This window comes from Podarcis raffonei, chromosome 16 (assembly GCF_027172205.1).
Source record: "Podarcis raffonei isolate rPodRaf1 chromosome 16, rPodRaf1.pri, whole genome shotgun sequence".
Lineage (NCBI taxonomy): Eukaryota > Metazoa > Chordata > Lepidosauria > Squamata > Lacertidae > Podarcis > Podarcis raffonei.
In genome coordinates, this window is record NC_070617.1 from 22564999 (window position 1) to 22851081 (window position 286083).

Here is a 286083-nt window from a genome sequence, read left to right on the forward strand (position 1 = left end):
CTGGCTGCAATCCTAAAGGCGCTGGTTGGAGAGTAAGTCCGATTGAATTTGGCAGGATTTACTTCTCAGTAAACTGAGCTTCGGTTTGTGGTGTTAAATAGCTTCCCTCCCACGCCTTCTTCAAAGCCACTAAAACGAATTAGCAGATCCTCCCTGAATTCAAGGAAGGGTCCCCTGGCGACTTAAAGACTTCAGTGTGGTAGCAAACTAAGTTCTATTCAGAGTAGACTGACTGAAATTAATTGGATCCAAGTTGCTGTTTTTACTACTACTACTACTAATAGTTATACTACTAATAATTATACTAATAATTATTGGGACACGGGTGGCGCTGTGGGTTAAACCACAGAGCCTAGGACTTGCCGATCAGAAGGTCGGCTGTTCGAATCCCTGCAATGGGGTGAGCTCCCATTGCTTGGTCCCTGCTAATGCCAACCTAGCAGTTTGAAAGCATGTCAAAGTGCCAGTAGATAAATAGGTACCGCTCTGGCGGGAAGGTAAATGGCGTTTCTGCGCGCTGCTCTGGTTTGCCAGAAGCGGCTTAGTCATGCTGGCCACATGACCCGGAAGCTGTACGCTGGCTCCCTCAGCCAATAAAGCGAGATGATTACTGCAACCCCAGAGTTGGTCACGACTGGACCTAATGGTCAGGGGTCCCTTTACCTTTTACTCATAATTATTATTTTATTATTTATACTCCATCCATCTGGCTGGGTTGCCCCAGAGACAAATTTGATCTGTTAGTTACTCAAAGGTCTCCAAGCAACTTACAGTACTGTTAAAACACAATCAGATTTCAAAAACAACATGAAGAAAAACCACAACAGTCACAGGAAACTTTAGTAGCACACTAATAACAATGCCAGAAATTAATAAACATAACTCCCTCTGAGGGAGGCTCAGAGAGTGGCCGTGACCCTGAAGCAGAGCGGTGAGGGGGGGCATTTTTCAGTTGTGGCTTTCCATTTGCAGACTGTATTCCCCAGTGAGGAGGTGCCTTCTTTGAAATCTTTTCTGGCACAAGTTCCTCTTGCACACCCTTTCCTCCAGCAGGCTCCCAAGGGGCATAAAGATCAATTAGCAGCACTTATTGTATGCCCTTGGGCACCTCCATTTTGTCCTCTACAGCAGTCTCCCAGGAAGTGGTGAAATCAATCTGAAGCAGCTCTGCCTGCCAGCCCTTCTTCTCTTGTGCAGTGGTACCTCAGGTTAAGAACTTAATTTGTTCCGGAGGTCCGTTCTTAACCTGCAACTGTTCTTAACCTGAGGTACCACTTTAGCTAATGGGGCCTCCCACTGCTGCCGTGCCGTGCCACACAATTTCTGTTCTCATTCTGAAGCAAAGTTCTTAGCTTGAAGCACTATTTCTGGGTTAGTGGAGTCTGTAACCTGAAGTGTCTGTAACCTGAAGCGCCTGTAACCTGAGGTACCACTGTACACCCTTTCCAACAGCAGGTTCCCTGGAAGCAGAAAGATTCATCAGTAGCCCCTCAGCTCTAGGTCTCTTTGGCTACCTTCTTCACCTGGATGCCTGGAAGCTGGGCTTCTAGGTCATTTCGAACCCACTGCAAGGTGATCACCTCACATGGAGTCTCACTTTGCTATCCAGTGAGGCTTCTCACTCTGCTCATCCACTCTGGTTGTGGTTATTCTGTTATGTTGAACAGCTGTCTCTACCATTTATGTGACTGCAGAAGCTGCTCCAGCCTTTGGTTACTTCGCTGCCTATACTGCTTCATTTGCCGATTGTGGTGCTCCTTCATCCACTTGAACTGCTCAAGGGGTGCTGCTGCTTCTCCCTCCATTTTGACTTCAGGCACCCTTTGCTTCTAGGCCCTTTCCACCAGGGAACACAGATCCCACTACTGACACCAGTGTTACGAAGGTTGAATGCCACTTCCAATCTCTTCCAATCTTGCAGAAGCGAGATTTCAGGAGGTTCCAGATGCTTACCCAGGGTTGTTTTTCCATTGGGAGTCAACACATGGCCAAGACTATGGTGTCTTAAAGAAATATGGTTTACTTTACACATATTTACACCTCGGTGTAGATGGAGCGAGTGCAGGGTTTACAGCATTCAAATCTCAAGAGGGGCTTGTTCCCCACAAGCTGTGCAGCATCAGATTCCAAGACATCTCCATGCCTCTGTCCCGGTTTCTCTTCAGCCAGTCCACAATAAGGTTCTGACTCTCAGTCCCTGCATGGAGTTCTACTGATTTCCTCCTCCTTGTTCCCAGAACATCTTGCTCCAATCTTCTGTGTAGAGGGGCACTTTTTTCTCTGTGTGCACAGCCTGCTCCTGCCTGTTTTCAGTCCTAACCCTTTTTCTGCCCATGCTAACAATGGCAACTCTGTTTTGCACAGACCCAAGGTTTGTGTAGATTACTGGTCATTGTCTCATAATGGTTCACATTCAACCAGCTGGAAGAGACTAGATTGCATAGGCTAAACCCAGGAATTTCCATCTTTCAGGAGAACTGCTGCACCCTGTATTTTCCCTTCAATATCCCAAATATTATCTAAATTCTAAGGTAAAGGTAAAGGGACCCCTGACCGTTAGGTTCAGTCGTGACCGACTCTGGGGTTGCGGCGCTCATCTCGTTTTATTGGCTGAGGGAGCCGGCGTACAGTGGCCATGTGGCCAGCATGACTAAGCCGCTTCTGGTGAACCAGAGCAGCGCACGGAAACGCTGTTTACCTTCCCGCCGGAGCAGTACCTATTTATCTACTTGCACTTTGAGGTGCTTTCGAACTGCTAGGTTGGCAGGAGCTGGGACCGAGCAATGGGAGCTCACCCCATTGCAGGGATTCGAACCGCCGACCTTCTGATCGGCAAGTCCTAGGCTCTGTGGTTTAACCCACAGCGCCACCCGTGTCCCAATAATTATTAGTATAATTATTAGTAGTATAACTATTAGTAGTAGTAGTAGTAAAAACAGCAACTTGGATCCAATTAATTTCAGTCGGTCTACTCTGAATAGAACTTAGTTTGCTACCACACTGAAGTCTTTAAGTCGCCACCCGTGTCCCAATAATTATTAGTATAATTATTAGTAGTATAACTATTAGTAGTAGTAGTAGTAAAAACAGCAACTTGGATCCAATTAATTTCAGTCGGTCCCTAAATTCTATCATTTTACTAATCTAAATTCTACCATTTTACTAATTTCTAGCATTCACTAATCTAGATCTGCAACATAATAACTTGAGTCATCCTCCAACTCGCCCTGTCAGAAGTCTGGCCACAGCATCATAGACCAGTTGCAGTTTCTGAATTCTGTTCCAGAGCAACCCCATGTAAAGCCCCAATAATTCAGCCTACACTAATTCAAACACTCCAGCCACTGCTCTCGAAGTGAAAGATTTCCCCACATTGATTTTCTATGTCTGTAGACTCTGAAGCAGCCACAGACAGTTTGTTCTGCTCGAACTCAATTTGTCTTTCACAGAGCCTATGAGATTGTTTCCAGCCTCTCTCCTTTCTCTTCACCAAGAGGAAATGAGCATCCACAATATTACGCCTTCTGCTGGTAGAGCCCGTTATAATCCTCCTGGCCTGATTAGCAAAAGCCACTGTGCTGTTAGCATTAATCTCTAATGCCTCTTTCCAGAGCATGGCACACAAAGGGATTATATGGAGCAGGATTTAATCCACTCCAAACAAAGCCATGCCCCAAAACTGCTGGAGCTCAGAGGACTGGGTGGGAGAAAGGGCATACTCATCTCCCAACATATGTCAGTGTTGCTTTCGCACCTTCCTTGCACATAAGTGACACACACAGAGAGACACGACACATGGCTTCTGTCTAGTTCCACTCAAGTGCATTGGCTTGCAAACCCGGAACAATGTGCTCACCCCTGCCCCAGACATGCCAGCACATCCCCCGCCCCATGTCCCACTTCACATGCTCCCTCTGTCGGATATTAATGCTTTGTTTACTTCAAGGTCATCCATTAATCTCCAGTTCAGAAACAACTCTGTCATCGTCCTCTGAATTAAATTATTGAATGCCATTTCCAGAAGCAGGCTGGGAGCTTGCTTTGAACTCCTTCATGTCATCATCCAGCCATTGACTGTGGTATGCACAGAAGCAGATCAAAGTAGTGCACCGATCCAAATCTATGAATGAAAGTCATTTAATTGAGAGCAAATATGAATGCATTGGAAGCTGTCCATGAAACTGTCTCTTGCTACATCAGTCATCCTAAATTATTTTGAGCTGTATACCCTGCAACCCACTGGCCGGCCAGGACATTAGAAGAAGTGAGGCAGGTGGAAAATGCTGGGAAATGGCAGCAAGATGTTGGAGCACACAATAGTGTGAGCCACACAGTCTGTCTGGCATCCCGCAAGTGATGTTGCTGCCACAAAACTAACAGCTACTGCACCTTTCCAGGAAGAAGTATGTTAGTGTAATTCCCTTCTCCCTCCTGTAGAGGGTTAAGACATGAGCACTCAGGTGACACAGCTCCCCTCTCCATCAACAACACCTGCTAAGCATCCAAAGCAAAGGACTGCAAGCTTCAGCTGCTGCCAAGTGTTCTCAGTAGTGGCTGGTGCTCATTGAGACTGGTAGGGTGAAATGCAAGGAGCCCAAATAGTGGGAAGAACCAGAGACAACAGACAGGGGACAAATCTAGAATTACAGGCCGGATTCAGCTAAATATTACACTTGTGGAAGTCTGTGCAAGGATATCCACTAGCACAACTTAGCTTTATCACAGATAATAATAGTAATAGTAATAATAATAATAATAATAATTAATAATAATTTATTATTTATACCCCACCCATCTGGCTGGGTTTCCCCAGCCACTCTGGGCAGCTTCCAACAAAATATTAAAATACAATAATTCATCAAATATTAAAAGCTTCCCTAAACAGGGCTGCCTTCAGATGTTTTCTAAAAATCAAATAGTTGTTTATTTCTTTGACATCTGATGGGAAGGCATTTCACAGGGCGGGCGCCACCACTGAGAAGACCCTCTGCCTGGTTCCCCGTAACTTCACTACTCGCGGTGAGGGAAGCACCAGAAGGCTCTCAGCACTGGACCTCAGTGTCTGGGCAGAATGATGGGGGTGGAGATGCTCCTTCAGGTATACTGAGCCGATGCCGTTTAGGGCATTCCATGCATGCCCCATGTCCAAGATGTTCCCAGTTGTTCCTCCATTGGGTTGTTAATCTACATGATCCACTACCAGCCTGAGAGCCACAAGCAACTGGTAGGTGGGGCCAGAGTCAAAAGTGGGTGGAGCAACAAATGTAAATGTCACCTTTGTACAGTAGGCTAGTTTCTACTCAAACAGCCCTCTCTAATCTTCATCAAGCAAGGAAGGGACATTATCAGAGTTCAAGGACACATTCCAGTCAAGTAAAAATAATTGGGGGGGAGGGGGGAGAGAGAGAGTTCTGAGGGCAAACTAGACCATGGGTAGGCAAATTAAGGCCCGGGGGCCGGATCCCACCCAATTGCCTTCTAAATGCAGCCCGCAGACGGTCTGGGAATCAGCGGTTTTTACATGAGTAGAATGTGTCCTTTTATTTAAAATGCATCTCTGGGTTATTTGTGGAGCATAGGAATTCGTTCATCCCCCCCCCAAAAAAATATAGTCCGGTCTGAGGGACAGTGGACCGGCCCCCTGCTGAAAAAGTTTGCTGACCCCTGAACTAGACCAAGTTGATAAAGGGTCTGGAAAACAAACCTTATGAGGAACAGTTGAGGGAACTTGGTACGTTAGCTTGGCAAAGAGGAGATATGCAATGTTCTTATATCTAAAAGGCTGTCACACGGAAGATGGAGCAAGCTTGTTTTCTCCTGCTCTGGAGGCTAGGACCTGAACCAAGGGACTCACGAAACAAGAAAGGAGATTCTGACTAAACATCAGGAATACCTTTCTGACAGTAAGAGCTGTTTGACAGGGCAACAGACTCCCTAAGGAGGTGATGGACTCTCCTTCCTTGGAGGTTTTAAAGAGAGGTTGGATGGCAATCTGTCATGTATGATCTAGTTAGTATTCATGCATTAATGGGGGTTACAATAGATGCCCCTTGGGGTCCCTTCCAACTCTACAATATTATGATTCTATGATCCTGGTATACTGTAACATCAGATTGCTTTGCTCAGGATAGGAAAGGTTATTGAGATACTCTCATACTACTGGGCTTATTGAAATGCAGCCATAGATTTTAGGGGCTGCTATATGAACTAATTCAAAGTAAAAAGGTAAAGGTAAAGGGACCCCTGACCATTAGGTCCAGTCGTGACCGACTCTGAGGTTGCGGCGCTCATCTCGCTTTACTGGCCAAGGGAGCGGCTGATGCCGTTTACCTTCCCACTGGAGCAGTACCTATTTATCTACTTGCACTTTGACGTGCTTTTGAACTGCTAGGTTGGCAGGAGCAGGGACCGAGCAACGGGAGCTCACCCCGTCGTGGGGATTCGAACCGCTGACCTTCTGATCGGCAAGTCCCTTTTAATTCAAAGCAGTGTTCCCTTTATTATATAGCAGGACCTGGGGGAAGGGGAGTCTTGACTTTGTGAATTGCTCCTGCATGACTGGTTTTATAAGATGCTTCTCTATGGAAAACAGCAGATCTTCATCATATCCTCTCAAATTGGACCACATCAACACAAAACATTTGACTATATAGCATGAGCTTTAGTTACTTATCAGTGTCATCAATTGTTCCTTGACAATTTCAACCTTACTGGCTATATATGCCTCATTTAAACAATGGTGTTGCTATGGTGACTAGGGTTCCAATACAAGGCTTAAAAAAATGGGCCAAGTGCTGCTCCTCCCTCAGGAACCCAAAGCTGGTACCTCCAAAACATCCAGGCAACATGCAGTCAACACACCCAGTGATAAGCATTTTATTGGCATTAGCAATATGACAGCATTAATGTACAAGGTGTTGAACAGAATAACAAAGCAAAAATAGAAAAATAAAGGACCCTTTCTAACAATCAGGGTAACTAATACGGTGTCCTCCAGATGTTCAGACTCCACTTCTCATTGTCCATGACTATTGGATACTACATTGTCTAACCCTGATCTAAATTTAAACAGGGACAGAAGTACTGTAGTGTTCTATCCCAGGCAAGGGATCCCAGAGCTTCAAGCCCAAAGATGGAGTTTCCATTGGATTTTAGGTCCATAAAAGGTAAAGGTAAAGGGACCCCTGACCATTAGGTCCAGTCGTGGCCGACTATGGGGTTATGGCGCTCATCTCGCTTTATTGGCCGAGGGAGCCGGCATACAGCTTCCGGGTCATGTGGCCAGCATGACTAAGCCGCTTCTGGCGAACCAGAGCAGTGCACAGAAACGCCGTTTACCTTCCCGCCAGAGCGGTACCTATTTATCTACTTGCACTTTGACGTGCTTTCAAACTGCTAGGTTGGCAGGAGCAGGGACCGAGCAACAGGAGCTCACCCCGTCGCGGGGATTTGAACCGCTGACCTTCTGATCAGCAAGCCCTAGGCTCTGTGGTTTAACCCACAGCGCCACCTATGTCCCTGCATGAGGTCAAATATGACCCTGGACAGCTCCAACAAAAGTGCACACTGAAGACTCACACACAAGCTTCACAGCCTTACATGCTGTTTAAGTAAGTAAGTAAGTAAGTAAGTAAGTAAGTAAGTAAGTAAATTTTTATTTATACCCCGCCCTCCCCAGCCAAGACCGGGCTCAGAGTGCCTAACATCAAATATCAAATACATTAAGACACAATCAAAAAATTGATTAAAATACAGCTTAGAAATTAGAATCAGGATAAAATCAAATGACTGCCCACGAATTACCACCATAGGGGTCGGGAACCTCAAGTATTCATCAGGACCAGCTATCCATGTTGGTCCCACATGAGCCGATAAAAGGGCCAAAGAGGTAACTTACAGGGTCCCATAGAGGGGGGATGAAACTGGGCCCGGACTGAAGGCCAGGAGGAGCAGCTCCGTCTTGCAGGCCCCGCAGAAGGATGTCAAGTCCCGCAGACACGTCAAATGTGGACTTTAGCAGAAGTCTAGAGTTTCCTTCAACTTTAACAGACTTGCAGCTTGGGCTGGGTAGTTCCATTCGGACTAGGGAAAGCCTTCTGTAATTATAGGGGCCTTGCTCCATTGAGCAAACTTTGGACCTAATAAGAGTGGGTGTATCTGTGGCTGTATTGAACATTCTGGGTTGAAGTCCTCAAACGAAAGGCAGCCCCACCCCCCAATATCTCTGCCTCACCCTCCGGACTCTCTCTAAGCCACACCCCTCACTGGCCCTTTGCCACATCCTCCTTGGGTGTTTTTGTTTGGCTGGAATGTGTTCTTGAACTCTGATAAAGCCATTTCCCAGGGAGATGATGTTGTAGGCTGGGAAGAAGCCCTCACCTCATGTGCAGGGTAGGGTCGGACAGTCTGGGGGCATGGAGCAGGCTATTTAAACTGCCCGCGGCTGAGGACTCACCTCTGTTTTTCTCCCTGCTCAGCCAGTTCTCCCTCCCTCCCTTAGGTTAGGCTCTTTTATTTCTTGACCTTGCTATGGACTCGGTTGGTCACCTACGTTGTCCAAGGGGTCTGGTCAGGATTTTTCCACTTGGCAAATTGCCACCAGCCATTTGGTTTTTTCGCCTGCCTCGTAGCAAATCATCACAACTTTGTAAGGTTAGGTGGTTAGGCATTGAAATATTAGGTTGAAGGTGAGGGGAGGTAGTGGTAGTAATTCAAGGGTATTCTGTTAAAGGAATCCAAGAAGAAGAAGAAGAAGAGTTTGGATTTGATATCGCGCCTTTCACTCCCCTTCAGGAGTCTCAAAGCGGCTAACATTCTCCTTTCCCTTCCTCCCCCACAACAAACACTCTGTGAGGTGAGTGGGGCTGAGAGACTTCAAAGAAGTGTGACTGGCCCAAGGTCACCCAGCAGCTGCATGTGGAGGAGCGGAGACGCGAACCCGGTTACCCAGATTACGTGACTACTGCTCTTAACCACTACACCACACTGGCTCTGGGGCGTGGTTTCTGTCTGAAGCCCCAGATGTGGGGCAGGGCAGGCTAGGGCCATGGTACGACCCTTAGAGGTGACCCTGGGGGAGTCCTAGTTGATGTGCATCAGCAGGGCTCCCCCTACTGGTGGTTAACCCTTCCAAGATTCCTGCAGATGGGCAGAAGTCAGAGGCAGTAGTACCTCGGGTTACATACGCTTCAGGTTACAGACTCCACTAACGCAGAAATAGTACCTCAGGTTAAGAACTTTCCTTCAGGATGAGAACAGAAATCGTGCTCTGGCAGTGCAGCGGCAGCGGGAGGTCCCATTAGCTAAAGTGGTACCTCAGGTACCTCAGTTTCAGGTTAAGAACGGACCTCCAGAACAAATTAGTTATATTGTAATCATGTGGTTTCCAATGCCTAAGCCAATACCATTCACATTCTGTAACCAATAAAGTTGTGGCCTTTTTCGCCCATTAACCTAAGATACTGTTTCATGTGTCTTTATTCCACTTCCCAGGAGGGTATGGGACCTTGCCATGCAATAACTCTTGCTTGCCCAGATGGAAGATAGAGGCAAGTGTGTGAATGTGCATAGAAATCTGTTAACTGAACACAGGTAAAATGCACACTAATTGTGTGGCCCACTTTTGTATCTGACCACACCCACAACTGGCATGTGGCTCTCACAATGTTGCCCAGAAGGAAATGAAAATCGTGGGCTGTGAAAGGTTCCCCACTCTTGCTCACCTGTACCTGGGAGCCCTTTACTAAAGCAAGTGATATACCGTATGTAGAAAGGAAGAGGAAGCTAGTGTACAGAACTGAAGAGGGGTGTCAAGGCTATCCAAGCTCAAGAGGTGAATTTTTGGCAACTGGAGGTTTGGACAGCAGTGAGAAAAGAAGACAGAACAAGTTTAAATCAATTGGCCTACCTCTGAAGTTGGCCTACCTCTGAAGATAAAACCTATCTTAAGGAAATCAGCCCTGAGCACTCACTGGAAGGACAGATCCTGAAGCTGAGACTCCAATACTTTGGCCACCTCATGAGAAGAGAAGACTCCCTGGGAAAGACCCTGATGTCGGGAAAGATTGAGGGCACAAGGAGAAGGGGATGATGGAGGACGAGATGGTTGGATAGTGTTCTTGAAGCTACCAGCATGAGTTTGACCAAACTGCGGGAGGCAGTGGAAGACGTGCTCTGGTCCATGGGGTCACGAAGAGTCGGACATGACTAAACGACTAAACAACAACACCTCTGAAGTTTAGCATCTAAGTAGTTGAGTGGCAAGTGACCAGAAAGCTGTTGTGTTGGTCTTCTGAAGTGACCCAGTGCAGCTTTCACTGTTATATATGGAGCTAGTACAACCACCTGTTCATTTGCCTATAAAAAATTGAAAGGAAGCTGGTGATTAAAGTTTCCCCAACATGGCTGGAAAAGTAGCCCACACAGGAACATCTCTAAGAGGATTTTCAAGGGGCAATTCATCACTAATCCCCTGCAAGTGCTAATCAGAAAGCAATAAAATAGGTAAAACATACCTGGGGGGAACTTTTTAATTAACATCCCTAAGAAGCTTTGCTTGCCTGTGAGTAAACCCAGAAGAATTTTGATCAGAGCAGTGGGCATTGCTGGATAGTACAGTGCAAAACTTGTGTCAAAACTTCAGTTTAATTCCTCTTCAGTAGCTAAAGGGCTCGGGTGCAGAAGCAACTCTTATCAATAAACACTAGGCTAGCTTTCTTTTTCGTGCTAGAACCATATATTTTTCATTGGAAAGCATTCAAATATGCATGTACAGACTCCTGCAGCCTAAACGGATACTATTTAGGAAAACCTTTATCACTTGCTGTAATGTGTTTTGTTAGCCATGTTGCAGCAAAAATCCTCAAAAACACACCAAAAGAATTTGAGGTATTTTGTCAGGAGTGGGAGTCAGGAGCAAGTCGGCAATAAATCACACCGTGTCAGTGAAGTTGCAGGCATCTCCCATTTACATGCGGTCACGTGTGAGTCAAACGCACATGTGTGCTGCGCCAGGAAATAATTAAATAAATTTATTTAAACTGCAAAAAGGCACGAAAAGGGCAAAAACAGCCCCCAAAGAGCAGGAAAACTGCAAAATGGTGCAAAAATAGCAGAGCAATTGGCTAGCAATTCCAGAAGTCTTTGCAACTGCAATCCCACGAGCCTTTGCACCAATCTTTCAGGCCTGTGGAGAGCTGGAGTTTGAGAAAGGAGCTTTGGAGGGAGTGGTGGTGGTGGAGTCAGGCGGATTTTGGGCTGAGTTTCTGGAGGATTTTTTTGAGACGACACCTAAACACACCTTCCTTGGGTGCTGAGAAACGCAAGAAGCAGCGAGTGGTGCCCACACTGGAGGATACCACTTTGGGGTACCGATCTAGCTCTGAATCATAGTCAGGTACTTCAGGGTACCAGTTTACCCAACTTGTCATTTCCACATTGTCCTCCAGCAATGAGGAAGACTGAGAGCCACCATTCCAACCATTCATGCCAGCCTGATAAGTGCTGCTGGTTTTTTAAAAGCATTTTTCAAGGGTTTCCAGACGTTTACGGGCTTTTTAGATGGGGTTCCCCACTATACCCAATTTCACATGTGTGGTACCCAGGAACATAACCCCTGCATAAGTGGGGAGATACCTGTAACTCTTTATTCAGGGAAACAAGGTTGACCCAGGAGGCCATGCCTAGAGATCACAGCAATTCTTCCTGGTAGACCTCTCCCCCATGAGGCAATTGTGGGGAATGAAGGTCTCTGCGTTCCTATAGTTGCCTAAGTCTCCTCCTCCACTGGGTCCGAAGCAACCTGAGACTTTGTCAGGTGTGCGTGCAGGAGCCAGGCCCTGTGACCAATAGGACTCTGCAGGACTGGGGCCATCCCAAGTTTGTTCTGAAGAGGCAAGGCGCGGCCATACAGGTGAGGCCGATTAGTAACTCACAGCACCTGCTGGCAAGAGCCGGGAAGGGATATAAGGTCAGCATTTTCCCTTTGACTCTTTGCCACAGCAACACATTCCCTGCCTTGCTGTGTTTGGTTCCTTGACTCCTTGCTTCTTGATCCTCGGACCCTTGACCTTGTAACTCCTTGCTTCCTGACCCTCGGAGCCTTGATTTCTTGACTCCCAGCTCTCTGACCCTTGGACTCTTGGCTCCTGGCTTCTGGACTCCTGTTCCTGCTCCCACCCCACCATCTTGCCCCCAGTCCTGACGTCCCCAGCCAGGACTTTGATTGCCCGTGAACCGGACTGTGACAGACTTCATCACTGTGCCTGTCTATGCTCCACGCTCGTCATACCTCTTTTGGTTCTTTGAGAATAGGAAAGAGTGAATCTGGTCAGTCACAGCAGGAGGGGGAAACTCCCTGGCTTCTCTAGCAGCCTGCCTCATCTCTGCCTTTTGGTCCTCCTCCTCTCCAGCCTCCGCTTCTGCCTCTGATTCTGGACGGCTCTCTGCCACACCATCTTCCTTCTCATTATACCCTGTTACCTCTACAGCTTTTGACACCTTCTCCACCCAGTTTGCTTCCTCTTTTTCCTCTGACCACTCATTGCTGTCCCACCACTAATCCCCTGGCTCTGAGCCTTCTTCCCTTGGGGGTTCCCCACCTGGTGCCTCCCCCCACTCTTGTGAATCCATCCAGTCCATGACAAATGTATATTACTCTTTTATAATTAAGATCAATTAATGGTGTTATTAAGCAGGCACAGGTAGAATGGTTGGCTGTTAACTGGAAAGAAGCTGCATTCACACCATACATTTAAATCATACAATAATTTATAATAATAATTTATTTGTATTTATATGGTTTCCCCAGCCACTCTGGGTGGCTTCCAACAAAGACCAAAAATACACTAAGATGCCACACATTAAAAACTTCCCTGAACAGGGCTGCCTTCAGATGTCTTCTGAATGTCAGGTAGTTGTTTATCTCTTTGACATCTGATGGGAGGGCGTTCCACAGGGCGGGCGCCACTACTGAGAAGGCCCTCTGCCTGGTTCCCTGTAGCTTTGCTTCTCGCAATGAGGGAACCGCCAGAAGGCCCTCGGTGCTGGACCTAAGCGTCCAGGAAGAATGATGGGGGTGGAGACGCTCCTTCAGGTATACTAAACCGAGGCCATTTATCTCACACACCCCACCACTGCCAAAAAAGAATGTTGGGAAATGTAGTTTAGTCCTTACCTTGCAGAGCTATAATTTCCAGCATCATTAACAAACCACAGTTACCATTATTCTTTTTTTTGGGGGGGGGGAATCTTTTTTAAATGTATGATACGTATGCTACCAGAGGTCAGTCCTGCTGCCCTCCATCCCCTGGAAGATGGTAGAATTCAGTGACACACCTGTCGTCTCTTTGGCAGCTTGATCTATTCCACCAACTGGGGGAGAAAATCCTGGCAGTCTACAGGGTGTTTTATATATATATACAGTTTGTTGCCAAGATTTCACCATCACATGTGTTGTGAGGACTGGCAACAAGCTTCTGAAACAGATTGACATTTTGGGCTCATTAATCTTGGGAAATGAACAGGTTTGGTGGAGGAGTTGTAGGTAAAGTTCAGCCCCTCTTCTTCTAGATGAAGAAAAAAAAGTTTTAAAAGGTAAGAAGTTCTCTATACAAGTCGCTTTCCTCACCCACTACATTAGACTGTATATTTCCAGATATTTTAGGAAGTGCACAGGCCCTGGTTTGTCACTGATATGTTCTATATCAATTATCTATTTCGACACCCATTTTGTGTGGGTGAATTTTAGATTCAAAGACTTTGTTAGCAAGAGAGATTCTGCACTGACACCCCTGCTAAGTTCACTTCTGTAACAGCTGAATAACAAGATGACTGTTTCTCCTATTGAAAAAGAAAAAAAGAAACTAAATGCCCTAAAAAAAGACTTCTCCCCTTGATCTTGAACTCGGTAGCTAATATCGCTAAAAAGTACATTTAAATTTTATCTAGAGCAGTGTTTTTCTAATTTCCTGCTTTCAACTCCTCCGTGGAAAAACCCTTCAAATGACTGCAACAGAACCCATGCACACTGCAACAGATCCTGTTAACACAGATTTCCTTAACCTAGGTGCCCTCAGGGTGTTTGGGACTACAACTCCCATCAGCCTTAGCCTGTATGTCTGGCTAGCCAGGAAACAGGACCTCAGTTAGCATAGGAGAATTTTGCAGTACAGTGGTACCTCGGCTTAAGAACTTAATTCGTTCTGGAGGTCTGTTCTTAACCTGAGGTACCACTTTAGCTAATGGGGCCTCCCGCTGCTGCCGCACCGCCAGAGCACGATTTCTGTTCTCATCTTGAAGCAAAGTTCTTAACCCGAGGTACTATTTCTGGGTTAGCGGAGTCTGTAACCTGAAGCGTCTGTAACCTGAAGCGTCTGTAACCCGAGGTACCACTGTAGTTTTGACAGCATACATGCCGCATGGTTCTGGAAACCACAAGAGACATGGGTATTCAAGAGTCACAATCACAGTTGCAGTATAGAGCGAAAATCACAGCCTCCAGGCCACCAACAGAGGCAGCTCCATATCTGAGGGGTCCCTGGGCAGCATGTTCTGTTAGGCTTAACCCAACTGGGGTGGCATTACACCATAGCTGAATAAAGCCACCATTTAAAATATTCTTCAATGCCCCAGAATGTTAGGTCAGGGGCATTGTGGGAAATGAAAGTGGAGGTTGGTGCCCATTGGGACTGGTAGAATGGAAGGCAGGGAGGCCACCAGTAGGTGAGGCTAGAGTCTCCTCCATGCATGGAGATGGCTAGTGGTGGGTGCTGCGCATTGGAACTGATAGGTTGGAAGGCATGTCACGGCTAAAATGGCCGCTGTTTCTTTAATGCGAATAAAGCTGGGTCAGCATGACTCAGCGGCCTGCAGCAGGTTGTATATATAAAGTGAGAAATGTTAGTTTGTGCTGAGGCTGGTGTTTGGGTTGGTTGGTTGATTAGTGCTGGTGTGTATTCAGTCGTGTTTTGCACAAAGACTTTTGAGAATAAAACTCTGCAAGGATATTCTCGTGGACTCTTTTGTGCTGACAAGGGTCTGAGGACCAGGCTGAGGAGACAAAGGGAGGTCAGAACCCTTTCCTCCTTTTTTTTGCTTTTTACAAACACTGACAAGGCAGAGATGTCAACAGTAGGTTTGAGCCAATGATAGGCAGGACCAGAGACAATGACAGGTGGAGCCAACTATTTCTAGTTTTGTCCCATTCTCGTCTAGGCAATGCTGATAGATCTAGTTGCTTGGAGTACCAGGCCAGAGAAAATATAAAGAGGGGTGAAATATACTCAGAGTCAAGAGTGGATTTCATGCTCTTTATTCAGCTCATAGTGGTGAGGAGGAATGGAAGTTCCCCCAGAATGTCTGCTTTATATACATTATTTACACCATGGGTCGGACGTGATTGGCTAATTCTGGGATTCTCCTGTAGGCCAATCAGGTTGTGGATTCACTTCCACCTGGAGCTGGATTGGGTGGCTCCTGTGGACCAATCAGACTGCTGCATTCTGGATCCTATTGTTCTAGGGCCAATCAGACTGTGGCATTCTGAATCCTATTGTTCTAGGACCAATCAGACTGCTGCATTCTGAATCCTATTGTTCTAGGACCAATCAGACTGCGGCATTTTGGATCCTATTCAACACAGTACATAGCAAAGAGCCTGGGGCAGGAATCAGTAGGAGACCCTGCCAGAGCCCTGTCAGTTTCTTAAGGATGCTGATATCAACTGTGGCTACCATGATGGTGAGGAAGCAGACTAGTGGACTGTGGAATGGCAACATTAAAGTCTGGGACTACAAAAGCACTCACATTTAAAATGGCAGCTATGCCAGAGTTGCAAGTGATTACTATCAATAGCTGACACTTCAATAAATAGAAATGACTTTAAGATTGGAATAAACAGCCAACAAAATATTGGCTAGGCTAGGCTAATGGCTGGGGAGGAATGGGTTGGCAGGGAAAGGCCATATCACAAAAGTGACACGATTGCCGGGATAAATTTCTCCTCTGTAAGTCTGACATAAGTCTGAGAGCCAGTATGGTGTAGTGGTTAAGAGCAGTAGTCTCGTAATCTGGTGAACCGGGTTCGCGTCCCTGCTCTTCCCATGCAGCTGCTGGGTGACCTTGGGCTAGTCACACTTCTCTGAAGTCTCTCAGCCTCACTCACCTCACAGAGTGTTTGTTGTGGGGGGAGGGGAGGGAAAGGAGAATGTTAACCGCTTTGAGACTCCTTCGGGTAGTGATAAAGTGGGATATCAAATCCAAACTCTTCTCTTCCAAAACATAAATGGGCAGGACTTTCTATAAAGTGCAAGAAATAAGGTGTGTGTATGAGGGTCATGAATCAGGGCAAGCCTTCCAAACTGACCTCTGTGCTTCAGCACCGCTGCGTTGTAGTACCAGCTGGCCTCAGCATTCTGTCAGCTGATTCCTAAAAGCTAATCCCTTCCCATTGGGCCTTATAAAAGCCTAGCCTCTCCTCAGTCTGAGCAACTTGTCTTGGATGTGAGGATGGTGGATTAGTTAGGGGGGAGCAGAACCTCAGTTTGTATTGATTGCCCCCCCCGGCTACGCCCATGTATATTTGTGTGTGTTTATACTGTAAATTACAGGGACGTGGGTGGCGCTGTGGGTTAAACCACAGAGCCTAGGACTTGCCGATCAGAAGGTCGGCTGTTTGAATCCCTGCGACGGGGTGAGCTCCCATTGCTCGGTCCCTGCTCCTGCCAACCTAGCAGTTCAAAAGCACGTCAAAGTGCAAGTAGATAAATAGGTACTGCTCCGGCAGGAAGGTAAACGGTGTTTCCGTGCGCTGCTCTGGTTCGCCAGAAGCGGCTTAGTCATGCTGGCCACATGACCCGGATGCTGTACACCGGCTCCCTCGGCCAATAAAGCGAGATGAGCACCACAACCCCAGAGTCGGCCACGACTGGACCTAATGGTCAGGGGTCCCTTTACCTTTACCTATACTGTAAATTGCCCTGTTATCCTTGGATGAACAGCAGTATATAAATCAATGAAACAATATAATCCTATGGTGACCTGTCATTGATAAAAAACTAATGCTAGGATTTTGACCTCTTTTTATGAGGTGTTTTTATTTTTGTTTTTGCTGCCTTTTATGCTATTGCTATGTTTAGATTATGGGTTTTTTTAAAGTATGTTTATAGAACAGCACAAACATCAGTGGGGAGAACTGGTTACAAGAGACTTAACTAGCTATTTATTACTGAAGAAACAACAACAATAATATAAAGGATTTCAGAGCCAAGTCTGACAAAGGCAGCAGCACATAATTATTAATTTAGGGGAGAAATAAAATAACATGTAGGAGGCTCTGCCAAGCTTTACTGAAACAGAAATACGTTCAGCCACTTAGGAAGGGGACATCTTAACTGCGTGCAGAACCCAAATGCTATGATTCAGAATAACAACTATGGGCAATCAAATCTGTAGTCTTTCTGCGATTTTGTCTGGAAAAGAATTCACTGCATCATATACCTGTCACAGTTGATCTTGCCTACACTAAAAACAAGCACCTGCATTAGTCATTTGTGTTCTTTTCATGCTTCTCATCATACAGGCATTCTTGTTTTTGCACAGCCAGCTCTGAACAATGCAGTGTGTGGACTCAGCCCACTGCAATCATTCCCAATTTTGCTTCACGTGCTGTGTTTTTGCTTAGAAGTTGTCAGCCATGCTCTACAGGAAAATTAATGATTTGGGTGTCTTTCTCGATTTATATAGCTTAAAAACTAAGTAGACTTTATGTGCGTGTTCTTTGAAATTAGCTTCATAACATATTATTAAGGCTGCAAACGGTAGGTTAATACAGTAAACCAAAAGATATAGCTGATTAAATGGTGGGACAGATCTGGATAGGAGCAGCTGCAAGGTTAGGGATCTATGCTTTGTGTGTGTTTTTAATCAAATTTTTTTTTCCAAGTTACTTTTCAGGCTAAAATGCAACTTTAATGCCATAAGAAAATGTAAACATGTAATAAGGGGATAAATAACATTATTAAAATAAAATAATATATAATATTGTTCAAAATTTTCTAATGTACAGCTTCACTGGATTACTCTGAGTTCTAGTATAATGAGAGAAGAAAAACCTTCAGCCTCTCAGCTTTCTCCACACCACGCATCCTTTTCTTTGTCTCCCCTTCCTTGCATGAGTTACTACACTAAACTGTGAATCAGGGTTCAAATCTGCACTGTGATGGGAAAGGCAGAACCAGTAACATGGACCATAGATTCATGGTTGCAAATTAAATGGGTGAATGGTTTGTTGACATAGAACACTCAAGATTAGAGGGGGAAATATTGTAGGTCCAAAATATCATGCAAGAACATAAGGCGAGATCTTGTTCTAGTTCCAGTATTTGAGATTTTGAGGAATAAAGATTTTAAGAATTTAAAGACCAGTTAACAAGTTGAGACTATCTTAAACCTATAGGTGTGGGAGAATCTAAATCTGCATAGGATTGGGCTATAAAGTTCTCTGTCCTGTCCTTCAACAGCGAGCGCATATGTGTGTATAAAAAAGAAAAGAAAAATCCAATCCATTTTTTAGTCCTTTCCTTTCAATTAGTAACCTTTTTTTATAAAAGAAAAGATTGGCAAACTTGGCTGAATTCCTGAAACTGACAGGATATAATCAAAGGAATTTCAGTTGCAATTCAATGCCGTCCTTTTGCTTTTGCCCTGTACTCTGGCTGGGACCCAAAGGAGTACTTTAGCTGTGTCTGAGGGGTTCAGACATGACCACTGGGTTGTTGTTTAAAAAACAGCAACACTATTTCCTTTCTTTGAAGAGTATAGATCCTTATGCCATTTCAGGATGAAGACTCCTCATCTTTGCTTTCAAAGTCTTTAATGTTCTTGTCTTCCTTTGTTCTCATTCTGGTGTAATATTCTGATGCAGCAGGGGTAGAAGGTCAAGGGCCCTCCAGGTCTCTCTGTCTGACCCTTGGGACTCTCACCAGATCACACCCCTCCCCAGCCAGTGTGGTGTAGTGGTTAAGAGCGGTAGACTCATAATCTGGTGAACTGGGTTCGCTTCCCCGCTCCTCCACATGCAGCTGCTGGTGACTTTGGGCTAGTCACACTTCTCTGAAGTCTCTCAGCCTCACTCACCTCACAGAGTGTTTGTTGTGGGGGAGGAAGGGAAAGGAGAATGTTAGCCGCTTTGAGACTCCTTCGGGTAGTGATAAAGCAGGATATCAAATCCAAACTCTTCCTCCTCTTCTTCCTTCTCACCAGGCCACACTTCTCAGTGGCCCTCCTTTGCAGCATCCTTGAGATCTTTTGCCCAGCTGGAATGTGTCTTCGGACCCTTGCTCGTCTAGATGGAAGATAGAAAGGTATGCAGAAACCAGCCTACTGATGTTGTTCGTTGTATATTACTGAAACATTTTTTTTTACTGGACCTAAAGTAATATGAAAATTAAATAAAAACATTTTTTTTAAATCATTGAATTGTAGAGTTGGAAGGGACCTCAAGAGTTATCTAGTTCAGCCCCCTAACTACTGCACAAAGGTAGTGTACATTCATTGCTCTGCCCATTTTTGCCTCTGGACACATCCACTTCTATATGGTTCCTGGAAGGTAGTTCAGAAGGTTATGCAGTCCTCAGACTGAAAAAGCATCATCACCCCTATGATATAACCATCCTAATGTATTTCCCCAACACTCAGTTTTCCTAAGGCTTCGTGCTTCCTTAAATAACTTACACTTTCTCCCTTATGCCTGGAACTACCACACAGACAGTTTTTGTGAGGCCGCCTTATTGCTTCTTCCAAATCATTGTAATTTTAACCATGTATTCTTAGGGATGCGGGTGGCACTGTGGGTTAAACCACAGAGCCTAGGGCTTGCCGATCAGAAGGTTGGCGGTTCGAATCCCCGCGATGGGGTGAGCTCCCGTTGCTCGGTCCCTGCTCCTGCCAACCTAGCAGTTCGAAAGCATGTCAAAGTGCAAGGAGATAAACAGGTCCCGCTCCGGTGGGAAGGTAAACGGTGTTTCCGTGCGCTGCTCTGGTTCGCCAGAAGCGGCTTAGTCATGCTGGCCACATGACCCGGAAGCTGTACGCCGGCTCCCTTGGCCAGTAAAGCGAGATGAGTGCCGCAACCCCAGAGATGTCCGCGACTGGACCTAATGGTCAGGGGTCCCTTTACCTTTACCTTTAGCAGTCCTACTGAATTAAGTAGGACTTGCTCCCAGGTGTGGGGTTAGCATGGCAGCCTTGGTCACCACACCCACCTGTAGTTAAGCCTTAATCTCCATACATGATGTGTAATTGAACTGTATGTATTTTCTTCATTGTTCACCCATCATCATGTTTTGTAGAATGTCTATTTCGTTCTACAGGTTTAATCACTGGGTTAATACCGATCAATCCCAATGCTGGAACTTCTTACAGATTAATGAGAACTCTACCTCTAACTACAGGGAGAAATTTGATTAGAAACATGTACACCGTGGTTCTATAAATGTTTATTCAGAAATAAGTACCACTGAGATTGGTGGGAATTACTGTTGAGTTAGGAAAGGCCATAGCTCAGTGGCAGAGCCCATCCTTTGCATGCAAAGGTCCCAGGTTTAATCCTTGCCATGTCTAGGTAAGCTGGATAATACCCCTGTCTGAAACCCTGGATACACACAGTCAGTGTAGACAATACTGAGTTAGATAGACTAATGACAAGTTCATATGTTCCTACTCTCAGGTAAGCAGTGGTGCCTGGTGCTCAGTGGGACCTGGAACAGAAGAATACAGGGATCCTGACAGTAGGAGGAGCTGCAACCAATGACAGGCAGAGCCAACTAATTTTACTTTTGTCCCATCCTCCTCCCTGCTGGGAGGGCAATACTGAGACTAAGGAGAAGGAAGCTAATGGGCAATGCTGTCACCCGCTGGACTGGTTGTAAGTTAGAAGGCAGACAGATGGGAACTGGCTGAGGGCAGACTGATATTGGTTCAGCAGTGCCTGCATTTCCCTTAATAAACCAGCCTCAACTGCAGGCAAATGTACAGTGGTACCTTGGGTTAAGAACTTAATTCGTTCCGGAGGTCCGTTCTTAACCTGAAACTGTTCTTAACCTGAAGCACCACTTTAGGTAATGGGGCCTCCCGCTGCCACCGTGCTGCCGCCGCAAAATTTCTATTCTCATTCTGAAGCAAAGTTCTTAACCTGAGGTACTATTTCGGGGTTAGCGGAGTCTGTAATCTGAAGTGTCTGTAACCTGAAGCGTCTGTAACCCGAGGTACCACTGTATGTATGATTGCAGCATTAATTTGGGTTTTCTTGACACTACCTTGCTTGACATAATCTTGCTGATTATGTTTGTCAAGCTCTGCTGAAGTGAGAAATTAAATAGCCTCTCTCCTCTTCTATTCACTTTTAAAAAAATTTATTGATGATCTTCCTTGATCTCTTTGCAGGCTGTTTAGAAGACACAGCTTATTGTCAGAATGGAAATGATCATCTAGGGCTCTTCTTTAGGCACCAGAACAGTTGAAAGTTGAAGTACTGCTGTCCTGAGATACTGTTTCTGCTGCTGAATCAGAAGGGTTGGGTTTCTGAGGGAAATTCGCAGGGGTTAGCGCATGCTGGAATCCGGCGGCATATTTCTGAAGGTCACAACTCAGCCAATTCACCACATTGCCTTTCTCACAGCGGCCTTGCTTGAAAAAGCAGACAGCTCCTTCAGTGTTGGCTGAATTTTTGTTTTCATCTTTTATTATAACTATCTCCTTCTCCTCCAGATCAAATCCACCAATAGGTTCCATGTCACTGGACTCGCTAGTAGACGGCTTGGAATTCTGACCTCTCTCTTTTGCGTTCAGGCTGGAGACATCCACAAAGCAGACCAGTTTCCGCTCCTTGTCACTTTTCAGTTTTTCACTGCTGAAGAGGTTAACTTTACACAGGCTTGCCCGACAGTGCAACCAGTCAATGTCTGGAGCCATCATGGTTGGAATAAGGGACTCAAACTCAGAATGTTCTTTCTGCTGAACCCGTGCCATGTTCCTGTGAGACTCAAGATGTGTGTCTCCTCTTTCACTTTTCCATACCCTTCTACTGACAGACGGCACCTTCACAGATGTGGACACACAGTTGCTCTGGCAGCAGTGACATCACAAAGCATCAGCCACAAACCAGTGATGTGTCAGCAGTGTTTTTAAAAAGAGACTGTATTATGGTTGTGTAATACTTCCAATGTCAGAGGCAGTATGCCTCTCAATGCCAGTTGCTGAGAATCACAAATGGGGAGAGTGCTGTTATGCTCAGGCCTTGATTGCAGGATTCTCAAAGGCATTTGCTTGGCTTTAGTGAGAATAAGATGTTGGACTAGAATGGACCTTTGCTCTGATCCAGCCAGGCTCTTCTTATGTTCTTATAACAGAAGGTCTCTTGTTTGGCTTTTACTGAATAAAGTGGGAATGCATTTTCAGGCTTCTTCTTCTTCTTTTAAGTTGTAAGCAAGAACCCAATCAAGTAAACTATACTTATCAGAGCCGATTTTTTAAAAAAATGCTTGTAGTTTTTACGAACTTAATCCGTTCCAGAAGTACGTTCTTAAACCAAAGCGTTCTTAAACTAAGGCATGCTTTCCCATAGAAAGTAATGGAAAATGGATTCATCTGTTCCAGATGATGAAAAACAACCCCTAAAACAGCAGTTTAACATGAATTTTACTATCTAACGAGACCATTGATCCATAAAATGAAGGAAATAATCAATGTACTGTACTATAAAATAAATAAGACAGTATTGTAGATGATTAAAATTAATTTTTTTCTTACGTGCACTGATGATAGTCATTGTTTGGATGGGGGGCTTTTATCCATTTCTGCAGTCACACTATCAACCAGGAGCTGAACTGGGTTCCACAAAACAAGTCACAAAAACGAAGTCACAAGTCAGTCACAAGTCAGTCCCATAAAACAAAGAACAAGTCACAGTGAAAAAAATGAAAATGCCACACAAACAAAACCGCAAAAAATAGCAAAAACAAAAGCTCCAAATATCACTTCTGTGTTGTGTGGGTGCTTGGGACTCAACAGCCGGCAGACTCAACAGGAAGCCTCTGATTAGCAGCGGGGGACTCAATTTACAAATGAAACACACTCAACAGGAAGTGGAACATGTTCTGCTTCCAAGGCAAAGTTCACAAACCAAAACACATACTTCTGGGTTTGCAGCATTCTTATTCCAAGTTGTTCATAAACTAAGCTGTTCTTAGAGCAAGTACAGTGGTACCTTGGTTTATCAAGAATACTCAGAAATGTGAGGAGTTAGGAGTCCAACATTGTTTATTGCAAAGCAATAGGTTACAGTCTGATTGTTCTGCAAAACTGCAGCCCTGCCCAGTGGTCCAGGCAGTGGTATTTATAAAATTTCAAACAAAGCATTTCAATTCCCACCAATCATATACATCATTACCTTATTTCATGTTTAATCCACATGCGCAATAAGCACTGGCAATTTCTGCTGATTAAGTTCTGATTCCGTGTTCCGTTACATTGTGTTAGTTGTGCATGTTGGGAACCTGTGTTACGTGTAGCCATTTGCACCATGTAGCAACTTATGTTCTAGCTTTGAGCTGTATCTTTCACATATTAGCTGTATTTCTGCCCCAGTGGGGAGGGGGGCAGCAACTTGCAAAATCATCAGTTTCATAAAGTAACAGGCTGCCGTAACTTCTGTATTAGCAGTGGCGTAGCGTGGGTTGTCAGCACCCGGGGCAAGGCAAGTAATTTGCGCCCCCTAACCCGTGGATTTGCCCTAACCCCCAGATGTTGCGCCCGGTGCGCCCGGCCCCCCCTGCACCCCCCACGCTACGCCACTGTGTATTAGAAGTACACTCAAGGATTTACAGGGGTACACATTATTACATTTATTGTGGCCCTTTGGGCCACTGCCACACCATCATCCCTGAACTCAGTGGAGGCTGGTCCATGAGGGCAATGCCCCACCATCCTCAGTCTGTCTCTCAACCCTGCTTCCATATTTACAACTTAGTTGTGGGGACTTTGTCCATCGTTCGCTCTGGCGCCACTGACTGCTGGGCCTCCCTGCCTTCTACTCTGCTAGTCCCAATGGACACCAGCCACCACGGCTGGCACATTCACGACTGAGGTCCATGTTCCTTCGATGGCAACATTCCAGGGGCCATATGCCGGGGTGTGTGTGACCAGAGGCAAAAGTCGACGGGGCAACAGTTGTGACTCTTAATTTTGCTACACCATGCAAACAGTATGAGGGGGCTTCCTAGTTGTTATCTGTGTGGTGGAGCATTTGCGACATGTTATGTACTGAGTTGAATAGGATCCAAAATGCAGCAGTCTGATTGGTCCTAGAACAATAGGATCCAGAATGCAGCAGTCTGATTGGTCCGCAGGAGCCACCCAATCCAACTCCAGGTGGAAGTGAATCCGCAACCTGATTGGCCTACAGGAGAATCCCAGAAATAGCCAATCACGTGGGGCCCATTGTGTAAATAATGTATATAAAGCAGACATTTCAGGGGAACTCCCATTCCTCACTTCTATGAGCTGAATAACGAGCATGAAATCCACACTCGACTCCCGAGTATATTTCACCACATAAAGACAAATCCAGGACAGGCGGGGGGAATTGTGCTTGTGACCCTCCCTGAAATAGTTGTGTCTTATTACAGTATTCAAGCACTGCAGCCTTTTGTATTGCAGTATATGCAGGGTGTGGGAATACCGAATACGAGCTCTGACAGGATGAGAGGAAAAAGCCGTTAGGACACTTTTTGAGCTGGCCACGCCCCATCTCGCTCCGTGGCCACGCCTCTCCCTGCTGTTTCGAAAGGGGAGCGTTGGAGACAGAAGGGCGCGCACCCGTCTCCGCGTGACGTCACCCGGCGAGCGGATTGGCGGAGGGTGTTCGGATCACGTGGCTTAGGGAAGCAGGTGACGCCCCTTCTCCGCTTCGTCCATTCAAACGCGGATGGCGGGAAAGGCGGAGGAGGCGCTGTTCTGAGGCGACGGCAGCTGCGGCTCGTTGCGTTTGGGGGAAAAGGGCGCCGAAGCTTCAGGGGGCTCCCTTGCTGACATGCCGTTGGGTAATGATGATTTATTAAATGTCTGTCCTGCCCTTCTATCCAAAGTGGGGGTGGATGCAAGTGCTTTATACATTATAGTAATGTGATCTATATATGTGTTTGTGTGTGAGAGAAAGAGAGCGCGAGCCGGGGGAGGGGCGGGAGGATTTCAAATCGTGGCTCAAGACTCCGCTCCTCCACATGCAGCTGCTGGGTGACCTTGGGCCAGTCACAATTCTCTGAAGTCTCTCAGCCTCACTCAGCTCACAGAGTGTTTGTTGTGGGGGAGGAAGGGAATGGAGAATGTTAGCCGCTTTGAGACTCCTTCGGGTAGTGATAAAGCGGGATATCAAATCCAAACTCTTCTTCTTCTTGGAAGTCGCGTACACATCAAGGTTGCGGGTCACCGGCATATGGCACACTGAACATGCTCAGGGACGCGCGTAACCCGGAGAGTTTGGAAATTGAGCCGGGGTCCTTCTGTGTGCCACGCAGATGCTCCAACTTTTGAGCTCCAACTAAAGGCATGGGGAACTGATCCATCCAGCTTAGTATTGTTTACAGTGACAATGAGCCCTACCTCAAATTGCCAAGGATTGAACTGAACTATAGGTAAAGGACCCCTGACAGTTAAATCCAGTCGCGAACAACTCGGGTTGCGGCGCTCATCTCGCTTTACTGGCCGAGGGAGCTGGTGTTTGTCCACAGACAGTTTTTCCTGGTCATGTGGCTAGCATGACTATGCCGCTTCTGGCGAACCAGAGCAGTGCACGGAAACACTGTTTACCTTCCCGCCAAAGTGGTACCTATTTATCTACTTGCACTTTGACATGCTTTCGAACTGCTAGGTTGGCAGGAGCAGGGACCAAACAACGGGAGCTCACCCTGTCATGGGGATTCGAACCGCCGACCTTCTGATCGGCAAGCCCTAGGCTCAGTGGTTTAGACCACAGTGCCACCCACGTCCCAAACTGAACTATAGTCCTCTTTAAAAAGGAAAAAGGAAAAAGCCGGGGGGGGGGAGTTTCAGGCACTAGTAGGAGAAACTGGGCATTGAACATGAGACCTCTGCATGCAAAGCAGATGAACTGCAACCAGGAACATAGTGCGCTGCTTTATACTGAGTTGGATGCACCTTCGCTCCGTGTGCTGACTGGTTGCAGTTCTCTCAGGGTTTCAGACGAGTTTCTCCCAGCCTTAGCTGCAGATGCCAAGGATTGAACCTGGATTGAACCTCTGCATTCAAAGCAGATGTTCTACCACCGAACGGCGACCTTTCGCCTCACAGATGTTGCTTCACATCTTATTCAGGGCTCAACCCTGCACATGAGTGGCCAAATAAATATTTATTATTACATTTCAATCCCACTTTTCTTCCAATGAGCTAAGTGTGCTGTATGTGGTTCTCTCTCTCTCCATTTTGCTCTCATAGCAACCCTGTGAGGCTAGGCTAGGCGGCAGTGACTAACCCAAATTACCCAGTGAGACCCATGGCTGAGTGGGGATTTGAACCCTGGACTCCCAGGGTAGGGAATTCAGGGGTCGATAAACCGTAGTCTTCTAAATCCTCCTGTCAACCCTGAAACATTGGCCATGCTAGCTGGGGCCAATCAAAGTTGAGTCCATTAACATCTGAAGGGCCACAGCTTCCCCGTCCTGTTCTATGACATTCAATTATACCTTTAGAATTGTGTGATTTGAAGGAAGCCCAAACTTCTTATAACTTCTTGAAATTAATAATTCTAATACAGATTGAAAACAAACTACAGCATCCATCCTGGGAGGTGTCTGTCGGTGGTGAATTTTGAAGATGTTGAAGTTTAAGTATGGTGTGCGTAATCCTGCGGAGATAGGCATGATGGAGCCCATTGCCAGCCGTGTCTCTAGACTTAACCTGCTTTTACAGGTAAATGTTTATTTTGTCTCAGATTGTGTAAACTATACTGGTTTCACATCAGCATCTGCAATTCATAAATACTCAACTTTCTGTTGTGTTAAAGGAGTAACATTTATTGTGGCCAAATATTTGTGGCTGTCTTCAAAGTTCTGTACGTCCCATGCAGTAAGGAGGGGCCAACAACTGCCTCACCCTCTGGGACCCCACTGACTGGTATCATCAGCCACCAGCTGATCACAAAAGTTGGGTGTAGTTGGGCAATATCTGATGCATTGGAGCTTGGTCAGTTTGGTCAAGGGGGGCACAGGTAAACATCTTAGAGGTTCTATTTATAGTTAGACAGTTTACAAATGTTGTTAAATAAAGAAAAATAAATGGTACTTCCTGGAATTCTGTACATTCTACAGTTTGTTTACATTGTTCATATTAGAACTTCTCCTCTTTATCTTTATTTTTTTAGTATCTCTTAAAAGTCCTCTGTTAAAGGGAGTACAGGAGGCAGAGACAGCAGTGGTGACACTTTTCCCCTTCTTCATTTTACAGGGTGGTCTTATTAATGATTGCCTTTCAATACTTTTTTTGCCATCTCTAATTAGTGTGACAGTAGACTGTTGTCATTAAAGCAGTGCTGTGTAGTGGTTAGAGTGTTGGAATAGGAGCCGGGAGACTAAGGTTCAAATAGTCACTGGGTGACATTGGGCCAGTCCCTGCCTCTCAGCCTGACCTACCTCCACAGGTTTGTGAGGATAAACTTGAGAGTGCAGGAACCATATGTGTTACCCAGAGCTCTTTAGGGAAAAGGTGGGAAATATAACTGTAACTAGCATACACACACACACACACACTTCAACTATTCACCCTAAAAGTAGAAAAAGAAATTGAGCAGTTCTATATATACACATAGTGACCTGCTGTAACATATGCTTCTAATTTTGCTAGCAACTATGAATTGTCTACCAATGTTCTTCCATTCTTGTCTCTCACTGGTATTTGTCTTCGTTACCAGGGGAAGCTGCCCTCTGTGGCACAGCAGCAGATGTCTCCATTTTCCAGGGAAGGCATTTTGGACTCCCTAACGGTGCTTTTCGAAGAATGCAGCAACCCTGTTTTAATGAAAATCAAGCATGTGGGCAATTTCATTAAAAAGTGTATGTCTTGTTGGCTTTCTTACAGCTTTTTTATGCAAGAGTGAATTTATTCTGTGAAGGACCTGTTCAGCATATACATTAGGAACATAGGAAGCTGCCTTATTCTGAGCCAGACCATCAATACATCTTACTTAATATTTCCCACACTGATGGGCAGCAGTTCTCCAGGTTTTCACATAGGAGTTTTTGCCGGTCTTACTTAGAGATGCTAGTGAATGAATCTGGGGCTTTCTGCCTGCAAAGCAGATACTTTATCACTGTGCTGCAGCCCCACTGCAACAGAGGAAATCCATGTAGTAACAGCAGGATATTGTATTGGGCTTGTATGTGCATCCTTCCTTATTACCAGTGTAGAAAATAATATTCCCAAATGGAAGAGTCTGGTGAATTGAAGAGTTGGGCAGATGCTACCTGGCAGCTGTTGTGCATAGTTTTGGCATGATATATGTGTATATCACAATCAAGTGATATATGAACAGCGTTAGGAACTGAGATATGAAAACTAGGAATGAAATGGAACCTTAAGGCTAGGTTATGAGTGCAACAATGGAATGTCTATGCACAGTTTTTTTAATAACAAGAATGCAAAGCTGAAAATACAGCTAAAATACTAGGTTCATTTTTCACATGATCTAGTCCTTCCCCTGCCCACCCCTCTAATATTCTTAAGGTCTCTTTTCCAGTCTTCAGAGAGTGGCTGGAAGTGGGGAGGCAGAAAAAGGTCCTCCTTTCCTTCCACTCTGCAGTTCTAATCTGAAATCTTAGGCACGGTACTGTGCCCAGAGCTCAGAAACGTGCTTGTAATAATGAAATTTCCTGTGCAAAATGCGCCTAGAACAATGGGAGTTTTGAACACTGTATATGAATGTTATGAAATAAAATCAATAAAAAGAGACATGAACAGTTTTTGTCCCCAAGATCTGGACTGAGGAGAGGACATGGGAACAATTTTATTGATGGGATGGCCATGGCTGTTTAAGTTAAATTCTGCATTGTACCTCACTGTTTGCTTCTCCCCAACGTAAAGTGTCTGTCTAATATTGCGCAGATTCGGACTCTGTAGCAGCATTCCGAGAACTTCAGCCCAGTCTGAAGGACTTTGAAGTCAGAAGTCTGGTGGGATGTGGTCATTTTGCAGAAGTGCAGGTAGTGAGAGAGAAGGCAACTGGCGATGTGTATGCCATGAAGGTGATGAGCAAGGAGAGGCTGCTGGCACAGGATCATGTGAGTTCCTGTTTTGATTTTATAATCTTCAAATTGCTCATAACCTTTTCATAGCGAGAAAGCTTGTTAACAGGGTATGGAATCAGGAGTTCCAGTTGTGATCCAGATATAAATATACAGTTGCCCCAGAGCAAGATCAAATAACCTATGCCCACAGAAGTGGTAGAGAACGGGCTTCTCTGGCATCTGTGTGAAGTGCAAAACTCTAAAGTGCTTGGCTGCTGTGGGGCTTGCAACACCCCAACTTACATTTGCCACCACCTCCTGCTTCATCCTAACTTCTGAGTAAGAGGAACTCAGAAGAGTAGCAGGTTAAATTTCTCCTGGGAGGGGACAACTTCCCACTCATAATTGAGTGAGTTACCTCCCCCTTGGTCAAAGCATATAGCGTGAAAATATGGTCTGACAAGCAGCAGAAGATCTGAGTTGTCAAAAATTGTATGGTCAAATCCCAGGTTCCAAATTTAGAAGTGTCATTGAGATTAGAATGGAGGGGAAACAGGTAGCATAAGCCCCGCCCCTTTTCCTCTAAGTAACATAAGCCAAGTAGTCTTAAAAAGGAAGCTCAAACTTTCAGGAACTATACACGACCCTCCTGAAAACAGGATGCTACATGACACAGAAGCCGACAGCATTTCTATGGGGAATAATAACCCCCCTCTTTTTAACGGTAGAATTGCAGGAGAGGGTTTTCAGGGAGGGAGATGGATCCTCTGATCAGGTTTGGCTATGTGGCCTTGGGCACACCTGTAGATACAGAGTTTTGATCCATGGGACACCTGACGCCCAACATTTAGACAGCGAAAGATAGGCCACCAGGAACAACCCAGGAAGATAAAAGGTGAGAGCTGAGAGAGCTTTCTCATCTACTAATACGCCGAGCAATCAGTGCATTCTAGAATAGGCCGTATGGAGGCTGCTGGAAACACAACAGGTAGGTTGTTATGTAATGGAGAAGCTTGGTCATTCAGCCAGGTTCATCAGATTTTTAAAAAAGAGATAGGCAGTTGAATTCTTTAAGCTCTGTGTTAAGGAAATAATTCCCAGAAAAGTCATTCTGTATTCAAATGTTGCAGATTAGTACGATCTGTGCAAATGATGTGTTGTGAATCATATAGTATTTTATCAAAGAGCACAAAAGATGCTCTTTAGGAGGGAGAGACATTGTGCGAAAAAGTGAGTAACAGGGTGTGTGGGGAGGGAAAATGTAATTGGAGATCATGAATGCTGGAACTTTAAACATGCAACTTTTCAAAATATATAGCTTTCTCCATGATGGCTAGGAACTTGGTTTTTAAAATCCAAAGGCTGACAGTTTTGGAAAAGGAAAGCTAGATCCATACTAGATGAAAGACTTTAGATGTGAGTGACTGTTGCTGCTGAATCTTCAAAATGCAAATTTGCACTCACTTTATTGTTCCTCCAAGGAGTTGATGATTTATTAATATTTACTCCTCACAGGTATTATTCTTTGAGGAAGAAAGGAATATATTATCCCAGAGTACCAGCCCTTGGATTCCACAGTTGCATTATGCATTTCAAGACAAAAAGAATCTTTATTTGGTGAGTTTTGTATTTGCAGCATCACTTCAAGTGGGCTGACAGCTTTTACTTTCACACGCCAGGCAAGTTGCTCGCTGCTGGAGACCACTGGGTAGAGTTTGATTTTACCACATTCACTTCAAAGCAATTACAGGAGGAAACTAGTCATTAAATCTTCCTGTTAGGAAAGGTGGGAGCCTTTCTGCAGAACAGTGAATACTTCAATCTGAGAATGAAGAATCCTTGACAGTTAATTAACTTTTTTTTTTTTCAATTATCAAACTATTTAAATGTTAACATTTTAAGAAGAAGGGAAAAAGCATGATTGATAAAGAATTTGATACCTTCGGGCCTGCATGGGTAATACTTCTCCGCTTCCACTGTACACAGTGAGGTGGAGAGTGAATTTTATTCTCTTCTGTGCCTACAGAAGCCACTATTGAACTATGCTGAAATACTTGTGGGGTGCTCTGGTTCAAGCCACACTCTATAGTAAACCATGCTATGACTCAAGCATGTGCTTTTAGCATTGTGGCTGGACTTCTCTTCCCATTGAAATGAAGCAAGCTCAACATTGCTATGTTTTGGGACACCTGACTGCAAACTTTTCTTTTTTCCTAAGGGTTCTCAAATGAATCTATTTCATTTCTGCACTTTTTAATTCTTCTTGGTTTTTAAGTTTTAATACTGTTTTTATTATCTATATCTTACAGTTTGTTTTATACTTCACTTTTTAATGCTGGTATATTGCTTAATCCAGGGATGGCCAAACTTGGCTCTCCAGCTGTTTTGGGACTACAACTCCCATCATCCCTGACCACTGGTCCTGTTAGCTAGGGATAATGGGAGTTGTAGTCCCAAAACAGCTGGAGGGCCACTTTTGGCCATGCCCAGAATCGTACTCCAGTTTTTTTTTTTTTGTTTCTATATTTTGATTGGCTGGTGAAGTTTGTTTTTGCGGGAGATGTAAGCCAGTGGAGGAAGTGGGGGGTGCACATTTTAAAATAAAAAAACATTGCCTGCTATGCACGAAGAAGGCAAAGGGAGCAGGGCAGTGTGTCATCTTGAGCCTTGTTGCATGTGTTTGTATTTGTATTTCTTGCATTGATACCCTGCCTTTTTCTTCAGGGAGCTCAAGGTTCTTCAAGGAGCTCAAGGTTCCTTGGTTCTTCCCCATTTCCTTTAATCCCCACAACAACCCTGTGAGGTAGGTTAGGCTGAGATGCAGTGACTGGCCCAAGGCCACCCAGTGAGTTTCATGACCCAGTAAGGTTTGAACCCTGGTCTCCTAGTTCCTAGTCCACCATTATGCCACACTGGTGAATGTGGTGAGAAGAGACTGAGCAAGCCATCAGTGTGTGTGATACTTCACAAAGGTTTGACAGGACCTTCCCTAAGAAGCTTAAAATTTAAAATAGACACAGGGAAAGAACAAAGGAGATCATGCACCTTTGGCTGACAATTCCTATCAGCCATAGCCAGCATGGTATTGCCCCCAAGCCCATCTTTGGAACCGCATCCTGAAAAACGTATGCGTACCTCAGACATAATGAATGGGCTAAGACTGCAATCCTATGCAGGCCTGCATGGAGTTAGAACCAGCCTTCTCCAACCTGGTGCCCTCCAGCTCTTTTGGACTACAAAGCCCATCAGCTATATCATCATAAACTTTCATCATCATTATAAACTTTATTGCACTAGCCCAAAGGCCATGGCATCATTCACAAAGGGAACAAAAAGAAAAGCAAAAATAACCATAAAAACCATAAAAACATCAGCCACTGCAGATACAATAAACCATGATCATGTCTCCTAAGAATTATTTGTTGCATACGATAGAATAGCAGGGGGTTCTCAGGTAGAATGTGCCAGCTTAAATGTCCAAATCACCTTTGCAATTGACCACTATTTTATCTAGTTCTTTTCTCCTTCTTAGCTGCCCACGCATATAAGTTACGAAGTCATCAGTACCCATCAGCTATAGTTAACACAGCCATTTCCCAAGGAACAGCCATTTTTGTAGTCAAGCCACGTTAAAAAGAAATACTTCTTGATGCATCTAGGGTCCCGTCCTCCAGCTTTAATTACTGGAAGATTAGTGCTTCTGAATTTCTTTTGTTGTAGCAAAGCTGAATATATTGAGAACACAGAAAATGTTCTTTAAATGATTGTTTGTTTGCTGATGCTGTGTGCTTTTCATAGTAGAAGAGCTTCACAAAGCTTTGCTTTCTTTTTGTCTGTTTACTTTGAAATTGCATGAAGGTTATGGAATATGAGCCTGGAGGAGATCTTCTGTCCTTCCTAAACAGATATGAGGATCAACTTGATGAAAGCACTATTCAGTTTTATCTAGCGGAGTTAGTTCTGGCCATCCATAGTGTCCATCAAATGGGCTATGCTCACCGGTAAGTGTTGCTGTGCCTCACACCAGTAGGCTTAATTCAACACTGGGAATAATGGATCGTTTTGGAAATCAGTGAAGGGAACAGTTTTGGAAACTATCGATACTTCTAACTGTATTTGGAGACATTACCCTTAAGATACTACTAAGATTGCTGGAGTCAAACATCTGTTTTAGGCAGTGGGTTTCTAGAATTTGAACAGCACACCCTGTTGCAATATTGTCATCAGCTTTTGAAACTCTCTTGAGTTCACTGAAGAATTCTCAGTAGCTTTATTGCCTAAGAAGAGGAGGAGTTTGGATTTGATACCCCGCTTTATCACTACTCTAAGGAGTCTCAAAGCGGCTAACAATCTCCTTTCCCTTCCTCCCCCACAACAAACACTCTGTGAGGTAAGTGAGGCTGAGAGACTTCAGAGAAGTGTGAGTAGCCCAAGGTCACCCAGCAGCTGCATGTGGAGGAGCAGGGAAGTGAACCCGGTTCACCAGATTACGAGTCTACCGCTCTTAACCACTATACCACGCTGGCTCTCTAAGATGTGGTGGGGGACAGGACAGGACACCAAAGCTAAAGAAAGGACTGTGAGCAGTACAGGTGCTTCCATGAGGAACTCCAGTTTGGACCTTCCAACTTCAGTTGGAGTTGGAATATAGTTCCAGGTTGAGTATTTCCAGGTTGACCTGCTTGAGTATTTGCTTTCTAAATACTCTCTCTCTCTCTGAGATGCATGTGGTATTGTAAAGTGTTAGTCTGACTAGTTTGAGAACTAGTGTTTGACTGCATCCCTTTTGGATTTTTTTTTACCACTTTAATGGTTTTTGTAATACAGTATGTTTTAGGGAAGCATTTATGGTCTTGTGAAAAGCTTTTATTGATTGCTTTGGGTTTTTTATTTACAGAGATATTAAACCAGAGAATATTCTTATTGACCGAACAGGACACATCAAGCTGGTGGACTTTGGGTCTGCCGCCAAACTGACGGTGGATAAAAAGGTAATAAAGATCTAGAGTGGATGGAGAAAGTAAACATCTTAGCTTTTTTATTTTTGGCTGTGGGTGCCTATTGTAGTTGTCACTAATTTAATACAGATTATTAGTAATGAGCCAAGAGTGTACTGTTTCTTTAAAAGAAATGTAAGCAATGCTAGCACAGGTGAAAGTATTTAATTCGCTGAATTGCTTATGTCTAGCCTTACTGTTCTTTGAGTGTGTGCATAGTTCCTCTGGATCTTTCGGCATCGCAGAATCACAGCAGGGAGCTGTGTGATTGGTTGGTAAGGAAAACACTAGCAACCTTTTTAAGAATGACAGCTTTTGGGAGTGGCACAAAAAAACCTTGGGCAGCTCACAGGGCATGGGTCAGCCATCCCTTCTATATGGATAACTGTGTGGCAGACACCAAAAGTAATTATTAATAATGCCCCAGTGCAGATTGTCTCTGAAGGCGTATTCAGGAAACTGCAAGCTCTTGAACTTCCTTCCCTATGAGTTTTGAGTGTTTTACATATTCATTATTAGTATGGATTTCTGCTTAAGTTGATGTGTTTTTCTCAAATTGCTGTACTTCCAAAGCGAGAGCTGTGCCTTTCAGTTAAAAAAACTGAAGTAGTGGATAGCACTGAAAGACAGCTAGAGTGTACCCTGGTTCTTGAGTTTAATGATGTTCCTGCTAATTTGGGAAGAAACTGAAATGGGTAATTAAGTAGCTGAGGTCTGGTGGATGGTGAGTAATGGTCTTTTTGATTACAGTTAGAGCTGTTTGTCTCTTGTGATGCTAACAAGTGCTTCTTGATTAAACTAATGCAACGGATGTGATTCGATATAGAAATGAATATTGGCTAATTACTCATTTTGTTACATTTGCCAGTCCTGGCCTTGGATATATAATATTATTACATTCTTTTGTTAATTTTTCATTTAAAAGCCAGTTGGAAATGTGTGCTGCTTAAACTAACAGCATTTATTAATGCATATTTAATCTAAAAGAACAGTGGTCTTCAGACTGTATTCCCAGGAATGTCAAATAAGCTTCTTTTAAAGGAAATAATATTTCCCTTCCATCTAGGAGAGTGTTTGGTGTGTTCATACATGCAGCTCAAGTAGGCCTAGTGAGGCCAGTGTTCTTGAGTCTATTGGTCATTGTGCTTGTTGGTTTAACCAAAAATAATTACATGTCCCAGAATCCTTTGCAACACACAGGCCCAATGTGCATGGGATCCTTGTTAAAGGAGTTGATGTGGAAAGAGTTACGATAGTGGAAAATCTGTAAACAATTAGTACCCAACATAGTACTAAATAAATGGTTCCATTAGCTCAAGGCTTTATGCTTGTGCAACCTTGTCTTTCCTCTCCTTCCCTATGTGCTTCTTAAATATGTCTGGGGAAGGCTACCCCCAATCCTTCAGAGCAGACTTGGGGGGCAGAAGGGCAGAAATTCTGTTGCCCAAGCATGAATCCTTGCACTAACAGAACAAGTGCAATCACAATACAGTGGTACCTCGCAAGACGAATGCCTCACAAGACGGAAAACTCGCCAGAAGAAAGAGTTTTCCGTTTTTCGAGGTGCTTCGCCAGACGAATTTCCCTATGGGCTTGCTTCGCAAGAAGAAAGCCCATAGGGAAATCTCCGGGGACCTCTTTTAAAATGCTGGTGGTCGGGAGCAAAGACTTTCGCCCACCGCCGGCCTTCAGAAGAGGTCCTGGACCTCTTCTGAAGGCCGGCGGGGGGCAAAAGTCTTTGCTCCCGACCGCCTTCCTTCCCGGGATAGCGGAGAAGCGCAGCGCGTTTCTCTGCTATCCCAGATGGCTTTTGAAGGCAGGCGGGGGGGAGCAAAGACTTTCGCCCACCTCCGTTATGCTGGTTGCCTATCTGCTTCAGGGTCCAATATAAGGTGCTGTATTGGCTATGAATTATGGTGCAGAAGGAGACTCTTGAGCAGGGGTTGGCAAGGTTTGCCTCGCCTGGGTCAGTTCACTCTAGCAGAGATCCCTCTGTGGGCTGGATCGTGTGTGAGTGTGCACGCCCGCAATTTCTGGTGTCTGCATCTGCGCAGACGCGATTTCTTGCGCTGCGGAAGCGAGTCCCCGTGCTGCGCTGCGCTGATTTAGTGCAGTACGTGGGGACTTGCCGAGTGGGCGGTTCAGTTTGGGGGCGGCTCATGGGCCAGTTAAACGAGCCCCGCTTGTGGGCTGCTTGTGGCCCTTGGGCCTTAGGTTGCTGCCCCCTGCTCTTGAGAGTCCCATGGACTGCAAGAAGATCAAACCTCTCCATTCTTAAGGAAATCAGCCCTGAGTGCTCACTGGAAGGACAGATCCTGAAGCTGAGGCTCCATCTTTTCTGATGTTGGGAAAGATGGAGGGCACAAGGAGAAGGAACGACAGAGGACGAGATGGTTGGACAGTGTTCTTGAAGCTACTAACATGAGTTTGACCAAGCTGCGGGAGGCAGTGGAAGACAGGAGTGCCTGGCGTGCTCTGGTCCATGGGGTCACGAAGAGTCAGATACGACTAAACGAATAAACAGCAACAACATTGGCCTTTAAAGCCCTAAACAGTTTGGGCCAAAGGCATCTAAAGAACTGTTGTCCTTTAGAAAAACCCTAAAGTGTGTGCTTTTGTTACAGTTTTTAATTGTTTTGTCAGTCTTGCCTTTTTCTTCTTGCATATTATTTATTTGTTGTAGTCTTCCTTGGGAAAGGTAAGCTAGAGAGCCATTCAATAATAAATAAAGAATAGTGGATGTGCTCCTATTCTTAGCTTCAGGCATATTGGAGTGGGAGCCTTGAAGTGCTGTTCAGATTCTTAGGATTGGGAAAGGCATTAAAAAATATCTCACTCTCCCCAACCTCCATCTGCTACGCCATATAGTGCTAGAGGGTTGCCACCTCCAAACCAGGGCTGCTTTTGGAGGAAGGGTGTGATATGCAATATTTTTTTTTTTAAAAATGTATTTTGCAGCTATACAGCAAGTAGTAGGGGACACAGATCAGGAGATAGAAGAAGCACCCTCCCCCATCCTTGCTTCTAGAAGCTTGTTCATATCAATTGGTAGACTCGAGTGCTTCAGTTTCTGTCGGCTCCCAGGCAGTTTATGTGAGTGCTAAAACGTATTTTTCACTTAATTCATAAGCCTGTGTGCCTACTTGGAGGATGCCTTGAATCCTCTATTACATAGAAGCCACTGCTTATTTCGGGTGGGATAGGCTTCTAGCATCCTAAGCTTATTGAAGGGAATGGTAGCATGGCAATTTTCACACGTTGGAAAGGAGAGATGCAGCTAAATTTCAATGAATGAATGAGATGAGCTGCCATATCTTCTGCTGTTAGCTAAAGGCATTTAGTTGGTTAAAGGCATTTTTGAGTGAACAAAGTTCTTGTTTCTTATTACAAACCGCTTCTGATACATTGGGCGCTATGTGAAGTGACAAAGAGGAAATTATAGTTAGCCTTAACCATGACTAAAGTTGGTGCTGACAAAAGCATTAACTGCGGATAATTCATGCGAGGCATTTTTGCTGTTGAGGCAAATGCCTGGGAGGAAGGAATGTGTGATATCACAATCTTTTCAAAATCTGTTATCCATGGTAAAAAGATTTGGCTTTGTTATGACTCAAAAGACTTGAAATACAGACTCCTCCCATGTAACACACATTTCCATTTTCCTCCTTGGTTCATCATGTTAATGTTGTATTAAGCATGCAATCCATTATTTTCTTGTTCAGGGATGTACACAGAAAATGTTATCTTAAATTCCTTTCATAAGTAACATGATGAATGCTTGGTTTCCGGAGTGTATTAACGATAGAATAAGCTGTAACTGCACCCATTGTGTTCTACTTTCCAGGTGGATGCCAAACTGCCAGTTGGCACCCCAGATTATATGGCTCCAGAGATGCTAACAGTTCTGAATAGCAATGGCAAGGGTTCATATGGATCAGAATGTGACTGGTGGTCTCTAGGGGTGGTTGCTTATGAAATGATGTATGGAAAATCACCATTTATGGAAGGAACCTCAAGCAAAACCTTCAATAACATAATGAACTTTCAGGTATGAACAATGTTCTCAGTACACATGAAGGTGGAATTTGCCAGAACAAAAGAGCTCCAAGCGTTTGTTTGTATGGTCCTGCGTCCTGCATAGCTTTTGCTAGTTATTTCCTGCTGTACTAGCGCTTTGGGCATTATTGACAGATGTATTATTAGCTACAGGAACTTTGTGAAATTAGTGCTGATTAGCCAATACTAAAACTTTGTTCAATCATACATTTAATTCTACCTAGAACTGTGTGCATTTTGCATGATTAAAAGAAAGATACTCTGTGCCATTGACCCAAATTCTGTGGCAAATAAGTGAGTTTCTATGATGGGTATTTATGCATTTCTCATCATTTATCTTGCCTTATTTAGTCTGCTTCTGTTAGTCTTGGGAAGGGGTAGTAAAGCCCCATCCAGAGTCACTGGCAAAGTCTCCATCATCAGGAATTGTCAACATGCTTTCAAACATTGCTTTGCATGGCGCAGGAACAGGGAACCTGCAGCCCTCCAGATATGGGACTACATTTCCCATCACCCCTGACCACTGACTATTAAATCTATGACTGATGGAAGTTGGGACTTCAGCAACTTCTGGAGACCCACAGATTCCCCATCCTTGGCATAAGGGCTAGAAACTTTCATTACTAAAAAGTGAAATCTGATGTTCTGTATGCTGCACCTAATAAGAATAGCTAATATAGCAGCAACAACAACATCATCACCATCAGCTAATAATAATATTTTTTGCTTTCCTGTGCTTTTGTGAAGTTGCTGCATGTGCATATCCCTTTCATTAACTACTTTTTTTGGGATGTTTTGAAGGGTACTGAAACCCTTTGGCTGGGGTCCAAAGAACTGTGCTGCTCATCCCATGTACCTGAAAGGACTCTGGGCTGTCGTCTCTCCAAACAGCTGCCTCCTTACTTTGTTTTCAGGTGTGGAGGAAGTTTCAAAAGCAGTTTGCAATATAGCTTAATGAGATGTGTTAAAATAAATACAAATCCACATGGCCCACTTCAGGGTATGCAAGCTTTTTGGCTTGGTGAAAGTAGTTCTTTGGATCCCAGCTCTCAGCTTTTGGTTTCTTTACTACTGAGTAAGATTTATTTTTGCTTCAACTTCAGAGGTTCCTGAAGTTCCCTGAGGATGTGAAAGTCAGCAAAGAATTCCTTGATCTAGTGCAGAGCTTACTGTGTGGGCAGAAAGAGAGACTAGATTATGAAAGCCTCTGCTGTCATCCATTCTTTTCTACAGTTGACTGGAGTTGCATCTGTAACTGTGAGTAACATGTTCCTGATGAAATTTAGGGCCTTGGTTGGTGGCTAATTCCCAGGGCGCACTCCAAAGGAACATTATGCAGCAACTTTCTGGGGTGTTCCCTTCGTTCACTTCCATCATGCATGCCACCATGAGTACTATCATGGCAGAGAGAGCGTATGAATGGAATAAAGAGAGACAATAATTTACAAAGGGAATTTTGTTGATGTTTGCACTGAACTGCCACAAATGTCGTTGTACAAAATGAGATGCAGGGGAAATGATTTGCTTTGCTATGTGCTTGAAATGTGCTATACTTATTTGAGATACTCGGTAAGGATGCAAGTAGTGGGTGAAATTTTGTCAAGTGGTGCATTGAGAAGGCTGCTTGGACCTCCCTAAATGCTATTAAGACAAAGACACACAAGACTTCCTTTACGTATTTAAACTTGGCTAGCAAATTAAGTCAAGTCGTTGGCTTACAAATACCTCCATGAATGCATCTGCCAACACATGTACCTTATCGCTGTTAATTAAGATCAAGATCTGAAGTCCTGATCTGGATTCTGTTGCTGACCTGGGGTTCACCTGATGAGTAAAAGGTGCAGGACCTTTTTTTCTGTGACATCATGAAATGCCTTCCCCCAAGGAAACATGCCTGACTATCTCCCCCTACCCCCCTTTTTTTGCTGCTTTCTCAAAATATGGCTCTTCATAGGGACTTATGCAGATGACTACTGGAATCATCTTCTGTTTCTTTTAATAGGTTTTCTTTCCCTCTTTTAAATCCTGCTGACTTTCTGTTTTTTCCTGTTAGGTGTTTGGTTGAGGGTGTTTAATGCTGTTTTGTGTATGATTTTATAGTTTAAGCTGCTTTAAGTCATTTCCATAAGAAAAGTGGGAGAAGTCATTTGTTGCTTAAAATGACCTCCCCCCAGCTTTCATGAATCTTATTTTCTTGTTCACCTGGAGAAGATTATTATTAATCACGGGTGACCAATGAATAGTTCTTTACAAGCCAGAATGAAGATACTTTATTTTTGAGTGTATAGAGGGTAGGGATGCCCAACTGCTGCCCTGCGGACAACGAGCACCCAAGCTGATTTTGTGCCCACAACTTAACAGATTTCTTCCAGTCAACAGTAGTCATTGCAATGGAACAGAGTTTGTGAGCGTGTGTTTAAAGCACTGTTGGGGGACCTGTGGCCCTCGGGCTGTTGTTGGACTCTGTGGCGATCACACAGCGTCCCCAGACGTTTAACGGTCTGTTGATCCCTGTGCCACCACTGTGCTCGCTTCACCGCTGCCACCAACCCGTTACTCTTGGGTAAAACACTGAGTCCAGACAGTTGTTAAAAGTGAACCAAATAAACAAGTTTATTTTATAAACATTAACACGTTTATGGTTTCTCAGATAATATTCCTGTCATTATCTTAACTTTAGTTTCTTTACCGGCCTATACCTTCCTAATACCTTCTGATTGATTATCTCAACTGTTTGACTGACTCCTCTTAACAAATTCTCTCACTCTCTCTCATCAGACTAGCCCAACCCAGAGACTTATCCTCTCTGTCTCTTCTAACTCCAGACTGACTTCTCAACCACTCTAACTCTCCCTTCTAACTCCTCCCCTTGGGTTCCCATTGGTTAGTCATTTTACAATTAGTCAACCCTATCCCTATGAACCCAGTATGATGTCACACACCTAGGAGGGCAAACGCCACATACTCCAATTCCCATCAACCCCAGTCAGCATGGCCACTGATCAGGGATGATGTGAGTTGTACAGTGGCAACATTTGGAGGGCCACAGTTTCCCTAACACTCGTGTAAAGGGAAAGTGCTTTGGGACCATGAATGGAAGCCATATACTCTTAATTTCCCTCTATACATCGCCAGCTTCCTTGTATAACATGGACAACTCATCCCTTGCAGTTCATGAAGGGACTAGCCTCAAGTTGCTGGGTCCACAAATGCTTGTGGGTCCCTTCTGTTTGAAATGGCTGTCAATTGGGCTAGAGTTGGTATCTTGAATACCAATGCCATATTTTGAGTCTTGTGGATAAAAATTCAGAAAACATTTCAATGCTAAACAATCACTGCATTATTTTTGGATGATGTCACAGTTTGACTTGTTTGTGACTTATTTTGCAGCCCCCCCCCTGCTTTTTGTTGCACTTTTATTCTGAGACTTCCTTGGTGTTCTTTTTAATTCTGCCAGTGTTGTTGCATTTGAAGTTTTAGCCATATCAATTTTTTGAGGAAGGTCAGGGTAAATGTCTTCAACAGATAAATAAGCAAGAGAATCAAAGACCTTGAAAGGGATGTCTTGTATTCTCGTTTTCAAATAATTAATTCTTTTATAAACCACTTAATGTTTTAAGGCCCTTTGAAAGTGTCTCAGATGAATCCATCTACTGAAGAGAAATGGGAAGGAGCATTCATTTCTCAAGGAGAGAATCTAATTAACCTAAGTGCAAATGACCTCTCCCTTGAGCAAACAGTTGTTTGCTGTTTTTCTGTTATGTTTATCTCCTGCTTTCTCAGAGGAGATTCCTTCTTAGCTGTGATGCACGATAACATCTAAAATGTTGTCCCATGCCGCCTCCACAGTGCCTTCAAGAGCAAGCTCCAGGGGTCAGAGTTCTGATTCTAGCACCCATCCATCATTACATCTTGCCCTTGCCTGTTTCTCTTAGCCTGTTCGCATCCCTGGTTAAGCAGAAGGTTTTCTTGCTTCCAAAAGTAGATGAAATTGCCATGAAGTGACTTAAGTCTTGCCAGGAAAGGAGGATCTGCATCCCAGGCCTCAGGTGGAATACTGGGTTTTTGATTCAATTTATTATATTTCTATGCTGCTTTTCATTCACATGAATTGCAAATTGGCTTACAAATGATGAATAACAATAACACAATAGAACATCACAAGTACAACATGTCATGGAATTCTACACAATATTGGTCCAGAGCAGATTCCAACGTATAGTTAGCAGAGTAAAAACTTAAACACGTTGCAGGATTCCCCAAAAATAGTCCAGAGGCAATTAATATTTCATCCAGCAGAGCTTTACTGCTACTAAATGCAAATGAGCATAATGGTCACAAATCCAATACATTCAGGATTGGCACTGTCCATAAGATATCCAGTTGCAGCAGACTTAACTTAAACTTACAATAACTTATAATAAGCCTAAACCTTAACGCTAAGCATACTATGTACAGAACACCACACCAGAAGGAAAAGAGATAGAAAGAGAAAGAGAAACCCAGGCTCTTCTTGTTATAGTCAGCATGACCTTGACACAGAAGAGATAACAGAACCAGTTTAAGTCAGCTGTACTCAGCTTCTCTGAAGGAATAACCCAAACATAATGAACGTACTGCTTTGTTTCTTTCATACACAGAAGCTTCCAGAACCCTTTTGAATTAAGTAGAATAGGAAAGATCTCTACACATCAGATCAATACTTTCTGCACTAAGAAATGCAAACTGACACAACATAAATCATAGAATATTTAACAAATCACCAGTAAGTGACTGTGCTATTAGCTATTCTTATTAGGTGTGACTGTTTGTCAGTGACTGTGGAGACCAAATCTGGATCCACATTTCTTTCCACAGTGGGGACATAGGTTTCCTCACCTCACACATACACATACAATGGTTCCTTGGGTTACAGGCGCTTCAGGTTACAGACTCTGCTAACTCAGAAATAGTACATCGGGTTAAGAACTTTGCTTCAAGATGAAAACAGAAATTGCGTGGTGGCGGCGTAGCAGCAGGCCCCATTAGCTAAACTGGTACCTCAGGTTAAGAACGGCCTCCAGAACGAATTAAGTTCTTAACCCGAGGTACCACTGTAATGCCTTTGGCAGAAACTCCATTCTAAAGGCTCCTACGGCTGGAAGGTGGGGCAAGGCAGGTGGGAAAAGCCATTGCCTGGTGGCCAGCACAAACTCTCTCCCACCTCACAGTTCTTCCTTTGGAAACAACTCCCTGATTTGCTTTGCAACTTCAAGGGACTTGCGTTGGGCTGGATTCAGAAACCAGGGAAAGGGGAACAGCTGTGCAAGTTTAGGACAGTAGCCAAATATTTCAAGCAGTTATGCCTTGATAACAGGGCTGGGGAATTGTGGCCCTCCAGAAGTGGGACCCGACTCCCATCAACCCAGTGTGGTGTAGTGGTTAAGAGTGGTAGACTCGTAATCTGGAGAACCGGGTTCGCTTCCCTGCTCCTCCACATGCAACTGCTGGGTGACCTTGGGCCAGTCACACTTCTTTGAAGTCTCTCAGCCCCACTCAGCTCACGGAGTGTTTGTTGTGGGGGAGGAAGGGAAAGGAGAATGTTAGCTGCTTTGAGACTCCTTCGGGTAGTGATAAAGCGGGATATCAAATCCAAACTCTTCTTCTTCTTCTTCAACCCTAGCCAGCATGCTCAATGCCCAGGGTTGATAGAGTCCAGCAACATCTGGAGGGCTACAGGTTCCCCATCCTTGCTTTATAAAATCAGTCTCTAGGTTGTTCTGGGAGGTCAGGTGCTTGTGTCTTTGGAAGATAAGTCAGCAGTGTGTCAGGTGCTTAGCCCTGAGGATGGGCAAGTGCCTTTGAGACAAACGGGTTGGCAGGAGGCCAATCACCAGGCAACATGGTGTGAGAACTCAGTGGTTCCTACAATGACAGATTGTTCAGACTGAAAGAAGTCAGTAGGTCTGAGAGTATGCCAGGTAGTGACACCAGATTGGCTCCCTAGTGTCCTTTGACTTCCCAGACTAGGTGCACTGTGGCTGTGATGTGCACCTTCAGGCTGGAATTGCCTGCAGTTCTGTCGTTTGACCAAAACCCAGAGCTGGAACAGAGAGACAGTGCTTGATCCACAGGGGTCCACGCTCAAGTTCTCTGGCAGCTGAATAATGAAGACTAGCAAGGGGATAAGGAAGCTGGTTGCCTTCGGGCAGCAGAAGGAATTCAAGGCTCAGTCTACTGGCAAGCACTTAAGGGGGCTGCTGGACTCAACATGTTTTCAAAGATACAAGTAGAATAAATTTTACAGGACAGGGAAAATCTCTGTAGAAAGGAAATTATTTAACCAACTTTCAGAAATTGATTGTGTCCAGGCACCAGAAAAAAGACATTCTGATGTACAGTCATACCTCGGGTTGAATGTGCTTCGGGATGAGCGCGTTTGAGTTGCGCTCCACGGCAACCCGGAAGTAACGGAGCGCGTTACTTCCGGGTTTTGCCGCTTGCGCAGACGCTAAAAATGACGTCATGCACAGAAGCGACGCCTGCGCGTGCAGACGTGCCGTCGCTGGTTATGTCTGCTTCTAGATGCAAACGGGGCTCCGGAACGGATCCCGTTCGCATCTAGAGGTACCACTGTATTTTCCTAATACATAGTTGCTAAAAACTGCACCTACTATTTCCCTAGGCCATAGACTATTTCAACTCTGAGTGCAGATTAATATTGCTTTTTGGTTAGCAGCACCAAGATTGTTTCCCAATTTTTAACCATGGAAATTATAGAACATTCCACGGGCTTATTCCCTACTTTCTTCCATTGTTAGCATTAAACCACAGGGTATTGTTCCGTTGGCTACCAACTTTAAATCTGGGTAAGACGGTAGTCGTGGGTTGGACATTTCCTTGTTCCAGGCATTTTTACACCATGGTTAAGGCTGAAAACTAAGGGAGCACATAAGCCCATAGGTTAAGAGGTCAGGAAGCAAGTAGTCTGCAATGGGCCTTTTGCGTTTCAAAAGAATCCAAAGATACGTTCATCATTTTATCCTTGTTTCATCAACTAACAGTGGAGGAAAATTTATGCAAGATTGACTTTCCTCCCTGGAAAAGCTGAACAACTTTGACCTCAACCCCCCCCCCCAAAAAAAGAGTAGATCACTGCCAGTTTTTTATTCTGTGAGTAGATCACAGTCTCTTGGGCGTTGGACGTCCCTGCCATACACCTATTGAAGAGGGAAAATAAAATTTAATTTAACCAACTTTTAAAAACAATGCTTCAAAAAAAATCATTCTTTACATCCCTGTATGTAAAATCGTTAGGCTGTATCTTATAATATAAATCTCCTCATTGCGTTATCCACCCTGGCGTTTACTCTTAGTTACTTTTAACCTCTGAGAAAATCAGCTTGCTCATCTATTTTGTGAAAGCAGTGTCAGCATTTTCTCTATGAGAGGCTGCCAATATGTGTTCTGGGTGATTTGAATTAGGAAGACACTTTTTTTTTTTTGGCTTATTAATTCTGGCCATTCACTTGTGATGGTTTAAAAGTATGTATAAAAAAGCAAAGAGTTAAAAAACTGGGCTGCAAAAGGCTCTGGCAGCCTAGAGGGAGCTAGTAAGCTCCAGTAGTGACTCATGTTTTGCCTGTGTCAGTCAGATAAGTATCAGCATCTGTCAGGAATAGAGGGAGTCAGGCAGGCTTTAAACTCTGGAGCATGCACAAAGTGAGGAGCAGGGAGTCTGCACTGCAGGGACTGTAATGCTGGCTCCCAGCATTCATTTCCCATCAGCCCTTCAGCTGCCGGAGATCTATACGGAATCCATGGTAACGGCATTAGCACACTATACATTCATCAGCTTGTGATGAGGAGCGAGCTGGCTGAAGGGATTCTGCTTCACAGAGCAAAAAGAGAACCTGGCTGATTTGCATTTTGTGATGATTTGCATTGATTGATTAAATGCATATTTGAAACGAACGAAGGTGCATAATTCTAATGAGCAGGGCTTCGTTCTGTATACATGCAGACCAGCAAGCAACTCTGCTGCTGAACGTGGTTTTTAGGGAAAGCTTATCTCTTCAAGATTTTGTAGCTCTGCTGCTTTATTTAAACCTTAAAGGAAGGCTAAAATGAAGCAGTTTGAGTGCAGAAGCTTTAAGGGTGCAAGCTAAAGGGGGAGAAATTATTCTTAGTGTTGCCTATTTGATAGAGTTGATAGCGCTGAAGCTAGACTGCGGTGGAGTCCCATCAGTAGTGTTTTAGCAAAGCTGGGAACATGAATTCTCAAAAGGGCTGAGGTTTATCAGCTGCAGTGTTCCCACAGACAAGATTAATTTAGTAAAGGGAGGCGAGGGTCTGCTATCCAGGCTGCGGGTGCTACTGGTTCTGTTTGGCACGACCCCATCTGTAGGCAGAGCAGCCGGTTTGCTTCATTGATTCAGGTTGCTTAGATGGATCTCCCTTGTCCAAAGAGATCAGGAGGAAGCATCCTGCAGACAGACAAGATTGAAACTTGACATATTGCCGTTGTTGGCTTGATCTTGAAGGTGCAAGGCTGGTTCAAAAGCAGCAAGAGATTCTCTGCCTGCAGAATGGTAGCCATGTTGGCAGACGAAGGGTTAATCTCTTGTTGCTGTAATAGGTTGGAGAGCAGTGGCTCAGCCTGCTGGTGTTAGCAAGATTAAAAGCAGGAGCTGCAGTGCCATTGACAATGCTGAACGAGAGGGACTTTGACAGCAAACTGCAGCTAAAAATTTTCTGTCCCTTCTTCTTTATGTTTTTTTACGAAATAACCAGCTCCTCCCCCCTTTGTGCCTACCATCAAGTCTGATGATGACACCTCAAATTTCGATGAACCAGACAAGAATTCACGAATTGTATCCTCTCTGTGCAAGCTGAACCCTGCAGGTTTCTCAGGAGAAGATTTGCCGTTTGTAGGATTCTCCTTCATCAAGGCGTTGGGGATTCTCCGAACAGAGTAAGTAGGAATTGCTGTTTTGTAGAGAATGAATAGGGGAAAATCAGTGTTTGATGTACTTGGCGGTGGAACGGGGAGTCGGGGGGGGGGTTAGGTTGGGGAAATGTGAATACCCAGCTTTTGACTGGTCTTCCCTCTGCTATAGGAAGATGATTCAGGCTTTGCTTTAGCTGTGATTCATGTCATTGGCTCTCACCCCCCTTCCCAATATTGTTGCATGAAAGGAATGCTTCATTCTGAGTCTAACGTTCCTCGTCTTAGAATCTGTCTGCTACATCCTAGAGGGAAGTGAACGGTTTTGACTGAATTCTCTCTGTGTGGCTTTGCAGGAATTTAGGAGAAATTTAGAAGAGTTTCAGATCTTGAGGGATGGGGGTGTGTTTGATTGGTGTGAAATGGCTAGGGCATTGCTAAGCACTCTAGGTCTACAAGGTTGGTCCGGTGAGGCACAAAGGTGTGGAGTTCATTTTCCTAGGAGCAAACTAGCAGCTCAGGTTACCCATTGAAACTGGGAGCAAGGTATCGACAAAACTCATGGTCAAAAGAGGCATTGGAGCTGCAGGATGGATGATGCAGAGGTCCATAGCGATTGGATGTCTTAGGGGAAGATAGAAGGTCCTATACGACAGTGGTACAGGGAAGAGTATCAGTTGTATAATGATGCCCCTTCTGGTCTGGTGGGCCCTTGATTTTTTTTGCTGCTACTGCCCAGAAGTAAAGCATGAGTATATAGCACGTCCAATTGAAGAACGGCTATAGGGTTGCCAGTCAGATAAATGCAGAGACTTAACTTGGGATTCCATGTACAGTGTGCTGTTAGTTGCCCCCAATGTCTCAGTATAAAGCAAGTTGTATTATGGGGTGGAAAGTCTAACCAAATCAGGTCTCTATATTTTTTAAATGTGAACTCTTGGGGCATGTGTGGAAGATGATCTGTTTAAAAAGAGAAGCCTGGAAACCAAATCTGATTTCTCTCCTGGCACCAACGATGTTCCCAATGTTATGAGTCAGAGAGGAACCTTAAATAGGCCAGCAATTAGAAGGGAGCTTCTTGACTGCCTGTGGTGTCCTCCTACTCGCAGGTGTCTCTTTTCTGGAGGGGGAGGAAGACAAGGGAGTACCAAGCAGGAATTGGAAGGTGGTGCTGTTGCCTCTGCGCCAGTGAGACAATCCTCTCTTGATGTCTTTTGTGCTCAATTTTGGCATTGTCGCTCCTGAAAAGCTTTTTAAAATGTTCCAATAAGAACTAGGAAGATGGTTGCTAGATTGGAGATCTTCCTTTTCACAGTAGGTATCTTGAGCTGCTGCTACCTATGTGATGGAACGGTGGGGTTTATATTGGCTAATTCGTGGAGGTTATCCATGGCTATTGGCTGAAACCTCCATGCTCAGAGGCAGTATACCTCTGTGAATTCCTAATGCTGGGGTTATAAAATAAAATAGAGGCTGTCGCCTTCACATCCGACTTGTAAGCTGCCCAGAGTCTTCTAGTCATTTTAGTCTGATCCAGCAGGGCAATTCCCCTGGGCTTTTACAAATGAACCTTTATTCAAGGAGGTAATTTATATTTTTTTAAAAAATGTAAATTTTGGAAGCTGAAGATTAGACTAGGAATAGTGATCAAATTAACAATAAGATCTTGAAATAAAAGATCAGAGACTTTTTCTGAGACTTTAAATTGTGCTCCAGAACATCTGCTCTGATTGCAATAGAAATAAAGCTAAGGCATTGCCTTAGGCTAAGGCATTGGTTTGAATCTTGCCTCTTCCATAAAATCATGCACTGGCTTTAGGCAAGCACCTCCCTCTCAGCCTGTGGCCCCCATCTGCCTTGTGCAGCTAATTGCATCAGCTTACCTTGCAGGATCGTTGTAAGGTTTGCAACAAGATAATGCATAGGGAGTGCTTTGAAAATCTGAAAGCGTTTTACAAATGCTGCTATTAATATTTAGCACTGAGTTGGAGACCAATAGATGAAACTCTTTGGTATGATCTTGTCCAGAAAATTAGTCCATAACTGAGATTATAGATCTTGGTACGGAGATATATAGACCATTGTTGCCAGGATACTTGAGCCATCTTAGTTGAACTGGAAGTCCAGATTGCATACTGTGTTCATTGACTTTAAGGATCATGTTTTATGGCATTAGTTTATTGATGACCCATGGGATAGCTTGGCTGTCAGATGGATTTTTTTCACCTCCGACATGGGCATGCAACTTGGTGAAGACTATCTTGGATGTGTGAGAAGGCAGTGCCTGTACAGTAAAGGGTTGTGGTTGATTTGCTTTGGCTTGGATGCTGGACAGTTTCTGTGGTCACCTTATAATTTTTAGGATACATTGAAAATTATTTCATTCAGATTTAGTAAGATTTTCTTGCAATAGCAGATATTTCTTAAAGAGAAACATTAACAAACATATTGCACTAATTCCATGTACATCTGGTAGATACTGTTTATTTATTGTCGTTTATTGTCAGAACCAGAGGATTAATTGTCTGTTTCTGGCTAGGTGCAGCATCCTCAAATGACATAATTAAAAAGTAGCAAGGTCAGTTATGATAGTTTTAGGAAACCTCTCAAGATTCCAAGTCGTGTTGCTGAATATGCCTAGACATTCTGATTCTCTGGATTTATTTTATACTGCAGACCAGGGCTTTTTTCAGCCGGAACTCAATTCCGGCACCTCTCAGGTGGGTGCCATTGCCATTCTAAGAGAATGAGGGAGGTGTTCATGCTGAGTTCCGGCACCTCTTTTTCCAGAAAAATAGTGCTGCTGCAGACCGTTATAGAGTTTTATGTTGGTTTAAGTGAAATGGCTTCCCTCAAAGAATCATGGGAATTGTAGTGTTGTGCAGTTGCTGCAAATTCTCTGGTGGAAAGCTTTACTCCCTCCTCACAGAACTAGTTCCCAGAATTCCCTAGGGAGAGGAAATGACAATAGTGTGTGCCACACTACTTATGTGGTGTTGATATGCTCTGTGTATTTTTAAAATTTGGGGAACCATTCTTCTTAACTGTGGAGTATGGCAGGTACTTCTCAGTCAACAGGGTCTTCCAGCTATTGAGATGAAACAAGAGCCTAGACATTGTGCATAGAAATGGTTGATAAGCTTGCCCTTTAAAATAATGAGAGAGGTGCTTATGAGATGGCCATATATCTGGAAGCAATGATTTTAATTGCCCTTCTCATTTTTCGGTCTTGAATACCATTATCATTTTTGATGTCTTATAAGAATGGCTATATATTTCATGTAGAAAAGATAAAGTGAATTTCAGAAGATTAGGATACTTCTATGAGAGCTTGGGTCACCTGGAATAATAAGGAACGGTGTCCTGCTTGTTAACTGACATTTCTCAACAGCAGGCTTGTCAACTGGGGCATTTTAGATAAGTATATTGTGTGGGAGAACAAGGCTTCTACCCAATCTTGGTCCTACTCAGTTTGACTAATTGAAATTAATTTATCAAAGTTAATAATAATAATAATTTTATTATTTATACCCTGCCCAACTGGCTGGGTTGCTCCAGCCACTCTGGGTGGCCTCCAACACATTTAAAAACATAGTACGTTAGTCAGGTCTACCAATTTCAACAGACCTATTGTGAGCTAGACAGACATTGGATACAAGGACTGAACTCCCCACTGAGATCCATCGTGAGTTGCTTCGAGTCTCAGATGCCTGTCAGTGACCAGGAATCCTGGTTTCATGCAGATTTGAAACCAGAATTTCGTAATTCCACATTCAGAAAAGCTGTGTGGCATTCCAGTTGATAAGAAAAATTCTGGGTTGTAACACAGTCCATTGCTTATAGACTTCATCTTGCAAATCACAAGGCCATGTGCATGCCTTGATTTATTTTGATCAATAACTGCTTGTTTAGTAGACACTAGACATGGATTGAATTAGCGAGCATGGATGTGACACAGTGCCACCCATACTGGAGTGTGAAATCTCCCTTGTCTTAATAACACATTAGTGCACTGCTTAGGAAAGTGATGGCATTTGCAGGGTTGCTGTTGCCATAAAGTATAGGAGGGGGATGAGAGAGGGCAGCAAGCTCTGAAGCTGAATCCTGACCTTGTGCAATCTTGGGCCTTGCTTTCACTGAGGTGGTGGTAACCTGTGTCTGGCGTGTACCACTCTGGAGTGCTGGTACAAGGAGTCTTACAATGCAAGGGCGCTCCCTACAAATGAAGTAACTAAAATTCCCTCCACATAGAAAACTAGCATATCAGGGAAAAGACTTGTCGACATTCTCGTTTTCTACATGCAGGGAATTTATTTTGGTATCACTTGATAGGGGCATTCTGTCATGTGATTCCCCCACCTACAGTCTGAAGTGGTACATGGGTTGCTATCTTCCTGTGAGCTGTGTGTGGAGTTCGGCTCTGCTTCAACCCGTGAGATGTCTTGGGCAAGGACTACTGAGAACTAATTACCAAACTAAGTACTTTAACGAGCTGAGAACTGGTGGGAGAATGTCTATATGGGCTGAATTTTTTTTGTCATGTAAGAACCACCCACGGTCTTGATACAAGCCTTGAAAAATGTCATCAGCTGGTCTATTAAGTTCCTTAAACATCTGAGGCTTCCTGTTCAGTGACCCTCAAAAAGCTGCTGTTTATGTGTTGTTGTAACTGAGGTACATTGATGAGGGATAGAAAATGGAATTTCTTTTTAAGCAGGAACTGGGGTTCTCAAGAATTTGGTAAATAAAACACTTTCTGCATTGGAAACTGGTTTCTGGCTTTGGAGAAAACCAGCATTTACTCAGCCTATTAATGTGTGTGTAAAGCAGGGATGGGACGCGGGTGGCGCTGTGGGTAAAACCTCAGCGCCTAGGACTTGCCGATAGCATGGTCGGCAGTTCGAATCCCCGCGGCGGGGTGAGCTCCCGTCGTTCGGTCCCAGCTCCTGCCCACCTAGCAGTTCGAAAGCACCCTTAAGTGCAAGTAGATAAATAGGTACCGCTTTATAGCGGGAAGGTAAACGGCGTTTCCGTGTGCTGCTCTGGTGCCGGTTCGCCGGAGCAGCTTCATCACGCTGGCCACGTGACCCGGAAGTGTCTGCGGACAGTGCTGGCTCCCGGCCTCTAGAGTGAGATGAGCGCACAACCCTAGAGTCTGTCAAGACTGGCCCGTACGGGCAGGGGTACCTTTACCTTTTAAAGCAGGGATGAGGAACCTGTGGTCCTCTCTGAAGGTGTTGGACAACAACTCCCAGCATCTCTGACCATTGGTCATGCTGATGAACATCTGGAGGGCCACAGGTTACCGACATCAATGGTGTAAACTAAGGTATTACGTTGGGATCATCTCTCTTCCTCCATCCCGCGCCATATTGCCCCATTGGCTCTAATGCATGATCATTGCATCTTGGCATTAGGAGTTGTGACAATGTCCAAAGTCACATGCATTCTTAAGCCTATGCATCTGGAATTCTGCACTGTGTACTGTAGAGATTGCATCAGATGCACACGAAGCTGAAGTTGTAGACAGGGCTGGTGGGTGCTGTTGTGCTCGCCTGCCACAAGCTCAAGCTTACTTATTTATTTTATTTATTTCTGTCCGACTCTTCCTCCCAAAGTAGCCCAAGGTGGCAAACATCCATGGTTCAAGCAATGCAATGGTTTGCATGCTTTTGCAAATATATGATAATATTGGTTAGTTACTGTTTTGACAGAGACTGTAGAAGATGCTCTTGCATGAAAGCCCTCTTGAGGATTTAGAGCAAGCCTTTGCAGGAGATGGCTAATTTTTATTTTTCTTTCCTAACTGCCTTTCTGCCCCCAAATAGACCAACCAGGTTGTTTACAAGCAATGTAAACAGTGACATCTACAACACCATTTAGTAACAGTTGGGACCCATTAAAAACTTTCAAGGCAGCAAAAGGATTTTTTTTTAAAAAGGATTGCCTATAGCTCATCAAACCTTTCATCAAAAAACCACAGGAATGGGACCCACCTTGTGGACTTCAAGGGGAACAGTGGTGGCAGGTGATATTCCATTACTTAAAAAGGCCCCCTTTGAGTGGTAAACCATAGCAGGGTCTCATCCAAAGACCTTATCACCTTGCAGGGTGTGGGGAGCTTGCATGGGAGAGAGTTTTTTCTGAAACACCCTTAATCAAGACTCTCTAGTCTAGGGTTTTCATGGTCCTGAAACAACTTCACAGCTAATGAAATTCTAAGATGGGCAGAATATGGTTCCAGAAGGTACTCCTCTTTAGCTTGGACATTGACAGCTAAGTTTTTGGTGATTTATTTATTTATTTGTGTGTGAGAGAGACCATCTCTATTGTCTGGTATATATTCTTTAGTCTGTTTCAAGTAGTTCTATTAGGTTTTAATACTATATGATTCTTACCTGCCCTGGGACCTTCTGGTGAAGGGTGGATAAGAATTCACTTACCATATTTTTTGCACCATAACAGACACTTTTTTCCTCCTAAAAAGTAAGGGGAAATGTCTGTGCGTGTTATGGAGGGAATGCCTACGGGTGGCATGCCTACGGATTTTCCTCCTCTAAAAACTATGTGTGTGTTATGGTCGGGTGCGTGTTATAGAGCGAAAAATACGGTAAATAAAATAAAATAAATTTCAATCATGCACAAAAATAACACAAGAGGAAGAAACTCAAATAAATGGCCATCAGTTTCTTTCTTAAGTACAAGGTGAGAAAACATGAGCAAACACCTGTAAATAAGCTTTTAAGATTGCCATACTTACATTGCTGGCGACAAAGAGTCCTGAGTATTGTAGCATTAGAAATGAAATCCGACTATACCACATAAACATGTTCTGTGGTTTCTAAACCTTTGGAGACTTTTATATTGTTGCACGCCACCCTCAAACTCTGCCTAGCAGCGACAAGATTCCAGCTGGGCTTGGAAAATTGGGTACGGCAGAGACTAATATCTTTAAGTTACAGGGTTTTATTTGCACTTATATACACCTGAATCTACTGTGGAGAGTTCAAAGCATTCACATCTCTTGTGGCCTTGCTTCCTGCAGGAGTGCAGTATTGGATTCCAGGGCAGCCAAAACACCATCTCCCCGTGTCTCTTAGTTCCAGCCTGTCATTCCCAGCTCACATGGAGCTTTGCCCCTCTTCCTCCTTCTCACTGCTATCTGACTCCAAGGAGCTCCCAAAGCCTACGGCAGGCATGTCCAACTCCCAAGAGACTGTATAAAAAAACCTGGTAGATCGCAATCTACTGGTTGGACATCCCTGGCCTACAGCATTCCTATTAGAAATCCTAAACCTGGCCTTTTCCTCTGTCTACTAGCACTCAGCAAAGAAGGAGCCCCCTGTAACCTTGGAAACCACCACCCTCTGTTGACTGGCTGGGAGTCTTCTGCCCTGATGATGGTTTCCATTAATGGGCCATTTACTCTGCTTTATTCCTTAAAGCAGGCATGGCCAAACTTGGCCCTCCAGCTGTTTTGGGACTACAATTCCCATCATCCTTAGCTAACAGGACCAGTGGCCAGGGAAGATGGGAGCTGTAGTCCCAAAACAACTGGAGGGCCAAGTTTGGCCATGCCTGCCTTAAAGGTTTGCACCAGCTGGCCCTGCCCTGCTAGCCTGGTTTGTTTGCATACACTAAATGTAGGAATTTCCGTGTTTGGCCCGGTGTAATCAAACCTTGTTTAATTCTGACTTTTACTAAAGCCAAGAATTATGGGGAGGATCTGGCACAAACCCACAACACATTTAGGGGGATCTAGCCTTCCCCCCTGCAAAGTTCATAACAATATTATGCATTATCTTTTCCGTGATGGCCAGGTTCCGTATGTTTTTATGCCATAAAGTTATTAGCAGGGCCTGTGGCGTCCTCCACACTTGTGCTATAAGCATCCTAGCTGCTGCCAGTAGCCAGCCAGTTATTTATTTAAAATAATTTAAAAATAATAAAAAATAGAATAAAAAAATGAAAACACCAGTTAGGGAACGTACTGGGTGACTGGAAGTTTCTGGATTGTCTCCGCAAGCAGCTCCACACGGAGCAAACCACAATAGTCTTAAACCTACAGGATGCCAGGTGTGTATCCTTCCTCAAATATACTGCAGTAGAAAAAAATCTAATTAGTTCTGAAATGTAGGGGGAAAAACAAATTTGCTATACTTTTATTAAATGGAAGACATTTTAAAAACTCTAGGCAGCCTGTGGAAAAAAATACTTCCTCAGCAGGCTTAGGCACTTAAATTATATTGTACAGAAGAGTTATTAAATGTGAAAAGGGTTCTAGGGAAAACTGAGATGGGCTGTTACTTAAGCTAGTACTACCAAAATTGGTGGTCTCAGAGGGTTAAATTAGTTAATTCTCCCCTTCTAATTAGTTAACAGATAAATGACCTCCTTCCCTACTGGCCTTCTTGGGCTTTATGATCTGCAGAGGGGGCTTTTTGGTAGTTCCATCAACAGAGTATGTAGAGTTCTGTAGGAAGGGAAAGAATGAGAAACCAGGGATCAGTTCCCAATTTAAGCAGTTCATATCAATAGCCTATAGGGTGGTAAAGTTCACAAACGTTTCCCCACTAGCAACCGGAAGTGGTATTGCATGACCGAGAGGGACTGTAACTTGGTGGGTAGAGCTGTGCATACATAAGAACATAAGGAGAGCCTGCTGAATCAGGCCAATGGTCCACCTAGTCTAACATCCTGATCTCACAGCGCCTGTGGCAACACTTGCCTCTGGGATTTGAGCACAAGAGTACTCTCCCCTCCTTTGGTTTCCAGCAACTGATATTAAGAAGCATTGCTGCCTCTCTTTATGGAGGCAGATCATAGCCATTGTGGCTAGTGGCCATCAGTAGCCCTCTCCTCCATGAATTTGTCTAATCTTCTTTTAAAGCCAAGAGGATTTAGAAGTTCAGAAGTTTCCAGACTCAATACCCGGTCTCTCCAGGTAGGGTTGGGAAAAGACTCCTGCAGTCACCTGCTGGAAGTCTGATAGGATATAGTCGAGAAACAGTCTTACCGCTGCATCTGTTTGTATGAACTAGGCCAATACTTCAATAGCTCTATAAATGAAGATGTCGGAAGAGAAGCAGCAACAGTCTTGCAGTTTCCTGATCCTATGCGACTTGGATAGCTTTTATTTTTCATGCCACACCTCAGTGGTTCTACTGCCCATTAATTTGAGTTCTAGTTTTCAGTGAACAGAGCTGTCTAAACCGTTTAGTGATGATGTACATTAGAGTCAGTGGTGGGGTACTGGTTAGAGTGTGAGACTATAACCTGGTTTCAAGTCCCCGCTCAGCCATGAAGCTCACTCGGTGTGACATTGGGCCAATTGCTGTCTCTCAGCCTAACCTACCTCACAGGGTTTTTGTGAGAGCAAAATGGAGAGGGGAGAACCATATATACCACCTTGAGCTCCTGGGGTGCTGGGTAGTTATATAAATGTAAGAAATAAGAAATGGGTAGGTGTTTGGGGGAAGGGCATAGCTCAGTGGTAGTGTGTCTACTTTGCATAAAGGTCCTAGGTTCAACCCCCAGCATCTTCAGATAGGTTTGGGAATGTCCCCTACCTGAAATCCGGGAGAGTTGCTGCCAGCCAGTGTAGATTGCATTGAGCAAAATGGACCAATGGTCTGACTCAGTGTATGGCAGCTTCCCATGTGTTGCATGAAGCTGGATTCAGCATATTGAAGTAAGTGCTTGTTTGGGAACAAACTTATGGCCCAAGTTCATTTCATGCTTTAATATGACCTGTTGTATACCTTTTCTTGGGACGCGGGTGGCGCTGTGGGTTAAACCACAGAGCCTAGGACTTGCTGATCAGAAGGTCGGCGGTTCGAATCCCCACAATGGGGTGAGCTCCCATTGCTCAGTCCCTGCTCCTGCCAACCTAGCAGTTCGAAAGCACGTCAAAGTGCAAGTAGATAAATAGGTACCGCTCTGGCGGGAAGGTAAACAGCGCTTCCGTGAGTTGCTCTGGTTTGCCAGAAGCGGCTTAGTCATGCTGGCCACATGACCAGGAAGCTATATGCCGGCTCCCTCGGCCCATAGAGCGAGATGAGCGCCGCAACCCCAGAGTCGGCCACGACTGGACCTAATGGTCAGGGGTCCCTTTACCTTTATGCCTTTTCTTAGTTTGGGTTATGTTAGAAGAATTTTGTCTCTTGATTGTTTTTTTAATTCTTTATCTGGAGCAGGCTCTCCTAATTATGTAGTGCAGGGTAAACACTGGAATACATATTACTAAACGCTCTCGTAGTTGGGCATATTGTAGTTCCTTAGTAACTGGCTTCAGATTAGAAAGTCTGTTGATGATGGGTATGTACTTCTAAAAATGGGATGAAACACTTTTTCATTCATTCATTAATTCAGTCAGTCAGTTGTACCTTCCAAAATAAAATGTTTCCAAGGTGTCCTACAACACAGGCAATACAAAGAATTTAAGGGGCCAGCCTAAAGAGACACTAAGGCTTAATCATAGAAAGGGTTTCTGAGCAGAGTGTTTTTTGCAGCACAGCTAAAGTCAGCAAGAGAAGGTGTGTAGCAGATGTCCATAGGGCTGTAGCACCAGCTTTGAAAAGGCCCTTTCCTTGGTACCCACCAGTCTGATTTAAGAAATGGTGGGCCAGGGAGAAGAGTTAGTGAATCTAAGCTCAGTTAGTTAGAGCATGGTACTGATAACACCAAGGTTGCAGGTTTGATTCCTGCATGGGACAGCTGCATTGCATTGCAGGGGGTTGAACTAGATGATCCTCAGGGTCCCTTTCAACTCTATAATTCTATGAAATCTATAATCTTGAAGTCAGTTTCCTAGGGCTGCTATGGGTGCAAGTGCATTTGTGGTGGTGAAACTCTACATTGACTGCCTGAGATGATTCAAAGCACAGTAGAGTACGATAGGGAGAAGGAATGCTGGCTGCTTAGATCCTTGACAGGAAGAACATTTTGAAGGCCTAGACAAGGAAGGTGGAAGCATGAACTTAGGAAAGCAGGAGCTGGAAGTACATATACTGGTGGGAATCACAAGAGGGAAGAGTAATATTTGGGGGTTTGTGTCCTGCTTATGGACTTCCCATGGGCATCTGATTGGCCACTGTAAGAACAAGATGCTGGACTAGGTGGGTCTTTGGCCCAATCCAGTAGGGCCACTCTTACATACTTGTGCATAAGCAGGATAACAGTAACACAATGATATCACCAAAGCAGTAACTAAGATGAAACAAACATAAAATTCTCAAGTTGCCTACTGCCCAAAAGTTAACCTGGGGTATGGTTTGGCAGACCTTCATGGAAAAAACATTCTATTTCACCAAATTACAGTGGTACCTCTGGTTGCGAAAGGGATCCGTTCCGGAGCACCCTTCGCAACATGAGCAGAACGCAACCCGCATCTGCGCGGGTTTTGATTTGCCGCTTCTGTGCATGCGCGTGACATCATTTTGAGCGTCTGCGCATGTGCGAGCAGCGAAACCCGGAAGTAACCTTTCCGGTACTTCCGGGTTGCTGCGGGACGCAACCAGAAAAGATTTAACCTGAACCAAACGTAACAAGAGGTATAACTGTACTGATAGCAATTGGTTCTGTTAACCAACCAAAGTGCTTTCACCGTTGGTTCTGTCCATTCCTCCGAGAGAGCAAAGCAAGCTCTCGTTTGTAATGACATAGGTAAACTTTGAAGGCTCGGTGTGGCAGATGTCCCCCCCCCCCCATTCATAGTTGTGTGGAGAGGAGACTGGGACGTGTGTCCCTGTTACGTTGGGCCATGGGGAGGCTCAGAAAATGTCAGTATGACTTGCTGTCGCTCAAGCCCAACTGGAGTCTGGAGAAAGGCAGGGACTCTCCCTAATGTTGCAGCAAGCCTCATAGAAACTCCAAAGTCAGGGAAACCTTGAAGTTGGGGGAGCTGCCACACTTTGTTAGGATATTTCCGTTCCACCTTAAAAGGGAGCAGGATGTTTGTATAACAGCCTGCGTAAGTTCCTGTCTCACAGGATGTTTTATGTTGTAAGTTCGTTTCGTTTTTGTCTGTTTTGCCTGAGCAGTCAGAGCAGACGGTCATGATTTCTTTGTTCTGACCAACGCCTAATAAACTGTAAATATGCATGTTCTGCTCTCACGCTGTGCAACTTCTGTTGTGTGAATTCTGCTGTCAGAGTGTGCACTAAGCCTGAGGCTTAGTGTCCCTGAATTGCTGATATTGCCTGACTACGGGAGGTCGATGGATCGTCCAGCACCGAGCTTGGGGGCTCAGATGGATTCTATCTCCCTGGCAGTATCCCAACAACAAGGTTATGGGCCCAGATTCACGGCACTTGCAGGAGAGTAAGACTGCGACAGACTGCTGAGGTATGTGTGGGAAAAGCGAAAGCAGAGGCTTTTCTGTTGCCGCGGCAGCCTCTTTGATGTCCGGCTGGCCTAATTGGCCTGGGAGCCGAGCCAAGCAGGCTTCGTGATTTATGGGTGCCAAGATAAGGAGTCTCTGAAGTGAAGAAGACTCACGGCTGACGTTAAGAGGTGGAATGGAGTTTTTCCAAGCCTCTGAAGCTGCTGAGTGTCCAAAGTTAAATCGGGACAATTATCAGAGCTGGGCAAAATGGTGTGAGAGTTTGCTGCGTCAGTTTGGAGTCTGGCATACTATATCAGAAGCCACTCCAGTTCCTCGGACAGAGAAATGGCAGGCCCAGGATTCGAAGGCCGTGGATATTATTGTCTTATCCGTCTCTCTGGAGGAAATAAAGACGCTTGCTGGAAATCTCACGGCACGTGACATGTGGGATGCTTTGAAAAAGGCCCACCAGCCAATAATCCCAGCCCAGTGTTTGAATGCATCGGAGGTCCTGGCTGTTTCCCAGAATGCTAGTGAAAGCAGAGATGCCGAGGGCACCGGTTGCAAGCTGCAGGGGGAGCTGACTGTGATGTCATCCCAGGCAGCATTCCAGCCTCCAGGGGGAGCCAAGGAGTCGGCAGCTGAGAGCTCTGTTTCCCATGGGAACCAAGGTCAGAGCCTTTGCAGAGGCCGGAAGGCCAGAAGTAGACAGAGACGAAAGCCTGCAGATGGCCCGAAGCAGAAGGGGGGTGAAGAGCCCTCGCCAGTGGAAAACAAGGCTTTGTTTGCTGGCACAGCTCCACCAAAGGCTAAAGGCACGTCTGATGGCCAGGAGCAGGGGGGCAAGTTGCAAAAGCCCACGCCAGTGGAAAACAAGGCTATGTTTGCTGGCACAGCTTCACCAAAAGCTAAAGGCAAGCTGCAAAAGCCCACGCTGGTGGAAAACAAGGTTTTGTTTGCCAGCAAATCTGCTTCGAAGAGGAAGGCCAGGTTTATTGTTGACTCTGCGGCCACGCGCCATCTCACCAAAGACCGCCATCTGTTTGTCTCCTTCACACCTCAAGATGGAGAGGTCCAGCTGGCTGATGGAAGGACTTTGCAAGCTACAGGAGTTGGAACTGTGAAACTTGCAAGTCTGAATACGACCATTAGCAATGTACTTTTTGTTCCAGGAGCTGCGGACAATTTGATTAGTGTACCACAGCTGACTGGGCGTGGATTTGAGGTTTCCTTCAAGAGGGCTGTCTGTGTCATCAGAAAAGGCAAAGAGGACATGTGGCATGCAAAGTTGGTGGATGGTTTGTTCAGTCTAACTTATGATGATGTTGCTGTGTCTAATGCTGATTCTTGTTGTGTTGCACAAACTAACAAGGTTCTTCATGCAGGATGCATTCATGATGCACATCGAAGATTTTGTCACCTCTCTTGGCAAGCGCTAGCCAAGATGCCTGAGTTGGTTGAAGGTTTGGACATCAAACCTTGCAAATATCACATGAAATGTGTATCTTGTGCAGAGAACAAGGTGAAGGTTGCTCCAAAAGGCAAGGAGTCTAGCAGGCAGGCTTCCAAACCCTACCAGCTAGTTCACGCAGACCTGGTAGGTCCTCTAGCGCCCTCTTTGGGAAGAGCAAGGTACTTCATGGTTCTAATTGATTCTTTTTCCAGGTACATTCATGTGTTTATGCTCGAGCAGAAATCGCAAGCATTTCCTAAGTTCAAGGCATTCTGTGCTTGGTTGGAGAATGCTCATGGTAAACGTATTGGCTGTCTGTTTACTGATCGGGGCGGGGAGTTCACTTCTCAGCAGTTTGAAGCTTTCCTGACTGAGAAGGGAATCCAGCATGACTTGTCAACGCCTAGATCGCCATGGATGAATGGGCTTGCGGAGAGAGCAAATCAAACGTTGCTGCAGGGGATAAAAACCTTGTTGCATGATGCCAATCTCCCTGAGAAGTTTTGGGGGGAGGCTTTGGCGAATTTTGTTTATTCTTTTAACAGGAGACTGTCATCACCTATTGGCTGCACTCCCTATGAGAAAATGTTTGGTAAGAAACCTAACACCAAGCACTTGAGAATCTTTGGTTCTGACATGTGGGTACACACCCCACAAAGCAACAAGCTTGGGAAGCGTGGGGCACATGGTTTGTTCATGGGGTACGAAAAAGGTGCATACAGGGTATGGATGACTAACTCTAAATCCATAAAGTTCACAAGGAGTGTTGAGTACAATCCTAAGTGGGGGGAAAATGTGGGAATTTTCCAGAGTTACCCAGAGGAGGATGAAGGTGATGTGAAGAAACCAGATCATGCTGAAAAAGCTGAGGAAACTGAGGATGATGATGATGATGATGATGATGATGATGATCAGAGTTCGAATTCCAGTTCAGTGGGCGGCGCTGCTGCTGCTGTCAGTGACAGTGATGACACAGCAGACTACAAGAGCGCAAAGGCCTCAGTCAGACCATCTGATGAGTCTGACAATGAACTGGAAGAACCACTGTTCACCATTGGTCACTTTTCTCCTAAGAAAGAGGAGATGAGTCCAGAAGACTTGCGTCTGGTTCGCAGGTCTGAAAGGGCGACCAAAGGCAAACCTCCAAAGAGATTTGCTGATGAGTTTGCTAAGATGGCAACTGCTGCTCTTAGTAGCTCAGAGAAGGTGTGGGAACCTTCAAGCTTCAAAGAGGTCCAGGAGTTAACCTCTAAAGATGCTGAGCCTTGGCTTAATGCCATGAAGGCTGAAGTTGATTCCTTAAACAGGAACCAGACTTGGGAGCTGGTACCGGTAGTCCCAGGAATGAGACTGGTTGGCAGCAAATGGGTCTTCAAGGCCAAGACAGACCAGAATGGCAAGGTTGTCAGACACAAAGCCAGATTGGTTGCCAGAGGTTTTTCACAGGTACCAGGGCAGGATTACCACGAGACCTACTCACCCACGGTCAAATATGAGAGCATTCGGCTGATGCTCAAGATCGCTGCGGAGGAGAAACTGCATGTTTCCCATCATGACATTAATACAGCTTTTTTGTACGGGATTTTGAACGAGCAGCTGTACATGCTTCCACCTGATGGGATGCAGATACAGAAGGGAATGGTCTGTAAACTGCGGAAATCCTTATATGGTCTCAAGCAGAGTGCCAGGTGTTGGAACACAAAACTCACTGAAACGTTGCTTTCTCTAGGTTTTCACCAAGGCAAAGCAGATCCATGTGTGTTTGTCAAGGAGGAGGGGCAAAACAAACTGTATTGTTTATGTTTTGTTGATGATCTTCTGATGTTTTGGAAGAATCAGGCTTTCTACCAAAGCACCCTAGCTCAGCTGAAGGAGCACTTTGACATGAAGGATCTTGGTGAGGTATCCAACTATCTTTCTCTGCAGGTGGAGAGGGACCAAGCAGGTAATTTTCTGGTACACCAAACACAGAAAATTACTGATGTATTAACCAGGTTGAATTTGGTTGATGCAAACCCAGCAGACACACCGATGGTGACAGGTTACCAGGTAGACAGTACTGCTGAAGCATTTTCTGACACGACGCTATACAGATGCATTCTAGGCAAGTTGAATTTCATTGCTAGATGTTCAAGACCTGACATTGCTGTAAGCACTAACCTGCTTAGCAGACATGCTAACAATCCTACTGTTCAGGATTGGAAAGCTCTGAAGCGCATAGCCCGGTATTTGAAAGGGACTATGCACTACAGGCTGAGGTTCACCAGTCAGAAGACTGGAGGTCTTGAAATCTTTGCAGATGCAAGTTTTGGAAGTGACACCACGGATGGTACAAGCACTTCTGGAGTATGCTACATGTACAACCACTGCCTGTTTGACTGGTTGTGCAAAAAGCAGACAACAGTTAGCCTAAGTTCCTGTGAAGCAGAACTCAATGCTCTGTCATTTTCACTCATGGATTGTGAATGGTTGATGCAACTGTTTAAGGACATTGGGGTTTCTGTGAAATGTCCTATACGTGTGTATCAAGACAATAGATCTTGTTTGGCTTTGCTGAACTCAGAGAGTTGCAAGCAAAGAACCAAGTACTTGCAGATTAAGCTACATCGTGCAAGAGAGTGTATTCAGAAAGGACTCATTCAGGTGTCCTACATGCCAGGAAATGAAATTCCTGCTGATCTGTTGTCTAAGGTTGTTAACAGAGAACAACTGAAGGTTTACGCACAAAGGTTGCAATTGGGTTGAACCACAGGTACTACAGGTTACACGGAAAGGGGGAGGATGTTAGGATATTTCCGTTCCACCTTAAAAGGGAGCAGGATGTTTGTATAACAGCCTGCGTAAGTTCCTGTCTCACAGGATGTTTTATGTTGTAAGTTCGTTTCGTTTTTGTCTGTTTTGCCTGAGCAGTCAGAGCAGACGGTCATGATTTCTTTGTTCTGACCAACGCCTAATAAACTGTAAATATGCATGTTCTGCTCTCATGCTGTGCAACTTCTGTTGTGTGAATTCTGCTGTCAGAGTGTGCACTAAGCCTGAGGCTTAGTGTCCCTGAATTGCTGATATTGCCTGACTACGGGAGGTCGATGGATCGTCCAGCACCGAGCTTGGGGGCTCAGATGGATTCTATCTCCCTGGCAGTATCCCAACACACTTTTGGGGTGCTCTTATCTGACAAAAAGAAGGTAGTGACCAATGGCACCTTGGCAAGTGTATGTGTATGGACAGGTGACCTGCTTTTTCTTTGCGTTTGTGCTTCTGCAAATTCCTCTAGTATTAAGCATTTGCTATTCAAACTACCCCAAGGTATTTATTTCCATGGCTGGCTTCCCTCTTCGCTCCAGTTTATTAATTGCCTAGTTAAATAAACTGTGCTGCTGTGAATAGCTTTTGTGTGTGCATGTTGTGGTTTCCTTTTCCTTTTATTATGGTAAGCATTCAAGGATGGGCGGGGGAGTATAAACATGTTTTATCAATCTAGTTCTTAATATACAAAGTGTCTAACAACAAATAGCTCCAGTTCCAGAAAGAATATTTCAGTGTTTGCCCTCTGCAGTGCTGGCATGTAGAGTAGGTTTTGATTGTTTTTTTTTTAGACAACAACATTGTATAGGGGTTGGGATAGCTAGTATTTTTTTGAGTCAGAGGATCACATTCCCACATGGGCAACCTTCTGGGAGCTGCATGCTAGGTTGTAAGGGGCAGTTGTGGAGAAATGAACTACAACTCGCATCAGCCCCAACAAGCATGGCCAATGGCCAGGGATAATGGGAACTGTAGTTCAGTAGCATCTAGAGGGCCAGAGGTTCCCCACGCCTGGTCTATCACACTGAGATGGTGATGTCTGAACCAGGCCAGTCTTTCTCAAGCCATCAAGCACATCTCTGGATGTTTCTTTTTCCCCATGAAGAGTTTTAACACTTTGCTCTTCTAATGCTAACAAACACTGTGCAAGCTACTAGTAATGCCTCTAGGTTAGACCTCAATAATGTACTCTAAGTGGAGGTTGTGCTTAATGGTTGAAAACCCCATGGGGTCTTTCTATCTTAGCAACACCTTTTTCATGTCTTTCCCATTATTTCCTTTGACTGGCTTCTAAATTGCAGCCATAAAGATTGCCATGTATTGTGATGGCCATTGTGAAAATAATAATATACCCACCTTTCCCAGAAAAAAAAGTCTTTATGTGATGCTTAATAGCAACATAATGTGGCTCAGCTCTTGTAACTAGGGCATTCTCATATTCATCTTGCAACCTATCGCAACAATGTTCTGCTGGGTCTTTGCATCCTTTGGGGTGGGGTGAGGAAGGACCTGTGGGTCCTCCAGGGGTTTTGGACTCCCATCAGGCCCAGCCAGCATGGCCAATGGCCAAGGATTATGGGAGTTGGGAATGTCTGGGAGGAAACAGCTCCCAGCTCTCAACTCATATCCATAAGTAATCTTCCATAAATAATGTCTCTTATAGACCGTCCCCAACAAAAAGTACCGTATTTTTCGCTCTATAAGACGCACCAGACCACAAGACGCACCTACTTTTTGGAGGAGGAAAACAAGAAAAAAAATATTCTGAATCTCAGAAGCCAGAACAGCAAGAGGGATCGCTGCGCAGTGAAAGCAGCAATCCCTCTTGCTGTTCTGGCTTCTGGGATAGCTGCGCAGCCTGCATTCGCTCCATAAGACGCACACACATTTCCCCTTACTTTTTAGGAGGGAAAAAGTGATTCTTATAGAGCAAAAAATACGGTATGTGGTGGCCAGGTTACTAAGTAATTTACCTGACTGTAAAGGTAATCAAAATGTGCTGCTAGGTTTTTGCTTTTGTTGTATTATCTGATATTCAGAGTTGCATTCAATGATAATCATATATAGAGTAGAGCCACTGAAAATAGTCTGACTAACTCGGATCCATTAATTTCAATGGGCCTGCTCTGAGTTGAAGTTAGATAACACCAGTTTTTTGGGGTTTGTGTGTGTGTTTGTTTGTAATGATCTTTTTAAAAACCATTTAGACTGCTCTGGTGTGGTGGTACATATATATGTGCAAATTATTATTATTATTATTTGGGGTTCTTTTTTTTTCTTCTTTAAAGGTCTGCTTTGGGTTTGGATTCTCCAGCCAAGATTAACTCCATGGAAAAGAAAATCCTTCTTAAGAGTAAAGAGCTGCAAGACACCCGGGATAAGTGCCACAAGGTATTTATTTACATGGCCAGCCTCCCACCTTGCTCCAGGGATCTTCAACCTGTGTATGCCAAAGGACCTACCAGATGCTGCTGATGGGTCCACAGCTTCGGTGGAGCAGTTTCCTCCTCACCAGTTAGATGAGGGAGATGAGTTTAGGTCATGTCTGTTTCTAGACCCGTTAATTTTATAACAAAAGGAGGCTCTGGATTTTCTCTAGACCTTTGCTTGGCCTGGCGGTGACGGCAGTGGTTTCCAGCAGGTGGCATTTCTTCTTCCATCAAATGCTCAGCAGCTTCGGTTCTGTTCTGAATGCTACGAAGTCTCTCTTCTTCTTCTGCTTCTTCTTTTCCTCTTTTCGTCCTTCGGTTTCTGCTTATGTAACTGTTGCCGCTTCATTGATTTGACAGTGAGAACTGTTGCTGAAAGAAAACTCACTGGGATATACATTTTAAACCCCTCTCTTTGTTTTGAGAGACTTTAAAGAGTGTGCAGTTACTTCTCTTTCTGTTCCGTGCTGGACTTGACATTTGATCCCTCAGAAGGACATGGGGGAGAGCCCTCCTCTGGTCCAACATGGATTTGGGATAAAGCTAAAGTGACCCATCTCTGGAGAAAAAAAAATAATCAGGTGAAAAAATGATTGTGGCTTCTTTGCTAACTGGGGTTCGAAGAGTGACTGAATGTGAACAAGCGGCTTGAATGAATGGGGTGACTTAGACTTACTGCCTTTCCTTGAGAAGGAACTGTGAATCCCCAGGAGCAGAACCATGGTATTTGAATTTAAACAGAATTCTAGCCTAGTCTCTCTTCCAGAGACAGATTTTCCTCCCGAGTTGTGCATCGACCCTTTGTCTGCTCGTAGACCCTTGGAAAATGCTTTTAAACCTTTTAATGTTTGTTGCAGATGGAGCAGGAAATGACGCGCTTGCACCGCAGAGTATCGGAGGTGGAGGCTGTACTTAGCCAAAAGGAGGTGGAACTGAAAGCCTCCGAGACCCAGCGATCCCTCCTTGAGCAGGACCTGGCTACCTACATCACAGAATGCAGTGTGAGCCTCTACCTGTTCCCCCTGAAGTCACTGACTTCCGTTGGTCTAAAACCTTTCTGTTATGGATGTCTCAGTAAGGCATATGGCAGAGGGAGCTTAAGAAGGATAGCTGTCTTAATTAAATAGGGGTGGTTAATTGCCAAAGCACTGTAAGCCTGTTACATGGTTTTAATTCATTAATGACCTGATAGGTTGACAGCGTGGCAGAGAAGGCAAAGGAAATTTAGCTTGAGTCTTCCATGCAGAAGATAGCAGCGGATATGGTGCTTGTTGGAGTTTACATACTTTGGACTATTTCCTTAACCAAATCTGAAGCAAGGTAGTCATGATTCAGAAGCATTTATTTGACACTGGTAGGGAAGTCTGGGCAAAGAATCTTCTTACATTGATCCTTTTCTTTCTGTAGTATTAGCATATCTGAAACTGCCAATACTTTGACTTTCCAAGGAATTCTTGGTCTAACTGGAGGTGTCAAGAGAGTGGACCTTGTGTTCATAAATAGGCCACAGCTCAATAGCAGATCCCTTTTCCATTCTGTACTTTAACAGGGATAGTTGCCGGTGTCCTCCTCGCTTATGTAGCTCTTTAAATTGCACTCCAAAACGGTGTTTTTTAAACAACATACCATATTTCATTCAAGTGGACGTGTTCTTTTGTTGCTGTCGAGGCAGGAGACTGGAGCTGAACAGAAGCTAAGATGCAAGCTTTGGGTTTTGCTGTCCTGTTGGTGTGTCTTTTTCTCCATAACTGATAACATTTTCCTTGGTGCAGCTGCATGCAAAGTGGCTGTGTATTAAACGTTGCGCTTTTGCAGAGCTTAAAGCGAAGTCTGGAGCAGGCTCGGATGGAAGTGTCTCAGGAGGATGACAAGGCACTGCAGCTCCTTCACGATATCAGGGAACAGAGCCGGAAGCTTCAGGAAATCAAAGAACAGGTGTGTGTAGCTACTTCTCAGAGGAATGTAGTGGCTGATGATAGCTTTGGCTTTGGCTTGTGCTAGCCAGTCCTCACACTAGGAATAGATCCAGGGTGTTGGTGGAGTTTAAAAACTTTTCTCTCTCTCATGTGTGGGTTTCCATATATACACATTTTTTTTTAATGAAAGGGGACATAACCTTTGTGTACGGCAAAAATGTGTTTCACTCTGTGTGGTTGTGTGTGCTTCCTCCCTCTGTGTTTTTCCTTACACAACTGCCTGGTTGCCATTTTTCCCTTTGTCCTTTCTGAAGTGTGTGACACCCCACTTCCTCCCACAGGAGTATCAGGCTCAGGTAGAAGAGATGAGGCTAATGATGAATCAGTTAGAAGAAGACCTCATTTCAGCTCGCAGACGGAGTGATCTTTATGAGTCGGAATTGAGAGAGTCCCGATTGGCTGCTGAAGAGTTCAAACGCAAAGCCACAGAATGTCACAACAGGCTCCAGAAGGTAGCTAAGGTCAGGGAACTATAATTCTGTTTTTGGGGTTAATTTTGGCAGTCTTGCTCCTCACACCAATGTATTGAGAATAGATTTGACTTCATTCGGTTTCGTTTGCATGCCATGATTGCTCTGGTCTGCTTCCAAAGGTGGAGGCAGCAATGCTTCCAAATACAGTGGTACCTCGAGTTACAAACGCTTCAGGTTACAAACTCCGCTAACCTGGAAGAGTTACCTCGAGTTGAGAACTTTGCCCCAGGATGAGAACGGAAATCATGTGCCAGCGGCGCAGAGGCAGCAAGAGGCCCTATTAGCGAAAGCACGCCTCTAGTTGAGAACAGTTTCAGGTTAAGAACGGACCTCCGGAACAAATTAAGTTCGTAACTAGAGGTACCACTGTACCAGCTGCTGGAAACTGCAGGAGGGCAGAATGGTCTTGTGCTCGAATCCTGCTTGTGGGCTTCCCACAGGCATCTGGTTGGCCACTGTGAGAACAGGATGCTGGACTAGAGGGGCTATTGGCCTGATCCAGCAGCCTCTTCATATGGTTGCAAATAAAAAAACATGGCTTTGGTAGAAATTCGGACTTTTAATTTTGTTAATGAGTAGAAATATAGCATGATATGGAGCAGCAATGGTTTAAAAAAAATACCCAAGAAATCTGATAGTCATTAGTAATCTACTTTTTTCTCTGTTACCAGTCAGTTTTTCTTGCCTGCCTATCAAGGGTTCATGGGGGGAAAGTTTTGTGCAAATTAATTGGAATAGATACATCTATTCCAGAATTCCTGTTCTCCAAAAGGAAGGAGTCCATTCTCACCACTCTTTATCAATTTAGCCCCTTCCTCTTAGCATAACTTAATAATGGATCTAAAGACATGATTCACTGGCAGTTTGGAACCGCAGCACTTTTATTTTGACCCCATTTATTCATTTTAAATACCAGTAATATTTTTTTAAAAAAACATGACCCATTTAGAGCTGCACTTTCTAATGTTCGTTTGAAGAAAGAACAGATTGAGACAGCTTTGAAACTGAGGAACTGCTGCTCATACTGCGGTGTCTGATCTGAGTCCTGTGGCTGGGTGGTTCATCTTTCTTTCATCTTTGCTTTTAAAGGTTAAAGATCAAGGGAAAACGGAAGTAGGAGAGCTGTATTCCAAACTGGAGAAGGTATGTTCCTCTGGGTGTTTTGTACTGATAGAACCCCAGTATGAATTCAATGGGCTTTTCATTTAGTGATTTTGTGGTTTGATTTTGAAGTAGGCCTGATCAATAAGTGGTGTCCCTCCCGGCCCCGGCACTTGGGAAATGTATATATGTAAGAAAATGCATACAGTGGTACCTTGGGTTACATGCACTTCAGGTTACAGACACTTCAGGTTACAGACTCCACTAACCCAGAAATAGTACCTAGGGTTAAAAACTTTGCTTCAGGATGAGAACAGAAATCGTGCTCCAGCGGCGCGGAAGCAGCGGGAGGCCCTATTAGCTAAAGTGGTGCTTCAGGTTAAGAACAGTTTCAGGTTAAGAACGGACCTCCGGAACGAATTAAGTACTTAACCCGAGGTACCACTGTATTCTAATTCATGGGGATTTTGTGGTAAGCAGTGTGGGTGATGAAACATCTTAACCCTCCGCGCTGTGTTGATGCCCTGTAGTGATGTCTTTGTGAAAACTCTAGCTGCTTAAGAGCACTTGCCCGTCTTGTACTCTTTGTGGCATTTCAACGTATGTGAGTTGAAATGAACTTGCAGCAGCTGGCTTAGGGCCAGGCACAAGCTGTGTGGGCAAGTCAGGGCAGAAGACTGGAAAGTTCAAGAGAAAGAAATCTCCAAGTTAGGGATACTTAGTGGGTAGGAGAACCCAGAGGCAGAGTGGGTGGATGAGAGAAGCAAATTATACTTGACAATTTACTGAGAAATGGAGAGCTATCCATCTAAACAGCTCTTCTAATACAATGAGTTTTAGGTGACTTCCATGCCCTTTCTTCCCTTTGCCTACCCCATAAATCTGCTCTGGGGGGGTTGGGAGAGCTCCTGGAACAAGTTTAGGGGCACACAAGGAGAAAAGGGGGCGGGGTCGTTCCATTGCACAGCTGAAACTCATGGTGCTAGTGGAGCTGTTTAGTTGGGTACCACCCAGGAATGTTAAGGAAGGGTAGGCATATGCAACAGAGATCTGGAGTTGAGAAAATGAGGTGCTATAGGGAGAAACCCGTGTATGCCAGTGTGTTAGCAGGAAGGGATGGAGGCAAGAGTGCTGCTTCTGAATTGATAGGGAAGCTAGCTGAAAGCTGGGGTGGTAAAGGGTAGAAAACGGGCAGGGAGATGAAGAAAGGAGCGTCCAAGGAGAAAGCTGAACTGTGAATTGAATGCCAGAAATAAGGGGCTGGTAGTACTGGAGTCCTAGGGACGCGGGAGGCACTGTGGTCTAAACCACAGAGCCTAGGGCTTGCCGATCAGAAGGTGGCGGTTTGAATCCCCGTGACGGGTTGAGCTCCCGTTGCTTGGTCCCTGCTCCTGCCAGCCTAGCAATTCGAAAGCACGTCAGAGTGCAAGTGGATAAATAGGTACCGCTCCAGTGGGAAGGTAAATGGCGTTTCCATATGCTGCTCTGGTTCGCCAGAAGCAGCTTAGTCATGCTGGCCACATGACCCAGAAACTGTCTGCGGACAAATGCCGGCTCCCTTGGCCTATAGAGTGAGATGAGTGCCACAACCCCAGAGTCATCTGCGACTGGACCTAATGGTCAGGGGTACCTTTACCTTTAGTACTGGAGTACTGTGGTCTGCAGTGCCAAGGAGACATAGGTTTGTGCCAAAGGCGCTCCCCAGCCAAAGGAGTGGACACGGCAAATAGTTAACTCCTTATTTTCAAAGCTTACACATAGTCATTTCTATGGATCTGAATGCCCACGCATAGGACTGGTGTCTAGGCAGCTATTCCCAGGTCATCACTCAATGGAACAGTTGCAGCGACAGGGGGCCACTCTCCCTCTACCACTTTATATACCTCCCCCCCGATGGACTGCGCACATGTAGCCAAAGTCTGTGCCTATGTGGAAGCTTCCTCTGCTCACCCCTCTTCAATCCCCTCCTGGTTCTAGGAAACAATGGGTGGAGAAGCTCCTGGCTCTTCACTTGCCTGACTTGCCTCTTCCTCCTTTTCTTCTGACCCATCCTGTGTTCCACCCTCCAACTCGGAAGCCTTCCCAGCCTCCAACTCTTGCTTCCTGGCAAAAGCAGTTCCCCACAACTCACTGCCCCCTCTCCCGAGTCAGACTTCAACCCCTCTTCCCCTGGTGCACACTCATCAGCGTCTTGCCAATCCCTGACATCTTGCTAGGCACAGAGCTGGCATCTGGGTAGGCATCGTTGAGCCTCTGGCTCTACTGCTATTCCTTTTCACATTTGCCTCCTATTCTCTTCCTCTGGTCAAGAAGGGAGAGCAAAGTAGATCAAGCAATGGGAGTGAGAAAGAGCAGCAGCCATTTCTGCCAGCTCACTTGGCTGTCATTTCCTTTCCTTGGTTGAAGCGAGGATTGGGCCCAGGGGCAGCAGGAGAACAAGTGGACGGTGTTGTTGGTAGATAAGCAACCAGCCAAACCCTATTTTCCTTAGACCTCTGGTCCTTCTAGGTGTTTCTTTCCAAACATGACTTATTGCCAGAAAAGTAATAAATGCTCCATTTTCTCAAATGGCTTTTCACCAACCCTCAGTCCTTTCCACCTTGCAAAGAGAAACTTTGCACCATTCCCAGAAATATTTTGCTAGCCAACCAGAATCAAACTGGGTCCCTTTTCGTTCTCCATATTTCATTGGACAACTGGGGTAGCTGACAAGGTACTCTCCAGATATTGCTGAACTTCAGCCCCCATCATCCCTGACCATTGGCTATGTCAGCTGGGATTGATTGGAGCTGTAATTCAGCAGCACCCAGGAGGAGGATGCCTTAGTCAAGAGGACCTGCTTTAAGAAAGCGTCATGTGAGAGTGCGGGGGGACTGCAGTCATTGGATTGAAGTGATTCAATGTAGCATTACACTACCTAATATTTCCACGCCTCTTCCTTGTAGGTGAATGCGGAACAGCAGGTCAAAATCCAGGAGCTACAGGAGAAGCTGACAAAGGTAAGGTTTGGATAGGTGCGTGTTAAGAGAATTGATTGCTTTTGCGTGTGAGTTAAAAGTTGTGAGTCGCTTCTTGTGCAGTTTATACATCTCCTCCTTCGACTTACCAGCAAGCCGTAATGCAGAGGAGGGGAGGAGTGGTGTCTTGTGTTCAAAAACAGAATTAGTCATTGTGCTTTGGGTAGGAAAGGGAAAAGAAGGGTGGGGGATTGGGATTCAAAATCGTGATGATCTCAGTGCTTTCTCCTCTTCACAACATGTCATCCTATGTTTATTTTTAAAACCGGAGCTGAGCCAGAATTGGAATGTTTGGTAGAGATTTAACTTTGGAAAGCCGGATCAGGCGCTCTGCACCAGGTGTGAGCTTTTTCAGTACTGGGGGCCACATTATAAAAATAGAATGAACCCTGAAGCAGCAACAGATTGCGACTGCTTAATTTGGATCTACTTTTCATGAATGGGGTGGGTGCCAAATCATAATTTGTGGACGATGTTGCATCTGTTCTGGAACTTTGCATACAAAGTGTGAAGCCTTATAGAGCAGCCCCTGAGCAATCTGAGACACGCTCAGCACTAATGAGATACTAAAACTGAACTTAATTTCTCTTGTAAAGTGTGTGTTTCATGTAGGGGGGTGGACCTTTTTCAGGATGAGGTCTACATTGGGCTGGTGGAAAGCTATCGGGGGCACACAGAGAGAGCCACTTCCCATGGAATCAAAGGCACGCAAACCACTCACAATTCACCTTGTTATTTTCTTCATATACCTTTTTAAAGGTTGTTTTTTTAAAAAAGGAAAAAAGTTCCCCATCTCCTTTTAGAACTCCTGTAATCCCATGCAAATAACACACCAGTTTACAGCTGAACAGCAAACCTTGCCTCAAACTTCATAATGCAATTGTACACATGTGGTTGAAAGATGCATGGACACTTTTGCCACCAACATAAGCCTACCTCTCTGCTGAGTGTTTCCCATTGCATTAGACTGCCATTACACAGTGGGTATGTGTAGAGACTTAGGCTAAGGAGTCCTGGCTGTTTTTGCCTGAGACAAGCCGCTCATTTCCTAACCTGCTTCATGAGTTAGAGATGTTGCTGTTTATCACCTGTAGAGCATCCAGAATATTTCAAAGTGCTGTGTACATGTTGAAAGATAAGGCATGGCATAGCGTGGTAGTGGGTGTGGCTGGATCAGAGTCGCAGCTCATTCTCACTTGTGCATTTGGGGGGGGCATGGCAAGGACACACAGGGGAGGTTGAATTGGGCTTTGACTCCCCCATTTCAACTCTGCTCTCACTTTGGTCACACCTTCCTCCTCAAAATCTGAACAGAGAACACCAAGCTGTAATGCTGTCTGACCATACAGCATACCAGGAGCGCTCTGGGCCTGGAAACAGGAAATGTAGCTTTCTAGATTAGTTAGACCATAAGAGGGCAGGCAGGGCAGGTGCACTGAAATCAGTAGCTGTGGCGTTGGAGCTACATTGGGCACCCACAAGAGTTAAATATGGGCCACGGATTGGCCACATGTGCTTCCGGTTGTCAAACGGACAGTAAAATTTCAGCCTAACTTTCATTGCCCAGAGTAATTTCAGGCATTTGGGGGATATTTTCCCAGCTATGCAAAGATGAAAAGATACAATATCAGAATGTCAAAACATACACGTGGGGAATGTCAAAACATACACGTGTCTGCTATTTTACAGCTATATTTTTCCAGTTCTGCAAAAGGGATGCTCTTAGTTGTAGTACTTCAGATTTAATTACTTTCTGGTTAGTCGTTCATTTACTGTGGGCAAGCTGACCAGCATATTCACAAAGGTTTGTGTTGGATTACATGAGCTTCATTATCAGGCAGGAGGAGCAACACCACCTGTCACACTAATGAGTAATTTAGTAGATGTACAGTATTGCACTTTTGCAGGGGTGTGTTGCTGGCTGCTTCAGGTTGAGCAGAAACGCTACAATCTTATTTGAAGGTGGGTATCGCCCCATGGAAGGATTGGCTGTGAGTTGTTCTGGTATTAGGTGTAGAAGCACTTTGCACTGCAGTCATTCAGTGGAGGTTTAAGAAACCTTGTCATACTTTGCTTAATATGTGTTTTGTTTAGCTAGGGCCTTCCCAAAACTAGCCGCTCCACCAACCTACGTCAGAGCCTAGCAGTTAGTTGCCTTCTCTTCTCCATGCCACTTTCCCATTGGTGCCTCCCTCTCCCAGACAAATTAAAGCAAAGGCAATTGCCATAAATTGCAGCAAGCATAACAGGTGAACACTGAGTAAATTGGAAAGTCTGCTCATCTGCCATGCAATTATATTAATGCTCCCATTAAGGTTTTCTTAAGGTTCTAACCTAAATGTGTGTACTACTACTTGGGTCAAGAAGTCTAGTTCAATTTCTGGAAACTTGTGTGGATATATATATATCATAAAATGTAGACAATTCTAGACTGTAAAAACTTTAAAGTGGTTTACAAAAGATGTAACAGTAAGATCAATAAAAAATTACTTTAAAACATGTGAAAGTTAAAATACTAAAACAGATTAGAATTACCTCAACTTTCTAAGCATCTGTCAGTAATATTCTACTACAGTGTTCAGAGTTTGAGAGTAATGCAGAGAGCAATGCTTTGACTGCTTATTACACACACACACACACACACACACACACACAAACATAGTATCAAATTCTGTCACTGATTAGCTGCTTCATTAAGTTGTTACCGGAATGCTGAATATTGGCGCTTGCAATCTTATGCATGTTAAAAACTTTAGCATTATTCTCCCTATTCTTCAAGGCAATGAAAGCCAGCTCAGAGGCCACTGAACTCCTTCAGAACATACGCCAAGCGAAAGAAAGAGCCGAGAAAGAACTGGAGAAGTTGCAAAACCGGGAAGACTCTAACGAAGGCATGAAAAAGAAATTGCTCGAAGCAGAGGTTGGCAAAAGCTTTTAACTTTTAAGATGTTTGAGTAACCGGAAAGTCCACTTCAGGCATACCAAATCCCATCCTTGGTTTGATATCCTGGCTTATTTAACTCCCTGTGGGTTGTACAGGTCAGGCTTCTTGAGTCTGGTTGAAATGGGAAGCTGCTGTTTAGACTAAACCAGGAATGGAAGGTTTATTAAACCCCTCTTCTGTGTGAGTCTTATATTGGCTTGTGCTTGTAACCATAGATGAAGGGCGAGGAACCACTGAACTACTATCTACAATGGTTATGCTTTCCCTGCCCAGTTGGAGGCAATAATGCTTCTGAATGCCAGTTGCTGGAAATGAAGGATGGGGAGTTCTGTTGTCCTGCTTGTGGGTGTCTCATAGGCATCCGGTTGGCTATTGTGAGAACAGATGGACCATTGGCCTGATCCATCGGGCTCTTATTTTGTTTTAGCAAGCATGGTCAATGACCAGGGATTATGGGAGTTGTAGTTCAGCAACATGTCCCCCACACCTGCCATAAACCACCCTTTATTTTTATATCTGAACTGGACTATGTTGTGTCAAATGAAAGAACTGGTTTTTTGTTTTTAAAGCAAACAATATTTATTCTTGTTTCTGTGTTCAAGTACTGTTTTTTTTTGTTTTTTGCTGGATTTGCTTTTTAAATTAAACTTTAAGGGGGGTGGGTATGTAATTTAGGGAGTGGTACTGAAATGGTTCTACTGTGACTGCTACTTGCTGTGTGAACACCCAGGGCTCCTTTAGCCTCAATTCTGCTTTCCTGAATGTCGGACAGGAAAGGCGTCATTCTCTGGAGAACCAAGTGAAGCGATTGGAAACGGTTGAACGCAGAGAGAACCGACTGAAGGAAGATATCCAGACGAAATCTCAGCAGATCCAGCAGATGGCGGATAAAATTTTGGTGGGTAGTGATTACAAAATGGGAGACTGGGAGACTGGAGCGGAATAGTGGGCACAGTTTCTGGCTCCATAAGATGCAGTGGGAAGTGTTAACATTTTGAAAAGTTTTTTTCTAGATGTTAAAATGCGTAGCTGGAGCCAGGTGAAACCAAATGAAGGGATTTCATGCAGATTCTTGGGCGCTTGGTTCAGGGCTGAACATTTAGTGTAGGAGGCCTTTTGTGCAGATGTAACACGACTGTGCTGCTGTGGCAGAAAGAAGAGTCCATCTGCCTTCTCAGTGGCTGACAACAAACTGAAGACACATGGAAGCTGGTAGAAGGCCTTGGATATTTTTTTCTCAATTAACCTATAGCTGCTTTTTGTAACAAGGCAGGGCCCAGAGGCTGTCTTCATGTTCTCGGTCTCTTCTGGGCTGACACATAGTCAGACTGACATTATTTATTATTAGGATTATACGGGGCCCAGATTCTCTTAGCCTTGATTCACTACTGCCTAATTCTCAATGAGATCTATCTATGTATGGGATGTATAACTTCACACCATGGTTCACATGATGGAATGTTCTTTAGTAGAAAAATAAAGGAATTGCTCCACACAGGAAACTAGCATGTTAGGGACACGGTTGTGCCAGTGTCCTCCTTCCCTGCAAATCTGGTTTTAGATGCTTTTAATCCCACTTTAAACCCAAGTACATGTCTCAAGATGTGCCTCTGAATGTCAGCTGCTGAGTAGCAGCACAGAGAGGCCTGTTACGTTCGTGTTCTTATGAAAGGAACCTTATTGTATGGAGGAACTTGCAACCATGTGAGCCCTGACCTGGAGACTGTGTCTGGGCTGTCCCCAAGACATAGACCGAAATCATCTGCATCCTGTCACAGGTAATCTGCAGTACACTATAGTGCCCATGCTGCAGTGCAACCAGGCAAATTGCACCCATGCGAGATAGCTGTGGCACAGCTAAGTGAAGTGCACATAAGTTTTATCTTATTCGTGCTCTACTGGCCTTTGATGTGGCAACACTGAGGGCACTAGGCAGAGCTGGTCAGAAGTAATATAGGTCGCAGGAGACTCTTGAGAGTCCCATGGACTGCAAGAAGATCAAACCTATCCATTCTGAAGGAAATCAGCCCTGAGTGCTCACTGGAAGGACAGATCATGAAGCTGAGGCTCCAATACTTTGGCCACCTCATGAAAAGAGAAGACTCTCTGGAAAAGACCCTGATATTGGGAAAGATGGAGGGCACAAGGAGAAGGGGACGACAGAGGCTGAGATGGTTGGACAGTGTTCTTGAAGCTACGAACATGAGTTTGACCAACTGTGGAAGGCAGTGGAAGATAGGAGTGCCTGGCGTGCTCTGGTCCATGGGGTCACGAAAAGTCGGACACGACTAAATGACTAAACAACAACAACAGTGAAATCCCTGCCCGCTCACCTGGTAGCCCTCTAACATTCCATTATAAGTGGAATTTGATGGGAACCCTTTCTGCAACATTATTTCAAAACGCCTGCTTGCCACGTCAGAGAGACTGACAATTTCCAGTTGCTTCGACAGAAGCTCTAGAACTCAAATAAAACATGTTTCGGAAACTCTGTACCCATCCTGTGTTTTGAGTTGTGTGACAATAAAATCTGCAGAGCCCAGCTTGGAAAGTCTTGGCAACCCCTCCTGTGTTGCAATGTCTGCTGCATCTTCCCTGTTGAAGAACCGAATGAGTCATCGTAACTCTTTCCTCTCCAAATATAAATGGTTGGATGCTTTTCAGTGCATGGGAGAGAAAGGATTTCCTCCTTTGCTGTACATGAGTTTCACTTTTTGTTTATGATGCTCAGCATTGTTATTTATGAATTTTGTTCACTGGGGAGCCAGGCAGAGGGACTTGCAGCTGTTGCTGCAGGATCAACTTAGGGACATTTCAGCAGTTTCAGATTCATTCGTTTTGCATCAGTCTTCCTGTCCAAAAACTGTGTGTGTGTAGGTGCGTATTCTGCACTCTCATCTGTTCGTATCCTTAGACATGCATCTGTGTGTGCACATAATCCTCCATTTGCTTATGTGTGCATCCATATATAAAAGATATTTATTAAAATTTTCAAAATTAATACAGTAAGAATATAAAAAGTCAAAAAGAAAAAGGGAAAAAAATACGAAAAAACAGAAAAAAGATACATAAAAATTAAAAACACATTAAGTTCACCAAAATTTACTTTCATTGACATATTTTCCCGACCGCCTCATACCTCCCCTTTTTGTATTCCAATTCAAATTATTGATTCCGCAAATCCTTAACCATAATTCTTAACCTAATAAATTAACATGTTATTATTTTACTTTTACTCTTTCATCCATTTCCTCAATTTATTTTTGCTAACCTTATTTTCCTTTAATTTAGTTCATTTTTAAAAAAAACCAATTTTACCTTATCCAAACTTAAACATCAATACTTATACATCAATACATATTCTTAAAACATTCTTTCTAAAGTCGACCCAAATTCCCTTCCACGAATTCCCCAAATTTCATAAACATTACAAAAACAAAAATAAAAGCAAAACACATTATACTTATGTACCCTTTGGATTCCCAAACCCCACCCCCCCTTTCCCGGTTCCAGTCCCCAACAAATGTCCATCAGTCTTAATCTAATATTTAGCCTGGAGATCTCACATCCGAGGCTTTTAATTCTCTCTCAATTCCTCTCTGCTGGTTTTTTTGATAGTCCTTAAAATTAAACACCAACTCTCGGAGAAGCTCTGGCCCTTCAGGATCCATGTTTCTTTCAACCAGTCCTCCATACTTAAAGGTGGAACCCAAATCTTGTTTCTTACTCCTTTCAAGTCCAAATGTCCCCAAGGCTCCAACCTCCACCTTGAGCAAATTTATAATCCTTAGGTCTTCGGATCTCCACATAAGGAGATTTTTCCTTTCTTCAATCTCCAATTCAGGCCAGATTTTCCACATCAAATTCTTATTTTCCTTCATTACCATCATGTCAGGCCTCAAGTCCTCCTTCATCATCTGCAGCTCTTCCGGGACAACATATGTCTCCTTCTCCAAATTCTCAAAGTTGTCAAGTTCCTCTTTCTGTTCAGTTGAATAAACTTCCAGATTCAACTCCTTATCAGTTTCAATGATATTGTTTACAGTTGAGTCCAGAGTTGTAACATTTATAGCCAAAACATCAATTTGGCCTTGCAACTTTCCCAAGAGAACAAAGACTCTGTCCAATTCAGCCTGAATTCTCCCTTCTCCACCCATTCTAGTAATGTCCCAAATCCCCCTCTAGAGGGATTTTGGTTTCTTAGTGTTCATTCCAATCCAAGTCCAAAAATCCAGCTAGTTTGTATCAGTTCTTCCTTGTTTTCAACAAATTGTAAAAAAATTGTAACATATATAACCAGCAGAAGCAACAGAAACAAAGTTCTCTTTTTCCGTTTTGACAGCTACTTTGACAGCTGTCAAACTCTTTAGTACCTCATCGACAGGCTCTCTCGCGGAACACTCCCGGGTCTGGGAGGGTGGCACTTCGGTTCCCAAAATTAGCTCTTTATCCTCCAGCAAAATTTCTTATACTGCCAAATCGTGAAATTAAAGTCTTTTACCAAAGAAGGAAAGAAGAAAAGGTTCTCTCGACCTTAGTTAGCAGGTCTTTGCTTTAACTTGTTTACAAGACGGGGAGGCAGACTTCCTTTTTACACCTTCCCCGATCGTGCCTAATTCTTAAAAGCAAAATTTTCTTTCCAGTACCAATTTCCGTAGTACTCATGGGTTGTTACTTTTAGAGTCCAGTTGTTCAAAAGAAGAAGTCAGTGCTCTCCGACCATGGCAATGCGGCTTCACTCTGCAGGAGAAGCAGTCAACTCTCCGCACCATGCCGCTCACCCTGTCCCCCGTTCCGAAGCCTTTAAAAAGGCTCCTTCGCAGGTCGGGGGGGCGCAAATGGTGCCTGCCGAGTCACCAGGTTCACAGGCTTCACCGCCTGTGATTTTTATGGGTCGCCGCAGCGGCAAGACCTGATCCTGCAGAGCCGATTCCCTCCGGAGCTCAGAGGGAATCCGCCATTAGTCAATGGCTCTAACCCGGAAGTCGCGTGCATCCATATATACGGATTGTGGTTGTATGCCTGTCTGCACTCAGGCACATGCATATATGCCTGCTCATATTTGTTTGTTTATAGAAACAGTTATACTGTCTTTCCCCCCCTGTGAAGGGCCCCCAAGGTATATGAACGCCTACACACGCTCTTAGCTTCCGTAGCAGGGCTTTACTAATCCCAATCACACAAGCACCCAAAAACAATTTACAACCAAGCAAAAAATACAATGATAAAAACCACATAAACAGATTTAAAAACAGATTGAATGAGAGAGTGTATCATTTGTGAGGCCCAAATGCCCAGGAAAACAAAAACATATTTGCTTGGCACTGAAACGATGGCAAGATTAGTGCCAGGCGGGCCTCCCTGGGGAGAGGGGTGGGAAGGGAACAGAACATTATTTATTTTTTAAAAAACCCTGCTTAATTGTAGAGAAGCTATTTCAGCAGATCACTGCCATCATCCTTCAAAGGCTGCTGCAAAAACAAAACTAGATGATGATGATGATGTTAATGTTAATGTTAATTTGAGAAAATTCAGGGTGAGGGAGGGCTAAGCTTGAGGAATTTGTGCACCCTTTACTTTTCTCTTCAGACCTCAGATTATTATAGCTCTCAATAGTATGAAACCTGCTTAGGCTTATAAATAAAGCCTTTTGCAATAAGACAGTTTGAAAAGTCTAAAATAAATCCAGAACATCTTTATTTATAAAAGAGGTAGCTGCTTCTAAGTAGTCGGTCAAATGAAAAAGCAACAACAACAACAATGTTATCTATACCTTCTTGTAATTAAAGGTTCAGCAGTAGGTGTCTGAACTGCTTAAACCTTTCCAGAGGGGAGGGTACTGCAGTTTCATGTCTTTGTATCATTAGTGTGGGGTTGCAGGCTGCTTCTCGACCCATGTGATTCAGTGATATTCCAGGCTGGACAGCTCAGAACAGAATTCAGTTAAGTCCCAACGCACCAGATTGAGACAAAAGCTGCACCTTTTAACCTCTCATTGCATTAGCTAGAACTAAAAAAGGTGTATGTGTGGGTGGGGGGCAAGTCTCCCTGGGGAAATCAGCCAATCAGTTTCCTGGATTTTGTTTACCTATTCTGGACTGAAATGTGAAGCCTCTTTATGTATTAGATCATAATACATGGAGCATTCACGGATGTTGCATGCTGCAAAATAGGCATGGTAATATCCATGCAAAGCTTCTATGCTTCTGCCTACAAAGAGGTGCTTTCCAAAGAGGAAATGGGTCACATCTGAAGTGGCCCTTGAAGGATGAGGCATTGGCGACATTAGGAAGGGCACAAGAGATGAATGGTGGCGTTAGAAAAGGACACATCAGAGAAATGAAAGGCCCCTCTTGCTTAATGAACCACTGGATCAGCCAGATGGATCAGCCTCAGCGCTGCCTTGTAGCATAGGAAATTATCCTCACTCTAGTTGATGCTGACAACATCCTTGCAAGCTGGTGCATATAGTAGATGGGCCATAGCGGTTGTTGATGACAGCAGTCGAGAAAACGGAAGTTCAATTTTAAAGCCGCCACGCTTATAGTGCAAGCTGTGGTTTTGGGGATCTATCCAAACTGGCAAAGAAATGTGTCTTGTTTGCAAGCAGCTTTAGACACACTTTTTTTTTTAAAGGTGGGATTCCCTTTCAATATATTCTCACATGCCTCTAGATGAGCTGTCCCATATCAGGGTATCTTCCTATCTCCTCTTGAGCAAACTCAAGACCTGGGAACAAGACCCTTTGGAGGAAACGGTGAGGAAGTAAATTCCTAAATTATTGGAAAAATGGGCACCATACCGTTTCTCTTGACTAAGAAAAGATCCCGCTCAAACTGGGATCTGCTCTGAAAAAGACTAAAGCTAGACAAGCGAGAGAATTGCAAGTATACATTTTGTCTGAGGTTTTTTGGAAGTGTAGGTGGATGCTGTCAGTGGCTATGGTAACGGGTGAAGAACAATCCTTTAAAATTATTTATCTTTGCCTCTGAGCTTATATTGACTTTTAAGTGGCTACTCCTCGACTCGGGAAGGATCCAGACACACCCAGAAGCACACAGATACACACTATAATACTGATTGTAAGTTAAATATGAAGCTGCACTCTGTGGCCTAGAAGGAGATGCTCTGGATTTATTTATTGAAATAAGGGCATTACATTCCAGGCCTTAGATTCAAATATCTCACTTAGATTGTTGAGTTATTTATAAAAGTATTTAAATACCACCCTCGCATAAAATTTCAGGTTGACATACAGCAATAGAAAACCATAAAAGCCATTAGAAATACTGCAAAACAATCATTAAAGTGGCTGGCTTCTCAAGAACATGTTTAAACAGCTGCATACTATTTATATACTTTCATGAATATGCATTTCAGACATTTGCCTCTCATGAATGCAAGTGGATTCAGTAATGTTTCGAACCATTCAGTGACTTCTTGATGGCATCACTTGCCAAAGGCCTTGAAAGCTGTTTCAACCCTTCTTTTGTGTGTGCAGGCTGTTGAATCAAGAGAGTGAGTGAAATCAGTTTTGACCTGTGCCCGAGCAAAATAATTGTAGCCTAAGTCTCTTTGAAAATGTGTACTTGTGTGACAGTGTGTGTTGTTGCTGCAACATCTGGAAAGAGCCATCCAAATGGGGCGTTTATCTGATGAGGCCTGACCTGTAATTGTCTCCCCCCGAGCAAGAAATGCGTAGTTTGTGGTGTGCATTTCATGAGTGTGCTTGTGGTGCCATTCCCCCTCTTCCTTAATCTTTGATACGTTTAAACCTTTGTTTCCAGGAATTAGAAGAGAAGCACCGGGAGGCACAGCTCTCCGCACAGCACCTGGAGTTGCATCTGAAACAGAAAGAGCAGATGTATGAAGAAAGGATCAAAGTAAAGATACCTTTTTTATCTTCAGGCGTGCTTAAAAGATGCATGGCCCTCTGCACAAAACCCCAAGTAGTTGTGCTTTTAAAGTTTCCAGCTTCCTTCTCCCTCGCTCCTGCACTTCTAAGGCATTGTCTCTGTCTCTCTCAGTGTTTGGAGCGGGTAAACATGCTTAGTTGACTTGTTCTGTCATGCTGGTGGTGCCTTGTGGTCGGAGATGGTTGCTTTGCAGGTGTCAGAAGTAGTTTTGCAATGCTATTTAATAAGGTATTTTTTTTGTGTGAAATCTTAAAAGGCCGAAAATCAGAAAGGGGGAGTGAGGAAAGTGTTGCTGTGTTTGGGTCACATAACTACAATGGTACCTTGGTTCTCAAACTTAATCCGTTCCGGAAGTCTGTTCCAAAAACAAAGTGTGCTTTCTCATAGAAAGTAATGCAAAATGGATTAATCTGTTCCCGACTTTTAAAAACAACCCCTTAAACAGCAATTTAACATGAATTTTACTCTCTAACGAGACCATTGATTCATAAAATGAAGGCAATAGACAATGTACTACAGTCACACAATCACTCACTCAATCAGTAGCTGAACTGGGTTCCACAGAGTCACAAAAATGAAACAAAAAAGAGCTGCAAAAACAAAAATGCAAAATAAATAGCAAAAACAGAGCAACCTCAGCGTAACACTCAAAACGGAAGCATGGCACTCAAAATGGAGCACATTCGGCTTCCGAAAAAAGTTCGCAAGCCGGAACACTAACTTCCGGGTTTGCAGTGTTTGGGTTCCAAGTTGTTTGAGTACCAAGGCATTGGAGAACCCAAGGTACCACTGTAGTCAAGTTTTTTTCAGAGCAGTGTTGTCTGCCAGTGACTCAAGGGATGCATTTGCTCACTTTTGGGGGGGGGGGACACACACGAGTGAAATTATGCTGCATCATCTCAATTAAATGATAGGTGTCACTTATTGGGGAAACTCAAATTGCACAATTTTTGTCCTTTGGTTTCCCCACCCCAGCTCCCCCTTTATGATGTGAGCAGCGCTATTGTCCATTTGCACAGTAGTCTGATATGTGAAGGAAACTCCTTAGAATTGCTGAAAACACCTTTGCTTAAAGCATGATTCAAGATTTTTAAAGATGTTTCTTAAATACCACGGAAAGGGGGGAAAGTTATATGGATGTCAGGATGTTATTATTTATTACTAAAATCTCTTATATGCTGCCTTTAAATTGAAGCAGGTACTTGAAAACAAGACATAGAATGGGCACTGAAGTATTTGACTACAGTAACAATAGAAGACTCTGAACAGTAGACTCCAGCCTGCATGATCTTAGGTTCCCCTTCAAACTTTAAAAAATACAAACATTTTTATATTGTGAAACACACAAACTATGTGACTGGGGGGGGGGGAAGGTAGATTAATTCCAAATTGCCAAATGCTCGTATTTTAGCAGTGGTTAAAAACAATTTTGCAGATACTAATGCACGCATACCACTACTAGAAGTTAGTTTGCTATGTAATTTCTGGTGATTGTCAGGAATGGAATTCAAACTCACGCTTCTAGGGTGTAATTTCTGGTGATGTAACAAAAAGGCAATCTTTGTATTTTATACTGGGAACCCAGTTGATACTCCTGTTAACAGCCAATATGGCATATTGTGCCGCTTTGCTCTACGTAAACAAAACACCTTTGGATATATTTGTGAAGGAAAAATGAATTGCATCGAAACACTTTATCTAGCAGACCTGAGCATACCTGGTAAACGAAGGGAGTGTGACCTCTTTAACAGAGGTGGCCCCAAGCTGCTTTGTGCAGTGAGTTTTGTGAATTCTTACTGGCAGAGTGAGAGACAGTTCTGGTCCATGGAGCACAAATTGCTGGTGGGAATTTTGAGCAGCTTCGGTTCTCCCAAGTCAGCTCCAGCAGGTCAAATCTGTCTCCTTCTTCACATTTATTAGTTCCCAGTAGTGTCCCAGGTTCATTAAGGGCCCAACTACTCGAAAATATAGACTCTTTGTCACCCAACCCTCTGCTTGTCTTGGGAGGCGACTTCAGTGCCCGGATCGGCATTGTTTCCCCACAAAATACAATATTATCTGGACTAAACTTGGAGGATGAACCTGAAATCTGTCAGAGGGCAGCAATGGACACCACCTCTAACCACACTGGGAAATATCTTTGTGAACATAACCTTTTGTTATGCAATGGGCACAGTCAAGGGGATCAAGAGGGTTATTTTACTTTTATCTCCCCCAGAGGATTTACTAGCACCATAGATTATATCTTAACATCTAATAATGTGCCAATTAACCGAGATACCTTCAGGATAATTCCCAGAGCTGAAAGTGACCACTTTCCACTTGAGTTATCTCTGACATCATTAGTTTCTCCTGCCTTTCCCAAATTATTGGATGTTCATTAAGGGAAGAATGTTTCATTTAACATAAAATATGTGAGCAGAAGAAGCTGCTTTATGCTGCATTAGGCCACTGGCCCGCCTGGTCAAGTAACTGTCTACTTTGGCTAACAACGAGTATCCAGGGGTTGAGGCAGTTGTCATTACTGGTCCTGCTACTTCAGTTCCTTTAACTGAACTTGGGACCTTTTCGTACACAAGGTTTGTGCTCTGCCTCCATGTTACGGCCATTTTCTTTGAAGCGAGAAAGGAGGAAGGGCGTAGTGCTTTGCATAAGACTCCTGCCCCAAATCCTAGAGAACTACTGCCAGTCGGTGTAATATAGACAGCCCTGTGCTAGATGGACCAGTGGTTAGACTTGGCGTAGGTCAGCTCCCTTATATTCCTAAAGTTTGCCATAGGAAAAGATTCAGGCACCAAAATGTCTTGTGCCAGCCTTAATTCTGGAATGGTCCCCTTGATGACGACTGGCAATAGGCACGAAGGAAGAAAGTAAGCATGTATTTCTTTTTCTTTTAGGTACTTGACCATCAGATGAAAAAAGATCTTGCAGACAAGGATGCGCTTGAGAACTTATTGAGAAAACATGAGGAAGAAGCCCATGAAAAATGCAAAATTCTTGCAGAACAGAAGGCAGTATGTGAAGCTCCGATTTACTTACAAACACAAACAAGCCGGGATATGCAGTTGTGGTTTAAAGTTGGCTTTCAAATCCTGGCTTGTTTAGAAGCTGTGAACCACAGTTCTAGGTTTGCATGTAATGGGAAGCTATGGTTAACTTGCAGCTTCCTGGCTTGTCTCCCCATTCACTTGATGGGGCTGTGTGTGGGTGAATGGAGCTTGTGTGTACCTTGGACTGTTAAGCCAGAATTTGTTTTCCACGAACTGGGCCTCTGTCAGTCAGTGTCACTAGGGTGGCAGTGTGAGAGAAAAACATATCCCTCTCAACTCTCTCCATGACTTTCATAATTATATAAACCTTGTCATATTACTGCCTTGCTCGTCTCTACCTTAACCTGTGCTGCACAAGAGCTTGTGTTGAAAGACGCCCTTATATTGCAGTGTGGTGTCCTAGATCAGCTTTGCTTGAGATGCAGTCAATGCACTCATCCTAAATGCTTATTTCTAGAGCAGCAACTCCTAGAATTGGGCCATCAAAGAGCTTCCGAAGAGCAGTTTGAGAGAGCTGCATTATAAACAGCTTCTGTGTGGTCCTTAGCCAAAGGGCTTGTTTGTGCTAAATTGGGATCCCTTGAAATATGTCCACAAATATCCAAATAAATATGAGCAGATTATTGATGGTGTCTCTGTATGGGAATCCCCACTTGGCTTTGCTAAACCGGACATGCTCCATATAACAGTTAACTGTGACTGCATTCCCCAGCTTGAATAATTTGATCGGTTTCAGCAAGAGACCATGCTATATATTCATATCTGGAGAGAATTGCTTTGTTCTGAAAGAAGCACACACAGCATTTTTCAAATCCCCATGACATCAGCTTGTCTGCAGGAGCCCTGTGCACATGTGCCGTGGAATGCCTGTATATAGCAGAAGTTTCTGGGGAGTGCTGTAGGGTGCGCACACAACTAACATGAAGTGATGAGTAGCTTCTGAGCCCTTCTCCAAATTAAGAATGTGTCCCAGTTTTGCATGGCAAAGGAAGTTCAGTAATGGTAAGTGAGCTTGTCAGCCACCACTAAACTTATTATGTAAGGAATCCTTGCTTAAGTCTCCAAGGAACCTCTGGGCTCTTCAGAACATAGTTTGAAAGCCACCCTTAAGTCATATTAACTGTAGGTATCTTTCTTTCAGATGCTCAATGCCATGGATTCAAAGATTAGGTCTCTGGAACAGAGAATAGTGGAACTGTCTGAAGCTAATAAGCTTGCAGCAAATAGCAGCCTATTTACGCAGAGGAACATGTAAGCATGAAGCTGTCCTTTGGCTCACAGCCCCCTGGGGAAGTTTGGAGTGCCTGTAACTGCTAGTGAAACAAGCCCTTTTCTGTGCTTTTCATAAAGAACCGATGACTCGAGAGCATTTTTCTAGCTGAAGAGAAACTCCCTGAAATCTCCACTGCCTCCTGTTCGGCTACTGTGTCTATTAGCTCTTGCTAGTTAGAAATGTCCCTTTGGTGTGAGGTGCCTTAGTAACCTTTCCCTCTTTTTTATTTTTTGGCATGCCACTTGATTAATTTTTGCTTTAAATTTTCGTTTTCAGTTCCTGAACCTCTGAGACATTTTCTGAGTGAGGAAAATTGAGATTACGCAAATTTCTTGTGCGTGCAATGATAGCTTTAGGTAGGAGAATCAACAGCTGTGACTTGTATCCGACTAAAGTTCTCTTCAGGGGAGACCCACTGAAATTAAAGGACATAGTCAAGCTCATTCGTTTCATTGGGTCTACTCTTGAGTAGGATAGGAATTGGATACAACAGGACAAACTCCTGAGGCTTATAGTTATATAGCAGGGGGAAAGCAGATACTGTATACTACTGTTTCCAGGTGTGTTGTCAGTATTGTAGTTGTGAGCAACATTAAGTCACAAGGGGGAGCAGCTCTTAACGGTTGCTCTTAACTTTGAACATAAGAACCATTGGCCCATCTAGTCCGGCATCCTGTTCTCACAGTGGCTGACCAGATGTCTATGGGAAACCCTTAAGCCAGGAACTCGGCACAAGAGTACTCTCCTCCCACTTCCTCTGTAGTTTGCAGCAACTGGCATTCAGTTAGCTTGTTGTCCTAAAGCCCAGTTGTAAAGGTAAAGGGACCCCTGACCATTAGGTCCAGTCGCGGACGACTCTGGGGTTGCGGTGCTCATCTTGTTTTATTGGCCGAGGGAGCCGGCGTACAGCTTCCGGGTCATGTGGCCAGCATAACTAAGCCGCTTCTGGCAAACCAGAGCAGCACATGGAAACGCCATTTACCTTCCCGCCAGAGCGGTACCTATTTATCTACTTGCACTTTGACGTGCTTTCGAACTGCTAGGTTGGCAGGAACAGGGACCAAGCAACGGGAGCTCACCCTGTTGTGGGGATTCGACCCGCCAACCTTCTGATCAGCAAGCCCTAGGCTCTGTGGTTTAACCCACAGCATCACCCGCGTCCCTAAAGCCCAGTTGTAGGATTAGCCAATTTTCATTGGGGAAATGGCCAGATATTTTTGTGATTAAGGAGAAGACTCAAGTTACATTCGTTCTCTATAGTAGCAGTTTTGGTGATAAATGTGACCTTTTCAAAATAAAAGTGTTCATATGATTGGATGGGGTTGACTCTGCTGATGCATCAGCACTCCTGGCCTAGGGAGCCATTTCTTCTGCACCCCAATGTAAGAAAAGGCTTTTGGCCAGGACTAGAGTACATCTCCCCCCCCCCCCACTTTTCAGGAAAGCCCAAGAAGAAATGATTTCTGAGCTCAGACAGCAGAAATTTTATCTGGAAACTCAAGCTGGAAAATTGGAGGCCCAGAACAGTAAGCTGGAGGAACAGTTGGAGAAAATCAGTCATCAGGACCACAATGACAAGGCTCGCTTGTTGGAGCTGGAGACTAGATTGCGAGAGGTAAAAGTTTGCTTGCCAATGTCGGTATTGCTGCTGCTTCTATAAATGAAACTGAATTGTCTAGCTGGCACTGGCAAAATGGCAGTGTGGCAGGTTTTCTCTGTCCCTGTGGTAGCTCCAGGTGAATGAAGGTGAAGCTTCTCAACCCCCTTGAACAGGATAATAACTGTGGAGTGTCTGTTCATAACTTCAAGATGAGACTGCCTCTTGCCATGGGAGAAAGTGGGGTGACTGCTCAACATGATTATTTTAGGTCTCCTTGGAATGGCTTTCACAGGGCTGTTTGGGCATAGTTTTCAGTGGTACGCAGAGTAGATCAATCTGTAATTTGGGTCTGAAGACTAGCTAGACAAGTGACTCTTTTTTCCTCATTGTATATTTTAATGTCGGCCTCCTTCAGAACAGTACGTGAAGCTTTTTCTAGGGTGACATCCTTAAAACTCCATGTTAACCTACTTGGTTGCCATAAACATCTGACAGGTTTAATTATTCAGAAGTGGCAATGCTTACCGCAGATGGAAGATCAGTTTTGGATTTTGAAAATGTGTTGCTGATGCTTTTTGAACTGCAGCTGAAACAAGAAATGACAGAGAGAGAAACTCAACAGCCTGCTTAGCTGGACGTTTAGACAACCACAGGCGGCGCCCCTCTTATGTGTGATCAGTTCACTTCTGACTTATATACTCATGGTGCTGGAAAATAAATAAGTCAGTTCAAACCCAGAAATGGCGGGAGAGAGTCGGTGAGTCCTTGTGGCCTCCCCAGAGCCCAAAGAGAATGTCAGTGTGGGCAGAGGAAACCCCAAAGAGACCAGAGGCACAGTGGGACATTGTTTACGCAGCTCAGCCTCCCCGCCTAACAGCTGACGTGCAGGGTATTGCAGCAGCAGCAGCCGCTTTCCTGTGCATCCTCCAGCCTCCTGCCAGCCTCAGAGTTTCAATTCTAGTTGTGGATATTTTTGGATACAGTATTTTTGGTATGGATTGAAGAGAAAGTGGCATAGGGGGCGTTTTAAGGGTATTTAGATGGTGCTCCTCACTTTACACGGTCTATGCACAGTGTGTGTGTGGGAGAACGTAACCTCTGTGTAAGTGGGGGGCCGCCTGTATTAGATTATATCACTTATTTTTATATCCTCACTGTCAAAAATGTAAATTTATTAAGAAATTGGCATCCCATAGTATTAGGAAGGAAGAAGTGAAAATTAATGTTGATCTGTGTATGGAGAGAGGCAAATATTCCGAGGGTGGTTTTCCTTGGAGGAATGAGCTGCAATGAATGCAGGTGTTGTTGAAAAGGGATACGAGAGTGAGTTAAGGGGTGCGTGTGGGGGGGGAGCTTTCCAAATGAAACCCTGTCCTTGCATGCAGTTGAGCAATTCATGTACATCTGGCCACATGGGTGGTGGGTTGTGATTGTCACGGCATAAGCTTCTGTGGACCAGAGGCCACTTCAATAGAGGTGTAGTATGATCCTTGGTATACTTTTTTCAAAAAATAGAGCTGTCATGGTAACATGTGAGAAAAGCAATTTGTGACAGTTCAGTTAGAGTTTTAATGTTTGCAAAATAAGCCCATTGAACATGCATGGCAGTGGTAGTTATGATAATTCACTGCAGTGCTAGGATGATTGTGTTCAGGCCTGTAGCAGGACAAGAAACCACTGTCTCATTTCAGACCCAGATAAAGTCAGCTATTTCACCCTTTGAAATTCCTCCAGAGAATGACAACCGCCAGGTCAGAAACAGAGTATCCAGGGAGATTAAAATGTTCTCCTGCTTTGTGAATATTATCCTATCTGATATCAGATTTATGTCCAGGTCTTCCTTTGCATGGAGATGACTTTTTTGTCCTACATAAACAGCAGAAGGACATTGCTGAAAGATCTTAAGCAAACTTCCATTTTGAAGTTCATACGTATCAATACTGTATTTAAACTCTTCAGGTTAGCCTTGAACACGAAGAACAAAAATTGGAGTTGAAGCGGCAGCTTACAGAATTGCAGCTCACCCTCCAGGAGAGGGAATCTCAGATTTCGGGGTTGCAGGCTGCCCGCGCAGCCCTGGAAAGTCAACTCCGGGAGGCTAAAACTGAGCTAGAGGAGACCACGGCTGAGGCAGAAGAGGAGATCCAAGCTCTGACGGTAAGCTCCAGAATTCTGGACTGGTGTAAGGAGCTGTGCCCTTGAAGCATACGATCCAGTGATTCTCTTGAGTGGCTTGAAATTGTAATATTGAAATATACCCTTGGTTGAGAATGATCATCTGCAGATGGCTTAGCTTGATCTGTTTTGCTTTGCTTCATCTTATGTCTCTGATGTTTGTTGAAAATGTGCTCCTAACAGATCTACACTTACTTTTTTTCATATGGATCAGCCTCCATAGATGTGATGTTTTTCTTTGTCTGGGTTTGTCTCTTCAGAGTAAAGGAAATATGCCTGATCAGGCATGGTGACTTCCTTTTAAGGACTAGAACGTTGCCATTGTTCTACTTTCTACTTGTCATCTGGAACGTTCAAGATTTAGACAGTCATTTTGGGTTCACTGAAAGTACCCATATATGGTGTCTTCAAATTCCTCCTTTGGGGCACCAGTCTCACTTCTTCTACCTGTTTCTTTGAAACAGGAGCACAGCTAAGTGACACTGAGAAGAAGTGTAACTCCATTTCTGTTGCCATTTTGAAACCCAGTCCAGACACAAAGGCCTTTTTAGAGGAGGGGAAGATGATCCGTTGGTGAATGATCTTTCAGAAGAGTTTACCCAGCATAACATGAGGATTGTAACCAGCTAAGCTTTGTACTCCAAGTAGACCCATTGAAATTAATGGACTTAAATTAGCCACGTCTATTATTTTCAGTGGGTTTACAAGCAGTGGACTAACATTGGAGTGCTCTGTTTTAAAGAGTGCACTGAGAGCACCTAAAGTCCTTACATGAGTTGAGATGCTGTCATGAAGCTGTAGAAGGAAAAGTTGGGAGAGTGAATGATCAAGGCTTCTGAAAGGGGGAAGAAATGCCTGCAGTAGACTTCTTCTCTGTGTTCTGAATCATGCCTTGATATCAGAATATAAACTAACACTGAACTCAAGCTGGGGCCTGCTCTTATCCAGTATTCCTTGGATTTTGAAACACTATGTGCTCTGCCTTTCATAACTACTTTAGGATTGTACAGCATTGGCACTGAAATATCCTGGTTTAGAGGCAAGAAGTGCAACAAAAGGATCCCTCTGTAACCCTATTCAACCCCCGAAAGGGCAGTAGCTCTAAGAATTGGTGGCAGCTTCATGTGGATTTCCCTTGAGATAACTCAGTATAGGGCATAGATTCCTCAGCCTCCAAATACAGCATATTATTGAAGTACAATGTCTTTATTTTCATGAAAGTTTGGTGACATTCTGCCCATATATATATATAAATTAATGGTCAGATTTAACTTTGAAAAAGGCTGGTTACAGGTAAGTAACTGATGTTTCAGAACCATCATTCCTGTGGATTTGTGTCCCTTTTTTCACAGAAGTACTGAGATTTTGTTTGGGTGGGTGAGGATTCTCTTTAATATTGTAGTTTCATGCTGCCCCATTTTTAAAGGAAGCTGGTGAAATAAATGTTGCCTTATACTTGTTCCCTAACAAAGGTGTCAGTTGTATATCTTACTATGCAGAAATAGTGAATCCTTCATTAAGGTACTCTTTCATTTTTTTATCCCCTCCCCTGAACTGAACCTAAATGTATACTATATGCTACTGATTTTTTTAAAAAAGATCTTGCCCTTGCAAAACAAAAACAGAAACCCAAATAAACAACGATGTGCTTTATGAAGCTGGATCTTCACTTTAAGGTTTGCCAAATTGTTGGGTGGTAGAGATTATTAACTCCTGCTTTGGCTGCCAGCTGTGGCTTCGTGCATCCAGCAGTGCTGGAAGTGGGCTTGTGTCTCAGTGGATGCTAATGAAAGGAACAGTGTCTTTCATTAGGGACCCCTTTAACCGCTTTTGCAGCTGTACCTTGGGGCTTGAGGGATTAAGCAGTAGACCTGTGCATGTATTGCTTGTGGTATTGGTATCCTGGGGAAGGAAAGCCCGACCTCTTCTGCATTCAGAGATGCACATCAGCTGAGTGCTAACTATTAGGAAATGCAACTGTACTAGCGCAGGAAACTTGTGAGTAATGAATGCCGTGCTCTATCCCATGAGTGGTCAACCTGAGGCATGGGTGCCATAAGTGGCACAGGAACTAGGAGTTTGTGACACTCCTAGACTGAAGCCCAAGGGTCCGTGGGTCATGTTAGAGAGCATAGGGTGACTTTTCACGTGGGTGGTTGTACTGTAATGCTTTCTGTAATGTGATTTTCCAAAGTTACCTAGAATCTATAATTGCATTGCCTGCTCCCAAACTAATGGAACTTGGGGCTCCAGAGAGACACTGGTGCTCAGAGTAGACAATGCTGGGCCAGTTGGACAAATACATAAGGAAGCTTTCCATGGGAAAGGGTCACAGTGCGGCTTGGAAACGCCCATAGTGCCAACCTCTGCCATGCTGTGCTGCTGCCTGCTCTTTGGCTCAGTGGATGCAAGGCAAAACCTAGCCCAATGGTTTCTTCGTTTATTGGAGGGTGGTGGGAGAGATCTACACATGCGCTGTAGTGCCTGTTAGAATGGCAATGTCTTGTACGTTGGACTTCTGACACACTTGCAAAAGGTTGGCCACTGCTCTGCTTCTCTATCCGATCTTTTCCAGTGCAGATACGGAAATGTGGAATACTTGGCTTCTAGGCCAATAGAAACAGGGGCATGCTGTATGAGATGATTTTACTTAGCACTAAAATGACAACCTGCATTTCCTCAAAAGAGCTCCTGTTTCAGTCTAATGATTCAAACACCCCATTAAGAATTGGGTATTAAATCTAGTGGAATGCTGGGAAGGGGCGAGGGGGGGTCTCGTTTGAGCCTCTTTCAGCTGATTGGTGGAAGAAAAAGTTCATTTTCTAGTCATTCACTTCAGACTTGGGTTGAGCAGCTTTTCCGCCTCGGGTGTCTTGGGAATGAATGGGTTGGCTTGAATAAAGAAGAAACGTCCAATGAGCAACCAGTGACCTGAGAGTCCCTTTGCTGCGGCTTGAGACTGCCTCAATCGGACTGATGGGAGAGGGTCCAGTGGCTGGAAGATGAGCTTTGTCTTTGTGTCACACTTTGCTTGCAAAAACACTTAAAACGGTGCATGCCTTTTCGCAGTTGTCTTGAATCGAAATGCTTCATGTCTTTGAATGTTAGACTTCCATGATCCAAGCAATAATAAGCATAAAATTATTAGTTGGTTTCGTCACTCCTTTGGGAAGGCATCAGGCTGCTTGTTAGGCTTGTGGTTGTGTGGCTGAATTGCTTGGTAAGTTTGCCTAATCTCCATGATAGGCTTTTCTAACACTTTGTGCTTGTGTGTGGACTCTTAAATACATGTGTAGGGTTTATTTATTTATTTATTTTTAAATCCCACGAAGTTGTAGCTCAGATGTGGAAATAAAAAACGCAAGGCAAACCATTTCAAAACTCTTATTAAATGGCAACTACCTTCTGAAGGCCGCTGAAAAGGAATATTTTGGCATTTGCCACGAAGCAGTGCATTCAGTTGTACATTTAGCTCCAGTAGCTGAGAACACGGAAGCATGAGGATGCCTTAAGTCGACACAACGTTGGGTTCTTTTGTCCTGGTAGCATTCATAGCCTGCAGCATCTGCCTTTTTAACTTTGCTTGCTGGTAGATTGTTCTGCAGTTCATTTAGAAAGAAAGAAAACAGCTGTTGGATTCTAAAAGTAATGTATGAAAAAATTGATGATCAACTTCTTACCTCCTTTAGGCTCATAGAGATGAAATCCAGCGTAAATTTGAAGCCCTTCGTAATAGCTGCACAGTGAGTATTAAATACGGATCATTGAATTATTTTGAAATTAAGGAGAAGGAAGGAAAACAATCTAATTTTGCTCCTTGAAGACAAGGGTTCATGACATGGCCTTTTGCTTTCAAGGAGTTAGCAGGACCAAGACTGATTGGATTGCTTCTTTAGATCTCAGGTGAATCTCAGCTTGGAGATTTTATCCTGATTTAAAATTGACAGTGTTTCTCAAGTTTTTGAAGAAGCCAGTATGAAATCTCATTGTAGTGCAGCTAATAAGAATGGTGTAGCAGCTGCAACAAGTGATGTATATATAGAGATAACATTTCCCCCCTTACAGGTGAAGGGAACTATCATAGTACAGTAGGATGGAAGGCAAAGGAGGGCATTTAGCTAGGCTCAAATGTTCCTAATATGTAGCCTGACTACCAAATAATTTGTAGGCTGCAGCAGTGGCAGTATTTCATCTATATGTAAGAAACAGTACATACGCTTGTCACATTTGAAGTGCGACATGGGTGTGCCAATAAACAGATCAAGCAATTGTTGCATGTAGTCTTATTTTCCATTGCTGAGGTGTGTAACGTGAAGTAGCCCTAAAGTTTCCCACAGAACCATGCATGTAGATTATTGTTTTCAGTTTCCTTTTCCTGCCATCAGCATTTTGGTGAGCCTCTTAAGGCTCCTTGACTGCTTTTCAAGACCTCTACATTTTGTGCAATTGAACAACACACACACACACACAGAGAGAGAGAGAGAGAGAGAGAGAGAGAGAGAGAGAGAGAGAGAGAGAGAGAGTTTTCCTGGTAGTTTGTCCTCAAGATACAGATCCAAAGTAGTCTTCCTTGAAATAAATATTTTTTAGGAGTTGAAATGTCTCTAGTGTTTTAGATTTTAAATCAGAAAGCAAGTAAGTAAAAGGAGGAAAGGCTTATGGCTAAGCACTCTCTGTAAAAGAGGTAAGTGTACCCCAAAAGTAGTAACTAAGCAGCTTTTAGAAATGGAAGGTTCCCTCCTTTATCATCATGTACTGGATTTCTTCATAAAATACATGCCACCAAAGGATCTTCTTTCACACATCATTCAGTATGATAGAAAGAGCTATACTACAGCCATGTGGCTCCAAATATCTCTTACCAGTTTGTGTGTAACCTTTAGCTGTTCTTTAAGTTAGCAAAAAAAGTGCTGGTTTATGCATGCATATTCATCATTTGATGACCGCAACATCAGGTGGCGATTTCAACCTGTGGAAGGGTCTGTTGCAGGTACTACACCACAAACTGAACTGTCACATCACTGTATCACCTCAAATCCAATGCTTTCCAGTTCACACATTCAGCTGCTTTGTTGTCTAGTGTACATTTCAGGTATTGGAGGTTATCCTCGCTAAAGATGCTGAAGAATTTGAAGGAGTGCTGTTGTGAGCAAAAGCATGAGTGGAAACGTTTTTTGTTCTGGTTGTAGGGAACTAGATAGTTGCATAGGTTTTGCGTGTCCTTATGCAGAAGTCATAATGTAACAATAATGAGAGAAGCTACTGGAGTTAGGCAAATAATAGGGAAGGTGAAATAAATGACTCAGTGTCATTGGTACCAAGGCTGCCTTGGTTTGTAAGGAAAGACATAACCTTACACCGTAGAGGAGCCCAAGGCTAGAGGTTGAAGGCTTTGTTTTTGCAGCAAAGCCATATTGCTTTTTCGAAAGAAAGAAAGAGAAAGAAAGAAAGAAAAATCAAGGAAAAGGGAATGGGATTAAATGTCCATTCCCTGCTGCTAATCACCAAAGAACCCTGGACCTTGACCAAAGAACTCTGGAGGAGCAAAAAAGGACATGGAAATGAAAGCCTGTTGGAAGAAATTGGGCATTTTCTTCAATGCAAGTTGATTTTCTGTTGTATTGTGGAATACTCACCAAATAAGTTGCCGTTTCTGGGATTTCTCTGGGAGCCTCCTTCATGTTCCCCTGAGCTTTCCAAGAAGGTTGAGAAGACTTCTGGAGGTTTTAAGGGTTACGTTGTTCATGTGATAGGAAAAAGGAGGTGTCAAATAACAGATCTCATCAAGAGTACCTGAACCACTATAGTAATTCATTTGTCATTTCACACACTTGATGAGAATTGCTTCTTTAAACCTGCCCCTGAACAAGGACTATATCCCAAAACCTATTGGGACTGTATTAAACATTTCCCCAAGCAACTGGCATTTTCTCCTCTCCCTGTGAGCTTCAGCTTGGGTGTACATTCTTGTTTTGGGTAAATGGGAAACCAAAGCTGCAGCTGAAATTGGTGTGGTTTCCTGTGTGCTGGAGGGACAACTTTTTTTTCCTGTCAATCCATTGAGTGCAATTTTTTATTCAAATTCAAAACAGTCTGCAACCCCACTAAGTGTCTCTTCGTTTTATTCATGGCAGTTTGCCAAGTTCAGAAATAGGATAGAGGTGCACATGTAAAAATTGAGAATGCAAATATGGAAAGGAGTTTGCCATGACTTCTCATAAACCCAAACGTCTCTTTCATAGCTTTTGGTCTGTGTTCATTTCAGCTATATAAGCAATTGCTTCTTTGCATCAGCTCGGCTAATAGACAACTGTGTGTGCGTTGCTTCCTTAGGAAGTTGGAGCATAGTCTTCCATTTAGGCCCTCGCTGTTTTATCTCTTGTGCCTAAGCTTTTGGGGCCTTGATACTGGAGGTTTTGCTTCCAGATCCCATCTGTGATGATTCTTGATGGAGAACTGGAAGCTGCAGATTGCAGTTGCTTTCCTAGATGAAGGAATTAGATGAACAAGCCAAGGGCGGTTTGGAGTTTGGAAAAGATGAATGGCTTGTGCTACCATATTTTGCTGTTTATGTATATAGAGACCATACTGCATCAAGACTGTTTTTTATACTTCATCCTCAAGCAAAGGGTGCAATATGTCTGCTGTCATGCTTATTCCCAGGAGACAGGAGGAAATGGGGGCATACCCGAAATAATTGCTTCACACCTTTTATATAGTTGACCACCTCCTGCGATACCTGCCCTTTGGAATTCCCACCCCTTGGCAGGCGCCGTCTCTGTTGTCTTTTCAGTGCCTACTGAAACCCTTCTTCCAACACGCATTTTAAGTAGGGATCTTTTCCAGCCTGCATCTGTATTGGAATGTATGTAAGTATTGTATCTGTGCTCCCTCTCTCCTGCCTTTACTCAGGCCAGGCTGCGGAGCAGGTGTGGAAGGAGCTGCCCCAACAGTTCCATCAGACCATTGGTGGTTCTTTGAGGATCTGATGGTATGTGTGCTCCCTGGCCTGGGTTCACTTGGTTTAGTGTTGCTTCTGAGCAGAGTCATAGTGTTTTGCCTTGCACTGTAAGGATCGCTATGCACTTGTAGTTATGATGCACATGAGAAATGCATTTATTAACTATCTGTCAAGGGAAGGGTTTGGGGGATGAGTCAGTGGACAAGAATTTTTACCCAGAGTCTTGCCTTGGTGGATCAGACTAATGGCCCACTTAATCTAGCAATTGTCTACAGTAGAGATCAGCCCAAACAGCACAGAGAAACTCAAAAAGAAGATATCAGGATGGAAGTGATACATTGCTGCTTTTGTCCTCTGCACACCTGCTAATTGGGGTCATGTCACCTCAATATAATCCGTTCCATTTTATTTATCATACCTGATTGAGCCACTGATAGATATATGCACAGGGGCTAGTTGCCATGACAACTTCCTGTGGCAATGAGTTTCATAATTGATTATACATTGAAATAGGAAGTGCTTCCTTTTGTATGCCTTCTTTGATGTCTACTTTGCTAGTTAAATGAGTTCCAGTGTATTCAGAGTGATTTTCAACATATTGTTTTAGGTTATTTAAATTCCTTCTAAGCTAGTAGCAACATGATGAGAGATCTGCCAACACATATTCATGTTTTCTTTTAGTCCACGCTATTTAGAAACTGAATAAAATCTGGGTCCGCGTATAAAGGAACATTCGTAAAGGAAGCAAGTGCTCTGTGCCACTATTGGTCATGATAAAATAATATTCTTGGCCTGATGTTTCAGAGTTATGTGTGTAATATGTTAACAGAAATCCCCAACACCCTTTTTAATCAACTGTTCACCTAACCTTTGATAAGTCACAAGCAGTTGGACTGGGACAGGATTAGGTAACATCGTGCCTGCCAGATTTAATGGGCTAAAACTGCACCAACCCCAGCCAGCATTGGCTAATGATCAGGGATGATGGGAGTTGTAGTTCAGCAGCATCTAGAGGGCACCATGTTGACTATTCCTGGATCAAAATATCTAGAAGAAAAAGCCTTGTACTCCGCAGTGGTTTTGTTTTAACGCATACACCTTCTTCTTAAAAAGAGAAGAGGGGAAGAAGTCCTCCTGGATGGTACTAGAAATCAGTAATTTATTTTGTGAGATTAGATTAAATGTTCCCTTTGGGAGCAAAGGGTATTCTTGTGGGATCCTATTTCAAACAGCTCAAGCAAGTGCACCAGGATAAAACGTACAGACCCTTTTACCCCATGATGACGACCTTCAGTCCAAACCAGTATTCATTTACAACACTGAAGAAGCACTTTCCCCTAATTTCTCCTCCCCACCTGCTGCTGCCCCTCATCCTCTCCCAGCAACTTTTCCAATCCACCAGTTGGAAGATATTATCAGCGTTATATGTTTTCTAAAGAACAAAATTTCCACCCATGCCTATTCTACTATACCTTTCTTGTTGTGCAAAATTACAGTAGTGTGCTTTAAGTTACACATAAGAAAAGGGATTGTCTGCTTTTTAAAATGGAGGAGGTCCACATTTAAGTGGTAATATGGGGCATACTTTCCTGTTAAATATTCCCACCCTCACTTCTTTCTTTCCTCTTCATTTTCTTCCCTCCCTCTTTCCCTTAAACTTCACTTCCAAAAAAGAATTTTAAAAAATTGCTGCGGTTGCGCTTTAGAAGACTAGTAGGTGGCCAGTGTCTTTTAGAACAGCTTTTTTTAATTTGTTCCCGTGGTTATAGCGAGTGTTGCCTCTGTCTGTAGTGGAATAGTGTGAGCAGGTGTTAAAAGAAAGCCATGCTTTTCTTATTCCAGAGTTACTGTGACTTTCTGTGTTTTTTTGTTTGGTTTCTGTCTCTCACTCCCCAACCCCAACCTCTGTCCCAATATAGCTGTGTACTAACATGGGATAGTTGAATTCAGCATTTTGCTGGGGGTGGGGAGATGTTTCCAGATTGCTACAGTACTGCTTAACATATTGGACATCACTTGCTTGCACAAAAGCATTGTTGCCTGGTTCTTATCTCTTATTTTAACGCTGATATTGACTTTCCTCTTATAATCTGTTGTGCTGCCAAACATTTTCCCTCACGTTTCATCTTGCTGTCCTTAACTCTGCTGACATTAGAAATCCAGTCTTTGTTAAATCAGTGTGTGTGGCTTTTTCTAGCGGTTTGCGAGTTCTGCTTGGTTTTCGTTTTCTTTTTTAAACACGCTTTAAGAGAGTGGCATTCCAGATAATGCACCTCTCTTCAAAGAGCTCTCTGTTGGGTATTATGAAAATCTCTCTTTTGAAAGCTAGCATCACCTTTCCTCAGATAGCATAGTGTAAGGTTTGGAGAGAGAAACCAATCTGCTTATGCCCTTTTATCACCATGCAGCAAGTTTGGGGAGAAGACCATTAACTGTGGACTCCCAGTTCCTGGATTTTGCCACAACGATGCGCTCTCAAAGTCATGCCATAGGACACAAAAATTTTACAATGCAATGTATTTTGTACTTTAAGGCTGAGTTAAGCTTAGCTCTTCTGAAGACAAAGGTCCGTATCCAACGTTCTCTGTCTGCTAGGGTGAGATCCCTTGTGCTAGCAGATGACAAAGTTTAAAAGTTGCCCAAGGGAAGAATGGATATTCCTAAAGCCAAGAAGTATGAACCTGAACAGTGTGGTGATGCTCAATAGTGAAGCAAGTTGAGTTACATCAGCTTAAAACTGGGTAGGTGCAGACTTAGTATGAGCAATTTTTACTTGGTGAAAAATCCTTGATGTTTTTAGACGAAGCCATTTAGGGCGGTATCCGACATTCTCTTGTTTGCTGGTGCAAGAGCTCTTGTGCTAGCAGACAGCAGAGTTTAAAGGTTGCGCAACAAAGGAATCGAATGCAACAGTTGTGCTAGCAGAAGCTTGTGCAACAGCTGGCTCTTGTACAATCAGTTGCACGACAATCTTTTGGCAATGTACTCATGGCTTTATCAGAGCATCAGAGGTTAATCCCCTGTTCACTCATCTCCAGAGTGAATTCAATAGCCAAGATTTGTCTTAATTATCTCACATCGGCAACTTGCCGGCAGAAGATGTTCGGTCTGCTGTGTTCCTCTCCCTGAAGTCCCCAGATTTTCAAAGTGTGTATCTGTTAGGTATGTATCAGCCTACAAGACAGTATACTGAGCTTTACAGAAACCCATTCTTTAGGGTTTGAAGTTTGACTTTCAAAAAAGACTTGGCTAGTCCCCATTTATCTTAAGAATCTTGGCCTTATTAACCTTTTTTCCTTAGTCCCCATTTATCTTAGGTTCTCTGGCTTATTATTTTTATTTAGGTGATTACAGACTTGGAAGAGCAGCTGAATCAGTTGAGTGAGGACAACGCTGAGCTGAACAACCAGAATTTCTTCCTGTCCAAACAACTAGATGAGGCTTCGGGGGCAAATGATGAGGTAGTGCAGCTGCGAAGCGAGGTAGACCACCTCCGTCGCGAGATCACGGAGCGAGAGATGCAGCTGACCAGCCAGAAGCAAGTAGGTGTTCAGAATTTGCATTGTAAAGTCCAACTTTCTCAAGGCTTTTGTCTAAGTGTGAGACTAAATATTCAGTCACTGGAGGTCTTTGTAGGGCTTTGGTGGTTTGCCTCCTCCTCAGAGTCAAGACTCTCCTATCGCCAGCTCTCATCTCACAATTAAAAGCACACAATCCTGAATCAGATTGTGCGAGAACTGGACGACAGAAGCAGAATAACCTAAAGAATTGCCTGTTGGACTGGAGTGTAGACCAAATATGTGACCAAAATATAGGGTCGGGGGAGAGGAAAACAGAGGAGGAGGATCCCAAAAGTATAAGTAACCAAAGGACGAAGTCACAGGAATTGAAGTGACAATGAAATGATATAAAAAGCATTGTTGTTAAAGCAAAAGTACATGCAAACACGCATGAGTGTGTGCATGCAAAACACAAAAATACAAATTATCTAAGCTATAACTACTATATAAGAATACGAATTATCTGTATAATTTGCAGAACTTCATTTTCCCCCCTTCTAAAGTCAGACAGTGGAACAGATGGAATCTGCTAAGACAAAACTCACGTTTTATTGATAGTCTTTCACAGTGTGGGATACAGCAGTCAAGTACTACACAGAACTTGGCAGGTTTGGGGCTGGTCAACATGAAGGCAGAGACTAGAAGCTTTCCAGAGGGGTTGCTTGATGGCAGGCACCATCATTGCCATCTAATCTTGTCCGACTTCCTCTTTTTGCAGTTGATTTTTTTACCTTTTAAAGTTGTAATGGGTTTGCATACAAAGTAGCAGTTCCCATCACTATACCATTATTTTTAGCATGTGCAAAGTTTCTAATTAACAAGAAGTAAATGTTTTGCTTAAATCACAGGTCATGGTGTCCTGACTTTGGCTTGCTTTAATCTTTCACCTAATTAACCGAGACAGTTTTATATACGGTATAGTGCTTTTCTTAGTGAAAAAATGAGGTGCTGGTACACATACATTGATAAAAGTGCCATTGGTGCCAGCACAAAACGACTGCCATAGGCAGCAAAGAGAGAGATGCCAGTACTCTGTACCAGTAAGTACTGTCATGGGGGGGAAAGCCAGAGAGTGAACACCTTATCTACTAATCTTGATGGTGGCAAGATTTTACTGAGCCTCTTTGCTTGGTGAATTTCACACATCTGTTCTATTGAAGGGTATTTGAAAATCTGATTTTTTAATTTATTTATTTTTAAAATATTAACTTCTAAAGTGGTTGTCGTGAAGCTTTTATTTATCCATAGTCTGAACCTTACCCAGAAAGATACAGGAGGAGCATCCGAAATGTTGGCAGCTGCTATTAAGGCATGTGGCAAACTGATAGCAGAACATCACTTAGAGTCAACAGCAAGTTGTCTAGTCAACTGTCTGATTGGCAGTAGACTTTGTACGCAGTAAAATTGAATGGAAAAGAAATATGTATGAGACATTGCTAATGAACACAAGAGATTCCATCCGTAAGCACAAGAGCCTGCCACAAGGAGACATGTATCCATTGACATAGCTCACCATCTCATGTTCCTGTTTCCTCAGCCTTAGGGTCAGAGGAAGGCACTGAAGGGGAGCCATTTAGCTTATTCAAGCATTTGTCTTCACACCATCACATCACACCGTTCTACACACTTAATTATCTCCCCAAGGGGGCTTGCCTTGTTGTGCTTTTCATTTTTTCATACCAGGCTTTGAAATTGCTGGTGGGATTTTGGTGTTGGGTTGTTTGCTTTAATGTGTTTCTTGTTTTATCACTTGCTATATTTTTGCCAATTTGTTTATAAACCAACCTGATCCTGGTTTTAACTGAAGGGCGGAAAACAGATACAATTTCACGGAGGTTTTTTGACTTAAAATAACGACCATATCACCATATAACGACCATATTTTATGTCAGAGCAGTAAAGATTATACGGCATTTTTGTACTTGCTTCTGGGGGATTCTGCAGTTTCTCTGAAGCTTATCAGAAATACCTGAAAAATCATCTCATTCCTTAAAACCCAACTGATCACTGTGATCTGCAAGTGAGGGCCTTATCAAGAGGACAGGCCTTTAGTGTGGTGGCCCCTCCCTTTTGGAATTCCCTCCCATTAAATATCAGGCACTGTCTTTTGAAGACCTTCCTCTTCTAACAAGCTTTTCAAGCACAGGTCTTTCTTTGTCTGCATCTATATTGAAATTCCTTCAAATGTGTTTTAAATGTTTTATCACTTCTGTGTCGGCTGCCTAGGGCTCCTTTGGAAGGAAGGGCAGAAAATAAATTTAAAAAATTAACTAAAGGGGATTTCCATAAGGGACGCGGGTGGTGCTGTGGGTTAAACGACAGAGCCTAGGACTTGCCGATCAGAAGGTCGGCGGTTCGAATCCCCATGACGGGGTGAGCTCCCGTTGCTCGGTCCCTGCTTCTGCCAACCTAGCAGTTCGAAAGCACGTCAAAATGCAAGTAGATAAATAGGTACCGCTCCGGCGGGAAGGTAAACGGCGTTTCCGTGCACTGCCCTGATTCGCCAGAAGCGGCTTAGTCATGCTGGCCACATGACCCGGAAGCTATACACTGACTGCCTCGGCTAAATAAAGCGAGATGAGCGCCGCAACCCCAGAGTTGGCCATGACTGGACCTAATGGTCAGGGGTCCCTTTACCTTTACCTTAAAGGGGATTTCCAACAAGAAGCCGGTTGGGGTAGCCATTTCCTTGAAAGGCACATTTGCCACACCACTACCATAGTTCATCGCCACATAGAGCTGCAGGAAGAGCATGCTGGGTGTGTTTTAGGTCATGCTTTTTCAGGCAAAAAAGGAACAGCCATTTGCCGTCGAGCCCTCCCTTTTCTTTTGCAGAAGTCTCAAAATTAAAGTTACTCTTCTGAGTTAATCAATGGGACGTCACAGTGAACACCATTACTGTAAAAGTACTGTGATTCTGCTTTTTGTTGTTTTTCTGTTCAGAAGACTATTCAGTAGAAATATTTACCAACAAATAGTCTCAGTTCAGTTAGGTCAGATTCCCACCCCACCCCTGGAAGTCAGGGGTACAGCTGCATCAGTTGCTCCATTCTGGACCACTTCCTATTGCAGTCATACCTTGGATCTCAAACGTCTTGGCTCCTGAACAAATCGGCTCCCAAACGTTCGAAACCCAGAAGTGAGTGCTCTGGATTTTGAACGATTTTCAGAAGCCGAACGTCCGGTGCGGCTTCCTATTGGCTGCAGGACACTCCTGCAGTCAATCAGAAGCCGTGCCTTGGTTTTCAAATGGTTCTGGAAGTCGAACGGACTCCTGGAACACATTCTGTTCGAGAACCAAGGTACAACTGGAGTCTGTTTTACTTGTTCTCATGGCACCCCTTCTTTGTTTGACCTTGAAGAACACCACCAGCCCCCTTCCTTTTCCTTTGTTTTAGCTGCCTCTGGGCCGAGGACAAGAGTGAGTACGACCAGCCGAACTGTCTGTCTGTGTTCATGTATTATACTTGGAGAAGCTTGGACTGTGTATATAAAAACATATTTCTTGATCTAGGAAGGTTTCGCTCTAGAACGCCATCATGAAGGAGGCTTATTTTTGCGTGGTTCAGAGGCAGAGATTAGAAAAGTGATGAAAGGCTTTGTTTTTAGACGATGGAGGCCTTAAAGACAACCTGCACGATGCTTGAAGAGCAAGTGATGGATCTGGAGGCTCTGAATGACGAGCTGCTTGAGAAGGAGCGCCAATGGGAGGCTTGGCGGAGTGTTCTGGGGGACGAGAAGACCCAGTTCGAATGTCGGGTTCGAGAGCTGCAGAGAATGTTGGATACAGAGAAACAAAGCAGGTATGGACTTTTGTTTCTGCACGCTTTGTTGGAGAGCTCTGCATTATATAAAGCAATAAGTAAATACAGTGGTACCTCGGAAGTCAAATGGAATCTGTTGCAGACGTCTGTTCAACTTCCAAAACATTCGGAAACCAAGCTGCAGCTTCTGATGGGCTGCAGGAAGCTGGTTACAGACTGCAATAATGGATGTTTTTAGCCTGGTCCAGTGTTCCTCGATGTTATCAGGGAATTCTGAAAGCAGATGGTCCTTAAGAGTCGTTTGGAAGCAGTCCCGCTTAATGGGATCTTGAAGGGCTTGAGTGTTCATTTTGTGCCTTGGTTTCCTTCCTTGAAGCCTGTGTTGAGGTATAAACTTGATAGCCATCGTGGAGCGTATTAGGACTTTTGGGGTTTGGGTTGGGTTTTTGGAAGACGCCTTTGTGTGAATTTGTTTTATGTGTGTAGATGCATGCTGACCAATGCACAGTCTTCGCAGTAGGGCTCTGTTCTGATGGCATGAAGTAGTCACGGCAAACCGGTAGATTCCTATCTGCTGCAGCCTTCATCCGTCTTCACAGCCATTGTAACATACCGCTTGTTATCATCTGCATGTTCTGTCATTGAGGACTTCTTGGATCATTCTTTGTCTAGCTCCTTCCCTTTGACCTTACCACCTTGGGTGACCCTGCTGGGAGTACGAGATTCCCGATGGCTTCGCTCACAAGGGTCATAGGAACATGCAAGCCCACTCACCACGACAAGGTGATGATCCAGCTAGTGAGACAACTGGTCCATAATGGTGGCCTGACTACTGGTTGAGGACTTGTTATGCTTAAGCACATTGAGCTTAAATATTCACATTAGTTTCCAATTTCCTTTGGGTGAAATCCAAATTGATCTACAGAGCTGCAAGCTAGGAATCTTTTAACTAGGGCTTTGAAATGCCAAAAGACCTGCCTGAGTTCAAAAGGAGGGTTCTGATGAAAGTGTGGGGAAACTTTCACCTTTTGGGGGAGGAAGGCAGTACTACAGTCTTCTTCCTTTTGCTGGCCAACATGTTTATTTTCCCCAAATGTCTCTCAGAGAGATATTGCAACACATTGTTCTGAGGCAATAAAAATGGCAACCAGCAGCAGGCATTCAGGAAGCCATCTCCACTCACATCTCTACTTTCACAGCTCACAAGCGGGCCGTGAAAGCTGGGGAGAAAGATTAAAGTCCAGGCCTGCTCTAGTTTTAATATGGATTATACTGAGTTACAGATCCCTTTTTATGCTTATACAAGGGATGTGGAGTTGGAAAACGGCCACTCTGGTGATTTGCCAACTGTCTTCTTCTGTACTGCCATATGGCGCTAGGCTTTGATTCCAGATTCTCACTGTGGCAACTTGGATCTCTCTCAGCACAGCAGGTGTGGATAAGTTATGTGGAATGGGGAGCGCCATATAATGATGGCTTTCTTTAAAGCAGACGTTTGGAACAGTTCCTACCCATTGATCCCATCTGATACCATGGGATCCTTGGAAGAAATCTGTTCCCAGGAAAGGAGTCTTTAAGAAAACGTATTTCTTGTTTTTCATGCAGGGTGCGAGCAGATCAGCGCATCACTGAATCCCGTCAGGTGGTAGAGCTTGCTGTGAAAGAACATAAAGCAGAAATCTTGGCTCTCCAGCAAGCGTTAAAGGAGCAAAAACTCAAGGCTGAGAGCCTTTCTGACAAGGTTAGTTAGTTGGTTTTTTAAGCACCTTTCCATCATACAGCGTTGACAAAATCAGTTGTTCCAGAGGCTACATCACAGCCAAAAAATATTTTAGCATGTTATAATTACGGCTCTGAAATGCCAAAAGTCTGGCCAGAGTTCACCTTAATTTGGCTTAGATGCAATGAATGCAAATCGCTCTTTTCATGTGTGACAGTTACTGTTTCTTTGATACGTTGCATTGAATATATAATATGTTTTGTAGAGTAGAGACATGTCCTTGCCCGCATGGAGCTTATAGTCTAAAATTTAAAGAGGCGGGGAGTGGGCAGCAGAAGGAAGGGGACATAGGAGCCGCTTGAGAGTGGAACTGAATGTCTAGGGAGGTGATCTTGGCTGGAGATGCCATCTGCCAGGAATCTCAGGAAGTGATATTCAGAAGCATTGCTGCCTCCAGCCGTGGAGGCAGAGCATAGCCATCACGGCTAGTAGCCATTGATAGCCGTAACCTCCATGAATTTGTCTGATCCTCTTCTAAAGCTACCCAGTGGAAGTGAGAAATGAAGCTACTTAGGTGTTCCCAGAGGGAGTTAAACAGGTCAGCAAGGGAGAAAGGGTGGAGTCCTCTAAGAAATTAGGAGACTTTAAGGCAGCTCAGTGTGGTAGAGCTGGAGGAGCAAAGGGGAGGACCATAGCTCAGTGGTTGGAGCATTCATCTTGCAGGCCAAAGGTCCCAGGTATACTTCCCACCATCTTCAGGTATGGCTGTGAAAAAGACTCCCTACCTGAAACCCTGGAGAACTGTTGCCAGCTAGGATAGATAATGCCCTGCTAGATGGACTTGATGGTCTGACTCTGTACAGTGGTACCTTGGTTGTCGTACTAAATCCGTTCCAGGAGTCCGTTTGACTCCCGGAACCGTTCGAAAACCAAAGGGTGGCTTCCGATTGGCTGCAGGAGCTTCCTGCACTCAACCGGAAGTCGCGTTGGGCGTTCTGCTTCCAAAAAACGTTCGCAAACCGGAACACTCACTTCTGGGTTTGTAGCGTTCGGGAGCCGATTTGTTCGGGAGCCAAGCCATTCGACAACCAAGGTACCACTGTATAAGGCAGCTTTGTAGGCCTGTTGGAAGATAAGAAAGATGATGGAGATCCTTTAAAAATAAGGATCAGTTTGCTCCCAGTGGGGAAGGAAGTGTTAATGTCAGCGTATCTGTTCTATCTAGCTTAATGATTTGGAGAAGAAGCATGCTATGCTGGAGATGAACGCGCGTAGCCTGCAACAGAAGCTTGAGACGGAGCGTGAACTCAAGCAGAGGCTTCTGGAAGAGGTAATAATACTCAACTCATAATGAGATGCCATTCATCCGTATTGGGAGAGATTATGAAATCGCCCAGCTTCACACAGCGGGTATTTTACACCACAGACTTTACTGGTTTAATAATAACTCTATCTTCCCTGGGAATTACAATTTTTATGCATGCACATATTTGCTTGCTGTTATATCCTGCTTTGCTTTCATCATCGTGGTCCCCAGGCAGTCAGCCATCCAGGCACTGATCAATCCCAGGCTCACTTATCTTCATTTAAGGTGGTGTTTGTCATTTGCCTTCAGTCCGTACTCTGAAATTCTCTGATGGCGGGTGGGAGATGCAGGATTGGGTTACTTAGCAGGGAATTCTCAACATCTCACCAAACTTCAGCTCCTAATATTTTTTGAGAGAAGCCATCCCAGATAGTGATGCATAACTGTTTTAGGCTGTATACACCTCCCGGGAAGTAGATCCTATGGAACTCAATGGGGTTTGCTTATGAGTAGACATGTAGATGATTGTGCTGTTAGGTTTTGAGGTTAAGATCTTGGAGGAGGCTTGGAAGCTGATTTTAACCCCCAAGTGTTGCCTCCCCTCTCTTCCTTAATAAAGAAGTCTGCCGCTGGAAAGGCAAATAAAATGACACTGTTGTGTATTTATGCCAGTTAATAATACTCTATTGCCGAGTCACAACCACCTTGACCTTTTCTATATATCAGTCTTTAGATTTTTTTGCTTTTTTGTGCATTTGGAAAAGCAGAGGATTCTATTTAAAATGCAGACTGCATGGGCATAGTTTTAAGGCCAAAAGGGATTTAGAACACTGGAATATTACCAGATCCTCTAATAGGAATATATTCTCTCCACTAACTAAATGCTGCATAAATACACTCTACTTGATCTGCACAATTTGTTTCCGATGACTTCTTCATAGATTTTTGAATTTTTGACTCTCTTTCATCATTGTGGACAAGGAAAGGGTAGATGAATGTCTTCGAATACTCCTGCACCACAAAAGCCCATGTTCCACATCCAATAATACTTCATGCATATTTTTTCTTAATCCTTACTTCGTTTATTCTGAAAGGTTTTTTTAGTATTTTGCAAACGTTTCTGGTCTCAGGGAAGGGAGATCAAGCCACTACAAAAGCCACTGAACTCATCTCCCCCCATTTATATACCCACCCGACCACTTTAATCTGCAGAAGTGACACTAATACTACTTCTGCACTTGTAAGAAATTGATCTGTTAGTGTGGCACCACCCACACACTTTGGAACTCCCTGCCTGTTGACACCAGGCAGGTACCGTCACTGTACTTTAGGCACCTGCTCAAAGCATTTTTGCTTAGACAAGCTTACCCAGATAAGTAGGATGTTGGAAAGTGTTTTGACCTGTTTTCAGCTTATTGCTGATTTTAATTATTGAATATTTTAATGGAGCTGCTGTAACTGTTCTTATTGATAATTTTACTGCTTTATTCCTTTTGTAAACCTCCTTGAGGGTTCTTTCCTTTTCCCTTGAGGGTCGTATTCCCTTCTGAGCAACCTCTTCCAAAGGCCCAATATCAGTGGTGGGTGGGGCCAGAAGCAAAAGTGGGTGGGCCAATGAATGTAAATTTAACCTTCATGCAGTAGGTGTGTGACCTGGCTAGGTGGCCTGGAAAGACTTCTGAGGGCCATATAGAGAGGCCTAGAGGGCCACATTCGACACCTGCCCTCCCCAGTCTGAAGTTCACCACTCCTGACTTAAAGAATCTGGATTTCTCCTTCTTACCAACAGCAAGCAAAGCTGCAGCAACAAATGGATCTACAGAAAAATCACATATTCCGCCTGACTCAAGGCCTGCAAGAGGCTTTGGATAGGGCAGATCTTCTGAAGACTGAGAGAAGTGACCTGGAGTACCAGCTAGAAAATATCCAGGTGAGAAGAGACAATGCCTTATGCTCTGGATTTCACACATCCTCCACTGGGATTGTTTTGCTGTCTACATGGACATGTGTCACAATATATGGTTTTTTTCCAATCTTTCCTTTTCATCCTTTTTTTTTTGTACTTCAAAGGTTCTCTATTCCCATGAAAAGGTGAAAATGGAGGGCACCATTTCACAACAAACCAAGCTCATTGACTTTCTGCAAGCAAAGATGGACCAGCCAGCCAAAAAGAAAAAGGTGAGGAATCAGGCGGTTTGTTACACATGGTGTTTAAAAAATAAATAAACTTAAGGCTGGAGTCCAAAGAACACTTGCAGCTAGTTCCGTGTGCCCCAGAATCCTGCTGGGTGTGCGCAAGCCCCCTGCGTGTGCCTGAAGTCTGTCTTTGGAACCTGGCCTAAATGATTAGCTGCGGTGTCTTGATATTAAGCCATAACCTGAAGGAAAAACATGCCCAAGCTATAAGAGGATGCTGTAAAGACAGTTTCAGCTCATGACGGTGAAGTATTTTGCTCTTTCTTCTCTGAGCGAAACGTGAGCACAAACCATGGAAATAAATGTTTGCAAATAAGGGCAGGAGTGGCTGTTTAGGTTCATCACGGCCGGGTGTCGCCTTTGTTACTAGCAAGCTCTTAGACAGAGATGAGGCGGCAGTGGAGATGGGAAGGCTGTATGCAGCATTCTCCATCCACTGACGCAATTCCGCACAACAGATTGCTCAATCTATTGTGAAATAAAATTACCATCAGCCTCCTCATGCATTCCCTTGCACAGTGATGTTCCCCTGGTGCAAAACATTTCACCGGCGGAACAAACATGCCACTAAGCGACTTCAGCTTTTAGCGCCAGTTGGATGCCCCCCACAGAATTCTCCGTCGAGGTAGATGGAAAATGTTAGTAATTGCCCGGATCAGCTTCTCCAAAACAGTTTGAGTGGGGGAGAGCTTCAGGTTCTCCCCGCTGCCACCCCTTAACCTCTTTCTTTATCGAGATGAGGAATACCATCAGACCCTCTGGTCTGCAGTTAGTGAGGTTTCCCTTCCCCTAGTTTAAACCATCACTTACTAGGAGTTAGGAGCTGTCTGTGTGTTTCTGTTGCTAGGGCCTGTTTAGTCGACGGAAAGAGGACCCTTGTTTACCCACACAGGTTCCTCTGCAGTACAATGAGCTGAAGGTGGCGCTGGAGAAGGAGAAGGCCCGTTCGGCTGAGCTGGAGGAGGCCCTTCAGAAAACTCGCATCGAGCTCAGATCTGCTCGAGAGGAAGGTAGGGGGCTACTGAAAAGTTGCATCTGGAGAGAAGGGCCGTTTTTAGTCCAAACGCGTGTCTCATATTTTTGTGTTTTCTGTAGCAGTGAAATGTTTTTCTCTCCCCCCCCTCTCCCCCCTTTCCCCCTGTTTGCTGTTGAGGATCCAATAGAGCAACACCTTTGCTGCAGGCTGTAACTCTTAAGGCTGCCTTAGAACCACGGCTGCTCCTCGTGCCGGGGAGGAGTTGACTAACTATTTATGTGTATCTGTAGCTGCCCATAGGAAAATTACAGACCACCCTCACCCATCCACTCCTGCCACGGCCAGGCAGCAGATCATCATGTCTGCCATAGTCCGGTCACCAGAACACCAGCCCACGCCCATCAGTCTGCTTGCTCCTCCCTCAAGCCGCAGAAAGGAGTCTTCCACACCAGAGGGTAAGGCTTCGAGGGGGCGGGTTGGGTATGGGAAGAGTCCCTATCCCTTGATTCAACTCAACACCCTCCTTTCATCTATGCACATTCTAACCAAGCATATCCATGAATTTGGCAACCTTAAGGGAATCGGGAGGCTTGGAGACTTGTTAGAGAGAGAGAAATATATATATATATATATATATATATATATATATATATATCTCCCCATGAAAAGGTCCCTCCGCCCCAATCACTTCCTCTTCTATTGTGACCCAAGCCTTCATAATTATTCTTTTTATATTATTCTTCAACCTAAAAGTCTCACTTGACCAAGCAACAAATAACTTAAATGGAAATCGGTTGAAAGGGAGAGAACAAGTAGAGTCTTCTTAAATTAAAGGCTGCTATAAGATTCATTCTGCAAACTACAAGTTCCAGAGAAAATGAAAAGTTTTTTCTTCTTCTTTTCATTTCAAGGACCCTCGTCGCTTTGTCACACAGCAAAATTATTTGCACGTAGGAGGTGCCAGGCTCGGTCTAATGCATTTCCCTATTAAGAGAGACTTGGTAGCAGGGCCTGGGGTAGGCTTTAGAGCTGCTCAATATGAAGATCATAATAAAGAAATAGTAAAAATGTCAATTTGGAAACACAAATCAGCTGGGATGATGGCAGGTGTAGGCTGGAGTGGCGGAAAAGTCTGTGCTTTTCTGCTTTGAAAGTACAAGTGTTATATGGAAGGGTGATCTCTTTATTTTAATCATAAGCACACTTACTCTGGAGCAAACCCCACTAAACACAAAGGGACTTGATGCTTGGCAAATATGTATAGAACTGCTCAGTTTGTCCATGGAAGGAGACTTAACCCTTCTGTTCCCTTTTCCTTTCAAATGTATATAGAAATGCTGAGCTCTTTGGGGCTGGTCCTGCCTCTTTGCAGGATGCTTACTTTATTCCAAAGTGCCACATACCGTGATGGAGCTGTATACATAGTAAGCAGAAGATTTTAGTTCCAACAGAAACAACAACATAAAGAAAGGGTTTCTTCCTAGTAGAAATATGCTGAAGGAGCACCTCTTTACCCTGGCCTTTGACACTTGAGAAACATGTTAGGACCCACCCTGTTCTCTTGATAGTGATCTGTTTTAATAGTTTTCAGTACTGCCTTTTTCTTCTGAAAAATTGAACTTTCTACTTCCAACAATTTGTTTTTTCCCCTAATTATTGGTGATAAGTTTGAATAAGAGGCTTTCCATCTTACCCAGCTGTGGTTATCCTAATATCCTGTTCTGGTCCGAACTCGTTCTGCAGCTTCCAAGTCTCTTTCATGAGCAGTTCCTCCTACTTGCACCCTTGAGCATTATCTTGGGTTATTCTGATTTAACCATTGAAAATCTAGGGTCCTCCTTCTTTTGCCTAGGGTAGGCAATTTCCTGTTGAGCCATCTTTTCTCAAATACTGAGCCATCTCCCCCCCCCCCCGGCCCCCCCAAACCCCCAATAATGTGACGTGGCTTTCGGGAACCCTTTTCAGACAACCTGCTTCTGCAGCTACTTGGCTGTCTTCCATGCCCATCCGTGACTATTCCAGTGTCTCATGCCACTAAGATTTCTTTTAGCTTTCCAGATCTGTTTATCCATCATCACTTGAACCCTTTGCCCCTTAAAACAACGACATTCAGCGTAAGTTATCAGCTCTCCAGCGTGTGTTACTTCTCCGTGTTTCTTCTGCAGTGCTTGTCTCCCTTTTATTGATGTCTGAAGTACGTACGGCTTGTCTGCCATCCCTGCAGGTCTGTTGGTGTACTTGTCGGTGTGATTCAGTCATGTGGTCTAGAGCTGGTGTACTGTTGTGCCCGGTCTAGAGGCCTTGCAGGTCTAGGGTTATTGTGTACTGTTGAGCTGAGGGAAAGGCCCCCAGGTTAAACCTCTTATCGGTTGTGAATATGACGTATGCCTTTTACAAAAGCCGTGTCTCTTAGCATCAACCCCCCATTTAAAATATAGGAATAATTCTGGCATACCTTATAACATGGGTGACGAACCACAGGCCTTATCTGGCCCATCAAACCTTCTCCAACGGCTTGCCAGCCCCAGTGCAATTTATCTGCCCCACTCCCCCAGTGGCATTGGGAATTATCCCTTTCCAAGTGCTCAGGTAATAGAAAGGAGTTCCTGGCAAAGAAGAAGAAAGATTTACTTGGCTCTCCTGCCTGGAAAACCAAGGGGTCAGAGAGCCCAGTGATATACCCGCTGAGCAAGAGTGAGGAGAGTTTTATCCTTTCTCTGCAACCTCTTTCCCCAGAGAGGGGGCTATGGTGTGTGCATAAGTGTGGGGTGGGCACACCCACCGCTAGCATTCACCCCCCCCCAAGGGCCTTTCAGAAAGGCAGCGTGGCCCTTTGGCTGAAGATGTTAGCCTCCTGTGCTTTACACAATAATCAGGATCGCTGAGATAATTATGTGACGTGCTTTGAACCCTCCAAGCACTATAAGTGCTAGTTGTTCTTTCATCTGCAAAAGTTAAAATTAACTGGCTGGCCTGTGATTTTAAACTCCGGTGTGCCCCAACTCTAAACACTTAGTACGTATTAACTTTCCTGCCAAAACCCGAGTATATATCTTGAGTGCTAAGAGCAGCGCTGCTTGAGTCTCGCTGCTGTTAAATCATCATCCTTTCTTACTCCATGTTGCCGCATGAAACCCATTCATTTAGCACTTATTTCCACAGTGCGTTTTTTTTTGTAGAATTGGAGCGATCTCTCTGCCAAACCTCTGAAGTGGATTAGGTATCGCTGTTTAAACAAGCAAGCAACTGCGTCCACATTCAGTTATTTGCGCTTAGGAGTGGGAGCAGCCTGTTTCAGCTTAAATCAAAGGGCTGCTTTTCTGCCTCACACAAGCGTTCTTTTGCTAACACCCTTGCTGGTGGTGGCAGTGCTTGGTGAAATGGCAAGGGGCAGCTAACTCAGTAGTAAGGTGTGCGCCTTGGCTGCAGGTCCCCAGCTCAATTCCTGAAGCCTCCAGTTCAAGCCATCAGATAGCTGGGGACAGGAAGGACCTTTACCTGTGAGAATAGAAAGCCACTCCCAAACAGGATTGGGCAAATAGTCTGAACCAGCAAAAAGCATCTTCTTACGTTCCTAAGGTCTCCTTTTCACATGCGTTCGCCAGTTGAGTTCTGAGTATGTGCACTACTTCTGCCGCCACCGGCCATATGCTTGCTGGTGGCATATGCATATTAAGTGCCTTAGGATTGTGAGATTTATCTCTCTGCACAGCCCTGCCTAAAAGACCTTTTAGTTAGGTACCAACCAAACCAGCCGAGGGAGAATCGGAAGTGCTGATAGCTGCCGAGCTGCTTTTAACTGTGCTTTGCCACTTGCTCCTTCCCCCCAGAGTTTAACCGGCGCCTGAAAGAACGGATGCACCACAATATCCCTCACCGGTTCAATGTGGGGCTGAACATGAGAGCAACTAAATGTGCAGTTTGCTTGGATACGGTTCACTTTGGACGACAGGCGTCTAAATGTCTTGGTAAGAATGGCAAGGAAACAAAGCTGGTAACAAGGCCGAACTGGAAGAGTAATGTTATGTCCATATTGTCTATTTTTTTGTTCTCTTGGCCAATTTAGCTTGTTATCTGTGTTCCCTTTCCTGTCCTCTCTGCCTCAAGAAAGGTTTCCACCGATATAGCCCTATTAGTCCTTGGGCCTTGTAGGCTGACAATTTAAAAAATTATTATTATTATTTAAAAAGAATTCCTTAGAATGTTAGTAAACGTTCCATAACACCACAACAGCTACACCAATGCCAATGCTCATTTCCATCAGTTGGAGCCAGAGTCTCTTAATCACTAGCTAGAGCAGCTTCAAAGACTGCAGCCCAAATTTACCTCAGAGCTTGGGGAGTTTGGAGTTGGCTTTTCTGCAAATTCACACTTTCTCAATTTAATTCATTACTGTTCTAAGACTGCAGCCCAAATTTACCTCAGAGTTTGGGGAGTTTGGAGTTGGCTTTTCTGCAAATTCACACTTTCTCAATTTAATTCATTACTGTTCTAAGATCACAATAAGCACACACACACACCCCTGCACACCAAATTATCGTAAACTGCTTTAAGAGACTTCATGATTTTATATATATATTTGGAATAGACTTCATGAATTAGCAGTATTCATCCAGTATTCCTTAGGTCAATCCTTTTCTACTTATCATGCCAAAATAAAAAGGCATTGGAAAATGATGCTGAAAGCACAGCATCTCCTCTCTCTCTCCAAAATGGGGTCCTAGGCCTCAACAGTAATGCCATAAGGTTCTCAGCTTTGTGGAAAAGGGACATATATGGATTTCAAGCATTTTAGGAAAACCTTGGCGACCTTTATTAAGCAGGCTTGATCTTGGAGAACAAAGCTGATCGTGTCTCCTGCAGAAGTACTCATTTCACAACTGGCACAGAACAGGTTCTTAGCTGTTATTTGCTGCCTTGTTGTTGGCATCCATCTGTCTTGAAAGACAATGGAGTGCGCCTCCAGGGGTGGAAGTCAAACCGCTGGAGAATCACAGCGCCTGCTGTGGCTGTAGAGACCAGTAGCTCATAACAGCTGCCTCCCACGTGTACCAAAGCAACATCTGCGGGTGCAATCAAGTATGTTTTGCTGTCATTAAATGTTTTACTAGTGTTCTTTAACATTATTTTTAGTTCCAGTAAGTTGTCTTCTTGTTTCACTGGAGCCTAAAAGGTGTGGTTTATAAGTTTAACTTACAAACCTTTTGTTCCATAGAAGAATAAAATGAAACATGACTAGAGGTGGGAAGGACCTGGGGAAAAACTGGAAAAATTGCGGGGGGGGGGAACCAGTTTCCCCCCTGTTTTTTTCCAAAGCTGTATTTTTCCTGAAAAAACAGCTTTGGAAAGAAACAGAAAAAAACCTGGTTGTTTTTTTCCAATTTTTCTGGGTTTTTCCCCCAGGCCTTCCCATCTCTAAACATGACCCAAGGCAAGCTTTCTACAGCCTATGTAGGCACAGTAACTCCAGATTCCTGGATTCTGCTTTCCTGTCAAGGAGCTGATCTGATTTCAGCTGTATGTTATGCCACTCTGAGGCTCGAGTAGCCAGTATGGTACATTCCAGAGGCTTTGGACCACAGTGGTACCTTGGAACTCTTAATGCCTCCGTTCTTGAACGTTTTGGCTCCCGAATGCTGAAATCCCAGAAGTAAGTGCTTCGGTTTCTGAACGTTTCTCAGGACACAAACATCTGACGTGGCTTCCGCTGTGCAAAAACCTAGCTGTTTTGGCCAATCAGAAGCCGCACCTCGGAACTCAAACATTTCAGAAGCCAGGCGGTCTTCCGGAACAGATTACGTTCAAGTTCCGAGGTACCACTGTACATGTCTGTTCAGCCCCTGCCGGCAAGGACAATGATCAGAGATGATGAGAGTTGTAGTCCTCAACTTCTGAAGGACTACAAGTTGGCTACTCCTGATTTAAAGTCATGTCAGTAACAAGTCAACTTTCTTTCATAAACTGACAGTTTTACATTAAGCATGAATTAGTATATGACATGACTCCCTTCAAAAATTGCTGCAGGAAAAGAATGTACAGTGGTACCTCGGGTTAAGTACTTAATTCGTTCCGGAGGTCTGTTCTTAACCTGAAACTGTTCTTAACCTGAAGCACCACTTTAGCTAATGGGGCCTCCTGCTGCTGCCGCGCTGCCGGAGCCCGATTTCTGTTCTTATCCTGAAGCAAAGTTCTTAACCTGAAGCACTATTTCTGGGTTAGTGGAGTGTGTAACCTGAAGCGTATGTAACCCGAGGTACCACTGTATTGGAATTGGTTATCAATAGACCTTGGAAAGCAGCTTGGATAGGGCACCAGAAAGGGAAGAATGGATGTACTGTACCTAACACCAAGAAGTTGTGAACCAGAACATGTGGTGATACTCAGTTGGGAAGTTAGTTGAGATTCTTCAGCTTAATACTGATTCGGTGCAGACTTGAGTCCGAGCAATTCTGATTTTGTGAAAAATCCTTTACCTGAAGTTTTTAAATGCAGGGCTCTATCCAACATTCATTGTCTGCTATCACAAGAGCCTTTGCACTAGCAGGTTGTGGAGTTTAAAGGTTGAGCAATGAAGAAATCCAGCACAGCAGTTACATTAGCAGAAGCTTGTTGGGCAACAAGTATACCTCTAAGCAACTAATACAGTGCTACATTTGATAGCCCTTAAATCCTAATGTTTCTATAAGGTTTCCCCCTCTTCCCTTTCTACCCTCCCCCTGCCAGAATGCCAGATGATGTGCCATCCAAAGTGCTCAACCTGTTTGCCGGCTACTTGTGGCTTGCCTGCTGAATACGCCACGCATTTCTCCGAAGCCTTCTGCCGAGACAAACTGAACTCTCCGGGTCTGCAGCTGAAAGAGCCAAGCAGCAGTTTACGGCTAGAAGGATGGATGAAGGTGCCAAGGTACAAACGTGAGTCTCTGCGCTAAAATTGCTTGCCCAGAGCTGCTGGTGCTGCCGCCGCAGGAGGAGCCGCTCCGTAGACTGTAGCTGTGAAGCCGATTCTCTTGTTCGCTGGTGGAAACTCCCACGGGAGGTTGGCTGACCACACTAATCGGGAACCTTTGACGCAACCCTCTAACGCAGTTTTGTCCTTTTTCTGTGTTTTCAGAAATAATAAGCGTGGGCAGCAGGGCTGGGACAGGAAGTATATAGTTCTGGAAGGAACTAAAGTGCTTGTTTATGACACAGAAGCAAGAGAAGGTAACCTCTTAACATCTGACTCGCTTTCCCCGTCTCCTCTGACATGGCCTCTCAATGCATAACTTTGTCTGAACAAAAACGTTTGAACTTTGTGGAAGTGGGGAGATTGGCTTAATACTCTAGGACATCACTCTTTGTAACGCCTCGCCCTTGGAGAACCCTTTCTGCATCTGACCGCCAAGGAGCTGCCACTGGGCGCCTCCAGTATAACCCCTACGATTGGCAAAGGAACCTGAGTGCGTTCTAGGCTGCATTTGCCGCACATATGGGGCGCTGATTGCTGTTGCGCCACACAAACTGACCATGCCCCCAACATTCTCTGTGGCTGAGCCATTGATCAGAAGATCAGTAGTGACAGGTACGTTATCTTTCAGGGGTGCTTCTCTGCCATTACTGATCTTCTCCCCCCCTGAGGTGCCCCAGAGCCTCCCCGCCCCTTAGGAACAAAGCGCAATTTGAAAACTTCTGCTCTAGTTGTCTTAGTGCCCCTCCAGGCTGGTGCTTTATTGTGGGTTTAGTTGGCAACATGCTTTTGAGACGGTAAAGAGTTCCTTAGCGGCAGATTGGTTCCGCTTTAGTCCATTCCGCAATTCTTCCCCAAGGCTACCCCGTTATTGCTGTCCAGAGGGCCTATAGTGCAATGAAAGCGGGACAAAAATGATGCTGATTTTAGCAGGGATGCGCATTAGCTGGAAATGAAGCAGTGTGATGATGCCCCCTCCCCCCAAAAAAAACCCCATTCTGCAAGTGCAAACAGTATTGAAAGTGGAATTGTGTATGACTGCCCCAATAGCATTTTGCGCACAAATCACTGTGAATGCGCAATCAAAAGTACGTCTGGAGGGACCTTTTGTCTTATATTTGTTCCAGCCCTCAAGAATGACATGAAATTTAACGTGTGAAGTGCCTTCTCCCCCGACACCTGTTTTTCTCTCTGATTTCTTTGTCTTCCAAGTTTCCATTCCCCCTTCATACTCTTGTCCTCCCACTTATATCTTTGCCAAAGCAGGACAGAGGCCTACGGAGGAGTTTGAGCTGTGTCCTCCAGACGGAGATGTGACTGTCCACGGAGCTGTGGGCGCAACTGAGCTCCTAAACACAGCTAAGACAGGTGAGGTCAATTGTGTTTCATCTGATGTGTTAACACATCAGCTGGCTGTGGCAGAGCCCTGGCTTTTTCAGATATCTTTTTTAAAAACAACAACGGTGTGGACCTGTAATTCGCTATTTACCGTATTTTTCGCTCTATAGGACGCACCGGACCATAGGACGCACCTTGTTTTAGAGGGGGAGAACAAGAAAAAAAATTCTCCCCCTCTCTGCTCAGCCCCTTCTATTTCTCCTCCCGCTTGGCTGAAGGGGCGCTGCGCAGCTCTCCCTCTCTGCTGAAGCCAGGAGAGTCCTGCTCTGCTGGCTTCAGCAAAAGGAACCTGAAGCCTGCATAACTCGCGCTGCACTCTGAAGGCTTCAGGCGGCTATCCCTGAAGCCTTCGGAGCTCAGCGCAAGTTCCCGCTGCGCTCCGCAGGCTTCAGGTTCCTTTCGCTGAAGGCGGAAGAGCAAGACTCACGCTGCGCTCCGAAGGCTTCAGGCGGCTATCCCTGAAGCCTGAAGAGCGAGAGGGGTTGGTGCGCACCGACCCCTCTCACTCTCCAGGCTTCAGCGAAAGCAACGCGAAGCCTCCGGAGCGCAGAGGGACTGCTCCCTCTGCGCTTTGGAGGCTTCGCGTTGCTATTGCTGAAGCCAAGGAGCCTGCATTCGCTCTATAGGATGCACACACACTTCCCCTTAATTTTTGGAGGGGGAAAGTGTTCTATAGAGCAAAAAATACAGTAAGTTTACAAATTTTACAAACCTGAGCCATCCAATGCAGGAAGCTGCCATATACTGAGTTGGACCCTTGGTCCATGTAGCTCCATGATGTCAGGGATAAGGGAAACCCCAGAGGAGGAAGGCTCAGGGCCAGGGGATTGGGTGGTGGGATGCTGAGGAGAGGTCAGAGGTAAAGGTTTGGGAGGAGAGGCTGGATGCTGAAGGGGCAACAGTATTTAGTGAACGGGAAGAACAAGGAAGGTAAGCTCTGTGGAACAGCCTCCCATCAGATGTCAAGGAAATAAACAGCTATCTGACTTTTAGAAGACATCTGAAGGCAGCCCTGTTTAGGGAAGTTTTTAATGTTTGCTGTTTTATCGTGTTTGTAGTATTCTGTTGGGAGCTGCCCAGAGTGCCTGGGGAAACCCAGCCAGATGGGTGGCGTATAAATTATTATTATAATGTCTGTGACCTTGATTTCTGAAGCTCATAGTTCCTGATTGCACTTTTCTCAAGATACCTTGAAAACTTCTTTTCCACCCTAAGCCGTTTTTGACCTCTAGGTCTTTATTCACCCACCACCCACCCCATTTCCTAAACCTCTGTCTGTGTTTTTTGGTAACAGATGTGCCCTATATATTGAAGCTGGAATCTCATCCTCATACCACGTGTTGGCCTGGCCGGACTCTCTACTTACTCACACCCACTTTTCCTGATAAGCAACGCTGGGTCAGTGCGCTGGAATCCATAGTTGCTGGAGGAAGAGTTTCCAGGGAAAAGGCTGAGGCTGATGCTGTAAGTAAAAACATTGAGGGTTGCGGGGGGGGGGATCCTCTTTCATTTTAAAAAGAGGGGTATTTCTAGACTTTTTAACATAGTCCTCTAAGAAAAGAAAATAGACAAGGGGAATTCTGTCCCATTTGCTCAGTAAGTAAATCTCCACCCTTCCTGCATCCTAACTAATTATGTGGGATGATTAATAAACTCTTGGAGAGGCACTATCTGATTTTGTTAAAACTTAACTCAAGCTGTTTTAATTAACCGAAACAGAATATTATTTGCATTTAGGCAATTCCTGTTTCCCATTGATTTACAGCCATCACCACCCAGCGTACCCTAACCTAGGTACTCGCCATTTGCACCACATTTCTGACCAAGGGCCTAAAGCACAAAATGAATCTAATGACCACAACGCTCCAGGCCTTTTATCAAGCAATCAAAATAGAAATATATATTTTTAAGGTGTGGCTTGGGTTTTGCAGGTGCACCCAGACACACACAATTTCAAAGGTGAGCCTGCTGTGGAAGCATATTGTCCATGTTTTGGACATGCATCTTTTATTCTAGCCCTGGGGAAACATGGTGTTTTGGTTTGCAGCTGAAGGAGCAATGCACAGTTCTGATTTGGCGGCCTTTCTGCCATTCAGGAAGATATTTTTTTTCCTTTTCGGAATGCAAACATTTAAGTTTGCTAGGGGCGTGGGGGAAGGAAAGAACCAGAGAGCCTGTGTGATCCATGGGAGGAGGGACAAAGAGGTACTGGGCGTATGATTGGAGGCTGCGTATGTGTCCCTTGAGGAGCATGGAATACCGTCCACTGTCAAAGAAAGTCTGCTTCTGAATACCAGTTTCTGGAAACTGCAGGAGGAGAGAGCGCTGTTTTTGTAGGCTTCTCATAGGCGCTGTGGGTTAAACCACAGAGCCTAGGACTTGCCGATCAGAAGGTCGGCGGTTTGAATCCCCACTACAGGGTGAGCTCCCATTGCTCAGTCCTTGCTTCTGCCAACCTAGCAGTCCGAAAGCACATCAAAGTGCAAGTCGATAAATAGGTACCGCTCCGGCGGGAAGGTAAACGGCGTTTCCGTGTGCTGCTCTGGTTCGCCAGAAGCGGCTTAGTCATGCTGGCCACATGACCCGGAAGCTGTCTGCGGACAAACGCCGGCTCCCTCGGCCAATAAAGTGAGATGAGCGCCGCAACCCCAGAGTCGGTCACGACTGGACCTAATGGTCAGGAGTCCCTTTACCTTTACATAGGCATCTGACTGGCCACTTTCAGGGTTCTCAACCAGATGGGCCACTGGTCTGATCTAGTAGGCTCTTCTTACATTCTTAGCAAAAAGGAACCCTGGCATCTACTCTTGCATGCAACTAGTTTTGTGGGGCTGGCAAGAAAGTATGTGCTTGCATTACTTTTTCCTTTATGGAATGAAGATCTGCTGTCACAGGGTGAGATCTGTATCCAAAGGCTCTTCTCTCATGTGCTTCTGTGAAGAAGGTGGGAAAGTACAGTCATACCTCTTGTTGCATTAGGTTCATGTTGCGTCTTTTCGGCTTGCGAATGCAGCAAACCCGGAAGTGTATACTTCTGGGTTTCGCCACATGCGCAGAAGCGTTTTATCGCGCTCCGCACTTGCACAGAAGCGCCGCTCCAGTTGCGGACTTTTCAGGGTGCAAACGGCACCCCGGAACGGATCGTGTCCGCAACTAGAGGTACCACTGTATTGTTTATTATTATGTTGTTATTGTTAGTAGCCATGCAGAATTACTGGCACGTGTCCACCCCATGGCAAAATGGACGGGGTTAGTTAGAAAGGATTGCGCCACTGTGGTCTTTTGGACTCGGCCATCCTTAGTCTTAGCCTGCTCCTGGTGATGTCTTTGGCAAATACAGCTTTTCTTTGGTGGGTTTAAGAAGTTTCCATTGTATCGTTCCTGTGCACCATGCTAGTTCTCCTTTTCTCTCCCTCATGCACAGAAGCTCCTTGGAAATTCTCTCCTGAAGCTGGAGGGAGAGGACCGTTTGGATATCAACTGCACACTGCCCTTCAGTGACCAGGTAGTGGGGGATTTTGCCAACTCTGGCTTTGCCATGCTGGGGACTAAGCAAACTGAACAAGGAACCTATTTAGTTTTGGACCTTCTGGGACTTCTTCTTTCGGTGGTGGTGGTGGTGGTGGTTTTTAATAGCATCCCTGTAGCCTTTCTCTCTCTGTGTGTTGACTCTTCATAATCCCCTTTTGTAGGTGGTCCTAGTGGGTGCTGAGGAAGGCCTTTATGCCCTGAATGTGCTGAAGAACTCTTTAACACATGTCCCAGGAATTGGTGCCGTCTTCCAAGTGCACCTCATTAAGGATCTGGAGAAGCTGCTCATGATAGCAGGTAGAGTTCGGGAAGCCATGTATTCTGCTATAATGGAACTCTTATATGTCAATTTGAATGTTTCCTCATCAGCCTTCCTCATCAGGCTCCTGAAACTTCAGTGAGCATTGCCTGCACTCTTATAGGCACACCTTATCCCAACCATAATAGCTAGAAACTTGCTTTTAGAAAAAGAGAGAAACCCCTTAGTTTATATGATGGCAGATTTTGTGGCTGATGCTACATTCTGTGTGGCATTTCTGCACTCTCAGGACTGCAGTGTGTGTGTACCTTGGTAACACTCTCCTTGCCCCCCCGGGGGGGCAGTTTCGTTTTTGCTTTCTTTTGTTTGCATTTAGTCATATAGAATTGCGTCGGCAATTTTGTCCTTGTTTTGAAACACCTTTCAATGATATTGGATGGTTTATTTTGTATGTAACCACCTTCAACTATCTTTTGCATCATCAAATTTAGGAAATTGGGAAGTTGCCTTACACAGCGCTTAGTATTCTCAGTATTGTCTACACTGGCTGGCAGCAGCACTCCAGGTTTTCAGGCAGGGAATATTCTCAGTCCGACCAGGGATTGTACCTGATAACTTTCTACATGCAGAGCAGGTGCTCTGCTGTTGAGCTATGGTCCCTCCTCCATTAAGTCAATAAACAGAAGTTGATAAAAGTTTATTAAGCTTTCTTTGATGATCCTTCTGACTTGTGAAGTCGGACTTAACCCATTTTCAGTGAACGGAACAAGTTCCAGTGCTGTTTAGACATAGAATATTTCTAGAAACCAGCTCTTAGTGATTTGGTGCCATTAAGTACGGGAGCAGCATGAAGCTTTTACTTCTGTAATTTTGCTCCTTGGCTTAGCTAGAAATGTTTCTCTGCTCCTTTGTGTCTTTCCTCAGGGGATGAGAGGGCACTGTGTCTTGTTGACGTGAAGAAAGTTAAGCAGTCTCTAGCCCAGTCCCACCTGCCAGCCCAGCCTGATGTCTCTCCAAACGTTTTTGAGGCTGTGAAAGGATGTCATCTTTTTGCTGCTGGCAAGGTAGGACCCCCAAGCTCTGCATTTGCCTTTTAATGCAGTGATCCCTGGAGCACAGGGGATGATGATCGAAAGGGTTGTTAGGCCCCATCTCAAGACCATGCACCCACTATTTGTTTAAGACGTTTGTATGTCACCTTGGGTCATATTAGATTTCAGGGCTGTGTGCAACAAAATAGCACTATTTGTTATCTTTCACATGCAGATTGAGAATGGGCTGTGCATCTGTGCAGCGATGCCCAACAAAGTGGTGGTTCTGCGCTACAATGAGAGCCTCAGCAAGTTCTGCATCAGGAAGGTAAATTTGCAAGTGCAATGCAGTCCCCTTTTGCCCGCGAGAGGCTGGCAACAGTTGGTCCCAACTCTGACATGGTGAATAGCCTGCCCACTCTTCCATTAGTTACAACTAAACCTGCCTTCCACCCATTTTTGCCTTTGCATTGACCAAGCTGCAACCGTATAGTGTCTTCATCATAAATATTCAGTGTAAGTTACTCCCCTGGACATGACACGTCGCCACACAGAATCAGACTGATGCAAAAGTACGTAGTGGTGATCCTATACTGGCCTGTCAGTGTACTTTAGGATATATAGGCCCGTTTGATATTTAATCTGTGCTACAAGAATCCCACAGATGCTTACTAGCGATCCATCAGTTTGGAGAACAGTAACGGTGGACATGCATCCTTGAAAACCAGCCGGTCTCCTGAAACGTACAGCTGCAGAGAAGAGTGTGGTCCACAATGTGGCCTGGTTTTGTGCAGGGCATTGGTGAGACTTAACACGGAGTAAACAAGAACGTGGTAGTCTAGTTGCAAGGGGCTAAATGCAGCAACTCAGTTTATAATTCTGTACCTTGAATGCTGAGGTCTGTTCTGGACCCCATAATTCAAGAAAGAGACTTAAGCCAACAGGTTGGAAGGATGCCAGTGGGCAGCTGCATTATTATTTGTTCCTGTAGAGCAAGGATTTTAACCCCTGTCCCAGCAGTGTTACCCAGAATCCTCTACCACTCTCCTCAAAGTGAGACTGAACAAGCCAATGCAGTTGTCACATTCCCAAGCCCAGAAACTCCAGACCTATCTTGGATTTTGTGACTGCAGCCAGGCAGATTCCTAGGATCTTCTTAATCTTAACCACCCTTCTCTGCTCCAGTCAGGGGGCTGTATAATCCAAGTAGGCTAACTGAGGCTCGTATGTCTGCTCTTTTGTTTCCATCCTTGCAGGAGATTGAAACCTCGGAGCCCTGCAGCTGCATTCATTTCACCAGTTACAGCATCATCATTGGAACAAATAAGTTCTATGAAATTGAGATGAAGCAGTACACCCTTGAGGGTAGGTGTCACTTCCTAACCATGCTTTGGAGAGCTAGTGCTTTAAGTCCTCAGTGGGATGTGTGGCAGGAGTGGGCCTGCCCTGCCTTGGTCATAGGAGAGTAAGAAATCTTCCTTAAACAAAATCAGACCATTGGTCTATCTAGCTCAGCACTGTCTACACCAGGGGTCAGCAAACTTTTTCAGCAGGGGGCCAGTCCACTGTCCCTCAGACCTTGTGGGGGGCCGGACTATATTTATTGGGGGGGGGGAATGAACGAATTCCTATGCCCCACAAATAACCCAGAGATGCATTTTAAATAAAAGGACACATTCTACTCATGTAAAAACACCAGGCAGGCCCCACAAATAACCCAGAGATGCATTTTAAATAAAATAACACATTGTACTCCTGTAAAAACACGCTGATTTCTGGACTGTCCGCTGGCCAGATTTAGAAGGCGATTGGGCCGGATCCGGCCCCCGGGCCTTAGTTTGCCTACCCATGGTCTACACTGACTTGCAATGGCTCTTCCTGGGTTTTAGGCAGGAGTCTGACCCAGCCTTACTTGACAAAGCTGGGGATTGATTCCGGGACCTTCTGCATGTATAGTAGATGCTCTTGCACTGAGATAGGACCTTTGTTTAAAATGAAATAGGCACTGATCTAATTCTCTTGTGCCTTCTAGAATTCCTGGACAAGAATGACCATACTTTAGCTTCTGCTGTGTTTGCATCATCCACCAACAGTTTTCCAATCAATATCATCCAGGTGAACCCTACAGGGCAGAGGGAGGAGTATCTGCTTTGCTTTCATGGTAAGTCTAGTTCAGTGTGTTGCTCAGCTTCTGCCCATTTCTCCCAAGGAGCTCAGAGCAGCACACCTGGAGCTTTCCAGGGTGATTCAGGTACTGGCAACTCTCAGGTCAGCTTAGTTTCAAAGATCAAACTGCATGTTCAGCGCATGCTCGAGGTTTTTCAAAGGGAAATTGTTCCCACATCCAACAACTGTAATTATGGCTTTGTGGAGCTCTGGAATCCTGGCAAACTCACATTTCATTTCTCTTAAGAATAATAGCTTGAAATGGAATGGTGGTGATTGGTGTGTATGTGTGTGTGTCCCCTCCTGCAGAGTTTGGCGTCTTTGTAGACTCCTATGGAAGGCGCAGTCGCTCAGATGACCTGAAATGGAGTCGTCTGCCTTTAGCATTCGGTAAGCGTTTGTGTGATTTTCATTGTCATGTGATTACTTGTGCACCCATCTTTTTCTAGTGTTCAGAGATGCCGAGGGTTGTAGAAATAGCGAGGGGGCATTTGTCTTTCCTTTTGTAGAAGGACCTTCAGCAGAGAAGGAGGGAGAACCTGTGGCCTTCCTGGTGGTGATGGCCTTGAGCCAACATGGCCAGTGGTCCTGGATGTTGGGAGCTGGGAATCTAGCTAGATCTGAAAGGTCACAGGTTCCCACATCCCTGGCTTAAGTAGATGTGTTCTTTTACAAAACACAAACTCAAAAATCTGAGGCATGGTTTTAGTTATTTCATAAAATTTCAACAACAACAAGAACAAACAAACAACAAATTTATTTATACCCCACCCTTCCCAGTTTAAAAACCGGGCTCAGGGCAGCTAACAGCAAATATAAAACATTGATTAAAATGTGACTTAAAAACAGCATAAAATACAACATAAAATGCAGCATCAATATCAATAAAATTCAAAAATTCAGGGGTCATTTGGGCGGGGGGGGGGGGGACAACAACCCCAGTCAGTAGACATCAAATGATCCCCAGGGCTAACTGGCCAAGTTGGTCCTACTAGGGCCAGCAAGGAGACCAGGGAAGAATTTAAATGTGGGGTCCCGCTTGATTGTAAAAGAAATTGGTAAAAATAGTTAAGAACAACTATATAAAACATTTTCAGAAGTAGGGCTGTAGGTGGACAAGACATACGCTTCTTAAGAGATAATTGGACAAGTTCACGGAGGACAAGCTTGTCAGTGGCTACCGGTCACAATGGCTATATTCTACGTCCACTGGACACAGTATACCTCTGAATACTAGTAGGTGGGGAGAGCGCTGTTATGCTCAGGTCCTGCTTGCTGGCATCCCATTGGGGCATCTGGTTGAGAACAGGATATTGGACAAGATGGGCCATTGGCCTGAATCAGCAGCCAGGCTCTTAGGATGTTTTCTTGTGAGTTCCCTGACTACTTTATTCATCTTTGTTCCTGGCACTGTTCTTGCTGTAGCCTACAGGGAGCCTTACCTGTTTGTGACGCACTTCAACTCTCTCGAAGTGATTGAGATCCAAGCACGTGCCTCCCTCGGGTAAGTAATTACGCCGCCTCGCTGCTTGCCTTCTACAGCTGTGGAGGCCAAACTGGCCAAAGCAAGATTTAAGAGCCAATTTTAAAGGCACTCTTCCCTCTCCACCCCAGCACTCCAGCACGAGCCCACTTGGATATTCCGAGCCCTCGCTACCTGGGTCCAGCGATTTCATCAGGAGCAATTTACCTGGCCTCTTCCTACCAGGACAAACTAAGAGTTATTTGCTGCAAGGGGAATTTGGTGAAGGAATCAAACAACGAACTCCACCGAGTCCCCTCTACTACGCGCAGGTAAGAATAATATTACAGCTTTACATTTATAGGAGAGGGGGAAAGAGAGACCCCTGCCCCAAGGTGCCCTCTACTTTGGAAGGATGGGGAAAGCATGGTGGCAGTAGATGGACATGATGAGCTAGGTGCAGTTTCACCTGCTGAGATGCCAGTTTGGGGAAGAAAAGTGGAGAAGATTAAAGATTGCATGGAAAGCAGGATGCATCACCAGTGCTGAGAAAAGACTTAGAGAAAGATACATGGTTGATGCCAATCCAAGTTCTGCTAAGCGTAGCCCCATTAAGAGCATAAGAAGAGAATTCTGGATCAGGTAAATGGCCTATCTAGTCCAGCATCCCATTTTACATTCTCCACCGCTCAGCTATGCCTCTTCCCCAAAGGGAGAGGTAAACTGAGTAGTTTGAGGAAGAGTTTTGGGACAAGTTGAGGAGGAGGAGAAGGTGTAATAACAAGGGGGATACCACTGAAAGAAAGTGGTGGTCCAGGCCAAGTGATGATGAGAATGTGGGCCTGTGTCTTAACTGAGAAGATGCAGGGGAAGGAACAGATGTTTGCAATGTTGCTTAGGTCTTGGTTGAATAGAGAGAGGAAAAAAGGAGGAAAAAATAGAAGATGAAGCTGAGCATGCCTTACCTCACTCAGCTGGGTAAAGGTAAAGGGACCCCTGACCATTAGGTCCAGTCGTGGCCGACTCCGGGGTTGCGACGCTCTTCTCGCTTTATTGGCCAAGGGAGCTGGCGTACAGCTTCCAGGTCATGTGGCCAGCATGACTGAGCCGCTTCTGGCGAACCAGAGCAGTGCACGGAAACGCCGTTTACCTTCCCACCGGAGTGGTACCTATTTATCTACTTGCACTTGGACATGCTTTGGAACTGCTAGGTTGGCAGGAGCTGGGACCGAGCAACGGGAGCTCACCCCGTCATGGGGATTCGAATCGCCGACCTTCTGATCGGCAAGTCCTAGGCTCTGTGGTTTAACCCACAGCGCCACTCCCGTCCCTTACTCAGCTGGGTAGGTAGTGGTAATATCAGCTACTCTCTACACCAAATGACAAGAGGGAAGATGAAGGGGAAAGAGGAGCTGTTCAGACTTGGGCATGTTGAGGGCAGTGATTAGCCGCTGAAGGACTACCAGAAGGAAAGAGTGAGAGGTTGGTGGTACGGAAGAGAGATCTGGATATCTTCAGCATAGAGACCTGATGAAGATCACCCTGTGTTTAGATAGCTGTGAGATCATGGCAGAGTCCTCTGGAACAGAGGAAGGCCTCCGGGGAAAACACTGAAGCAGGCTGCATTCAACTGGGCTCAGATAAAACCATCAGGGTTACAGAGATCCAAAGATGGGGAAGATGTTGACCTGAAGAGTATGTTCACAAGCATCTGCGTCAAAGGTGGCCGAGGGGATAAGGATGGTGATGGAAGAGCGAAGATTTTTTTTAGATCTGAGAACAAGGCTATTTATTTATTTAAGTGATGTCTGTTTCAGTGGAATGCAGAGGATGGAAGCCAGACTGTGTTATCTCAAGAGAGAGGCGTAGGAAAAAGAGAAAGCTGAGGCAATGGGAGCAAAGTACAAATCCAGATATTGAAAGGTGAAAAGGAGATCAGGCTATGTAAAGGAGATGTTTTTTCTGGTTTTTAAGGGGACAGGGAGCAGTAGTGTGTGTGGCCATCACTGCTCCCACAGAAGGCATTGGTCACCACCAGCTTACTGTAGATGACCTTAAAAGCAGGTTAGATAAATTCATGGAGGAGCTGGCTATTAATGGCTAGTAGCCGTGCTGGCTATGTTCTGCCTCCACAGTTGAGGCAGGAATGCTTTTGAATACCAGCTGCTGGAAACCACTGGAGGGGAGAGTGCTGTTGTGCTCAGGTCCTGTTTGCATGTTTCCCACAGGGATCTGCTTGGCCACTGTGCAAACAAGATGCTGGACTAGATGGGCCATTTTCCCTTATCCATCAGGCTCCTCTTATGTTCTTATGTGCACATTCCATGTGAGAAGAGCTGGAAGATTGGTGACTGATGGAGGGATGGTAACCCAGAGGCAGAACTAGATTGGATGTTACATGTTAGGGGCTGGTTACGCAGCAGTGCAGGGTTTCTGCTGCATGTTAAAGAGTCCACAACAGAGAATTCTTTTCCCCTTTCCGTCTGCCAGCCCTGCTTTGTTACAGACGCAGCGGCACGCATGCGTCCGTCCCCGAAAACGGCTTTGCAGAGCAAGGGGAAAGGCACAGTGGGGGGTTTTGCTGTTGTAAATAAAAATGTAACGTTAAGGTTTTTATTGTCACTCAGCTGTCCACGTCCATTGTTTTTGAATGACAGCAGTCCGAACAAGAGGGGCCCCCCGACATATAACGAGCACATAACCAAGCGGGTAGCGTCAAGCCCTGGGCCTCCGGAAGGTCCAAGCCACCCTCGGGAGCCAAGCACACCCCATCGCTATCGAGAGGGAAGGACGGAGATGCGTAGGGACAAGTCTCCTGGGCGTCCTCTAGAGAGGGAGAAATCTCCTGGCAGGGTCCTGAGCACCCGCAGGGAAAGGTCTCCTGGGAGGCTGTTTGAGGAGAGCAGCAGGGGACGGATGCAGGTGGGGGGAGCAAGGACTCCCCTCTCCCAAGTCAACAAGGTAAGCTGGACTGTCCTGCACCATTTATCGTACTTTACAGTTTATTTTTATGCTGCCTTTTAGCCAAAAAGGCACCCCCCCCATAAACATGCAAATGCAAACAATACAGATGATAGAAATCCAAAACAAACCTTAAATGGATTTTTTTAAAAAAACACAAATACATTCCTGTTCCTGAAAATAGGGCAATGAACATTCCCCACAAAAATGTTAAGAGAGAGCCAGAGTAAATACTCAAGCAGCGGCTCCTCCTTAAAAGGATCCCAGGCAGAGGGAAAAGCTGGCGCTTCTTGATGATTCCAGCAGCTTCTCTCCTCTGTAGCAATCTCTCTATTACAGCAGTTGTTACACGTTTCTTTTCTCATAGACCACTTGAAAATTGCTGGGCGGGCTGCAGCGGGGCTTGAAAGGTCACTTAAAATTTATTATCTTGTTATTTTGCAAAGGAAAGTGCATTACTCACATAAAACCCTCACGAGCACGCCACTGTAGAATGTAATCAGTCCAAACAGTACGCATGGGTTAGCTGAACCACAGCCAGTGAAACCCACCCTTGTAGGCTATCTGACAAAATGTATCCAGTGTAAACCAGGAATTCACAGCTGACAAAATTGGACCGTTCTGATACTGATTTGGGTTGATAACAATTTGGAGGGACACACCAAGTTTTGCTTCTGGATTTTAAATGTGAAGTAAACTGAACTTTTCCTTCAGCACAGGCGTCATTGTTGAAATCAGTGCCATATCAAGAAAAATCACGGGGACTAGGCCAGATCACCGTTTTAATTTTTCAGGGGAAATTAAGTAGACCTCCCCAGAACCATAGTATGAAAATCATGGGCTCTATGGCAGGGCTTTATTTCCTTGTTGGAGAATCTACCCCTGGTCAAAACTGCCTTGATATTGTCATGGGGTGGGGGGGAGCTAAAGTAGAGGACTTATTATTGATTTGTTCTGCAAACTTTCTATGAACCGCTTGAATGGAGCTTCTATGGACTACAATTTGAAACCCCCAGCTCTGTCGTCTATTTAATTAACTTGTATGCCGCTTCATATTTCAGCAGAAATCTCTTAATTGGCTGTGCCATTGTGTGGAATAGCTTCAAATCGTAGCAATTTCCAGAGAGCAATTCTGCCCTTCATACTAGAAAAATCCCTTATATATAGGAATGATCCCAGAGGAGTTGGCTTTGTGGTCTAGGTGGCTGGGGCAAACCTTGCAATCAAGCAATACATCCCTGTGCGTTCAGATTCAACGCTTATTAAATTTATATGCCACCCTTCTTCCAAAGGAACCCAGGGCAGCTAACCTAGCAATACTAAAACAATACAATTAAAGCTTCTAAAAGTATGTCACCTACTCTCAAACCTAATAATTTCAAGGCTGCCAGAGACAGGTATTTCAGCTATCAAATACCTGTCTAAACAGGAATGTTTTAAAGCTCCCCCAAAAGTTAGTAATGGAGGAGGCCAATGCACCTCACTAGAGACGGCATTCCACAAATTGGGAGCCACCACCAAGAAGGCCTCACTGTGGATTGTAGGGCCCAAAATGGTGGATGTTGGGGAAAGGTACTATTGGAAAATGTTGTTGATTAAATTTCTATACCGCCCTTCATCTGAAGATCACAAGGCAGTAGCCTCTGTTTACTACTAAGCAGTATGTGCTGTAACCAATTCTAGGAACTCTGACGCCAAGTGCATCTGCTGAACTTCATATCATTTTCTTCCTTTCTGTAACAGGTCTGGGACCAATCGTCAGTATAAGCTACACAAGCCTCCCCTTGACCTTGAACTGCAGGAAGAGCCGAGGAAATGTACTGAGTAGATGCACTTCTTAACTTAGCTGCCCAGGTACCCACCCAGCCAACAGCACTGGGCCCCAAATAATTGCTCTGGCAACAGGATCCGATCCACCAGGACTCAAGTTGCTCGCAAGGATCGTTTGCATCTCAGTTTCTTTTCCTGCAGCTTCCTGCAGTTCGGTTTTTCTCTTCCCTTCTCTCTCCTTTCCCCTTCCCTCTTTTTGAGCACTTTGTTACTACCGTTGCTCTTTCAAGCAGTTCATGGGCTTTTTATACTTCGCTTTTAGCCTTTTACCAGCCCGCCCTCGCCCCACCCCCCATCAACAGAAGTCAGATGGGATGGGGATCTCACCTAAGTCTTGAAAGGTGGGCTATATCAGCATTTGGGAAAGATGCTGGAATTGTGGGAAGGCCCTTTAACCGGCAAAAGGCCACAGCGATTCGTGTCTCCACACCCAACATCATTAGCTTCTGCTGTAGAGCTTTTAGAGAAAGCCTGGTCAATTTAGTCCATCCGCTCCTTCCAAAACCTTTTGGAATTTAGGATTCCCAAAGAAAAAGATACCCGTTAAATGCAGCTCTGCCGTCAGCCGGGTTACAGGGAAGGGAACGTCCTGTTTTAGCTCTCCCCAAATATCCCGCGATAACACAGAATAAGTGGTCGTGATCCACTTCTCTCACTCTCTCCTTCTGCACTAAAGCAGTATGGAGGTGTAAAACCTCCCTCTCTTACCCAGGTTTTCTGCATGGCAGCTCCCTGCATGCTTCCTATACACCACCATCCTCCTGGCTGCAGTCTCCTTTTCAGTTGCTTTTGCTAGATATTGTATCTTGTACCTCCCGTGTTAACTAAACTGAAGCCTTTATAGATTATGCTGCAACAATTAACCATCATTGTTTACTGGGGAAACTGGCACTGAAGGAGAATGAGCTTTAACAGTTCTCGATTCCACGACAACAGAACTTAGCGAGGCATGACGACATTCCCATCCCCAGCCAGCACTAGGCAGGATCCTGTTCACAAACGTATCACTATATACTGGATAAAGGCTAAGCTAAAGGAAAGGCCCTCCTTGCCGCAGCGGTGCAACCAGCGCTCAGACGCTACCAAAGAGGGGAGTGAGGGACCGAAACAAAACAAGCCATAGTGTGGTTTGTACTTTTTTGGGGTAGGTCAGGGACAAGGGAACCTTTGATTCTCCTGTTGGCGTTGGGCCCATAATGATCGCTGGCCGGGGCTGATGGGAGACAGAGCCCAACATCTGGAGGCCCACAGTCAGTGGGAATGGGTTGATGGCTTCACCTGGCGGTCAAAGGCAGGCAGCAGCTTTTGGGGAGTAGGTGCTCTCACCGTGCCATTTGCTCCTGCCTTCGTCAGGTCCCCATTTGGCTCCTGTTTTGGAGGCCCGCAGGCTCCCCATCCCTAGTACAGCAACGGACCACCCCTACCCGGCAGTGATGATAAAGGCAAATTTTAACAGCTTTGGCGAACTCTTCCAAACATTTCTCCATCACTTTTTGCCTCCCCGCTGCAATCCCCTCTATAGCTTCTCACGTTCGGGTGTTGCTGAGCCACCGAGGCAAACAAGTTTCCAAGTTTAGGCTTTCGGCCATTCGGTTTGCTTTAGCTGCTGCGTTTCACTCCAAGCTGGCAAGAGCAAAAATCCCACTCTGCCTCTCCTGCTTACTCCTTTTGCCAGCTGGTGCTGCCCTACTGGAGAGGCACCTAAAATCTCTTCTGCTTCAATCAGTGCCCTTCTGGAGGGTCTTGTGGATTACAGGGTCTGGTCTGTTGTATATCCGGGCTATTTTATATCAGATGGTTTGTCAGGAAACATGCTGAGACTTCTGCCTCTGGGTCTGGGTGTTCTGAAAGGTTTTTAAGGTCTTTGCATCTCATGGGGAAAAAAGTCCCTCGTGACCTGAAAGCTCGGCTTGTCGAGTCCTGAGAGTGTATATCTTGTGTCTTGTTTGTGAAATGCTTCCTGCTATAGAATAGCTCAAAGGACTGTACATATTTACAAGAAACTTTATATTCGTAAAAAACAAAAAAAGGAAATCAAATCAGTTTCTACTTTTTTATTGTAAAGTGTGCATCTTTATTTTCAACCACCAGCCCTTTGTTTTAACGGTGGCTGGGGAAAGGCGTCTTCAGCTACTTGAAGGGGCCTCGCCCTCACCCTCCAGGAATCCCACGAAGAAATAATTGTAACGTTAAATTTGCAGGCGGAAGCTTGCTAGCATCAATGAGGTTCTCGAGCATAACTACAATATAGAATTTGCCGTCACTACCTTTTAACGGTTGCAGAAAAGGTAAAGAAACAACAGGAGCAACTCACACTCCACCTGGAAAAGTATTGAACTTGTTGTTAACAATAATCAAATAAAAACAAAATTCACTCTGACTGGCATGGTGCAGTGACCTTTTCCTTCCTACAGGAGCAGCAGCAGCTTAAGGCAGGTGGGAGAGCTTATCTTCCATTGTTGTCTCCCAGAGCCTTTATAACTCACCACTGCCTTTTAAAAGGGGGGGATTTTTAAAAAATTATATACTAACTTTCACTTGTCGTCTGCCATCCTGGAGGCCTGTCGTCAGGCAGAAAGGTGGCGTTATAAATATTTCAAGTAGCAAGACTATAAATAAATTGTCAGAAGTTACTCTGTGAGTGCTTGGCTTCCATGGTTGTTACCTGAAGTCACAGGGATGAGCTGAGCGTCCCAACCCTCTCCATTACTGCAGGATAAAAGCTGCCAGGCCTTCTAGAACTCAGCAGCAGCAGCAGTAATTGCTAAACTTCCAGCTCTCCATCTTCAGTCCTGGAGTAAGCTATCCCATCCCCATTGGGAAGCCAATCTGTCCATTTTTAAACATTGAGCAGGTCAGCGGTCCCAGCAGACACACACGAGCCAATGGCTTCCCATAAACACCGTCCTAAAATAACAAAGGGGGAATAGTTCCTTGCCCTCTTCCTAGCAACAACACCCCTAAAGCTTCAAGTTTGTTTGTTTTTTAAAAGAAACAACTTATTGCCCATGTTAATTCAGACTGTACATCTCAAAACAAGTAACGCTTGGCAAGAGAATGCAAGTTCAGACTATAATGTAAATACTTCTATTTTTAAACGAAGCCAGTTTATACAGGGTCTGATGTATTCTTCTACAGGGATCGTGTGTGTCTATTACTAACTATCAGCTTTACAGGAACTGAAGTGTGTTTCCTGATGAGTTGTACACCTAACCTTTTCCCAGCCTGCTGTGGGTAGGTTACCAGTAAGCGATGCCCCCCCAGCCCCACCCCAACCACCACCTTTTGGTCTCCATATAGCTCATAGTGATGCTCTGCATAAACAAACAAAAAAACCAAACTGCTTTGACTTCTGTTGTGCCTAATCTTGAATGTATAAATGAACTGCAAGCTTGTTTACAAATGTTCCTTTATTTTTCTTTCAATGTGCACATAAATATACTTATTTAAGACTCACTGTTTCAGTCCTGTCGATAAGATTCATAATCAAACTGGGTTTTTGGGGGGTGGGGGGAGGACTGCTGGTGAACTAAACAAAGCAAGCATTCTCTTTCCTCTGCTCTCCCGCACTTAAAGCAATTGGGCTGCCCACCCTTTGTCCATCATCTCTAGCTGTGCATAATTCTGCATTTTGCTCATGGGGGGAGGAGTATGCAGGGTTTGAAGGCCTGCCCCCAGGCATTGCACATCTTCAGTTACTCATCTGACTTCTGAGATCTCATCTGCAAAGCCCCCGCCCCACACACTTCCATATTTGAAGCTGTCAGGGCCAGAAGTTTCTGGGGCAACTGAATTTTACATGACTGTACTGCATCATAACAGTCATTCTCCCATTCCAAATTACCTACCACAGCCTTCCCCAAATGGTTAGATTACATCTCCCACCACTGCTGACCACCGGCTAAACTGACTAGGGCACAGATGAGAGGGACCTAGTTTGGGGAAGCTGTTCTAACATGAGGGGGGCTCTTATCTACCTCCCCATGTCCCTGAAGCCAACAGGGAACTCTGAGAATACACTTGTGCTGTTGCTCAACTCCTGGTGAACACAGCTGTACTTCCTGCTAATGGATGTGGTCTGCAACAATGAAATGTCAAGGGCAGCGAGTTGTGCTAGCTGTGCGTAGAGCTGGCTGGGGTTGGGAGTTGCCGCCCAGCATTCTCCCCTTAACCTAAAACTGGCCACTCGCTTCCCTTATCTCCCCAGTTTTATATTTATAGTCACCAAAAATTGCCGGTGGGGAACATTTCAGTCGTAGTCTTGGGGAGTATTTAAAATGCAGCAAATCTCATGCCATTTATTAGGGCGAAAATATCACACAGATGTGCAATATTTGGTTTAGTTTATTAATTTAAAAAGTGTAAAAAAAAATATGGGGGCAAAAAAGCAGTAGATCTATTGAGTTCAGAAGAGCTTGGGATTATGTAAGAAAAAGGGTGTGTGTGTATGAGAGATAAATGTTATTAGGTATGGTGATTCAGCCTCTGCAAGAACTGTTTATGCATGGTTGCTTAAAACTTTATATATTACATGTCGCTTTATACCTTTGACGTAGGGGTGGGGAACATGTGGCCCTGCAGATATTGGACTTCAACTCTTATCTGCCCTTAATGGTTAATCTGATCCAGCATGGTTGAATATACGTTCTCAATTGACTTCAAAAGAGGATTAGACAAATTCGAGGAGGATTTGCCATAATTACATGAGCCATAACAGATATAGTCTCCACTGTCAAGAGTTGGCATGCTTCTGAATGCTAGTTACAGGGAATCACAAGTGGGGAGAGGTTGCTGTGTTGTCTTCAGGTCCCGCTTGTGAACTTTGCAGCCAGAGAACAGGATGTTGGACTTGATAGACCTCTGGCCTCATCCAGCAAGGCTTTTTTGATGTTCTAAATGTCCCAGTAGTTGCTCATAAGCCTAGCAGTTTTAGAGATGTCAGAGCATAAGAGCTGCTCTGCTTGGACTGCTTCTAGTCTCGGATCCAGTTTCCCACTGTGACAAACTGAATGTCCTGTGAGAAACATAAAAGCCAGGACATAAAGGCAAAAGCATCCTGCCTCATCCTGGATGCAGCACTTGTGGTTAGTTGCTATCTATACCCTTCTCCATGAATTCTTCTAAACCCCTTTTAAAGTTTCTCCTGGGAGATATAGTTAAATGTGCTGCGGGAAGAAGTTGTTTTGTGTCCTGAATCCCCCTACCCTCTTTTAGCTTCCTTGAATGACCCTTCAGCTTCTAGTGTTATAAATACAGGAAAAAAGCTTCTCTCCATTTTCGATGTACCATACATAGTTTTAAACATCTATAATAGCCACCTGCCTTCCTTTTTCTTTTTGCTAAATGAAACTCTTCAAATGCAATAACCTTTCCCGCCACTGTGTGTCTTTTTGCTACGGTATCCCAACAGCTCACACCATTGCTTTTGTACAACAGCATAATGATAGTGGCGGTCTTATTTTTTCCACCCTTTCTCTAGCAATACCTAGATGGAGTTTACATCCCCTCCCCCCAAAAAAAAAACACCTGCCCCATGCAGAGTTGACATTTTCACAACGCTATCTGTTTTAGCCTCCAGAACTCTCTTCTTGGTCAGTCACTACAAGCACATATGTGAGGTTAGGAATTCATTTTGCCCTAATCTGCATGACATTTGCTTCTTTGCCTGCCTGCTCCAAGAGTCTGATCTTTTCGATTAGCTCATCTTCCTCATCGTAGTGAAAATAACTAGAGCAGAGGGTGGGGAACCTCAGACGGGAGCCAAATACAGCCCTCCAGATCTGTCCAGTTTGCCCTCCAGTTTGTCCTTGAACGCTGATGATGTCTCTCCCTTACTCGGTGGAGATTAGAGAGGGCTGTTTGAGTAGAAACTAGCCTACTGTACAAAGGTAGCATTTACATTTGTTGCTCCACCCAACTTTTGCCTCTGGCCCCACCTACCACCAACATGTGGCCCTCAGGCTGAAATAATTTAACCGTCCTGGAACAAGAGGGATCACAGGTTGAGAGGCTACTATATGTTGTTGTTGTTTAGTCATGTCTGACTCTTCGTGACCCCATGGACCAGAGCACACCAGGCACTCCTGTCTTCCACTGCCTCCCGCAGTTTAGTCAAACTCATGCTGGTAGCTTCGAGAACACTATCCAACCATCTCATCCTCTGTCGTCCCCTTCTCCTTGTGCCCTCCATCTTTCCCAACATCAGGGTCTTTTCCAGGGAGTCTTCTCTTCTCATGAGGTGGCCAAAGTACTAGAGTCTCAGCTTCAGGATCTGTCCTTCCAGTGCGCTCAGGGCTGATTTCCTTCAGAATGGAGAGGTTTGATCTTCTTGCAGTCCATGGGACTCTCAAGAGTCTCCTCCAGCACCATAATTCAAAAGCATCAATTCTTCGGTGATCAGCCTTATTTATGGAGGCTACTATATAGTGACCAGTAAATTTTCCTGTAGAGTAGCTAACTTAGCTCCACTGCGAGACAATCATTTTGTTGACCTCCAGTACTTGGTAAACCAGACCATATAACACCCCCCCCCCCGACCTTTGTCTTGCCGAACCCAACAGGCATATTCCTCTCACATATTGCAACAGGTCACAGGTGACATTATGGGTTGCAACCTTTGCCATAATGTTGGGAAATTAACCTGTGTTCCTTTCAAGAAAGGCGCAGAGGAAATGCTCACTCTTCATTATGTAAACTGATTTTATTTTCTTTTTAAAAAACTGATTTCTGAAGAGAACCAATAAAACAGCAAACAGAAGATTTTTTTTTAAAAGGCAGACGTGAAATACTGTTCTCAACAGCGGTCTAGAGCAGGGATGGGAGCTTGGAGCCGCCCAGCTCCCATCTGTCCCAAACAGCTGGTCAGACGAGGTTAGGGATGAAGGCAGTTGAAGCCCAATGACACCTGGAGGAGCCACAGGTTAGCCAGACCCTGTTCTAGAGTGCCTGTTCTACGTATACATCAGTTTCAGCTACTCAAAGCAATAAAACTGCCTGGTGGCCTCAAAAGATTGGTAAGGAATCAGAAGAGGAAAAACCACACAGGGCTCGCTTGGCTGAGAAGGCACAAGCTGGTACCACAGCAGGCTGGGGAGTGTGTGCACCTTGGTGTGACAGACAACACAATAATTGGCCTTTTGGGGGGGGGGGAGACAAGCAGGCAGTTTATCTTTTATGGGAGGCGTAGCCCCTTGACGAGCCTCCTTCCACAAACAAGGGGAGGCTACAGCTGTTTGAGAGGAGAAGCATCCTGATTCCTTAGCGCAGAGACATATGAAGGCCTGGGGTGCAAAGCCCACCTCCCCTAGCAACCCTGGAGCAGGGCAGCAATATTGCTTGGGAGTTCTAATCTTTGGAAAGGAAGGAGCCACATTTCTGAGCAAGCTATCCAAGAAGTTAGGGGGCTTGTAGGACCCAGAAAGGGTTGGTCCCGAACCTTCACAGCAGTGTCCGACTCTTCTAGCCTCTTCGTAACATCCTGCTGCCCACTGGACGGTGAAACCACCAACCTAAAGCCATCACTCCAGCTGCAGTAAACTGAAACGTGTGCCAAGCATTTTCTGCTGGAAAGTAACCAAAGCTGGCTGCCTTTGCCAGTCATCTGAAACCTGGCAAGTCGCACCCAGGTTACAAAAGGTGATTAGCGGGGAGAGCAGGGACGGACGAGAACGAAAAATAAAAAGTTCTTTATAAGGGTATGCCCAGATTGCTACAGAAGGAAAACACCTTCTCTTACACATATTGCTGTACGAAAAAAGGAAAGTCACTTTGGGGACTTTGGACGATTGAAGGTGTCCATTCATTCCAAGTGCCCAGTTCAAAAATTCATTTGTATTAACTGCAAACTAAATGCCCTTGGCAGCTTGTGCGTCTTCAGAGATCCCACCCCCCGCAATATTACAGGGCAACGAACCCCCTCAAAAACCCACGGCCTTGATTGGCAGCACAAGTGGGTACCTGCTTGTGGGGCTAAAGAACATTCAAAGCAGGAGGGAGAGAAAGAGAGCAAGGCAAATTTGGGCTCTTTTTAAAAATATAAAGATATATATATATAAATATGCGTTATGATTCGACAGCAAGTCCACTACTGTTTCAAAGAGCATACGCTTCTCATTTGTTCCCTCCGCTGCTCCATCGGCCCGGGCACCCAGCTCTGCTTTCATATGGGCTTATACAGCAGCGTAGTGACATATTTCTTCTTGTAGCGGTGGGTAGCGCTGAGCACCATGACCCCGTCCTAGGAGAGATTTGCGAAGAGAGAGGGAGATCAGAAGACAGAGCCATCTAAACACAGGCAGACAGCAACGACTTAAGCCGCCGCCTTACCTTGATGGAAAGGGCATAGAGGTGATTCAGCATGACGTGATTCGGCTCGGGAAGCAGGGCAGGATCGCACTAAAGAGGGCGACAAAGGAGAATAGTTCAGGAAACGGATGGGGAACCCTTTTTCAGCTCAAGGGCCACGTTCCCTCTGGAGGAGCCTGCCAGGGGCTACATGGCTGTTGCAGGTGGTGCCAAAGTCAAGTGAGTGGAGCATCGCTGCATCCCAGCAATACACAAGGGGCAGGTTTCTGCACCACTGTTGTCTCCACCCAAGCAAGTAAGAGGCACTGACGCAGTTCACAGACACATTCCAGCCAGGCATAGGCTTCTGAGGAAAGGGCAGAGGGGGGGTCAGTGAAGGTGTGGTTTGGGGGGAGAGGTGCAGCTTAAGGAGAGGGTGTGGCTAAGGGAGATTCCTAAGGGCCGGGTACACAGCCCCAGAGGGTTGCATTTGGCCCCCAAGCACTCTACCTGATTTAGGACTAAAAGGTAAAGATACCCCTGACCATTAGGTCCACTCGTGGACGACTCTGGGGTTGTGGTGCTCATCTCACTCTATAGGCCGAGGGAGCTGGCGTACAGCTTCCAGGTCATGTGGCCAGCATGATTAAGCCGCTTCTGGCGAACCAGAGCAGCGCACGGAAATGCCGTTTACCTTCCGGTCGGAGCGGTACCTATTTATCTACTTGCACTTGACATGCTTTCGAACTGCTGGGTGGGCAGGAGCTGGGACTGAACAACAGGAGCTCACCCGTGGGGATTCAAACCGCCAGCCTTCTGATTGGCAAGCCCTAGGCTCTGTGATATATCACAAGCAAAGCATTGTGATATACCAATATATCACAGTATCTGAAATAAGGATGGCGCTATGTAGAGGCAATGACTGGCTTCACAGTCTTCCCCGCATTGTGATTTTTGCTGGTGCCTGCTCTTGTGATTCGCCTGCCCCCAGAACGAGGCAGTGGAGCAGAGTTAATGGGCTGCAGGAATCAAGAGAAACATTGGCTGGTTCCATGGTTTTCCCCACATTATGATTTGTGCATAGCAAGCACACACATCGTGATTTGCAATATATTGCCAGGTCAAAAATTATGAAACCAATATCCCAATATGGACTTCAAGCAGCTTTTGGACAATATGTCGCCTAGCCCTATTTAGAACTTTGAATGCAAAATCAGGAAAGCCACTAGGGGCCACCAAAGGACACTTGTACACCTACCAAATACATTATTTTTTTGTAGCATGAAAGAGAAACTTTCCATTCCTGTGGAAGCTTCTGAAATGCAAACCCAAGCATGACTGGTTTATTAAGAAAACAGGATGCAAGGTAGGGCGGGGCTTATTATTATTATTAATAATAATAATGATAATAATTATATTTGTATACCATCTCCATGTGTAAATCTGAGGACAGTTCACAGCATAAAAATACAAGATAAAAACACATAATAAGAACAAAAGAAACCAATAACCCTCCTCACCAGGTCAATTCAAACAATTTGGAGTTTCAGTGGTGCAGTCTCACTGCGCCACCTCTGTTTTCAAAAGGAGAATCCCCACATAAAAACTGCCCAAAGGTGGTGAAGACACACCAGCTTACACAGTGAATTTGATTTGGGGGGAAAGCGGGGGCTTGCCTCTATCCACATTTCTCTACTCACCGAAATCCCAGTGTCTTTGTTTAGGATAACCTGCAGGAGGTGCGGAGGAAGAATAGGGGGGGACTTGAAGCGCTCTTCAGGCTTACAGATGTAGGGTTCCTGGTGGTAGGGTCCGGGGGGTGAACTCGACAGCTCTGCTCAGGGAGGGCAGGGGAGAGAGAGGGGAGGCTCCTGTAGTTAACCTTGGTCTATTTGGAGGAAAGCACTTCTAAACAATTTCCCATTTCAGCCGTGGTCTTGAATCCCCAAAGGTTTCCTTACTTGATTTCTACACTTTACCACTGAATGCCATTTATTCAGCAAACTTTCCTGCCTGTTTGCCCATTTGAGAGAGATCCTTTTGGCACTCTCTGCAATGCCTTTTTCAACAACAAAAATCATTATCATTGTTGAATTTATTGCCCATCCTTCACCACCAGGTCCCAGGGAGGGCTACGACAATTTAAAACTTGGTATTAAAAACAGTTAAAAGGTTTAGAATGTAACTGATCAACATCTGTATTGCTAGATCATTTCTTCTAGCTCATCCATGGGATGTTCCAAGACAGCAGAACAACATTTGGGCGAATAATATATTATGCCTTTAATTCTGGATGCTGCTGCTGTTCTTACCACCCTGGACAATTTGGTACCCTCAGGAAACTTCGCTACCTCACTGCTCACATCTAACGCCAGGCCAAGTTTAAAAAGCACAGGCCCCAATACCAATTCCAGCGAGGAGGACACTTTTTACACCTTTCCACCGTGAGATATGTCCATTTATTCCTATCTGGTGCTTTCCGTTCTTTGATCCATAAGGGATCTTATCTCACGATTGCTAAGCTTACTCGGGAGTCCTTGCTGAAGAACTGTTCGAGACTCTTAAGTGCACAATGTCTGCTCGATCACCACTTTCCGTGTGGTTACTGACACTCTCAATAATGTGCCGGGAGGAACAAAGTCCTCCAGGATTAACTGTGCATTCAGACCATCCCCACTGCCATGAAACAAATAGTGTTCAATGATGTCACTTCTGCAAAATGCACAGCTAGACACTAAACCCTGGACCAAGGCAACCATGGAGAAGCACGACACCAAGATACCTACCAGATACATCTGAGGACTTTTGGGAGTCCACCATTAAAGCATCAAATACTTCAAAGTCTGTTTTCTTCACCTGGATGACGTTGTTGACTGTCCCCAGCTGGCTGGTTACTACAGGCTAGGAAGAAAACCAAGGGGCAGCTTGTAAATCGCTTTGGGGTGCCTCATGGGAAGAGATTGGAGGGGAAGGAGAAGGAACAGAATATAGACCAGCAAAGCTCTACTTTGCATCTCCAAAATAGGCTCCACCCCATAGCTTTTGGGAACCTCCAGATTGTTAGACTCCAGCTCCCATCAGCCCCGGTCAGAGTGGCCAATGGTCAGGGATGATGTCAGCAACACCTGGAGGGGTACAGGCTCCCCATCCATGACCAAATCTCAGGCCTTCCCATGGGAAGGATGTAGGAAGATTTTTTTAAAAAAGGAGAAGTCTTCGGCTGAGTATCTGACCAACAGCAGGTGCCCCACTGGTTCATTACAGAAAGAAGTCAGTTGTCAAAATTGGTTTGCGCAAGGATATACGTGACTTTATGCTGCTACGTCAAGTGATGGCCTACATATGTAAAAGGGCCACCACCTTTGATGTGAACTATCATCCCTAAAACAACACGCTTTCCAATGCACCCGGCATTTCTCATGTTCATCTGCCAGCCACCAATCACAGAGAAATTAAAGAAGGCGGAGGCATGGATGCATGAACCAGCCCTTCATGATGGCCAAGTAAGACGACTGAAAAAGGCAATATTACCTCTGCAGGATCATGTGTCCATTGACCATCCACATAAAACTTGTATTGGTGTTCGCCTTCTGGGAGATCGAGAATTGCTACAAAGTTATTGTGGCTATGAATGAGAGAGGGAGGGGATTTTAGAGAGAGAGGGAGGGAGGGAGGAGATACAATTAATCCTTTACCCTAGAAAGTGAGTCAGCTAAATAATAATTAAAAAGTCTGAATCTAAAGAGTGGTCCAATCAGAAGGACAAATTTTGCCTCTTCCCATTCTGCAGACAGCCCACCCCAATATACTGGAATGAAACACACAGTACCGTCCTGCCCACCAAAAACCCAACAGCTCTCCGTGAGTGCGATTGTAGGCCGCTCTTGCTTAGAGGCTGGGGATTTGCGGCAATGTTTTGTTGCAAGACTGGCTCCCCATGCCCATAAAGGTGAGCCACTCTTAAAAATGAGCATTGGCTTCACCACCAGTATTTGATAACAGCATGGCACCAAGCTCAGCCCCTTGGGAATGCCTGAAGTCACTCTGGAGCTTCTCCAAAGATGGCAGATTGCAGAAATGGCAATGGGGGGTGGTTCAAAGGTATTCCTGAGAATGCCTTTCACTGGGTCCAGAAACATTATTTCAACCTGGCTAAGGGACGTGGGTGGCGCTGTGGGTTAAACCACAGAGCCTAGGGCCTGCCGATCAAAAGGTTGGTGGTTCGCATCCCTGCGACGGGGTGAGCTCCCGTTACTCGGTCCCTGCTCCTGCCAACCTAGCAATTCAAAAGCACATCAAAGTGCAAGTAGATAAATAGGTACCACTCCAGCAGGAATGTAAATGACGTTTCCATGCGCTGCTCTGGTTCGCCAGAAGCGGCTTAGTCATGCTGGCCACATGACCCGGAAGCTGCATGCTGGCTCCCTTGGGCAATAAAGCGAGATGAGCGCCACAATCCCAGAGTCTGTCACAACTGGACCTAATGGTCAGGGATCCCTTTACTCTTTAAGAAGACTGAAACAGTCTGCACAAACTGGCGCCCTCCAGAAGTTTTGGACTACGGCTCCCATCAGCCGCACCCAGCTCAGGTAAAGAGGGAGGGACTGTAAGCATTCTGCTGAGCTCCACGAAGAACAGGATAAAAATATACCAACAATGTCTCCTTTCCAATCACCCAACTAGAGTTGCCGTGGGGTACATAGAGACAAAATGTTTTGTGAGCAAAAGTTCAACCCCACATTCTTCACTTTTCCTGCTCTTGTAGAAAACTGTGGTAAGGATAGACACTGTAAATACCCTTCAAAACATATTGGGCCTCCTCACCAAGACAGCAAACGAAGATAGCCCAGACCAAGGCACAAAGATGCTCACCTCCGTGTCAGTGGAAGTTTGCTCCAGTTGTTAAAAGAGCCAGACAGAAAGACCTCTTTGCCTCCTCCGGTCCAGCGAAAAACGGTTGGCCGAGCTTGTGTAGGAGCCTTATCGTTCACCTCGACGTCATGCTGCCAGGCCAGGAATTCTTCTTTTTCCTTGCCAAGCTGCGTGGGACAGGGAGGGAGGAATATGTGGTGTAATGGCCAAGCCTTGGTAAAAATTCAGTTCTGCAATCTGTTTTAGGTTAAGTGGCTAAGGGGTGGGTCATTTAGGGTCCGCTTGCATAGCTGGATTTCTCCTTTCCTTTCTCCAGGCACTCCCAAAATCTTATCCATAGGATCCCACAACCATCTGAAGCAGACCTTTGCTCCATTGGGCCTACATACCATTATCTGACCGCATCCTAGCAGAGGGTGAAGGAGGTGGAAACAGACATTCAAATGACTCAGCGTTTGCCTAGGTCTGACTTGGAGGGGACCCACTGAAATTAACAGATCCAAGTTAGATATGTCTATTACATTAAGTGGGTCTGTTCTGAGTGGTACTAAAGCTTGATGTAACCCAATGGCCGATTCCCCCTCTCTAAAAAGAGAAATGAACTGGCTGCTGGAGCTTCTACAAGAGTAAACTGGCGCCTGTCTCACATCCTTCAAAATGGCAGCACGACCACTTTGCTCGGCTTTCCCAGTGAATGAAGGTGAACGCCTGAGGTCACATACCTTTATTTCCTCAGCGTGGAACATGTCAGCATCTTCAGGGCTGTCCATCAAGATCTTCGGCCGGTCTCCATCCTTTGTTCCTCCACTATCTCTCCGAGGTGTCTTGTGGCTCCCTTGACGCTCCACACCGGCCCGCTCACTGCTCGTGTTCCCCATTGCTCTTCAGATCCCAAAGAGAAAGGCAGCCACAAATCTCTGCAACAAATCAGGTGCCGGAGAAAGCAGAGGCTGTTCAGTCGGCATAAACAAACAGCCCAGCTCACAATCTAATAAGAAATGGACAAGAAAATGACAAGCTGGTGGTGAACCAGGAGAAGTAAAATGAGCCAGTGTGGTTTACTGCTGGCTTTTGACTGCAGAGATCTGGTTTGAAAGCCCTGCTGAGCTACAAAGTCCACTATATGTGCTGTTTGTTTGGTTTACTATCTTTTGTTTGTTTGTTTGTTTCCTGTCTTGAAGCCAATGATGCCATTTGGGTGGGGATGACCACCAGGCACATAAGGCTTGTGTCCTGTAGAGAGAGAAGCTTAGAACCTGTGTGGTGTCACAATTAAAGTGCCTGAGAGACTTGGGTTCAAATCCCCACTCAGCCAGGAAGTTCACTAAGTGACCTTGATTCACTCCCCATCCCTCCCAGCCTAAACTACTTCACAGGGCTATAGAGAGGCAAGAATGGGGAGGGGAGCAAAAAGGCCCTTGGCTAATTGGTGGAAGGATGGAATAAAAAATAAAAAGGGAATGAGGTGAAAGCATAGAAGGTCCCTGGAAGCATCTCCAGCTGAAAGGGGCAACATCTGCCATGAAGATCACTAGATGACCCTGGGCCACATTCTCAACCTAATCTCCCTCACAGGGTTGTTGTGAAGATAAAATAGAAGGGGGAATCTGCAACCTGTGCTCTTCAGAAGGCCAAGCAAGACAAATATATTCTTTTTAACTGTCATCTGCCCCAGCTGCAACAAAACATGTCTCTCCCTTATCAATCTCTACTGCCACAACAGGCACTGTAACTTTCCAATAGTTTGACTTCACCCACAAAGGCACACTCCTCCACTGTCTCCCGAGACAGACGGATACCAGCAACAAAATGTTCTCTAAGAAACTCAAGATAGCATAATGGTTCTCCCATCTCTTGTGAGATAGGTGAGCCTGAGTGTGTATGATTGGCCCAAGATCACACAACAACATTAATGAGGGATATGAACCCAGGTCTCCCTCTTCCTAGCCAAATACCCCTACATGTATCTGTATCTTCCAAATGAGGAAAACACTTTACCTGGGTTCCAACAAAGTGTGCTCTACTAAATAAAGCTATTAAGCTTTAAACATGAACAAGACTCAAAAAAACCCCGGGAAGCTGAACATTTGGAAGATTCAGGACAGACAAAAAGGAAGTCCTTCTTCACACAGCATCTAATTCATTTGCGAAATTAGCTGCAACAGGATGTAGTGACGGTCACGAACTTGGACAGCTTTAAAAGAGGATTCAACAAATTCATGGGGGATAAGGCTTCTACTCTGGATAGCTGCTAGCCTCTACTGTCAGAGGCAGTAAACGCCTCTGAATGCCAGCTGCTGTGAATTGCAGATGGGCAGAGTGCTGTTGCACTCATGCCCTACTTGAAAGCTTCCCTTTGGGCCAGTGTGAGAACAGAAGAGTCCCTTTCACCTGATCCAGCAAGGCTCTCTCACCTGCTGTGAGTTGTGTTCAAGCTATGACTTGTCCTTCAGGCCCTCCCTCCCCAGTAACATATGCAACCCCTAAGTACCACCAGTCAAGAGGACATCCAGCAGAAGGTGCATAGAATCATAGAACTGGAAGGGACCACCAGGGTCATCTAATCCACCCCCTGCAACGCAGGAATCTTTTGCCCAATGTGTGGGGCTCGAACCCATGTCTTAGCATCTGGTTGGCTTCTCTGAGAACAGGGTGCTGTCGGCTTGACCCAGTATGGCTCTTACGTTTTTATACCACAAAAGGACTGGCATAGCTACAACTGCTACAAGTTGTGCTCAAGTTGTGAGTGACTCACCCTTTGACACCCCCACCCCCTAATATTTGCAACTATTTAATATCCCCACTTATAAAAAGGACATCCAGCAGGAAAGGAAAGGAAAGACCCCTCTGTGCCAAAGACTCCAGAGAGCCACTGTTGGTGGAACTATAAAACACGAGGCTAAAGGGACGAATAACCTGATCCGGTTCGAGGCAGTTCCTAATATATCTAACATATAAATTCAAATCTAACATATAAATTCAAATAGTGATGTATGGAAGTGAGAGCTGGACCATAAAGAAGGCTGATCGCCGAAGAATTGATGCTTTTGAATTACGGTGCTGGAGGAGACTCTTGAGAGTCCCATGGACTGCAAGAAGATCACACCTCTCCATTCTTAAGGAAATCAGCCCTGAGTGCTCACTGGAAGGACAGATCCTGAAGCTGAGGCTCCAATACTTTGGCCACCTCATGAGAAGAGAAGACTCCCTGGAAAAGAGTTGGGAAAGATTAAGGGTACAAGGAGAAGGGGACGACAGAGGACGAGATGGCTGGACAGTGTTCTCGAAGCTACCAGCATGAGTTTGACCAAACTGCGGGAGGCAGTGGAGACAGGAATGCCTGGCGTGCTCTGGTCCATGGGGTCACGAAGAGTCGGACACAACTAAACAACAACATAAATTCAAAGTCTGAGAGGCAAGTGGCACCGGATGTGCGCGAAGAACCTTCCTTTCACCTCTAGCGCTGCGCAGGGAAATGGGCTTTTCAAAAGGCTCGCTTGGTGACCTTGGGCCAGTCCCCTCCTCTCAGCCTGGACCTTCCTCGCATTAAACAGCAACACTCGCCTGCTAAACAGCAGTCAAATAATTATCCTCTGCACATGCTCAGGAGCCCGGTGCTCCCCTGCCGGGGGGGGGGAAGGTTCCGGGGCTCAACCAGCCTCTTTGTGCCGCGGACCGAGGAGGGAGTCGTCGCAGCGCCCGCCCGCTTCCCTTTCACTCACCTGCAAGCGGCTCCGCGACTCTCTTCTCGGGGTCCCCGGGCAACAGCCGTTCCCGCCACTTCCGGTTTCTCCCCGGCCGCCTGAGAAACAACTTCCGGTCTCGGGGAGATCCTGGCGGCGCAGCTGAACTCTAGTTCTTACTGCGCATGCGGGTGCGCGAAAGGCAGGGGCGGGGCAGGGCGGGGCGGGAGCTTGCCGGAATTTAAAGGGGCCGCGTCGCCTTTTTGCCTTCTGCTCCGGCGGCGAGAGTCCTAGGAAGCGTTTCGCGCCCGCAAGTCTCATCGTCTAGTTTGTTCCTACCCCCGCGCCGCCCAACAGACTCCTGGAAAAGTATGAGGATTCTAAGTGGTTAGAGGGAAGGAAACTGCACTCCGTACATGCTCAGAGGCTCCCTCTGTACGCGCTCAGAGGCTGCCAGCCCATACATGTGCTTATTCAGAAGTAAAATAGCAAAAATAAAAATAAAACCTTGTGTGGCACCCTTAAGTAGAGGTGGGGAACCTGTGGCCCTTTGGGTATACAATAATTAAATTATTTCCACCATCACCACCCATTGCTGATCATTGGTCAGATGTTGATTGGTGAGGACAAGTGCTACAGCCTGACAAAAGCTGGAAGCCCAGAGGTACCCAACTCCTGCCTGCTCTGGTAGCAAAATTATTTATTTCACACAAAAAAGATTCCATACTACTTGATTGTAACAAACCTCAAAGCAGTTTGCATGAAGAATAGAAAAATAAAATGATCAGTGAAAACAATCAAAACATTCAGAAAAGTATAATCAGCAATAAGCTTAAAAAAACCCCCCACACACATCAGCATTTTACATATCTGAGTGCAGTGAAGCACCTGCCTGATACCAACAGTGTAGGTGCTGCCACACTGAAAGGTTGATTTCTTACAGATACCGAACCTATATTATGTGGCACCTGAAACAGTGCCAGTTCCGCCCACTGAAGCGGTCGAGAGAGCATATATAGAGTAAGTTACAGGGAACCAGGCAGAGGGCCTTCTCGGTAGTGGCGCCTGCCCTGTGGAACGCCCTCCCACCAGATGCCAAAGAGAAAAACAACTACCAGACTTTTAGAAGACATCTAAAGACAGCCCTGTTTAGGGAAGCTTTTAATGTTTAATAGGTTATTGTATTTTAGTGTTTTGTTGGAAGCCGCCCAGAGTGGCTGGGGGGACCCAGCCAGATGGGCGGGGTATAAATAATAAATTATTATTATTATTATTATTATTATTATTATTATTATTATTATTATATCTTGGGAGTAAACTGGCCCCAAGCTGTGGATTTGGATGCTAATAGTCACACCTTGAACCTTAAATCATGACTTGTCTTAAATAAAATACAGTGGTACCTCTGGTTACAAATGTATTTGGAATGATGCTTCAAGACTCTTGTGGGGATGAGGAACATCTGTGTGCCCTCCAGGGGTTGCTGGACTTCATCACCCCTGCCCATTCGCCATGCTTGCCAGGGCTGATGGGAACTGGGGTCCAACAACATTTGGAGATTGGGGGGTACAGGTTCCCCATCCTTGTCTTTGGAGTTTTGGTGCAACAGACTGTTTAGCAATAGGCACCAACACACTCAGTGGATCTGATTCAGTGGACTGCAATCTGCAGAAGCATGTTCCATACCACAGCCTTCCACAACCTGGTGCCCTCCAGTTTGGACCTCAGTTCTCATTAGCCCAGTTTGGTGTGTTAACGGAGGAATCTGAGGGCTCCCTTGGACAAAAAGACAAAGACACCAACCAGGACAATTTGGAGCAAAACAGCAGCCTGTAGGCTTGGCCTTTATTGAAAACTGTTGCGACAAGACTCCCACCCACAAGAAGATGAAGCAAGATGGAAGTCCCGAACAAAAGAAGACCCCAACTTTTATTACCTACTAATCCCCCAAGCTGCAGGGACACGGGTGGCGCTGTGGGTAAAAGCCTCAGCGCCTAGGGCTTGCCGATCGAAAGGTCGGCAGTTCGAATCTCCGCGGCAGGGTGCGCTCCCGCTGCTCGGTCCCAGCGCCTGCCAACCTAGCAGTTCGAAAGCACCTCCGGGTGCAAGTAGATAAATAGGGACCGCTTACTAGCGGGAAGGTAAACGGCGTTTCCGTGTGCTGTGCTGGCTTGCCAGATGCAGCTTTGTCACGCTGGCCACGTGACCCGGAAGTGTCTCCGGACAGCGGTGGCCCCTGGCCTCTTAAGTGAGATGGGCGCACAACCCCAGAGTCTGTCAAGACTGGCCCATACGGGCAGGGGTACCTTTACCTTTTAATCCCCCAAGCTACACCCCTAGAACTACATCACAACCACATCATGACTACATCATTGACACATCACAAAAAGGAGGGGTTGAGGGAGGGGTTGTGGTGGTAACCTGAGTGTCTTGTCACCTGGCTGGTTCCTCCTTTCCCCCTCCCCATGAGTCATTTCTAGAGGACAAAGAGGAGTTGGCAGTTTCCTGCCCCCAGAGGGAAGATCTGATCATTGTCCTTTGTTCCAGTCCGTGTTGAATCCACTCCCATATGCAAGTCTGTTGTGTCCTTGATGGTCTTCTGTCTGGGACCATCAAGGTTGCCATGCCAACTGGGCAGGGCTCCTGAGTATGTGTTGGTACAGTTAAGGGATTATGGCTGTCCTGTATCAAACCGTCCCCCTCTGATAGTCCTTCCTTCATGGAGCAAAATAAAAGTGGACTGGTGTACATCCGATGTACGGTTGATTTGCTATGAATTTATAACAGAAACTTTGCATATGTCGTGTGTGAGTGTGTGTCGTGTTTGTACAAACTGAATGATTGGGGGGGGGGTTTCCTGCAACAGGATATAGGCATGCACTCAGCCCCTCATAATATCCGTTCTTCTGATCTGGTCCGCCCTTGGATCTCTTACCCGTTCCCTTAGCCCTCCTACCCTCCAACTGAGTGTCACGACCCATGACATCACAGGGGGTTGGACTATATGACCCTTGGGGTCCCATCCAGCTCCACAGTTCTAGAACCCAGATACCATGCAACAAGCTCAGAAGATGGCAAGTCTCTGGTGCCGTTGTTCCTGGGGGAAGAGCTGCCAGGGCTGCCTTCTGAATCTCCCCAACAGGAAGACACAGGCTTCCCATCCTCTGATTCCCAACCCTGCAGGAACCAAAGACTGCTGAATAAGGTGAGGGCCCTTTAACAGACAGCTGGCTCCACTGGAGGAGGCGGAGACATTGAACTACTGGTCTTGGTCAAGGTATATAAGGCTTCAGTTGGCACTACACCTTTGCAGAGGCAACAGTTCTTAAGGCTACATAGGAGGGCTCTGGGAGTTCCTGACAGGACAACTGCCGGACTACCCTTGTGGACTTCTAGAAGAGGCACTGACCTGCTCTGGTTTTTTTAAGTTATCAGGTTACAGGCGAGCCTGTATTGTTGGGGAAAGCAACTGTCTACTGGATCAATCCAAACAGATAACTAACCTAGTCGCTGAGACTGGTGGGGTGGAAGATGGGGAGGCCAGCAGTAGGTGGCGCCAGAGCCAATGACAGGCAGGGCTGACTAATTCTAATTTTTGCCTTAATCTTCCTCCTGTTATGAGGACTTAAGAAGGCAGGTGTGGAGCAGCTGAGGGCAGACAGGTTGGTGGGGCAGTGCCCCACTAGCCCTAATAGACAAGTTTTTCCTGAGATAGCCCTGGGCTGTTGCTTGAGAACTGTGACAGCACTTCCAAGATTAGATGGCCCAATACAAAAGCAGAGTATATGCATGTTGTACCAGGGCTGCAAGCTGACACCTTGGATAAGCCCTGGAAGTCTCTGATGGCTGTTTAAATACAAGCTGTTCCTCCTCTCCGGTCTACTCAGTTTAACAACTTCCCAAGTGTCGGGATGATATTTCACCCCCTAAATGCCTTGGCGGTGCAGCTGAGCAGCATAGGAGAACCCTTGTGGAGCAAGGAAGGAGCAGGGTGGCCTTTCTTAGCGAAGTTCTTCAAGTGCAATTGGCTCTCTGCCGCTTGAGATATAACTGAGGACTTCCGAAGTTGCTCACATTCAACAGATAGCCAAGGGGTAGGGCTGTGGCTAAATCTTTCCTCCAGCTTACCAAAGATTTCCTTCCTTTGCAAAAGGGGCTTCCATTTTCCTTTTCTAGGGGCACCAAGCGTGAGTGCGTTCACATTTCTGTCCCGGTTGGTTTAGTTTAGGGACCGGTTTCTAAAGGGGAGTGCTGAGATTTACCAGGGCAATTCAACATTCGAAGGAATGTTTGTGTTTATAGAGAGCCAGTGTGGTGTAGTTGCTAGAGTGTTGGACTAGGACCTGGCATAGGTCAGGGTTCGAATCCCCACTCAGCCATGTGAACTTTTGTGGGCAACCTCAGGCCCTTCACTATCTCTTAGACCAGCCTACTTCACAGGCCTGTTGTGAGAATAGAGTGGAGAGGGGAAAATCCCACAAAATACACCCCCTTGAGCTCCTTGGAGGAAAGATGGTTTGTAAACAAAATGAATGAAGGTTTTTAAGCAGAGGTTGGGTGGCCCTCAGTCACGGTTGCTTTAGATAAGATTCCTGCATTGCAGAGTTGTTGGACGAGACTACCCTTCGGGTTCCTTCTCTACAATTCTATGATTCAATGAATGAATGAGGGACGCGGGTGGCGCTGTGGGTTAAACCACAGAGCCTAGGACTCGCCGATCAGAAGGTCGGCGGTTCGAATCCATGCGACGGGGTGAGCTCCCATTGCTCGGTCCCTGCTCCTGCCAACCTAGCAGTTCGAAAGCATGTCAAAGTGCAAGTAGATAAATAGGTACCGCTCCGGCGGGAAGGTAAACGGCGTTTCCATGTGCTGCTCTGCTTCGCCTGAAGCGGCTTAGTCATGCTGGCCACATGACCCGGAAGCTGTACACCGGCTCCCTCGGCCAATAAAGCAACATGAGCGCCGCAACCCCAGAGTCGGCCACAACTGGACCTAATGGTCAGGGATCCCTTTACCTTTTATGAATGAATGAATGAACATTACTGAAGAGTGGATTTCCCTGCGCATTTGTCTAATTGATGATAATTTGCCACTATTTGGTGGAGAAAGGAGCCCTGCAGAAGCTTGTTGCTTAAATCTTCACTGGGCCCTCATCTCTTATATTTAGCTGCCCTGCTCTAAAGTTACATATCAGAATTACACACACATCGCTGTTTTACAGAGCCAGCTGTCCCAAAGACCTGGAGGAGGCTAATCTGATCCAGTAGCTGAGGACAGCAATTTACCTTCCCATCTGTCTCTGCCTGTAACGCGTGTGTGGCGGGGCAGGCGGGCGGGCTTGGTTTTGAGGCACAGGGAATGGCACAGCAGAACTTGAGGTGGTAAATAAAAGGAGACTATTTTATGTTTTGTGTGTGTGTGTGTGTGACAGAGAAAGACTATCATGAGGCAGTGAAAGCCTGAAGCAAATAAATGGATAAAAACGGTCCTGCTCCACTCATAGGCAAACAGGAGTACACATCCTTTGGACTTCATAAACCAAATGACTGGGGTGGATAGCTGGTGGCCTGCCCAAATCTGGTCCTGTGTGCTGCTAACCTGGATGAGACCCAATGTGGACCTGATGACTCTGACCTCAGCTGGTTTCTCCCAAGCCAACACATACGTCAAGGGCCCTCAAGTCCGCCCTTCCTGATGCAGACTGCTTGGTCTGAGATCACCTTTACTCACCCCAGGCAGCGAGCAAACATTGCCATCCATCTTTTACTTGGCACTAAAAACATCCCCCCGGGGGGGGGGGTTAATACTGCAAATGAGTTATCCAGATATCACAAACAGGTTGCTTGCAATGGGCGTTTTTTTTAACTCACTGGATTTCCCACGGAAAAGGTAAATCCTGATTAAATGAGGGTGGGGGGGGAGCAGCCTGGCATTTTGATGCCAATGACATCCTGTGGATCTTGCATAATAGGTCTTGCCTGCCTGAGCAGCAATGATTCTGCAAAAAACACCTGTCTGAATACTGCCAGAGCTACGGAACCTTAACACCATAGTACAAAAAAAACCCAGGATCACATCTGATTCCTTTATGGCTAGCTTAATGAAGAGTAGAAATTACAATTGCTGGAGGGAATTTCATACACATGTGCTGGAATTGTCATAATCAGATTCTTGGGCTATGATATTTAAAGAGACTACTGCTACAACACTTATTCTCCAGTTAAGGTAAAGGTAGACAAAGCTCAACAACTTTGACCTGAACCCCCCAAAAAATGGGGGGTAAAGGTAAAGGGACCCCTGACCATTAGGTCCAGTCGTGACCGACTCTGGGGTTGCGGCGCTCATCTCGCTTTATTGGCCAAGGGAGCTTCTGGGTCATGTGGCCAGCATGACTAAGCTGCTTCTGGCGAACCAGAGCAGCGCACGGAAACACTGTTTACCTTCCCACTGGAGTGGTACCTATTTATCTACTTGCACTTTGACATGCTTTCGAACTGCTAGGTTGGCAGGAACAGGGACCGAGCAATGGGAGCTCACCCCGTCGCGGGGATTCGAACCACCGACCTTCCGATCAGCAAGCCCTAGGCTCTGTAGTTTAGACCACAATGCCACCCGCGTCCCTTATTCTCCAGTTAACGGTCAGCAATAATGAGGTAACACTGGGAAAACTAATGTAAAGTGTAGAGATGTTTAGACTTAAGTACTATAGTTGTGTCCAATGCTATTTTTCTAGAAAAAAAGATGCTCAAACTCGCCATGAAAACCTCCCTCATTCTCTTAGAATGGCAATGGCACCCACCTGAGAGGTGCCAGAACTGAGTTCCTGTCAGTTCCTCCTTACCAAAAGCCCTGGTTGTGTCACTGTTATGAGAATTATAAGGTCTAAGATATAAAATAAATGTTCATAAATGTGCCAGGCAAACACATACATAAATATATAAACCACATGTCTGAAACAGTACAGGAAAACAGTCCTAAAGCCATTTTGACTCTTTCAGCGACCTCAAATATTCCTCTGCAGTTTGGATGGAAGTGGGAAAAGCCTCCCCATTGTCTCTGTGCTCACAAATCCTGCCTTAAGGGCACATTGGGTATGAACAGAGTGAGCCTGTGACCTGGACTCAGGAATTAAGTACCGTATTTTTCACTCTATAAGACGCACCAGACCATAAGACGCACCTAGTTTTTAGAGGGGGAATGCCAGAAAAAAAAAATATTCTTTAAAGGGAGCGCTGAGCAGAGCCTATATGCATCCCAGGCTCTGCTCAGCGCTCCCTTTCACGAGCCGCGCGGAGCGTGTGTGCGGCACTTGCAGGCTTTTCCCAGAGGAGGGAGAAGCCTCCAAGAGCCACACACATGCTCCGCGCAGCTCATGGGGGCTTTTCCGTGAGGTGGGGGAAGAGATGGAGGGGCTGCTCTTCTCCCTCCTCGGGGAAAAGCCCCCAAGAGCCGCACACACACTCCACACGGCTCTTTAAAGGGAGCGCTGAGCAGAGCCTGCCCCCTGCATTTGCTCCATAAGACGCACACACATTTCCCCTTACTTTTTAGGAGGGAAAAGGTGCATCTTATGGAGCGAAAAATACGGTAAGTATTTATCATCACAAACGAATGGCTAGGCTGTCCAGGTAAACTGATCACCAGATTTCATGCCAGACAGGATTCTGCTGTAGGCCGCCCCGTTCTGTGATGTGTGTATGATGTATTGGGGGTGATGTTGAGCTACAGGGTGGCATAAGGGCTTGCACACCATTGTTCTGGGTTCCTCCTCCCTTCTGTGTGGTGGGGCATGAGCACCCTGTTGCAACAGCTTTAATAAAGATCAGGCTTACTAGCTGCTTTGCTTCTCAATATTCTCTGGGCTGGCCTCTGTTATTTTCTCCTACCGATAGAGAACCTACATAAGGACTCTATACGGGCTCTTAAAGGTAAAAGGACCCCTGACCATTAGGTCCAGTCATGGACGACTCTGGGGTTGCGGCGCTCATCTCGCTTTATTGGCCGAGGGAGCCGGCGTACATGTGGCCAACATGACTAAGCCGCTTCTGGCGAACCATAGCAGCGCACGGAAACGCCGCTTACCTTCCGGCCAGAGTGGTACCTATTTATCTACTTGCACTTTGACGTGCTTTCGAACTGCTAGGTGGGCAGGAGCAGGGACCAAGCAGCGGGAGCTCACCCCGTCACAGGGATTCGAATCACCGACCTTCTGATCGGCAAGCCCTAAGCTCTGTAGTTTAACCCACAGCGCCACCTGCGTCCCCATATGGGCTCTTGGGTACCCTATAAGGGGAAAGGAGCAGGGTTTTTTCGTATAAAAGTCACCCAAAGGGGGGGGGGGATACATCTTTTCTTCCTCTGTTCTCTACACCACATATAAATTTATAAACCACTATCATCCTTCATTGTCTTTCTTCCACATGCTTTTCATTTTATTTTTGCCTTTCCTTGTAAGGAAAATGCTTCAGCCATTCCCACAATCATTTCAGTGACCCTTTTCTGACCCTTTTCTTGCTCTGTTGTGTCCCATGCGCTGGGGAGCAGATCCTTTACAGAAGTCCTCAAGAAAGCATTAAAGTTATTTGAACAAAGAATTATACAAACCAATACAAGTTTATTGAATCCCCCCCTTTTTTTTCAGACATGACATTTAAGTGATAATTAAAAAAAAATCCACAGTCAGACACGGGGTGATCACAATTACCCTTTATCCCTTGGGGAAAGTTCCTTGTAACATCCCTTAAGTTAGATTATGGTGATGGAAGGGAAGGGATAAAACTTTTATATTTCCTTACTTGTACAGGTGGGAGGATGCATTTTATGTTGTGAACCGCCCTGAGATCTATAGGGCGGTATACAAATTTAATAAATAATAAATAAAATAAAAATTATTCTCCTTACCCCATAGAAAGTTTCCATTCTGTTGTATCCAACTAAGTTGGAGTTAGCCAATTGAAATTAATAGAATTCAGTTAAACATGTCAATTAATTTAAATGGATCCACTCTGAGTAGGTTGACCATTGGCTATAACCCATTCCATTCAGGATCTGGCATGGGAAAAGAGTCTTTCCTACAGCAGGCATCCCCAAACCCGGCCCTCCAGATGTTTTGGGACTACAATTCCCATCATCCCCGACCACTGGTCCTGTTAGCCAGGGGTGATGGGAGATGTAGTTCCAAAACATCTGGAGGGCCGAGTTTGGGGATGCCTATCCTACAGGGTATCAAAATGCAAGTCAAGCCTGATTACATTTCACTTGCCAATTTACAGCCACCCCAAAGTTGGCTGGTGCCTTTAACTGAAGCTTGATTTTCAGTCATGTGTTCTGCCTACAAATTTAACACTCAAAGCACATGGCTTTCCCCCAAAGATTCCTGGGAACTGTAGTTTACCCCCGAACTGCAACGCCCAGGATTACAATACCCAGAACTACAGTTCCCAGGATTCTTTGGGGGAAGTTAGGTGGTTTAAATGTAATTTCCATGCAGAGGAAAGCTCCGCCTGCTCATTTCTGTGGATTGAGTTGTTCTTAAAGGCACGTGAGCAGGCCAGGCTGATCTCCCTTCGCCAGCACCATCCTTCACCGACTCTCAGGACGAGTTGTCCTCTTGAGTCGCACATGACATCATACACAGCCGGACAAGCACAAACACGTAGCAGAGGCCTGATCAAAGAAATGGGACTCTGTAAAAAGAGATGGCAAAACATTCCTGAAAAAGAAGAAGCCTGTTTTGCAGAAAGAGCAGGGAGAAAGCTGGAGAGAAGGCAGTTCAGGAAGAAAGAGAGTGGATTGGTGGAGCATCTACTTTGCATGCAGAAAGTCTCAGATTCAAGTCCCAAGCATCTCCAGGTAGGACTGGGAGAGAACTCTGTCTGACACCCTGGAGGGCTGCATAAGACAATACTAAGCAAGAGAACTCTGTCTGACACCCTGGAGGGCTGCATAAGACAATACTAAGCAAGAAAACTCTGTCTGACACCCTGGAGGGCTGCATAAGACAATACTAAGCAAGATGGACCAACAAGGTAGCTTTCTAAATATCCATGCTAGACTGAGAAACTCAGATGATAACTCTGAAGCTGTAGAGAAGGTTGAGCCGCAGTAGATCAAAGATGTATGATGGGCTGGGAAAGCATTCTCATTTTTTATCCTGAGAGGTTCCAATGGGGTCAATGGACCTGAAGCAGAAGTCAACCCAAAAATCACCTTGTCCGGCCTGCTCCTCCAGCTCGGTCCTTGCATCCATCAGTGATCCAAAAAGTTCAGCCAGCCAACGCCTCTGACCCGGGCGATGTTGCACACAAGGGTGAGCCTGAATGCCTACGATGTAGGATGGAGGGAGAGGCGTTTGTGTGTGTTGCAGGAATAGAGGTACCACCTCCAACATACATGAAAACGGAGGCCTGGAGTTTGGGGGTTTGAAAAGCAAATTGGAAGCATTTCTCTATTAACAGCATTCCTTAAGAAATACTTTTTGATGCTCGTCTCGGTTTATGCAGCACTGTGGACAACGATAGCGGACGCAATCTGTTCACCAGCGACTGGAATCAAACCGTCTGGACTGAAGGATCCTTGTTTTCCTTCCCTTTGCCAGAGATTCCCTGTGCCTTTCCCAGAGGTTTGAAGACGGGCAACACTTCCCATCCTAAGTCTTGGATGTCAGATGACGTGCTGCGTTGGTGTTAAAAATAATGGCGGTTTTTCCCTCCCACAAAGAGAAGAGGAGAATTCGGGAAGGGGAGAGGGAGAGAAGAAGAAGAAGAGAAAGTTAGAAAGTTTGATTGCCTTATTTAAATTATTCATCCTCAAGGCCTAATGGACACATTATTTAATAGCCCTTGTTCCCATTAAACAAACAACTCACTGCATTAGTGGTTCAATACTCTTTTGAATCACAAGCATTAAGTCTCCACTGGTAGCTGTCATCTCGCTGCCAGTTCGTGCTGAATTATGTATCAGGGCGATCTCGAAAAATCAATGGATTCCTGACTGTCAGGAAATGGTTTGATATTCACTAATGGCTTTTGTTTTGTTTTGTTTTTTGGTGTTTTCATAAAGCCTTCCTTGTTTTAACATAGAAGAAGCAATCAGCCACACCCAGGGCAATTACCAGAGCCGCTGGTGCTCATAGCGGCAAAGCACAGCTGTAACGCAGAAGCAGGAATGGGGGACTACAACTCCCAGCTGGACTACAACTCCCAGAAGCCCTAGCAAGCAGAGCCAATGGCCAGGGGTGGTGGGTGGTGCAGTTCAGCAACATCAGGGGGGGGGGGCAAAGTTTCCCCACACCTGACTTAAAGGGGAAAGGAAGGTCATAGTTAAGGAGAGAGAAGAGTCACAGCTCAGTGGTAGATTCTATAGGCATAGGCAAACTCCGGCCCTCCAGCTGTTTTGAGACTACAGTTCCCATCGTCCCTGACCACTGGTCCTGTTAGCTAGGGATGATGGGAATTGTAGTTCCAAAATGAGTAGAATGTGTGCTTTTATTTAAAATGCATCTCTGGGTTATTTGTGGGGCATAGGAATTCGTTCATCCCCCCCCCCCCAAATATAGTCCAGCCCCCCACAAGGTCTGAGGGATGGTGGACCGGCCCTCTGCTGAAAAAGTTTGCTGACCCCTGAGGTTTCCACCAGGAGTCTCCCTCATAGCAGTTGCAGCACAGGAAAAAGACCCCAAAGAACTGCTGTGCATAATGGATTGTGTAAGTATGTGCCTCCCACAATTTCTACCACATCTAATGCAAGTATTATGGACTTTTTCCAGTTTAGAGCAAAAGTGAGCAAGGATTTGATATAGGTTCACAAAATTATGCAGGGCATGAAGAAATGGATAGGTTGTTTTTCTCCCTCTCTCGTGACAGCGGAACTTTTGGACATGCAATGAAGCTGATTATTGGAAGATCCAGGGCAGATGTTTTAAAAAAGGACTAAGTAATAAACAGTTTCAAGCATGCAGGCCTAATTATTTAGGATGTTTCTTGAGAGCTCTGGTTTCGGTTGTGGGGAGAGAAACACACACAAGCCATCCTCCTGAAGCACGGTGTCCAGCAGAACAAGGTGAAAAGTTCATGCCCATCTCAACTTGTGTGTCTTGCAGAAACATCCCACCACAGCCCTTCTGCTGCTCCTGTGTCTTTGGGGACAGCTGGTAATTCCATCTGCCAGGATGAAGATGTAAATATGCCAGCGAAGGTTGCCAGACACCCAGGACGTGGCTGTACAGCAGAGGAACTAACTTCCTGTGTCCATCCATGAGTAGCCTCTCCCTGCAATCTCTCTTTGACAACAGAGTGCCCTACAGATATTTCAGGGTTATTTCTTTCTAGCATTTATATTTATATTTATATTTATATTATTTATTCTACAAGGAGCTCAAAGCCACCTCGGGTTACAGACACTTCAGGTTACAGACTCCACTAACCCAGAAATAGTGCTTCAGGTTAAAAACTTTGCTTCAGGATGAGAACAGAAATTGCACGGTGGCAGCAGGAGGCCCATTAGCTAAAGTGGTAGCTCAGCTTAAGAACAGTTTCAGGTTAAGAACGGACCTCCAGAATGAATTATGTTCTTAATCCGAGGTACCACTGTACGTGGTTCTCTCCCTCCCCATTTAATACCCACTGCAAACCTGTGAAGCAAATTAGGCTGAGAGGCAGCGACGGGCCCAGCGTCACCCAGTGAGTTTCACATGGCCGAGTGAGGATTTGAAACCCTGGTTTCCCAGGTCCAGGGCCGACACTCTAACCACGACACCACACTGGCTCTCGAAGAAGTTGTATTCCAAAGAATCTGGAGGGCACCAGGTTACCAAAGGCTGTTCTATGAGAGCACAGGATAGCACTCTTCAACCTTGGAGCTCCACGTGTTGAACTCCAACTCGCATCATCCCTGGCAAACTTAGTCAATCGTCAGGGACGATGGGAGTTGGAGTCCAACAGCATCTAGGGACGTGCATAGGTCATCGACACAGAGATTTTTATACGGGGGAGAGAAATAACCAAAAGGCTGTGTCAAGGAAAGCTGTCTTTTACGTTGCAGTTTCCAGGTGGCCAAGAGTTGGAGATGATGCGATCTGAAGGGCCGCAGGTTTCACAATCCTGGTAGTAATAAGGTAGCCAAATGCAACAGAGGCAAAATGCTCCTACACCTTTAATAGTATAGAAATCCCCTCTTTTGTTCAGTTCATAAAGGTGCAGGACCTCTGGCTACAGTCTTTGGCTATGCTAGTCTTTGGCCTACCTTACAGGAATGCTGTGAAGATTCTGGAGATAAGTAGCAATGTGAGCAATCCTTAATTGGATAGGGTGGCCAGTGCACAAGGGAGCAGGCGCCTGCCCCTGACTTCGTGAAAGGTGAAGGAGCCACGGTCCCCTTTTGCATCCACTCCCCCCAATTCCCTACCTACCAAAAGGGGTGCATACAGCAAGCCTACAGTTTACACAGGGGGTACATTCCAGGTATCACCCCTAAAGCCAAAACTGCATATAGTTAAAAAAAACTGTAAGTCCAATGGCAAGTGGGATTGCAAAAGTCTTTTTTCCTGGATGCCCACCCCCTTTCTATTTTATTTTTATTTTATTTTGCATAAAGCTGATTGCACACAAGTTATGGGCTTACTGCATTTCAAAATACTGTATTACTTTAGATAATTTGATCTGCTCACTTGCATACCTTATTTGACTAGTCACAGCAATAGGTAAGGAGCTCTGCAGGCATCCAAGCACAACCTGCTGACTTCTGGGTTTTCCTTTCACCCAGGTTCTGTCCACGTGAGATTTTACACCAGACATAGGCAAACTCGGCCCCCCAGATGTTTTGAGACTACCATTCCCATCATCCCTGACCACTGGTCCTGTTAGCTAGGGATGATGGGAGTTGTAGTCCCAAAACATCTGGAAGGCTGAATTTGCCTATGCCTGTTTTACACTTTCACCATGTTCTCCATAGTCTTAGGGACTAGGAACTTAAATCCCCTCTTTAATGAAAATCGAGGTCCCCACCCATCCTGAATTCTGCACCCAACTTGCACAACCAGCACCCATGAGTAGATTCACCCATGCCTGTGCATCACTGGTCTTCAGCTGGTCAGCTGGGAGCCATTAGTGGATCTCAACAGAAACATCACAGCCATGCAAATAAATGGAGAACGATTAAGAAATGAGGCCTCCAAAGCCTGTTTGGGTTAAAAGTGGGCCGTGGGTCTGAAAAGATTGGTGATACCTGCTGTACATGATGTTTCGGGCATAGGATTATTCAGCTGCAGGAATCTACCTTATACCGAATTGGATTATTTGGTCCATCTAGCTCAGTATTGTCTGCACTGACTGGCAGCGGCTCTCCAGGGTTCCAGACTGGGGAAATTCCCAACCCTACCTGGCGATGTCAGGGATTGAACCAGTGACCATCTGCATGCAAGGCAGATGCTCTACTACTGAGCTACATCCCTCCCCAGCCTTTCAGCTGAGCGGGTGAGCCTCCTCCGTGGGAAAAGGTGATGGGACACCTTTGCCTATGGCTGTTGGGCCACCATGGCTGCTTCCGCCCACCTGGTGATACTGCCGTGAACCTGCATGTGTGAAACCAGCCTTCCCTTCATTCCCTGCCCCATTCTTACGGTTCAGACCATCAACCTTATTGTTTCACACTCGTAAGAACGCCAGGAGAGCCCTATAGCTGGATCTAGGCCAAAGGAGGCCCATCTAGCCCTCTGCAACCTGTTCTCACAGTGGCCAACTAGATGCCTTTTCTGGGAAACTCACAAGCAGGATCTGAGCACCAGAGCCCTCTCCCCTCCTGTGGTCTCCAGCAACTGCTATTGGTAAGCATTCACTGCTTCCAACCATGGAGGCAAAGCTTCGCCATAATGGCTTGTAGCCCCTGAGAGCTTTCTCCTCCATGAATTTGTCTAATCCTCTTTTAAAGCCATCCAAGTTGGTGGCTATCACTGCCTCCTGCAGGAGCGGGTTCCGCAGGTTAACGAGGTGCTGTGTGAATAAGTCCTTTTTTAAAAAAATCCAGGGGTAGGAAACCTCAGTCCAGGATATCGGAAGGAGCGTCTCCACCCCCATCATTCTGCCCAGACACTGAGGTCCAGCTCTGAGCACCTTCTGGTGGTTCCCTCACTGTGAGAAGCCAAGTTACAGGGAACCAGGCAGAGGGCCTTCTCGGTAGTGGCGCCCGCCCTGTGGAACGCCCTCCCACCAGATGTCAAAGAGAACAACAACTACCAGACTTTTAGAAGACATCTGAAGGCAGCCCTGTTTAGGGAAGCTTTTAATGTTTGGTGCATTACTGTATTTTAATATTTTGTTGGAAGCCGCTCAGAGTGGCTGGGGAAGCCCAGCCAGATGGGCGGGGTACAAATAATAAATTATTATTATTATTATTATTATTATTATTATTATTACCTAAGGCCTGGGGGCTGGATCCGGCCCAATTGCCTTCTCAATCCGGCCTGCGGACGGTCCGGGAATCAGCGTGTTTTTACATGAGTAGAATGTGTCCTTTTATTTAAAATGCATCTCTGGGTTATTTGTGGGGCCTGCCTGGTGTTTTTACATGATTAGAATGTGTGCTTTTATTTAAAATGCATCTCTGGGTTATTTGTGGGGCATAGGAATTCGTTCATTCCCCCACCCCACCCAAAAAAAAAAAAAAGTCCGGCCCACCACATGGTCTGAGGGGTGGTGGACTGGCCCACGGCTGAAAAAGGTTGCTGACCCCTGTTTTAATCCATCCCATATCTTCCACTTCCTTGGACGTTGGTCAGTTCTAGTGTTAGGAGAGAGGGAAGAAAAGTTTCCGTTATCTGCTTTCCCCTTGTTAACTGTTAATTCAGAAGCATACTGGCTCTGACAGAGGAGGGAGGGCCTGGGTTCCGGATCAGGCCAAAGGTCCACCTTGCCCGACATCGTTTCCTTGCAGCTGCCAACCAGATGCCTCTGGGAAGATTCCTCTGCTCCTTGCCACGTAGGCTGAAAGCGCAAGCATTTCCCATCTTCCTTCTAGATACTTGACGGAATTCCCCCCTTAATCTTCTTTGGGCTAAATTTATCCACTTCCTTCCACCTTTCCCTTATGCAACTTTCCCTTTCAGATCCTACATCGTGACAAGGTAAGGCTGCCAGCTGGCGATGCAGCCTGACCTGAAGTTCTAGGGTCTTTACAGTGCAATCCAATCTGTGTCTACTCAGAAGGAAGTCCCACTGGGTACAATGGGGCTTACTCCCAGGTAAGTGGGGATAGGGTTGCAGCTTTGGCCTCCTCCTCAGGATATCCGGAGGAAGGACTAAGATTTATGGGGAGACAGGGGAGTGTGCACAGGATTGCACACTCAGATGTCATTACTACCACTAGTCTCATTATTACTCATTCAGAACCTGAAATCACAAAAGAACGTTTTTAATGTATTTGGGCTGTTTGCCTGCTCCTTTGATCTGTTTTTGTGTGGGTGTTTGTTTTGTTTTGTTTTGTTTTTTGGTATTTAAAAAACAGCTCCACTAGTTTCAGCTCATGAGGTCTAGAGACTTTCTTTCTTAAAATGAAAGCTTTGGCTTCTCGGGAATTTAACCAGAGCCTGTGAGTTGCCCAGTGGTGTTTTGGTCTGGGGTCATGTTGGGGTCAAAGACCCATTCATATTTCTGCAGCAGGGTCCCTGTCCCTAGACTCCTGGATTCACCCAATCAGCATGAAAGAGGAGCTTTTTTAGCTACCGATAAGCAGCCTTCTCCCACTATGTGCTGATTGGAAGAAGAAGAAGAAGAGGAGGAGGAGGAGGAGGAGTTTGGATTTGATATCCCGCTTTATCACTACCCTGAGGAGTCTTAAAGCGGCTAACAATCTCCTTTCCCTTCCTCCCCCACAACAAACACTCTGTGAGGTGAGTGGGGCTGAGAGACTTCAGAGAAGTGTGACTAGCCCAAGGTCACCCAGCAGCTGCATGTGGAGGAGCAGGAAAGCGAACCTGGTTCACCACATTACAAGTCTACCGCTCTTAACCACTACACCACACTGGCTGTTGAAGGCAACTGGAGTGAAAGGAGGCGAGTTAGCCACTGAGGATGGGCTCCTAGGGTCACTCTGGAGAAGGTGCATGGGAAGAATACCCAAGGAGGAGTTATTGTGCTCCAAACAGGGGTGGACTTTGGTAATATGACACCCTTGAGCAAGGACAAAATTTGATGCTTCCCCCACCCCCAGAAACATTTCTCATTTTCGCAATAATTCCTTTTGATTTTTATGGATCTTCTCACTAGGTAGCCTTATAAATATACGTGGTTATTGTTGTTTTGTCCCCCCTCGGCTGGGCATCCTGTGTGCTGCGGGGGGGACAGCCCACACTGCCCTAAATCCAGAGCTGTTCCCTACCAGAGAAGAATGGCAAACCCAGCTGGTGGACTATGCCGAAATGGCAAAGCTGACTGGAAAACTCAGAAACCAAGAGGATAAAAACTTTATTAATGAATGGGGGAAATTTACAAGTTATTTAGGAGACCACTGTAAGCAGATGGAAACAAGAGCAGGATTTTGACATACTGGTAGTGTAAAAAAAATATTATGGATAATATGGTTTGATTTTTTTTTATTATTAAGGATTTTCTTGTTTTACAGAAGTGTAGTGCCTCGTGTGTTTTTTTTCTTCTTCCATGTAACATTTTTACAAATCCGTTTCATTTGTTGAGGCATTAGGGGGAGAAGAAAAAAGAAAGAAAAAAGAAAGGGGGGTGGATAGAGGGAAGATGGATGGGGGTGGGGTTGGGTGGCGGTGTTTCTATTATTTTTAATGTATGTAGAGTTTGGTGTCAGCGTTGCTTGTGTTGTTCGCTTGTGTTCCTTTGGTGGTGAGAGAGGTTGGGGTTGGCCTAGGGTGTGATTGTTTGCTTGTGATTGGCTGTGGTGGTCTTTGTTTTCATGTGTGAGGGGGGTGGGTGGGTGTTTTGGATCAGGTTAGCCATATTGATCTGTATGCTGTTGGTGGGTTTTTGTCATTGTCCTGTTGGGCTGTGTATGTGATAAAGGGGAGCCATACCGGGGTGAAGGCGTCTTCTTCTGTTTGTCCCCGTGTCAGTTTCAGTTTATTAGTTAATTTTTCTAGTAGGGCTGTTTCCCATACTATTTGGTACCATTGGTCCATGCTTACTCCTGACAGGTCTCTCCAGTGTCTGGTTATGGTGTTTCTGGCTGCTGAGAGCAGGTGGGTTATGAGTTCTTTGTGGTGATAATATGGTTTGATATAATAACTGGAGTACAAACTAATATGCAGTTGTAGATGTTTTAAAACAAGACTCCGTGGACAGGATGGGGGGAAGTCGCAAGATTCGAAGAATCTCCACATATAGTGTTACTTTGTTGATGTGTGTTTATTTGTTTTTGTTTTTATGAATCTGCATAATCGGAGTATCACTGAGTCATGCCCAAGGAAGCGTTGTGCGGAAAATGTTGACTCTGGTGAATATTATGCCAAATTGTAAAAATTAATAAAAATTATTAAAAATAAAATAAAATCCAGAGCTGCTCCAAAGCCCAAACATTTGGGAAGACTGAAAACAGCAGATGTTCCAGATTCAAGGGAACAGGGTGCATGGTCTGTTTCATCCAACGGACCTTCACGGAAAACACAATATAACTTGCTCCAAAAGAAGATATCGGAGCGCTCCAAATCATTTGCCCATGTACATGCATGGAACATTGTAGAACTAGCTGAAAGGCAACCCATGGAGATCTGCATTGATGGTTGCAATGCACCCCTAATTACTGAAAATTAATAAGACTGTTTTTAGAAGGCTGCATAACCTCAGAAGGGGCTGGTGGCTTTGAGCCTGCCGCTACGCTACAAGTCACCGCTCCCCATTGATTGACCCTCTTCCTCTGGGCCCACTCTGCCCAAAGAGAGGGGGGCAAGGGGGGCAAAGGCCATCTCCTCTTCTCTCATCTCCTATCCATGCTTCCTGGAGCTCCAGGAGTTGGCAGTGGTGCCCCCACTGGGATGTGGGCATTGGTAGGTACCCAGCGAAGCCAACTCCTGAGTGCTGGCCCTGCCCCTCTAAGCATGCAGAAGCACAAGAAACACAGATTAAAGAAGATAGCATAATCTTAGAAGCTGCCATAGCTGCGAGTATCCACTACAGTACTAGAAATAACTGTCCTCCCTCTCTCCCTTCTCTGCAAATTAACAGCGTTGTTAAAGATGGCATCAAGTTCTAGCATGTTGGCTGGAGAATGGCAAAATCTGACTTACCGTAGTGAAATGAACCGCACAAAGGATACCGATCAACACGAGGCCAATGAGGATCGCTGCGATAGCAACCAGGAGTGCGGTGTGGCCCAGTCTTTTTGACCCCTCTATATCTCCCTGTGTGTAACTGTTTAATGCCTGCAGAGGAGAAATGCGATTTTCATTAAAAAAAACCAACCAACCAACCTGTGCCTCCATTCTCACTCCTTTTGTCACCATTGGCGGGTGAGGCCTTGCTGCCGGAGGCGCTGCCACCGAAGGCTGCGTGGTTGGCAGTGTTCTGTGACGGGGCCTCTTTGGTGGTGGCCCCCCAGTTGTGGAATGCCCTCTCTAGCCAGGTGTGCCTGTCTCTATCATTATTAACTCCCTAGGAGAAAATGTCCCTGTTCACCCAAGCATCTGGTGGCTGAAGAGTACTGCCACCTCGAGAGAATAGGCTAGAAGTATGTTTTTGATTGAAATTGATTTTAGGACATTTTAATCTGTTTTATAATGTTTTTCTTTTTCTTTTTACAGTTTTGTATCTGTCTGCCAGCCTGGGATCCTTGGGGAGGAAGGGCTGTGTATCAATTCAGTAATGAATAAATCATCGGCATAATACTTTAACAACCAGCTCACAGTTTTTTCATTCTCCTGTCCTCTCTCCCCCTCCACCCAAATCTACTATATATTTTGGAAAGCTGTCATACATCTCTTAAAAGATATTGTCACCAATTCTTACACAGTGGTTCCTGTGATCAAGATCATAGCTTTTGGTCTGTGCTTGGATATACTTGGAAACCATTTTGAATCAAGAAGGTGGACTGAACCTTTAAAAGCTGTGCTGATTTTAACCACTGATTTCAAAAAGGTGCTGGGTTTCTTTTTTTGTTTCCTTATAATTTTATTTATTACAGTGGTACCTCGGGTTAAGTACTTAATTCGTTCCGGAGGTCCGTTCTTAACCTGAAACGTTCTTAACCTGAAGCACCACTTTAGCTAATGGGGCCTCCTGCTGCCGCCGTGCCGCCAGAGCATGATTTCTGTTCTCATCCTGAAGCAAAGTTCTTAACCCGAGGTACTATTTCTGGGTTAGTGGAGTCTGTAACCTGAAGCGTATGTAACCCGAGGTACCACTGTATTTATGTACTCATTGCATTTATATCCCACTTTTTTCTCCGCTGCGCTCAAGGCAGTGTACAGTGGTGCCCCGCAAGACGAATGCCTCGCAAGACGAAAAACTCGCGGAAAGAGTTTTCCGTTTATTGAGTCGTTCCACAAGACAAATTTCCTATGGGCTTGCTTCGCAAGATGAAACGTCTTGCTTGCGAGTTTGTTTCCTTTTTCTTAAAGCCGCTAAGCCGTTAATAGCCGCTACGCCGTTAATAGCCGCTAAGCCGTTAATAGCCGCTAAGCCGTTAATAGCCGCTAAGTCGCTAATAGCCGTGCTTCGCAAGACGAAAAAACCGCGAGACGAAGAGACTCGCGGAACGGATTAATTTTGCTTGCGAGGCACCACTGTACGTGGTTCTCTCCCTCCTCATTTAATCCCCACAACAACCTTGCAAACTAGGTTAATGACAGGCCTGAGGTCACCCAATGCACTCCATGGCTGAGTGGGGGATTTGAACCCTGAGCACGCCAAGTGCAAATAGATAAATAGGTACTGCTCTGGAGGGAAGGTAAACGGGGTTTCCGTGCGCTGCTCTGGTTCGCCAGAAGCGGCTTAGTCATGATGGCCACATGACCCAGAAGCTGTACGCCGGCTCCCTCGGCCAGTAAAGCGAGATGAGCGCCGCAGCCCCAGAGTCGTCCGCGACTGGACCTAATGGTCAGGGGTCCCTTTACCTTTACCTCCCGGGTGCTAGAACCTGACACTCTAACCACTACACCACACTGGCTATTCCCAATCAACGCCAGGGACGAAGCGGCCATTTATCCAGGAGCTGATTATTACTGCTGCATTCGTACGGTTCATTGCTCCACCACCGCTGATCAATAAATCCCACAGCAATTTAAGTAAGTGCTGCACTTCGAAGGCTCGGCTGTCCACTTGACAGAATATGCATCTGAACAGTGCGAGGTGGAGGGGAGGAGGAAAGGGATTCTTGTTTTACTTGGAGGCCATAGATATCATTGTACTGGCCAAGCATTTGAGTAAGAGGGCAAACTATTTTTAGGTGTGGTTTTACTGACATTTATTTGCTCCTAAATTGTAGCTGACTTTGGTTTAAATGACTCTCCCATGAGGAAAATTTGCAGCATCTGGGATTTTTTTAGTTTAGAAAAAAGGCGAGAAAGAGGTGCCAGGATAGAACCTTATAAAATGATGCATGGCACACAAAAAGTGGATGGAGAACAGCTTTTCTCTCTCTCCTAATGCTGTAACTCAGGGACATAAAATGAAACTGAATGATTTGGGACAGATAAAAGAACTTTTCCACACAGGACATAGTTAAACTACGGAACTCACTCCCACAAGAGCCAGCGATGGCCACCAACATTTAGAAGTTCTAGGTTTAATTCCTGGCATATAAACTACACAAAGGTCAGATGAAAGCTGGGGGCAAAAAGCTAAACCCTCTATTTATTGGGTGGCGCTGTGGGTTAAACCACAGAGCCTAGGACTTGCCGATCAGAAGGTCGGCGGTTTGAATCCCCGTGACGGGGTGAGCTCCCGTTGCTCGGTCACTGCTCCTGCCAACCTAGCAGTTCGAAAGCATGTCAAAGTGCAAGTAGATAAATAGGTACCGCTCTGGCGGGAAGGTAAACGGCGTTTCTGTGTGCTGCTCTGGTTCACCAGAAGCAGCTTAGTCATGCTGGCCACATAACCCAGAAGCTGTACGCCGGCTCCCTCGGCCAATAAAGCGAGATGAGCGCCGCAACCTCAGAGTCGGCCACAACTGGACCTAATGGTCAGGGGTCCCTTTACCTTTACCTTTACCTTTAAGGTGACACAAGCAATTTGGCACAATGGCTCCTGAGATCACGGAGCGGTTTTTCAACTATGTTTTGATATTGGCCACCATTGTGAATCAATATGGCAGACTCAACATTTTAAAAATGCACCAATCTGGACATTTCTTAAGGTATATAGACAGATTTTTGCATGTCCGTTTGGCAAATATACACATCTCTTTTCCCCCCAAGACATTTACCCTAATTTAATTCATGTTTGTATATTGTTTTCATGAATATACACAAGGACCTCAGTCCCCCTCTACCTTTGATGGAACAAGTGGTTTGCTCGGAGCTCTCCATGGTGCTGGAACCTTCCCCTCCCCACCCGTCCCTCAGATCAGAGCAGGACGAAACCTTGAGAATGGCCATAGCTCAGTGGCAGACCATTGTCCTGGCTCCCAGTTGCTGAAGGAAATTGATACACGCTTTCCAAAGGCTTTTATGCTTAGATTATTGTGGTACATAGGCAGATTGTTGGCTTAAGGCACTTTAGGCAATACTCTTTGCTAATCCTCATTACAGCTACAACAAAGGTAGGCGCTCCAGCTGGCAAAGCTTTGAAAGATGATCCAGTGACTATCCTGAATATAGGAACGGGGTGCGCTCATCTTAAGGCTGAAAGAGTTTCTGAAATCTCTTGCAATGCTCAGTAGGCAGAGCTCTCTATTTCCTTCTCTTTGGGCTCCTCCTGGACTTGGGTGACAGGGAACAAGTCGCTACCACCTGAGAGGTGGCTGGGACTGGTGAACTATTCTCTCCTGGGGAGGCAGAGCTATTCCCGGTATCAGACAGCTGTGTCTGACAGAGGTTCTCCACCAAATGTGGAAAGGGAGGAGGGGAGAGAGCAGGCTGAGGAAGCCCCCCACTCTGCAATCCTTGCTAGCAGATTCCCCCACTCCCAGCAGATACCCCACATCCTACTGGAGGCCTCCCCCATATCCTCCCTCTGCATTTTCCCGACTTGGCCAGCCCATGATAAATAAGCATCTGCCTCGAATGCAGAAAGCCCCAGGTTGAATTCTTGGCATCTGCAGATAGGGCTGCGGGAGAGACTTCCATCAGTGCGGACTCTTAGAGGGGTTTTTTCCTCTGGTGGCAGGTGACAGAAACTACGACACCAGGAGACCGGTGCAAAACCAAATCAAATAAAGGTTTTATTACAAAACAACAAAGCTTGTGGGTGTTTTTCCTTGCAGGCAGATTCAAACTGCAACTTTTCCTCCTTTTGTAGTCATGACCAGCTGTACTCAATCTGCCCAGAGCTCACAGAAACAGTTCTTAAAGGTGCAAACATCTTTACTGCAGAATGACTCCCAAGACGGACAATCAAGGGAGTACGAAGTGGGGGGCGGAGGGGACGGGCCGCCCTGGGCACCACTCGGGGGGTGACAAGATGGCCCGCTGCCCCCCCCCCAGCTGTAGAGCAGCTGAGGGCGCACGTGCAGTTAGTATGGGCACCCCTCGCGTGGCATTCGCACAGGCTGCCACTCTCGCACGCCGTCCATACGGCTGCCTCTCACACAGAGACTGTACGGGATGTCGCGTGTGCGCTGCTGGGCGGTTTGCCCCGCCCCAGGTTCCTCCGCCACTGCGGACAATTCTGAGCTAGCTGGAATCAGCGATCTGACTCAGTATAGTGGTACCTCAGGTTATATACGCTTCAGGTTACATACGCTTCAGGTTACAGACTCCGCTAACCCAGAAACAGTGCTTCAGGTTAAGAACTTTCCTTCAGGATGAGAACAGAAATCGTGCTCCAGCGGCGCGACGACAGTGGGAGGCCCCATTAGCTAAAGTGGTGCTTCAGGTTAAGAACAGTTTCAGGTTAAGAACGGACCTCTGAAACGAATTAAGTACTTAACCCTAGGTATCACTGTATAAGGCATCCTATTTCTCCTCCCCTCAGAGGAATTGCTATAAATTGTGGCAGGTTGGGAGCACAGGCGATTCACAACGGATGCAAGCTTTTCAGACTGCCAGCGCCTCAAGAAGACATTCTGCAGACAGAATAAAGCCTATCGGCTACACAACTAGGCAGAGGTCTACTCAGCTGTACATGCGATGATGGCATGCGGCATTAGCTGAATTGCAGGCCCGGAGGGAAATTGCTAGTGGATCAAGTTTCTCATCTGGCCCTTTTTCAGAAGCAATGCAGCAAATATATCATGTGGGCATTCCTGAGCTTCTCATTACACTTGGGTTTTGTGGGAGCCTTGCAAGAGCTTATCCATAAGACAATACAAAACGAATACATTGCAGCTTCTGTGGGAGTGAGGGCCTCCTGCCTTCCTGGGGAACCTTCTGGGGGCCAAATGGGTGGAGCCAGATGCACAACTGGGTGGAGCAACGTATTTAAATTTGACCTCAAGGAGGGCGTGGACTGTGGAGAGTGCCAAGGGTCAGGCAGGGATGCCTGGAGGGCCAGTTGTGGCCCTTGGGCCTGATGTTCCCCTACCCAGACTTGTATGAGTTGATGGCCATGTTTGCATGTAATGATACGCCAGATGTTATGGCTTATTGTGGTTTATTGTGAAAGAACAGAAGGCGGGTATATACTGCCCAATTGCCTCCTCTTCTATCATCCGCTGGTGGAAGCAGAATAAACAAACGAACCAAGAAGCCTTGGCTTTGTGTTACATCAGAGAAAGCTAAAAATGCTTCAGTTAAAGACGTTTGTTTCGTTTTATTTATTAAGGTGCTTTCATACCGCTCTGCACCGCCACAGCCACCACGTAACGAAATAATCTGAACCAATTTGCATACATTCCCTGCATAAGCTAATGCAGGAACAGTGATGTCCTTCACCCATCAAACCTCTCCACCTGTAAAAGCCTTACAAAAGAGGTTCGTCTTCACCTGAATTTATGTAGGGGCTCAGGCCTCCTCATCGCTTAGAGCCAAGCTGCATTTTAACCTTTCAGGAAGAAGATCCAAATCTTCCAACATTCAGGTTCATTGGATATCCACAAGTTCTAGCATTAAAGAGAGGGAGAAAAACTTTTCTCTAGTCACTTTCTCCCAGCCGTGTCCAATGGTACCTTGGGTTAAGTACTTAATTCGTTCTGGAGGTCCGTTCTTAACCTGAAACTGTTCTTAACCCGAAGCACCACTTTAGCTAATGGGGCCTCCTGCTGCTGCCACGCCACTGCTGCGCGATTTCTGTTCTCATCCTGAAGCAAAGTTCTTAACCCGAGGTACTATTTCTGGGTTAGCGGAGTCTGTAACGTGAAGCGTATGTAACCCGAGGTACCACTGTATCATTTTATAAGCTTCTATTGAACCTTGGGCCCAGGGGCCAAATTCAACCCTCCACATGGCCCCTGAGACTCTCCCCATGCCCATCAAATAAATGAATAAAAATACTTAACTAAAAATAGAAATTGTAGAAAGAATTGGACAGATTTTCCTGAGCACTGGGGGTCAAAAGAAAGTCACTTAAAAACAGCTGAGACCCTTCATTCCAAATGTGCTAGGTATCAGAGCCTGCCCCCCTACAAAAGAAATCCTGGCTACACCTATGCCCATGCCACATACCCCTCTCCAGCCACATCTCTTCTCCCCAGGCCACAGCCCTCACCAGCCCTGATTTGCACCCTCCTTGAGTGTTTTGCCTGGCTGGAATGTGTCCTTGAACTGTGATCGTGCCTCTTGCTTGACTGGATTGTGTGTGTATGTGTGTGTGTAGAAACTAGCCTATTGTACAGAGGTCCAATTTGCATCTGTTGCTCCTCCCAGCTTTCCTTCTGGCTCCACCCACCACTGGCATGTGGCCCTTGGAAGATTGCCCAGAAGGGATTTGCGGCCCTCAGGCTGAAAGAGGTTCCCTACCTTTGATGCAGAGGAACAACTGTGGACAAGGCAGTTGGATATTGCTGTACTGGGCTGGTGCCATTCGTACTTGTTTTTTTGTTGAGCCATTAACTCTGATGGCGAGAAAATGGTACCCATTATTTAAAGAGCAGATCAGCAGGGTGAGATATCTGTATAGTGATTCGAGGCATCTCTTCTGAGCTCTCAAATAACCCTTGCTGCTTGAAAGCTTTATGGTCCCCAGAGAGATGGGGGAGAAGCCATCTCTCTTAGCGAAATACCTTCTGTCTCCAGTCCACCGTCCTGCCAACTGCAGACAGAACGTGCTTCGAGGTTCTTTGGCACACACAAGCACACACCCTTAGCCTCTCCTAATCTCTCAGGGCTCTGAACCGGCCAGCCATTTCTCCCTTCGTGCAAGTAATGGACCGCAACCCATTAGGTTGGCTAAATGGACTCTCTCGGAATGGATGGTCTGTGTCGTGCACGTATCCACCCACACTTCTACACTTATCTTCCTATATGCATAAAAATGTAAGGTTGTCGTCACGTAGCCCCCCCCCCATTGGGAGGATTCTGGGTCTCGCATCAAAATCCCAGATTTCCAGGAAGTTAGGGTGGGGTGAGGAGGCAAGCTGCACAACACCATGTCGTGGGAGCGAGGAGGGAGGGGCATTGACAGGTGAAATGTTGTGGTTGAAAACAAGAGCAGAGGTTTGTGTGAAGTAGGGATGGAGGGAACTGAAGGAACATGGCGGGTGGGGAGAGTCATGGGCATGCCTGTGAAAATGGGGGTGCAGTGTGGGACTGCAGAATAGAAGAGAAAAATGGAGAAGAATAGGGAGCTTAGCAGTCACTTGAGGTGGGATGGGGAAGCTCGGGGGGGCAGGGAAATGGTGGGAGGTTTGTGAACCGAGTGAGCAGGGGCGCAGCCCCTAGCAATCAATACGGAGAGAACAATATACTGTACATTTGTTGCAGAAGGGACTCATATGCACAGCCCAATGCTGCTCTTATTGAAAAAAGAGTTGCAACTGGAAGCGTTTCTGATCTCCTGAATCCCCTATGTGCCTGCATGTGCACACACACACACACACGTGTACACACATGCACACACAGGACTTTTTTGAGCACCTCCTCTCCTTGACCTATTGCAGCTGGTTGTTACAAGAACTCCAGAGCGAAGACCTAGCACCTGAATTTGCTTCTTCCTCCTCCCTCCTCCTCCCTTTTCCTTTTGCATTGTATCTTTTAGCTTACAAGCCAAATCTTATTATTGATAGCTGTAAGCCACTCTGGGAAGCTTCCCCCCACCCCCGGCTGAAGAGCAGGGGTCAAAATCTTTCAAACTGGTAAATGACAGCCAGGGCTAAGTTGGGCTGTTGAATGGTCCTTTGGCCACAGGAACCTCTGCCTTCACCCTCCTCTTGGGCTTCTGGGTTGGCAGCTAGGAACATAGGAAGTGGCCATAAACCGAGTCAGACCATTGGTCCATCTAGCTTAGTATTGTCTACACTGGCTGGCAGCATCTCTCCCAGGCTTTCAGACAGGGGTCTTTCCTGGCCCTACCTTGAGATGCTGGGGATTGAACCTGGGTCCTTCTGAATGCAAGGCAGATGCTGTACCCCTGATCCCAACCCTACCCCAATGTCGGGAAGGAGACAGCAGTTAGCATGCAGAAGGTGTACTCTCTACCCCTGAGACAGGCAGAACTGCAAAATGGGCCAAAATGGGCCACAGATCTTCACCTCCTAGAGAGAAAGAGAGATATTATAATGACGGACAAAACAGAAGTTTCAAAATCATCCTTTAAATGCATCCTTTTCATCAGAGCAACTGATGAACATTTTTATCAGCGGCTGGAAATGTTATGCTTTAAGAATTTAAAAGTTCTGCTTTAAGTTTGCTGTAATAAACCTATTTTTGGTCATGAACTGCATTCTACCAGGACCCCAGAGCTTGCAGGTATTATTTTCATTGCAGGGTGGGTGGAGGGGACAGACGGACGAGTCGATCTCACACCCTTTTCCAGGCTAGAGCTCCTAAACCATCTTTGCTTCCTGGATCTCACTTCCCTATAGCCTAGAATCTGCCAGAACACAGGGCAAGGGAGTTCACCACCCTCTGTTCTGAAATTCACACCTAAGGCACTGGAATGGAAATAACAGTGACTGGGATGAGGCCTTTTGGGAAGAAAGTTTAGAATTGCCAGGGGGGTAAGGATGACAATTTGCCAACAAAGCATGCACCACTATAAAAGACTTGTGCACATCTTCCTCATGTGTGCATGTGAGGGCTGAGCGGGTCTCCTGTCCTGTCTTGCACCCAACTTGGATCCAGCCCCTGACCCAATTCAGGAACCTTACAGAGTCACACAGGGCTCCTTCTCCCTGCTTTCCTTGTCTTGCATTTTGACAGCCCTGGATTGCTTCAGGTGGACTTGATCCAAGCCAAGGGTATCCAAGGCTGCCTCAGTCTGATCCACCCAAATCCCAGGTCAACCCAGATCCACACAAGGCGGTGTATGTGCTTCTCCTTCTTCTCATTTGGTCCCCACAACAACCCTGCGAGGTAGGTTAGGCTGAGACTGACTGGCCTCCAAGGGTGACCCAGTGAGCTGCATAGCCAAGCGGGGATTTGAACTCTGGTCTCCCAGGTCCTAGTCTGACATGCTAACCATTACACCACACTGGCTCTCTGGTTTTAACTTTGCTGTTCTATCTTTCCTATGCCTGGTGCTGTACAAGACACAATCACTTGCCGCTCATTATCTGAAATTTCTCTCTCTCTCTCTGAAAACAAAACCAATGGTGCATGTTCTTGAAATTGTATTTATTCATTGCACTTATATCCCACTTTTCAAAGAGCTCAAAGCTTCTTCTCCCCTCCCCTGTGTGATCCTCACAACCACCCTGTGAGGTAGGCTAGGCCAAGAGAGAGTTAGGAAGTGACGCAAAGTCGCCCACTGAGGGAAGGAGGATTTGAACCCTGCTCTCCCGGATCCCTAGTCTGATGCCGCAACCGCCACACCACCCTGGTTGTTGTATGGACTGGGCACCAGAAGGAGAACAAGTTCCAGAAACAAGTCAGTCGGATAATCAACGCAAGTGACTGAAAAGCAGGGTCTTTGCACTATAGAAACCACAACTTCTATCCAGTACAGTCGTACCTTGGGTTACATACGCTTCAGGTTACAGACTCCGCTAACCCAGAAATATTACCTCGGGTTAAGAACTTTGCTTCAGGATGAGAACAGAAATCATGCTCCAGTGGCGCGGCAGCAGCAGGAGGCCCCATTAGCTAAAGTGGTGCTTCAGGTTAAGAACAGTTTCAGGTTAAGTATGGACCTCTGGAACGAATTAAGTACTTAACCCGAGGTTCCACTGTATTGATAACAAAACCTTGAGACAAAAGGTTACAACCTTAACATAGGCTTGCACCAACAGCACAGTGAGCCCCACTGAACTCAGCAGTGCTTAGGATCCGGAGTAAACTCAGGTCTCCTCCAGATTGGGGCTGTGTAAACACACATTTCCCTTTTACTCTGCACCCACTACACTCTCACCCCTGGGTTCAATCCACATCTATCCTGCCTTTTGCTGCTCTGAACCCCTTTGGGATGAAGGTGGGGGAGAAAGATAAATGCAATAATAAATAATGATAAAATCTACCCTCAACTGTGATTCCCCCGTTGCAGGGAGAAGAGACTAGACAACCCCTTTGAGCAGGTTCCAGCTCTAGAATTCTATGATTTTATTTTTTTTTACAAAATGCTGCATTCCCCCTCCCCCCAAAAAAACACCCACCTTGGCTTTGATCCCAACTGGAAAAAAAGAACAACCTAGCTGGATTTTAAGCCGGCAATATGTACACACAGCTTGTGGTTCTTTTGGGAGAAAGATTCAATTGCATAGCTGCAGATTTAGGCTTGAGCAATTAGAAGTGGGTTAAAGTGTTCTCGGGCAGTAAATTCACCTTTTTAAAAAAAGGGGGGGGCTTTTTCAGGAAGGAAAGCAGTGCAGAAATGCTTGGGGAAGTGTGGGCTGACAATGGAATGACGGGACATCTGGAGGGTCCCCCCCCCAACATTGCATCTTGAAACCATCTATTGCACTTCCTGGAAAGTTAAACCCAGCTAAATATCACCCAGGAAGCTTGCTTCTGAGCCAACCATTAATAGGTCGGGGCTGCCATCACATCCATGCTTCCTTAGATGCAAGCCCCTGTTTGAACTCCATGGTACTTTTGAGTTACACCTGCAGCGGATCAGAATCTAAAGGTGCAGTGGAGACTGAAGCTGGAAAGGAGAGATTCTGAAAAATAAATTTCATAGGGGGTGTTGTGTCCCCTCCCTCTATAGTCCAGGGGAATCACGGGTCAGCTGGGGTTGTCATTAGACCCACTAAAAGTAAGGAACATGGCTAACTGGTGTCCTTTTAATGTCGGCGAATCTCTCCAGTGCTGGTTCTACTCAAGAGTAAACCCCCTGAAGCCAATGGGCATGGCTACCTTATGCCCATTGAGTCCAACCAATATTCTCTTGGAAAGAAATCAAAAGGTCTACTCTGAGTGGGGTACAGCTGAATACAACCCTTTTAAACCCTAATGATTAATGTTTGATGTATTACAGTATTTTAATATTTTTTTTAGAAGCCGCCCAGAGTGGCTGGGGAAGCCCAGCCAGATGGGCGGGGTATAAATAATAAATTATTATTATTATTATTATTATTATTATTATTATTATTATTATTATTATTATTATGTTTTTTATGATGATGATGATGATGTCCTTCCCCTTTCCAAGTAAGAGCTGTCCAGTAGGAGGCGACGAACTGGGGAGGGGCGCAATCGTGGAGATAGGGACGCTCCAGCCCCGACGGCGCCCCCTTAAACCCACCCCCAAAAAACACCACACAAGGCTTACCATCACTGAGAAGACGAAGGCCACGATGTTGATGGGGTAGGACGGGCAGAAGCAGGAAAGGATGCTGAGCCACAGGTAGTTTTTGGGCGCGTGGATCTCCTCTTCCTCGGGGCCCGGCGCCTCCTCGTCGCCGTTCATCTGCAGGTCGGCGCCGCTGTTGCTCTTCCCCAGGCCCCGCCTGAGGTCCGAGTAGGCGGGCGGCGGCGAAGAGGAGCCCTCCATGAAGCCGGCGCGGGAAGAAGGAGAAGAAGGGAGAAACGAAGTTCGACGGGGCGGACGCGAGCCGAGGAGGAGCGCACGGTTGCTGCTGTCCCTGCGGCGGAAAGAGCTGCTCCGTCGGCCGCTTGACCTCGCTCAGCCCCTCTCCTCCTTCTCCTTCTCCTCCTCGCTCCTGTCTCCGTTCAGGGACGGCGGCCAAAAGGCAGACCGAGCCAAGCCCACCTCGATCCCGGGCAAACTCTCAGGTTTCGCTCCCCGGCCAAGCCGAAGAGGTTGGCGGCTTGGGGAAGAAAAGATCGCTCCCGACGGGCTCAGCAAGGACTGAAAGCGCCTTTGGTATGGCCAGCGGCGGCGGCGACGGCAGTAGCAGCACCGAGGCACTCGGAGCGCCGTCTGATTGGAGGGAAGGGACGCCCACTTTGGAGTTACACGGAGCTCTTCGACCCAATCAGGTATTGTGGGGAGATGGGAGGAGGAGGAGGAGAGGACTGGGGAAATGGCTCTGAGCCAGGATGGCTAGACGGTCTTTCCAGGCAGGATGGCAAGGGGATGATTGAGGTCACACCCAGAGGTGCCAACTTGAATAAAATATTTTTTGGGGGGTTGGAGGTAAGCCCCATTGATCACATGGTATGGTACACCCACCCACACCTACACACCATTTGAATGGTAATGACCATTAACCCCTCAAATATATTTTTTAAATTTTATTTTCAATGCAAAATTACAACAAAAATTACAAACTTTGAATCCAAAATAAAACTATACAAACAAGAAAGAAAAACAAAACACAAAAAAGGGAAAAAAACACACATCTACAAATAAAATCATATCTTCCTTCTAATCTAGTCATTACATACATATACACATACTGACTTCCTTCCTTTGTTCTAAGACCTCAAAAATTTTACTCTTTCTAAATTGTTGTGTCTAATGTGTCTATATACTTTTTACATCATTTTTCTTTTTCTTTAACCCTGCAAAGCAGCATTCATTACATACCGATATGTTTACTCCAGAACAATGTTTTTTATATACTCTTTAGCGCATTCCCATTCTTTTAATAATTTCTGGTCCAATTGTCCTCTTATGAAGGGGGATTTATATATTCACAAAATTTAATTTGCACCTCAAATATTTTATTGGAGGTGCGGAAAAGACCCCTCAGCCCCAAGGAGTTGGCTCCTACGGTCACATCTGCACCATGTATTTAAAGCAAATTCAACATGGCTGGCTTCCCAATCCTGGGAACTCTAGCTTACCTCTCACTGAGCTAGAATTCCCGGCTCCCTTAACCACACAACCGCTTCCGGGATTTCCAGGAAGGAAGCCATGTGCACCGTCTGAGGGATGGTGGACCGGCCCACAGCTGAAAAAGGTTGTTGACCCCTGTTTTACATCCACATGTCTTGGCATAATAGGTCAGTGTGTCTGGCTGTGAACCAGAAGGTTGGTGGTTCGAGCCAACTCAGGGATGGCTATGTGGAGGGACTTGAACTAGATGACTGCCGGGGTCCCTTCCAACTCTATGATTCTATGTGTCGATGGGGCACTGGAAAACTGCACAGTACACCGGTCTTTCTTTACTCCAAAATGACACACACACACTCCAGCAGATTGCTCTCCTTTCCTGATAAACCAGGGACATGATTACGAGGGAGAAAGCGCAGAGGCTGATGGTGCGTGGATTGGATGGTGGCCTTCTGGCCTGCTGGAGCGAAGCCACTTGCACTGGGGTAAGGCTGGGCTCTATAGGAGGCAGCAATCTTCGGAATACCAGTTACTGGAGACCACAGGAGAGAAGACCCCTTTTGAGCTTGTGACCTCCTTGGGGCATCTTGGTGGCTAGGATTCTGGATTAGATAGGCCATTGGCCTGCCCCGCAGGTTCTTCTTATGGTCTTATGACTGGCCCAGGGTCACAGAATAATAATAATAATAATAATAATAATAATAATAATAATAATAATAATAATATATTGATACTGGTACCCCGCCACTCTGGGTGACTCCCAACAGAATTAAAAGCACAATAAAACATCAAACATTAAAAACTTCCCTAAACAAAGCCGCCTTCAGATGTTTTATAAAAGTCAGATAGTTGTTTATTTCCTTGATGGGAGGTTGTTCCGCAGGGAGGGCGCCACTACCGAAAAGGCCTTCTGCCTGGTTCCCTGTAACCTCATTTCTCGCAGTGAGGGAACCGCCAGAAGGCCCTCAGAGCTGGACCTCAGTGTCCAGGCTGAACGATGGGGGTGGAGACACTCCTTCAGGTAAACCGGGCCGAGTCCGTTTAGGGCTTTAAAGGTCAGCACCAACACTTTGAATTGTGCGCGGAAACGTACCGGGAGCCAATGCAGGTCTTTCAGGACTGGTGTTATATGGTCTCGGCGACCACTCCCAGTCACCCGTCTAGCTGCTGCATTCTGGATTAGTTGCAGTTTCCGGGTCACCTTCAAAGGTAGCCCCATGGAGAGCGCATTGCAGTAGTCCAAGCGGGAGATGACTAGAGCATGCACCACTCTGGTGAGACAGTCTGCGGGCAGGTAGGGCCTCAGCCTGCATACCAGATGGAACTGGTAGACAGCTGCCTTGGACACAGAATTAACCTGCACCTCCATGGACAGCTGTGAGTCCAAAATGACTCCTAGGCTGCGCACCTGGTTCTTCAGGGGCACAGTCACCACATTCACCACCTCTACCTCCACCTGCCCCCTGTCCCCCAAAGACAGTACTTCTGACTTGTCAGGATTCAACCTCAGTCTGTTAGCCGCCATCCATCCTCCAACCACCTCCAGACACTCACACAGGACCTTCACCACCTTCACTGGATATGATTTAAAAGAGAGGTAGCGCTGAGTATCATCCGCATACTGATGAACACCACGTAAGCGCCACGACTGAGTGGAGGATCTGAACCCTGGCTTGGACTCCACCCAATCCCTCACCCAACACTGTCATCACGATGACGCCACTGCCTCTCGCCACACTTTCCTCTTGCTGTGAAACAAAACAGAAATGCTGATCCGACAGACGTTTCTTGATCTCCAAGAAAAGGCACAGATCCATCGTGCTCATTTCCTTGCCAATTTGCCCATTAATCCTGAAGCAGCTCCTCCACCTTCTCCTTGGCGCTCTCCAAGACAGGCTGATTTGATCTCAGGGGTTTCTGCTGAAAGTATAATAGCTTTGCACTAGCATTATTGAAGGTTGGGGACTTCTCTACGGCCACATTCACACCATCCACCGTGATACTACTTTAAGCAGTCGTGGCTTCTCCCAAAGGATCCTGGGGGTTGTAGTTTGTTGAGGGTGCTGAGAGTTCTTAGGAGAGCCCTAGATCCCCCCCTCACAGAGCTATGATTCCCAGAGTAGTTTAACAATCAAGATAGACAGGGAGCTCTGGGAGGGGGAATACAGGGGTTTCCTAAGAACTCTCAGCACTCCTAACAAACCACAGCTCCCATAAATCTTTGGGGGAAACCATGACTGTTTTATTATTATTATTATTGGTTTTACACAAAAGGTATACACAACAAAAATAACATTTCCAAAAATAAAAAAGTGGTTCTTTCGAACCTTCAGACCTCCTTCCTTCCCTCCATGGGTTCCATTTCTCTATTTTGTTCCTGCATCTTTTGATGTAATCTATTATATAGGGATGTGGGTGGTGCTGTGGTCTAAACCACAGAGCCTAGGGCTTGCTGATCGGAAGGTCAGTGGTTCGAATCCCCGCTTTCTCCAGTGGCCTCTGGTCTGTTAATAACGGTTATCCCACTGCTCTTCAGGACCCTTCACAAACTGGGGGGTGGGGGGGTGGAGTGGGGAGATCTACTGGTCAAGTTGTGTGGACGCCTGATGATTGTCTTCCAAAGCAACTACTCTATTCCAAACTTAAAAATGGAAAGTGTAATGCTGGTGGTCAACAAAAGAGGTTTAAACACTGTTTCAAGGCAAATCTAAAAAAAATGTGACATAAACACCAACAACTGGAAAACACTTGCCTGTGAGCGCTCCAATTGGAGAACAGTCTTTACCAAAGGTGTCATGGGTTTTGAAGACACTTGAACTCAGGACGCAAGGGAGAAACGTGCTAGGAGGAAGGCTCACTTGGCAAATCCACACTGGGATCAACTCCCATCCGGAAACCTATGTCCCCACTGTGGAAGGACATGTGGGTCCAGAATTGGCCTTCACAGTCACTTACAGACTCATTGTTAAAACCGTGTTTATGGAAGACAATCTTGCTCAGCTATGAGAGATCACCAAAGAAATAACTGGTGTAAGAGCTGACCATTTATTTATTTATTTATTTATTTATTTATTTAAATTCATTTAGATAGGTAGGCCACCCAGTGCTGAAGGATTTGGATGGGCAGCTATGCAAAAACATAGGAAACGGAATGAAATCTCACCAGTCAGTTGCGGTCAAGTTACAATAGTGGTCATCATCGCTGCTGGTTGGACGCAGAGAAATGGCAGGAGGAACTAGTTGGGAAACCCCCAAGGGAAGAAGGCTTAGAGCCCGGGGAGTGGTGGTGGTGGGACAACGATGAGCGGTCAGAGGGAGAAGATGGGAAGAGGAGGTGTCGGAAGCCGAAGGGGTAACAGGGCTCAGTGAAAAGGGAGAGTCTCTGGCAGAGAGCAGTCCAGAATCAGAGGCAGAAGCTGACGCAGGCTAATGGGAGGAGGGAGGCCAAGAGGCAGAGATGAGTCAGGCTGGTGAAGAGTCATGGGTGCCTCCCCTTCCTGCTGTGACAAGCTCCCTCCCCCCACCAACCCCAGAACCAGAAGAGGTGCGAAATGGGAAGAGCACAGTCTCCGGAAGGCACAGTCTCTGATTGCTGGGGGGGGGGAACCCTGGGGAGGAAGAGATACAGGCGGCTACGGGGAGGTCTTGGCAATTATTTCATGGAGTAAGACCTACTGAGAACGAGCTGCTGTGCTCATTAGGCCTGACACTCAGCCAAGTCTGTGAAGATCGTGTTTTTGCTACTAACGAGTTAACTCCAACTCTGATCTGTGTGATTTACTGACCAGCTCACTCTGTGACAGCCAGTTAGTTGCATATAAAGACATAGGAAGGTGCTTTATTACTAAATCAGACCACTGGTCCATTTAGCCCAGTACTGCCAACCGTGACTGGCAGCAGCTGTCCCAGGTTTCAGCCAAGGGATCTCTCCCAACACTACCTGGAGAAACTGGGGGTTGAACCTGAGACCTTTTGCATGCAAAGCAGACGCTCAACCCATTGATCCACACCATTCCTAATATTGAATTCTATACTGAGATAGGCTATTGGCCTATCTTGCTTAGTATTGTCAACACTGACTGGCAGCATCTCCCCAGACTTTCAGGCAAGGGGGGGGGGTCTCTCCCAACCCTACCTGGGGATGCTGGGGGTTGAACCTGAGACCTTCTGCATGCAAAGCAGATGCTCAACCCATTGATCCACACCATTCCTAATATTGAATTCTATACTGAGATAGGCTATTGGCCCATCTTGCTTAGTATTGCCAACACCGACTGGCAGCATCTCTCCAGACCCTACCTGGGGATGCCAGGGGTTGAACCTGGATGTGAAGCAGTTGCTCTACCACTTTGCCTACCCTAGGTAAGCCCAAACCTAGGACAGAGCAGGCATCGCTTTCCAGTAAGTCTGCCTGGGGTGTCAAGCTCTTAAAAGATAATGTATGGTGACACCAGACCTGGTAGAAATGACATTCTTGTTATCAAGGGGTTTCAGAGAGGAGAGGGAGAGACAGAGGGATCTCACGCATGTGCCTGATAAAGCACTTTTCAAAGCCAATGATGCGATGCAGCCATTTAGCAGGAAATTGATCAATTTTTAAACAGCATCAATTTGTCTCCACTTACTGATGGGAGCGAGGGAGAAAATGTACCGCTCCACCTTGGGATGGGAAAAACAGGGCAGTTTACCCACGTCCTTCCTTCTGTTAAGTTGCAGAGGGACTTTGCACTCCTAGGTTATCCTCCTCCGCTGACTGTCTTACCTGCCCACACACAACGTAACAGGCTGTTTTTGACTGTGTAACTTGTATTTCAAACACAATTCAACATATAATATCTCACAAAGTGTAATTCCATAGACCAACACATCATGCAAACAGAACATATCAAGATAAATTAAAGTCTGATGGATGGTCAGGAGATGAAGTCCATTTGGTTCCTAAATTGGCAATATCGGTAATAACCACAACATGCTATGCTTATCTTATGGTATCGCTGCTTTGACGATTCTAACATTCCTTGTATGTAGATATCGGATCAGATGGAAAACTTGAAAGTATGGCACGACAAGGATTCCAGGATAATACCTTGTTTCACCCAATCAGGCTTCATCAGCCGTGCATACTCTAAATTAAATTAACACGATATGACATAAGCCTTATACAAACTAAGTAACAAAACATACCCGTTAAACAACAAGTTTACATACCATATTCTTGTATGATGGAAACATGGAACAAAATTTCTCTTGATATGTTCTGTTTGCATGATGTGTTGGTCTATGGAATTACACTTATATGTTGAATTGTGTTTGAAATGGAAGTCACATTGTCAAAAACAGCCTGTTACATTGTGTGTGTGGCTACCAGGATTGTATTTACGCAGCCTAAGGTTTAGTAGTGTTTTGCATCACCTAGGAAGGTCCATAGCTCAGTGGCCGAGCATCTCCCTTGCATGCAGACAGCCCCAGGTTAAATCTTTCACCAATGCATATTTTACCCTAATAGATGCACTTTTGAAAGCGTTGTGTGCAGTGCACAATTTTGAGCAGAGTGAATTTCAAAAGACTCTGAGCTGAATTTATCCCCCTTCTCTAGTTACCAGGCGCCATCTCTTGCTAGGGAAATGAAAGGTTAAAGGCTCACAGGAATGGTTAGGAAATTGCTGGCAGGTGACAACCATTTGGAGGAATCATAGAAACGTACAATTGTACAGTTGGAAGGGGTCCAAATGGTCATCTAGTCCAACCCTTTGCAATCCAGGAATCACACCTCCCTGCAATGCTACATCTTCCCCTGCCCCTCTCAACTAAGGGTGATATAAACAGGATCTGTGGTTGAGAAAGGACCAATAGAACCAGGGCCAGCTCAATACATTTTGCTGCCTGAGGCGAAGAGCAAGATGTCTTCCTCCTGCAAAGCAGATGCGGAAGCCAGCAGGGCTGGTAGTCGAATCTTAACTTCCATACTGGTGACAGTATCTTCTGCTGCACTTGATAGCAGTCATCCCCGCACCTCAGCATCTGCCGCCTGAGGCAGCTGCTTCACTCTGCCTCATTGTAGGGCCGGCCCTGTGTAGTGTACAACCCAGGCCAGTTTTTATGCAAAACTTTGCTGAAGCTGACTAAACCACGCAGTGAATCTTACTTCAGCAGTGGTGGTGCACGGCACCTTTCACTTAACCCGAGAGCATTAGGGAAGTACAGAGCAGGCTACGTGGTCCACACTCTCCCTCCAAAATCTTGCTGTCACTGCTCACCCTGCTGCATCTGCCACCTGAGGCAGCTGTCTCCCTTTGCCAATGGGAGGGCCAGCCCAGCCAGAAGCTGCAGTTTTGCAGACAGAGCTGGGGGAGGCATTGAGCTCTGGTGAATAAAAAGCATCCGGAGTGGCCGGGGTGCCTCTTGGTGGTGATCTCATGTGCAAGACCATGTTGGCATATTAAGGTGTCTGATACTCAACTTGCATATCTGTAAATAAATCTGGATATTATAGAAGCATTGTAAGTCTCCAGGTGGTTAGGTTGGAGCAGGGGTGGGGTACCCTGTTCACACTGAGGAGAAGAAGAAGAGTTTGGATTTGATATCCCGCTTTATCACTACCCGAAGGAGTCTCAAAGCGGCTAACATTCTCCTTTCCCTTCCTCCCCCACAACAAACACTCTGTGAGGTGAGTGGGGCTGAGAGACTTCAGAGAAGTGTGACTAGCCCAAGGTCACCCAGCAGCTGCATGTGGAGGAGTGGGGAAGCGAACCCGGTTCACCAGATTACGAGTCCACCACTCTTAACCACTACACCACACTGGCTCTCTGAGGGCCCCAGCCTCTTCTGGGAAACTTTCCAGGGGCCGCATTCCAGTGGTGGCAAGGCCAGAGAGAAAAGTGGGTGGAGCAACATATGCAAATGCTACTTTTGTACAGTAAGTTAGTTTCTATACACCCCCCTATATACAGTGGTACCTCGGGTTAAGTATTTAATTCGTTCCGGAGGTCCGTTCTTAACCTGAAACTTTTCTTAACCTGAAGCACCACTTTAGCTAATGGGGCCTCCTGCTGCTGCTGCGCCACCGGAGCATGATTTCTGTTCTCATCCTGAAGCAAAGTTCTTAACCTGAAGCACTATTTCTGGGTTAGCGGAGTCTGTAACCTGAAGCGTATGTAACCTGAAGTGTATGTAACCCGAGGTACCACTGTACATTGGTACCTTGGTTCCCGAACAGCTTAGTTGCTGGACAAATAGGCTCCCAAACACTGCAAACCTGGAAGTAAGTGTTCTGGTTTGTGAAAATTTTTTGGAACCCAACATCCAACACAGCTTCTGCTTGAGTGCAGGAAGCTCCTGCAGCCAATCGGAAACTGTGGCTTGGTTTTCAAACGGTTTTGGGAGACGAACAGACTTCCAGAATGGATTAAGTTTGAGAACCAAGGTACCACTGTACTTGAGGCAAGCAAAGACGTCTTCAGAGTTGAAGGATACATCTTAGCCAGGAGAAAAACACTAAATTATTGTGTGAGCAGGGTTGACGGAAGGTGGTTGGCTGGCGAGAGTCCCATGGGGCAGACAGAGAAACTGTGTGTGGGGTGTGTGTCATATTTGGTCCCTGCACCTGGGGTTCCCCATTTCTGATTTAGAGCATTTGTACCCCACTCTTCATCTAGATAAGGCTCCCAAGAGCAACTCACATACAATCAATTAAAAACAAGACAGTCTCTGCCTTCAGGTTTGCATTCTAAAAGCTATAGCACAAAAGGAAAAGGGCATGGAGGAAAGAGGGGGGGAAACAAGCCAGGTGCCCATTCTTAAAGTTAAATAGTAGCTCTTTGTTTTGTACTGAGTTGAATAGGGTCCAAAATGCAGCAGTCTGATTGGTCCTAGAACAATAGGATCCAAAATGCAGCAGTCTGATTGGTCCTAGAACAATAGAATCCAAAATGCAGCAGTCTGATTGGTCCCAGAAAAAATAGGATTCAGAATGCAGCAGTCTTATTCGTCCTAGAACAATGCAGCAGTATGATTGGTCCACAGGAGCCACCCAATCCAGCTCCAGGTAGAAGTGAATCCACAACCTGATTGGCCTACAGGAGAATCCCAGAATTAGCCAATCACGTGCAGCCCATTGTGTAAATAATGTATATAAAGCAGATATTGTGGGGGAACTTCCATTCCTCCTTACCACTATGAGCTGAATAAAGAGCATGAAATCCACTCTCGACTCTGAGTACCGTATATTTTACTCTTATAAGGAGCAGCTGGAAACAATTCAGTGGCCAAAGAGGTCTGATAAAGCCAGCCTTTCAGCAGAGCTGATGGAATGAGCCTTGCTTCCCTTCTCTCCCACAACCCAATGCTAGCCTGCCACCAGAAGGTGGCAGCAGCCATCAATACTGTATTTATTTCGAAAAATGGACTGATCTATTCTACAGCCACCATCCCTGTGCCAGAAGGCCGAGGAGAGCGCTTGCAGGAAAAAACTCAACCTGCTGAACTTCTGGCTGTGGTGCAGTTGGGAAAGTCGCAAGAGCCCTGCCTGAAAGCAAGAAGAAAACTTGGGTGCACATTCCAACTCAGAGGGCTTTAAAAAGAGATGGGTCAAATTCATAGCCACAATGACTATGTTCTCCTTCAACGTGCCTAGGAATGCCTCTTGCAGGAAGCCACAGAAAGAGAGAGTGCTCCTGTGCTCCTGCGCCTCTTGCAGGCTTCCCAGAAGCATCTGACTGGCCAGTGTGAGAACAGGAGGATGAACTAGATGGGCCATTGGCCTGATCCAGCGGACTCTTACATTTGGATGCTGCAAAGGACTGATAAAACTATCCTGTTGTAAGCTGCATTCATGGTGTCCCTCACCTGTCAATATCCTCTCTCCCTGATAAAATATATGCAAGTCCGAAGTATTTCCAGTTAATAGGAAATCCAGGAAGAACATCATAAGAGCCTGCTGGATGAGGCCAATGTCCCATCTAGTCCAGCATCCTATTCTCATAGTCGCTTGTTGCTGCTGCTGCTGCTGCTGTTGTTGCTGCTGCTGCTGCTGCTGTATTTATATTCCACCCATCTGACTGGGTTTCCCCAGCCACTCTGGGTGGCTTCCAACATATATAAAAACATAATAAAAATATTAAGACGTTAAGAACTTCCCTATAGAGGGCTACCTTCAGATGTCCTGTAAAAGTCAGATAGTTGTTTACTTCCTTGACATCTGATGGGAGGGCGTTCCACAGGGTGGCCCCACCACCGAGAAGGCCCTCTGGCTGGTTCCCTATAACCTCACTTCTCACAGATGCCTGTGGGCAACCCACATAATAATATGATGTTATTTATACCCTGCCCATCTGGCTGGGTTTCCCCAGCCACTCTGGGTGGCTCCCAGCAGACTATTAAAAACATGATAAAACAACAAACATAAAAAACTTCCCTAAACAGCGCTGCCTTCAGATGTCTTGTAAAAGTCAGATAATTGTTTATTTCTTTGACATCTGGTGGGAGGGCGTTCCACAGGGCGGGCGCCACTACCGAGGAGGCCCTCTGCCTGGTTCCCTGCAATCTCACTTCTCGCACAGAGGGAACCACCAGAAGGCCCTCGGAGCTGGACCTCAGTGTCCAGGCTGAACGATGGGGGTGGAGACACTCCTTCAGGTATACTGGGCCAAGGCATCTAGCTGACCACTGTGAGAAGATGCTGGAACCAATGGGACACCGGCCTCATTGAACAAGGTCTTCTTATGTTCTTTTGTTGCCAGCTAAGTTGAATAGAAGGGACGCGGGTGGCGCTGTGGGTAAAAGCCTCAGCGCCTAGGGCTTGCCGATCGAAAGGTCGGCGGTTCGAATCCCCGCGGCGGGGTGCGCTCCCGTTGCTTGGTCCCAGCGCCTGCCAACCTAGCAGTTCGAAAGCACCCCCAGGTGCAAGTAGATAAATAGGGACCGCTTACTGGCGGGAAGGTAAACGGCGTTTCCGTGTGCTGTGCTGGCTCGCCAGATGCAGCTTTGTCACGCTGGCCACATGACCCGGAAGTGTCTCCGGACAGCGCTGGCCCCTGGCCTCTTAAGTGAGATGGGCGCACAACCCCAGAGTCTGTCAAGACTGGCCCGTATGGGCAGGGGTACCTTTACCTTTACCTTTAAGTTGAATAGAAAGGAAAATTGCAATGACAATTGCTTGGGCTGGGAACATAGGAAGGCATCTCACCCTGAGTCAGACCCACTTGCCCATCTAGTTCAGTCCTGTCTGCAATGACCAGCAGTAGCTTTCCAGGGTCCCAGGAAGGGGCTTCTCCAAGCCCTACGTTAAACCAGGGACCTTCTGCATAATGCAAGGTAGATGCTTTCTGACTCAGCTATGGCCCTTTCTCCCCAGCTCCAGATTGTTTTAATGTGCCCTTTGTAGGAGGTTTTCCCATGCCAGTTAGGGGGGTGGCAGCAGTGCCAACTGGTGTGGTGCCTTTGTACATAAACAACAAAGAGTTTTGCAGCACCTTAGAAATTACCAATTTTATTATGGCCTAAGCTTTCCTGGGACGCGGGTGGCGCTGTGGGTCAAACCACAGAGCCTACGACTTGCCAATCAGAAGGTTGGTGGTTCGAATCCCCGTGACGGGGTGAGGTCCCGTTGCTCGGTCCCTGCTCCTGCCAACCTAGCAGTTCAAAAGCATGTCAAAGTGCAAGTAGATAAATAGGTACCACTCTGGCGGGAAGGTAAACGGCGTTTCCATGCGCTGCTCTGGTTCGCCAGAAGCGGTTTAGTCATGCTGGCCACATGACCCGGAAGCTGCACGCAGGCTCTCTCGGCCAGTAAAGTGAGATGAGCGTCACAACTGGACCTAATGGTCAGGGGTCCCTTTACCTTTAAGCTTTCCTACTGAAAGTGGAGGTGGCAGCCAAACATTTCTGCGACCTAGCTGTGTACACACATATATATTGTTGGTATATGATTTAGCCACTAGATGGCACTGGACTTACTTTAATTTAGCTGTTGTCTGGGGTTCCCTGTATCTGTTCTGCTTTTGCCTGAGACAGACCAGAAAGTTATTGTCTAGCTTCTTGACCGTCCTCCAAACTTTCTATGACATGGCATGAGCAGTAGGATCTGAACCCATCCATCAGGTTTTTTATGTTAAGGGAGAAGTGGTAGTATTCTATGCTCCCAGATGATAGGAAATGCACACACTTTTATTTTTAATTAATTAATTTAATTAATTTTTTTCATTAAATTTATACACCATTTGTTTAAAAAACCCCTCAAAGAGAATAAAACAATAAAATTATTGCTAAAAACAGTGAAAAGCAACTTTGTAAAACATTCAGAAAAATTAAAAACACCAGTGAAATAAAACATATGATAGGTAGAGGTAAAGGGATGGTTGAATACTTATTGGTGATCCTTGAATAAAAAAGTGAAAACATTAAAATATTTTTGGAGGGGGGCACATAAAAAGACACATCAGCATTCTACATAGCTGAGCAGGCTTGTTTTACCATTCAAGATTACAGTATACATTATACTGTATGTTTTTGGATGGTTTATAAACGCTGCTATAAAAGTCTATAAAAGACCCAACAGGTCTTTCATCTCCTCTACATAACTGCCTGTCTGAACAAAAAATTTTTTTCCTTCCAGTAGCACCTGTGCCTGTCTGAAGCGAGACAAAGCAATCCCATGAATACCTACACTGAAATCAGTTCCATTGTATTCAATGGGGCTTACTCCCCCCCCCAAAAAGTGCATATAGGATTGCAGCCTGCTGTTGAATACATTCGTATGTTTTTTTAAAAAAAATTATTGGATTTCACAACATTATAAACAAACAAACACATAAAACAAACAAACATAAATCATAGCCTTATTGAAAATTACACTGATTAACATTGTTAAGTGACTTCCTCGCTTCCCCTTGGTTGAATTTCATTGCATATCCTTTTAACGGTTTTCCAAATCACAGTTCTTATAAAATTTAACATCCTTAGATCTTCATATTATGAAATTAAACATATTAATTCATCACTTAACATAAATAAAATCCCAAGCCAATTAAGTATCTGCAAACAATTTTCAGTTAATTTAACTTAACATATTTAACTAAGTAATCCTTAAATTTTATCCACTCTGTTGAATACGTTTGAGCTGCATCTATTTCCACACTGGAAAACACCTCCTTCCTCTCCTCCACCGCCCGCCCCTTCCGCGTTTCTCCAAGTTTTGTCCTACGTGGAAAGTGAATGGGAAGAGGAATGTGGAGGAGGGGAGGCGGGTGCGGAGGAGGAAACACCGCGCTCCTCCTGGTCAACTGGATTGGCGGGTGAGAAGCAGGAGGAGGGGGGGGTTCTTTAAGCCTTTGATTGATTGGCAGCTCGGACGGCCAAGAGCTTTGCCGGCTCGCGCTCCCTTTCCCGCCCATTTTCCATTCAAGAGGCCTGCGAGGCCGCCGGCCCTCGCCCGCGCCCGAGAGCCAATGCCGGCTGCGTAGGGGCGGGCTCGGGAGCGATGGCTCAGCCAATGGGCGTGGCCGGATCGGCTGAGGGAGAGGCGGCCCGGCCGGATCGACTGTGGGTTTCGTCCGATGGCGGCGCCCCTTCCTTCCCGCTGAGGCGGCCGCGTATGGCCAAGAGCCGAGCGGGAGGAAGCGGCGGCGGTGACGACGGGGAGGCTGCCTCCGCCGCCCAGGCCGGCGGCATGGGCTCTGCGCCCCGCGGACCCCTGGCCGAGGCGGAGGAGGACGACGACGCTGCCGAAGACGAGGCGGCGTCGGCGGCAGCGGCCAGCGAGATGGACTCGCGGAGCTCCTTGGGCGGCGGCGGCAGCAGCTCCGACGGCGAGCGCCGCGTCGACAAGTTCGGCTTCCTCGTCGCCGACGGCGGAGACGGACCAGAGCAGGAGGCGCCGTGAGTGGCGGCGGCGGGGGGAGTGAGCACTGGGCACTCTTGCCATGGGCAGGGGCACTCTTTCTCCTTTCGGGAGTGGGTGGGTATGGGCTCGCCTCGACCCCGGGAGCGGCCGGCCAGAATCAGAGGCAAGTGGTGTCCGGTTTTTTTTCATCCCCTCCCCCTTTGTAGTAGCCTCAAGTGCGGCAGAGGCGCTCTCGCCATGCGCAGGGGCACTGTTGCCATTCCCCGGAGATTGGCCTGTCTCTGTTATTGGCATAGGTTCTTTCGCCGCCGCCTCCCCCAATAAAATATTTGAGGGGGCCGCCCCCACCCCCAGAGTTGATGGACATTGCCTTTCGAATGGTGTGCGCATGCAAAGCACCATGCGATCGATTATACGGGGTGGGGCTTACTTGCCTCTCCCAATACAGTGGTACCTCGGGTTACATACGCTTCAGGTTGCAGATTCCACTAACCCAGAAATAGTACCTCGGGTTAAGAACTTTGCTTCAGGATGAGAACAGAAATTGCGCGGCTGCGCACTGGCAGCGGGAGGCCCCCTTAGCAAAGTGGTACCTCAGGTTAAGAACAGTTTCAGGTTTCAGGTCAAGAACGGACCTCCAGAACAAATTAAGTTCTTAACCCGAGGTACCACTGTCTTTTATTCAAGTTGGCATCCCATATTCTTGGGGAGGGTGGTGGGTGGAAGTTTCTGTGTCTCACACATACTCACGCGCGCACACTTAGCAGGGCACTCTTGCCATGGTCAGGAGGCACTCTCTGTGCCAAGAATGATGAGCTGTGGTAGGAAAACCCTGTGGAAGGGAAACTGCAAGTGGTAGCTATATGTTTGTGGTGTAGAGGCGCTCTGTCTGTGGGCAAGGGTACTCTTCCCTGTTTGGGAGCTGGCTTTTGTCACTCCTGGGGGTGGGTAGGTGTGGGTGAGGGTGAACAGCTGGTGACTAAGTTTCTGTAACACACACACCAATGGGCTGGAGTTTGCACCCAAGAGTTATAACCCCTGTTGCCTTTTGGGGAAATTGGCTTGTCTCCCTTCCCGGAGTGGTGAGGGCAAGTTTCTCTAAGCCCAGTGACGCTGAGGCATTTTTGCCATGGGCAGGAGCACTCTTGCCTTTCTGGGAATTGTCCCGTCTTGCTGGCAGGCTGGGTGGGTGAGGCTGGCCATCAGTGGCTGTAAATTTCTGTAATCCCCAGCAGCCAGGGCAAGGGGGCACTCCTGCCGTGGGGTGGGGAGGGGTGCTGTTTGCATCCCAGAGGGATGAGCATTGACGGGGAGCCCTGTGAAGGGAGAATGGTCTGTGGGAGCTATATGCATGTGTAACCCTGATGGCCAGGGATGCTCTTTCCATGGGCAGGGATATTCTTGCTTTTCTGGGCCGTGTTAAAAGTTGTTTCTAGGCAGAAGAGAGGTGGGTAAGCAATTGCTTTGGTAGTAAAGCACAAAGAGCTGCCTATTTTTGTAACCTCAAATGGGCTGGAGGAAGCTTTTCCCATGGGCAGAGGTTCTTTTGCTTTGAGAGTTGGAGTCTCATTGTGTCTGAGATGACCCTAGGCTGAAGAATATCACTTTTGGCTGCAAATGCCTTCAGAGAGGTGCCAGGGCTCCAGCCTGCCTAGATTGGGGTGTGTCCCACCACCTGGCTTGGAGGGATGTGTGATTAAAGGGATTCTGAGGACCTCTTGTTACTTTAAACTCCACTGTGGTCCAGAATAAAATAGGGCCAAGGCTACTTGGTTGAAGCCTCCTATCCAGCTCCTCCCTGGGATGTCCCAGGATATGGTTGAGTAGAAGGCACTTTTCATGAGCTTGGGTTTTCACACTTTTTATTCTCCCTCTCTCTGTTTAGCGCTCTTGAGTTTGGAAACTGGTTTAGGGACTGAGTACAAAGGCATGAAATGGGGAGGATGTGTAGATTTTGGATTGCCAGATTTAGGGGCGGCCTCCCCTGTTCTTCCCAGTGAGGGGTGGAGGAAAAATGGTTATTGTCTCAGTGCAACAGTAGTGAGAAGCTGTTGCTGCTGAACCTCCCCTCTTAACAGTACCAGAGCCCTTCTGAGATATTGAAACAACTGAGGGATGGAGGCTTTAGGCAGCAAACCCAGTCTATGGGCAACTGGGCCACAAGTGCCTGAGGGTGACCAGAGTGAAACCACCCTCATTGTTTCTGATCCTGGATGACGTGGGAATTGCAGTGCAGGGAGTATTCTTGTTTTGAAGTCAAGAGGAGCTTTATCTGAGGGTAGCGGAGTAAGGCAGGCTTTAGGAATGCAGATGTTGTGGCTTGGGGAATGGATCTTGATTGCCAAATCCCCCTTCTCTGAGATACCTTCATCCCAGTCTCCACTGGGTGGGTGGTGGCAGTAGGCTAGAACTTGCTATATGGGGCCTCTTAAAATCAACCTCTTTCTCCAAGTCTTCATGCACTGTTTCGGAAGGGGTGCCATCCATTGTAGGATGTTTTGACTTCTTATGTAAGCACCTTAAGTTGCAGTCTGTGTCCCTTTACTCTATCTGAGCCAGCCTGGAACTGGGCTTCCCCAAAGCAATTTTCCCTCTCAGGGGCTGGTCTGCTGTAAAGCATAGACGATCATGTCCAAAGACACTAGGCAGTTGTCTTGGATAATTACCCTTCTCTCAGTTGACCGTGAGGCAGGTTAATGATTGTAAAGCATTTTTTCTGCTGCGCCACAGAAGCAGCAACTGTTTTGTTTTGCTTTGTATGGCTTTGACTCTGTGGCCTGCTTCCTCCCCATTCTGAAAGAAGACAATTGATCCAGGAGGAAACATTCCCTTCAGCATGATTTTTTTTGGAACTGAAGAGCATGATATCCTCTGAACTGAAGGTGGGGGGAAGAAGCCACGTAACCCGTGACACTCTGGGGTGGGCGAGCCTGGAGAATGATTAATGCACACCTTGCAAATGAGACGTGTATTGCATTCCAACATCTCTTGTGTGAGAGTAGGTATACCTGTTTTGGTGAGAGCAGGGTCACTGTGGAAAGGTGGTAAGCTGGCTAGCATCCAACACCTGGCCCATCCCAGCCAGTTGGCACTGTTCACTTACCCACGTGACGCTGTAAAAAGCATGTCTCGATAGCAATATTTCCCATAGGGCAGCCTTCCTTTCATAGCCACCCAGCAATTAAAATATAACCCAGCCTTACAAATAAACCCACGGATAATTTATTATATTTCTATAAGGCATTTATATACTTTCTGTCAAATGGATCCTGCAAAGCAGTTTACAATAATGTTTGTACAACGAAACGAGACAATAAAAAATTTGTATACATGCAAATGGGGGGGGGGGGAGTTTTGAAGCAGCTGTTTTTCAGCTTCTTTTTCTGCTACCCTCAGGACAAAGGGGTGTTTCAAAAGCCCCTGTGGTGAGGTAAGGAGGAGCCATGGCTGTTTAGATCAGATGTGGGGAACTTTCAACCTCCAGATGTTGCTGAAATTCAGCTTCCATCAGCCCTAGAGAGCACTGCCAGTGTTATTGATGGTGGGAGATGCCATCTGGAGGGCCAAAGCTTCCTCACACCTGGTTTAGTTTACCAGCCTGCTTGCCAATGTATATGGATATATAGTCATTTGTGGCACATTAAAAACTTGAATGCATGCTGAAGTGGAGATGCTGTTTTTTCCGCTTCCCAAATGATTCCCTGTTGGATCATGTGGAGAGGTGATTGGTTTTTTGTTTTGTTTTTCCTACAGGTGGCCAAGTGAGTAGCCTGCCATGTCTAACCTTTGTGAGTTATAGGGACAAGATGCCTTGCTGTGAAGGGGGAAAGAGTACTGTTGAGCCTCGTCCCCCTCTTCCTAGGATAGGAGCATTGGGTCCTTTAACTGCAGAACCTAAACTACTGAGCTTCATTCAGTGAGCTGTGACTCACAAGTGGTTTGCAAATGGACCTTGGGTGGGGTGTATCAGTGGTGCTGCCACTGTCTCATTTCCCAACTTATAATACCATATTTTTTGCTCTATAAGACTCACTTTTTCCCTCCTAAAAAGTAAGGGGAAGTGTGTGTGCGTCTTATGGAGCAAATGCAGGCTGCGCAGCTATCCCAGAAGTCAGAACAGCAAGAGGGATTGCTGTGCGGCGATCCCTCTTGTTGTTCTGGCTTTTGAGATTCAGAATATTTTTTTTCTTGTTTTCCTCCTTCAAAAACTAGGTGCGTCTTATGGTCTGGTGCGTCTTGTGGAGCGAAAAATACAGTAGCTGCTTTTTCAGGGTAAAAGCAGGTGTTAGATGTGGAAATAGCCACACTCCACTATGGAGTGAAGCTGCTTTTGGCCACTTTTGTACACCAGCAAGCAATGTGATGGTTCAGACCACCTGAGGGGGTGAAGCAGAAGCAGAAAAGGATAAAGATATGAAATAGAAGCACCTCCTACGACATAATGGGTCAGTGTGACCAGCTGTTAACCGGAAGGTTGGTGGTGGAAGCTCACCCAGGGACAGCTGTGGGCTCTGTGTTGAAGCCTGAGATTGAAGGTGGATCCTGGTTGGCTGTAAGGGAGTTCCGCAGAATTGATTTGTTTTTGTTTTTTTTCAAATGGGCTTGTCAATTTCACTTTTGCTGTCAGAAATGAGGAAGTGAAAATGACACATCCTGTTCACTACCCTGGAACAATGGGAGTGGGTGGCCTTCAAACAGTATGCCAGTAGGCAGATTAAAAATCGGAAGAGGTTCACAGATAGGGTGAGGCACTCCCTGACTGGGGGGTAGGGAGAGAGAGAGGAGGATAGACTTAAAGCAGTGAAAACACCCTGTTTTTGTTTATTAAAAAAACACATAAATTCGGATTCGAACTTGTAAACTGGGGCTATACTGCGAGGGAGCACTGAGCCTACACAATATATCCAAAATCTACTGACAGTGTAGGCGTTGGACATGGGATGACAGAGGAATTTGTGTTGCTCAACTTGTATCTCTCTGATTTCCCTTTCCGCTCATGCCTGCAGCATTGGCCTGTACCAGGGGTCAGCAAACTTTTTCAGCAGAGGGCTTGGTCCACTGTCCCTCAGACCTTGGGGGGGGGGGGCTGAACTATATATTTTTTTGGGTGGGGGATGAACAAATTCCTATGCCCCACAAATAACCCAGAGATGCATTTTAAATAAAAGCACACATTCTACTCATGTAAAAACACACTGATTCCCAGACTGTCTGTGGGCCGGATTTAGAAGGCGATTGGGCCAGATCCGCCCCCCCGGGCCTTTGTTTTCCTACCCATGGCCTATACCGTACAGTATTAGATATTGCTAGTTATTAAATGGTGCCTGCACTGTCTGTGCTTTTCCTTCTTCTGGTAGGAATCTCAATGAATGTGGTAGCTGGAGAGAAACTGTTATTTTCCTAGCAACTAAAAATAAAATTGTGGCACTGCCTTCATTGAGGAAATACATCTTGGATACTTGATTTTGGTGTGAATATACCTAGCTCTGAAATATTGTACAGCACTTTCTGACAGCCTTGTATTGAAAGGAGCAGGGGCACAACTGGACAGCCTGATCATCCTATCACAGCAGACCTATTAGCTTTTACTGTGACCCCAAATGGACTGAGATATCTAAGAACATGCTACCTCCTGTTGGGGGTTCCAAGGTAAGCCATTGTTTACCAGGCCCAATTGACTTAATTCAGTTGCTTCTAGTATTGGGAGGAGATCTGGTGTGTTTAGGAAGAAAATAGTATGCTGAATCAAAGAGGCATAGGGATTGGAGTGTGGGTTTCTCTGGTTGAGTTCATGGAGACTAGGAGTCAATATTTGCCACCCACACATAGCAAACGGTTGATGTTCAGGGCTGTTGGAGGATATGCAGACTGAGTGAATGTTGCTTTTTATGAGAGCCTTTGCCAGACTGCGAGAGCTCCTTAACATGCAGGAGGAGTGTCTGGAATATGTAGCAGAGGAGATAAGTGAGAGTGAAGGAGAGAGCAAGCAGCCACTACTGCAGTGTGCTGGTGCCAGAGCTACTCCCTCTTGTTGCTTCGTTGTGTATATGAGATCAGGAATCTCATTCGCTGGGAGGCTACGGCTGTTGCACAAAACACCAAGAAAAGGTTGCAACAATGAAAGGAGATTTGGGAAATTAGTCCCGGTTACCTTGGCTGCTCTGAGTGTGGTAGTGACTCCCAAACTGGGTGCTGTGTCCCCCACTATCTCTTTGAGCTCAGAGGCCCCATGGGGGATTGATCCTGTCTCCTGCTCATATGAACAGTGACATCAACTTGAGGGCGGGCCTTAGGATGTATTGGGATTCCACAGTGCAGTCTGCTGCACTACTGTGGATGGGCACAGCATTACCATAGAAGCATCTTCATTAGCTAGGGAACATGGTGCCATCCCTGACTGACTGATCCAAAGGGTATGATCAGAGGTTTGGAGGCAATATTAACTGGGCTATTTTGCAGTCTTAAGAAGAGTTCCAGGTCAAAGTGATCAGGAAAACCTATGTGCATCTCATAAGTATACTTGAAAGATGACAATTGGAACAGGCATCCCCAAACTCGGCCCTCCAGCTGTTTTGGGACTACAATTCCCATCATCCCTGACCACTGGTCCTGTTAGCTAGGGGTGGTGGGAGTTGTAGTCCCAAAAGAGCTGGAGGGCCGAGTTTGGGGATGCCTGATCTGGAACATAAGAGCCCGCCTTCTACTTCTCCCCACTGGGAATGGAATGAATGAGAAGAGGGGGTTTTCCTCCCTGGCTGGAGCCTTGACAAAATTGCTCCTCTTAAGGAACTGGCAACAACAAAAAATTAGGTAGCAATTTAAGGGAAATACCCCAGGAAGCAGCCTTATACTGAGTGAGGGCATTGGTCCATAGCTTAGCATTGTCTTCATTGACAGGCAGCAGCTCTCCAGGACTTCAAGTGGGTTTCTCTCCCAGCCCTGCCTGGAGATGCCAAGGATTGAACTTGGGACTCCTGCATGCAAAGTGTTCTATCTCTGAGCTACAGGAAATACTAAAAGAGGGCAACAAACATTTGAGTCAAGGCAACTGTATGCAAAATGCATCTCTTAGGAACTTTCATCATGATCATTTTTGCTTGGAGTTTCTGTTCTAAACAAAACAATGCAATAATAATCTGAGACGCAGAATAAGTTTTTACTGTCCTATCTTATCCTGGTAGCCATGGATAGATTTAAAACTCCATTCAAAAAAACAAAATCACAGAATCCCCGAGCTGGAAGGGATCCAAGGGTCAGCTAGTCCAACCCCCTGCAATGCAGGAATCACAGCTAAAGCATCCATAACAAATGGCCATCCAGCCTCTGCTTTAAAATAGCATAAGGGTATAAGGTTTCTTTCATCTTAACCTACCTTCCATTAAACTTTTCAGAAGCATTTCAGAAGCTCTCAAATGGCCCAGAGTCTGTCTCTGCAGCTGTGAGGTCTAAAGAAACCAACTTACTCGCTCACAGCTCTGTGGCGGTTATCAGAGTTTGATTAGAGGCTTGTAGCCCCCCCCCCCTTCTGTTTGTGGTGCTTTTAGATCTCTTCACATTCCTAGGTTGCTGGCACGAAGGTTGCAAGTGAAACCACTGACTTGGAACAAACAGTTACTGAGACTTCTGCTATCTCAGGCTTGCAGATAAATCCACAAACCTAACCTATTACTTATTTTTGGCTTACGAGCATTTAATAGCCTATCCTTTAGCCCACACATAATGCTGTAGTGTTGCTTGTTACCTGACAACAGCCTGAAAGGAAACTGAATGATCCAACAACAGTCTCTCTCTTCCTCTTTATCAGACTTCCCTTACCTGGTGGCCAGGAAGGCAATTATTCCACACTGCAGGTGAGCAGCAAGTGGCTGTTGTGAAAGCAACACTCTCATCTTATTCTCATTGCCTAATCCTTGTTTCATGAACTGCCCTGTAGCTACAGGCACTTTGCATATGCCACGGGGCATGCTAAAGGAGTGCTTCATTCCATAGCTCGAGTCAAGAACCTAGAAAGTTGCCATGCTGAGTCAGGCCATCGCCCTGTATTGACCACAGTGGGGCTGTGGAACATTTTTCATCCTGAGGATTGCATTCCCTCATGGGCAACCTTTCAGGGGCCACTGCCAGGTGTGGGCAGGGCAAAGGGGTAAAAAAATAGATGGGATCAGAGGCAAAAGTGGCTGGAGCAACACATGGCTCTTTCCTTTGTACATTACTCTGTTTTCCAGACAAGCAAACATCAAAGGGTTCTATACACACCCCTCTCCCCATACAGGTAGGAGAGAGCATTGATCACAGTTTAAGGACGCATTGAGAAGTGAAGCCTGGGAAGGAGGCACGGCTAGGGCGAGGCCTGAGGCCTGGATTGAGAGACCGTGCTGCATAATTTATATGCACACACGTGGAATACACATCCTGTTAATGTGCGAGAAGCAGTTTGGTGCCTTTTCCAGATTACTCTGATTTTGCTGCAGTTTTAAATATTATTTTGGTCCATTTCCAGGAAAGGGGCTAGAGAACAGAAAAACAAAGATTAGAGGGAGAACAGATGCAGCTGTGGTAGGAGGCAAAGACATCCTGCTTGGATGGGTGCCTGGGGGCAAACGGTGGAAGACCTGGAAGACCTCCGCAGCTGGGAGGTTGACCAGCAGACTGCATTAAGCACTTTGAGTGGTACATTGAAAGTATGCTTAATGTAGCCTTCTCCATTCAGGTGTCTTTCCAGACCCCCTTCTTACAAAAATTGAGAGGTTTTGCTTTGTTTTTCTAGTTTTGTTTGTGATTTGGGAGTTGCCTGTTTGGGGCTGTGCATCTGCTTTTGTCTTTAGGTTGATGCAGGAGGCAAAGTACAAGACACTTTCAACTTGCATAAGGGTTATGTCCCGGGGACATGGGCATAGCTAAGATTTATTTTAGGGGGGCAGGCTTTATATTCGGGGTCAAAACAGAGTTATCTGCAACACAGTTGGTCAGTTAGCTGCAGGCAATAATGCTTCAGAACACCAGTTGCTGGAAACCACAGGAGGGGAGAGTGCTCTTGTTCTCAGGTCCTGCTTGTGTGTTTCTCAGAAAAGGCATCTGGTTGGCCATTGTGAGCAAAGGATTCTGGACTGGATGGACCACTGGCCTGATCCAGCAGGATCTTCTTATGTTCAAGGGAGGAGGGAAGGAAAGGGGGGTGGCAGAGAGAAAAAGGTAAGGTATTTCACCCCAGACGTCAGACCTTTCCCCATCCATTACCAGCAAGTGGCCCCCACTTGATTACCTTTGAAAGGAGTATAGCCTTCAATGGAAAGAAAGTTCCCTGCCCTTTCAGTAAATGAGATGAACTTAAGCAAAATCTTTGCAAAAGGCATTCAGCTTTGAGAGATCACCGTGCACAATAAATGAATAGTAATAGCTGGACAGGGCAGGTCTCCTTGTGGGGAGATGTCATGTAATATTATGTTTGCATACAGACATACTGGGTGGGGCATGCCTGCAAATTGGGTGTGGGACAGCTCTTAAATATCCTCATTTTTTTTTAAAAAAGAACAGCATCTGTTCCCCCAAAAGCAGATGTCCGGAGCCCTCGTCCCTCCTACCACCTTGTCTGTGTTATCCCTTCACAATCAAGAGGCAGAATGCCTCTGAATGCCAGTTGCCAGGAATCCTGGTGGTGAGAGATGTGTTGCACTCAGTTCCAGCTTGACAAGCTTCCATTGGGGCATCTGATTGGCCAGAACAGGATGCTGGACTAGATGGGCCACTGGGCTCACCAGTGGCCAGGCTCTTCTTTTCCAGCTGAGCCAAATACATGTAGAAAACCTTCTTTAACTAGAAGCTATTTTTTAAAGCCTAGGTTAAAGCCCATCAAGTCATCATCTTGCTGCAAGTGGACATTATAGCCCTAAAGCTGGCCGCACCTACGAAAGGTTGACTCAGAATTGTTGAGACAACACGCTCCTGAACTTGGAGGAGAAGCAGAACTTCCTTCATGCTAAGTTGCAATGACCCATTTTTTTACCTCAATGGTTGTTTGCAAATGGTGCAGGTCTAATATGCCTTTAGAATTGGGTAAACCATTTCCTTCACCCTAAGGGCAGAGTGAGATGTCAGATTCTGGGCATCTGTCATTTAAATTATAATGTGGGGAGCTGTCCTCCCCATATGTTTTGACAATACTTGTACAGCTTGCCTGTAAATAACATGTCTTTTTAAAATTGGATTTATTAGCAGCTCATCCTCATCTGTTCTGTGCTGACAAATAGCATCAGAAGCAAGATCTAGCCTAATGAATCTGGTGGTTTGCTCTTTTTTAAAAAAAGAAAAGAAGGGTGAGTGGGGTGTGTGAATTGTGCATTTAAAACTAGGTCAAAGCAGGGCCTTTGCTCCACATTAAAATCCCATCTAGTTCCTAAAGTAATGCTGCACTAGGCAGAGTGGTGGGTTTGGGATGCTGTTGCAAAAGTGATTAGCCTAGGGGTGGCCTGCACCAAAGATGTGCCACATTCTAACTGAGCTGTTTTATTGCAATGAAGCAAGCGGTGCCACTGGTTTGTTTTCTGACAAAGAAGCGGAACAAATCTAGTGTGTAAATCAAGCTAGAAAACGCTTCAATAGAGCCAGTACATGATTGATGGGGAAGCAGAAGCTTTTATTATCTCACTTCCCAATATTTGGTCATTAAAAAGCTGTGTGTGGGTATTAAGGCAGATATGGAAAACCTTTGGCCCTCCACACATTGCTGAACTGCAGTGCCTATCATCCCTGGCCATTGGCCACTTTTGCTGGGGCTGATGGGAGTTGTAGTTCAGAAACATATGGGGCAAAGGGGTGGGGCAGAGGCTCCTCACACCTAGGTTAAGGGGAGCAGAGGAAAGCAGGAACCTGAGGAAGTTAAAAGGAAAATGGGTTGTTGAGAGCAAGGGATCAGAATGAAGGAAGGGGTAAAGCCTTACGAGTCCAGAGTATAGAAACCTAGGGCTTAACTTGAGAATAGAAGCTAGTGACTAAAGGGGGACGTTGTGTAGTTTACAGTCCATTTTAAGCATGGTGGCAGGCCGCCTTCCAGAGTAAAAAGCTTGAAGGCTTTTTCTCATTTTCTGAGATGGGTATGGTTGAGAGCAGTTGGCTAGCAGGAGATGGTTTATTATGCTGGTGGTTGAAGTGTTCCAAACTTCATTGTGTTGTTGGCCTGTGGTCGGAACAACCGGCTGGGGATTTACTCAGAGGCCTGCAGCCAAAGTCTTATATCCTTTGACTCTTCACCTCTTAAGCTGACTTATGTGGCCTCCTAGTTTTCCAACTCTGACTCCTTCCTCTGTTTTTCTCCCCTCTGCCCTCATTCTGACCATTTCCTCTCGGACCTTCTTTTTTGATATTCATGCTGCTTACATCTCCTTTCCTAGGCCCATCCATGTGCCCTGCTTCTCTAGGGTAAGAGCAGCTCAGCATGACCTCTTAAGAGTCAGAGCAGCTGAGCCAGTGGCAGCCAGAGACTTCAGGGCAGCTCTGCTGATCACTGCCAGGAGCTTTGCCACTGGACATTACATGCTTTGTGTAATTTGACATGACTCACAAGTTGTGCTTCTTAAAGTTTGAGTTACTTTGGTGCACAATGTTGTGTTTAAAGCACAAAGTACACCCCACCTTTTGGCATACCTGCCTAATCAGTTTAACTAATAAGCTTCTTCATGCATACGTTACAGTTATATACAGTGGAACCTTGGGTTACGTTACCCTCGGGTAACGTAAACTTCGGGTTGCGAAAGCGGCAAACCTGGTAGTGTTTTGCCGCTCGTGCATGTGCAGAAGCGGTCTCTCTGGTTGAGAAAACTTTGGGATACAGCCAGACCTCCGGAACGGATCCCGTTCGCAACCAGAGGTACCACTGTATAAAAGATGGTAGGGAGATTTGAATAACCTCTTATTGAAGTGGTTGGGCAAATTTTACCTTTGTTCATCAGTGTTCAATGGCACTGTGGAAATTGGGCTGGCCTGATTGATCTGGTAGAGCTTCTGCTTGGCATGCAGAGGGTCCCAGGCACAATCCTCAGCATCTCCAGGTAGGGCTGGGAGGATCCCCTGCCTGAAATTTGGGAGAGCCACTGCCAGTCAGTGTAGACAACACTGAACTAGATGGTCAGACTCTGTATTTGGCAGCTTCCTATCTAGTGAAGCATGGGCCTGAGCATGTAGATTCAGCTGGGCCTTGATAGTTAGGAAAGGCACATGGCTTAGATGTCTCATCTGCTCCACCACCAGTAATAGAAGTTTAGCCGGCACCAGCTACATGAAGTGGGCTAGAAGAAGGCCCAGTGCTTTAAGAATCTGCAGGGAATGAATCTCTGGCAGCTATTCCAGGCTCCAGGATCTTGCTGTTCCGTTTCCGTCAAGCCATGCCAGATTCTTGTCTGCTGCAAAACTGGTTTTTCCATTCAAGCGCAGGATTTTTGCACACTGATGTGCACTTGGCTTAAGCATTGTCAGATAAGCAGCTTTATCTGGCTCCCTTCAGAATCTCCTTCCTACAGGAGGAATGGGAAAATCTCTCGCTTTTGTGAAAAGAGTGGGTGGGTGTCACTTTGGAGCTGCGGATGAGCCTGCTGTTAAAGCTCGCCCGTGAATTTTGGAGGAGTTCATACTTGGCAATTCTTGTTCAAAGAGCAAGGCTGACTACCTGTACACTGCCTCCCACCCTTCTTGAGACAATTGTCATTGACTGTAAAATGGCAGCTCGTATACAAGCAGGGACTGAGGTGCAGAGAGAGTGGGGAGCTTTGAAGCACTGACTTGGCATTCCCAATGCATGCATGGCCAGTGCATATTCAGAACTACTTTGGAGAGCCAGTGTGTTGTTGAGACTAGAAGGTTGAGTTTGGACTAGAGAGGGCCAGGTTCAAATTCTGTCACCAGCCCCCAAGTTTGCTGGGTGTGCTCTCTCAGCCTCACCTACCTCACAGGGTGGTTGTAGGATTAAAAAGGAGCAAGCCTGGAAAAGGAGGCTGGGAGAATACTTTAACTAAAAATGCTTCTCCCAGTAGAGCCAGATGAGGACCTTAATTTTCCACTCTCCCAAAGAAAAGATTTGAAATGCTTCTTATGCCCAGGTCTCTTGCTTTCTTCTCTGCTCTGTAAGTAGAGAGGAAGCAAGGAGCCCTGAATAGTGTTAAGGTCGTGGGGAGTGCAAATTCATCCTGATCTGTCCGCTAGAGGAAATCCAGCAAGCAGATTGAGATGTAATGTTTGGAGAGGATCACACCCTCTATACTAGGAGGGGTGTGTGTGTTGACTCTATGGCCCTCCAGATGTCATAGGACTCCATATATCTCTTTACAGAAGACTGAAACATCGCTAGCAGAATTCTTGGAATCTCAAATTATGCAATAATATTCCATGTGTTGGTATATCTCCTTGAAGAAAATTGTAACTACCATATTTTTCAAGGCTTCTACTAAGTAAGGATTGGTGGAATGACAGAACTGTTTGAGCTGATTTTCATCTCTCTCTTTTTCCCTTCCTGCCCCCTTTCCCTTTTGTGTTGTGTCTCTTAGACCGTAATATTGAGGGCGCTAACTGTTGGTGGGATTGATATTTGTAAGCTGCTCTGGGAGTCCCCTTTCTCCCTCCCCAGCCCCAGTTAAGAGCGGAGTCAGAATCCTTCACTCAGTCCAATGTCTAAATAAAATACTGCTGCAGCTGTGTGTGGGTGTTCCCAGAATGGTTTGGTTATAGAATTAATGTGTATTTTTGTTAATAAGCAGTTTTGAGCACATGGAGAGGTAGAGTTTTAAACCACATCCAATAAATAAATAGATCTTGTGGCTACTGCTCTTCCATGGAGGTTTGCCAAAGTCAGAGCCTGAGCATCTTTCCAGAAGTGCTTTGTAGAGACTCCTATATTTGGGCCTGTTTTTGATGGCAGTCAATTCTTTATGTAGGTGGAAGCTGGGTGTAACTAGGGATGGATGAATTTGTCAATTTCACTTTCTCATTTCCCCATCCCTATAGGTTCTGTTCTCTACATTTCTCCATCAGTTTCTGATTTTTAAAAATACAGTCGGACCTCAGTTCTCGAACAGAATGCATTCCGGGAGTCTGTTTGACTCCTGGAATCGTTCGAGAACCAAAGCACGGCTTCCGATTGGCTGCAGGAGGTGGGAGAGTGCAGGAGCATCCTGCAGCCAATCAGAAGCTGTGCCAGATGTTCGGCTTCCAACGTACGACTGTATAAAAAGTTCTCACAAAAAATCATTAGCCCTTTACTGTGTACAATCTCCTGATAATGCTTTTTTTTGTTAGCAGTTTTGCCTTATATTAAATGTCTTTTGCTAGGTTTTCTACTAATATGTGCATTTTATGTATGTTTTCCCCTAATATTTGTACTTTTGTATATTTTTTTGGGTTTGAGAATGCATTGCAAAATTTGGAGAAATGTGAGTTTTGAAGGGTGGCTGCTTTAAAGTTTGCATATTGTTTCAGCAAGTATGAGTTAGGAGGGTTCACTTTCAGATTCATACCAACCCAAATTTCTCACCCCCTACGTAGGTGTAATGTTGGCTTTTCCATCAGCAGCCGGGAGTTGAAGAGCAAACAGGGAATTCTGAGCTGACAGAAACCCAGCAGGTCTAACAGAAACTGAAGCAGCTTTCCACTGGGGAATAAAATGGCAGGTCTTGGATGAAAGCTGCCTTGCTTATCGCTCTAGCTTCAGTTTTTATTAGACATGCTGGATTTCCAGGAATTTCATAGACTTGCTAGCTCTCGAAACCCCTAAACTGCTGATGGGGTGGGGAGAAGCCCCTGCATCATGGACTCTTGATTTAGTAAGGCCACACGCTTCTGTGCAAAGAGCCAGTTAGATCTCTGTGGAATGTGCTGTCCTGGCTGCCCCCAGTTTTAATTTCAGTCTGGTTTGGCAGCATTGTTTGTTTCTAGAGTTATGTCTCCTTTTTCGGCAACACCCGGAAAAATTGAGTTGTGCTGGTTCTGTTAGCTGTGCCTCCGGTCACCCTCCTGCACTAAGACTGCATCTGTCAGTGCAACTTTGCTTGGCTTCCTGCTCCTAGAACCTCTCCCACATTCATAGATTATTATTGTCTGTTACTCCTTCTCCCTAGCCTGAAACTGGTAATCTAGCCTGGAATAGGGCCAATGCAGCTAGGCAGTGTGTCGCCAAACTGTTTATAAGCTGGTGCAGATTGTATTATTAAATCAACCTGTGCAGGCTTCAAGTTCTCAGGAAGGTCAGGCAAGCACAGTTGATTTATTTGACACAAGAAGTCAGATTTGGATTATCGGCTTTGGTGACTCTGTGGACCTGGTGCAAGCATAGCAGTTTGAATGTAGGTTTTGTGCCCAGGGTTCAGAAGAAGGAACCCTGGTTGATTTTAACTGTGGTTAGGGTTACTGCTGATCTACATCTTAACCATGGTTGGGATGAGTGAATTTGCTCTCTGGAGGGGATTCAACTGTCTCCTCATGATCCCTTACGAGTGAGTCAGTGGTATTTCTTGACTTGCCCATATGGGGTGTGTATGGATGAGTGGATGGAAGAGAGATTTATGGCCACAGCAGATGGTCTATATCCATTTTGGATTAAAAGGATGGGGCTATCTAGGTCAGGAGGTGTAAGAAAAACATGGCTGTTTTCTCTAGATTAAGTTTATCATTATTATTATTAATTACTTATTGGACTTACTAGTCACTTTTTATGGCATACAATATAAAGAAGCATTAAAACCAATGTAAAGCCAAAACAAAAGCGGAAAACATTGATATACATAAAAAGCAGTCTAACAAATCCCGCCCGCTAACAGAAACCATGATGTCTACCACCCTGCAAATTAAAGGCCAAAAGCCTAGCACCTAAAAGTAGCCTGTGATGGTGCCAGGCCTGCTTCCCTGGGGAGAACATTCTACAAGTAGGGAGCTACCACTGAAAAATTCATTCTTGTGCTGTCACCGTCTGGACGACCTGAGATGATGAACACAGAGTTAGAGCAGGCCGGCTAGAGATGGCAGGTGTGGATGGCCTTTGCCTCCTGGTATTCCCCATGTGACTGATGTTGGGGTAGATTAATGGGTTAGCAGCCAAATTTGTGATGAAAGGGGATAAGTGCTCGTTCTTGCTATCCAAGGGAAACTGTGCCAGGGTGTGTCCTTTCCAGTCATAGTAACACCATGATTCTGCTGACTTTGTCGGTAATCCTTAACAGCCCCTTTAAGGTAGGTCACTATTCCTTCCATTGCAGTGGTAAGTGTGTGCAATTGAGGCTGAGACAAAAACAACTTGCCTTAGGCCAGTCTGTAACAGGTAGTCATGCAGCTAAACTATTAAATCCAGAGCCTAATTACCTTACCCCCACCACTACCCTCCCTCTTTTGTTGGTAATATGTATTACTTCACTTACACCAAAATGTGGTGAGCCAGTCCTGCTCCATTAGGGGCCCCCGTCTGCTGACTGTGGTGCTGGAACCACTGGACAGAGGCACTTACCGTATTTTTCGCTCTATAAAACACACCAGACCACAAGACGCACCTAGTTTTTGGAGGAGGAAAACAAGAAAAAAATATATTCTGAATCTCAGAAGCCAGAACAGCAAGAGGGATCGCTGCACAGTGAAATCAGCAATCTCTCTTGATGTTCTGGCTTCTGGGATAGCTGCGCAGCCTGCATTCGCTCCATAAGACGCACACACATTTCCCCTTACTTTTTAGGAGGGAAAAAGTGAGTCTTATAGAGCAAAAAATACGGTACCTGTTTAATGTTTATTCAGCTTATTAGTTGCTTGCGTGTGAGAGTCTCTGAGTGACTTAAAACATTTTAGGAGCGTAAAGCTTGACATAAAATTGGGGCTGGGGGATCAGTTAGTTGCAATAAGAGTCATACAATAACCTATGGAAAAAAACAGGGAAGATTTCAACAGCAAAAACATGCCATTAATAGAAAGCACAACTGCAGTAATTCCCCAAATACCTGGGATAAATTTTTTTACCTGGCACTGAAAGGTGGTTAATGGTGGCACCAGACAGAACCCACCAGGGAGATGTGAACTGAGTTGACTTTGCTGGCTCACAGCCCTGTCTCATCACCTGTGTGCTAGCTCTCCTAGAAAGATTGGGCAAGGGTCATAGCTCAGGGGGAGAGCTTTAATGCAGAAGTTCCCAGGTTCAATCCCTGGCATCTCCAGGTAGGGCTTGGAGTGATTCACTTTCTGAAACACTGGGCAGATGCTGCCAGCCAGTGTAGGCACTACTGGCTCTGTATAAGGCACCATCCTATGTTCCTGTGCTTTCACCTAGCATCACTGTAGACTCAGAGGATTGGCCCTAGTGGGCTGTTCTTGATGCGAGTTCATTGGCACACTTGAACTGGGGCCTCAAAATGTGCCTAGGTGGCATTCCTGCTGTGTGTGGCACCAGAAGGCCATCAGAGAGGCAACCTGGTGTGTCTGCTGGCAGTGAGCTGTGCACTTACTTCCTCTTGAGGCCGTTCTGCATCCCAACTTTTTTCCAGCCCCCATGTGAAAACAAAGGGGACCTTGTCCAGCCCCCCGAACTCCTAATGAATCGTCTAGCCTGTTCACAGAGGTACACAAAGGCCTGTTTAGGCAGCCCTGAGAGCCTCGAGCACAAGCAGTTGGGTCCATTCCAAGCATCAGATTAAAAGATCTCTAGCCCCCTCCTCTCTACCCCCCCTCCAATGAGCAGGCCTTACTGCCTCAGCCAAATGATTCAGGAGGAAAAAACATTAGAGCGCCTGTTCATCCTGCACCAAGAATGAGGAACCTGTGGCCCTCCAGATGGTGCTGGACTTCTTAGTAAAGCAGCTTCCAATGCTGGCCATCTGTGGAGAATGTTTGAGGCTTTCTGCAATGGATGGTTCCCATTTCCTTCATGCTTGGCTCAGAATGTGTTGAAGGAGTGCATTATAGGCTCCCTACCGCTCAGTGCCCGCAGCAGAATTGCATGTTTAAGCCAGGCACAGAGCTGGTTCTCTCTTCTCTCCCCCCCCCCCAAAAAATCCCAGGTGCTTTGGCACAATCAGCCAAGGAATTCTTGGCATTTAGTTCTGTTGCCTACCTTAAGCCTTTGCTGGAGTAAGTGGGTTTAAAATGTACATTCTCTAGGACTATGAGAATGCAAGTGACTCAAAAGGGTAAAAAATGAATAAACCATGTACAGTTATTGATTATACAGTTATTGGCTGCTTGTTGAGACTTGTTCAAGGGAAACTGGCCTTGGTGGTGACTTCTGCCTATTGATACATCGAGGCACTGTTGTCCGATTACCATCTTATCGGCAGGCCTTGGCTTATGTCTTGCATCTGCAGGTGTGCAGAATGGAATCTAGATTGAAACTATGTGATGTGGGGGGGGGACCCTTCCAGTTCTGGGGAGGATGTGTTTTTAAAATAAGCACCTGGAGAAGGTTTAGGGCACTGGTGGAGAACCTCAATCCTGTGAACAAAAGGTGGCCTTCCAGGCTGCTCCACTTACTGGTTCTGCTTCACACCTGAAATGTGTTTGCTTGGCTTGGCTTGTCCTGATTCTGCTTGCTTCCATGGATGGAGGATGCAGAGGGAAGTGTGAATGTGTGTGGGAACTAGCCCGCTGTACTAAGCTAAAGTTTGCATTGCTTGCTCTGCCCCCATTGGCCTGTGGCCCTTGGAAGGTTTTCTAGGAGGAAATGTGGCCCTTGTTCCCCACCTGTGGTTTAGGGCTGATTCTCTGTAAAGGGTGACTTAAGACTTATCATGGGCAAGCGCATCTGTGCATTGCCCCAAGAAGATTTTTCTCCCCACCTTCTTTCTTCCTACCAAGGGTGGCATTTGGCCCTCGCTGGACTACAATTCCCATAATCACTTACTATTGGCCATGCTGGCTGCTGCTCATGCGAGTTGAAGTCTATTGACATCTGGAGGGCCCCAGGTTAGCCACAAAGTGGTGAGAGTTCAGCTCCTATTCTGTGCTTGAAATCCCCCCTCCCCATTTCATAGTACATTGACAGGACGTGCATTGAGTTCAGTCACCACTGCCAAGCCTTATTGTGCTCTTGGAAAAAGCTCCTGCTAGTTGAAAGGATCTGTACAAAATTCTCCAGGCCAAAAAATACTCTTAATTTTTGACCTTGTGACCTGGGAAAAATGGTCTGATTTATCCTGCTGGGGTCACACACACACACACACCAGTATTTGGTATTGCTTGGGGACAGAGTTTTGCCCTACTTAAAGCAAGCCAGTGAACTCCTGGACATGATGTTTAGGGCTCAATTTCCTTCACCAGCCATTCTCTGTGCATTGCTGTCACTCCTATCTGCCCAGTCTTTTGACTGCAGCCTGTGCTGGCTTCTCCCTTCTGCTACTTTTCTTGCATTGCAAGAGGCCCGGAGGGGGGAGGAAGTGAGTGGACTGGGCTTTGGCTTTTCAGCATTAGAAATTCCATAAATGCACATTTCCGGCAGAGAAAGTGGGAGCAGCCAGCTCAGTTCCAAGGTGGGCGGGATGGTTTGGCCTTGTCTACTTCCTTTTTTTCTATTAAAAAAATGCCTCCTGATTCCCTGGCCCAGCTTCTGAAAACTTTGCCTGACCCTGATTTGCAGATTGTATGGTCACTAGTTGTGCTTGCTGAACCTAGGGAGTTGCGTAGCTGGTGCCTGTTCTGTGTTGGCGGTTGCTTTCCTCACTTATGGGGTGCTCCAGCTCTGCTACCCCCCCCCCCCCCGTGCTGCACAGATGGGGTTTATTGGGGCTGGCTCAAGACTGTTTGCTGCCTGAGGTGCAGAATAATATTGTCCCCTTCTCCCAGGTTTCCATGTATACTAAGCCAATTACTGTGCTGTGCTGTGGGGGGCGGGGGAGGCTATGCTTGGGGTTGGTCCAGGGACTGTATCTGCTGCTGAATGCAGCATCTTACAATTGGTTCATCTGTTTTCTTTCCCTAAGGAATCCTGGGAATTGTGGTTTGAGGTTGCTGAGAATTCCCAAGCTGAGTTCCAGCCTACAATTCCCAGGAATCCCTAGGGAGCGAGGACTATGATTATAGCAGTCCCATTGTTGTGGTGGGTGTGCCTTCAATATTTGGCAGAATGTAGCAACCCTGTCAGATGGGTGGCATGTAAATATATTATTAATATTAATATTGCAGTTTGCATATTGGCAGAGTGACTCACGGATTACAGTTGAGAGAGGGTGCTTGCTTTGTGATGGAAGTGCAGGAGGTAGCGCATTATGATCCAAAGAAGCTCAGTGTGTACATGGACGTAGCCAAGGGAGGCGGGGGGGGCAGCTGCCCCCATCAATAAAAATGAATACAATACAATACCATACAAATACCTTTATTGGAATTACAAGTTTAGACATTTCAAATCCGTGGGATAAATTTAAAAAGGACATGCGTGAGGCTGTCTAGGGTCACAAGACACACAATTGTTCTGCTTCACCCTGTCTATTCCCTAGACTAGAGGGGTGATTCATTAAGAACCCTTTCGGGGGAAATCAACACATACCTGAGGTTCTGCCCTCCCCTAACAAAAATCCTGGCTACAACCATGAGTGTGTAAGTCATCTTTGAAACTTAGCAGAGCCTAGTTTTTGTCTCTCTTGGATGGGGGAGTGCTGAGGAATCTCTTGTATGCAATTGGCATTTTACAGCTTGGAAAGTCACATGGAAAGACATTGAAAAGTATGGAACGAATGGATGATTAACAGCAAATTGGGATGAATGTTAATTTTTGCATAACTGCCCCGTAAACAGACCCAAGCAAAAACTCAGTAAATACCAGACATAGTCTAACCGCTATGTAAGCTTTGTGCAACCAAATCAGGATGAATGAACAGGTCTTCTGGAAGAGCCCGAGGTTTTTAGACATGGAAGTGATTCCTATAGGCTGGGAAGGGTGGCTGTTAACTGGGTGGTTCCAGATGGGGCTTGCAAATAGATCAGAGAGGAAATGGGAGTTTGGCAATGGTGTGGTTTTGTTGTTGCTTGGCTTCTCACATTTGGCGTTGGGAGTTGTAGTCCAGCCACATCTGGAGGCCCACAGCTTTCTCACTACTGTGATAGACTGATCACCTTCAGAGGGGTAAATTGGCCTGTTACCTTCATTTTCCTAGGCTGGAGGAGGTGCCGTTGGAGGTGCTGAGGCAGAGGGAATCCAAGTGGCTAGATATGCTCAACAACTGGGACAAGTGGATGGCAAAGAAACACAAAAAGGTGAGTCGCTGGCCAAGCGTCGGGTGATGGCTGTTGCTCTCTTCCTCTTTCTTTCACCGTATTATGTTTTTTAACACTTGCTGAACATTCCTTTGCCACATTGTCTTCTGGTATAGCCGCAGTTGATGTGTAGAGCCACTCTTGGGCAGGGCGATACATCCTGTGACCCAGTCACTACAGACTTTACCTTTCCTCTGTTTCCTGTGCTCTTTGCTTCCTTTCTTTGCCAGAATGTTAAAAAAACAAAACAATTTGCAACATGAGATAATCACATGAATGATGCAAAAATCAGTGCACCATATTTATGGGGGGTGGGGAGGTGTTGTTTCTGCCCTCCAGGTTAGGAGAGAGGACTCCACCTTCCCAGGTGGTCAGTTTTAGCAGCAGATCATCCTGCATTTCATAACATCTTCCACATCAAGGGCTTTTGGCAGTGTATCATGATGATGCATCAGAAGGGCAACCAGACTGCCTTGCCCTCCCACAATTTCCCCTTTCTGCCTCTTGCATTTCAGCATCTTGATTGAGAGCAGACTGAGCACTCAAACAGGCAAGGCGGCCTGAACTATACTTCTACCCAAGGCAGGCTTCCTGGTGCAAAATGTCTCCCTGTGATGAGGGCTCAGGGCTTGTGTTGCCCTGCCTCTGTGTGTCAGCGAAACTCTTTCTGCTTTGATCTGACTTGGCCATGCTGCAAAGCTTGCCGCAGATTGCTGGGAAAGGCTTCCAGTCAGCCTCTTGGCAGGGCTTATTATCCTGAATCAAAGCTTTTGTTTACACAGGCTGGGAATCCCAGGATGTACTTAACCCGCTGTGGGCTTCTTTATACTGTCAGTTTGTCCCAAGATGATAACATTTGGATTTGTGCTTGCATGGGCATGCAAGAGTCTTCCTAACCTTGCCGGAATCGGTAACTCACACCCCTGTCCATTCTCTATATGGACTACTAATGCATGACACGTATAGAGCACTCTTTGATTATCTCATTTGTAAAACACCCCTGTTAAGTAGCTCCATACGTTGGATGAAAGAGGGGACCGAGGAGAGAATGCTTAAGTCCTGCCTGTTAGGTTGTTGTTGTTGTTTATTAAATTTATATACCGTCCATCATACAAAGTTCGGTTCAGATACAACACTCATGATCAAGGACATACTGAAAGCTCATACCCTCACATTCCCTTTGCACTGTAGGAAAAACATCAGGAAGAACTTTCTGACAGTAAGAGCTGTTTGATAGTGGAACAGACTACCACGAGAGGTAGTGGATTCTCTTTCCTTGGAGGTTTTTAAGCAGATATTTTATCATTACCTGTTGTGTATGATTTGGTTGAGATTCCTGCATTGCAAGGGGTTGAACAAGATGACCCTCAAAGTCTCTTCCAACTCTGCAATTCTGGGGTTCTATTTTTTTCCTATTTAGTGCAAACCACACTTCACCAAAAACATCTGAGCCATGATCAAACTGCAGTGGCTGGTAGGGTAGAAGGCAGGGAGCCAGGGACAAAGACAAGCAGAGCCACCTAATTCTGGTTTTGATGGCATTCTCTCCCCTACTGAGTTCTGCAAAGGTAACACTGAAGCTAAGGTTTGCCACCTGCTGGCAGAGCTGGTGAGGGCTGGCTGAGGTTAATGGGGCAGTACTTTATTCACCCTCATGAACCAGCCTCCACTGATCAAACTGTGGTTCACAATTCTAGCTTGCAGAATGAGAGTCAGGGGCCTTCACTTGCATGACTTCCGAATTGTGGTTTGGTGACCAAATAGAGCCATCTCTACTGGTTGATAATCCTCACTGACTTCCATAGCAGTGACTGCAGTCCCTCGTAATTGGTATGCTGACCAACTTGGCCAAGTAAAGCAAACTCATTGATAAACCTCACAAATCCATTGTGACATTAAGCAGCCTGCAGTGATTCAAGATACTTGTCAGACGGAGCTTGGCCCTAAGGTGCTTCTTAGGTCTTCCAAGTTTTTTCCTGTTCTGGACTCAAATAGTAAGAATTAAAAAAAAATCAAAATCAAAAACAGTAGGAATAATTGTGGCTTGATGGTGAGGCTAAGCATTTGCTGTTAACATTTCATTCTTGGTCTTAGCACCCCCTCCTCAACCCCATCATAGGAGGGGGGGCTTGCTAAACATACAGGCTTTGTGGACAGGGATCTTTCAACAAGACTTGTTATCCTGCATCAAATCCCTTGTATGCACAGGCTGGGAATCCCCCCTTTTTTCCTGTTTACACTGTCAGCTCATCCCATGATAACAGCTTCTGCTTTGTGCAGAAAGAATCTGCCATCCCTGCCAAGATCAGTGACTCTGTACCCAGAAATTCCCAGGGATCCTTTGTCCTGCTGGACCTTTTAATTGTTCTGTCTCCCTGCACCGCCCCCATGCAAAGCTGGAATCCATCTGCTTCCCTAATCGAGAGGAGCTTGGCTCAGCTTTGTTGAGACAGAGCTTTCAACAAGCGGCATCCAGTTAAACTCCTCCTGTCTGTTTCCTTCCTGCCTGTGAAGTCACCAAGCAGGATAGCACTGCTGTGTGTGTATTTTGGGACACTCCCTGGCACTTTTGTGCCTGCTGTCCTACCAGCTGTGGCACAGGACAGGCTTAGAGCTCCCCCTGCAGAACCTCCCTTGGAGGTGATCAGAGTGGGCTTTAAGAGTGCAGTCTTAAACTGGAAGAACTAGGAGCTTGGGATTGATGTGGGTAAGCCTCACCACGGAGCCAGAGTTTGGAAGGTAGTGAAAGTAGCCATAAACATTCTAGCAGGTTGTCTTACCCAAAATACTTTGATCACTTCTTACACAAAAATCCCTCTGTTGTATTTTTTGGAGGTGCAGCCCAACACCCCCTCCCCACCGCCTTTCTGGAGAGATCAAAGGTGGGAGTGTACGGAGATAGAAACCCCAACTGAAGTGTAATCAGATTGGTGAACTGGACCAGTCTCTGACATGCCTTGTCAAAGTGTGTAGGGCACAAACTAGTAGCTTCTACACGATACCAAAGGCTCGTCTGGTAAAGTCCCTGGTTTTCCGTGCAACTGTGAAGACTAAGAACTTTTGTCCTAAAAAGCCATGCTGCTTAGGATTTTGTAGGAACTATTGAAACAGACACCATGCTTCATCATATGGGGCACAGCTATGCCTTGGACACAGCCCTGCCCCACCCCCTTTCCCCAGTTTCCCTCTTAAGTAACGAGAGGAGTTAGAATGCAAGTAGCTCGGGGGCACCTGTCAGGCCAACTTCCCTGGTTATGGGTGGCTGGGTGGGAGAACCAGAATAAATAAAAGCATGTTGCAAGTACCATTCCAATGGAAAATACATTTCCCCTCTTATTTTTGTGCCCAACTTAACTTGTATTCACCAGCACAAAAGGTGGCTGGATTTTGCAACTTGAATCAATGGTGCCAAATCATGCCTGCCCCCACTTCTGTTGCGCACGGGGTGGGTGGGTTTAAAGGGACTGTGTGGTTCTCTGAAGCCTCCTTGGCCCTGGCAAGTTCTGCCCACTTCCCCAGGTCAGCTTTTGAATTTGCACCTGGCACGCCCCAGAGGAGGCCTTTCCCTTTGTGACTGCAAATTCCTGGCAGCACTTGCTCTGTCAATGTGCCAGCCCCACAGGGAGCCCATCGCCTCTACCGACTGTGTTTTCAAGCTCTTTCCTAGAATGGGCTGAACCTTGCTCCCTGTGGGGCCCTGACAACTGCAAACTTTTCAATGCTTCCCCCTTTCAGGCTGTCAGTTTCTTCTCCTGTGCTTTCCATGGCTCCTCCTCCACCCCAACATCAAAGAGTCTGGCAGGAGGTAGGAGTTTGCATTTGAAGTTGCCTTTGGCACTAGCAGTGCAAGCTGCCTTTCCCACGGACACTGGGATGGGTGGAGTGGGGAGAGAGAAAGGTCTGCCTGCAACTGGTTTTCGCCGATGTGGACTCTTGTGGCCAGGCCCTGCCTTAGACTGCTGACTCCTCTGTCTGCACTAGACCTTCAGATTTCCTTTGTTTCCCAGCATTTAATCTCTGGCGCCTTCCCATGAATGCAACTGCATCCCGTGTTGACTTTTCTCTCTGCCTGCCCACAGCCCCCCCCATCCATATCCAAACATGCTCTGCTGTTTTGGAGTGTCTGTCCTTGATTTTTTCTAAGGAACCCCTTAGCTTCCCACCCCCATGCAAATCTATAGTGTTTGATTTAGGGGATTGATATTCACTGCTTCCTATATCAAAGAAAATCTCAAGCCATTTACAGCAACTTAAAAAGATCACGAATAAAATGACAAACACAGAAGAGTAGTAAAAAGAAATTCACATTTTACTACAGATAAAATATGCAAGCGTGTAGTTAGAGTTGGCAGCACCACTTTTGCTTCTGCTGCTGTCACCCTAGCTTAGATTTCCTGTAGAGTCGTCATGTTGTTGTTGTTGTTGTTGTTGTTGTGGCAGTTGTGGCAGTTGTATTCTGCAGCACATCACTGATGCAATAATAGTGCATTAATGGTGGATTTATACTGAACCTGAACTGTCCACACGTTGCTCCAGTTTATTAGCTGTTCTGCTATGCATCCCCAGTGTTGCAGCAATACTGCTGCCTGGAGGGGCTCTCTTGTGCACTGCAGCTCAATGAAAGTAGGTGACCCCCACCCCCTCCCCTCTGAACTTTTGTGGCATGAAAAGTTACAAGGTTTTAGCAGGAAGCTACGGGATGTGCACTGTTGGAAATGAAGCAGTCCATCCAACTCAGTGTTTGTAAGTGCAAGCAGTATTGAGAACAAGTTCATATGTCACCTTTCCAGTACTGTCAATGCACAATAAAACAGATGTCTAGAGGGGCCCTTGAGTTCATGGTAAAAAGATAAGGGCCTTTGTATGGGCCTGTGAGCTACTAGACACACAGCTGCCTTCTGGGTTTCATCCTACAAGCAACCCAGTCCGGCATTGGGATGCCTGACCCTGCTTTCTGTGTTCATGTGCAATTCTTGCATGCTGTGTATAATATGGCTTTCTCACACCTCTGTAATAACTCCTTTGCCTTTTCAGATCCGGCTGCGATGCCAGAAGGGGATCCCACCATCGCTGCGGGGTAGGGCCTGGCAGTACCTCTCTGGAGGCAAAGTCAAGTTGGAGCAGAATTCTGGGAAGTTTGATGTAAGGCGTTTCTCGAGGCGGGATAAGACGACCTCTCTGCCCCCATTCCTACAGTGCAGAGTTATTCAAGGGCATCTGCTACCGCATGATGTGCTGACTTCTTGGTTGCTTAGATGGAAAAGTCCACGTGACTTAGGAGGAATGTAAAGATGCATTTAACATTTTGTGTAATTCGGACCCTGCTCTGATCCTGTGAGGCAACTCACTTTTTTTAAAAGGGCAAAGTCTGCAAAAAGGCGCTAAAATGTAACCAAGTCTCTGGACATTGCACCCTTAACAAAAAATTGAACGTTGTTTTGGTGCTGAATAATTTCTCTAGCACAAGTAACAAAAAGGAGTTCCTTCTCTGTGGCATTGTGCCTGCATATATAAATGAAAACAAAAACGGGCAGACGCAAAGATCAAGAGGTAAACACAGCCATCAGGGTTGATAGCCATTGACGGACAAATTGTCTGACCTGCTGTAAGGCAGCTTTCTCTGATCCTGTTATGTGCACCCTAGTTCAGGGTTACTAGAGTGTTTTCTGTCTCAACCCCTCTAATGTCAGTCAGAGGATAAAGCTATCAATGGCTTTGCTCTGCCTCCATAGTTGGAGGCAGTAATGCTTCTGAATACTGGTTCCTGGAAGCCACAGCAGGGGAAAGTGCTCAGGTCCTGCTTGAGGGTCTCCCACAGACATCTGGGTAGCCACTGTGAGAACAGCAAGCTGGACTAGAGGAACAATTGGCCTGATCCATCTGACTCTTCTGATGTTCTTATTGAGCTGTACATTTCCTCCTTCAGTCGTGGAGGGAGGTGGTGTTTGTTGTCCTCACCTTTAACCCCCAGTGTCAACACTCCCTCATTTGAGAGTCTGTCTTGTCGTTGCCCATTTTACTATTTCCCCCCGCACAAGGATCTCTAAGCATCCACTTTGGTGTATCTTTAACAGCATCAATCCAGAGGAGAGCACTATGGATACTTGGGGGAAAACCTCTCCCAACAACTCATTTTCTATCACAGTCTCGCAACTAACAAAGTGGGTACTCTGTCTGTTCCCCAGGAGCTGGATTTGGCGCCGGGAGACCCCAAGTGGCTGGATGTGATTGAGCGGGATCTCCACAGGCAGTTTCCCTTCCACGAAATGTTTGTTGCTCGTGGAGGACACGGGTAAGCCAAAATGTCTCTCCTCTTGTCAAATACCAGCTGATCCTTATTGTTCAAGGCAGGCACATAAGCACCCACCTTCCCCGCCCAGTGTTGCAGGTTGCCTAGTTCTGCGTTGTTGGCATTGTCTGAAATCTCTGTGGCAACCCCACCTGACCCTCTTGTCTTGCTGGCAGGGGCTGAGGAAAGTGGATTAGCAGAGGGCAGTGACTATAAGGAAGTTCTCTCTGCCAGGTATTCAGGTTGCCTTGACCACCTGGGCACGTCTGGCATACAAAGAGATGCAGTTCTGGGCATGCCTGACAAATCTTTGGGGTGGGAGGGTTGCCTGGGGAGGGAAGAAAACAATACCCTTGGGCAAATAGAGGCAGTTCACTTTCCTTTCAGACCATGGAAGCCATCAGCTGCCATCAATCTGTTTTATTATTGTTAGGGATATTCACAGGGCTGTGAGCATTTGGTGCAGTATTTCAGGTTACCTTTTGGCACCAAGGGCAGCTGAATTCTGCTGCCTCCGTGGCTCAGGCAAATAAGCAAGCTTGCATCATGATTTGGTGCGATTACATCGGTTGTAGTTCTACAACTTTGTACCCTTACCTCACTCTCCCTGCTTTTGCTAGTAATGGAAAAGGGCAAGGGGCCAAAGTCTCAACTCTGATCGCTAGGTTCCTTCCCCCTTTGGAGAACTGAAATTCAGCTCATGGTGAGGGACAAGGAGAACCACTTTGAAATTTCATTGAGAACTTCCAAGCTTAGCTAATCTCCAAGGCTCGGCCAAGGAAATGGAAATTCTACTAAGCCAACCACAAGCATGGTTGTTTTCAGGTAGCCAAACATGACGTTTTATTTTTTGTTTTAACACCGCTTTTCAACCACTCAGAGCCCTTTCAGTAAAAGCAATCCTTCTTTGGACAGTGCATGGGAGCCTGTGGCCCTCCAGATGTTCATGGGCTCCCGTCTCTCCACAGCCAGCATGGTCAATGGTCAGAGATGCTGAGAGTTGTGGTCCAATGACATCCAGAGGGCCACAGGTTTCCTACCCCTGCCTTAAAACAACCTTTGAAGAGAGGCCTCTCTAGTGTGGCAGATGGGGTGGTGCAGCAGCAAAGAGGCAGTGACAAGTTTGCTTAACGCTTGCAGCAGCACAGGCAAGATTTGAACCCAGGACTCTGTATGCTGAAGTTCATTCTGTGGTCCCTACTGTGGATGTCATCTCTCTCCTGGCTTGCATGCAATTTCGAGTCCTTGGGGGCTCCACTTATGAGCGGCAGCCTTTGCATTCCCTTAGTCCTCATGCCTGTGGTGTGGGTTGCTCTTTCCCTGCAGGCAGCAAGACTTATTCCGGGTACTGAAGGCTTACACGCTTTATCGGCCGGAGGAAGGTTACTGCCAGGCCCAAGCTCCAATTGCTGCAGTGTTGTTGATGCACATGCCTGCGGAGGTAGGTGATGCCTTGCTTGGAACAGAGGTTCCCCAATTGATTTCTTACATTTGTATCCCAACTTTACCTCCAAGGAGCTTGAGGTGCCATTCATAGTTCTCCCCTCATAGTTCAACCTAATCAACCTGTTGGGTTGATTCTCGCTTCCATCTAAGACGGGGATAGGGAATCTTTTTGGCTCCACAGGTCAGACCCTCATTGGACCCCCTGGCAGGCCAAGATTGTTTGGGTCCGCAGCACTTGGGGAGAGAAGGTGTTTCAGCCCCTATACACATCCTGTGCTGTCTGTTTAAATTTGCTTAAAAGGGCGGGGGTCTCTGTGCTCTGACATGGTCCTTGCGGTTCTTCCTGCAGTGGTACTTCACACTTCTCTTATCTGGAATCTGGCTTTGAAAGCAATTTGGGACCCAGTAACCGTGGCCCTGGATTTGCACTCCAAACTCCCGGGAATCTTTAGCCAGACTTATCCATATCCACACAAGGTGTTGCATGTCAGGCACAGCTCCACATGGTGAGCTGAAGAAGCCCCTTGTGCATCCCCCCTCCCAGCTTCGATGTAGTTGAAACAGCTGGAGATGTCTGGGCAGCTTCTCTGTCCCAATGGCTGTAGCTTCCTGCTCTCTGTGTACTGCTCACTTACAGTGTTGCCTCTCTGGGAGCATTGGGAGTGAGTAGGGTGCATGAAGCAGCTATGAATAGTTGCAACAGAAGGGAGAGTTTTCTCTGTTGCAGCTCCTCCCATCATGGGACTGCACAGATGGGGAAAGCAGTGGGGTAGGTGTTAAATCAGTCTGCACAGTGACCACCTTGAATGCACGTTGCTCCAATCAGCTCTGTTCTGTGCTGCAGAGTGATGCCTTTCCTCCTTTTTCCTTCCTGCCCTCAGCAAGCGTTCTGGTGCCTTGTGCAGATCTGCGAGAAGTACCTTCCTGGCTACTACAGTGAGAAGCTGGTGAGTTAACTGGAGCAATTCTGAATGCCCCTTTTGAGGGGGGCAGGCTAGTCCAAGGGATGGCAACTTCTTTGATCTTCAGTCTGTGTTGCCCCTTGTAGAATTCAGCAGGGAGGAGGAAGGGGACATGGAATAATAGAATTGTAGAGTTGGAAGAGGCTGCAAGGATAATCTAAGTCGAAACCTCCACAATGCAGCAAGCACAGTTAACGAATCCCTGACAGAGGGCCATCCAACCTCTGTTCAAAAGTTCTTCCTAATGCTTAGTCGAAATCTCCTTTCTTGTCATTTGAATCCATTAGTTTGGGTCCTCTGCTCTGGAGTGGCAGAAAACCAGCTCACTCCCATCTTCTATGGAACAGCTCTCCAGATATTTGAAGATAGCTGTTGTATCAGCTCTTTGTCTTCTCTTCCGCAGGCTAACCACACCCAATTCCCTCAAAAGCATGCTCAGTGGTAGAGCATTGCCCTTGCAAGCAGACAATCCCTGGTTCAATCCTCTAGAGCTTGGGGAGAGACTGAAATGCCACAGGGGTGTTGCCTGTCAGTGTAAATAGCCCTGAGCAGCATGGGCCCAGTGGCCTGACTTGGCATAAGGCATCTCCCTATGTTCCTTTCGGCCTTCAACCTGTCATGTGACCAGCAGGAGTTGAGCATGTGGTCCTGTGACAACCCAGGCCTTTCCTTTGCCTGCCCTTGACCCAGGTTCCTTCCCTCTCTCTCTCTCTCCATGCACAGGAGGCCATCCAGCTGGATGGGGAGATCCTCTTCTCTCTCCTGCACAAGGTCTCCCCTGTGGCCTACAAGCATCTGAGCAAGCAGAAGATTGACCCCATCCTGTACATGACAGAGTGGTTCATGTGCGCCTTCTCCAGGACATTGCCCTGGAGTTCCGTGCTGCGCGTTTGGGACATGTTTTTCTGCGAAGGTACCGTCTTGGGTGGGGCCCCTTAAATCGCATTGCTAACTGGAGGAGGGAGACCAAGGGGGTGAGGCACACTTGGCTGCATTAGGGTGAGGGATAATCCCAGCTCATCCTCCTGCCTCTGGCTCCACAACCATAGAAGGGGTCTTTTTATGCCCGGGCTGGGGGATCCGTACCCCCCACCCCCCAGATATCACTGGACTCCAGGAGTAGCCAGCATCACTAGTGGTCAGGGCTGATGTGAGGCATTTGGAAGGCCACAGCTTCACTGTCTCTGTATTTTAAGCCCACTGGAGAAAGTTTCCTTCTGGAACAGGCTACTGTTCCCAGGTTCCTTGATAACAAATTTGTCCTACTTTATAGCAGGCTCTTCCTATTTTTGCCTCTTGCCCTGCCTAGCTCCGGAAAGTGGCCCCTGGAAGGTTGTCCCATATCTTGGTAGGTTACATAAGCGTGAGGGCCTCCTAAAACTGCAGATGTGGGGCAAGCAGCATTCTCAATGCTGAACTTTCATCTTCCACTTTGGGAGAATCCATTTGTGTTGAAATGCTGCCTCCTGCTGGCAGTTGGCATATGTGCATCTTTATATTGAGGAATGCCAGAACTTTATTCCCAGATTGTGTATATCTGGGTGGCAGCAATATGCAGCATGTTTGACCCTTGTATCCACACTGTGGGGTCTCTGTGTGAGAGAGATCCAAGATCACCAACAGACTTTGTAGCTGAGGACGGGGGGATTTCAACCCACACCCTTTGGCTCAAAATCTAACACTCTTTCCTTCTACTACACCACACTTATGGCTCTCCTCTTAAATGTAAAGCCATACTTCCTTACTTGAGGAAGAATGGGAATGTGGAAGACCCCTGTGCATGTTGAGTGTGTGTTGATCTGGTAGTATTGGGCATTTCCCGCTGAGGAAGGTGACTAAAAAGCCTAGATTGGCTCAGTTTTTACCAGCATAACAGTGCTTGGGCAAATTCTGTCTCTGAGGCAGGGGTGTGGGGAACCATTTTTCAGCCTGATGGCTGCAGTTCCTTGTGTGCAACCTCCGGCGCGGCCAAGGCAAAAGTGGGCAAGTCTCACCTTTGTATAGAACACACACCTCAAAGTCAGAGAATTCTCCAGACACCCCTCTCCATCCCCCATCCAGACAAGCCAAGAGTTCAAAGATGGGATTCCATCCAGGCAACAGCACCTGGAGGGGGTGCAGCAGGATCTGTAAGGCAATGTGGCTTAGGGAGGGTGTGTGGCCCCTGGGGCAGGTCCTGAGAGCCAGGTGGAGGGCCGGGAGGGGTTGAATTTGGCCCCCAGGACTGTGACTTTTCCATGCCTGTTTTCAGGGTTATAAAGCAGGACAGAAGTATTCTAAATAAATTGGGAGGGACAGGTAGGTTGACTTGTATTCTGCCTCTTGATGACTGTTCCACACATTGATGGTTAACTTGACAGCCTGCCCTTCTTTTCCAGGAGTCAAGATTATATTCCGAGTGGGTCTGGTGCTGCTGAAGTACACCCTGGGCTCTTCTGAGAAGCTCAAGTCCTGCCAGGGGCAGTATGAGACAATGGAGCGGCTGAGGGCCCTGAACCCCAAGATCATGCAGGAGACTTTCCTTGTGCAAGAGGTAAGATGGGAGTCGGGGCTGGCCCAGCCTGTTCAGTGAGTTTCCTCACTGCATGTGGCTGTAAGCTGGTCACCTGATCAGACTGAAGGAGTCACTTTCCCCCAGTGCAGCTCATGGCACTGATCGCTGCCTCAGTTCCCCCAAGTCAGTAGGCAGCCACACCAGCTCAGAGTTCCCAAAAAAGGCCCAACTTGTGGTTCTGGAGAAGTGCAACCAGAACTGGATTTCCCTGAGATTCACAGCAAATGTGCTGCGTTTGAACTGCTACTTCCCTTTCCAAAAAAACTGACAAGTGTGTCAGTTGAAGCAGTGTGTGTGTTTCCAGGCTACACAGAACTCTTTGTCAAGCTTAGTGAACTAGAATTCTCTGTCACATGGGCGTGTTGTTTAGTTTTTTGTTTTGCTCCTGCTGAAACAGTTGAGAGTTGGAAATCCTTATGGATCTACTGCAGATCACCCCAAGATGTTCAGGTAGATCCAAGTATACCTTCTGCCCACCCCTCACCTGTTATTGTTGTTTGTTTGTTTGTTTGTTTGTTTGTTTGTTTGTTTATATCAACTGGTAGAGCATGAGACCCCTTAATCTCAGGGTCTTGGGTTCGGGCCCCACATTGGGTAAAAGATTCCTACCTTGCAGGGGGGTTGGACTAGATGACCCTTGTGGTTCCTCCCAACTGCCGATTCTATGATTCCTTCAGCAGAAGGTCCCAGGGTGTGTAAAAGTAATATAAAACACAGCCCATGCCTGCCTGACGGTTCAATCTCACTGTACACACCTGCTTCTAGAGTCTTGCCTGTTGCCTTGGAGAAGCTGCCAGCCAGAACTGACAGTAATGGGCTAGGCAGACCAATGGGGTACTCTGCAGAAAGAAACTTTATTCCTGTTGGGATGTTGATGTGTTCAAGGCAACACTGCCCTCTGCTGGAATAGCCTTTTTATAACTGGCTTACAAAAGGGCAAAGTAGAGTCTTTCCTGGTTGCCATTGTGCTGTGTTATACAGGCATGCCTTGCTTTTTGCCTTAACTGTTCAAGAAGCACAAAGTGTAATCAGTATTCTGCAGGGGGTTGTATCCCAAAGATTAGTCACTTGTATATTAGTGACTCTCCTAGGCAAGGGGCAGCTAACCTTGTAACAATGGGACAAATCTGGGCCCCCAATAGTTCTTTTGTGACCTGGAACTCCAGCCCCCAGTTTATTTACCGTATTTTTCGCTCTATAACACGCACCTGACCATAACACGCACGTAGTTTTTAGAGGAGGAAAACAAGAAAAAAAAATATTCTAAACGAAACAGTGGATGTATGATTTTTGTGGTTCATGCTGTGGCCACAGACATGTGATCTGACAGTGAGTTTGGAGTAGCCCAGTGCAAAAATCCTGAGGATCCATGTGGATCCATGCTTTGTAACCACATTTTTGCACCCCAGGCAACAGTGGGTGCGTGATTTTTTTGGTGCAAGATGTAGCCATGGACATGCTATGTGATCTGATGGTGAATTTGGGGTGACCCAGTGCAAAAATCCTGAGGATCCATGTTGATCCGTGGTTTGTAACCACATTTTAAGTGGGGAGGGAAGGAAAAGCACTCAAGGGACAAGGAGCACGCGTGGGGTGTGTGGAGAAGGATGCTGCTAATAATGAAGAAGAGGGGTATAAGGGGAGAAGGAACACGCGTGGGGTGTGTGGAGAAGGATGCTGCTAATAATGCAGAAGAGGGGTTTAAGGGAAGAAGGAACACGCGTGGGGTGTGTGGAGAAGGATGCTGCTAATAATGAAGAAGAGGGGGAGAAGGGGAGAAGGCTCCTCTCCTCTCCCAATTTGCTCCTTTAAAGCAAGTAGGCGTTCTGTCCCTCTCTCCTCCCCACTCAGCGGCTCTTCTCCCGCTTTGCTGTTTCAAAGCAAGCCACAGAGGAGGGAAAGAAGGGGAACCATGGATCCTCTGCTCATGACTGCAGCAGATCCCCCGCCACCCGTAGGCATTCTCTCCATAACACGCACAGACATTTTCCCTTACTTTCTAGGAGGAAAAAAGTGAGTGTTATGGTGCAAAAAATACGGTATACCTGGCTGCTCCCATGGGTACCCGACTAATATGAAAAGATTACCATGAACTCCACCAGCCCACTCCAGACCCTCCAAATGTGTCCTTTAAAAATAATTGGCCACACCCACTTTGACATGCAGCCTCTGGGGTGGACTCAAGTTTAGGGTCCCCCACTTGCAATAGGCTCTTTAGCGCCCCTCCTTAAAGAGAGGTGGAGGGGGGTGGGCCCTGTTTTCAGTCCCAGGTGTTCCCAGGGCAGAAGGAAACCCTCTCTGACTGAGGTGAGCGATGTGTGGCAGAGCTCTCGCTTCTGGAAACTTGAGAGCAGGCTCAGACAGTTCAAGAAGAGAGACACTCTTTCATCTTTTGAGTAAGCCTGTGCACTTGCTCCCCTTCTGCGTCTTGAGAGCAGAAGTCAACATTCGTTCGGTTTTTATTGAATGGAAGTTAAGATGTGGATATCGATGCATTTCCACGTTTAAGAAGCTGAACCTGGTGGATATTTGGGGAGGGGGGACAGAATACCCTTAAACTTTGGGTCCTGGCATTCCTCTGTTCCGTACCACGTTCTGGCATGATGCCCAAGGAGGAACTGGCTATTGATGTATTTGTTTGGTCCTCCTTTAGATCATAGAGTTGCCAGTGACAGAGCGTCAGATAGAGCGAGAGCACCTGATCCAGCTGAAGAAGTGGAAAGAGACCCGTGGGGAGCTGCAATGCAAATCCCCTCCCCGCTTCCACGGCGCCAAGGCCATCAGCGACGCCGAGCCCTACTCCCGCAAAGCCCTGGAGCCCTCGCCCTCCATCATCCTGCCCCCCGGCACCACACTTTCGCCCAAGGGCCGCAAGACCAAACCGCTGAAGGGGAACAAGAGAGGCGGCCAAGGGAAGAGCACCCCGGTCAACGGCCCCATCCCCGAAGAAAACGGGACTCGGACATTGCTGGCGCCAGAGTCCTCTCTCCTCCACCAGTCCAAGGAGAGCCTCAGCTCTCAGGAGAGCGAGGACACTTACCTGTAAACTGGGTGGCTGAACGCTCCAGACCACCACCCCCTGGCCTGCTCTGCCGCCTGTCTTAGTAGCCTCTGCAGCCAGAGGGAGCCAGCGACCCATAGGTGGGGGTGAGTGGGTAGCTGGCATTCTGAGAATTTCTGCTGTTGCACTCAAGGTGAGCTAGGACTGAAGGGGCTCTCTAGCTTGATCTTAACTGTATGCAGCAGTGCCCCCCAGTGGCCCGGAGGTGAGGCACAACAAGTGCAACTCTGTGTCTCCGGTGGGAAAGGCTAAAGCAAGTAGCTGCTGTTCTGCCTTCTGTTGCAAAGTCTTCACAGGATGGGGCGGGGTGCTGCCCTTGCTGTGCACCTGCAGGGTTTGGTCTGTGAGGATCACGCAGGTATAGATACAGGTTTAATTCCTGCTATGCACCCACCATCATTGCTTTGGCAGTGCTGGGGACAGCCCAGCGAGTATCTGTTCTGTGGGGAATTGGCAGGAGCCAGGTTGGCTGGCTGATGGTGGCCCTCTCTGTTCTGGCGGATGGGACTTTCATCCATTCCTATTAGCCATCTGTCACTCTTTCCTCGCTCAATCAGGGTTGTGGTCGAGACTTTGCATCTTACAGGACTTGCATTCCAACCTCAATCATGGGAGCAGCTGTGTGCTCTCGTATCATTTTGACATTCCCTTCCCAACATTCCCCTCTGGGCCTTCTTCCCTTTCCTTTGGGTTCCTCACATCAGCTGATGAAACTATTCCTTTTACTGCCCAAGCATTGCAGGGGCCTGCCAGTACTCTGGTGGCCCTGACCTGGATCTGAAAATCCTTCTTCTCCTGGAGGGCCCAACCTCTTCCCCTCCTACCCCAGTGTCTTCTGCCCTGTACGCCAGAACAGTCGGGTGACCTGTTCTGTGCATACATGGTTCAGAGTTTTGTGAAGGTCAGAGAACTAACACGTTCACCTTCCCTTGCTGTCTTGACCAAAATTCTCAAAAGGGTTTTCCATGCTGGAATCGGGAGTACTGAAATCACTATTCACTTCTGGACCAATTTTCTTTATAGAAGGAACTGCTGCAGAAATCTGTTAGCTTTTGCTGCTTCGTGTGTGCGATTTGGGTCTTTGAGCATTGGCTTGAGCTGACATACAGTCCAGCTCTGCCGGTGACACCCTGGAAAACGAGGCAGCTTGTTTCCAAGGCATTAGTCATTTCCATTGCCCACCCTCTCATTCTTCAGAAGGCTGTCCTGGTCCTTCACCTACAACCTCCCCCAGTTGATGGAATTAAAGCTGAACCCTGAATGGCCAGAGAGAAGGGACTGAGCAGCACCCATTGGTTGCTGCCTGTGGCCCTGCCTCCCAACTGATATGGTGCTGTTCATAGAATGGTTGGTTCCGAAATGCAAAACCCCTGCCACTGTTCATTTTCTCTCTAGCCCGCTTGCAGGCTGAGGTTGAACCTTCCCTGTTCTTGAAGGCTCCCATGGGCAACAATTTAATTCCTGGCCCAAAGCAAAAAAGTGGGAGACTGCAGTTTATTAAGAAGGCTCAAGGAGAGGCCCCTCCCTCCTCTCCACAGGCCCCCTTTCATTCCTTCAACACAGATCCGTCAGGATGGGGTGACGCAGTGGCACTTGAGGCCATCTTTTCTGATAGCCGACCTCGCCTGCACCGTCCCTTCCCAGGGGGTTGTATGTCCAGGTTGGGTGGGGAGGTGGAGGCTTGTCTTCCTTCTCCCCCAATGTTTGGTTATTTCTGATGGGTCTGGAGTTATTTTTGTGCATTTTTTTAAAAAAAACGGGAAATCATTAGCTGAAAGTGTTTTGTACAAAAGGCAAAATAAAACCATAATTATGTAAATGGTCTGCATTGTCTGAGTGGCTTTCTGTTGAGTATGGGGGGGCGGGGGCGGTTAAAGAAGTGAGTATTTGGTAGCTGCCTGGCAAGTAGTCTTTGTGAGTGTCTTTGGCAGCTGAGCCTGCAGCCACTTCTATAAATTCCATTCTGATTTTCTCCTCAATGGCCTTTGCTGCAGAAAAGCCCACCCTGTGTGTTGCTTTCCTAAGCATCTATGTCATGGTAGGCAAACTAAGGCCCGGGGGCCGGATCCGGGCCAATTGCCTTCTAAATCCAACCTGCTGACAGTCCAGGAATCAGTGTGTTTTTACATGAGTAGAATGTGTGCATTTATTTAAAATGCATCTCTGGATTGTTTGTGGGGCCTGCCTGGTGTTTTTATATGAGTAGAATGTGTGCTTTTATTTAAAATGCATCTCTGGGTTATTTGTGGGGCATAGGTCCCTCACAAGGTCTGAGGGACAGTGGACTGGCCCCCTGCTGAAAAAGTTTGCTGACCCCTGATCTATGTATACTGCTTGTTGACTTAGCGGTCATCATTGGAAAGCAGGTTACTCGTTTTATGGCATCCATGTTAACGTGACCTTGGGTTGGAGTCTAGACCGAGCATGGGACTTTTGGGGGAAAATTAAGCTCTGTCCCATCACCTTTGATCTGTTTTGACGCTCCAGTGACGTGTTTAGGTAGAAAGGGGCTGCTTTCTCTTTGTCTGCCAAATTCCACTCGCATTTTAATCCTTAATCCAGAGCAGTGGGGCGTCAAAAGTGCCATTCTGCTAAGGAAGTGAGTGAAAGGATGGTGGTGGAGTTCTTAGTCTGCTTTCCCTGGAATCTGGCTAAATACATGTATAGGCTATTCTGTAACTCACATGTATTTCTTGCTAGTAGATCATTTTCCCACCCTCAACCAGCTTTCTGTTGGTTTGTGTGTGTCTGTGTTTTTTTAATGTTTTCTGACTCCTGCACCAGGAATCATTTGTAGAGCTAACAGACTCTTGAGACTGGGTGTGTTCCTCACGTAGTTCTTCACGCTGCAACATCTCCACTTGCTAGATTGGTTGAAAGCCCTTTGCAAGGCAGCAAGCAAAATCTTGAGTGTTTTTGCAGAGCCTCGACAGATGAAGAAAAAAGCAAAGGGTTTTGCACAAATCCCTCCTTGGTTTCCCCTGCCTTGTATTCTCAGTAAACTCTTTAGTTAGGGTTTGGAGGGAAAACCTGTGCCCCTGTAGAATCTGGGTAGAGAAACCTCTTTTCTACCTCCACACACCCTGGGTGGGGTTGATAGTGAAAAAAGTTTCTCTCTCTCTTAACACTAAAACTTGTGGCCATCCAATGAAGATGAATGTTGCAAGATTCAGGACAGGCGAAAGAAAGGACTTCTTCATATATATACTGTGGAACTCGCTTCCCCAGGAGGCAGGGATTGTTAGAATTCCTGCTCCGTGATTGCAGTCATGGGATTTTTGTCTTTCACATAACGGTGTATATTTTGACTCCACAAAGACGGAGACAGGATGTTGTGTTACTGTGGGACAAATGTCTCTGCCAGGGTCCTACTCGAGTGTAGGACGAGCTCCTGATAGGGATGCCTACCAACTTGGAGGGCTTTCAAAGAGGATTGGACAAATCCATGGAGGAGAGGGATAGTGATGGCTACTAGTCCTGATGGCTGTGCTCTGTATCCGTGGTGAGAGGCAATAGTGCTTCTGAATGCCAGCTGCTGGCAGTCACAGGAGGGGCAAGTGCTCTTGTGCTCAGGTCCTGCTTTTTGGTTTCCCACTGGGGCATCTAGTTGGCCATTGGGAGAAGAGGATGCTGGACTAGATGGGCCATTGACTGGACCCAGCAAGCTCTTCTGATGTCCTCTTTCAAAATGCTGGGCGAGGTGTTTTCAGAAGCCCCTCTCATAACACTACCTCATGCTGCACTGTCAAGGCACTGCCCATCAGATGAACAGCAATGCCTACAAACAAGCCTGTCAGCTGTGCCAAGTTTTTACCTTGACACCAGGTGGTGTAGGATAGGTGACCATGACCTTGTGAGTCTGTCAAGGCTAATTAGGCCTGCAGTTCGCCACCCCTGCTCCAGATGTTGGACTCCAATTCCCATCAGCTGCAGCTTGCATGGCCCGACGGTCAGGGATGATGGGAGTTGTAGTCCAACAACATCTGGAGGTCCCCGACGTCTTGTGTTAAGAGCAAAATCCGTGGTGGAAAATCCCAGCAGTAAGAACTACTTCTGTGTTGGTTCCTCCTTTGAAAAGACTGTTCTCTGGTCAACAAAACTCGACGTGAGGATGGCTGGTTAATGTGAAGCTGGAGATCAAGATGTAATGTGGCAAATGGGTAAATCATTGAAGGGATTTGCCCATCCATTTTTTTCTGCTTGACCCAGATGCCTTGTGTGATGCTAGCTTTCAAAGTTAAGGGGCATGGGTTTTGGATGAAGTGATCTTTGAGGTTTGGACCTGCATTCTGAAGCCCCTCAAAAAACATTACCATTGGTCTCATGCATTATTGGCTTTATAATTTGGAGAAAAGGCTAGTGAGAGGTGACATTGCAGAAGTTTATAAAATTATGCATCGGGTATATACGGGGTGAGAGGATCTTTCAGGTCTCCTGGTCCCAAGTTGTATTGGGCTTTCATACACCAAAACCAGGACCTTGAATTTAGCCCGGTATGTAAGCTTGAAGTAAGTAACTCACTACATATGTTAGTACATAACATTTGGGAGGTCAGTTATCAGTCTACGGTTGTTTGGAAGGTTACTTGGGAGATGAATGCAATTCTGTCTGCTGTTCAAGGACAAGCCTTAGGCAGGAAGCCAGGGTCACTGAGCTCAAAACCTTGAAGAAGCCATCACTTCAGGACTTAACCGTGATCTAATGAGAAGAAATTCCTGGTGGTAATCGGCAACCCAGTTCCTCCAAAACTCGCACCAAGGGTGAAAGCAAGAAGCAAATCTATCACACCAGCAATACTGACTGCAGCTTTGGTGATGCATTGCAGAGCCAAAACCTGCTCCCTACTAGCAGTTTAGCATTGTGGTGCAGCTAGATTTGCTGTATAGGTAAAGGTAAAGGGACCCCTGACCGTTAGGTCCAGTTGCGGATGACTCTGGGGTTGCGGCACTCATCTTGCTTTATTGGCCAAGGGAGCCGGTGTACAGCTTCCGGATCATGTGGCCAGCATGACCAAGCCGCTTCTGGAGAACCAGAGCAGCGCACGGAAACGCCGTTTACCTTCCCGCAGGAGCGGTACCTATATATCTACTTGCACTTTGATGTGCTTTCAAACTGCTAGGTTGGCAGGAGCAGGGACTGAGCAACAGGAGCTCACCCCGTCGTGGGGATTCAAACCGCCGACCTTCTGATTGCCAAGTCCTAGGCTCTGTGGTTTAACCCACAGCACCACCCGCGTCCCTAGATTTGCTGTACAGTGGTACAAAAGAAGCCAAAAGACATTACAATTATTATCTTCTTCCAAAGACTAAACTATTTAAGGGCTGTATGCTAGATAGACATCCAAAAATGGCGTTTGGAGGATATCGTCTGTTGAGTCTTGAGATGAAGAAATTGCAAGCAGCTTGCGGACTTAACATACAGAATAAGAACAAGAAGAACATACGTTTAGAGAAGATTGGGAAATGTCTGTTGAATATATGGGGGGGAATTGTGTACACTTGAAAACATTGGCAGCATTTAGATAAATTCAAAGTTTTGATTGTTGTAATCAGTGCTTTTTTCTGCCCCCTCCCTTCTGGTTCTGTTGTCATTATCTTGAAACTGGATAACTCCTCTCTAAGCTGTTTAGCTTCTGTCTCTCTGCTTCTGAACACGCTGTGAACAAGAGGAGCGACTCTTCCCTCTCCAGCTCTCCATTGGAGAGAGGCTGGTCTGCCAAAGAATGCATTCCCCGGTCCTTGTCTTCAGACCATTCCCTGACACCAGGCAGATTCCATCGAAATTTGCGATGACTTCCTCAGTGGAAGATGCACCTTGGCCAAAAGCTGTCCTTGTCACAAGACCCACTTTCCGTACCACTGACAGTTGAGGAGAAAGCATTCTCTCACCTGGCAGAGTTTGGATGATGAGGGTTAGCAGCACTTGGAGAAGCTTTGCAGTGATGCCAGCAGACAGGTTGGAACAGGAAGGAGGCATCTTGCCTCTGCAGAGCCCAGCAAGAGAGAAAGTATAGGGCAAATAAAAAAGAAGTAATTTAGCGTCAGTCCAGGCCTGCAGAGCTTGTGGTGTGTCATGTGCATAAAAGGAGACGTATTAGAGGGAAATCCTGCGAGTTGCATCATGTCCGGGGAAATTGCATGCAAAAATGTGTCTGTTAGGAGAGTTGTGCCCAAAAATGCTGGTGAATTTTCACGAGGCCATTGAAGAAAAATTGCAAACTGATGCGGAAATGTGGGGAACTCAGCTTTAAGATTAGGAAAATGGGAAAGTGAGAGAATCCACAGCATTGGATTCACCCAGCCCTAGCTGGAAAGGGAAGGTGTTAGATCTGCTGCCAGGCTTTTTGTTCTCACAGTAGGAACTTGACGGTCAAGGTGGTGCAGTGGTTAGAGTGTTGGACTAGGACCTGGGAGACCCAGGATTGAATCCCCACTCGGCCATGAAGCTCACTGAGCAACATTGGGCCAAGTCACTCACTCTCAGCCTAACCTACCTCACAGGGGGGTTGTGGGGATTAAATGAGGAGGAGGAGAATTATGTAAACCACCTTGAGCTCCATTGAGAAAAAGGTAGAATATAAATGCAATAGATAGACAGATAGATAGCACGCTCCCCTCCTGTGGTTCCTGATGGTGGAGTCAGAATGTAGCCACAGCAGCTGGTAACCACTGACAGCCTCCTTCATGAATCTGCCTAACCACCTTTTAAAGCCATTCAAGTTGTCGCCCATCGCTATCTCTCGTGGGAGCGAGTTTCACACAGTTCACCTATGTGCTGTGCGAAGGAGTCCTTTTATTTTGTCTGTCCTGAAAGTTCCAACACTCGGTCTTTCTCTTGAGGTGTGGTCGCCAGCGTTCCCAGATGTGGTTTTGAAGGAATGAATGCAAAAAAAAAAGCAATTATATCCATAAACAACAACAACAACAAGCCATCGAGAACCCTCTTGCCATTCTCACATGTCTGGGCATTGCATTAGCACCCAGGAACCATTAGCCTTTAATGAAAACAATTGTTTTTCAGAAGCTTTCAGCTACTTATTTAAAGAAGGTGCTCATTAGGAAGCGCAACATTCTTAAGTTTAGCTTTTCCTAACTCCTGGAAACATCTTCTCGTGCTCACAGTCATAGCTGCTAAAGGACTTTTTCTTTTTCTTTACTTAAGCCTGATGAGGACAATACTGATCTTAAAGAATCCTGGAAATCTTGAGGGACAGAAAGCAGGGAGCCCAACAGCAGGTGGCGCCAGAGCCCAATGGCAGGCCAAAGCAACTCCTCCTTGCCTTGTCCCCATCCTTGGCCCTGCTGAGTTCTACAGGGGCAACCCTGAGGAGGAGGAAACGGATAGACAGGCCCACCCCCTGGGCTGGCTGTTAAGTAGGCAGGCAGGCAGGGCAGAGTCCCATTTGCCCATTTGCCTTCTCTGAACATGACACAACTTAAGCCAGGCATAGGAAGAAGGTCCATGACAAAAGTGTATCTCACTGAAAGTGGAGATGAAAGATGTACATTCTCCCATTCATCTGTTTGTTTTGTAGCACAAGAAAATATTTAATAAAAACGTGGCTTGTTTGTTTTTTAAGTGGATAAGACAAATTCATGAAAGCTATCAATGACTACTAGCCATAAAGGTTACACTCTGCTTCTTCCATGGTTGGAGACAGCGAAGCTTCTGAATGACAGTTGCTTGCATAATAATAATAATAATTTATAATTTATACCCTGCCTATCTGGCTGGTTTTCCCCAGCCACTCTGGGCGACTTCCAACAAAATATTAAAAATACAATAAAACATCAAACATTAAAAACTTCCCTAAACAAAACTGCCTTCAGGTGCCTTCGAAAGTCAGATAGTTGTTTATTTCCTTGACATCTGATGGGAGGAATGTATATTGCTGTATGTGTGTGAGAGGTCATGCATTTAAGCTCTAGGCAGCAAAGCACAGACAAATTTGCAAATTCGTGTGTCTGTGTGAAATTCCAGAGGGGCCATCTTAGGCTGCAATAGATTGTAATGGATTGCTTTGAAGTCATTTCAGCACCAGGTGAGGAAATAAATTGCACCGCAACCCCCTGCCCTGTCCTGTATTTTGCCAGAACAAAGGTGGTACCCCAAAATAACTCTTGCCCTTGGATCCTGCTTACGCCTTACGGGGTTCCTATGGGCATCTAGTTGGCCACTGTGAGAAAAGGATGCTGGACTCGATGGGCCTGATCCTGCAGGGCTCATCTTAGGTTTTTGAATAAAAACTTGTGGTGGACTCAATTTCTCAAGTATTATGTTTCAGGTTTTTTTAAGAGCATGCACACACACAAAAAGGGAACTTAACAAGAGCAGAGGGGGAAATGATGACATTTGCTATGACAACCTCTGCAACCTCAAAAGTGGGAGTGCCTCAGCACAAAGACTTCAAAGGGAGGTTCTGGGGTAGAAATGCTGAATCGAAAACGTGTCAGCAAATTCCTCTCTATTCAGTTCTGATATAATCAGGGCTGCTTCTGCTCTTGTTTCCCCACAGAGGTGTTAGATTAGCAAAGGGTAAGGAGAAAGACAGCATTGTCAAACGGGACACACGTGTCATGATTGGATCACAGTCTTATCTTGCGTACTTTGGGGCTCCAGTTACCCTTTGGATTGCAGTCTTATCTTGTATAGTAGTCTTATCCAGTTACTTGTGGTATTTTGCACGTGGTCCAACTGGTTTCTAAGGGACAAGTCTCTTTCCCCTTTTAATGCTCCTGTTAAATCACCCAATCATTTCCATTCCATGCACCCCCAGTTAGTATGGGTTTTATCCAACAATAGGCCCCCTATAGAGACCTGTTGAAAATGATGGATATGTCTAACTTCAGCCTATTCTCTAAACTTGCAACCTTTCCCCACAGGGCATACCCTTCAACATTTCTGCAATGAAAATAGGGATGTCCTAAGGAAAAGCAGGACATTCTGGGATCAAATAAGAAACCAGGACAGCATCTGTAAATCCAGGACTGTGTCTGGAAAATAAGGACACTTGGAGGGTCTGAATCCATTTGGGTTCCACTTTCCTGTGAAGGTGCGAACCTGGTTTGAGAGGCATCCCACCAGACACGAGTGTTTTCTAACCAAGCGCAGGATTTGCCCTTGGAGGATGTCATAGAATCAAAGAATTGTAGAGTTGGAAGGGACCCTAAGAATTGTCTAGTCCAGGGGTCAGCAACCTTTTTCAGCCGTGGGCAGGTCCACCATCCTTCAAACCATGTGGTGGGCCGGACTATATTTTTTTGGGGGGGGAATGAACAAATTCCTATGCCCCACAAATAACCCAGAGATGCATTTTAAATAAAAGTACACATTCTGCTCATGTAAAAACACCAGGCAGGCCCCACAAATAACCCAGAGATGCATTTTAAATAAAAGGACACATTCTATCCTGTAAAAACACACTAATTCCTGGACTGTCCATGGGCCGGACTGAGAAGGCGATTGGGCCGCATCCGGCCCACGGGCCTTAGGTTGCCTACCCCTGGTCTAGTCCAACCCCCTGCAATACAAATATCCCATATGGGGATCAAACTTGCAACCTTGCTGTTGTCAGCACCAACTGAGCTATCCATGTGAACACAGATTAAAACCTCAGCACTGGAAACTCAGGGGGTGCCCAATGAATGGGAGCATGAGCGCAGCTTGTCGAGTCCGGGAAAGCTTATGCTATAATAAAAGTGTCTGTCTTCAAGGAAATCCCAATGCTTTTGGAGGGTTGCTTTTGCTGCAGCAGTCTAATGCAGTGACCCCTCTGGAAATTGCTTCCTTAAGGGGCATGAATAATGTTCTGGTGGTGGCATCAGTCAGAATGCAACTGGTTGATCATAGACAAGGGGATAAGGCGACACAAAGGTGCAAAATCAATAAGTAACCCACTTTGGCTTAACCCCCTGGCTCCAGATGATTAATGAGTGGCAGGGATTAGGAAAAAGAAGTCGGTTCAGAAGAAAATTGCAAAATAAGGATAGGGGATATTTTTCAGACCGAGGGCCACCTTTCCTTCTGGAGAGTCTTCCAGGGGCCTCATGGCAGGTGGAGATGGAGGCAAGAGTGGGCGCAGCACTGGATGGAAATTCGTCCTTTGTACACTAGAGTAGTGTCCATACGAATTCACATGCTCCTCTGTCCTTTATCCATGCAAACAAAGGACATTCTTGAAAGGGTTGCCAGGTCTCCAGGTCTGACCTGAAGTCCCCAGCTTTGCCTGAACCCCTCTAGGTAGAAGGCATGGATCTCCCGGTGAGTGAGAGTGCCTTTAATAACGATGATAAAAAAGTTACAAAACTTAGGTGCCAACCCACTCTCTGCCGAGCAATAGCAAGATCTCAGGGGGTTCCAGGCCCTCACCCAGGGTCTGTGTTCCTTCGGAGGATTGAGACACAATGGAGACTGTCACAGCTTGAAGAAATATGGTTTATTCACCTATTTACACAACTGGGCCACATGGAGGGAGTCCAGATCTTACAACATGGTTATTTCAAGAGGGGCTTGAACCTCACTACAGCCCTGGAGTCCGAGGCCTTTCTCCCAGGCAGCAAGCGGCCAGCCTGCCCAAGATGGATCTCAGTCTGTCTTCTCCTTTCTTCTTCCCTGCAGAACACCTTGCTGAAAACTCTCTTTTCCTGTCACCTCACACCCTGTTATCCAGGCAGCCTTCCAACCCCCCCCCCCAGTCTCTGTTCACACTTCAGGGCAAGCAGGGACTTCTCACATTGCCAATGGTCCTCAATGGCCCTGTATTGTTTCTTGATGGCCCTAGCTTAGCCAGGTCCTTTTTTCATAGGCTAGCCCAGGAATTCCTCTGCAGCTTGCATTTCTCCTTTCACACCCCAAATAATCAAAATCCTAGCATTAATTTCTAGGGTTTAGCATACCCTCCAACATTTCTCTGATAAAAATAGGGACGTCCTATACAACAACAACAACAACAATTTTATTATGTACCGTATATTCCACCCATCTGACTGAGCTGCCCCAACCACAACAAACATTTTAAAACTTCCCTATACATTGCTGCTTTCAGATATCTTCTAAAGGTTGTATAGTTACTTATTTTATCAGCTCAGGGGTCTCATAACACCATGCCCTCCAATATTTCTCCAATGAAAATAGGGACGTCCTAAGGAAAAGTGGGACATTTCAGGATCAAATCAGAAACTGGGCCAGCTTCTGTAAATCCAGGACTGTCCCAGGAAAATATGGACATTTGGAGGGTGTGGTTTGGGGGGGTCTCCCCCAAATCTATAGCAAGAATTATTCAGACAACTGTGCATGCAATTTGCAGCCTTCAATCCACTAGGAGCTGACTGCAAATTATAGAATACTCTGTGCTCTGTTGCAAGGATTGGGGGGGGGGATCTGTTGCCCTCCAAATGTTGTTGGACACATAGTTCAGTTGGTGGAACACAGGACTCTTAGTCTCAGTCGTGGGTTCAAGTCTTGTGTTGCACAAAAGATTCCTGCATTGCAAGGGGTTGGACTAGATGACGCTCGTGGTCCCTCCCTTTGAAAAGACTTTGATTCTATGATTCCAACTCCCATCAAGCTGAGTTAATTGCCTTAGGCAGATGGCATACATGGGGTGTATGTGGTAAATGGCTCCCCCCACAGCTCTCTTACTGCTTGATCCTCTTGCTCTGCTGCTGCTGCTGGCCATCATCCGCCAATCTCATGAGGCTTTGACTTGCTCCTGTCTTGCTCTGAGGAAAGCCCAAGGGGTCCTTGATTATTGATTGATTGATTGATTGATTAAATAAATAAATAAATATTACACCGTCCTTCATCCACAGATCGCAGGGCAGTTCACAGCATAAAAATACAAGATAATAACACAAAATATATAATAGAAACAGAACAGAACAGAACCCTCCATACCACTGTTATAAGAATTCTAAGGTCTCAAATACAGAATAAATATTCATAAATGTACAAGGCAAACACATACATAAGTATTTAAACCACGTGTCTGAAATAGTACAGGAGAGCAATCCTGAAGCCATTTTGACTCTCCCAAATTGACCTCAAATATTTCTCTGCAAGGAGGAAGGAAATGGGGAAAGCTTTCCAATTGTCTTTGGACTGTAGGGGCTTACACCTCCCTTTTCAAATACAGTCTGGCAAGTGTCTGTTAAGCTGAGCAAACCTCCTACCCCAGGAAGTGCTCAGAGGTGACAATTGCTGAGCTGGTTGTTGGCCAAGGAAAGCCTGATCCCATCACCAGACTTGCCAAAGGGTCCAGACATGCAAAGGAAGTTCTATTGTACTTTGGGTGGTGGGACTTCAGAGGTGTTTGCCTATGCTAATCTTATACCTGGGTCTTGCCCTGACATGTCTGCTTATGCTAATCTTGTACCAAGGACTTGTCTGGACATGTTTGCCAAGGTTAAACTAGTGGAACCCCTGTCTACCCTTCCCCTTTTGTGACATATCAGTGATGTAGCAATGATGTATCAATGATGCTGTACGAACTGTATTCTGGGATATGGTGGGAAAGTTTTAAAAGTCCTTGTCACCCCATCCTCGGGGTTCAAAATTCCTCTTTGAACCTGTTGCGCAATAAACTTTGGTCTACAGCTATTTGCTCCGGTTGGTTGCTGGACTCCTTCCTTTATTCCACAGGGACCCATGATGTTTGTATGTGTGTGCATTAAAACAGAATTTCCCAGCTGCTTTGCTCTGAGGACCTCTCTTGCCCAATAGGGGAGAGAGGTGGGGAGAATTGCCAGCACTTGGGCTGATGGGAATTGTAGTGCAAGCCACCTGGAGGGCACCAGGTTGTCAAAGGCAGTGTTGTTACAACTTTATGACATAGATACGTAGCGGTGTGTTGAGGATTAAGTGGAAAGACAGCTGCTGTTCTTGACTTTTTGAATGCTGGAGAGAAAGCATATCCTACAACCTGGATTTACCAGAAATAAAACTTAGTAGCCAGGCAGTTGCACAACAGGTCTCTTTATAACTGAGCAGTCATCAAAGCTGCCTGTAACTTTCCACAAAATTTGGCCACGGGGCTGAAATTTTCCACACTTGGGAGAGGCGACTTTTTCCATGCTCAGCGTTTTCATTCGAGGGAAAGAGAGCAAGGAGGGTGCTTCTAAAAGCGTGTTTATTGCACTCTTGTGGATGCAAGATTTTTGCAGCTTCTACATGATGTTGGCAGCATCAATAATACGCCAGTTCACAAATCTCTCCCCTCCCCAATTTAATCTGGATTTCCCTTTTCCAGGGAATAGCTGAAAAGTAAAAAACAACCACCACCGTCACACCAACCCGTTGCCAATTATTTGCATATATATTTTTAAAAATGGAATTTCAATCCCAACAGACAGGGTCCAGAAAAAAGGAAAGAAAAAAAAGGTTTAAGCGTAATAAAGTATTGCAATTGCCAAGGAAATATGGAATATAGACCTAAGACGTACTGAGGAATAATACTGTAAACCATATCCAGAGTGAAAGGATGTGTGTTCTGTGGTTACAGAGGGTCTCATGGTTTAAATTGGTGATTCCCAGCTTCATTCAATCATTGAACTGTAGTTGCAAGGGACTACAAGGGTCCATCTAGTCCAACTCCCTGTACTGCAGGAATCTTTTGCCTCACCTTTTACTCTGCTATAATGGATGGTCTGGGACGTGGGTGGCGTTGCGGGTTAAACCACAGAGCCTAGGACTTGCCGATCAGAAGGTCGGCGGTTCAAATCCCTGCGACGGGGTGAGCTCCTGTTGCTCGGGCCCTGCTCCTGCCAACCTAGCAGTTCGAAAGCACGTCAAAGTGCAAGTAGATAAATAGGTATCACTCCGGCAGGAAGGTAAACGGCATTTCCGTGCGCTGCTCTGGTTTGCCAGAAGCGGCTTAGTCATGCTGGCCACATGACCCGGAAGCTGTACGCCGGCTCCCTCAGCCAATAAAGTGAGATGAGTGCCGCAACCCCAGAGTCGTTCACGACTGGACCTAATGGTCAGGGGTCCCTTTACCTTTACCTAATGGATGGTCCGTAGCTTAGTGCCAGAGTACCTGTCTTGTGTGCAGAAGGTCCCAGGTTCAATCCCCAGCATCTCCAGGAAGGCTGTCCCTCACCTGAATCCCTGGAGCACCATTGCTGCCGGTCAGTGCAGACAGTACTGAGCTAGGTGGACGAATGGTTCAGCTCGATAGGTTCCTATTGAAAACCAGCTCTCTTTTTTACAGGACCATGAGGACTAGAATCTTACTTTTAAGGAAAGGACCATAGCTTAGTGGTGGGGGCATCTGCTTTGCGCACAGGCTGGGTATGTCTCTGAAAACCAGTGCTGGATTTACGTGTAAGCTAAAGCTTAGGGCCACACTTTCTTGGGGGCCCCCAAAAAAATTAAAGGAAAAAAATACTGGATGTACATTCCCAAAATATAAGATAAAAAACAAACAAAACAAAACCTACATACAGCAAGAGTGTTTTGTGTTGTGTAGGCTCCTATTTGTTATGTGCAAATGGCTTTAGATACGTATTAGGTCCATAAATTACCATATAGCATACATTCAACACAATAAACAGTGGCAATTTGTTGTTGACAAAGGACAGCTGGACATATAAAGGGCCCCCATTACCTTAGGGCCTCATCAAACCTAAATCTGGCCCTGCTGAAAACCCTGGAAAGCCATTGCTCTCCGTACTAAAGGATCCCCGCTGGGGCAAAATTATTATCATTATTTATTAGTGGGTCAGGGTCCGACTCGACATAAGGCAGCTGCCTGCGTTTTCAGATGGGCTGCCTGAGCCCCGACATCTCTCCTTCTCCCAGAGGCGCCCATGACGGCCGGCAGCCAAGGGGCGGAAAGGAGGCGGCGGTGGGTGGATCCCGGGGCCGGCGAGCCTCCACCCCGTGGGCCGGGCCAGGCCTGGCCGAGGAGGCGGCGCCGCGGCCCCGGCTTCGCCTATAGCCGAGCGCCGGGGTTGCGATCCGGCCTTGCTTGGTGCGCCGCTGCCGCTGCCGAGACACGCGCTTCGGGCCGCCGCCGCGATGGACCTGCGGATCCTGGAGCCCCGCGTGCGGGTGCTGAGCCTGGCTCGCAGCGGCCTCTGGCTCTACACGCACCCGCTGCTCAAGATGCTGCTGCTGCCCCAGCGAAGCAGGTGCTCCACAGGGACGGGGTGGCTCGGGGTCGGGTTCCTAGCGGCGTGTATGCGTGTCGTGCGTACGCACACTCGCGTGTACACCAAGGGGTTGAAGGAAGGAGCACGGAAAGGGGATGCGAGAGTCTAGAGAGGAGAAGGCTTCATTGAGCAAAGGTTGCCAAGCCCCATTTTATAAGCCCGCGCACGTGTAGACGGAGGTTGTGGGAAGCTGGGCCAAGGAAGCGTGTTGAGTGTTGTGGACCATTCGCAGGGTGAAGCCCTTTGGGGAAGGGGCAGAATTGGTCCCTGTTAGGTGCGCTCACGTGCCGCAAAGTATTGCGTGCATACGGCGAAGTTGTGGGGGTGGACCAAGGTGGTATATTGAACGTGTGGATTGGGGTGTAGGGGGGCACGTGGACATGTGGTCCAAGCGGTTGTGTTGGTGAGCAAAGGAGGTGTGTGTGTGTGTGTGTGTGTGTGTGAGAGAGAGAGAGAGAGAGAGAGAGAGAGAGAGAGAGAGAGAGAGAGAACTGGACTATATTCTTCCTCTCCCTCAAGGGATTGGGTTCCTCCGTGCGTGTATATCAGTCTACTAGGAGGTTGTGGGAATGCACAAACACAAGAGTGCATTGTTTTGATTGCATAGTGCGAAAGCCTCTTTTGTCACTGCAGGATTGGGCCCACTTACTTGAGAGCTGTAGGGAGTGTGTGGAGCACTCTGAGTAACATCATTTGGGGAGGGGACTGGGTCCTCTGTGCTTGTACCAAGGGGTCGTGCTGTTGAGCCAAGAAGGGGTGTGTGGTGGCAGATGCAATCCTGACCCCACTTGGACATAGCAAGGATTGCCTCCAAACTCTTGCTTTGCATGGGATCTTATAGGATAGGCAGGGTGCTTTGCTGCAAACTCGGCTCAGGGAATTACTGAAAACACTTCTGTTTCTTTATCTGGGTTAAATGGAGTGAGGCTTGTTTGGGCAGCAGGTATCTTTGCTCAGCATCTTGTAACGCAGAATGTGCTACCCTGTTTAAAACCCAGAGGACGAGCAGCTGAAGACCCAACCCTACCTCAAACAGGCACATCTGGTCTCTGTGTGCCTCTTCTCCCAAACTAAGGGTTCAAAGCAAGTGGTAATATTCCTGTAGTAACAGCGGACTATTCTTGCTGGCGTTTGAGCCCATGGGACTCTGCTTCTTTCTCCTGTTTTTCAAAGCAAGCCTTTCAATGCCTCCAAATTGCAGGCCAAGGTTTTAAATATGTTCTTCTGCACTTGGTGCTTGGAGTCAAATGTGGAAAAAAATGTGTTTTTTTAATTAAAGGAAAATCCTCCCCTTTCTCAGGATTGAAAATGGACACCCCCCTATTTTTTCCTCCTACAGTTGGCTTGCAAAGGCTGGCAAAAACAACCTAACTAACACCCTTCTCCCGCCTTGCAGAGAATAAGCAAACAATTACAGGGTGTTATTAGATCAGCCCTTCCAACTGGATCTCACAGTTGGCTGGCAGCCCCTCTCTTTCCAATATATAAAAATACACACAGGGGTTTTCTCCCCAATTCCAGAATCCAAACACATTGGGAGGGGGGATTCTTGCAAGTGTGGAACTCCAGAAGTTGGTCAGCACAGGGAAATATTTCTGGAGTTCCACACTTGCAAGAATCCCCCCCCCTTTGCTTTGGGATTCTGGAATTGGAGAGAAAGTCCCTGTGTTTGTGCTGAGTCTTTCAGTTAAAGCAGCTGTTTCCGAAATAGGAGGTACTGCCCCCTATAGGGAGTCACCGGAAGGCGGTGTTTTAAGGCTCCTGCTAAGTGACTTAGAATCACAGAATTGTAGGGTTGAAAGGGATCGCAAGGGTCAGTAAGCCCAACCCCCCCTGCAATGCAGGAATATTTTGCCCAGTGCGGGACTCGAATCCGTGACCCAGAGATTAAAAGAGTCTCATGCTCTGCTGAGTGACCTATCCCAGATGTTGGGGAACTGGTATCCCTTCGTCAAGCCCATCTATCTTAAGAGTTTGCTGAGCAGTGAAGTAGTTAACTAAAGATGGTAATCTAAGCCTCTTATCTAAGACTTGCTAAATGATTGTCAGACTCTGGGAAGCTGGTATCGCTGGATCAAGTTTTATCAGTTGTGTTGAATTAATTAAATTTAGTTTAAATCGGATTTTGAATGAAGGCACGATTAACTGCTACTGTTTTGGATGTTATTGTGCTGTTTATCTTCTTTAGTGGGTCATGCAAACCTCTATTCTGAATAATGCATTTTATAGGGTGCTGAATCATCAAGTTGAAAGGCATCATCTAATCCAGTGCAGGAATCTTTTGCCCAGCCTGGGGCTTGAACCCATGACCTTGAGATTAAGAGCCTCCTGCTCTATGGATGGAGCTATCCCTCAGGGGCACTGGGAATGAGTTTATGGTGGCTTGAAAAAGTTTGGGAACCACTGATCTGAAGCAAATAATTTCATTGCTCATGTTCTGGTTTCTTAGTCCCGTAGCCCAGCCCAGTCCAAATAGATCACATCAAGATTTAGAGTCCCCAACGCTGCAGTTGGGGTGTGTGAAGTTGGCCAAGAAATTAAATTTCTTCAGACACCACCATTGTTAAATTTTTGGTCTCTCGACAATCAAGGGCTGCTGTTGTTGCCTTTTAAAATCCCGGTACTGCCCCAAATTCTGTTAAAATCCTCAGGATTGAGTTCTGCCTTGCATAGGATCCCCGTGCATTTAAAACTCACCCAATTGCATGGTTTATTTTCAACATGGAATTAGGAGGTTTCTGTAGTGAAATAATTTGAATTTCTTCCATGCAGAGTTGCGAGTGGTTTTCTCTTCCGCAAAGTACCAATGGATTTACCGTAGTTCTACAGCAATCAACATTTATTCCCCATTCATAATATTTTACCTTAATTTCTTAGTATGTTACAATTGTAAGTTCTCGGCTGTCAGGTGTTTCTGTTACATCTCTGAGGTTGCATGAGTGTAAACGGTGGTTTGTTTGTTTTTAAACTGTGTTTTGTTGAAATGGCACATAACTTGTAGCAACCCTCTAGGGTTTCTAAACAAGGGTCTGTCTCCCCTAGCCAGACCTGGAGTTGCTGGCGATTGATGCTTCGCTGCTGAGCTAACATCCCTTCACTATACTGAGTCAGACCTTTTGTCCATCTAGCTCAGTATCCCCAGCACTGACTGGCAGCAGCTCTCCAAGATTTCAGATAGGAAGTATTTTGCCAAGGACTCCTGTGTCTTCCCAGAGTGATATCTGTACATTTCCAATCCTTTGGAGTCTCTCTGCTGTCTTTATTTGTACATCCCTCTTGGTAGAAGCAGAACTGAACAGTTACAGTTCTATCTTGAAGAAGTGTGCATGCACACGAAAGCTCATACCAAGATCGGCAAGTCCTAGGCTCTGTGGTTTAACCCACAGCGCCACCTGCGTCCCAAGGATCATCTATACGCCTCCTCAAACTTGGCCCTCCAGATGTTTTTGGCCTACAACTCCCATGATCTCTAGCCAGCAGGACCAGTGGTCAGGGATGATGGGAACTGTAGTCTCAAAATATCTGGAGGGCCGAGTTTGAGGAGGCCTGATCTAATCCAACCCCCTGCAATGCAGGAGTCTCAGCTAAAGCATCCATGACAGATGACCATCCAACCTCTGATCAAAAACTTCCAGGGAAGGAGAAATAGATGGGGGTCACGTTTTTCTCCTCTCAAGCTTTTTGTCGTGAGAATTGCACAAGCGTCTGCTGAAATTTTGCAAGGGAGATTGGGAACAAAACTAGAACAAGCACGGCTGTAGCTCAGTGGCAAAGCATCTGTTTTGCTTGTAAAACGTCCCAGCTTCAATCCCTGGCATCTCCAGGTAGGGCTGGGGGGGTGACCTGAAGGAGCGTCTCCACCCCCATCGTTCAGCCCGGACACTGAGGTCCAGCTCTGAGGGCCTTCTGGCGGTTCCCTCCTTGCGAGAAGCAAAGCTACAGGGAACCGGGCAGAGGGCCTCCTCGGTAGTGGCGCCTGCCCTGTGGAATGCCCTCCCGTCAAATGTCAAGGAAATAAACAAATATCTAATTTTAGAAGACATCTGAAGGCAGCCCTGTTTAGGGAAGCTTTTAATATTGGATGAATTATTGTATTTTAGTAATTTGTTGGAAGCTGCCCAGTTTCCCCAGATGGATGGGGTAATAATAGTAATAATAATAATAATAATAATAATAATAATAATAATAATATGCCTGAAATCCAGGGATAAGCAAACTTTTTCAGCAGGGGGCCAGTCCACTGTCCCTCAGACCTTGTGGAGGGCTGGACTATATTTTGAAAAAAGAAGAACAAATTCCTACGCCCCACAAATAACCCAGAGGTGCATTTTAAATAAAAGCACACATTCTACTCATGTAAAAACACGCTGATTCCCGGACCGTCCACGGGGCGGATTGAGAAGACGATTGGGCCGGATCCGGCCCCCGGGCCTTAGTTTGCCTACCCAAGTACCTGGAGAGACGTTGCCAATCAGTGCGGACTGTGGACAGTACAGAGCTAGATGGGCCAGTGGTCTGAATGTAATAGGCAGGTTCCTGAGTTGACTTTGCCTCCCATTAGCCAGCCATTAGTTGCCTGTAGCAGCTGGCACTTGTGCTAGGCTTGGAAATGATTTGGAAGCAGATGCATGTGGAGTAATATATATATGTAGCGCATATATATATATATATATATATATATATATATATATATATATATCCCTTCAAAACTCCTGCCCGCCACACCTTGGGCTACTTGAAATTTCTGGGTGCTTTTTCAAAGGCTAGCAAACATTCATGCAGTTGGCTAAAAATTAAAAAAATGCAATGCTGATTTTTCTTCTTCTTTTGTCTTCCCAGGTGCAAATTCTTCAGCTTGACAGAGACTCCTGAAGACTATACGATCATGCTGGATGAAGAAGGCTTTAAAGGTACCAATGTCCGTCCTTTCTGTGTGTTGACTCCCAGCGTGGCATTGTTGCCGTTTCTGACAGCTGTTAATTCAGTTTAATTTAGGGTGCACCGCACGGGATTACTTGCATGGAGCTGCGTGAAAACCTCAAGGGGGACGTTATAGTGAAGGAAGAGCTTATACCTGCCGATAAAGGAATACTTGGGGTTTAAGTTGTTCCTTTTTCAGCCTCAGGGCCACATTCCTTTCTGGGTGATATTCCGGGGGCCACATGTCAGTGGTGGGCAGGGCCAGAGGAAAAAATGGGTGGGAGCAATGGATGTAAGTGATGCCTTTGTAGGGTAGGCTAGTGTCTACACTCTTCCCACACCCCTTTCTCCTACATGTGGCTGGAGGTGCGGGTTTAAGAAAAGATTATTGCTAGGCAATCATGGAGGGTGTAAAGCAAGGCGGGAGAGGAGGCGGGGCCTGGGGAGAGGAGGTGGGGCCTGGGGAGAGGAGGCGGGGCCTGGGGAGTGTCCCAAAAGGTCAGATAGAGAGGAGTGAATGATTCCCCATCCCTGACTTAATGCAATTTTCTTGGTTTAATTTTTGTTGCTTACCAAAAAAAAGCCCTTTCTCCGATGCTGAAATGGCCCATCACAAGGTTATTACGCCTTTTGGGTCTTAACTGGCACCTTGGTTGGAGTTTACACTTAAGAGCATTCATACGCCACTTAATTTTTTTTTTATTAAAAAAAATCTCTTTGCATATGGTCTAAGAAAGCCAGACAATATATCCTTAAAACAAAAATGCGTTGTAAAACCAGTCCTATAAAAACACTAGTAATATAAAGAGAAAAATAAAACGGAATTTCTGAGGCTTCCGACGCATGAATCGGAACCCAACCTTATGGGTCAGGGAACGCCTGGACAAAAAGCAACGTGGGAAAAGGATTTAGGCCCTGCCACTGAGCCTTAGCTGGATTGGAGCAAAAGTTCATCTGGTCCAGGAAGCCCTGAAAAAAGGATGTATTTTTTTTATGAAGGTTGGCTGGCAACATCCTTTGCATGCAGACAGCCTCTGGTTCAATTTCCAGTCTTTTTTTTTTTTCTTTTAAAAAGAAAAATATCCTTCCTTAGTATGAGATGCTGCTGGTTAGAGCAGGTGATACTGGCATGGAGGGACTTAACACACTGATATTGTAAGGCAAGCAGCTCCCTATGTGCAGTTGATCAATTTTGCCGGGTGACCCCGCCCTGGACTTAATTTTGAGCATTATCAAGAAAGAGAGACAGAGAGAGGAAAGAGAAAATCTCCCTGCTGTTCTCTGCTTTTTCCAAGTATAGGAGGGAACAGATGGAGAGCAGATGTTGGTATTGTGCGTCTGTTTTATTTACCCCATGGGGAAGAGGGAGCAGGGCCACAGGAAGGGAGATAGGAAGCCGCCCCGGTCACTGCTGACAACAGCAGCTTTTGTATAACTGCTTCCTGGATCCACTCCAGAGTGGCTTTGGCAGGACATTTTTCAGAGCGGATGGAAGGCGTGGCCTTCCCAAGCTGTGATTTCTTTTGGTGTTGTTCCCATGGAAAAGCAACACACACACACATCCATTGGAGTGATGCATAAATGTGGCTGCCTGGCTGCTTGTGTGAGAGAAGCTGGAAGGGGCCAGGCAGGTGAAGTCTTGGTTTTTACTCAGCCAAGGGAGGTTTGGGGTTTCCCCCCCATTTTATTTATCTCAGTGTGGTGTAGAGCCAGTGTGGTGTAGTGGTTAAGAGCAGTAGTCTCGTAATCTGGTGAACCGGGTTCGCTTCCCCGCTCCTCCACATGCAGCTGCTGGGTGACCTTGGGCTAGTCACACTTCTTTGAAGTCTCTCAGCCTCACTCACCTCACAGAGTGTTTGTTGTGGGGGAGGAAGGAAAAGGAGAATGTTAGCCACTTTGAGACTCCTTAAAGGGAGTGAAAGGCGGGATATCAAATCCAAACTCCTCCTCTTCTTCTTCTTCTTCTTCTTCTTCTTCTTCTTCTTCTTCTTCTTCTTCTTCATATACCGCTTGATTGTAAAACAAACAAGCAGACCTCGGAAGAACTTGCAGAAAGAAGGAAACAATAAAATTACCAGTAAAAAGAAGAAGATATTTTAAACAATTTTTTTAATCAGCAAAAATAGATCAAAGCACCCAACATTCTGTGTGCCGTCCATGTCATGATAGAAATGCATAAACAAAAATATTTTAAGCAGAAAGAGTGCAGTGAAGATGTCCAGTGGCAGGGAGTTCCAAAGTATGGGTGCTGCATTACTGTATGATGTATAGGCAACCTGGAAAGGTCCCGGGGAGGGGAGGGGGTTCCTTTTCTGGAATCTCCAGTGTTTAGCCTTCTCTCCAGGCAGTGACGGGGATTTACATAACCTTTGATAACTTGCCTCCCAAGATGTTTGCTTTCATTCACACCAGATTCTCTTAAAAGGGCCATTCTGACCTCCCGCCCCCTTGGAAGTTGAGAGCAGCTGATTTGCCAGTGCTCCCCCCCCCCCCCCAGAAGTCTAGAGATGCAGTTTTATTCTCTGGATAAAACGCTCTGGTGCTTTCTTGGTTGATTTTTTTTTGAGAAGTCCTTGCTCTCCGTTCCCAGGATTTCAACAGCCTGGTTGGCCATTGTTCTTCTGAACGACTCCATCCTGTTTCCTTGGAACAGAAGCCCCCAAAAGGCCCATATGAAAGTAACCCTTTGCCTTCCGTTGCGCAGCAAATGACACAACAGCTTTGCTTCCCACCTGCATCGCCCCCTCCCTCCGTATATAAATGTAGATATGTGGTTGTGCCTTGACACCCAAGCCAGATGCCCTTTGTGCATTTCCCATGGCACGAGAGGGGGAGCAGGAACACCTTTGGCACCCTTCTGTTGAGTTCCTCATGGTCCCACCCCTATCTTGTGTTGCGTCTGAATATCTGCAACGGAGGGCAAGTTAGAATCTTAAGATTCTGAGTTAGACCCTTGGGTTAAGTAAGGTTCTCATTTAGAGCATTGCGTAGTGCAGGGTTCTAAACTGGAATGCTCTTCCAATAAAGATTCAGCAGGTATCTTCTATACAGTGGTGCCTCGCAAGACGAAATTAATTCGTTCCGCAAGTTTTTCGTCTTGCGAAGCACGGTTTCCCATAGGAATGCATTGAAAATCAATTAATGCGTTCCTATGGAGACCGCTTGCCAGGCTGGCGGTGCGGAGAAGGGCTTTTCTCCCCACCGCAAGCCTTCAGGACAGGTACGGGAACAGAGGGGAAGGCGTGCAGCGCTTCTCCTCTGTTCCCGGGGCTTGCGGTGGGAGGAGGGTTTTTCCTCCCCACCACCAACATTCAGAACAGCATTCTGAATGTTGGCGGTGGGAAGGAAAACCCTCCTCCCACCGCAAGTCTTCAGGACAGCCATCCGAAGGCTGGCGCGGGGAGAAGGTCTCTCCGCCCCACCGCCAGCCTTCGGAGCAGCCTTCCGAAGGCTGGCGGCAGGAGAAGGTCTCTCCGCCCCACCGCAAGCCTTCAGAGCAGCCTTCCGAAGGCTGGCGGCAGGAGAAGGTCTCTCCGCCCCACCGCCAGCCTTCGGAGGAGGTCCGAGGACAGTGGGGAAGACGCGCTGCGCTTCCCCGCTGTCCCGGAGATTTCCCTATGGGCTTCGTCTTGCGAAGGAAGCCCATAGGGAAATTCGTTTTGCGAAGCGCCTCCAAAACGGAAAACCCTTTCGTCTAGCAGGTTTTCCGTCTTGCGAGGCGTTCGTCTTGCGGGGCACCACTGTATCATCATTATCATGATTATCAATATCATTATCATTATCATTATTATTACTATTACTAAATTTATTACCCACTCTTCACCAGCAGGCCCCATGGTGAGTTACAGCAATTTGAAACTTAAAATTAAGAACACTTAAAACAGGTTACAGCCACAAGAATAGGGTGAAAACACACACCTCAGATTTTAACACCTGAGAAGGTCTGTAATAATAATAATAATAATAATAATAATAATAATAATAATAATAATAATAATAATATTTTATTTATACCCCGCCCTCCCCAGCCAAGGCCGGGCTCAGAGCGGCTTACAAGCAATAATAAAAACAAGTTGAATGATTACAACTTAAAAACAAAATTAAAATACAACACTAAAATATTGAAACATTAAAATATTAAAATGCAGCCTCATCGCAGGAGGAGAAAGGAAAAAGAAAGAGGGGGAGGGAATCAAATTGACTCCAAGCCAAAGGCCAGGTGGAACAACTCTGTCTTACAGGTCCTGCGGAAAGAAATCAGATCCTGCAGGGCCCTGGTCTCATGAGGCAGAGCGTTCCACCAGGCCGGAGCCAGAGTTGAAAAGGCCCTGGCTCTGGTTGAAGCGAATTTAACTTCCTTAGGGCCCGGGACCACAAGGGGGTTGCTTTTTATGGACCTTGAGGCTCTCCGTGGGGCAGAAGGAAGCCATCTCTTTGATATTTGTAAGTGTTAGAACCTTGGGTTAAAGTTCTGACTTAGAACCTTGAACAGTGCAGGGTTCTAAATTGTGGGCTGCTCTTCCGATAGAGATTCCGCAGGAGTCTTCTGTGTTAAACCTCTTAATGTTTGCTTCTGAAGGCAGCTTGCTGGAAGGTGGGGGCGGGGGAGTGCTCTTGTGCCTGGTTCCTGCTTGCGGGTTTGCCATTGTGAGAAGAGGATGCTGGACTTGATGGGCCAGTGGTCTAATCCAGCAGCTTCTCCTGTTCTTCCTCCTTGTGTCATTTGGTCTGGTCGAGCAAAGGCGGTTCATATCTTCTGAATTAACCTCTGGAGTAGCTGAATCAACAAGAATCCTTGTTGGCCGAGAACACCATGTACTTGCTTCCCTCCTCGACTGGGGACTGTTCCAAGCCCCTTTTTGGCTCTGCTTCATTTTGGGGAGAGAAAGAGAGAGAGCGCGCTAAAATCTCTGGTTAGAGGGACAGTTTGTCTTAGGTGGGAACGGGCTTGCCAAAGGCATCAGAGCCCATTGGCAGGGAAATGGGGAGGCAAGGGGCTTTGAGTCTTGCAGTAAACTGCTGCTCCTGATTCCAAAACCTCATTGGAACTCAGAATTCTGTGAAGTTCCCTGGATCGTTTTAAAATAAGAGACAAGTTTTTTTAAAAAACAACAACTTCCATGTAAAAACTGTAGCACCATTTTGTTTATTTAATTAAAAGTCCCTCTAAACAGCTTAATATTTTTTAAACATTCCTAAGTGCTACACACTGTGCAATACAAAAATATGCTCATTTTGGGGTCACCACTCTTTAATATTCAGTAGGCTGCATTGCTGCAAGTAGAATTTCCCAGATCTACGTCATCTTGCAGGTCTGTACAAGGGGATAAACTTGGTTGTTTGGACAAAATAAAATAAAAATCCTTCCAGTAGCACCTTAGAGACCAACTAAGTTTGTTATTGGTATGAGCTTTCGTGTGCATGCACACTTCTTCAGATACCATGAAGAAGATGGTTGTTTGCGTAATCTTTTATGTAGCTACTAGGGGCTACTGCCCCATTTGCTCTGCTTTCCAACCTGCCAACCCCCCTTCCCCCACATCTGAGCAACCCCCCTTCTTAAACCTTACCCACTTCCTTCACTGTCTTTTCACAGCTTGACCAAAGCCCCACCCCCTTTTAAAGCCCCACCCCCTGCTTGCTAAACCTCTGTGAAGTGCTTGCCCCCCTCCATTAAACAGCTCACTTGGGCCACCAGCACTGCTCACTTTCTTGCTTGCCTGCCTGCTGTCCTGTTGTGACGACAGCCTTATGTTCTTATGTATATAGGAAGATAAAGAGATTTAGTTCAGGTTTTGACCTGCGTAGGCAGTTGTCTGTAATATTTGTAATTTTATCTGACGAGCATAAGTTGTACTTCATCAGTAGTAGTCAATTTTTTTGGAGGGGGGAGCATGAAAACAAATCTTGGATCTCCTCCCACCCTTGTCTTCCAGAGCTGCCCCCGTCTGAGTTCCTGCAAGTCGTCGATTCCACCTGGCTGGTGCTCAATGTCTCATCCAACGGCAGCGCTTCCGCTAACCTCCAGCCTATTGGGGTCACCAAGATCGCTAAGTCGGTCATCGCACCACTGGCAGAGCACAACGTCTCGGTGCTAATGCTCTCCACCTATCAGACAGACTTCATCCTGGTGAGTCTTTTGGGGTGACTCCCCCCCCATCCCCAGGGGAGACAGTTGACCATTGTAAAGGGAAGAGGCCACCTGAGGAAGGGCTGAGTCTTACTGGTTGAGCCCTTTGTTTTCCCAAAGGCCCGAACTTCAACCCCCAACATCTCTAGATACAATTGGGACTGCGTGCACACGATACATTTAATCATAGCTGTCAACTTACAGATTTGAGAATAAGGGATCAGCAGCCAAAATAAGGGATTTTGGCTTGGCTTATACAGAAATCTGGCACTGATGGAGCCATGCTGCTTTGGCTGCGACTGACTGTGTTTTGTAGGGGGTTGGACTAGATGATCCTAAGGGTCAACAACTCCCACCAAAGAAGAGTGGCAGACAAAACTGATGAACGACGTCGAGATGGCAAAGCTTACAGGCAGAATTAGAAACCAGGAAGAGGACTTCTTTAATAAAGAATGGGGAAAGTTTATAATTTAGTTGAAAAGCTATTGTAAAGAGTTACATACATTGGTAGGCTTGACAGAAAACTTGTAGTAAAAATTTGAACTATGGATGGACAAATGATTTATAAAAATAGAGTTATGAAAGGGATGCAAAGGGGGAAATCACTACATTAAGTTGCTGCACGGTTGGAGGGCATGCAAAGCAGCATGCCGGGGCTGCCGTCCTGGTGCAAGGAGTTCGATCGGCCCTTCCCTGCCCAAGATGGTTGGGGGACGGAGAGAGACTCTCCCACGCCGCCCACGAGCCTGGCATGAGGCGGTTGCGGTGCCGCCCTTCTGCGTCCCTTCCCATCCCCTCCTCTTCCTCCTCCCTCAGGCTGCCTCCTCAGCCGCCGCTGCCTCCAGCTTCCCCTGGCAGTGCGGCGGAAGTCTCGCAAGAGGGGCTGCCTGCCTGCCCGCCCGCTGCTGCCCGTCTCCTCACAATGCACCCCAGAGGGGGGAAAGAGAGATGGAGACGCAGCTCATGCGCATGCTCTCTCGCGGCGGAGGACCCCGAGCCACTGCTTTCCTCCCGAGCCGGGCGAGCATGAAACCCGGGAAATTTAAGGGACTCCTTATTGGGTGAGCAACGCAGCCAAGCAACACAGTTGGAGCCTCCCTCCTCCCTGACTTGCAGGGAGGGAGGGAGAGGAGCTGCTTCCTTTGAAACCCAGGAAATTTAAGGGACATCATCAATAAGGGACAGCAGCGGGACACAGCGCTGGGATAAGGGAGTTTCCCGCCAAATAAGGGACGGTTGACAGCTATGCATTTAATGTGCTGTGATACTGCTTTAAACCATCATGGTTTCTGTCAGAGAATTCTGGGAGCTGTGTTTTGTTGAAAGTGCTGAGAGTTTTGTTAGGAGGCCTCACATAGCTACAATTCCCAGAGCTCCTTGAGAAGAGGGATTGATTATTATTATAGCACTTGGAGGATTGTTGGGGTCTCCTAATGACTCTCACACCCTTAACAAACTACAGCTCCCAGAATTCATTGGGGGAAGCCATGATGGTTTAAAGTGGCGCCATAGTGCTTTAAAAGTTTGGTGTGAATGTGGCCGAGGAAAAAAAAGACCATTTTCTTTAGTCATAGGACAGTGGTGGAGAATTTGTTTCAGGCTGAGGGCCGCATTCTGTTCTGGGCAACCTTTTGGGGGCCACATTCTGTTCTGGGCAGTGTCCGAGGTGAAAGTGGGCAGAGCAATGAATGTAAATTTTACCTTTGTACAGTAGGCTAGTTTCTGCACACACTCCCACCGTCCTTCTCTATCCTCCACTTTCACAAGCAAGAGGCATGATCAGAGTCTAAGGACACATTCCAGCCAGGCAGAACCACTCAAGGAGGCAGAAAGCAAAGTCAATGTGGGGTGCGGCCAAACGGCAAATAGACAGAAGGCCACACTTAGCACCTAGGCCTGAGGTTCCTAACTCTTGTCCTAGACTGCTGATCTTATGTATAACAAAAAGAGATTCTTCTAAGGGCATCAGATGAGTTTGGCCAGAGCCAGAATTCGAACTACAGACTTTCAGCCTCTTGGGCCACCACCAGTGGAGGCTTGTCAATTAGGGCTAATGGGGCAGTGCCCCACCAACCTCAGCCTGCCTTCTTACAACTGATGAAGGGGGGAGACCCTGCCTGTCAGTTTCCTCCTCCTCCTCTGTGTTCCCCTTGTAGAACTCAGCCAGGAAGAAGAGGATGGGGGAGAAACGCTCAAATTGGTTGGCTCTGCTTGCCACTGGCGCCACCTACTGTTGGCCTCCCTGCCTTCCGCTCTACCCATCCCAAAAGGCACAAGCTGCTGCTCTGCACCGGCGACGACCTTGGCTCTCTCTTCCAGGTGCGGGAGAAGGACCTCCCTGTCGTGATCCACACCCTGGAAGGCGAATTTGATATTTACAAGGAGGTGAACGGGGAGCCGGTCCCCGCAAGCTGCGACGACACAACCAACGGGTTCCTCAAGCCAAAGCAAGGTGAGTTTTTTTTGAATGAGAAGGGGTTCAGTGGAAACAGCCTCTGTAACCTTATGGCCTCCTTTTGGAGGCTTTGAAATTGGATTCCTTGTCTCCACCGCCACCCAGCTTTATCAAAAATATGTCAGGCCAGTCCGATGGGGACAAAGTTCATCCATTGTGTTGATGCTCGGAGGAGAAGAAAGTATCTTTTTGTTTTGCTTAGACAATAGGGAGGTTTGTGCTTTAACCTTGCAAACAGCAGCCTTGCAAACAAAGACATGGCAGCTGTTGGCTGATTTAATTTTTTTTTCCAGTTGCCGCTCTCTCAGTAGCATAACCAAGAAACATTTAAAACTGTGGTTCCCAACCTTTTTTATTTTTTGGCCAAACCCCACCTAAGCATCTCTAAAATCCTGATGTCCACCCCACCCCCGGTGACATATACCATATTTTTCCATGTATAACACGCCCCTTTGTATAAGACACCCCTTCTTTTTTGCAGAATTTTAAAATAACAAACCTAGTCTTATACACGGAAAAATACGGTAATTCTTATTATTCGAAAGTGAACTCCTATTCACGTGGAGGAAGCCTAAAGGGCCATTAACTTGGTCTAAACAAACTTCCAAAGAACATGGCACCCACGAAAGAGAAAAATAAAAGAACGAAAGGACAGGTGAAGTACCAAGGAAGAAATCACTAAGAAATTGTTAAAATGATGATGATGATGATAATTAATAATTAACATGCCAGCTGCAGACAGATTTTATATTAGGCACCAATTTAGTCCGCTTCAGTCTCAAGTCTTCTTGTTTAGTGATATCCAGTCAATTTATTTTTCTTTTCGAATTGGCCCCCTTAAAAATCTAATTGCCCCCCTGTGGGGCGTGTGCCCCACATTGGGAACCACAGATTTAAGACATAAAAAACTATAAAGGTAAAATTGAGCAGGCAGTTAAAAGAATCCAGTAACAAAACTATATGGATCTAAGCAGCGCTTGAAATTCTGACCCTTGAGGTGTGGATAAATGGTGGGTATTAAATTATAACAACAACAAAATTCAACTTTGTTGGATGTCTCCAAATTCTGGTGCAGAAAATAAAGATGGCTGTTAGCCAAATGGGCTGTTGCTGCAGGTGTTGTGCAAATGCAATTCAGCCCTGCTCCTCTGCTTGGAAAATCTCCTGGAATTGCCATGGCATTCCCTTGCCTGGTCCAAGCCAATCCCTTGGGAATTCTGGCTGTTGCTGTGTCAGGTGTCTTAACACTTTTGTCTCTTGTCCTTAGACGTGAACCCCACTGTCCACCCTGTGCAGAGCCCCCAAAACAGGTTCTGTATCCTGAGCATCTCTCCAGACTCCTTGCCCGCCATCGCCACAATCCTCATTGATGTCCTGTTCTACTCACACAGGTAAGAGCGCAGCAGAGGTGTAGCAGACACCAGCCATGTTCTGCTTTCTGTGCAAAGATCAAAACTTAACTGTTTGGGGGGCTTCCAGTTCCGCTCTGCCTTAGTGGAGGCAGGCTCCACGACAGCGAGGAGTTCATTGGTGAAGGAAAAACAAGGATTATTGAAGGTAATCATCCTTGCAAATTCTCCCCCAGGACGGGGGGAGTGGGCTTCACTCGCAGTTCGTCTTGGACCTGGCTCTCGGTCTGGCATGGAATGTGGGGGGCAGGAAGGCGCTAAGTGTAAAAGCCTTTCGCCTACCGAAAATCAACGCCGCCATTAAGAAGCAGAGGTTTTCCTGTTAGAGCTTAATTGGGCTAAAGTACAGGCACGTGCTAGAAGAGATGAGATCACAAACTGCGGAACAAACCAACTGCAAGGACTTTAAGGTTTGAATTTGAGATAAGACTTCATTCAGTGCAAAAGATGGCTGGGTGGGGAGCCTACGGTTTCTTTATTTAAAGTTTTCTTCTCTACATTTATGATTCAGCACCCCTCATGAATGTTAGTTCAAATTATATTTATGCAAATGAGGATGGAAGAAATTGGATTATAAATATGGAATATAACATCAAATGGAACGGTGTGTATAAAGAAAAAAGGAGGGAAGCTCTATTTTGCAAAAGGTTTACAGTGGAAACTTAGAGCTGACTCTTCCCCATCCTTTATTATTTACGGAGTGAACTGAATCACGCTAAGAGAACTTGGAATTTAATTGGAAGTATAATTGCTCATATCTTCAGCTGGAAGGAAAGATGAAAGGAGTCTGTGAACTGTCAAGAAACTGATAGGGTTCTTTATTGAGTCATCTGCAGTTCGACAGACCTCTCTTCTTCCCAGGCTGAGAGGGAAAATGGTGACAATAGTCACCAACAGACAGAGTGACTTTTGCAGCTGTTGTTAAAGTTCTTGGTGCAAAACGACGAAGCATGGGACAGAACGATTGAGAAATTTCTGGTACAACAATGGGATATCAGCTCTGCCCAAGGCATGACGCAAACAGCAAAAATTGGGGGAAAGAAAGCCATAATATCTTACAAGGACAGGAAGAAACACCACAGACAGAATAATTCCTGCACACAGGAAGAACAAGGATATAGTCTGAGTTCCTCATTTGCTGCCTTATAAATCCATTTAATTGTCAACGCGAATAGAAGTTATTAATATTGCAGTTGTTGTATAAAGGATCATTATTATGACCGGAATGTAACTGAAACTAATAAGATTTTGCAACGCAGAAATAAAGAAAATAATCAAAACATCAAATCTAGCATGCGGCAGCCCCACTTTAACCAAATTATATAATTTGTTATTTGAATGATCGGTATTAATAATTGTAATATAAATTGGTATTGTTATAATGAGGCTATTATTGGACTTTAATTGAAAACTAATAAACATTTATGATTACCCCCCCCCCTCTGTTTTTTAAAAAGCTGGTCAGCTTGTCCTATTCAGTCCTGTATTTTGGCAACTTATATGTTTCTTCTTCACCCCATTTTTCAGCCCCTCAAAGGAAGCTGCTTCAGCCAGCCAGGACCTCGACTCCATTACTTTCTTTGCCTTTTCGCTGATTGAGGGGTACATCTCCATCGTCATGGATACCGAGACCAAGAAGAAGTAAGTGCCGTCAGGTAGACAGCTTTGCTGCAGGTAGCAGGGAAACTTTTATTAAATTAAATGTTTTCTGAGAGTAGGGCTGCATTCACACGGCGGTTTATTCCATGTCCCTGGCTCTTAATTTCCCCATTACATTTGAGCTTTTGCATGACTCGGAAGCCGCTTCCGGGAAACGTAGCAGAACATTATGGAAATTTTGTACACATTTTCGTATTAATTGCTTTGGGGGGGGACCCTGTTTGCAACCCCGCTAAATCAGAAAATTGCAAGAGGAAAGTGACGAAATTTGGAGCAGTAAACCAGCTTGCAAGTTCTTCCTTGAGGTTTCCATGGGGGAACAAGAACAGTCATGTGCAGAAAGGATGGAGAATTGGCAACATTGAATGACGTTCATTGAATGGTGTAAATGTGTGGGATGTAATCCACTGGGAGCAGTCAAATACAACATTCCTTGTTTTCCTAGAGTGGACATTCAAGGGAATGTTTGTCCCAGCCATTCGAAACTTCCTGTCCCTCCTGGCCTAGAGCATCCTTCCTTGCATGTGACTAGTGAGTGGGCGTGACCTTTCCAGACCTGGTAAACGGACAAGGCATCCTGCCACTCTCTTTCTCTTTTCCATCTTCCTTTCATCCTGCGAACTTCCTGGAATGAACTGCTGGCTGCCAGCCAAGCAGCCCCCCAGGTCATCTCCCTTATGGGATAAACCTGTTAGTATTAGTTTGTAACTTTAAGGCTTAAGCCTGCCTTCCCACTGTGCTCTGTCTGATCATGAGCAAACTTTCTTTTTATTGCTTTTAAAGACTGTGGTGTCTTTATTCTTTTAGGAGGGATTCAAGGCATCTTACCAGGAAAATATTAGAACACATTTCATTCTGGGCAAGCCAGATTGAATTGCGTACTGTCTTAAGAAACTCACACGAGTTCGCAACTAGTTTTCTGCTGTGTAAAGGGGAATGTAAATTCTGCTAAGTGAAGGAACTTGCTAGAGCAAGTTAGGAAGGATATTAAAAATATTAATATTAATAAACAATATATCCTCTCCTTCCACCCTGAACATTCCCACAAAATGAAATTTAGCACAGCATGCCGGTATATCAGTCAAAAGGCTTACAAGTTCCAGGGTTCTGCTCTTGCTTTGCCATGCATCTTTTAATAAAAAGGTCTATCATGTTGCCTCTTACTTGACTTTTCCCTAAACTTAAAAAAGTCCCAAACTTTGCAACCTTTTCTCATAGAAAGGCTCTGCATCATTCTCTTGATCATCTGTGTTGCCCTTTTCTGAACCTTTTACAAACGCTTCAATATCCTTTTTGAGGTGAGGGGGACCAGAACGGCATACACAGTATATTCCAAGAATGGTCACCAGCGTTGTCTTTCACAAATGAGGGCAATGTGCAGTGCCAGTCGAAGCATCTCCTGGTGGGGGGGTGTCTGTCAGGGCACGAATCCCCTTTCTTGCTTGAAAGCCCTGTGACAGCATCTCGTAGTTTGCCTTAGGAAATTGCCGGCTGCTGTGTTCGTAGGCAATTGCTGGAATTCATGTGGTGGTTTGGCTGAGATTTCTGTTTGTCACGTGGCAGTCTTGGGATAAAGGGTCATATCCATGCAGCACCATAAAAGGACAGATAATGCACCACAGTTCCCAGGATTATCTGGTTAAGCCGTGTGCTTTATTTATTTATTTTGGATAATTTTATTATTTAACATAATTGTTACAAAATGTAAGCAAAATGTTACAAATACATACATACATATATATTTCAAATGCAGTGGTACCTCGGGTTACATACGCTTCAGGTTACAGACTCCGCTAACCCAGAAATAGTGCTTCAGGTTAAGAACTTGGCTTCAGGATGAGAACAGAAATCGTGCTCTGGCGGTGCAGCAGCAGCAGGAGGCCCCATTAGCTAAAGTGGTGCTTCAGGTTAAGAACAGTTTCAGGTTAAGAATGGACCTCCGGAACGAATTAAGTACTTAACCCGAGGTATCACCGTAAGCACATATATATATGAAAAAAGAAACAAAAAAGAAAAAAGAAGAAAAAATAAAGAGGAAAAAAGAAGAAATAATGTTGGAAGAATTTCTTCCAAGTTTATTCTACAGATATCTCAATATGAAAATAATAAAATTTGATTGACTTCCATCACTTACACTGCACTTCCTATATACATTTTAAGCCAGATAGTATCTGTTGTTCCGTTTTCCCCATACAATCTCACACAAATGTTCTAATCAATAAGTTTTCTTACTCTCTCACGAATCTATTCTAAACACAACCAATACCTTACATTTAATCCTTGTCTACATAGATAATCATTTAAGCATTTCCATTGTTTCTGGATTACATTTTTTGGTTTTTGCCTTATCAGATCGGTCAACTTTGCTAATTCCAAGTATTTGCATAATTTATTTAACCATTCTTCTTTGGTTGGAATATCATTATAAGCCGTGTGTTTTAAATGTGTGGTGTGGATGCGATCGTGCTGGTGTGTTGCTGTGTGCAGGGAAAACTGAGCCGGAGGGTAGAAAGCACAGAGCATCACTTGGGTGTGGGGCTTTAGAAAAGGTGCCTTGTGGCCGTGACTAAATTCTCCTGTCTCCTTCTCCCAGGTTCCCCAGTGACCTCCTGCTGACCAGCTCCTCAGGGGAGCTCTGGAGGATGGTGAGGATTGGGGGCCAGCCCCTCGGCTTCGGTGAGTGTGTGCACCCCATTTGTTCTGAGCTCTGCTTTTCCTTGTGGGCAGCGTTACTGATAAGCTGCAGGGACGGCTGTTGTTTTTAATAGTACAAGATGCTAGCCATAAAGTACAGCCTTGCCAAGTGCTCAGCTGATTGCCTGTGCCGAGTTAGAATTTCCTCCAGGTGAGCAGGCAGTGAGATCTTGCAAGAGCCGACTTTTTCTCTTCCTTCACTTTTAAGCTACACTCCCCTGTACCAGGTAAGCGTGAGTTATCTAGCTAAGAAAGCCAATGCAATTCTGGGCTGCATCAATAAGAGTATAGCATCTAGATCAAGGGAAGTAATAGTGCCCCTGTATTCTGCTCTGGTCAGACCTCACCTGGAGTACTGTGTCCAGTTCTGGGCGCCACAGTTCAGGAAGGACACTGACAAACTGGAACGTGTCCAGAGGAGGGCAACCAGAATGGTCAAAGGCCTGGAAACGATGCCTTATGAGGAACGGCTAAGGGAGCTGGGCATGTTTAGCCTGGAGAAGAGGAGGTTAAGGGGTGATATGATAGCCATGTTCAAATATATAAAAGGATGTCACATAGAGGAGGGAGAAAGGTTGTTTTCTGCTGCTCCAGAGAAGCGGACACGGAGCAATGGATCCAAACTACAAGAAAGAAGATTCCACCTAAACATTAGGAAGAACTTCCTGACAGTAAGAGCTGTTCGACAGTGGAATTTGCTGCCAAGGAGTGTGGTGGAGTCTCCTTCTTTGGAGGTCTTTAAGCAGAGGCTTGACAACCATATGTCAGGAGTGCTCTGATGGTGTTTCCTGCTTGGCAGGGGGTTGAACTCAATGGCCCTTGTGGTCTCTTCCAACTCTATGATTCTATGATTCTATGAAAAATGTGTTCTTTGCACAGCTGGTACAGCCTTAGTGGGGCTATTTTAAGAGCTACCTTACCATGTATATATAGTTTGTATATTTTATTGCTCTAAGCTGCTTTGAGACCAACATGGTGAAAAGTGGGATATTGTGTGTGTGTGTGTGTGTGTGTGTGTGTAAAAATAAATAAAATAAAACATTAAGCCAACACTGGAAGGTAGGTGTTGGCTGCCATATTATAATCAATGGGGAAGACATCCAAACAATTCTGGGAGCTGTAGTTTGTTGAAGGTGCTGAGAGTTGTTTTGAAGGCCCTATTCCCCTCCCAGGGTTACAGTTCCCAGAGTGGTTTAACGGTCAATCTGTCCTCACAGGGAATTCTGGGAAATGGAATTCTGCGAAACGGGAGGGGAATAGGGCTCTCCTAACAACTCTCCGCACTCTTAAGAAACTGCAACTCCCAGAATCCTTTGGGGGAAGGGGAAACCAGGACTGCTTAAGTGCTTTCATAGTGCCTTAGATGTGTGGTGCGCATGTGACCAATCAGTGCTTAAGAGAAAGGGAGGGTTTTTCTTACTCTTTCTAAAAGGGCACAAGTTTATCACCTGCCTTCTTGCCTCCCCAGACGAATGTGGGATTGTGGCTCAGATTGCCAAACCTCTCGCCGATGCAGACATCTCTGCGTATTACATTAGCACCTTCAACTTTGACCATGCCCTGGTAAGTCGGTCAGGCTTTCTTCCAAATTGTGAGCAGCTGCCTACCTATTTTTAGGTTTTTTAAAAAAAATTATCATTTTAATGTTTTATTTAGAGGCCATGTTTGTTTGTCTTTTGAACTAAAGCAGCATACAGTCATACCTTGGGTTACAGACGTTTCAGGTTGCCTTTTTTTGGGTTGCGGCCTGCCGAAACCCAGAAGTACCGGAACGGGTTATTTCCGGGTTTCGGCAGTTGCGCATGCGCAGAAGTGCTAAACTGCGCTTTGTGCATGCGCAGAAGTGCCGAATTGCAACCCGTGCATGCGCAGACGCACCGCTGCAGGTTGCGAACGCTGCGGGTTGTGAACTTGCATCCCACACGGATCATGTTCGCAACCCGAGCGTCCACTGTATAAATTTTGTTAAATGAAAAAATATTCTAAATCCTCTTTGAGCTGTACTGCAGGGAGGAGACGCTATTTGGTCCGGCTGGTTTGCTACCCTTCCCCATCTCTTCCAGGTTCCAGAGGATGGCATTGATAACGTCACCCAAGTGCTTCAGACACGGCAGGAGAGTGGGAGATAGCCCCTTGGCTCAGTATGCACGCCGATTTCTGCTGCACCTGATACCTGGTGTTCCCTGGAGCAAGGTGGAAGCCGCTTGCCCTGAGTGTGAGCCGAGCTGTCCTTTTTTCACAGTGTTTTCTTGGAAACGTGGAGCGACTGGTGCATCTCCCTCCAGCTGGAGGAGAGCTGTGTTGTTCCTTTGCTCCCAGGAAGGGAGCCCCAACCTGTGCCTTATCTAGACACTCTCCAGAACCCGGTGAATCCGTTCCGATTGCCTGCGTCAGACTTTACTATTCTCCAAACCCCTCTCTAGCCTTCCGGCCCTATCGTTCGGTCCTGGGCCTAGCTGTATCTAGAGCCAAGGAGGAAGATTCCTGCTCCTGATGTGCTTCTGGAGAATCTCTCTCTCTCTCTCTCTCTCTCTCTCTCTCTCTCTCTCTTTGCACATTACCTGAGCTTCTCCAATAGGAAGACAAGCCTGGAACTTTTTGTTGTCATTTTTGTTGTGGTTGCTAATTTGTTGGAATTGCACAGTTTACTTCTTATTGTGATTTTTTTTTTTGATCCACAGTGCTAAGATTGGGATATAACTGGGGGCCATTCCTTGTTGAGGTGGTTGGCAGAAAGCACACATTCACTCCACAAGTTTAAAGCTCTAGGATACCACTTTAAACAGTCCTGGCTTCTTCCAAAGGATTATGGGAGCTGTAGTTCATTGAAGGGTTGTTAGGAAGACCCTCTCCTTCCCCTCCCAGAGCTGCGTTTCCCAGAGATCGTTGGGGAGAGGGATTGACGGTTATCACTCTAGGAATTGTAGCTCTGGAAGGAGAAAGTGTGTGTGGGGGGGGGGTGTCTCCTCCAATGACCCTTAACAAACTACAGCTCCCATAATTCTTTGAGAAAAGCTAGGACTGTTTAAATGGGCACCACAGGGCTTTAACTGTGAATGGTGGGACTATGGCCTAAGTGACTGATCATCGTAGAGGTTTTTTAAACTTCAACCTTCCACCAAGTTCCCATTTGTAGGTTCCTTGCCCAGTGGCTGTTTTAAGAACCACTGATGCACGTCCTGCACCCTCTTTGCTTTCTGCCGGGACAGTGCCCCCCATTTTAACAGTATTAAGGCGATGCTCGTTCCTCCAGATGTTCCCTCCAGATGTTGCCAGGTTGGCTGGAGCTGATGGGAGCTGGCATCTGTCAGCATCTGCGCCGCCACCCCCCATGCATTAATAGACAGGATACTTCGTCAGATCTTTGAGCTGGAGGAGGGTGAGGAGAAGGACTTGAGCAAACCCCCCTCTCCCCCCCCCAATTCCTCTATTTCATGTGGCCTTAAAACCTGAGGGTGCCTTATTGTGCTTTATCATGAAGCATTTATATACTTTTTACAAAATAATGATGTATGAAGTTAGTCACATTCCTCTCGCTCCTCCTTCCTTTGGGCTACGGGCGAAGGAGCTCATGCCGGTACCCTGAGAAATTTATCACCCTCCACTGTGTGTTTGATTTCATTTTATTTTGGGGAGGAGGGGACAGACAGACAGACAGGAGCAGCTGGGCCAGCAGCCCAGTCAAAGGGGCGCCCATTGCCAGGACCAGAAGAAGGTGGGGTAAGCTGGAAAGTGGGTGGTGGTGGTGGGGATCCTATTTTTGGTTGCCCCCCCCCCCCTACAGAAGCTGCTCCAAGCAAGTTAAAACTGCCGCCCGTAGCTCTCTCCAGCTTATTCTGCTGTGTATGCGGATCCAGCTTGGAGAGCTTGATTTGGGTTTTGGGTATTGTTTGTTTTGAAAACAACCAACACCAAACCAGCTGAAGAACTCCGTGCTGGAGAAGGGGGTAGTCGAGATCATGCAGACCTTTGGAGCTGTTCCAGATGGCAGGTGCTTTGTAAGGAGGGTAGTGCCAAACCTGAGTTGCTGGGGTTCATCTCAAGGAAAAAGGCAGCCTCATTCTGTTCTTGTTTGGGGTGAGAGCCCTTTTGTTTCCCCAAAGCGAGCCAGCTAGGTGAAAGACATTGAGGGTCCTTGCCTGCTGCAATGAACCCGCTAGGGAACCAGAGCGAGCTGAAGAATGCTGCCTCCCTTTCTGTTTTGGGTTTTTTTGGGGGGGTGTTGTTGTTGTGCTGGGCCATGGGCAATCAGAAGTGCTTAGATGTGAGCCTTTGGCAAGTTCTCGACCTTTCCTGGGTGCTAACTTTTTGAAGCAGCTTTGAATGTAGTTTTCCTGGTTCCTTGCATCACTGGAACTTTCTAATTTGCAAGCTAGCCTAAAGGGAACCTATTCTATTTGTGTTTCTTTTTAAAATATATATATCTAAATAAAGCAGGTTGCCAGTACAGTCGAACCTCTACTTACCACCTTATGGTCGTTCCATGTCGCAACCGCGGCAAACCCAGAAGTAACCAGCGGGTTTGCCGCCGTTCGCGCATGCGCAGGAGCGGTAATCGCAGTTCACGCAGAAGCTGCGGTCGCCGTTCACACATGCGCAGAAGTGGGTGATCACTGCGCACAACAGCGCCTCTCCCAGCGACCCATTTCGACCTCCGGACGGACCTCCAGATTATGGTCGCAAATAGAGGTTCTACTGTATCTGGGCCTGCTAACCAAGTGAAGTGCAACCCCTTTAGTTTGGGTAAGGTCCCACAGCTATGTCTGGTTTCAGGCTTATTTCAGGAAGAGCTTTATGTGTCATTTGCACAGCTGGGTTTCTACGGTTGCCAATTAGCTAGAGCTGACTGGGCATTGTCAGTCTCTGCCCAAGAGCTCCACAATGTGTTTCCTTTATGCTTTCCCCCTTTGTGGCCACCTTTTTGCTCATCCCTAGTCCTCTCACCTGGCGCACAGGTGAAGGGGAAGTAGCACAGCTGCCAAGTGACACTGTGCTTTCTCTAGGCCATGGCAAAGGGCTAGGTCTCAGCAGGCAGCCACAAAGGAGTGATGGGAGCTGGGTAAGTCTAAGAGGGTAGGTTTGATCAGGGCTGGAGTCCTCGCCCTCTGGGTGGGCTGGCCCAAGCCCTGTGTGCCTGCCCTCCAGAGGGATGGTGTTGCCCTCATTTCTCTCCACACCACAGAGCCTGAAATAGACCCTCCCAGTCCTGGATTCCTTAGAAACTTTTGTGCCAGTTTTTATAGAGAACGAAGCTTTTTGTAGACACTAACCCCGACCTGAGAACTCCTGCACAGCCACCCGGCACCGCTGGAAAACCTCTAGCAGAACGCAAGGGAACAGAGACCCATGATTGCATCATTGAATTTTTCCCCCCAGTATTTTAATACAGGGCTGAGAATAGGTGTGCTCAGATAAGGAGATCGCCTCCTATGTAGATCTCAAGAAAGCGAAGGGCTCTCATAGGGGGGTAACTCACAGCTACTGACATTCCTCATTTTGGCTGCTAGTTCCGGATTCCTGGCTCAGTTTTAAGACGAATTACCCGGCGAAACTTCTTTTCAACACTACACCAATGAAAGCCAGTTTGCGTGCCGCAAGAATGCAAAGTCCTTTACATTATTTGTGTGTGTTTGTGCGTGTGCGCATAGTTTTACATTTTGTCAATAAAGGTCATTTATTTCTTGCAAATAATGCTTGTGTCAGGTGATTTTGTCTAATAAGCACATGGTTAGGGCATCAAGGGAAGCGGGCGGCGGCGGTGGCGGGGCACCACAGAAATTTTCCCCTGTCGGATTTATAACATTAACAGTCACAAATTGCTCAGTCGAGTATTCGGCTACACCCATGGCTATAGGTAAAAAGGTAAAGGACCCCTGGACGGTTAAGTCTAGTCAAAGGTGACTGTGGGGTTGTGGTGCTCATCTCGCTTTCAGGCCAAGGGAGCCGGTGTTTGTCCGCAGACAGCTTTCCGGGTCATGTGGCCAGCAGGACTAAACCACTACAGGCGCAACGGGACACTGTGACGGAAGCCAGAGCACATGGAAATGTTTATCTTCCCGCTACAGTGGTACCTGTTTATCTACTTGCACTGGTGTGCTTTCAAACCTCTAGGTTGGCAGAGCTGGGACAGAGCAACAGGAGCTCACCCACGTTGCACGGGATTCGAACTGCTGATCAGAAGGTCAGCAAGCCCAAGAGGCTCTGTGGTTTTGACTACAGCACCACCCGTGTCCCTCTGAGTGTTATCAGCTGAGTGTTTGGCTATGTTCTGCCTCCAGATCTGGATGTAGTAATTTCCGTCTACTGCAATTATTAAGTTTGCAGATGACACCACCATAATGGGTTTAATAACAGGTGGAGATGAATCAGCGTATAGAGGGGAGGTCCAAAAAATATCTACATGGTGCCTAGGGAACAACTTGCACCTTAATATCAGCAAGACAAAGGAGATGGTGTTGGACTTTCGGAGGAAGAGAGGAGAACTAGCCCCGCTGTACATCGGGGAGGGCTGTGTGGAGAGAGTCTCTTCCTTTAAATTCCTAGGAGTTTATCTCAGTGAAGACCTTACTTGGAATATCAATACAACCCAGGTGGTTAAGAAAGCCCAACAGAGACTCCATCTCCTCAGAGTATTGCGGAAGAACCATGTCAATCAACATCTGATGATCTCCTTCTACTGGTCAACAACAGAAAGTGTCCTTTCATACTGTATCACGGTGTGGTACGCTGGTTTGACATCATCTGATAGGAAGTGCCTACAGAGGGTGGTGAATACAGCACAAGATATTATGGGCTGTCCCATGAATCCACTGGATGAACTAGCGGAAGAACATTGCCTCAGGAGAGTGAGGAAAATTCTCAGGGATGATTCACACCCTGGCAGCACTTTCTTGATCTCCTGCCCTCGGGATTAGCACGATTAGTCTCACCAACAGGGTAAAGAACAGCTTCTATCCATGGGCTGTTAGGCTGCTGAATGAAAAGATAACAACAGGGCAACTGACTTTCGGGTTTGGTGGGTGTGCGTCAGTAAACGAGGGGAATTAAGAGAGCTGAGTGGGGGGTGCTTGTGTAATCTCGCTGTATACAAGTTGTGCAAGTGACAATAAAGTATTTCAGTTTCAATTCTGAATGCCAGTTGCTGAAAACCGCGGGACGCGAGAGCGATCTTGTGCTCGGATCCTGCCTGCCAGTTTCCCACAGGCCTCTGGTTGGCCGCTGTGAGGACAGGATGCTGGACTAGATGGGCCAGGGGCCTGATCCAGCGGGGACTGTTCTTACGTTGTATAGATTATCACAGCCACCCCATGTGGGATTTATCATAGTAAAAGGTCGGAATGACAGCCACCAATGACAGCCTTGGAAAACAGAAGCCCGAGAATTGAGACGCCAGCTGCCGGCAGGGAAGACGGGTGGTGAGAAACTGGGCATTAAAAGAACAACAACACCCGGACTTGACTTTCCTGTCAGCAGAGGAATTTCTTTTACAGCTTTTCTTGAAGGACGGGTTTCTCCCTGGCAGGGATTAGGGCCTGTGGGAACTCTTCAGGAGCTGTTTTTGTGGTAACGCTGTTGAGACACGGGCAATAAATTTTACATTCACAGCCCAGAATGTAAATCTATCCGAGGGATGGCAGAGCCGACTGAAAAATCATCATGATGCGTAAAAGACACGAGCCAAAATGTTGATACTTCTTTGCTTCCCCCTGAAGAAAGAGGATGGTATTTTCCAGAATATTCTCTGGAAATAATAATAATAAAAACCAGAGTTAGAAGGGATCGCAAGGATAATCTAATCCAACACACTGCAGTGCAGGGATATTTTGCCCAACTTTTCACGGTCGGAATTTGGGGGGGGAAGAGGCTTATATTCAGGCCAATATGGTAATAAAGCAACAGAATCCAAAACAACAACAACAATAATTTATTATTTCTACCCTGCCACTCTGGGCAGCTCCCAATCGAATATTAAAAACAATACAGCATTAAATATTAAAAACTTCCCTAAACAGGGAATTGCACATTTGTTCAAAATGCAGTTGAAATAATTTGGTTTATAATTAATTCAGCAAAATGGATGAAGTTGATCTGATGATACCAGCTTTTCAAGGTTTTTTAGTCATTTACCCCTCTGGCCCTGTCGCCTCTCCTTGCCTCTTGGTGCCCCTGCTGCATTAGATGCTTTTAAAGAGCCGGGTCCCAAACTTCACCCCTGCTTTCTCTTCATCTCATAATTTATTTCATAAACTGCTTGATTGTAAAACCACCACCTCAAAGCATTTTTGGTAGACTCATTTCCTCAGAAGCTGCTGTATCATTTCTCCTGCCTTTGGAGAATATTTTCTAAAATTATGCACCTGGTTTTGCTGCTTGAAAATGGGGAGAATTTTGAGAGGCTTTTGGGTTGTTGTTTTTCCTTCTGCTTCCAGAGTTGAAATAGTTGGCTAATGTGAAAATGACAGGGTTGGTCAACAGAGGGAGCCAGACTCTTGCTTTTTGAGGGAATCTGTTTCTCCTTTTTATGTACTGGAGAAACACAGCTAATGTTAAGTCCAATCAGGGAGAAATGTGGGTTATGAATGAATGATTGATTGATTGATTGATTGAATGTTGCTTTGATAGTTTTCCAGTGGAACAGTCTCCCACAAGAAATGGTGGACTCCTTCCTTGGAGGTTTTCAAACAGAGGTTGGAGATCCTGATAGGATTGCCATATCTTGAAGAGCGGAAAAGAGGACAGCCTGAGCTGCTGCCAGCCTGTGCCAGGAAAGAGGTGTGTGGGGCTGCTGCCGACATGCTTGCATGCTTCTTTCCCCAGCTCGGGCTGGCAGCAGCCACGGCATGCAGAGCAGCCCACACCCGAGCCCAAGTCAAAAAACACATCCATCCATCCATCCCTCCAAAATCCCAGACATTTCCTTTAAAATGTAAAACTCTCACCAGAGGGGCATGTTGGCCCCCACAAAAGAGGACATGTTGTTGCTCTTTGGGCAACAACAAGTTGGGATTTGGGCTGCTGTTATTTTGATGTGTAAAAGACATTTTGGGGGGTATTAATTTTCTCGTTGATTTATGTGTTCCGTTTTTCAGTCACTTTCCATGAGGCATCATGAAGCAGTTTACAATATAATTACTTATATAAAACAGAAATATACACACTTAAAACAATTGCACTGGAATTACCATATGTTTAGCTGTCTTAAGAGTTTCATTATTTGTGTGTTTGCTACCTGGGCCTCTTTGGAAGTAGGGTGGGATATAAACTTGATTAATAAAATAAAACAAAATATTAAATAATTAATATAATATAATATAATATAATATAATATAATATAATATAATATAATAAACTCATAAATGTAAAAACCCATTCCTAAAATCCAAGTCAAACACAAACCGAGATAAAAGATTATGGAAGGCTTCTCGAAAGAGGAATGACTTTTAAAAAATATTTATGTGCATTAGATTTTAATTCGGATGTTTAATTTGATTTTAATGTTAGGCACCTTTCACAGTTTTCTCATACTTTGAAAAGCAGGATAGGAATGCATTCCTGCGAAACTAACATGAGATAACTTTCCACCAGAGGCTAGACTGGTATCTATTATGCCTCTGAATACCAGTTCCTGGGAACTGCAGGAGGGTGGGAGACGGCTGCTGAGTTCAGGTCCTGCTCCTGGGCTCCCCAGGAAGAGGCATTTGGTTGGCCACTGTGCGAACGGGAATGTCAGACGAGATGGGCCCTTGATGCAGAAAGTCTCTGAAATCTAGTTGGATGACTAATTCAGGGACGTGAACAGACCTGCCCCTTGCTGATTAAAAAGAGCAGGTCTTTTTTTGTGCTTTCCCTTCTAACGAAACAGGAGACTTAAGTAAAACTACATGAATCTGCAGCATTCCAGCAAGGACGGATGTCCTTAGCAGATGATTCCCTGGGCCAATGGAGGAACAGGCGAATGACGTCACTTGGCGTGTTACTGGGCTGGCCGTCACTCGTACGATGCTTCCAACAGCCCTTGCCCTGAGGTCCTCGCTCGACTCTGCCTCTGCCCTCCGTGACTGGAAAGCGACAGGATGTGACTGACACTGGGATAATCCCAGGTAACCTGGAAGGAGGCTCCACCTCGGAGCTACCAGATCTTCGATGCTGCTCCACACCACTGCCTCCATTCTATGGCCGTGAATCATGGAGGAATTCCTCAGGTCCCTGCAGGCTGAAGTCACGCGGCACATTATCCCTTCGGATGCCATTCCACTCATGCAATGGAGTCGCAGGGTGCATTTTGAACAAAGGGGATGCGAGGCAGTGCATGACCACACTCCTCAGCAAGCTGTTCTTTATTCTGAGAATCAGCTCCTGCAAGGGGGACCTGCTACAACAAAATGTTGCACCGTATGCCCTCGCCCCTGCAGGATACAGCCCTATTTTTTTAAACTGGGTTTCATTTTTTAAAAATGAATGTGGTAGTTTGCATTGTTTTCGTTTTCTGTTCTAATATTTAGAATCCTCCCCCCCTTCAAAATTAGGAAATACAGTGGTACCTCAGGTTACATACGCTTCAGGTTACATACGCTTCAGGTTACAGACTCTGCTAACCCAGAAATAGTGCTTCAGGTTAAGAACTTTGCTTCAGGATGAGAACAGAAATTGTGCTCCGGTGGCACGGTGGCAGCAGGAGGCCCCATTAGCTAAAGTGGTGCTTCAGGTTAAGAACAGTTTCAGGTTAAGAATGGACCTCCGGAACGAATTAAGTACTTAACCTGAGGTACCACTGTATTCCAGGAAAAATAAATAGGCTTTATCTGAGTACCCAGAGCAATCCCGAAGCCATCTTGACTCTCTTAATGACCCCAGATATTTCCTCTGCAGTAGAAGTATCTTGGAAAAAACCTTTTCCAATAGTTCCTTTTTGCTTTCAGATCCTTCAAATGCTGTCAAAAGAGCATATTTTGTGTATGGATAGGGGAGGTCTGCTGTGACAATGGTTTCAGAAACTAGGGTATTTGCCAAAAGACAGCCCAGATCATCAGGATAATGCAACCAGCAAGCATTATTTTGACAAACAGGAGACAAGCCACACTCTCAAATTTCTGTTCTACACCGCTTCTTTCTGTGATGCTCATGTGATGCTTTTGGGTGGTCTTTGGTTAAGGGGTTGGGCAATTTCTAAAGCCTTTAAAAAGCTGTTACACACCTTTGTTTAGGGTCCTCACCACCTTGCAGGTGGGGGTGGGGGGTGGGCAACCTCTGTTGCAAAAGAAAAAAATAAAGATCTTCCTTGCTTTTCTTCTACTGTTTTCTGTCTTCATCCATTCTTCTCAGACAGATAATTGACGGGGAGTGGGGGGGACTGAGTCCATTCACGAGCTGGGCTGTAAAAGCCAACCCAGACATTTCGTACACTGAGTCAGACCACTGGTCCACCTAGCTCAGGGGTCAGCAACCTGTGGCCCCCGAGGGCCGTTTAACTGGCCCCCGAACCGAGCCACCTGTTCGACGAGTCCCTGCATGCTGCGCTAAACCGATGATGGACTTTTCGGAGCTTTCCGACCTGACTGGAAGAGTCCGCAACCAGAAGGAGGAAGAGTACCAGAAGGAATGGATGAAATTCAAAGACTATTTAGTTAAATATGCTAAGATAATTTAATTGGAAAAAACTTGCAAATACCAGATAGGCTTAGGATTTAAATATGTGATGTTAGAGAATAATATGTTCAAAGTTAAAATGAAAAGAAAGAATGATGTTAAGTGATTAAGTTAATTTGATGAGAAATTTGGTTTGGGAAAACTGTTACAATGATATACACTGAAACTCAGCCAGGGGGATTCGAGGAAGTCACTTAACAGTTTTACTAAGATTGGATTAAGTACAGTTAAGATTTATGTTTGTTTGTTTCTTTAAAAATTCTGGAAAATCAGTAAAAAAAATAAAAATAAACTGGTGTGGCGACGGAAATCACCTCTGCACATGCCCAGACACTGGAAATTGTGCATGTGCATGATCTGGCCCATGCAGAGATCTCCGCGGGACTTGACCAGCCCAGGCAGGTAAAACCTTGCCAACCTCTGACCTATCTCAGTGTTGGCAACACTGACAGACAGCAGCAATCCAGAGTTTGGGATGGGTGGGGTGGCGGGTTAATCTCCCAGCCCCCTGGGCCATTTCCTCCCCTCTCCTCCAGCCATATTGAACACAGCTGGGGTCATGCAAAAGACCATGGCATTCGCATGGCAATGTTTCCATCTTGGCAAGCAGTTTTCGAACTGCCCAGCACCGCCGGGGACTTGCTTGGGCAGGGCAACTCTTGAGAAGTTCTAGTGAGGCTTAAAGCTGCCTCCCTTGCTATGCCCTCCTGCTCTTTCCCGAATCATGAGGCCACAGTGACGTCTATTGAAGAGCAAGTAAGATTAAGAAACCACAGACCGTGATAGTCTACAGCCAACCACAGAGGCTATTTTTAAACCGAGTTCTGTGTAAAGTGTTTCCTCTTATCCTTTTCAAGTGAATTTAAGGGGCAAAGCCAAGGGCCTTCCAAGCCGGGGAGAGCCCCCCAGAACTCCCCCCCCCCAGTCATTACTACGCCAGCAGTCGTCTGGGATTCCCCAATGCCCACTCGTCTTTTTTTTAATCTCGCTTGGGTGAGACAAATAATATTCCTTCTTTCTCACTGTGCCTACATTGCGTCCGGCCAGCTAGAATGACGTGGAAGTTCAGATCTCCTGATCTTTTTTTTTTAAAAAAAAGAAATGCATTTCTGTAAAAGCAGTGGCAGGGAAGGGAAGGGAAGGGCTATGGTGCTGGGGCACAATTTTTTTACAAGTTATTAAATCTAAGGGCTTTTTTCCAGCCGAAACTCTCCATAACTCAGTTCTGGCACATCTCAGGTGTGCGCCATTGCCATTGTAAGAGAACATGGGAGGCAGCGTTCATGGTGAGTTCCGGAACCTCTTTTTCTAGAAAATAATAGCACCGCCTCGTACCCGTTTCTTATATTTAAATATTTATTTTTTAACTATCATTTTTGTCGAAGCTTTAAAATGGTAAATTAAAAAAATTACAGAAGGAAAAGAAGATACCAGAAGAAAATCACTATGCAGCATCAGGGCAGACATGGAACATGAACACAGCCTAAATATTATTGTGGCTTAAGAAACACGCCTGCCTATTTGAAAAAGAAAATGACACGGCAATTACCAATATGATGAACGTGTGAGGAATCAAGCAAAAATGTTAATCTTAATTCCCTTGCTTTCTTAATCATGTGTACACCATATGAACAGAGATTTTGTAACACATAAGATAAAAAGAAAGAGCATGGATGTGTTGTATCTTATTGATTGTATTTTCCTGTAATCCATACTGCAGCATAAATTGGACGGAACATCCATCCATAGGATGCCTTATTCAAACCACACTTCATAAAATCTTTCTTTCTTTTTTTAAACTAGACCCCCCCTAAAGACATTGAGTTTAAGGGAAGTTTTTTCTAACAAGGCTATCTGGTAGATCCCTGAATACCAATAGCCCAAATTAACTAGATCAAACGTACAGTGGTACCTTGGTTCCCGAACAGCTTAGTTGCTGAACAAATCAGATACAGTGGTACCTCAGGTTACAAATGCTTCAGGTTACATATGCTTCAGGTTACAGACTCTGCCAACCCAGAAATATTGCCTCAGGTTAAGAACTTTGCTTCAGGATGAGAACTGAAATTGTGCTCTGGCAGCGTGGCAACACAGGAGGCCCCATGAGCTAAAGTGGTGCTTCAGGTTAAGAACAGTTTCAGGTTAAGTACAGACCTCCGGAACGAATTAAGTACTTAACCCGAGGTACCACTGTAGTTCAAGGTGGCTGTCATATCATCTCTTGGCCTTTTCTTCCCCAGAATAGATATACCCAGATCCTTCAACCATTGCTCACAAGGCTTGGTTTCCAGACTCTTGATCATCTTAGTCATCTGTCTCTGCCCACTTTCCAGCTTGTAACTAGCTGTCCTTCTTAAACTCTGGTGCCCAGTACTGAAAGTTTGATCTGGAAAAAGCTAGAATTATTTGGCTCTGCCTGTCATTGTCTCTGGCTCCACCCTGTTTAACAACAACAACAAGAACGACAACTTTATTATGTGTATCCCACCATCTGGCTGGCTTCCAACATATATAAAAACCTAATAAAATATTAAACTTTTTTGAAAAAAACTTCCCTATACAGGGCTGCCTTCAGATGTCTTCTAAAGGTTGTATATTTACTTATCTCCTTGACATCTGATCGGAGGGCGTTCCACTGTTTGGGCTCTCTGTGTTCCACACTATCAGTCCCAGCAGACACCAACCACCACTAGAAAGTTGAAACATAGGCCTGTTAGCATAAAAAGGTCTTCAAGGGATGGCCTTAAGTTAACAGTGAGGGATGTGAATCTCTGCTGGGAAGCTGAGATGGAACCAGCAATGCTAAACGCCCAAGTTAAAGCCCTTTGGGCTTCTGTAACATTGATGGTTTTGGGGTCCCCCCCCACACACAAAAGAAAATTCTACACATTTTCTGATCCGTATTGGTTCAAAAGGCCTGAGCATCCACTCTAGTGGGAAGAGGTGGGACATCTACTTTGCATGCAGAAGGACCCATGACATCTCTTGGTTAAGTTGGAACTCCATATCGGAAACTTGCAGGGAGCCGCTGCCGGTCAGCAAACTTTTTCAGCAGGGGGCCGGTCCACTGTCCCTTAGACCTTGTGGGGGGCCGGACTATATTTTGAAAATAAAAATAAAAATGAACGAATTCCTATGCCCCACAAATAACCTAGAGATGCGTTTTAAATAAAAGCACAGAATCTACTCATGTAAAAACACCAGGCAGGCCCCACAAATAACCCAGAGATGCATGCTGATTCCCGGACTGTCCACAGGCTGGATTTAGAAGGCGATTGGGCCGGATCTGGCCCCCGGGCCTTAGTTTGCCTACTGAGCTAGATGGACCAATGGCAGGACTTGTTCTGAGGCTGCTTCCTAGGTTCCTTGCACGTTGCATGCTGAGAGCAGATGTGCAGGGCAGCATGAATTCTCACCCCCAGCAAGATATGCAGGATGGACCCTATGACAAAGCATTTCAGAAGTGCACGCAAGCATGCAAGCAGATACGCAAGTAACAGACTAGGAACATTCCTGAGAAGAAGCAGGCTGTTGCTTAGACGCAACCACAATAAGTGATGACGTTGGAGCAGAGGAAGCTGTTGCCAGCCTACCATAGAGGCCCAAAGGAAATGCTAATAATTATTTCAGATTGACACCGGAGCGCGAAGTAACTCCATCCCTGAGAGGGAATACAGTCGTACCTTGGTTTTCGAACAGCTTAGTTCTCGAATGTTTTGGCTCCCGAACGCCACAAACCCAGAAGTGACTGTTCCGGTTTACGAACTGTTTTTGGAAGCAGAACGTTTAACAGGGCTTCTGATTGGCTGCAGGAGCTTCCTGCAGCCAATCAGAAGACACGCTTTGGTTTCAGAACATTTTGGAAGTCGAACGGACTCCTGGAATGGTTTCCAGGGTATGAGACTACAAAAGAATACCCTAGATCCTAGGAAAATGATTGAAGGCGATTAATGGCATCTTACCTGGCCTTTTCCACAAGGTCCCAGCAGGATAAAAATATAACATTAAAATAATAATTATAATGATTAATTGAATTTATTTTTAGTACTTTTTTGCCATGGTAAGTCACTCTGACAGAAAACTTGCATACATATATTAAAACCAGGAGAAAATACGTTAAAACTCTCCAGGGAAACATCCCACCAAAATTGCTTTGCCCCCTCAAAATGGGGGGGGGGCTGAATCCCATCCCGGGGGTCATAGAGGCCTCAGCCCCATAGAGTTGGCGTGCCTGCAAGAGAGTCAGTGGGGAAGTACGGTAGGTATTTGATATTTGAGAGCTCAAGTCATTTGGGGGCTTTAAACACAAACCTGAGCACCTTATTTTTTATATATATATAATTTTTTATTAGTTTTTTTAACATCATTTTCAACAGTAATTAAACATACTTTTACATCAATCCTGTCTGAAAATTTTCCAATCTAATCTCTCAGTATGCATTTCTTATCTTCCCTATTACATTTCAAACTCATAACCAATATTTCTATCTTTTTCTACTTTGTAACGCTTTGTATATTTCTCCTTACAAAACTTCTTGTAGTCCTACTAGCGTAATTTGTTGATTACAGTTGCTTTTCAAATAATTCATATACTTCTTCCAATCTTCTGTAAATCTCTGGTCCCGCAGGTTTCGAATCCTTTCTGTCATTTTGTCTAATTCTGCATAGTCCATTAATTTCGAAACCTGAGCACCTTAAATTGGGCTCCAAGGGAGCTGCTTTAGAAATTCTACAAGGGAACCTCAGCGAACTGTCAGTCAAAGTTGTATTGGCCATATCAATGAAGCTAGGAATGCAGGAAGCTTCTATGAACTAGGTCAGATTGTCCACCCCAGCCCTGGCACTATCTAATCCAGCAGTGGTTCTCCTTCAGGCAGGTGGGCGGGGGGAAATATTTCCCCCCAATCCTCCTTTTAAGTATTGGATGCCAAAGGTTGAAGCTGGAATCCTTGGCATGCAAGCTCATGCTTTGCCACTGAGCTGTAGTCCTTCTCATTAGCAAGATGCAGAAGGAGTGTCGTCCCCCCCCCCAATGGCAATAGAGGGCAACTGTCAAAAATGCTGCAGAAATGCAATCTGTGTGGTAGATAAGCCAGCTATGTCAATATCAGCACTCGAAAGACCCTGCAGTCATTAAATGTGACAAAAATCTAATCACAAAGCATCAAAGGGGGTCGTAGTGACTTGCTTGAGGCATACTTGGGTGCTCCCAGACTGAGCCTGCTGGAAAAAATGATGATCCCTTTGGAAAAATAGTCTATTGTCTCATGCTAAGGGACTATGGGTTAAACCACAGAGCCTAGGACTTGCCGATCAGAAGGTTGCCGGTGAGCTCCCGTTGCTCGGTCCCTGCTCCTGCCAACCTAGCAGTTCGAAAGCACATCAAAGTGCAAGTAGATAAATAGGTACCGCTCCGGCAGGAAGGTAAACGGCGTTTCCGTGCGCTGCTCTGGTTCTCCAGAAGCGGCTTGGTCATGCTGGCCACATGACCCGGAAGCTGTACGCCGGCTCCCTTGGCCAGTAAAGCGAGAAGAGTGTCGCAACCCCAGAGTCGGCCACGACTGGACCTAACGGTCAGGGGTCCCTATTACTATTACCTAAGGGACTGTTGGGAAACAAAACTGCCAATATCCTAAGGCCCTTATACAAATCTACAGTACAAATCTCTGGTGAGTTCTGGCAAGCCGCCCTTCAAAAAGGACATTGGAGCTGGAAAATGATGGAGCAAGAAAAAGTTGCAGCATTGGGGATTCTTTTAGTCTAGAGAAAAGGCGATTAAAACGCAACATGATAGAAGTTTATAAAATTATGTATGCCTGGCATGGAGAAAGCGGGTAGAGACGTTTTTCTCCCTCTCTCAAAACACTGCATGGCCAATGATCAGGGATGACAGGAGCAGAAATGAGAAAATGTGACAATTCCAGTTTCTCTCAGTTTCTCATTCCACCCCTCCCCCCCCAGTCTTAGGTTTAGCTCTCCAGATGCCCATATCAGTTTACAAAGCAATTTCCCCAAATAGAACAGATTTTTTTTTGTATGTTCTTTTCATTAATATATGCATTTTAATGCGCATTCAACCCAACTGTGGCATTTTTTGTACACATGACTTGGCTGGAGAGCTAACTGCGTAGCAAAATTTGGAGAGGTTGCAATATTTCGAAGATGGCTGCGTTTCAGTTTGCAACAGTGTTCTGCACGTTTGAAAGGTTCGCCTTCAAGGCGGGAGTTGTACTCCAGAACATCTGGAAGGCACTAGGTTGGAGAAGTCTAAATCTACAAAAGACAAGACACAAAAGGAAAATGGGTTGGGAGGGAGGAGGAAATGAGCAAGCTCAGGTACAAAATCATAGCTGCAAGGTCTTCTAATGAGCACCTGGGGAGGAAAAGGTCAGGAGAGGGGGGGTGTCAAATTCTGTTGTTCCCTCCATCATGTCAGTGTAGTGGCTTTCCATCCCATATATGCCAAGCCAGCAAAACAATGCCCCGATAGATAAAGGAGCTGTTTGCCATTGTGGCAGAGTTGTCAGAAATTTCATCAGTATATAGACGGCTGCCTAGTCAGAATGGAAACAGACCACAAACCGCCGGGGAGTCTTTTCGTTGCTTCTCTCACCTCAGCTTTTACCAAGGCTCCCAGTGTGAGATTCTGAAACTGCATAGAACCAGTCCATGAGTCAAAACAACTTTTTGGAAAAGAGATCCCGACAGCAGATTTGCTGTCTTGCAGTTTTTAAGAAACTGGACCAGTGGAGGAGGAACACCTACCTGCTTCCGCCATCAGGCTGGTGGAAATGTCAAAGCAGACAGTAGCGTTGCACTCATTTCCCCACTGTACAAGCAGGAAAGCTCACGCAGAGGCGATGGAGGAGGACTCCAGATGACCTGAAGGCAGCCCTGTTTAGGGAAGCTTTTAATGTTTGATGCATTTCTGTATTTTAATACAGTCATACCTCAGGTTAAATTTGCTTCAAGTTGAGCACATTCGAGTTGCGCTCCGCGGCAACCCGGAAGTAACGGAGCGCATTACTTCCGGGTTTCGCTGCTTGCGCATGCACAGACGCTCAAAATGACATCACGCGCATGCGCAGAAGTGGTGAAAAGCGACAACGTGCCGTCGCTAGATACGTTTACCTCTAGATGCGAACGGGGCTCCGGAACGGATCCCGTTCATATCTAGAGGTACCACTGTATTTTGTTGGAAGCTGCTCAGAGTGGCAAAGCCCAGCCAGATGAGCGGGGTATAAATAATAAATTATTATTATTATTATTATTATTATTATTATTATTATTAAGCATCCATCCTCATTTGTTTGCAGGGAGATTGGATGAAGTTAGCTATTTAATTTGCATTCACTCTGGTTTGTTTGCAGGGAGGCAAACCAAACATTGTGTCAAAGCAAGTGTCAGCCTACACTTCCCAGTGCATAAAAACTTTAAGAAGAGCCTGCTGGATCAGGCCAATGGTCCATCTCGTCTAAGCATCCTGTTTTCACAGTGGCCAACCGGATGCCTGTAGGAAACCCACAAGCGGGACCCGAACACAAGAACGTTCTCTCCTCCTGTGTTCGCCATCAACTGGTATTTAGAAGCATTATTGCCTCCAACCGTGGAGGGAGACCATAGCCATCATGACTAGTAAAGGTAAAGGGACCCCTGACCATTAGGTCTAGTCGTGGCCGACTCTGGGGTTGCGGCGCTCATCTCGCTTTATTGGCCGAGGGAGCCGGCGTACATGACTAAGCCGCTTCTGGCAAACCAGAGCAGCGCACAGAAACACCGCTTTCCTTTCCGCCGGAGTGGTACCTATTTATCTACTTGCACTTTGATGTGCTTTCGAACTGCTAGGTTGGCAGGAGCAGGGACCGAGCAATGGGAGCTCACCCTGTCGCGAGGATTCAAACCACCGACCTTCTGATCGGCAAGTCCTAGGCTCTGTGGTTTAACCCACAGCGCCACCTGTGTCATGACTAGTAGCCACAATCAATAGCTTTATCTTCTTCCATGTTTTAGTTGAAAACCATTCAAGTTGGTGGCCAACAGCAGACAGAGAAATGAGCTCAGTCTGACTCCTTACTTTTCTCTGAACTGTTTCCCTTCAAGTTGATTATTCTAAGAACTTAAGAACTGGTGTCTGAGTTCCTTGTTTTCCTCTCTTCTCCCTTTTTCCTTTTGTGTCAGTTTTTTAGATTGTGGGCCTTTAGGCAGGGACTGCCTTGTTTGTTATTGATTTTATGTAAAACTGCTACAGGAGCCTTTTGGGCTGAATGGCAGGGTAGAAATACTTTAAAATAAATAAGAACTGTCTATTTGTTGTGGTCTGTTACCACTTTGAGATGATGCGACTTTAAATAACTCATGCAAGCGCTGTAATAAATCACACCAAGTTTATATTTGATAATATAGTGGGTAAGTTGAGCTTAGACATTGGGTCTCAGTACAGTGGTACCTCAGGTTACATACACTTCAGGTTACAGACTCCGCTAACCCAGAAATAGTGCTTCAGGTTAAGAATTTTGCTTCAGGATGAGAACAGAAATCGTGCTCCAGCGGTGCAGCAGCAGCGGGAGGCCCCATTAGCTAAAG

At 45.9% G+C, this 286083-nt stretch overlaps 5 protein-coding genes and 1 long non-coding RNA gene across 18 annotated transcripts; 4 read left to right on the forward strand and 2 right to left on the reverse strand.

Annotated features, from left to right (window-relative positions):
• The first annotated feature begins 25020 nt into the window (after positions 1-25020).
• CIT (citron rho-interacting serine/threonine kinase) lies at positions 25021-137330 on the forward strand. 10 transcript variants are annotated; one of them, XM_053369707.1, is made up of 48 exons: positions 25021-25097; positions 26828-26982; positions 27980-28121; positions 29170-29345; positions 30807-30908; positions 33150-33292; positions 34189-34282; positions 38133-38336; positions 39448-39601; positions 47117-47297; positions 66142-66244; positions 67140-67283; positions 68098-68217; positions 68540-68719; positions 69821-69874; positions 72778-72831; positions 75629-75769; positions 76566-76691; positions 83581-83676; positions 86607-86723; positions 87901-88010; positions 89473-89647; positions 91592-91789; positions 95497-95550; positions 102113-102310; positions 105938-106131; positions 107698-107833; positions 109038-109142; positions 110908-111048; positions 111189-111296; positions 112162-112324; positions 112581-112745; positions 116121-116258; positions 119014-119194; positions 119402-119493; positions 120500-120604; positions 121929-122098; positions 124059-124139; positions 124327-124462; positions 125349-125488; positions 125691-125783; positions 126712-126820; positions 127488-127616; positions 127931-128011; positions 129047-129125; positions 129236-129415; positions 131711-132044; positions 133788-137330. In XM_053369707.1, the coding sequence occupies exons 2-48, from the start codon at positions 26887-26889 to the stop codon at positions 133809-133811; spliced, it is 6246 nt and encodes a 2081-aa protein (XP_053225682.1). In that variant the 5' UTR covers positions 25021-25097; positions 26828-26886; the 3' UTR covers positions 133812-137330. The 10 variants fall into 10 exon arrangements, with proteins under 10 accessions (XP_053225682.1, XP_053225685.1, XP_053225683.1 ...); XM_053369710.1 differs by having other exon boundaries at positions 131741-132044; XM_053369708.1 differs by having other exon boundaries at positions 120503-120604.
• Positions 137331-140555: 3225 nt separating this feature from the next.
• On the reverse strand, positions 140556-150858 carry PRKAB1 (protein kinase AMP-activated non-catalytic subunit beta 1). 3 transcript variants are annotated; one of them, XM_053369719.1, is made up of 8 exons: positions 150752-150858; positions 147752-147946; positions 147030-147196; positions 145689-145782; positions 144944-145058; positions 143858-143991; positions 142200-142268; positions 140556-142110 (listed from the first exon to the last, which is right to left on the reverse strand). In XM_053369719.1, the coding sequence occupies exons 2-8, from the start codon at positions 147905-147907 to the stop codon at positions 142033-142035; spliced, it is 813 nt and encodes a 270-aa protein (XP_053225694.1). In that variant the 5' UTR covers positions 147908-147946; positions 150752-150858; the 3' UTR covers positions 140556-142032. The 3 variants fall into 3 exon arrangements, with proteins under 3 accessions (XP_053225694.1, XP_053225695.1, XP_053225693.1); XM_053369720.1 differs by having other exon boundaries at positions 147752-147963; positions 150752-150844; XM_053369718.1 differs by having other exon boundaries at positions 147752-147979; positions 150752-150839.
• An 8195-nt stretch (positions 150859-159053) lies between these two features.
• On the reverse strand, positions 159054-181961 carry TMEM233 (transmembrane protein 233). Of its 2 annotated transcripts, XM_053369722.1 has the most exons (3): positions 181624-181961; positions 169953-170087; positions 159054-161386 (listed from the first exon to the last, which is right to left on the reverse strand). In XM_053369722.1, the coding sequence occupies exons 1-3, from the start codon at positions 181843-181845 to the stop codon at positions 161375-161377; spliced, it is 369 nt and encodes a 122-aa protein (XP_053225697.1). In that variant the 5' UTR covers positions 181846-181961; the 3' UTR covers positions 159054-161374. The 2 variants fall into 2 exon arrangements, with proteins under 2 accessions (XP_053225697.1, XP_053225696.1); XM_053369721.1 differs by lacking the exon at positions 159054-161386 and having other exon boundaries at positions 168965-170087.
• Positions 166581-169988, forward strand: LOC128404227 (uncharacterized). Its single transcript, XR_008328081.1, has 3 exons — positions 166581-166684; positions 166812-166946; positions 169891-169988. It is a non-coding gene; the product is annotated as an uncharacterized LOC128404227 (long non-coding RNA).
• A 13592-nt stretch (positions 181962-195553) lies between the features above and the next one.
• On the forward strand, positions 195554-233260 carry TBC1D10A (TBC1 domain family member 10A). Its single transcript, XM_053369356.1, has 9 exons — positions 195554-195966; positions 217027-217126; positions 222161-222268; positions 223312-223418; positions 224742-224856; positions 225743-225808; positions 226547-226736; positions 228202-228356; positions 231031-233260. Exons 1-9 carry the CDS (start codon positions 195569-195571, stop codon positions 231421-231423), a joined length of 1632 nt encoding a protein of 543 aa, XP_053225331.1. The 5' UTR covers positions 195554-195568; the 3' UTR covers positions 231424-233260.
• Positions 233261-246333: 13073 nt separating this feature from the next.
• Positions 246334-268380, forward strand: CASTOR1 (cytosolic arginine sensor for mTORC1 subunit 1). Its single transcript, XM_053369372.1, has 9 exons — positions 246334-246566; positions 251427-251497; positions 257444-257637; positions 259957-260089; positions 261360-261483; positions 263029-263142; positions 265754-265836; positions 267323-267417; positions 267918-268380. The coding sequence occupies exons 1-9, from the start codon at positions 246454-246456 to the stop codon at positions 267981-267983; spliced, it is 993 nt and encodes a 330-aa protein (XP_053225347.1). The 5' UTR covers positions 246334-246453; the 3' UTR covers positions 267984-268380.
• Positions 268381-286083: the final 17703 nt, after the last annotated feature.

Excerpts from the sequence above, each read along its gene's own strand:
- TMEM233 (XM_053369721.1), bottom strand. The coding sequence starts at position 181,845 with ATGGAGGGCTCCTCTTCGCCGCCGCCCGCCTACTCGGACCTCAGGCGG. Across the intron at positions 170,088-181,623 it reads CCTTCGTCTTCTCAGTGATG|GCATTAAACAGTTACACACA; the intron begins GTAAGCCTTGTG and ends TCTCCTCTGCAG.
- CIT (XM_053369707.1), top strand. The coding sequence starts at position 26,887 with ATGTTGAAGTTTAAGTATGGTGTGCGTAATCCTGCGGAGATAGGCATG. Across the intron at positions 76,692-83,580 it reads AGATGGCGGATAAAATTTTG|GAATTAGAAGAGAAGCACCG; the intron begins GTGGGTAGTGAT and ends CTTTGTTTCCAG. Across the intron at positions 122,099-124,058 it reads AAAAGGCTGAGGCTGATGCT|AAGCTCCTTGGAAATTCTCT; the intron begins GTAAGTAAAAAC and ends CCTCATGCACAG.
- PRKAB1 (XM_053369719.1), bottom strand. The coding sequence starts at position 147,907 with ATGGGGAACACGAGCAGTGAGCGGGCCGGTGTGGAGCGTCAAGGGAGC. Across the intron at positions 143,992-144,943 it reads AAAGTCCTCAGATGTATCTG|AGCTGTCGAGTTCACCCCCC; the intron begins GTAGGTATCTTG and ends CTCCCTGAGCAG. Across the intron at positions 142,111-142,199 it reads TCTATGCCCTTTCCATCAAG|GACGGGGTCATGGTGCTCAG; the intron begins GTAAGGCGGCGG and ends AATCTCTCCTAG.
- CASTOR1 (XM_053369372.1), top strand. The coding sequence starts at position 246,454 with ATGGACCTGCGGATCCTGGAGCCCCGCGTGCGGGTGCTGAGCCTGGCT. Across the intron at positions 246,567-251,426 it reads CTGCTGCCCCAGCGAAGCAG|GTGCAAATTCTTCAGCTTGA; the intron begins GTGCTCCACAGG and ends TTGTCTTCCCAG. Across the intron at positions 263,143-265,753 it reads GATACCGAGACCAAGAAGAA|GTTCCCCAGTGACCTCCTGC; the intron begins GTAAGTGCCGTC and ends TCCTTCTCCCAG.
- TBC1D10A (XM_053369356.1), top strand. The coding sequence starts at position 195,569 with ATGGCTCAGCCAATGGGCGTGGCCGGATCGGCTGAGGGAGAGGCGGCC. Across the intron at positions 195,967-217,026 it reads GGACCAGAGCAGGAGGCGCC|GCTGGAGGAGGTGCCGTTGG; the intron begins GTGAGTGGCGGC and ends TCATTTTCCTAG. Across the intron at positions 217,127-222,160 it reads TGGCAAAGAAACACAAAAAG|ATCCGGCTGCGATGCCAGAA; the intron begins GTGAGTCGCTGG and ends TTGCCTTTTCAG.